General features: G+C 43.4%; 2 protein-coding genes across 3 annotated transcripts; both read left to right on the top strand.

Annotated features, from left to right (window-relative positions):
* The first annotated feature begins 19,628 nt into the window (after positions 1 to 19,628).
* Positions 19,629 to 95,253, top strand: CLPTM1L (CLPTM1 like). Of its 2 annotated transcripts, XM_045005302.1 has the most exons (18): positions 19,629 to 19,943; positions 24,747 to 24,847; positions 27,026 to 27,215; positions 31,061 to 31,206; positions 33,769 to 33,847; positions 37,016 to 37,133; positions 42,209 to 42,303; positions 52,256 to 52,340; positions 53,977 to 54,080; positions 61,357 to 61,422; positions 65,748 to 65,798; positions 82,440 to 82,522; positions 85,149 to 85,183; positions 86,263 to 86,318; positions 86,413 to 86,457; positions 91,138 to 91,253; positions 91,576 to 91,623; positions 92,606 to 95,253. In XM_045005302.1, exons 1-17 carry the CDS (start codon positions 19,746 to 19,748, stop codon positions 91,616 to 91,618), a joined length of 1,611 nt encoding a protein of 536 aa, XP_044861237.1. In that variant the 5' UTR covers positions 19,629 to 19,745; the 3' UTR covers positions 91,619 to 91,623; positions 92,606 to 95,253. The 2 variants fall into 2 exon arrangements, with proteins under 2 accessions (XP_044861237.1, XP_044861236.1); XM_045005301.1 differs by lacking the exon at positions 91,576 to 91,623 and having other exon boundaries at positions 19,634 to 19,943.
* Positions 95,254 to 105,515: 10,262 nt separating this feature from the next.
* On the top strand, positions 105,516 to 226,525 carry TERT (telomerase reverse transcriptase). Its single transcript, XM_045003381.1, has 16 exons — positions 105,516 to 106,059; positions 107,639 to 109,622; positions 115,977 to 116,172; positions 120,586 to 120,775; positions 126,521 to 126,703; positions 130,095 to 130,256; positions 133,093 to 133,188; positions 167,750 to 167,835; positions 170,272 to 170,385; positions 173,882 to 173,953; positions 186,804 to 186,992; positions 189,909 to 190,035; positions 190,382 to 190,443; positions 196,650 to 196,774; positions 204,636 to 204,773; positions 226,001 to 226,525. The coding sequence occupies exons 1-16, from the start codon at positions 105,613 to 105,615 to the stop codon at positions 226,102 to 226,104; spliced, it is 4,275 nt and encodes a 1,424-aa protein (XP_044859316.1). The 5' UTR covers positions 105,516 to 105,612; the 3' UTR covers positions 226,105 to 226,525.
* Positions 226,526 to 230,832: the final 4,307 nt, after the last annotated feature.

Here is a 230,832-nt window from a genome sequence, read left to right as displayed (position 1 = left end):
GGAAATCTTCCTGATAGACATCTTGCTGATATAACTGGATAATGTTGTTGTGTTTTCCAAAGATTTTCAGAGTCTGTAGCGGGGTGGTTACCCGCTCCTGCCCTCTGGGGCTTAAAACAGCCCAGGAGAGGGCTGTGGCTGGGGCAAGAAGCCTGGGCCGATTGGGAGAAAGCAGGCTCAGCTGTGGCCAGGTCCCAATCAGGCCCAGCTGGCCCCTATAAGAGGCTGTGAGCCAGAAGCCCAGACAGTCTCCCTCTGGCTGTAGAGGGAGAAGGGCCTGGCTGCAGGGAGCTAGACACAGGGTACCTGGGTGAAGCAGGGCTGGGGAAAGGCAGAGGAGCTGCAGAGATCCTGCCTGGAAAGCCCCAGGCTATGGCCTAGTATAAGGCCAAGAGATACTGGGGGCTGCAGGGGGCAGCCCAGGGGTAGGCAAAGGCAGCAGGTCCAAACCCCTTTGCCTAAGATGAGTGGCTGATACTGCAGTCTGCCCCAGGATGTGGGGGCTAGATGGAGACTGGGCAGTAGGCAATACTGAGGCAAAGTGGGGATAGTGGGGTGGGGGTTCCCCTGGGAGGGAGAGACCCAGTTAAAAGAAGCACTGGGGTCCAGGGAGGGACTCGGGGCCAGAGGACAAGCGGATCACTGGCCTGCAGAGGGCGCGCCGGGCTGGAAATTGAGCTAATTCCCGAGGACGACCAGCAGGAGGCGCAGCAGGGGTGAGTCCGGCCCGTCTACAGAGTTATATGGAAAAAGTAGACACCACGTGCCCTTGCATATCCCAACTTTAGCTTGCCATTTATAGTGACAACCAGTGAAAGCCTGCACATGGTGCTCAGGCAAAGGCAAGAGGGGGCCAAGCATGTGATCACATATGCGAGCCGAGGGCAAAGAAGGTCGGAAAGGAATGACAAAAACTACAGTGCTTTAAAACTAGAGCTGCTGAACCTGAAGTAGACTGTCACTGAAAAATTAAAGACTATTTAGTTTATGCTAAATTCATGGTGATCTCAGCCCACAATCCTCTCCTAACCTAAGCGCAGTCAAACACCAGTGAATGGCCCAACTTACTGAATTCACTTTTGAAGTGCAGTATAAATCTGAAAGGCAGGAAATCAATGCAGACTCCCTGTCTAGACTGCCCCAGAGGAGGAATCAGAAGGTGGAGAAGACCTGGAAAAGGACTTCCTAGTCGTTCCTGCAGATGCTGTGCAGACCTGCTTGTGGATAAAGCATCCAAAGCCCAAGCATGAAGTGGTAAAGGGTGCAGTACAAAACACAGTAAAGGAGATCCAGTCCTCTCAGGGAAGGTGCTATAATCTTGGAATACTCATGGGAGGAGATCTAAAGTCTGCAATGACAAGCTGACGTTGGATGGGTCTCAGTGGCAGCCATGAACCAAATGAGGCCAGACTGGACATTTGGGGTCAGATACCCCTAGTCTAAGAAGCTGATCAGACAGTGGGAATGAGTTAGATTATACCTTGAGATGCTGTTCCTGGTGCCATACCATCCCCAAGATGGCGAAGAACTGTGTCAGTTAGTGGTACGCATGTTGCTAAGCCAGCAAGTTTATGAGGCCAGGCATGATCATGGGGGGCATTTTGGAGACCGTATCACTCTAGAGGTGATAAGGAGAAATTATTACTGGCCCAAGATGGGTAGCGGCATTCAGTCTTGGATCAGTCAGTACAAATGGTACGCCCTAGCAAAGGATGTGTTTCCTCACACCTGAGCCCCTTTGACCTGTTCCAATGTGATTCTCCCAATAGAGGTATGATATGTTTACCTGATTCATCATCCGTATTCCAACTAGAAACCAGATGGTATGGACAAGGGCTGAAGCCCTCATAAAACACTGGTTTGTATAATATTGTTCTTCTTTGAGTTGCGTCCCTATGGGTGCTCCACTGTAGATGTGCTTGTGTCCCTGTGTTGCTGATCGGAGAACTTCAGCAGCAGTGTCTGTTAGGTCCGCACATGTGCTGTGGCTCCTCATGCCTCGCCACGAGGTTAGCCAGCATGCACAGTTCTTTCTTAACCAACCCTGACTAGAGACAGAGCTATCTGTATTCTCTTATGACCATTACCTTCATTTACATATCTATAGCTAGTTAGTCTCCCCAGTTTTAGTTGTAGTTTTCTTCTTTTTCTATTTTTGTCCTAAAAAAAGGCAACCCCCCCAATAACTTTATTTTCCCCTTTTTTTTTATTGGGGACCCTTCCCCCAATGGCATATGCCTGATTCACTGGGCTTCAAGAAGTGCCTCTCCTGAAAAGAGGCCATCCCTGTAGCAGACAAGCACTCCTTGTGCATACGCTGCCTCGGGGAAGGCCACATTTCACATAAGTGTGGTCTCTGCCAGCAACTCAGGCTCAGGTCTTGCAAGGACAAGGAGTTCAGACAGAAGATCCATCTTTGTGGAAAGGGCCCTCCAAGCCTCCCCAAACCCATGCTGAGAGACCCCTGGCAGACGTGAGTCTTCCCCACAGCCCTCAACTTCCAAGGACTGTGGGTCCAAAGAAATCAGCCACTGATCCCTCTCATAAGTCATTAAAAAAGAGAGCGGGAAGTCCCCAGAGTGAGCCCCAAGACAGCCGTAAACAACCTCTGGCATGCTCGGTTTCCTCAGTACCATTGGCATTGAGACAATCTCAGCCCAGTACCCATGGCTCACAAAGATCTGCGGGGGCAGGTGCCATTGATGTGCCTAAGGATCCAGTGGGCACAGGCACCGAGTTAACGGCACCAAAGGACAAGGAGTCTGCACTCCACTAAGAAGATGCTGCCAGTACGCACTATGCCATTGGCACTACCATCAATGCCCCATTCAGCACTGGAGCAATTGGTGTGGGCAAGATCTCCATTCCCCTCGGCATGACCAGTGGCACCGAGTTGGTCAGTACCAACAGAGTTCCGGCACTCAAGAGACCTCCGCATATCTGGCATACTGGAGTCTCCTTCTCAGTACCAGGACCTTCCGACTGGGAATGAGAAAGGGGACCCGAGCGAGGAGAAGGGCAAGGGAAACATAAAGGAACAGAAAGAGATGCCAGATAGAGAGAGGGGGTGCACCAAGATAGTGGAGAAGGCCAAAGGGCCAAACAGGAGAGAAGGAAGAGTCCCTTAGACATCCAGCTGAAGAATGTGGGGACTTATATGGAGACAAATCAGAGGGAGCTAGGAACTCAGACCCTGGAAGAAGGGTACTGTGAGAGCCAGCAGAACAAGGGCCAGAGCTGTGGGAGAGGCTGAAAGCCACCGAGATGGCCTTGCAAATACACAAAATGGTGCAGATGGCACATACAGGGAAAATTAGGAATACCAGGGAGGAAAATGACAACTTGCTCCTCCTAGTGGAGAACCTGAGACAGGAGAGGGACACCCTGCAAGCACAACTGCAGGGAAAGCAGGGGAGGTAACCCCCGTGCGACAGTCGGTCTTAAGGGGGAGGGTGTGTGATGGGGCACCTGCCCCACACTGGGCTTTAAGGGGTTAATAGAGCCCTTGGGAGGCTACGCAGGAAGCAGCCAATCAGAGAGGGGCTGTGAGGAGCAGTCAGTAAGGGCTGGCCCATATAAAAAGAGCTGCAGAACAGAGCAGCTTCAGCCACTCCCTGGAGCTTGAGGAGGGAGGTGGACTGGCTGCCTTGCAGGCTGAAGGCATCAAGCACCCTGGACAGAGCAGTGCTGCAGGCAGAGACCTGGGGATCCAAAGGCAACTCCTGGCAGCCTGCAGGGATCTGCAGCCTGAGGCCCTGAGGCAAGGGCAAAGACGGTGCTGGGGCCGTGGGGAAGTGGCCCAGAGAAATCTACTGAGGCGTCGGAGGGACGCCGCAAGCAGTGGCCACCTACAGGGTCCCTGGGCTGGGAGCCTGAGTAGTGGGCGGGCCTGGGTCGTCCACCCCCTGCCCCCACTCGCCACTGAGGAAGTGGCTGAACTAAGGGACATTCTCCCTGAAGGGGGAAGCACAGAGTGTGGCTCAGCCGGAGAGCTGTGTCATGAAGAAGACTCCGCAGTCCTGGGAGTGACATGGGTCCCTGGAGCAGAAGTTTCAGCAGTGAAATGCCACCAGAAGAGGGCGCACTGGCTAGCAGAGCTGATCCCTGGGACATCCAGCAGGGGGCACCGGAGTGGTGAGTCCCACTCTGTCACACAGACACTCTCAGGTACCATTAGAAGAAATCAAGGACACCTGTTACAAGCTCTTTGACATACTCCACTCCTCCTCATCCTCAAAAATAGGAGTTTATTACTCCACCAGCGCTGGTGGAGTGTCACCTTGCTTATTAAGCTCAGTGACACTGTCAATCAATTGATTACAATAGAATATATAGATTTTCCATGGGTGGGGGAAAGTGACGGGGTAGGCAGTTCCACACCCCAGGATAGGTTTTGTAGCAAGACAAGATAGCACATTAGCCAATGGTTAACAGGTTACATAATGTCTCTGCCCATGGTCTCAAGTTAGCAAGTTAACATTTAATTAATACTTTGATAAAATGTTATTAGTATAAAAGATATATGTTGAATTCTGATATCAGGTCCATAAGAATGGAGTAACTCCTTTGATTGTCCAACAGGTACATTTCTAGAGGTTAAAGCAAAGAAACAGTGAAAGTATATGGCAATAAAGATTGTCTTCTGTCTGTCTTAAGGCAGGCATTGGTCCCTTGGAAGGGAGGTGGAAGGATGCCATATCTTATACTGACATGTGCCAACTTTCCATAAACTCAAGGTTGGGTCTGTGGGAAGAATGTCTCCCTACAGAAGAGACTAACACAATAGGAACAGGGATTCTTTGTTCAATTTGAAACATTGGATGAAACATAATTATTCAGTTATTGCTTCAACATCTGGCATTTCTACTGACCAAGCATATCTTAGCAAGCAAGGCTTTCTGTTTACCCCAGCTTTCTCTTAGCTGATCACTATTTGCTAGGCCTCTGGTCTCTTGACCATACTCTGGACATTGAGTCTGGAACAGAGCTGGCACAATCCATATACCAGGTTGTTATATAAAATGCACATGGATTTTAACCCTTCAGTCCAGAGGTGAAAGTAAGCCGGTCCAGTACAGCGTACCGGCAAGAGCCAGTACGCCGTGCCGGACCGCACCGGCTTCCGCGGCGGGGATTTAAAGGGCTCTGGTCTGGAGCCCAGAGCCCTTTAAATTCCCCTCCGCAGCTCCGGCAGCCGCGCTGGGGCCGGGATTTAAAGGGCTCAGAGCTCCCACGGCTGTGGGGAGCCCAGAGCCCTTTAAATCCCCCCACCCACCGCACCTCCGGCAGCCGTGCTGGTGCCGGGATTTAAAGAGCTCGGAGCTCTCGCAGCTGCAGGGAGCCCAGAGCCCTTTAAATTCCCCCCCGCAGCTCGGGCAGCCGCGCTGGGGCTGGGATTTAAAGGGCTCGGAGCTCCCACAGCTGCAGGGAGCCCAGAGCCCTTTAAATCCGCCCCCCCCGCCCCGCAGCTCTGGCAGCTGCGCTGGAGCCAGGGATTTAAAGGGCTCGGAGGCCCCACCTCTTCCGGTTGAAGCCACGCCTCTGCTGGATGAGGCCACGCACCCCTCAGGACTCCGGCAGTACAGGTAAGTCCTGTAAGTTACTTTCACCCCTGCTTCCATCCCTCCTCTTGATCCTAGGGTTTCCTAACCCGCCAGGTCAAATATACCAATTTTAATGTACCCAGTCTACTGTAGAGTCACCGGTAAAGCACCAGTACCATCAGGAATGTTAGGATAGACACTCCCCACATAACTTGACAAAATAGCACCCAGATCCATCCCCGGGGGACCTTATCACCTGAGATGGCATCGCCCATAATCATCGCTTTAACCTCCACTGCCTGGTTCCTTGCCTTTGAGTGCTTCACATCGGCTTGGTCCACGGTTTCCCCTATCTGCGTGTACCTCAGATGGCCTTCCCCAATATGCCTCTGGGCCTTGGCCACCAACTCCTCAATCTTTGCCTGCAGGGCCTGTAGACCCTCCTCTAGATACTTACTGCCGTAGTACCATTCCGGATCTCATGTTAGGTTACCCATTATTGGCGGCGTACGGTGGAGCCGCGTCCTGTCAACAGTCAGGGTTGACCTTCGGGGGACCGTCATGCACATGGATGGATGTCTCAAGGGGCAGGGCTTTCCATTTAGCTCAATGGAGTGGTTCTGGGCAGTCACACACCAGTAGGTACCGTTCATCTGGACCAGCTCCGTGTGCGCCAGTTTCTCTGTAATGGCCACCTAGACAGATTCGTTAGAACACTATATGGGCATGTACACAGAATTTACTTGTCAGAACGGGTACAACATTCACTAGGATACAATGCTCTCCCAGTGACCTTGGCGTATGCAACACCTTCTATTTTAATAACATGACCCTTCCTCCATACTGGCAAGGAGGTCACCATCCTGGCTCGCTGTAAATGAGGGATGCCTAAAGGTACCAGAAGGCTAAAGAGTATACTGTTACCTGTCCAAACTGGTCTTTGGACTCTCAGTGATTCCCTGTTTCTCCATGCCCACGGAGGGGTACAAGGGAGATAGGGTCCCACCACTTTCATAAGGGCTGGGTGGACCCGGCCATCAAAGAGATTGGTTACAATTCCTTGTGTAGTGATAGCCAAAGTTTGTCCTGCTCTCCAACAACTCTCCTCCAGTGCCTGTATTTTAGTCCCATTTATAGAATCATAGAATCATAGACTTTAAGGTCAGAAGGGACCATTATGATCATCTAGTCTGACCTTCTGCACAATGCAGGCCACAGAATCTCACCCACCCATTCCTCTATCAAACCTGTGTCTGAGCCATTGAAGTCCTCAAATCATGGTTTAAAGACTTCAAGGTGCAGTGAACCTTCCAGCAAGTGACCTGTGCCCCACGCTGCAGAGGAAGGCGAAAACCCCCCAGGGCTTCTGCCAATCTGCCCTGGAGGAAAATTCCTTCCCGACCCCAAATATGGCGATCAGCTAAACCCTGAGCATGTGGGCAAGACTCACCAGCCAGACACCCAGGAAAGAATTCTCTGTAGTAACTCAGCTCCTACCCCATCTAACATCCCATCACAAGCCATTGGGCATATTTACCGCTAGTAGTCAAAGACGAATTAATTGCCAAAATTAGGCTATTCCATTATATCATCCCTTCCATAAACTTATCAAGCTTAGTCTTGAAGCCAGATATGTCTTTTGCCCCCTTGGAAGGCTGTTCCAGAACTTCACTCCTCTGATGGGTAGAAACCTTCGTCTAATTTCAAGTCTAAACTTCCTGATAGCCAGTTTATATCCATTTGTTCTTGTGTCCACATTGGTCCTGAGATGAAGATAAGGAATATAACAGATAAGGAAATTAACAATTGCCTTTCCAAAGTTCCCCTGCATTTCCAACTGGATAGTGTATTCTCTTTACTTCCTGTTCTAAAACTGTTGTGCGCTATTGCTGTGTGGCTGTTACACAACTGCCATGCACCACCTAGAGGGAGCTGCATATCACATTGTTGTCCTGGGACTATGACAGGTAATGACAGTCCCTCATTTCTTAACCACCTCTGCCTACCTGCAACAAGGAAAACACTTACATAAAACTGATCACTGGATGGATAGACAGTTATTGGGACAATTTTTCAGTGTATTCAGTCGCACACATATCCACTCAGTCGCTTAACAGCTGTATCAGAGCACATGGAACATCCTCCTGGATTCTCCCAGAAAGAAGAAACCATGGCCATCCATGCACATATACAAGCAAGCAAAAAGACTAACCTGAGCATGATCCCATTCATCCAGATTGCTAGCTTCCAGTCCTTCAGGGTTGACTTGCCAGCCAAGTGGACAAACTCTTTGGGACTAATTAGGTGATCATCATACTAGACACACATTAGCAGGCTGGTGACTTCTTGACCCAGGTATTTTGTTATATCTAATGAGGTGGATACAGAGTTTGACAGATCTTTTAAGCTGTCTAGGATCAATCGACTGACCTTAGTAGTATCCAGTCCGCCCCAGACATTAGAGATTACAGCATCTGCCAGCCTTGATTCTAGTCGGTCCCTCCTCTCAGCTTGGCGTGCTATGGTATAGGTGTTGCCAACAGAATTACCTGCACCAAACCATCCTGCAAGGGTATCTAGTAATCTCTTCTTCTGTCTAGTTAAATGCTCACCAATTTGGTTTGTTAGGCTAGTAATATTTCTACTCATTTGAGGCCTGACCTTTGCACATTGTCTGTTCACTTCCGCTAAAGAAATATGCACCTCAACCCTACGTGTGGAATACCACCGAGGTGAGGACCGGTAGTGCTGGTCCTATCATTATCAATCCTGGTTCTGGAACAGGATTTGTTCAGGGCATGGCACACAGTTGGGTAGTTCCACTCTGTCTCTGATAACCCGGTTAATTGTTACCAGTCGTGGACATTCTAATTTGGGCCATCGTTTAACAAATGCAGCAAAGAGTCCTGTGGCACCTTATAGACTAACAGACGTTTTGGAGCATGAGCTTTCGTGGGTGAATACCCACTTCGTCGGATGCATCATGAAAGCTCATGCTCCAAAACGTCTGTTAGTCTATAAGGTGCCACAGGACTCTTTGCTGCTTTTACAGATCCAGACTAACACGGCTACCCCTCTGATACGTTTAACAAATGTATGCCATGCCTTTGGGGTTACCTCCGTTCGTGCTTTAAGTGGTAAGCCCCATCCTGATTCAGCAGGCCCAACCTCCTCTGGTATCCTGTCACTATAATTGGAACATAATCTTTCATGAGTGTTTGGTTTCTTTCCCACAAAATCCCACACAAATTCCAGTATCAAGGTTTGTGTGTTTCCTTCCAAGCCATCCTGTGACTGGGAGTAGCAAGAGATGCATTCCTACTTCTTTCATCCCAGGAAACATAGCACAAAAATTGGGTCAAACCACTAGCGATGATAAAGAAGTTGAAGTTAAATCTTCATTTGTTCCTTGTATGATATTCCACTCTGTGTTCAAATTCTCTATTCTGTCCTGATCACATGGCAACCCCATTGCTGGTAGTGCTTCACTCTACTCAACTGTCGGTGTTTTATAAGACAGGCATCAGTAAAAACCAGGTGGAGGATGATAGAATCCAGAAATTGCCATTGTAGATTTGTAAGAATCAAGTTTGTGTACATTTTCAGCTGGCTTAACAAACACTTCTTGTCCTCTTCACTTAAGGAGTCACTATAAGTACCTTCATTAGTCAGCTTCTGAACTGACATCTTTGCTTCTTCCAATACACTTTCAATGGATATCTCTGATTGATCCAAGTGTAGCTTCTATTGCTGAACAAAGATCTACTACTGTTGTAGCAGATGCCTGCCTGGATGGCATTGTATAATAACCCAAGTGGTTTCAACAGTAGACTTAAAAGAGAGAGAATGGCAATAGTCTTCTCTGAACGTAGTAGCAAAAGTAGTCCCCAGCCTCACTACTTAGATCTGTCCTATCTTGGTGGATACTTTCTAAAGCCATTAATAATGGTTGCAGTAATTTTAAGACAACAGCCAAGGATCGCTCATGAGAGAGCCAGCAGGTTTTCCCAGGTTGGACTAATCTGAACTTCAATTCCAGTGTATCTTCTATTTGTTACCAAGACATCTGAATGGGGAATGGACTCTTGCTGGGGGGAAAAAAAAGAGTATAAAAAGCCATTAAATTTATGGATTTTTAATGTCTTTTGAAGATTCTGCAGCTTGTACTAGCGCTAGCTGGAGCAGATGGCCTCTGCAATGTGGTATAGAAGAGATTATGGTTACACTTTTCTCTGAGCAAAGCTTGTACTCCACTATGTCTTTCAGAGAAGTCTGTCGCTCCATCAAATGCACAAGCAGCCATCTGTTTGGGGTTCAATTTACATGTATTTAACTCCTCTAAGATGTCACAGATGCAGCTGACGTGTCTTCTATAACCTGAACATCTAGAATGCATCTACTGGGCTAGCCTACCACCGACATCAAGATAACATACACCATGACTTAAAACTTGATGCCTATTTGCACTGGTGCATTCATCAGCCATGTATGCACACATTTTGAATATGGTGAGAGAGTTCTTCACTTTTTCAACTGCTGAGTCTTTCATGGTTGCACCACATGCTTCCAGAGTGTCAGCTGAGTTTTTTCAGAAAGACAGCGAGCGTTTGCCAGTCTTGTTTGAAACCAGTGTCCAACTTCAGGATTAACGAGTGCCAGTGCACTATAAACTGGAGGCTAATGTTAAGTGTGTGGTATGATGCAACAGCCATGTTGGTTCACATAAACTGAGTTGTGTCTCCAGCATTCTTAACAGCCTCATTAAGTTCTTCTAAAATGGGCGTTTGACAGTGTCTGGCTTATAAGGCTTTCTGCATGTTGATGCAGTCCAGAGGCATGGTGTTCTGCAGCCTTTTCATATAGGTTGCCAGTATTGGCTTAGCTGATCAGTCTGGCAAACCAAGCTTCTCCACTTTTACTATATAAATCCATGATATGCCCACATCTTGAATACTGCATGCAGTTCTAGTCACCCCATCTCAAAAAAGATGTATTGGCATTGGAAAAGATACAGAGAAGGGCAACAAAAATGATTAGGGGTATGGAACAGATTCCATATGAGGAGACATTAAAAAGACTTGGACTTTTCAACTTGGAAAAGAGACGACTAAGAGACGATATGATAGAGGCTTATAAAATCTTGACCGGGGTGGAGAAAATGAATAAGGAAGTGTTATTTACCCCTTCACTTAACACAAGAACCAGGGGTCACCCAATGAAATTAATAGGCAGCAGGTTTAAGACAAACAAAAAGGAAGTATTTCTTCACACAATGCACAGTCACCCATGGAACTATTTGGCAGGGATGTTGTGAAGGCCAAAATTATAACAGGGTTCAAAAAAGAGCTAGATAAGTTTATGGAGGTTAGGTCCATCAATAGATATTAGCCAGGATGGGCAGAGATGCAACACCATGCTCTGAGTGTCCCTAGCCTCTGTTCGCCAGAAGCTGGAAGTGGACAATGGGATGGATCACTTCATGATTCCCTGTTCTGTTCATTTCCTCTGAAGAACCTGGAATAGTCACTGTCGGAAGACAGGATACTGGGACAGATAGACCATTGATCTGACCCAATATGGCGGTTCTTACATAAAAATAATTATAATAATAAAAAAGCTTAGTACAGAAACTCCCCAAGATAATGACCTCTTGAGATAGCGATGTTGTGAGATAACGACCTTGGCAAATAATGCATTTTAAAAATCTTGGCCTACTAGGAAACCTATATTTATAAGTTTGCCAGTCACAAATCTAGCATTCTGGAGCGAAGTCACTAAAACATAGTCCAATGCTCTGGCTGCTGTTGTTTGTCGTGCCACCGTTCACTCTACCGCTCCATCCCCAATGGCCCTGCACTGTCACCTTCTGCTGCCACCTGCCACTGTGACCTCTGTGAGTTGGTCTCTTGAGCTTCAACCAGCTCTCAGTGATTTCAGCTCTCAGTGGGGGAACCTCACTGCTAGTGCAGGCTGGGTGGTCTCTTCCACAGAAACACTGTCCCACAGCAGGTCTAAGCACTTAGAGCTGATTATCAGTGATTTCAGCTCTAGCGGTCACTTAACAAACCAAAAGACTCTCTATGGAGCCTAATCAGCTGTATCTCTCTAAACAGGAGAGAGGGGCAGGTCAAATAGTGCCTATGACTCTTAGGCAAAGCCCACACCACCAAGCAAAACACCTGTGCCCACCCTCTCTCTCTTCACCAGGATCTGACATCCAAACCTCCTGCTTAGCGAGTGCAGTTCAGTTGTGGGTGACCAGTGTTTAATTTGTAATGAAAGAGGTGCTGGGGCTCAAGCAAGTTTGTTACTTTCATAACTGATGTGACAAGCCCAGAGGTCCCAAGGGCTATGAAAGGCCGAGCCTAGAGGTGCCGGGGCTCAACCCTGGAAAGCCCTAGCACAAAATAAGCACTGAGGGAGACCCCCTCATTCAGACAGGATAAGTACAGTTCTGCTGCCCTTTACTCACACAATAAGGATAACAACATTTCATGACCCACATTTACTACTTAAGTGATTTGTAACCCAGCACCAGCCAAAATTGATCACTTGGGCAGCACAGCTCTGTGTGCTGGATACCTAGGCAGAGTAGGTGTGTTCATGTAAATACAGTCTGGTCCCCCCACTCCTGGCTCATCACTAGTTGTCAGGGGAGAGCTCATTCAGACCTTGCTTATCAATAATAATTTGAAGTTGTTGGTGTCACTAGGCATAAATCTAGGTAACTCAGGAGGATGGCTCTGGGCCTTTGTGAACCAAAGTACCTCTATGTGAAGTGCTTTTGTTAGCCTTACTAAACTTTTGTAACCTCTTGTATTATGTGCTGACTACTGGCAGCTGCAAGGCCGCTTGGCACTAGATGCAGTCAATACTAGATAAGATAGGCGGAAAGCAGATGCTGTAATTAAAGTTATATGCATGAGAAAGTAGCCCCCACGGTGGGAAAAGTACAGATAAACCCTCACAAGGGGGTATAAATGCTGGGACCCCGCCTGCGTGCGGGTGTGCAGGATTTGAGATTGTAATTTCTCCCTTGCACCTTTTTTTTTGAGCTCAAATAAACTTGGTTTGCTTCTCCACCCTGGTGTGTTAATTAGTGCGACGCACACCGGGCAACGAACACCGCTGTTGCTGTCCTTGGGCATTCTGTGCCGGCAACAGTTTTGGCATCCCTGGGTGGGCTTGAGGCAAAATTGTGCCTTGCCCGGACTCCTCCGATGGCTGGCGGACGACGGTCATGGCCGACGCCCAGCGCGCACCGGTGCCTTTACCGGGGGCCTCGGCAGAGATGCGTCAGGCCGACCTTGGAAGACACGACGGTGCAACGCACTCAGATAGTGGAGAAGCAGTTGTGGGCGACGGTGAGGAACCGGTCCTGTGGATAAGGTAGGAACAGTCCAGTGGTGTGGACTTTTGCCCGAGGCTGGGGACGCCCAGCCGTTGTAATTCCCATTAGACGATAGAGCATCCTATAGTGGGTCAAGGGCATGCCCATGGTATGAGGCAGGGACAGAGTACAGGCAGGGCACGGTGTACACCCTTAGAAATGCATTCTAGTTTGTATGGAGAGCTCTTGTAAAAATCCCCCATCATATGCCCCAGAGCTGCACTGGGAGGAGAACTGTCCGTGGGGATGTCTGTCTCTGTTGGGCTCATGCCATCTGAACTTATTGACTGTGCAGTAAGATAAGATGCATCGTGGTAATAGGAAATAATTGCCTTGGTGTGTGTGTGTGTGTGTATACCAGTGTGAGTGACTGTTACCGGGTACGCCCAGAGTACCCTGTGAAGCGAAAGCTCGTGACCAGGACTACTCTAACGCAAGCCCGGTAACTAGTGGATCTTTAGGAGATCCGACCCACGGTGGGCTGACTCGGCCTGGCATCGTCCGGCGAGGAAGCTACCTGGGTCTAGGAATGTGTGAACCCATCTTCCCTCCCCCCCCCTTCCTTTCCATGTGGGCTACTGACAGTCTGATCATCTCACTGGACGCAATCAGAGTAAGCGGCGCCATCTCCCAGAGACTAGCCGACGCTCTTTGCTGAAGGGAGGTGTAGGAGAGTCGTGGTCATCCTCGTTAGTCTCTCCTGTGTGAGTACCGTGTAGGGAGCGATCCTTAGTTTATGAGCCGCTAGCACGGACAGGGCACCCTCCCTGTGTGTGAGAGTGGAAAATGGGTAAGGGACAGTCTAAACATTCCACCTCACCCCCTAAGGGTACCCCAGCATATTACATGTACGTACATTATGGTCCTAAAACCTGCAGGTATTTAGATAATTGGAATCTTCACATGCGTGAAAATCCATCTAAACAATGCCCATTAGAAGGTACCTTCAATCTAGATAAGATCATATATCTCAGAGGAGCTTTTAATCACCAAAGAAAAGCCTCTGACACAGTGTGAGCAATTTGTCTAGGAACGGGTTAATTTGAAATTCAGCTTGGCCCAGAGATAAAGAGAAAGTTGCTCTACGTACAGGGTCAAGAATCAATGCAGACTATGTTAAGTACAAAGAAAAACTGCTTTCGGCCCCAGCTGGCTGTGGAAAAATAGAGACAGGCAAACCAAAGGCAATACAAGTTACAGAACTGAGATTACATTTGCAAAGCTTAACTGTCCAGTGAGATCCAACAGTCTTTGCCACCCTGGAGCTGGTGTGGCTTGGTGACATTGGAGAAGCCACAGGCAGCTGACCTGGACTGGAATCTCTGAAAAAGACACCGCAGGAGATTCCAGGGTGTAAAAGAACAGCCGTCCCAAGAGCAGAAGCATGTTGGAAATTCTGGACAAGCTGTATACAGGATAATCTCCCGTTCACCTATTCCCCTTCTCTGAATGTTATACACAGACGTGGCCAGTCTGGACATGTGTGAGTATTAAAGTAGCTTAAGGCTTGGGGCATTCATATTTTTCCTGAGTGAAAAACAATTTCTCCATTGTTGTTTTATTATTTTCAATGAAACTTTAAAATTTGGTTATATGGTGTGTTTTCTTTACCCTCCCCCACCGTCCTGCAGTGTCAGCCTGATCACCTGACATGAGGGATAAATTGGTAACAGAAATTTGTCACAGTTTGGTGAGCAATTAAGAATGGGGGAGCCCTGCAGAATTTACACCATCTATCTGTTTTACCCTTGTTATTTTATGTTTGCTTTGTTTGGTATTGTTGGTGTTATATGTTAAGGATTGCATGATTAAAGGTGAGCCCTAATAGAATAAGGAAACACTATCTGGTTCTGTTCTGTTTAACTGGTTACTGTTGTTTTTCTGCTCTGTTCATTTGGGCGTTAGGTGTGTGGGCGGAACTGAACTTCTCGTTCGTAATTCCTCAGGGTGGAAGCCATGTGTGAGATGAAGCTCTGAGGTTGTATTGAGATCCTTCTGTCCCGTCCCCTGTAACGGACAGCGTAATAGAAGTGGAAAAATCTGGCTTAGACTGTAATTCTCTCTGCTCTCTGTGTAATTTTCTTTTCTGTTTAAGTGTCAGCAGACAAATGGGTGGGTCTCTGGGTAAACCCCCTAAAGGGGTTTGGATTATATGTTAAGTAAATGGCCTTTACCCAATGGCCATGTATTTTTGCCCAGGTGGCAAGCCTCACAAGGGAGGACTCGGGTAGTCTTGTGAGTAAAATGTTTTAGGGAAAAGACCAGAAGGGTGGGGGCTAGTTGAAAAGCCCACCCTCCTAGCTAAACTGGTAGTGGAACAAGTTGGTGCCCATGGAAGGGACGGTTCAGCGAGAAAAGCAGGATCGGGCCCAGGCGGGCAGGCAACAGACAGAGAGATTGGAAAACAGGTTGGAAACTTTTGAGGGTGTAGTGGAAGGAAGAAGTAAGTAAGTGTAAGCATGGGGATTTCAAATACCCAGGAGAATATTTGGAATGGTGATTTGAATTGATAAGTGATTTAAGCAAGTGATTTAAGGGAGAGTGAGAAGTTAACTCTGTAGTTGCTGGAGGGAACAGCAGTTGAACTTTGTAAAAATGCTAGAGAGAAAAGTTCTTGGTGTCTTTGAAATGTTTGTAAATAAATTCAGGCAAAGAAATTATTAAATTGTAATTATTTGGCTATGAACCATTTAGTTAAATTATCTAAAGAATGTATACAGTGCTATGTAATTGAAATTTTATTAGGCTCTAAGGGCACTATAAGTGGTGATGTTTTCTTTCAGTGTTTAAAAGCAGGAGTTAAAAGTAAAAAGCAAGCCAGAAAGCATCTGTGTTAACGCAAATTATCTAACTGATAAGGTAGAAGCCACTGAAACCTGGGCTGCCTATGAAACACATGCAAGAAAATATGGGGTAATTCCCCTGTTTTGCCTAAAATCAACAAGGGTATTTGTATATTTGAAGCAATGATTGACTGCCCAGAAGGGGTAGACCTCTGTTTTTGTCTTTCAGATAATCAAAGAAAACTAATGCCAGCTGAACAGCATTCAACGTACCATGCATTTACACAATAGAAATTATGTTTTGTGTTCTATGTCCTGTCTTGTGGTGTTTGTCTCGTGGCCAGAATTGTTGTGTTTAATATTTTCATGGGATGGTCTGGTTTGAAATAAAGCAGAAGGGTTGGATTGGAATGCAGATACTTGTTTTGTTCAATTTAGAGTACAAAGTGTTTGGATACATCAGGAAAAATGTGATATATTAAAGTCTAATACATTTCCTTAAGTAAGAAAAAGAAACTTCATTGGCCAAATCTTTTAATTGAAAATTGTTATTAAAATTTGCATACTAACAGTCTTTGGAAGCAAGGACATGAAAAGTTAACCCACTCCCCATATTGTACATGGAATCTTTCTGGCTACCTCAGATTTCTAGCCAGAGGGCTGGGGATGGTGGGAAGCTATTGGACTAGAGGTTGTATTGAATAAACTCATCAAAGTGGGTGTGCTTGTCCTGGTTTGTTGTTCCAAAGCTCTGTAATAAGGTTATTTTAGTGAAAGGGTATATGTGGCATACATTAAATAATAAGACTAATGTACTGTATAAGGCAATGTGTATGTGTTCATTGTTAACAAAAGGTGTATAAGTAAAAAGTAAAAGTTTCCTTTGTAGGTTAAAAAAAAAAAGCCAAGAAGGGAAAAGGAAAAAAAAACCAGTTAACTGAGAAAAAAATAGCTAACATGCTCAGTCTAAGGATAAGGCGCTGGCCCCATTCAAGGACACTGCTCACAGCTAAGACTTGGCTAACAACCAAGAAAAGGGGGGCTTGAATGTGCCCGAGCAGCTGTAAAGTCTGCAAATCACTGACAGGCACTAATGAAATGTGTTAGGTTTCTTTTTTCACAGGTAAAGAAGCGCTACCCAAAGACCCTAGCAGCCCTGCCACTCATTGGAACCAGGAGACTGGGTCTACATAAAGATCCATCAACGAAAGACTGCCTTGGCTCCACGCTGGAAAAGCCCTTTCCAAGTCCTGTTAACCACCAACACCGCTGTGAAGTGCCAAAGACTACCTGCCTGGACCCATGATTCTTACTGCAAAAAGACCCCTCCACCTCAGGAGGATTCTCCTACTGATAATTAGCCTATTCTTTCTTCTAGTTCTACTGTGCTTCTGGACAGCAGGAAAAAAGGACAAGGTAAAGTGCTGGTTAACCTCTCCCTTGTCCACTGACAGACCAACTGTGCCTTTGAACATTTCTAGAAGAAGCAAAACCATTACAGGGTGATGTGCTGGTAAACCTCTCCCCTGTAGGATGCTGAACCACAACTGTTTTGGGAAAGAAGAAGAAACACTCACTCCACTGACATTGCCAAAGTCCAGGAATACCTGACTAAAAAGGACATTGAGAACTGACCCTGGTGAAGAAACAAAAGAATTACACACTGGCAGGAAGAAATTTGTGGGACCCATGCTTGGGAATGTGGTATTAATTGGATTTTGGGGTTTATTCTACAGGCTGCGCCCTGTGTTTTGGATAAATCCTTCAGTATGTATTGCCCTCCCTAATTGGATTTTAAATAACAGTGCCCTTATCAGGTTTTCAGATTACTTCTACATACCCAAATTGCTCACAAGGGGTTGCCATTAGATTAGCACAACAGAGAGCCTGGGTTATTTCCTCTGGAAAAAGAGGGACCTGACCAGATCCCTGTGGGCTGGGGCCAATAGTGCAGCTGCCATTTGGAATATTCTTAAAAGCCAAGAACATAATAAGAAATTGGGCCAACTAGAAAAGGCCACTAGCCTTATTTCTGGAGCCCAACTAACCCAAGTACAGGCTGGAGTTGGTGAGTTACATGTCATTTCCACCCTTAGTTCTATGACCCAGAAGTTACTGACAGAGATGGTATTGAATATCACTGAGGCTGGGAAGGCATTGCAGTGGGATCTAGTATGTTTAGAAATTCAGGATTTCCTGAATGACCAGCTGATGGCCATTCGGATTGATCTTGAGCACCAGACTTGGCCCACTGCCCTTACAGACACATCAGGAGTACCATCTGATCTGTGGTCAGGGAGACATACTTGGACACTTTCTGGATGGAAGTGTGGACATTCACAGTGCTCCTTCCAAGCATATGGACCCGTTAGGGTGGGTGTGGGCTCCCACATACCGAATCCTGCCGGGTCCATGGGGAGGATGCATATGGAACTGAATTATTCACCGAAACATCTGGGAAATTAAACCACTTGGTATACCTAACTGATTTATAGTCAGTGCCCCGATCCGTTAGTTGTTAAATGAACAAGATTCCACTCTTTTGTCCATGCATTCATTCCTGGGTTGGGGGTGACTAAGCTAAAAAAAAAAGCAGTTGTAAATATTTCTGCAGAGCTTTATTGCTTTTTGTCCTCAAGTTTAAGAAAACTCAGCCAAAAGTTTGTTGAGTATTCTCAAAGGGGGGAGTTGTTGGTGTCACTAGGCATAAATCTAGGTGACTCAGTAGGATGGCTCTGGGCCTTTGTGAACCAAAGTACCTCTATGTGAAGTGCTTTTGTTAGCCTTACTAAACTTTTGTAACCTCTTGTATTATGTGCTGACTACTGGCAGCTGCAAGGCCGCTTGGCACTAGATGCAGCCAATACTAGATAAGATAGGTGGAAAGCAGATACTGTAATTAAAGTTATATGCATGAGAAAGTAGCCCCCAAGGTGGGAAAAGTACAGATAAACCCTCACAAGGGGGTATAAATGCTGGGACCCCGCCAGCATGCAGGTGTGCAGGATTTGAGATTGTAATTTCTCCCTTGCACCTTTTTTTTGAGCTCAAATAAACTTGGTTTGCTTCTCCACCCTGGTGTGTTAATTAGTGCGACGCACACCGGGCAGCGAACACCGCTGTTGCTGTCCTCGGGCATTCTGTGCCGGCAACAAAATTATTAGGTAGGCCAATGTTGCCAAAATAAATGTGCGGACATTGTCATAAATAACAGCCGAGTGAGGAAACTAGTCTTTGTTCATACTTTTCAAACCCATTCTGCTTTCTCAGGTATGAGTATTTTCTCACATACTGTATATGCTTTTAAAGTGTGTATTAATGTACACTCCCGCTAGGTGGGGTACAGGGAAATCCCTGCCCCCCACTACAGGTGGGTGGGTACAGGAGCATGGTGAGAAAGCGGCGTAGGAGGCCGCCCAGCTGAGCAGGGGCTGTCATGGATTAATGACCTGGGGCCTCCCCAGACTGGTGGTAACTAGACTTTTGGTGTCAGGTCGGTACAGCGGACTGGCCACTTCACAACTCCCATTTTGACCAGACTTTGTAGACAAAAAACAGGCCCCGGCACGCCCAGCTGCACGGGGGGGGGCGGGGGGTGTGACTGAGCGGGCGCCAGGGCCCAGGCACGTGGCGGCCAGCGGGAGCTGGGCTGGGCTCGCGGGGAGGGGCCCGGAAGAGTCTCTCCCGCCCTACAGACTTTGGTCTGGTGGCGCTGTCGCCAGAGCGGCTGCCGCGAGACCCGGCGCGGCGCGAGATCCCTCCGCTGCTCCGCGAGCTCGCTGGGCGACGGGGCGGGTGGAACGAGGCGCGTCAGCAGCAGCAGCAGCTGGGGGCGGGGCTGTCCTCCCAGCAGGACTCAGTCGCCTTTCCCGGAGGCCTCTGGCGGGGAGAGGCAGGTCACGTGTTTCCGCTGTCTCGCGGTGCCGGGCGCGCGCGCGGGGCGCCGAGGATGCCGGTGTTCTGCGGCCAGGGGCGGCTCGGGTGACCCCCCGCGGCGGTTGCGCGGACGGTGGCGGCGGCGGCGGGGCCATGCTGAGCCGCAGCTCGTTCACCAGCCTGGTGGTGGGGGTGTTCGCGGTGTACGTGGCGCACACGTGCTGGGTGATGTACGGGATCGTCTGCACGCGGCCCTGCCCCGCCGCCGCCCCGGGCCCGGCCAAGGAGGAGCGGGCGGGCGGCGCGGCGGGCTGCGTCTGGCCCTACCTGGCCCGCCGGCCCAAGCTGCAGGTGAGACGCGGGCTGGGCTCTCCCTCGGGCTGCCCCCGGGGCCGCTGCTCCGCTGGCCGCAGGTGGCTGCGCTCTGCGGGCCCCGGCAGGGCTGAGCGCCGGGGCTGTGAGCGGCGTACGGGCTCTGCAGCAGTTAACGGGGGCGGGCCCTGCGCGCGTCAGGCGAGAGCCTTTCCTGTTTGCCGTTTATAATCTGTGCTTCCAACGCGCCGCGGGGAGAGGCATGAAACTTGGAGGAGGGGGAAGGAGCAGAGAAATGAGACACCAACGTGGTGTAGAAAAGAATAAGGAGCAAGTGGAAGACAAAATATACCCTGGAAAAGAGAGGGGCTTAGTCATAAGGCTAATGTGTAAGAATCTAAGAATAAGGGGATCTTGTGTATTGAAGGAAAATGGGATTATGAAAGAGCAATTGAGGAATAAAATAATATGTAGTTGAAGAGAATGAGTGAGAATAAGGAGAGAAGAATGAATAAAGAAATAGAGCAGGTGTCCCAGATAGGCACAATTTCATTAAACTAGAAGAACTTTGTTCCTATCAGAGGCGGCTCCAGGCCCCAGCACACCAAGCGCATGCTTGCGGCGGCAAGCCGCGGGGGGCCCTCTGCCGGCCCCGTGAGGGCGGCAGGCAGGCTGCCTTCAGCGGCGTGCCTGCGGGGGGTCCGCTGGTCCCGCGGCTTCGGTGGACCTCCCGCAGGCAAGCTGCCGAAGGCGTGCTTGGGGCGGCAAAATGACTAGAGCCGGCCCTGGTTCCTATATTTTGTATTTCCCAAACATCTTCCAGTATTGCCAGGGCTAGGAGAAAGAGAACGAATACTCTTACTTACATAGAATTATGTATCAAAAAGCATTTACACTTGAATAATAGTTGTAATAATAATGGTTGTGAAGTCAAGCCCTCAGAATATATTAATTACATGATCATGCACTTCGTTTTCTTTAGGACCTCTGTGTCATACACTAGACTGTATGGTCGGTAGTCAGTGGCTTATCTATTCATATGCAGTGTTCAATATTCCCCTATTTAATGTGGTCTTAGGCCTTAGTTATTACACACAGGTTAAACCTTGAACTGAATACAGAATTATTAATGTACTCATGGGCTTTTCTGTAATGATCTGAGCATAATGAGTGCTTCACAAACATTAATGAATTTAGCTTCAGAATATTCTAATGAGGTGGTGGCATAGTAGATTTCTCTTATTAGCAATCCCTTCGATTGCCAGCAAAAAATTGCCATTATTCTGTGGTTGCCAATAAGTGGAAGGCAGTTTGGCAGCCACTGAAGAAAGAACTGCAATGTGCCATCCCTGTCTCCATGCCTCCAAATGTGCCGATGGGCAGGGTAGCAACAGAGTAGGAGGTTGCAGCCCAGATGGTGGGGCTTTTTTACTAGGCATTGGGGTCCACAGACATACCTCGACCTCTCTCCAGGAGTCCTGGCTGAGCACATCCCAGCACTTCCTTCCCTCACTGCAGCACCCCAGCAAAACACAAGTGGATAGAGCCCTGCAAATCCACGGGTATCCATCCACTTTATATCTGCAGAAAGAACGAGGAGTACTTGTGGCACCTTAGAGACTAACAAATTTATTTGGGCGTAAGGTTTCCTGGGTTAAAACCTACTTCATTGGATACATGCAGTGGAAAATACAGTAGGCCCATTTTTGCGGATTCCAGTACGGATGCAGATACAAATTTTGTATCCGCGTAGGGCTCGGACGGTAAGAGCAGGCTGTCATGGATCCTCCACCTGCCCTGGGTGGAGGGCCTGGGGGACAGGGGCTGGGAGCTGCTTGGGACCCACACCCAGGGCAGGTGGAGGATCCACTGCGGCTCCCCACAGCTGCCCACCCAGCTCTTACCATGGCCGGGCTGCGGTTCTGAGACGCCCCCCTCCCTGGTTGGGGAGAGCCACACTTGGCAGCTGTGGGGAGCCTAGGTCCCTCCACCTGACCTGGGTGGGGGGGCTGTTTGGGACCCCCACCCAGGGTAGGTGGAGGGTCTGTCATGACTCCCCACAGCTGCCAGTGCGTGTCTCTCCCTGACCGAGCTTGGAGCTTTAGTCCAGACCCGGTATAGAGCCCTGCAAATCTGCAGATAATTTCTGCGGATCACAGATCGGATGAGGATAATGTGCAGCTCCAGAATCTGGGCTGCAAATCCCCCTTCCCACTAATGCCCTGCCCATAGCCGCCTGGCCTGCAGCCCCTTAGCTTGCGTAGGCAGGTTTGTGGAGCTGCAGCCTTAGAAGGAAGCACTGGGACATGCTGAGTGCTGACCCCTGGCAGCACATCTTAGTGCTTCTTTTCCCGGTTGCAGCCATGCAAACCTGCCTGCATCTGGAGTCTTTCTTCCAAACTGCATTCTTAATAAGTAGCATGCCTGGTGCCAGAATCCAAATCCCGTTAGCCTTAAAGTCAGTGGGGCAGGATTGGTTCCCAGGAAAACACTTCTGTCAATGGAAAGTTGTTAATGTCTGAGTTGCTATTAAGCGGAATGTACTCTCTCCATTTTGCTGATGCACAGAGACATTAGGGCCAAAATTGTTAGAAGTACAGTAGAACCTTGTTTAACCGAGCCTCCATTTCCAGCTCTCCATATTAACTGAACCACCAGCTATCTGCGGCTGATAGCAGCTCGGTCTCCAGCGAGAGCCCTGTTGCTGGGGGCTGACAGCTGGAGCCCTGCCGCCCATTCTCCGGTTTATCTGGATTTTTGGTTATCTAATCTGGCCCAATTAGATTGGATAATTGGGGTTCCACTGTGTCAACTAATTTGGAGTTCCTCCTCTGAGACACCAAGGTCTTGATTTTTCAGAGTAATTAACATTTGTACTTTATATGTTCAAAGCACCATTCCAGTTGACTTGTTTTGCAGTTGTGAGTGCTCAGCACTTCTGCAAATCTGTATGATTCAAGTTGGGCACTCAGAAATGAGGGGCACACAGTTAGCTAAATTTGGTTAAATAACTTGCCCTGTATTGCATAGGACTTGTATAGCAGATGAACATCTAGAATCTAGTTGCCTCAATCATGAGACCATCCTTTGTCTGTTCATCTTTCAGGTTCTTCAACAAATAGATTCAGAGATGCCAAGGCCAGAAGAGACCATTGTGATGATCTATTCTGACGTGTATAGCACATGCCCTAGTACTTTCCTAAAATAATTCACAGAGCATAGCTTTTAGAAAAACATCCAATTTTGATTTTAAAATTATCACAGATAGACTCTCTGATGATCTTTGGTAAATTGTTCCAATGGTTAGTTGCTCTCACAGTTAAAAATGTACACCTTAGTTCTAGTCTGAATTTGTCTAGCTTTCAGTGAAACAGAGGCTGTACAGATGATAACTTCATTCACTACAAAGCCCTCATTCATTCCTTGAGCGTAGTTCAACCTCTGTACAAAATGAGAAAAGGGTTCTGGAGAGTCATTGTGGCCTTGTGGCTAGAGCACTAGACTTGTACTCAGGGAACCAGTGTTTTCTTCCTCTCTCGGCACTTGGCTTGTTGGGTGACCTTGGACAAGTCACTTCACCTCTCTGTGGCTCAGTTTCCCCATCAGTAAAATGTGGATAATGTTACTGGCATCCTTTGTAAAGTGCTTTGAGAGATATCTCATAAGTAATATATTAGAGCTAGGTATTCTTATTCTTCTATAGAAAAAGTAGCATGTGATCATGTGACTTAAGATTGTATCATAATGCATACATAAGCACAGGGGGACTGAATTAAAGATGCACAGGCAACATTAATTCTGGCATTTCTTACATTTAGGGTGTTTTATTTTGCAACCTTTGTTTTCTTTAAATGTGTTTTGTTGTTTCCCAATTTTTTAAAAAAGCAATCTAGAAAAATAAATCAGATGGAACCATGGAGCCCAGAAGAGGTGGAACCTTTAGATCTATAGCACAGACCTTCTAACACTTTACTAATGGAGTAACTATTAGCTGTAGTAGGCTCTATATTTCACCTATAGCAGCAGAGAGTGGTGCACAGCCTGATAATTCACCTGATTTAATGTGAAATGTCTTTCAATTTGGGGGAGAAGTCATCTTTCTGATCCTCCCAGAAGACTGCCCCTAGGCCATTGGTTTTCAAACTGCTGGTCGCAACCCAGTACTGGGTAGTGGAATGTAACACACTGGATTGTGGCAGCTCTGGTCACCACCGCTGACTGGGCCTTTAAAAGTCCCATCAGTGGTGCTGCCCGTCTAAGACAGGCTAGACTCCACCTTTTCCAACACTGCGCTCCTGGAAGCGTCAGCAGCAGGTCTGGCTCCTAGGCTGGTAGGGGGGCAGTACTTATGGGCGAGAGCCTCCACCTAGGAGCTGGACCTGGTGCTGGCCGTTTTCAGGGCGCAGCATGGACACGGTGCCAGGACAGGCAGGAAGCCTGCCTTAGCACCACCACTGACCAGGAGTTGTCCGAGGGGCGCCCCAATCCCCTGCCCCGGCCCTGACCCACCCCAAACCCTGAGTTGTTAATGTTTTATTGTAGGGTCTGTATTCAGTTTCTAGCCTCTCTTTCCCACAAATATTCTGTTGGTATTCTTGTGTTATTCCTGTGATGATCAGTGGTGGGGTCAAGTCATATATATTTTTATTTGGAAATGTTTTATAATTTATTTTTCTCTGTGGATCATATGTCTTCTCTTCTTTATTTTCCTGTGATGATGATTATGCCACCTGATATGGGCGAACTTAGAACAGCTTTGTTAGAGATATGGAACGTGCCCTTGCTAGCATGGAACAAATAGTTCTTTGTCCATGCACTGATTGTTTTATTTTTTTATTTTAGTTAAGTGTATACACTACCACACGGTCAAACATTGGTGCTGAGAATAATATAGATCTGATTTTGAATGTGGAGGATTTTGATATTGAGTCCAGATTTGAAAGGTAAAGTATTATTATTATAAAGTTCTTAAATTTTGTAGGAACACTATTGTATCTAATAGATAATAGTTATGTGATGCATGTTAGTGCTAGTGAATTAAGGTAGATCTGCCATTTACCACAGTGTTTTCATGTTGAAATAGTGATTTGTTGTTGTCAGCTCTGATGGATTTTCCATCATCAAAGTTAATGCAGTATGCAGCATATAGAAATTCAGGATTTATTTAAAAGAAAATAATAGTGAATAAAAGTTTTAATTTTAAGTCTGTCAAAATGTTAGGCCTTATTGCAAATTTAGTCTAAAGTTGAGAATGAAGTGCTGCTTTACTTTTAATTGCTGTACTGGAAATACATGTACTTCAAACAATGTTGTATCAATGGCAGTTTGAAACTCATCTTGTTTTTGACTGTATACTAGTTTTTCATTTTCTGATACTTTAATATTTTATAATCTCTTGACATCTCCAATTCATTTAAAAATAACGGGAAACAAAGAAAGGAAAATGTAGTTATTAAGAAGAAATTTATCCACTCTGCCCCCACTGATGGGCTTCATGTATTTTTGCCTTTATTACAGCCTAGGAACCTTGAACTTTAGTCCTCTGCTCTGGACCTCAAGTTTTACCAACTTTAATGTCCCTTTACTGTGCAGATTCAATGGTATTTAATGTGCCAAATGTTTATGGTACTTGGATAGTTTGGATTGTGCTGCAAGTATTTAAAACAACTGTTTTCAGCAACTTAAGTAAATATTTTACAAATGCTACTCAAGATGCCTTAAAGTATAGCTCTGTACTGAATAGTCACTAAAATTGACATGGAAATCCCAGGTCTGTCCTTCAATAACTTTTGTATCATATCTGCTCAGTTTACATGTCAGGTGACTTTTTGCAACAGCTAGTGTTTCAAACTTTGCCTAGAATCTGAAATTCAAGCTATGTTTTTAGCTTGCACATCACCAACTCACTTTTCCATGTCTGTGCTAGTTCTACATTTCTAACAGAATAATATAAACTAATTCTTTGTTGCTGAAGTAAACAGCTAAGACTCTGTATACTTATGAAGGAACGTTACTGGACTAGGAAGATGTCCTTTTTATGTCAGAGCAGAATCACACTTTTATGACTTAAAATGTTACGAATTTTTTATATTTAATTTTTCTAGAACTGTGTCAATATTCCACTTCAAATCATCAGTTTAAAGATAAACTATTTCACTTTTTAATTAAAACAAAAAACAAAGCAAAAAAAACCACCCTGCCATTTTGCTTTTGGGTTGTCTATATCAGATTCTGCTGTTTTTTTTGTTTTCCCTCTTGTAACTCCACTAATTGGAAAGCCTAACCTCTGGTCATATTATGCTTCAGCTCAGATAGGTAGTAAGTATGTTTCTTTTACTGTGATGTAACTTGGTTCTGTGGTCCATGGAAGTGTTCAGTGCAGATGCAGTTCAGTGCAGTGAAGTGTTCAGTGCAGTGCTGAGCTAGTCTCTGGTAGAATTAACAGAAATACAGTTGAGGCTATGTAATCCAAGATGAAGCAAAAATAGCTTTTCCGCATTTAAACACACTGATATTACTATTACTCTGAGTTGAAAGTTTCATTGTCTGACACTGACAAAGTTAGAGAAATATTTATATTTATATATATATAAATATATATAAATTTATATTTATAATATTCCTGGGGAATCTGAAGAAGTGACAGACTAGATTGACAATACACAGAATTGTTTAGAACTTCAAATTAGTTTGTAATTTGCTGTCATGTTTTATAATGATTACATTGTGTGGAACTCTAATCCATGCAACTTCAGTAGTAATTGGGAGTAATTTTACACCAAAGCTTGTCAAAGCAAAGAAAAATTAAGCATTCACAGCTAGTACAAAATGAAAACATGCTGTTTCTTGCTACACTCTTTCCAGAGTTCTGTGTTTGTAATTTACCGTGGCTGAAGAGGAATTTCATTGTCACTAAGTACTTGACAACAGATAAGTTAGTGATTTATACTGAATACATTTTGCTGAAGATTTGTTTGTTACATGATGAAATTCATTTTTTTGGTTCACCCTTTCTAAATGTTTTTTTAAAGCAAGTTCTAATATAGCATTTAAAAGTAGCAAGAATTCTGTATTTATAATTGACATCACTGTACTATTTTATAATGTATTTTGTATTTTAGAACAGTCAATGTCTCTGTACCAAAGAAAACTCGAAATAATGGCACACTGTATGCATACATATTTCTTCACCATGCTGGCATTTTACCTTGGCACGATGGCAAACAGGTGCATATAGTAAGTCCTCTGACCACATACATGGTCCCTAAACCAGAAGAAGTTAATCTTATCACTGGAGAATCCACCACCCAGGTAGGCTTTTTAACTTGGTGGTAAAAATGCATAAAAAGAGCATCTGAAAACATCTTTCTTATCATGTCAAGATAGACATAAAGTAGGTTTCTTAAACAGAAAAAAAACTAAAAAAAAAATCAAATGACTTTTTAAAATAGTAAGGGCAAGTGTGAGGTAACATGTAGGAACTAGAAAATATTATTTAGGTCTGTCAGAGAGGAGTGGGCAGAAGGAGGGCTGATCAGAGCAGAGCAGAAGGGACTCAAAAGGGAGGAGAATGGATGTAGTTGATGTCAGCAATACAGCCAACACCTTTGGATATTGGTAATCAGCTTGACCTCTGTGGCATGGGGTGTCAGAAAAAGCAATTAGGGATTGTAAGCCTTGAAAATTGTATTACAGTCTAAAAGCAAAGAAAATCTTGCTCGCTTACACACACACCCTTACTTTTCAAGATCAAGTATTTTTTGAAAGATTGACAGTGTTCAAATTGTATAGGCTTATTCTTATAATTGGATTTTTTAAAATTTTATAGTAAATGTAAGGGGTAATTGTGCAATATGACTCTGAATAAGGGGTCGCCAATATGAAAAGTTTGAGAAACACTGCCGTAGGATGAGAGTTCTCAACTTGGTGTTTGCAAATAATAATAATAATAGGAGATATACCTATCTCCTAGAACTGGAAGGGACCTCGAAAGGTCATTGAGTCTAGCCCCCTGCCTTCACTAGCAGGACAAAGTACTGATTTTTGCCCCAGATCCCTAAGTGGCCCCCTCAAGGATTGAATTCTCAACACTGGGTTTAGCAGGCCAGTGCTCAAACCACTGAGCTATCCCTCCCCCCAATAGATGGATGGTGATTGTAGTCACCTTTCCTTTCTCTGTGAATGGGGACAAAGGAGTCCTGAAACTGTTTACTGTAACATGAGGTCACGGTATGGATAAGGTTAAGAACCACTGCTTTAGCAGAAGGAACTGGAACTGAGGAGCAGAACATTGCTGATCTCTTTTTGAATGTCAGTTCTCTGATTAGAAATGTGTGGGGAGGGGAGAGATTGGGTCTAGGTGTTTCAGCTACAGTCAAGTAGTTCAAAGGCAGTTATTTTTGCCAGAAAGCAAGTAACAGTTGAATTTTCAAACTAAGCCAAAGTAAGCTGTATAGCAACATTTAAAATATTTATTGTAAATTTAACAACAGCTGTTTCTGTATATCGCATCTTATTTTGAGGGGGGATACTGAAATTTGCATAGGCAAGTGAGTTTAATTTGCTGGCAAAGCCACACTATACTTTGTAGTAGATTCAAAAGTTTGACACTTAGCTTAATCCTGATTATATGATCAGTAAACATGATTTGAATTTTAAAGTTTTGAATAGTTTGCAGGCTGGAAAGAGCCTTTTAATCTTAAACTGAACTGAAATGTTATAGAGGCACTTACAAGATCTGTAAGGAAGAATCTCAGAAAGCTAGGTTTATTACTGTGCTTGCTGGCAGACCCATGAATGAGTTGGTGTAAATCAGATTTGTGAGGTGTTTACAGTGGGTTACATCACACAAGAAATAAAAATACCTTCAGAAGTTGTGGGGATTAAGGCTGAATTCATCAAGTTAGAACTGGCTGGCCTGATTGTAGATGGTTTAGCAGTGAATATGTGTACAGAATTACTTTAGGCAAGATACTCCCCATGTTGTTGTTGTGAACCTTGCCAGCTACAACCAAGGAGAACATCACTGTAATTTTGAAAAATATTTTCAAATTTTACTGGTTAAATCCACAAAACAAGTTCTTACTGATACCTTCAAGCAATTTGGATATATGCACCATATGAGAGGGAGCCTGCCTTAGCCCCGGGCCCCAGCTGCGCTTTCGACTGGACTTTTAATGGCCCAGTCGGCAGTGCTGACTGGAGCCGCCAGGGTCCCTTTTTGACCGGGCATTCCAGTCAAAAACTGGATGCCTGGCAACCCTAGCCAGTGCCTCTGTGGGCAGCTTCTCGGGTGTGGCTGTACTTCCCCCAACCCCACCCACTGGGGTGGATACCAGGCTCACCAGCAGCTGTCCGTGTTCGAGCTAATGTATGCAAACAGCTCGCACACTCTTGGACAGGAGTCCCTTCCATGCAGCACTCCGAGAGTGCAAGCAGGGACAGCTGCCGTTGAGCCTGGTGCCCACCCTAGAGGGCGGAGCTGTGGGCAGTATAGCCATGCCCAAGGTGCTGCCGGCATGGGGCTCTGGTTCCTGGGAGCAGCGACCAATGATGCTGCTGCTTTCGCCGCCATGATCCAGTAGAGCTCTGCAGCTCCGTGGATACTGATTTATCTCTGCGCAGAGCTCTATGCCCCCTCCACCAAGGCCCTCCCCTGCCCACCGCTAGCGTCTCTTTGCCCCTTCACCCAAGGGTGGCCCCCTGTTGTTCACACTGGAGAGGCGTGAGCGACAGGTGGGGAGGGACTTCAGGGAAGAGGCAGAGTGAAGGCAGTGCCTTGGGGGAAGAGGTGGAGTGGGGGTGGGAAGAGGAGCAGTGCGGGTGGGGCCAAGGCCCAAGTACCCTTTCAGCGGCAGCACTGTAAAGGTGGCAGGCCAACGCGCCTCCAAAGGGCGGAGTGCAATATCCTGTTTGGGGAGGCTTAATCTCCCCATGTCTATTATACCTTCCACCCATGTTCGACAGCCTGAGTTATCTTTGTTCTTAAGGAAAAAGGACAGGCAGATTTTGTGGGCACAGTGTGTTTCATGATGGACTTAAAATGCACTTGTGATTGAAGTCCGTTTTGAAGAGAGATTCTTTGCAAAAGCTAAAATATACTGTACTGAAACTTACAGCATGAAAGACAATCCTGGCCTTTGTGGTAAAAAATTTACTCTTGGTGATGGTATGTATGAACTTCTGGGTCAGGCCGGAAAGCAATATATCTTTTGAGGATGTATTGATTTTGGTGGAAATTTGTTTTGTCCTGTAGCACTGCAATAGCAGCCATGTGGATTTTGCACAATGAACTTCATCTAAGCAATTCCACACGTGTAGCAAAGCAAAATCCAGAACTTGATTCAGATGTTAGTGACTGGCCAAAGTGTAGACTCTTTCCAGCTCCGTTAGTCTGCTGTTTACCTGCTTGAAAGCAGACCAAGAAAAAAACAAATCGTAGCAAGTATTCAACAACAAATAAAGAAAGCATTAATGAAGGAAAGACTGAAAGTCTTGCGTAATGATCCAAAGCAAAACAAACAGAATGGCAACTGTATTTCTTTAATTTACTTGAGAGAATGAAAAAACAGCTGGAATATTGGTTGTCATTTTTTTTGACACCCAGTTTTGAAGTCTTAGTTGCTTGTTAACAAGTGATCAGATTTTTTTTCTTTCCTAATGGAAGCTGAGATCTTTTTACAAGTGTTACATGAAAGTGGTGTTGAGACGGCACAAACTCAGTGCAAGTAGTGTTATCCCCATGCTCTCAAATCCTTATACAGAGCAAGCAGATGTCAGTGTTCTGGCTGTTTCAAATAAGGCATGGAGAGTAATCAGAAAATCAGTGGGTTTTTAATTAACTTTTTTCTGAACTGGCTTCAAATTTAAAAAAGTTTAAGTCTTGAACCAGAGGAGTATATTATTTCGTCTTTTCTAAGCATATATGTTTTTCAGTTTTAGTTTCAAATAGCAATGGCATAGGATTCATTCCAGCACAGTTAGAAAAATATTGATATAATGTCTAGTCCAAGCTGTAATAGTGCTACTTTTCCACATGTTCATGTTTCTGATGTAGCTAATTGTAATCCAGGGTTTAAGTGACTTTCATTGTTTTTTTTTCTAAAATTTGTATTTAATGTGTACAGCATTATGCTTGTTTCCTTTTTATTTAAAAGCAAATTGAAGCAGAAAAGAAACAGACCAATGCCTTAGATGAACCTGTCTCACATTGGAGGTCAAGGTTGACTCTAAATGTTATGGTGGAAGATTTTGTTTTTGATGGATCCTCTCTCCCTGCTGATGTTCACCGATACATGAAGATGTAAGTTTACAGAGATTTGATTTTGTTAGACTTAGAGCTATTCAGTTTATAGGGCTAATTTCTCCTTTAAATAACCTCTTAGTGAAACATTAAAGTTGTACAGTTAAATCACAGAACTCATTGTTGGGAAAAGGGTATTTTAACATCACACTTAAACTTCAGCAATCACAATGAACAATATTTGAATAGTAGTAGCCCTTACACTATGACCCAAGATTGCCTCACATCTTAATTGTGGCCCCCTTGTGCTTATGTATGATGATGTATTCTTTAACTGCATGATCACATCTGGTTTCCATAGAAACCTGTCTCATTCAGTGCATAGATTAGACAATTGTGATGGTTTCCAGGGGTACCCAGGACTGTGAGTCACTTTGTTACCCCCAGCCTCCAGCAAGAAAGAGTCTTGCGTCTGGTGGTGGGGTGTCATTGCCCTACCACCACCAGCCTTTCAATCACTCAAGCATGCTCCTGTGAGCTATGCCAGCCCTATCTGCCTTGCAGGCTAACAGTACATACACTCCAATCCCTCAGTCCCTTTGAAGAGCTCCAGCCTCAACACTGGCTACTCACAGATTTCCCAAATCCTCTGCTCCCAACGGTGCAGTGTATCCCAGTTTTCCCTTAAACCGCTGCTCTTGTAAAGTCTCGCAGGACTTGTGAACAATTAAATAAATCTTCTGTTGTTTGATTATAAAAAAAATAGAATTTCTACTAGAAATTAGAAGGTGATGGAAACAAATGGGTACAATATAAAACAAAATCATAAGTAGTGAACCTGGGTCAATGTTCATTAATAGTTACCTTTCTTATCTAATAAAGTAAACATCGTACAGAGAGAATTCATAACTTCACATACAATGTTAACACATGCATTTTACAATATTAATACCCAGCCTTCATATGGTACTTCAGAAAGCACATTTTGTACAAATATTATTGCAATAATGTGTTGTGTGAATGCAGGAGTGCTTGAGTCACAATGATGCATTATAATTTCAGTTATTTTCAGTAAGGTTGTATTAAGAAACAAATACCCTCTGGTCTTTTTGACTGCCGTTGTGCACTCAGCAGAGGTTTCGCACCAGAATATCTTTAAAATTGTCCCTACCGTCAATGTGAGAATAATCTGAAGTGCTGCAGAAAATTGTTTCCTATTGGGAGGAAACCAATTCTATCTGGTGGGAGGGAAACAATGATCTGGGATCAACTCTCTCTTCTAGAAGAAGGCAACCATGACCTTGATCTTACAGATGCTTAAATCTAGATAAATTGCAAGTGCAGGATAGTTCTTCATAGGGGATCAGCAGCACCAATTCAATGTACTAGAGAGTCAAGATGGTCTTGGGGTAGGTCAATAGATGGGGACTCCAAAGTTTTAGATTCTATTCCCAACTCTGCCTTTAGCTTCCTGTGTGACTTGGGGTACATCACTTGGGCCTGGTTCTGTCGCCTATACTTCGAATAGTGCTCTATTCTGCAAGTACTCCCACTGTGTTCAGTGTAGCTGTATTTACTCTGGCAAAGTTTGGACACGCATGGGTGCACTACTACAGTTCTACCGGCAATAGTGGAAGCTGTAGTCTTGATATGGCACTGGTTTTTTTACCACCATTTCATCTAGACCACCTCTGTTTAGATGACCTGGTAGTAAATAGGCCTGTGCCTTGTGTATGGCTTTTCTCCCACCATTACTTATGCCAGCGGAGCTGCCCCAGAGACTAATTATACATGCAGTTTTTCCTAGTGTTTACAAGGCACAGGGATTTCACTAATATTTGTGATTTATAGTGTAGTTGTAGCCGTGTTGGTCCCAGGATATTAGAGAAACAAGGTAGGCAATATATTTTATTGGACCCACTTCTGTTGATGAAAGAGACATGGTTTTGAGCTACACAGAGCTCTTATTTTGATCTGAAGAAGAGCTCTGTGTAGCTCAAAACTTTGTCTCTTTCACCAATAGAAGTTGGTCCAGTAAAAGCTATTATCTCATCCACCTTTTCTCTCTAATGTTTAACGTATTCAAATTCTGTGTTGAGTGCTGTGAAAAACTCTTTAAGTTGCACTGGTTTCATAGACTAACTTATTTTTACAATCGAGTACATTTCAAATATGGGTAATCCCCAGTCTCTCATTACTGGGGTGCAGTTTCTTGTCTTCTCCAGACATTGTAATGTCTGCTGTCACTTCCACATGCTGTAGATACCTCGCTACCAACTTCAAATGATAGTTTTATCCATCCTTTGTTTCTTTCGTTCTCTATCCTTTATATTGCATATGTATCTGGAATTCTTAACTTATCCTGTCTTTCTGTATTGCTAACCTTGAAGTTGAAACTGCAAAAAGTGAACTGAAAAGAGTGAATTCTCATTTGCACCAAATATACTACTCTGATAGGGTAAAGAGGTACAGTATGGAAATTTTCATGGCACACATTAAAGTTAAATATGTGTGAAACTATGTATAATTGATTCCAGAAATTTATTTTTTGTGCACTAATATGATTAGAAAGTTTTCTTTCTGGAGTAACGTAATCATAAAATCCATGTTTGAACATCATAGGGTTCAGTTGGGGAAGACTGTGCATTACCTTCCGATATTATTTATTGATCAGCTAAGCAACAGAGTGAAAGATTTAATGGTGAGTAACAAAATGCCTTTTCACTAAATTTTGAATTACAGTGTTACGGAAATCTCTAGTACTGCTATAATTAAGGTTTTGTCCTTGTTTCCATTACAGCAGCCCACCTCACAGAAATTCACAGTGGACACAGCTAATATGTTGCTAATCTAATCTTCAAATTAGATGTTGATTAAATGCCCAAAAAAATCGTTAATGCAGAATTAAGGGTGTTCTTTCAGAATGTGGAAATTGGCTAAACCAGAAAAACTCAAAGTTAAGATACACACTGGTTGCCAGGCTGGCTGCATCTCCTGTTTTGAGCAGGGGGTTGGATTAGATGACCTCCCGAGGTCTCTTCCAGCCCTAATCTTCTATGATTCCTGGTCTCTTTGAGCACCCTCAGTAGGTCCAAAGCCTGTAGCTGGTGCCTCTGATTTAGGGTGGGATTACATGACCCTTCCATTCTCAGGCCAGGCCCTTGGTTGCAGACACCTGGTACTAACCATGGTTGCCTTAGTAGGTCTAACTTAGGCTCAGACCCAGTCATTCTGTTTTCTCCAGAAGCAGTGACAGTGGTAATCAATGACCAAACAGTCTCCTTACAGAAGATTTATTTAGAACAAAAGCATTTCAGAGAAAAACAGATCTGAAAACAACATAGACTAGACATCTGTCTATTTTGCCAGGTATCTAATATTCCAGGTGAAGATCCAGTCAGGTCTATAGACTTCAGAGACCTCTAGGCTCTGACTGGAGTAGTCCATTCCCTTAACTCGCAAACTGTTTCTCTCCTTTGCTTCAGGGAGAGTCCCCTTTGAAAAGCTGTTCAGTCTTTTTGATCTCCAAGTTCCCAGCCTGGCAAAACAAGCTTGCATCTTCCTTGGAGACTTTAAATCTGCTGGCTTTTCACATTCTTTCAAGTGTCCATAAGGGTGTTCTTATCAGGGGCTATTATCATTTTCCTGTTCTTTACACAGCTCCCTATTAAGTTATATCAGTGCGTTCATACAGGAAAGTCTTAACACAGTTACTTCCTCTCATTAACCTGGTCATGTATGGTATTCATAAATCATAGATAATCATTCTTAGATTACATAACAATTCCACAAATGCTGTAACTTTGTTTGTCCACTGTTCACATTTCTGGAAAGGCATGAGGCAGCTCTGGGCAAGTTTAACTCTGCACTAACAAATTCTTGGGCATTTAATTTCTTTTTTTAAATAACTTTTTGTCACTTTCATGTACCACAGCCCAGCCCTTCCGTTCACTTTCTCTGACTCCTTGCAGTGATTACCTTGTACACAGAATGCGTTGCCCATACATCATCTCTTTGTCCTCCCCTTTCTGTGCCTGTTCTGCGCCCCTGATTCTTCCTCCTCCCAACGTTGGCAGGGATCCCAAAGGTCGAAGAGCTGACGAGCAAATGCAGGAACTAAAATGGAGTCAGTGAGAGAGCTTTTAGAAGAGGGGACTGACATCATGGATGTGGATGATGTTGGGGAGGCTTTGGCTCTGTCCGCCCCCCCCCCCTCCTGAAAGCCAGCTTTTCAACTCTGATCCCTTCCTTCCCACCCTGCTATTCCCTGCACTGTTCTAATACACTCTCAGCCCCTCACTGCTCCTACACCCCAAATTTCCTCCAATTGCTCAGAGCCCCACCACTGCCTCAACATCTCATCCATGCTTTCTATCATGTCCATGGCTCTGACCCCCTGCATTACCCCTGCTGCTCTGAGCTACCACCACCACACACCAGCTCCACCTTCTTCCTTGCCACTCCATGCCCCTGGTAAGCTTGGAGGGGCCCTGAGGAGGTAGGAAGGTGGCACTGGTGGAACTGTAAGGAATGCGTTTATCAGCAGGAGGTAAGGAGGGGCAGGAGAGTGGAGATAGAGATTTGGGAAGGACCTCTGTGTCTAATGTTTGGGGAAGAGGCTCTATACATCCATCTGCAGTATAGCACACTCAAGAGGTATGAAGTGGCCCAGATGTTCTTAAATGAATGAGAACACCCCATGGAGATGAATACAGCCTGAAATGATAGTTCTGAGAGGTGTGAATTGCTTCAATCATCTCAGTGGATCTCGTCTCCCCCATCGCGGATGCTTAATATCACAGCTAGCAGATGGGGTGGGGGAAGAGGCTCAGGACCCTCTGGATGATGGTTCACGTGGGGAGTTAGGGGAGTTACCTATGGAAATCCTTGTCTTTCTGGGGGGTAGGATTGCTGCTGCCCCATTCCCCTCTCTTCCCACTTTGTGAGACACATTCCTTCTCAACCATAGCTCAGAGAGATGGGGTTGTGTGTGGGAGTCACGTCCCTCTATCTGGCCAGGACCAGAGAAGTGGGAAATGGGCAGCAACTTCAAATGGTAGGGGAGCATGTGGGGGAGGGGGCCTTGTTAGCTTCAAATTGCCCATTCCTAACCCCATAGTTGACACTGAGTTGTTATAACCCAGTCACTGTCTTAGATTATTACCTCACTAAGGCAATAGTCTCAGGGCTTGTCTACACTACCGCGTGGGGTCGATCTAAGGTACACAACTTCAGCTAGGTGAATAGTGTAGCTGAAGTCAACGTACTTAGATCTGCTTACCGTGGTGTCTTCACTGCGGTAAGTCGACAGCTCACGCTCTCCCGTCATCTCCACTTGATCTTCTTGTTCTTACCGGAGTCGACAGGAGAGCACTCGGCAGTCAATTTATCGCATCTATACTAGACGCAATAAATGGACCCCCTCTGGATCGATCACTGCCCGCCAATCTGGCAGGCAGTGTAGACAAGCTCTTAAGGTCAGAGATCTGCCAGCTCCCAGGCAACAAGACAGACCCACATATGCATAAGGAAGTAGGATAGAGACCCTTCCAAAACAAACACAACATTGCATACCCAGTCGCCCCCCTTGAGGTGATAAGAGAGAGTGAATCATGTGGGAAATGTTAGTTATGTTGCTTAACGCACTTATCAGAGCTGCTTAGATGCGTCAGAGATGAGGGTTGTATAAGAATCTGAATAGAACAGACTACGCATTTAGTATATTAACACATGGTGTTTTAAATACTGCTTTATTGATTTTTTTAATGAAAATTAAACAGCCCCTAAGTATTAGCTGTTACTTCCATTTGCATTCCCATTTGTATGTATATTAACTTAGTCTTAACAACAATTTTCTGTCCAAATGCAGATAATAAACCGTTCAACGACAGAGCTACCTCTTACAGTGTCATATGATAAAATATCTCTTGGAAAGCTCCGATTTTGGATCCACATGCAAGATGCAGTGTTCTCCCTGCAGCAGTTTGGTATGTTTACTTTTTCACAACAGAAGGTCAAGTTCTTAACTTCTAATGCATAAACTACCTATTGGCTGCCTTTACAGTACTATAAAATGGTGTAGTTCTTTTGTCTTGTTTGACACACTATCATAAAAATCTGTGGGTTTCTGCAATACACATCATCTTGAGTTTGTACATATAGTATGTTGTGGTTAAAATTAAACAATAAAATCAGCAACTGAGACTAATATTGCGAGGGAGCAGTGATCCTTCCACTAGTTGTTAGGGGCTTTTGCATGTGAAAGTCCATAATTGCTGCATTAAAAAAAAGTCACTATTTGGAGTATACTTCAAAAAATTTTTTATCTTGAACCCCTGAAAAATAAAATCTTAAAATAAAAATGGCACTTCATTATATTCACTTAGCAAAAAATAAAGTATACATAAAAGAAATGCAGTATTGCTAACAGACTGATAAACTATGGGAGGTAGTTTATGCTTTTATGGCCTACTTTAATTCAGATTGCCTCAGTTCTCAAGTAGTTAACTTGATACAGAGATCCTAATCTTAAGAAATACCTCCGTTCTCCAAATGACTTCATTTGGAGTTGCGTACCTAGGACCTGAATTTAAGTCGCTATGGATGGATATCCAGAATGAGTGGAAATTTTAGAAATCAAACATGTAACCTCCAGATAGACTGGTCATTGGCAGGCCAATCATGTCTTCTCCATTGTCTTGTCTCTGCCCTGTCTCTGGTATATTTTGATCACCAGTAATTTTTCTGCCTCAGTACAGCAGTGCAGCCAACCAGCTTCAGGAACTGTACAGTGCCTGCCATTCTACTCAGGATTTCTTTTGCAGAGTTTTCAAAATTGTGTCTTTGTTATAACATAGATTCAATAAAATATTTTCATTAAAAATAATACATGAGGTTTTTGTTTTAATGAATAACACTGATAAGAAACTTACTGTGTTTTGTATCTTCAGATGGTCAGATACAAAAGTCAGTACTGTAAATCTCTTTAAAGTAACACAATTTAGGCAGGTAAAAAAGAAAGGGAGAGCCATTCTGGAAAAAGAAATAGAGAGTAAAGGGCAGCTGAGTAAATTAACCAGCTTCCCCAGGTTATCTCTTACGTGAACATTCCAGTTGAGACAATTGTTTTATTAAAATAATTTGTGAAAAAAAGCATCTAAACTTGCGTGCTTTCTCAAAGAGTAGCTGTGCAAATTTGTACAGAGTCAGAAGATTCCAGGCATGCTAAATCTATGCTTTTGTGAAAGGGAGAATCAGGGAGTTAGATATTACACTATCTTTTAAAGGCGCTGCACAAAACTTGCATCTCTGGGAGAGGAAGAACTAAAGTACATTTAAGCCACCTTCTCACATTCCTGAATCTGGGCTGCAATTGTGGTCCCCAGAGTATCTTAGGTAGCCTGTCCCCAGCTGCATATGGGTGGAAGTTTCTTTTTATGCCTCCTATCCTGGGGCTTGTGGCAGAGGCATAATAGGCAGCATAAATTGCCCTGTGCAAATCCAGCAGCAGGCGGGACTTTCCCAAACCAGATCTGGGCTGTAAAGACTCTTCTGCACTACAATAGCAGCATAAAAGGGCCAACAGTGAAGGAGTGAATTCTTCCCAAGGTTTGTTCTCTCTCTTAAAACTAATAGAAAAAGTATCCAAAACCAAAAGCTGAATCAGTATCTGGTGCATTCTTCATAGTTCAGAGACCTCAAGATAACAAAATTTAGGAGTTTGTTTTCACTGATGCCCAGTACTACTATGATCTTATATTTCAACTCCAATAGATTTGCTGAAACAGGACAAATATGTATGAAACATTTTAAAATCCCATCTATCTTGAGAGGATGTGATGGCTCTTTCCCATTTAATAACTAACTTTAATGGGTAAAGAAGACACAGGAATTTCCCTGTACAATCATCGCACAACATTTTGAGTTACCTTATTTAAAAAGAAAATTTGCTCATAAAGAAAGGGCTCTCTAGTACTGGATACTTTAAATTCTGTTCAATAAGAAAACCCGTTTCCTGAAAATATAGGATAAAGGAAAGGCATGGATTAAGGTCAGAAAGGAACATTATGATCTAGTCTAATCTGTATAACACAGAGCATAGAGTATCGGAGGGGTAGCCGTGTTAGTCTGGATCTGTAAAAAGCGACAGAGTCCTGTGGCACCTTATAGACTAACAGAAGTATTGGAGCATAAGCTTTTGTGGGTGAATACCCACTTCGTCAGACACATGGACTCTTTGTTGCTTTTTACTTGTCCCTGTGTTGGTATTTATATACTGTCATCTCTTGACCTTTTGAATAAGCTAGATCAATTGACCTTCTTAAAATCTCTCACTGTAAGCCCTGTTTCTCAGATTCTGGATCATTCTTGTGGCTTTTCTTTGAACTCTTTCCAGTTTTTTTCATCATCCCATTTAAAATGCTGATAGATGCAGTACTCTCACAAGAGCCATATGCTGGGATGATATCGTGTCCCTCCTCGGTATTCCTGTTTGTCTGATTGTTAGCCCTTGTAACTAGAGCTGGGAGTATATGTTCAGTTGGTTATCCACCATCATTTCTTAAGTCCTTTTCAGAGTCACTTTTGAGGGTTATAGTCCACTATCTTGTAGGTATAATCTACATTGCGTATTCTTTGAGTGGTTGCAGATGGGTATTTCACTCAGAAGTATTTGTGCTGAGGGCACAGAGTTGGAGACTTTCCCCACCGTGGTACCTATTGGAATAGCGCGCACACCCTGTGTTGCCTCGTGGCCCCTTCTGAAACAATATAAGGGTGATGCTACCCTAATCCCCCTCAGTCCCGTCATACTGCCAGTAGCCTTAGTTGGAGCTCCCCCTGTGCAAGTCTTCTCATGGCATTTTTTTCTCTGCATCACACTTGTGTCACTGGGACGTCTCTTGTAAAGAAATTTTAATAGTATCTGTAGTGTATTATAGTTTGTAGCTAATTTAGTTTGTCTTTATGGTAATTTCTGGTGCTCAGCACTATAGGGCATGCAGCGTTGTCCAGGCCTTCAAACGTTGACTTTCTATTCCCAACAGTTGACTCCTACACTTGCTGCGTGTAGGAGAAAGTCACATTAAGGAGACTGTATAATTTGTTGGGAGAACACAGAGATTGCAAGAGACCTTCACCTGAAGCAGCTTTTGTTGGAACAGGCTATGAGGCCTGCACTAGTACCAAGACCCTCTCCGCTAGCAGGACTGGCAGTCCTCAGCCAGCCACCTTCTGCATCAGCACTGGTAGACAGACCCCTGGACTCTGACTCTTCCCCATGAAGAGGAAGGGGTTGATATGTGTTGCCTGAGGTACCCCAGAAGAGACCTACAAAACAGATCAGGGATTTTCGAAATTGAGGAGAGAGTTGTCCTCTTTATCGAAGATAGCTCCTCAACATCCACAAGATCCAGGGTACAGCCAAGCTGTCGATTCACATCAAGGCTGGAGATTCCCAATACTGTACCACTGACTCGGGGCCCACCTGGTGGACAACCATCGAGTCTGGTACCTATGGTGCCACTGCTTTTTAGTATCCACGATCCCACAAGTCTATATGGTGGTAACTGACTTATTCTGCCTGCTTACTCCAGAGGCGGGTGTACTATCAGCACTGCCAGCTGTTTCAGGCCCCTCAAATTCTGGACTCAGGATTGAGGCTGCTACTGTTGATGCCCTTGGTACCAGTGAAACCACAGGCACCTTCCTTGGTGTAGATGCCTGTGGGGCAGCACCAATATGTCCTTGGTGCCATCTCTGTCCTCTGTTTAGTCACCATTAATTTCAGTTAACACAGGTGCCCTTTGAAACCCACAACAACTCTGTTGTGCTCTTTGGTACTGTCATGGAAGATTTTCTGGTACTGACAACAGTCCCACCCCTGATACCAACTTTGCCCTTCTCTCATTGGACTGTGGATAAATTGGGCTATTCTGTGGTCCTGCCGGAGTGGCCACCAAGAGTGCCCAAGGACTTCTGAGAGGGTTCTTCCTACTCTAATATGGAGTCATCCAGTTGGTCTTTGCCTTGGCGAAAAGTCCCAAAGATCTTGCAATGGGCAGCAAAGGGAAAGTGTCTGCACTAAGAGCACAGCTGTTCTAACAGTAAGGGCAGATTCTTGGCATCCTCAATGTATTGACCCCCTATGCTATACTCTCTCTCAGTGATCACCTTGGGACCTGTGGGGTACTCCCTGCTTGAAGAGGTCTAGATTTCTACTCCAGTCCAGAGGGCGATTCCCTTGATCCTGAGATGGACAAGCCCCAAGAGTGGCCTCTGTTACAGATGCAAGAGGAGGTCTGTCCTCTTGAGACACCTCTTTTGGGGGCACCCTTTGCCAAAGGAGCAACCTCTACCCCAAGTGATGCCAGCAGTCCTATCCTCTCCTTTCCTTGACAACTCTGTAATCCCAGATTCTTTGTCTCCCCTCTCAGAGGATTTTAAATCTTACCAGGGCTTACTTTGGGCAGGTCTACACTAGGATTCTCCATCAGTGATAATTTTAAAATCAAGATTGGCTGTTTTTCTAAAAGCTATGTTCTAGGAATTATTTTGGGGAAGTTTTGTGGCCTGTGTTATACAAGAGTTTAGACTAGATGAGCACAATGGTCCCTTCTGCTTTGGAATCTCTGAATATTCTTCAGGCAACAATTCGGGAAGGGTTGCCTTCCTGATTAATGACACCTTATTACAGTCAGCAAAAGCTTTGTGGCATATAGGTGTATAAGACGTTAGTTGCCAAACTTCCCCTTTCCTTATTCATTTTGGAGCTGATTTTAAAGACAAGACAAACTCTTGTAGAACCAAATTTAGTGACTGGTCAAGATCAGTACCTTATAAATTACTAGCTCTAAATGTTTTTAGGTAAAACATACAAAAATTGATTTTTTTTGTCAACAAAGCTAGCATCTGTTTTTTATTGTTTATCAGTTTTTTATTATTTTTATTATTATTAAATCTTGTGTCACTTAAAAAGGGCTTCCTTTATGCTTGAATCTACTATACTAATGTCTAGAATGCTAATTTTTTGGTACTTTCACATTTTACCTACTCTTTCTTCCAGGCTTTTCAGAAAAGGATGCCGATGAAGTAAAAGGAATTTTTGTGGATACTAACCTATACTTTTTGGCTTTGACATTCTTTGTAGCGGCATTCCATGTAAGTGGATCACTTGCTGTTTTTAAGCAGTATGCGCTTAAGTGTAAGTAAATAAAAAAAGTAAAGGTACTTTGAGCATTGACACTCACATTTCTTTAAATACCAATAATTGTTTTTGGAAATGTTAATGTCAATATATATACTATGCTATACCAATTTTTCCTTCATAAATACAAATAGAAAATTCAATAGCAAAATGTCATGTTCTGCAAGGGAACATCTATGCAATATGTTTTTAAATTTGAGCCAGAAAACCTGATTTCTACTCCCAAATCCAATTTCAAAATTAGGGGTGTCATAGGTTTGTTCCCCACTTTGAACTTTAGCGTCCAAAAGGTGGGGACCTGCATGTAGCCGTCTAAGCTTAAATTCTAGCTTAGATCTGATAGCACTGCCACCAACCAAAAATATAGTGTTTTGGTACACTTTCCATTCCCCCCAAACCTTCCCTGGGGAATCCAAGACCCAAACCCCTTGGGTCTTAACACAAAGAGAAATAAACCATTCCCCCACCTTTCCCCCTCCCAGACTTTCCCTCCTTTGGTCGTCTGGAGAGACTACACTGATTCAAACTCCTTGAATCTAAAACAAAGAGGGATTCACCTTCCACCTCCTCTTTTCCCCGCCACCTATCCCTGGTGAGTTAGACTAATCCCCTGGGGTCTCAAACAAGGGAAAAAAATCAATCAGGTTCTTAAAAAGAAAAGCTTTTAATTAAAGAAAGAAAAAGTACAAACTATCTCTGTAAAATCAGGATGGAAATGCTTACAGGGTATACAGCTTATAAAACTAGAGGGACTCCCTCCCCCTAGCATAAGTACAAGTACAGCAACCAGAGATAAAATATCCTTCCAGCAAAATACACATTTGCAAATACAGAAAACAAACAAAAGACTAATCCACCTTTTTAATTAATACTCACTATAGTGAATAGAAGAGACTATTTTAGGAAGCTTGGAGAGCCTGGATGTACGTCTGGCTCCTCTTAGATCCAAGAGAGAACAACCCCCAAAACAAAGAACCCAAACAAAGACTTCCCTCCACCGAGATTTGAAAGTATCTTGTCCCTTCATTGGTCCTCTGGTCAGGTGTCAGCCAGGTTCACTGAGCTTGTTAACCCTTTACAGGTAAAAGAGACATTAACCCTTAACTATCTGTTTATGACAAGGGGTTAAACCCACCCTGTCCAGTCCTTCCCAGAAAGAGAATTACTACATTTCCTTGTGTGTCTGGCTATCCTCTTACCTGGGCTGTTCGTGGATCACACTTCACCAGTGGATAATGGAAGGGTTAATGGCTTCAATGGACAGTTGAATTCTTATTTGCAAGCTGGCTAGCAGCCAGCACTGAAAATTGATCACCCATCCTCATAACAAAACAGCAAGTTGATCTGCTGTTGAATATACATATTGGTTTAAAAATTAATGTAGACTGTAATTAGAAATCAGTGAAGGGTTAAAGATACAATTGATACTTGTCTGATTGTTAGAAATAAATTTATCTCCTGGAAAGAATTATTAGTTTATAAATTATCAACTTTTATATAAAATGTAACTTTCTTAATTGACATGTAAAAATATTTAACTCTTAAGTGAAATAATGTTGTGTCAATTTCTTTATTTAGCCTGAGTTAAACTAAAACCTAAAAATCATTGCATATGAATGCTGACTCGGATTTTCTGCTCTGAGATTTTCTAGCAGAGAGGAGGGAATGTAACAGTCAGGGAACAGGTTACAGTTCTGATTCTCTCACTGATTCTGCACAGACCATGTCCCTAGTGGAGTCTGAATAGTCATGGGTCTGCTCTAAACTTGCTAGATGGTACCCCTGTCAAGGGCGCTGTCTGCCAGTTGGAAATTGCCAGAGCACACCGTCTCTGGATGTCATTCTTCATGCCATTGACACATCTTATGTCATTGTTACAAGGGCATTTAGGGGCTGGTTATACTGACTTAGTTCCTATATACCAGGAGAGACCTCAGCTGGGGAGTTGTGGCCATTTTTTGCCTAATCAGAGAAAAGGGAGAGGAATGAACCAGAGAATCTGGACTGTTTTGTGTTAATATTGTCTTGGCTTTCAAGCAGTGGGAGATTTGTGTTCTCCGAGTGGTTTATATTCTTGTTAGAGAAATGTGTGCGCACACTCAGAATTCTCTATTAGTCTGTTTAGTGTTTCGTGGCTCAACAACAAACCTTACAAATTCATAAAACTGTCATCAGGCCTTCAGCAGGTGGTCATGCTTTCTTTCTTCCTCTGAAACACTGTTCCATCTCTCATGTGACTGTCTGAACTCGTTCTCCAATAGTAAAATTCTTCCTGCACCTACCCATTTAACAGTATGGGCCAACTAGTCTACTATTCCATTTTGATGTAGTGACCAGTCATCTGAGATCATTACCCTACCCATGAAGCACCTGCACCTTGTTGCTTCCAGCAAGATGCTCATCTCCAAGCAGACGACTTAAACTCTTAATGGGGCAAAACATTGAAGAAAATACCCTTATTATTCATTTGCCCATATTCCTTCAGCAGCAGAAATGTGCAGTGAGTGTGCTCCTCATATTGCCTGTCCTCGTGGGACTGACTGGAGTCAACTCAGGCTATTGTTCTATTTCCAGTCTTGGGTCAATGGCTCCGACAACAAGCAGGTCTTCAGCAGCACTCTGAAAGAATGTCGACTCTATATAACCTGGTATTTAGGTGGTCAAACTTCCTGCATGGCACTTCAAGCTACCACATTGCTGCTATTCCTCCCCTTTGCTACTCAGCAGGTGCTGAAGAACGTGGCCTATCAGGGTTTGTCTGCACTGCAATGTAAGCCCAGAGTTAGTGGGACTCAAGTCAGTGAACCCTATGTTAGAGAACACAGGGTTTAAGCATCTACATTGATTATCAACCCTAAGTAAAGAATTTTCTAACCTGGGCTTGAACCCAGGGCTCTGGCGTCCACACTGTATCACGCAGACCAGATTCCAACTAACCACATCCCAGACTTCGTAGCACCTTTGCAAAACATGGCCTCTGTAGCTCTTTGACTGTGGTGCAGTCTGGGTTCCACTCTGCACGTTAGAGGAAGTTTGACTATCCTGCAAACATCTTGCCAAGCCATTGTTTTGTCTGTGTGCTTTCAGCAGCCGGAACCAGCAAGGAGGTGCTACTTGAAGAATATCAAGGAGGTGTGCTACTTGAAGAATTTCTCTTGCTGTTTCAAGAAATGGGCAGAAATTCTGTGAGATGGTGGACATTTCAGCAGCATTTTCTGACCAGTCAGAGGTGCCTGAGAGAACTTCTGATGGAGCAGGAGGAGCAGGACACAGACGTGGCAGGCTTGAACTGGATGCTGCTGCTCATGACTCTCGGGATAGCCACGGATACCCCCTACTGGCACTTCTAGAGCAGGGCCACAAGCTCAAATTGGTGAGACCAAATCATTTTGCAGATCTGGGATGACCAGTAGTAGGTCCAGAAAAAGAAAGATACAGCCTCTCCCGACCCTCCCTAAAGACACGTGCATGAGGGTGGCCATGCCAGTCGAGACACAGGTTCCTATAGCCTTCTGGAAGCTGGCTACCCCAGACTGCTGTAGGTCCATTGCCAACCAGTCTGGGGTTGGAAAGTAGACTGTAGGTATAGTGGGGATGTAGGCTTCTGAGGCATTCAGGTGTGTGTGGTTTTACCCTGAGGGGACAAGTATAAAAGATATTCCTGGAGTAATTGCTGGCTGTTAGAGAATGCATTTCCAAAGTGCACGAGGGCAGGAGTCTTTGTTTCCCTGGAGTCAATTGGTGATTTATGGGATAGAGGAGACAAAGGAAGTTGGCCCATGTGACTGTGGGATACTCGTTGTGGGTTCCAAGGACTTGAGTCTAGGGGAGGGAGAAGGCCTGCGTCTGCACTGCAAAGCAATAGGGTTTGAACCCTCCACCTAGTGTCCTAGGATCATGGGTCCAAGCCCAAGTCAGAGATTTGTGTGTAGATGGAAGTGGAGTTTGTCCTCAAGCCTGAGTCTGAGCCTAGGCATACATTGCAGTGTAGATATATCCACAGTGACCTTGGCTTCGATCATTCAGATCATCTTAATTGTGGTGACAACAGATGACCTATGACAACTGAAGTAAGAGGAAAAATGCTAGAACATTGGTGGCAGAAGTATTGGAACAAAACTGGTGGATTGCAGCATAAAGACTTCTCAGATTCTCATTCCGTAGTTACGTGTGGAGGTCAAGAAAAGGGTTTTTGCTTCCATAGCATCCACAAAGCCTTGATCATATTTATTCTGGATTGTGGACAGTTTCATAAATTCTAGCTTCAAGAATATTTGTCGGGAATAAATTGTCAGTTTTGTCAAGGAAAATTGTTCAGATTCAGCCTGTTCTTGAGGCCAAATTGCTCCTATAGGTATATTAAGTATTTTGGCTGAAATTCCTGAAAGAGAGGATTGCCTGCTTATTTTGACTGACAACCTCTGTTCAGACTGGTGTATGCAGTGGAAAAATAAACAAGTTATGTTAAGAATGTACCTAGACTTTTCATCAATTTATTCTTCAATGGGAAGTCAACCTATAATGTTTCTATCTGTTTTGTTCAACAGAGGGCTGAAAATACTTTATACTGAGGTGATAAATAATATGTCTTCTTTGAAGTTTCAGCCATTGCCTCTCTGAGGTTCTGAGTATTTGGGACATTTGGGGTGGAAAGAGGTATTTCAAATTGCTGAGAGCTCCAAATTATCTCCAAAATTACTAAAAATATCTAGAGAAACAAGAAGTGGTAGGCTATCTCTTCCTAATTATTTCTCTTTCTGCCAATTCAGGGATGTGACTCCCAGTCTTCTAGTCACAAGAGTTCTTTTATATACTTCAGAGACATCGCCACTAAATCCAAGGAAAATCATCCACCATCAAATCTCTTGCATTATTAAAGGAAAAGAAAACGTTAAACAAGACAACACAAAACAGAATACAAATGATAAATGACTAGTTCTGTTACTGTCTCTTCTGAGTGCGCCTCTGTAGAAAGTTTTTAACAAAGTTTTAAACAAAAAACTATCTTTGTGAGTGGGCCTGCATTTAATGGGAAATTTTCTCTTTTTGTAAGTTAAGACCAAAGTATTACTTTCCAAAATTGAATCCAGTCTTAGTATATCATAGATGAGCAAAATAATTTTAGAGGCAGATAAGTTCAGTTTGGTTTATTAAGGATAATGGTTTATGAATGGTCAATGTAAGTAGTCTTAACTAAATCCTCTGAAATCAAAGAAAGTATTTAAATTATTTTTTTTAAAAGAAGCCATTTAAGGAGTTGTCTTAATACAGGCCAATTAGTGATTATTAAGAATCTTAAATCCAAATTAAATCCCATTATATTTTTGTTTACCAATATTCAGCCCGTTTCCTTTCCAAGAATATATGGTCTAATGAAGTGATGATTAATAGCAGAAGCTGCTAATATGTCACAATAAAATTTCAATATTCCAATAAAATCATTTCATAAGGTTTTTTAATCCCTTGGCAGTTCTCTAGCTATTTTCATATTGTATTGAAGTCTTAATGATGTCAGCTTGGCTAGAAGGTTGCTTTTTGCTACTGCTGGGTGGCTGCTGTTTTCCTTTTTAGCTGTCTGTGGCAATTTGCTCTCAAACATAAACAATCAGTTGTGTTGAGTGCTGTTGAAGTTGAGAAGGTAGTAGACAAGAGTGTGCTGCTGCAGGATCACACCAGAGTTTTTGTACTCTTTTCCTTCCTACTTTCATGAATTCATAGGAAACCACACCTCTTTCAATCTTGTCTAGATTTAAAATTGGATGCTGTTATTCCTTCATTGGTTCAGTGCTGTTGGGGATTAGGTATCTTGACATCTTTGTCTTGTGAATATGTGGTCTACTTAACAAATATGCAACACTTCTAATTGACTTTGGTTTTTTATGGTGGGAAAGTCTCTGAGAATATGTGAAGAGTTTAAAGTCTCTTCCATTTTCTGGGAGAGTTCTTAATTTCATCGGGGTTCAACAGGAATTGAAATTCTGATTTAAAAAAATACATACTTTTATTTTCTGTATAAAATGTCTTAGTTCTTAAAGTAGGCTTTTAAAATTAAATAAGTCTTAGAGTCTTCATACAGGAATAGTTTTTCAAAATTGAGAAAGGACAGCTTCTTTGAAGAGGTGATTCTTGTTCTGAGTTTGTATGAGGAGTTGCTCAAGCTGCTAAATAATTTCTAGTTAATGTAAATATTCTGTACTTAAATTGCTGCTTCTATTAGTGATCAGTTTAGCAAAGTCATTAAATTCTCTTTTGCTGCTTCTATTAGTGATCAGTTTAGCAAAGTCATTAAATACATAAAGCATTTTACCATTGGTTGTATGAAGGAAACTGCACAGATGGTGGATTACTTGGTCTGACTGCCACACCCATGCTGCAGCACACAATAGTCCCTAATACGCATTTCCCCTCACTGCAGCACACACTCCTAATCTGCCCCTGCACAGGTCCACACAACTTTCCCAGCACAACACAATCAGTGCATATAATAACCACAAACATCACTCGGAAGCTGAGAACATCTGAGTAAGTGTGAAGTGATGGAAACAGCCACAAGCATGGTTTAGTGCTTTTTGTTTAGAATAACACCAGGTTCAATCATTGGGATTTGTAGTCAAATATCATGCAGTTTTCTTAGTTCTCAGCCATTTTTTATTTTAGTGAAAAGCCATTACGACAACATGGGTTTTCAACTACTAGTTGGTGCTATAAAAAACTCACTCAAGTGGTAATACCTGTCCTATTTTTTTAAATACCAAGCCTTTGAAGTTTTAGCCTTGTCTTCATGAGGAAAGTATTTTTATATCTGAGTTAGCCAACACATGGTAAAATGTTAGGCTTCATCTAAACTTAAAAGTTATTTCAGCATAGCTGGAGTGTGAATATACTGTACTGACCAACATAGCCATGCTGGCCAAACCCCCAGTGTTGATTCAGCTATGTCAATGAATGAGTGCTTCTGTTGATATAGATAACATCATTCAAGGAGGAGAAGGTGTAATACCAATAGAAAAAACTTCTTCTGTGAGCTGAATCTACAGTAGAACCCACAGAAAGTTGTTGAGGCTGAAAAATTACCAAGATTCATAAAGGGATTTGGACACACATGGCTAACAAGAATATCCAGTTATACTAGATCAGGGGTCGGCAAACTTTCAGAAGTGGTGTGCCGAGTCTTCATTTAGTCACTCTAATTTAAGGTTTCGCGTGCCAGTAATACATTTTAACGTTTTTAGACTCTTTCTAGAAGTCTGTAGTATATAACTAAACTATTGTATGTAAAGTAAATAATGTTTTTAAAATGTTTAAAAAGATTCATTTAAAATTAAATTAAAATGCAGAGCCCCCCAGACCGGTGGCCAGGACCCGGGCAGTGTGAGTGCCACTGAAAATCAGCTCGCGTGCCACCTTTGGCACATGTGCCATAGGTTGCCTACCCCTGTACTAGATAATGCTTAACAAATTTTGAAAGGTATATTAAAACTCATGCTTCAGGAGATAAGTAGGGCTGTCAATCGCAGTTAACTCATGACAAACTCATTGACAAACTCAGATTATCGAGATGAAAAAAATTGCAATTGCACTTTTAATTGCACTGTTAAACAATTGAAATTTATTAAATATTTTTGATTTTCTGTTTTCATATATTCTGTTAAATGAAATCAAAGTGTATATTTTTATTATAAATATTTGCACTGTAAAAATGATAAAAGAAATAGTATTTTTCAATTCACCTCATAGAAGTACTGTAGTGCAATCTGTTGTGAAAGTGCAACTCACAAATGTAGATTTTTTTTGTTTGTATACTATAGAATCATAGAACATCAGGGTTGGGAGGTCATTTAGTCCAACCCCCCTGCTCAAAGCAGGACTAATCCCTAGACAGATTTTTGCCCTGATCCCTAAATGGCCCCCTCAAGGATTGAACTCTCAACTCTGGGTTTACCAGGCCAATGCACAAACCACTGAGCTAACCCTCCCCCGTTACATAATTGCACTCAAAAACAAAACAATGTAAAACTTCAGAGCCTGCAAGTCCACTCAGTTCTACTTCTTGTTCAGCCAATCACTAAGACAAATAAGTTTACATTTACAGGAGATAATGCTGTCAGCTTCTTATTTACAATGTCACCAGAAAGTGAGAACAGGCATTTGCATGGCACTTTTGTAGCTGGCATTGCAAGATATTTAGGTATCAGATATGCTAAACACGTTTATGCCCCTTCATGCTTTGGCCATCATTCCAGAGGACATGCTTCCATGCTGATGACACTCATTAAAAAAATGTGTTAATTAAATTTGTGACTGAACTCCTTGGGGGAGAATTGTATGTCCCCTCCTCTTTTACCTGCATTCTGTTCTATAGTTCACGTTTAGCAGTCTCAAATGGTGACCCAGCACATGATCATGTTCATTTTAAGAACACTTTCACTGTAGATTTTACAAAACGCAAAGAAGGTACCAATGTGAGATTTCTAAAGTAAGCTGTGGCACTTGACCCAAGGTTTAAGAATCTGAAGTGCCTTCCAAAATCTGAGGGGGATGGGATGTGGAGCATGCTTTCAAAAATCTTAAAAAAGCAACACTCCGATGCAGAAACTACAGAACCTGAACCACCAAAAAAGAAAATCAACCTTCTGCTGGTGGCATCTGACTCAGATAATGAAAATGAACATGTGTCAGTCTGCACTGCTTTGGATTGTTATTGAGCAGAACCCATCATCAGCATGGACTCATGTCTCCTGGAATGGTGGTTGAAGCACGATGGGACATATGAATCTTTAGCACATCTGGCACGAAAATATCTTGTGATGCCGGCTACAACAGTACCATGAGAACGACTGTTCTCACTTTTAGGTGACGTAAACAAGAAGCGTTATCAGCATTATCTCCTGCAAATGTAAACAAACTTGTATGAGCGATTGGTTGAACAAGAAGTAGGACTGAGTAGACTTTGTTTTATTTTTTAATGCATTTTATTTTACATAATTCTACATTTGTAAGTTCAACTTTCATGATAAAGAGATTGCACTACAATACTTATATTAGGTGAAATGAAAAATATTTCTTTAGTTTTTTACAGTGCAAATACTTGTAATCAAAATAAATGTAAAATGAGCACTGTACACTTTTTATTCTGTTTTGTAATTGAAATCAATATATTTGAAAATGTAGAAAACATACAAAAATATTTAAATGGTATTCTATTATTGTTTAAGAGTGTGATTAATTGTTATTAATTTTTTTAATCGCTTGACAGCCCTAGAGATAAGACAATCTCTAACTAGTAGAGATCAGAATGAGATGATATAGGAGAGCACGTTATGCCACATTTACCCTTTACAAATTTTTTACATTTTCCTCTCAAGCAGCTGGTATTAGATACTGTCAGAGATGAGATACTGGACTTCAGGGCTGATCCACTATGGCAATTCCTGTGTTTGTAATGTGAGGCTTTGGAACTCTGCAAGGTTCTCAGCTCTCTTTAGTTCTTGCAGTACTGAAGAATTCATGAGCTCTGCAAGTTTCTTAGCTCCTCACATAAACTACTGTCCTGCAGAATTCACAAGATGCATGGAGTCCCTAGCTCCCTTTGTCTTGATCATAACGGTCCCTTCTGACCTTAAAGTCTATGAGTCTTCCTGTAAGATGAAGCTTTGTAGTCCTGTCAGTCCATGGATTCCCTAGTTAGTTTTTCCTTGCAATGTTTTATGGAACTTGGGTCTTAACAACAGGGTTCACATCTCTTAGCTTTTCCTTTCTGCATCTAGACTATCTTTTTTATTTAATGAAATCATCAACTTACATTAAGTATGTAGTTGTAAATACATGTTTTTATTAACTCAGTTGATGTGCTGGAATTAATGCAGGTTTCAATCAAATTAATGGTGCGTATCTTCATATTTGCAGCTTCTTTTTGATTTCCTTGCATTCAAAAATGACATCAGCTTCTGGAAGAAAAAGAAAAGCATGACTGGAATGTCTACAAAAGCAGGTATGGCATATATGAGGTAAAGATGGTGTGTATTGATCTTGTTTGTACTCTTGTATATTAGAACACATGAATATCTGGCATGCTTTAGGAGATGTGGCAAAATGAACACAGTTTTTGTACGATTGTCATGGGAAAGTGTGCTGTGATTTAATCAGTGTTCAGTTCTTTAGCAGAAAACTTTAGACAGGCAGGTTCTAATCTTGATGCATTAGGCACAGTGATAATGCTTACTCTGCTTGTGAGATCAATTTTTATTGGGTACATCATTCCACATCTCTGATTATGACTTTCTTCTAAAGAGGAAAATGTGTGACCACAAGAAAACTAAGAGATTACTTCAAAAGCTTAATTGGGAAAACCTCCCTATTTTTTATATAATGTTTACAAATGATAGCTTATGGGTAATGTGGTTGATTGTTATGAGAAAGGAATTTAAATTGTTGTATTTGAGAAATGCAAGTTGTCATTTTGTTCTTGTGCAAAAATCTTTTATTCTTGGTTACAACTGGAAGTGTCCTCTGCCATGTGCACATGGTTTACTGCACTCGATTTTCAGTGATATTACACATTTACAATGATGGTCCAGTGAGTTTCATGGATTAGAGTTCTAGGTTAACATGAGAATATTTGCTAGCTGCTACCCGCATAAGTGTGTAAAACCAAAGTAGAAGGATTCTGAGTGTCACTGGATAGTTTTGGTTTCTTGGTACTAAAATAATGCTGTTTTCAAAGTGTCTTCTCAGTTCCAGCATCTCTATAGTTGGGCAGAATGGTTGGGCGTTTAAAGATGTACATTTTAAATATTACTTACAGTTACACTATTTGAAGGAAATTAGAATTGGAGGACATGAGAATTCTCTTGGAAAAATCTCTTTTCCCAAGAGGAAAGAAGGAATGTCTGTGCTGTGTTTAGCATTTAAATGGGACTGCACTTATTATTTGGCACTCAGATGTTTTTGAAAAACACTCATGTCTGTTTGCTTAGCATTTTTTCGTGTCCAGTTCTTGCTCTTCCTTATGCCTTTCCCCTCTTCTCTAATATAAAAATCATTGGGCAGGAAATGGTGCTATATATAATTTGCAAAGTTTAACAGAACCTGAGAAATTGCATACATGCGAAGTGTCTTATTTTATCAAATACCATCAAATTCATTTTGTTCAAGGATTTCATGGCAGTTTTCACAGGCTAAACTTTGAAATTTTGATAGCTAGAAAGTTTTATTGTCTGAAGTTTTCTCAACAAGAATCACTAACATATATTTAGTAATATCTTAAAGTACTGCTGATACATTGTTCTATTGCTACCAATATTCCATTATAGAAATAATTTTCTTATTGCAAGTTCTTTGTTGATTCAAGAATATTTCACTCCTTATGCATTTTTTTTACTTTTGCTTACTCTGAATCCCACTGATCAGGTTGTTAGTTCTCAGCAAATTCTTGCTATTTAAAATCATAATTCTATTGTGACATCACTTCCTATAATCATCCATAGTCTCACAAGAAGCTTTATCTGGGGAAGCAGCTCACATAGCCTGTTGTCATTCTTCTTTCACTGTAACATTCTTTCATCAGGTATCACTTATTCCTTTAATATCTAAATTATACTAACATGCATTTCTATTTACTTATTCAGTGCTTTGGCGATGCTTCAGTACCGTGGTAATATTTCTTTTCCTTTTGGATGAACAAACAAGTTTATTGGTGCTAATTCCAGCAGGTGTTGGTGCAGTGATTGAGGTGAGTTCATAAAGCTCTGAAGTCTGCTTATGTCTGAATATAGGTTTATTGCTGACGTTGCTGCTATTTATATCTACAGTCTTATGGGGATGATGTTAAACTGTTCATTTTATATATATATATATATATATATATATATATATATATATAATATAAAAATAGTGTCTGTGTGTGTGCATGTGTATCTATCTATCTATCTAAATAGTCACTGTCAGTTTAAATTTTAAGTGAACTAATTTACAACAATTCCAGTTTAGATAGAATACACTTTAAATAACTTATCCTGAATAACTTCTGTTTAACGTGTTCTCTTCAAGTAAAACTGTCCAGATATAAAGTGCTGTGAAGTACACAAAGTAAACAAATTGAAAACAAAATATTTTTACCAACTTTGCAGTTCCTATAATCTTGGAGTATTATTTCTAATTAGAAGTACAAGATTCAAATGTGACTTTTGATTTGGAGTCCCTTAACATTGCAAAAAAACCACAGATTAAGGTTCTAACAAACATTAACTAGGGAGCTCACGGTACAAGCATTTAATTGTTAAAGGTTTAATTTCATTATATGGACGTGCCTATGTTCTCCAAAATTACCTCATTTACTCTTGAAATTATGAACTAACTTTCTGAGAATGTCAAGTAAACCCAGTAATTAGTTTTAAAATGGGTCCTTTAAGAAATTTAGCGCATTGGGTCCTGACTGTCATTTGTTCTCACTAGAGCTAGTCAAAATTTTCTGACTGAACAGCTTTCTGTCTGCGTTGATTTTGTTAAAACATTCAACAAACAAGGCACACTGTGGGTGTGCCAGCCTGCCTGGCTGGCAAATAGAGATGAAGTTCAAGAGAGCCTGCCATGCAGGGAGACAGGAATTCTAGGGACCATATTTCAAAATTTCAGTCCAGCAAAAATTTTGAATTTGACTTTTTACCCTATTCAGAACGAACAAAATTGTAAAAACTCAAATATGTTCACAGGATAGAAACTGTGTCTTGGCTAGCTCTAGTTCTGTCTCAGGATCCAATTTTCTACTAATATTTGTGTAAATGTTCAATTAAAAAAAAAAAAAAGGTCAGTAATGAAAAGTAGGACTGCCAGAACTGACTTTCAGATTTCCTGTTTAAAAATGTATGAAGAAAAACTAAACAAAAACTACAAAGAAAATTCAGAAGGCATAAAAAGTTTGACTGTGTGAAGTTTCATAATGTTACGGCACTACTTATAAAGACCATAATATATAACCCGTTTTTAAGCCTATTGTACCATGCAATCCAAACTGGGGAATGACTTTCACAATATGTATTTACAGTCCTTAGCTGATGTTTTTATTACCTTGAAAGCTACAGTAAAAAAGGCAATGAGTGCCTTGGGGGAGGTTTGGTTTGAGTATTGGCCTGCTAAACCCAGGGTTGTGAGTTCAATCCTTGAGGGGGCCACTTAAGGATCTGGGGCAAAAATTGGTCCTGCTAGTGGAGGCAGGGGGCTGGACTCGATGACCTTTCAAGGTTCCTTACAGTTCTAGGAGATTGGTATATCTCCAATTATTACCTATTTGTACTGTTCACTTAAATGCTGATACATTTATTCATTGATCCAATGAATTCAGTTAACTCATTGGCTTTAGTGGGACTACTGAAGGAGTAAGATATTGTTCAAGTGATGGTCCCTATATGTCAGAGGTGGCCAAACTGTGGCTCTTTCACAGTTAAAGTGCTGCTCGCATTCTCCACCTCCCAGCCTGTGGCAGGATGGTGGGGCTAGGGGCTTCTGCCAGAAACGATTGGTGCCTGCTGAGAGTGGAGGGCACAGTTTACAGGTTCACTCCCCCAACAGCTTGAATCATGCCCCTCCAAGCACACATCCTCTGTTACCCTCAGCAGCCCCTCCCTCCAGCTCCCAGGTGTTAGCTCCTTATGGAGAGGCAACAGCAAAGAGCTGGGAGCTGCAGGGAGGGGCTGCTGCTTTAGTTCCGTGGGGAGAAGCAGCAGCAAAAGCAGTGGCTCTCCCTGCAGCTCCCTGCTCTTTGTCGTTGTCTCTCCCCACGGCCGCAGCTCCAAGCTTGTCAGCTCCAGCAGCTGCCATGCAGGGACGGGGCCTGATGGCACCATATGGCTGAGCAAGGCCAACAAACCCTGGGAAAAATGGAGTGGGGGAGAGGGTGACCCCATCTGCCCCCTCCATGTGTCACCTCCGGACATTCTGCCCAGCAGGGAGGGGTGTCCTGGGGCATGCCTGCCAGGGCTCAGGGCTTCAGGCCTGCAGGGTGCACCTGCCAGGGCTTGGTGCTTCAGCAGGAGCAGGGCTGAAGGTCTGAGTCCTGGCAGGTGCGCCCTGACTCTCGAACTTATGAAGATTGTCGTATGCGTCTCGGGTGGTCAGTAAGTTTGGCACCCCTGCTATATGTATTCCAAATGTGAGTGTGCATGTATGCTATGTGTTGGAGCCAGAAAATTTATGTAGCAGTGTCCGTTGACCCGCATGAGCAATGTCCGTAGCCGCGTGGTCAGGCAAAGTTATATGAGGCTGTGCGGAGTGATGCCCTCAGTTTCCTTGTATCATCACATGGTTGAAGTCAGAATCCCTCTTCCTCTGCGATGGTAGTTATGGCTAACAAAGCCCTTTCATTCATTTGAAAGCGTGCCAACTTCGCCTCCACAAATTTCTTATGGAGGATGCGCTCCGGCTGCATGCATAGTCCAACCCCAGAGGGGCGGAACCATCGGTGCAGCGCCCTTCACTAGTGGTGAGTGCTCCTCCTAGCACATCCCATGCCCCAGGTCTGGCAGCACCAGCGGTCTGGGATAAACCCAAGCTTGAGAGCCAGAAGCACTTGCATGGGTATTGGAGCAGGTCCCCTTTGCAGGCTGCCTCCAAGCACAGCACTCCCTCCCTGAACTGCCCCAGGTCGGTTGAGACATCGAGCGCAGACCCCGCCGCACCACCAGCTAAGCTTCCTCTCTCTGAGGGTAAGGTGAAGAAGGAAGACCCGATGGTCCCACCACCCGCCATGCCAATTACCTGCCTGGAACTCTCCCCAGGGTGCGCACCACCTGTCCTGCCTGCATTTCAGCATCCGTCGGTCTGTTCACTGCACACACCACCTCGCTCTTTGACTTCTCACAGGGACATTTCCCAGACCTTGGGACAATGTGAGCCCCTTCTCCAGTCAGCACATCTCTAACTGCCCTACTCTTGTTCTCTGCTGCTCACTGCACACAAACCTCCCGCTCCAGCAGAGGCATCGGTACTGCTACAGGAGGGGTGCTTCAAGCCTGTGCATTCCGGCCCACTAGTACCGACGGCCTCACCGCTCCCAAAGGCTTATACCATTCATGCTTTTGCCTCCTGACAACCAGAAGCAGTATCAGTACCTACTACAGTAGGTGGCCCTGGACCTGGTTGTACCCCTGGAGGAGGTTGCAGGATCAGCACCATCAATTGGTGGACACCCTGCAACCCCAAGGGACATCTGGCTGGCACTGCCTGTTCACAGTGCTATCATGCAACCTGTGAGAGTGGTCTGGCACACGCCTGCTTCCTGTGTCCCCACACTGAAATGGACAGGACACTGGTACTTTGTCCCAGCTAAGCAGGTAGATTTCCTCTTTTCCTATCCCCACCCCCTCAATTCTATTGTGGTGCATGCGGTGACTGAATGCGTCTGCCAGCACACCCATAAATCCACTCCTCCAGAGCAGGTGGGCAAGCACCTGGACCTTTTGGGCAGGAAGGTCTACTTGGCAGCATTGCAATTTCATATTGCCAACTACCAGGCTCTGCTTGCGAAGTATGAGTTCCACAATTACGCCAAGCTCGCAGAGTTCCTGGACAACCTGCCACAAGACAAGCAACAACACTTCTGTGCCCTTCTGGAAGAAGGCTGCCGACAATTAAGGTGAGTCTCCAAGTGGCCATGGATGCTGCAGATACATCCTCTCACTCTTTAGCAACCGGGGTCATTATTTGCTGAGACTTGTGGCTGCAGTCCTCCTTTTTCCCCGAGAGGTCTAGAACACCATCCAGGGCTGCCCCACTCTCTGTTCCATCTGCCAGACCTGGGACACCTCTCACTGGGACCTTTTCATTACACAAAAAAATCACAAGTTCCCTCTTTACTGCTCCCAGGGAGCCCAGGGGCTCAACTCTCAAGGCGATGCTCTCATGACCTGGCAGGAAGAACTTAGTTACGCCTTTCCCCCATTCCTTTCCTTCCCCAGGTCCTCCGTACGATCTGCCAGGGCCAGGCTATGATCATAGAATCATAGAATATTAGGGTTGGAAGAGATCTCAAGAGGTCATCTAGTCCAATCCCCTGCTCAAAGAAGGACCAATACCAACTAAATCATCCCAGCCAGGGATTTGTCAAGCCAGGCCTTAAAAACCTCTAAGGATGGAGATTCCACACATCCCTAGGGAACCCATTCCAGTGCTTCCCCAGTATAGGATTTAGATTATCCCTAGGATACCAGGTTTCAAAAATTGTGTTTCCTAATATCCAACGTAGACCTCCCCCACTGCAACTTGAGACTATTGCTTCTTGTTCTGTCATCTGCCACCACTGAGAACAGCCTAACTCCATCCTCTTTGGAACCCCCCTTCAGGTAGTTGAAGGCTGCTATCAAATCTCCCCTCACTCTTCTCTTCTGCAGACTAAATAACCCCAGTTCCCTCAGCCCCCTGATAATTTTTGTTGCCCTCCGCTGGACTCTCTCCAATTTGTCCACATACCTTCTATAGTGGGGGGGGGACCAAAACTGGATGCAATACTCCAGGTGTGGCCTCACCATTGCCGAATAGAGGGGAATAATCACTTTCCTTGATCTGCTGGCAATGCTCCTACTAATACAGACCAATATGCCATTGGCCTTCTTGGCAACAAGGGCACACTGCTGACTTATATCCAGCTTCTCATCCACTGTAATACCCAGGTCCTTTCTGCAGAACTGCTGCTTAGCCAGTTGGTCCTCAGCCGGTAGCGGTGCATGGGATTCTTCCTTCCTAAGTGCAGGACTCTGAACTTGTCCTTGTTGAATCTCTCATCAGATTTCTTTTGGCCCAATTCTCTAATTTGTCTAGGTCACTCTGGACCCTATGCCTACCCTCCAGCATATCTACCTCTCCCCCACAGCTTAGTGTCATCTGCAAACTTGCTGAGGGTGCAATTCATCCCATCATCCAGATCATTAATAAAGATGTTGAACAAAATCAGCCCCATGACCGACCTCTGGGGCACTCCACTTGATCCCGGCTGCCAACTAGACATCGAGCCATTGATCACTACCCATTGAGTCTGACAATCTAGCTAGCTTTCTATCCACCTTATAGTCCATTCATCCAATCCATACTATAACTTGCTGACAAGAATACTGTGGGAGACTGTATCAAAAGCTTTGCTGAACTCAAGATGTATCATATCCACCACTTTCCCCATATCCACAGAGCCAGTTATCTCATCATAGAAGGCAATCAGGTTGGTCAGGCTTGACTTGCCCTTGGTGAATGCATATTGACTGTTCCTGATCACCTTCCTCTCCTCCAAGTGCTTCAAAATGGATTCCTTGAGGACCTGCTCCATGATTTTGCCAGGGATTGAAGTGAGGCTGACCAATCTGTAGTTCCCCAGGTTCTTCCCTTTTTTAAATGTGGGCACTATATTTGCCTTTTTCCAGTCATCTAGGACCTCCCCGATCGCCATGAATTTTCAAAAATAATGGCTAATGGCTCTGCAATCACATCAGCCAAATCCCTCAGCACCCTTGGATGCATTAGATCTGGGCTCATGGACAGTGCTTGTTTGCCACTGGCACAGCACATCCTTAAATGCAGTAGGCGGACCGCCACAAGAGCTTGCTATGTGACAAAATGGAAATCTTTCACCTCTTGGGCTCGGCACCAGCACCTCCCCTTTGGGGCCATCTCCATCCCTACCATCCTGGAAACCTCCTGGAACTTAAGACCTCAGTCGTTAACTTCAGCTCTGTCCGGGTGCACCTGACAGCGCTAAGAGCCTTCCTCACCCCTGTGGATGGCCGCTCGGTATTTACCCACTCCACCACTGCCCGCTTCTTCAAGGGCCTGTTTAACAGCTTCCTGCCAGTGTGAAAGCCCATACCTCCCTGGGACCTCAATCTTGTCCTCTCCACCCTCACCAGACTCCGTTCCAGCCTGTGGCCACATCCTCCCTCTTCCACCACTCCATGAAAGTCATCTTCCTTGTGGCTATCACTTCTGCTCGGTGGGTCAGCCAACAGGTGGCCATGATGGTTGACCTCCTATCCCCCGCTTCCTCCCCCAATACAGTTTTCCATAAAGACAAGGTTTCCTTACGCCTCCACCTCAGATTCCTCCGGAAGGTAGTCTCAGCGTTTCACCTCAACGTGTCGATTCACCTTCCAGTCTTCTGTCTTCAGCCGTACGCCACTCCTGCAGACAGGACCCTGCATTTCCTAGATGTCCACTGTGTGCAGGCGTTGTCCCTTGACAGAACCCGCACCATTCATGCCTCCTCACATCTCTTCGTGGCCACTGTAGACAGATCCATGGGCCAAGTCCTGCCCTCCCAATGCATCGCAAAGTGGGTCTCTGCATGCATCCGCGTAGGTATATGCTATCCAATACCCTGCCACCAGCACAATTACAGTGCACTCAACATGGGCACAGGTAGAAACAGCTGTCTCCCGGGCAGACATCTCCTGGCATGACATCTGCTGAGTGGCAACGTGGCATTCTGTGCATACCTTCACAATCAACCAGGCGGCAGCAGAACCAGCTGTCGGCTATGCTGTCCTCCAGACTGCAATGCCTCTTGCATTCTCGCACCCACCTCTGCGCTGATCCCTGCTTGACCTCACCCACGTTTGGAATACATATAGGGACCATCACTTGAAGAAGAAGAGGCGGTTACTTACCTGTAACAGAAGGTTCTTCAAAATGTGTTGTCCCTATTTGTATTCCAATACCTGCCCTCCGTCCCATCTGCTGCGTGCCACGCTGCTCAACAGTAAGAGGGTGACCGAGAGGGCATCACCCCACACAGCCTCATGTAACCTCACCTGGACCACGTGGCTACATACGTGTGGGTCGATGAATACTGCTACTGGCATCCTGCACCCCCACAGTGGAATACAGATAGGGACCACACATCTCGAAGAACCTCCGCTTACAGGTAAGTAACCTGCTCTTCAGGTCTAAGAACTAGATTTTGATATCTTTAGTTGTGATTAATAAGTTGTTCTTGATATATAAGCATTGTATTTTTGTAACTTAAACCACAGCTCTGGAAAGTGAAGAAAGCACTGAAAATGACAGTTATATGGAGAGGCATGAGATCAACAATCCAGGTACAGTACCTTTGCTCTTTCATAATGACTAGCGTTATTGAGCTCTCTGCTACCTCAGAGGTTAGTGAACAGCTTACTTTAAAATCAAATTCAAATAAACAAAATATGAAGATGTATAATGTCTAGAAGTATACAAATGCTGCTGTGTTCACCCATTTGTATAATATGATTCAATTAAAAAAGTTGCAGAAGTAGCTACAGAAAACCACAAATCAGTCTTCCATTATTACTGCTGGAGGATAGAAATGTTATTTGCTACTGAATTGAGAAGATTAAGATATCTTCTGCAAAACAGATAGTTCTTCTTCTTCTAGTTCTTCATACTAACTTAATACTTTGGGATGTGAATGGACTTCACATGCCTGAGACGAGAGAATTCTTGCAGTGTCAGTTGGTCTGTGTCTGCACCCTTGCTCTCCTCACACACCATAGGTATATGGGGTGCTTTGGACTAACCGCCTATCCAGTTCCTTTTTACCACTGCATGGCTTAGTTTGCAGTGTCCAGTATCTGGAGCCCTTCTTTCTGTCTTCTTTGTCTTCAAATCTGTAAATATTTCAAAGTTTTATAGTTATTTTTATTGTAGTGTACTTAGTGTTAGTAATTTTAAAGTATGCTTAGTAACAGGTATAATCCCCACCTCAGTGAACCGTTTAGCTTCCCCAGTATAGGATTTAGATTATCCCTAGGATACCAGGTTTCAAAAATTGTCATGTCCCTGATCCTTCTCAGTCAGTGATGCTTCCACTATGTGCAGTATCTGTCAGTCCTTTCCCACCTGGACACTGCAGGCACAAGAACTCTGCCTTAAGAAGCAACTCAGGAAGAAAGCAATGAGGCCCCAGTTGGACTCTGCCCCTGCACATCTGCGAGAGTTATAGAAGAGTGCACCTCCTAGCACAAGATCTGACACAGAAGGAGGAAGCAGTAAAGTCAGGGACCCTTCACTGGGCTTCTACCATGAGAGTAAGCACTGTTTTCATAAGCACAAGAGTAGGGCCCCACTGACAATGCAACCTCAGTGTGTTATGTGAACAAGCCAAGAGGAGCACGCTCCCTAGCTTTGTCAGAAAGCAATAAAGTTTTGGCAATTGTGCATCATGGAAAACCTCATTTACACAACTGCTTACTTCTCAGGTGCTCAGAATCACTTGGCCAGTCACCTCAGCAGGAACTTCTCTCAGAATCATGAGCGATCTCTGAAGAGTGATGTGCTGAGGTCCATTTTCAAGGAAGAGGCATTCTGACAGTGGAGTTACTTTCAGTGAAAGACAGCAAGAAATGCAGTCAGTTTTGCTCTCAAGTGGGTCTCCGTCTAAGGCTCATTAACTGAAGCTTTCCATTTGAATTGGGGATCAGTTCTTATGTATGCCTTCCCCTCGATACCACTCATCCCTCAGGTGATTCTCAGACTGAAGTTGGATCATACTAACTTAATACTCATTGTACCAGCTTGGCCAAAACAGTGTTGCTTCTCCGACCTACCTCTCGTTCCTGCCTGCTGACACAACACCATGATCAGATATGACATGCAGCTGTGAGCAGTATGCACCTAACTGAGTGGATGCTACACGGTTAGATGACCTGAAAGAGCAATGCTCACAAGCAGTGCAACAAGTTCCACTTACTAGCAGAAAACCTTCTACTAGGTTTTTCAGTTTGGTTGTTGGCAAGGGGAGTTCAGCCAATGGTAGCATGTATTCAAGATATTTTGGGTTACCTGTGACTTCTTAAGTCCTCAGGTCTATCACTTAACTCACCGAGGGCTCACTTAACGATTTCAGCATTTCACCGTCCAATCTAAGGGGAGACGTTATTTCCTAACTCCATGGTGGTTAGATTTCTAAAAGGTGCTGTCTTCCTCTTTCTGTCTGTTAAAGAATTGATTCCTTTGTGGGACCTCAGTACCATACTGATTGCCCTCATGGGTTTTCCATTTGAGTCCCTAGCCAGTTGCGCGCTTTCTCCTTTTCCAAAAGACAGCTTTTCTTGTTGCCATAATTTCATCCAGGAGAATTGGTGAGTGGCAGATCTTAATGGCAGATCCTTCATATACTCAGTTTTTCAAATGCAAGGTGACCTTGAAGTCATACCCTTAAGTTTTTGTCTACAGTGATGTCACAATTTATCTTAACGAAACAATATACTTACCTGTATTTTTTTCTAAGCCATACTCAAATGCTGATGAGCAGCTTCTTCATTCCTTGGATGTGAGATGATCAAAGTTATTCTATCTGGAAAGGACTAAACTCTTTTGGGCATCGCTTTGACTTTTTTTATCTTATGTAGATCGGATGAAGAGTCAGGATATTTCCACACAGACAATCTCCAGGTGGATTACTTCTGCATTACTACAGCATATGGGGTAGCACAGGCCACACCTCTACAGAGACTGGTGTCTTATTCTGTGAGGGCTCAAATGGCTTTTTTCTCTGTGACGTTTCTATATTGCACGTTTCTAGGGATGCTACTTGGTATTCCATACATGCTTTTCGCAAGCATTATGCTATTACAATGACATCTAGATCAGCTGGAAACTTTGTCCAGGAAGTTCTTCACTCGTTATTTAAATAGACTCTGAGTCCCACCTCCATTGGTTACTGCTTGTGAGTCATCTATTGGGGAGCATCTGTCTGCAACCACTCGAAGAAGAAAAAAGGTTATTTACCTGTACTCTAACTGTGCTTCGAGATGTGGGTGCAGACCTATATTCCACACCCTGCCTCCTGTTCTCTCTGCTTTGGAGTATCCAGTCTTAGATTCTTGTGTCAGAGAACTGAGGTGGTTGTGACAGCGCTGCCTTTACTAGCCATAGGAGGGGGCATAAGGGCCAGAGGAAGCAAGAGCGGCCCCAAGAGGTGTAATGCTAAGTGAAGTTCTCTGGCTTTGATGCATTGGGCTCATGCATACCTGAGTAAAATACACATCTGCACCCACATCTCAAAGAATATCATCTACTGTACAGGGTAAGTAACCATTTTGTCTCATCACTTAAATTTTTAGAATAGTTAGTTTTCATTCACAGATTAAAATGAGACTGATATTTCTAGTATCCAAAAACTTTCAAATTTTCCATTAACATAAATATTTGAGTATGACGAAATCAATAAAAGGATGGGAGGAAAGGAAGAAACCTGGAAAACTCACTAGATGTGGGATTGTATTTTAAAAACCGACGTTTTTCACAATTCTTTCACTTAGCAAGCAAGACTTGCTTTCTATGGAGCTAGCAGTGGATATGTCCTGCTGGATAATGACATTGGCTGGGGGGAAAAAACTTTTTTTGGTTTCACAAACAATGTTGGTTGTCAAGTATTAGAGGGTTAGCCGTTGGTTAGTCTGGATCTGTAAAAGCAGTAAAGAATCCTGTGACACCTTATAGACTAACAGACGTTTTGGAGCATGAGCTTTCGTGGGTGAATGCGCGTGGTCTTGCTCTTCTTTATGAAGTATAAAGACTTGAAAAGTGTGTTTTATCAAACCTTTTTTTCTTGTTAATGTTCTACATTAACAGTATAAGGAATATTAACTCTGTCTGGGCTTCCTTTGCATTTCTGGGGGACATTATTCATGGGTCTCCATTAACTGAAGGTAGGTGGGAGTGGAGATGTTTAACTTGTAATTGATAATTCTTTTGTCCCAAATGATTATTGGGCATTAAAATAAGACCAGGGTGTGATGCTGCTTTAAGGACCTTTACCTATTATTTAGGTCTTTAAGTGTAGTTTTGCTTTGATTTAATCAGTTTCTGTATAGGCTATTGTACAGTCAGTGGCTGAAGGGCTCAATTTTCTGTCTGCATCATGTTGAAGAGAGTGAGGGTTGTAGCTCTGAGTGCTGTATGCTCTTGAAGCATTTGTAGATTTGTATTAAGTTTTATATTGTATAATGAAAATTAGTAGCAAGTTTTTCATCTTTACAAGCTTAGCTTTAATCAGTGAAACTTGAGCCAACTGCAATATACCCGTGGGCTCGACAGATCTCTTGATCCTTTGTAGCTTTCTTCTGTCAAGAATGGTATTGAACAATGAGTTGTCTTGTGATGGCTCATGTAGTATTTAGCAAAGAAATTCCAGCGCAAACTCCTCGCCTTGGGATAGTGCTTATATTGCACTTCCCCCCACACCCCCAACTTCAAAAATCCGGTTGCTAGTTGTCATCTTCCTTGTTTTAGATTGCAGTTAGACCTAATATCATTGGAGTTTCCTTTGACTTTTATGCTGATCCTGACTTTTTTTCCTAACAAATTACTGTATTTTTCCCCTTCTTCTGTTTTATTTGTCTAAACCAATTATGATTACTTCTCTCTGTTAAATCTAATACAGTTTGGTGCATACAATGAATCTGAAAAGAGAACTGAGGAATATGATACCCAGGTAAGACACAATCCTGTAATATTGTTGACATGTTGGTTATTTAATCAAATATGTAGTGGTACTTGTTCTCCAACAAGCAGATTGCATCTTTCAGTCTTCTGCTGGATAGCAAAAAGATAGTGTGGAGAATTAGATCAAATATTAGTTTGAGTCTTCCTTACAAAAGCAGACAAAAACAAATACAATTGTGTTCAGTGTCCATGGAATTCATGTATTTTTTTTTTTTTAGGCTAGCAAGGACCATAACAGCCTAGTCTGACCTCTTGCACAATGCAGACCATAGACTTCCACCCAGTAGTTCCTGCATCTATCCCAATAACTTGTGGCTGAACTAGTGTATTTCTTGATTAAAAAAAAACAAACTGATCACTGATAACCTTTAAATGTCCCTTCGTTCTACAAAAACCTGTGTTTTGGTATGCAGTTTTAAAATAGCATTGGTGTAGGTGGTCTTGAGAGTTCACTATAATTTTGAGGTAAATCTTGAATTTTAAGTTGCTTCAGCATGCCACTGCATTTTATTGTGGCAAACCTGAAGAAATTATTTAAGTGGTATGCTCTAAGGCTAGGGATTTTTCCAGTCTGATGGATGCCAGTTGTCTTTTTGTTTTGGGGAAACATATCCTCTGGACAGATGAAGTCTGCCATGGTTTACCTCCCCAGGGCTGGTAACTCATGCATCAGACCTTTTTGTTAATGCAGTCCATAAGCCCTCAGCTGCTGACTTGGGAACTGCGCATGGTCCCCACTGGCCTTTTTCAGTCCCCAAAGATTCCTCTTCAGGGCTTCAAAAGCTGACTTTGGCACTCTCCCTCTGAACTTTTTTGAAAAGACTCTAGTATGGTAGCAAAAACAAATCCTTGGTAACTCGTGATATTTTGGGAGTGGTCTGGTGCTGAAAACTACAAAGGTGCCTTGGACTTGAATTACTTCCTTTGGTTCCCAGTCTCTGCCAAAGAGTTCATTGACTATGAAGTCAAAAAAGACTTCGGTCTCCAGTGCTGAGGCATTCTGTGTGCTAATGTTGAGACCTACAAATCTCATTTCAGTGCCAAAGTCTTAGTGCTGCCTTTACCTACCATACTGCCAGGAGGTTTGGACCTGCTAGTGCCAGTTACCCACACTTGTCTCCAATGCAGACTACTCCATCTTTTCCCTCCCCTGAAATGAAAGGTGAAGAGGAAACACAGTGAAACAGTATTAGCCTTTATTACCTAGAAGTGTGATACCACCTCTGACCAAAGCCATATTGTATGTTTTTGTGGTGGTAGCATGGCCTTGTTCTTTGAATAGGAGGACTGGGAGTCAGGAGACCTGGGTTCCAAGTCATTATAGAATTGCAAATAAATTTGTCTGAATATGTGAATATCTCATCTTCAACTTTATTTAAGATATGCATGTAAAATGTTTAGATGTCCTTAATTCTTACACTAAAGCTAGCCAACTCTTTTTGAACTAATCGAAGTTGTCATTAATTTGAACAGAGAATACACCGTTTTTTATGCAGACGCGCATGTTAGATCATGACTGATTGTAAATTATATCTGGGCCTTCATCAGTTATGAAGACCTAGTCTGTCTGTTTTGAATGACATCATACTGTAAGATCCCTTGGAAGCATCAGAACCTACATCTCCTTCCAGTGATTGTCCATATGCACATTCCACTTCTTATATTCATCCACTGCAAGCACTTGAGACTTTTGGCCAGCATTATCTGTACGGCATGCCTGCACCCTGATGCTTCTCTGGTTCTCTAGCAAGGGCATGTAAGGGCAGTGTTTGTCAACTGCCATCAGTTCCTCTCAGCTGCCTCCTGACATTGATGAGATGGAGCATTTGTGTTCGGTAATACAGACCCTGCCCTTCCCCACACAGTCCAGCTTGTAATTGTTAGTTGTTGCTAGTTAGCGTCTTAGTTAGCATGAATGATTTTCTGCCTGTTGACCAAAAAAACCCTAGAATGGCTGTAAGAACTGCCCTTCATGCGAAGGAACTATGCCCATCAACGAGTACTAGAAATGCCTCTGTTGTCTTGGCGAGTCATACATCCCAAGGAAGTGTTCCACTTGCAAATCTTTTATTTCAAGGACATGTGAGGTCAGAGAAGCAAGACTTAAGGTATTCCTTCTGAATGAATCTGAGACCTGACTTGGATCAGGCTGTCTAGACCTCTCTCTGTGAGATCCAGTGCCAAAGAGCACAAACACTGGTTCGTTTTCATATGCATATGGGCATTCCATGGGAGAGAAGGAGCATTCTGATAAATCCCAGAGTACAGGGATCTCCAAGAGCAGATCACCCACCAGCTGTTGCTTGAGAAGATCCCCTTCCTCCGCATCAAACTGTCAAGACGTCTCAATTCAATGAGGTTTCCACAGAAGGTCACTCAGTTTAAGACACTGACTCAAAGACTAGCCGTCATGAGAGATCTAGCACCAATTACATTACTGACTGCTTTGGACTTAACAGCAGCACTGCAAACCATGAGCACCACAACCTACCACTTTTACATTGGCACTCTCTGGACTGACAGTTTCTGTCACCAGGTGGTCCAGGCACTCCACAACTGCAACTAGTACTGACAGGGTTCATTGCACTGAGAGGTCTAGAGCTTCTATAGGAGCTAGAGTCTCCACCTCGCTCCTGTTAGCAGGATTGTAGCCATGGCACTATCTATGTCTGCACCGCCACCTCTGGATCTACTTCTGTAGGGTCAGAGAAGATGGATCAGCAACACACCACCTCTCCTCCAGCCTCCACTCCACTGTTGTATGTGTCCTGCAGGAGTACATGGGGCTCCTCCAGAGAGAGACATTGGGACTCAAACTGACCCCAGCCCTCCTGGTTTCTGACACCATGGCTATGTAGAACGTACCAGATCAACATATGGTCATGCTGGGGCTCCTGGGCCATCCTGAGAAGCTTGCAACTAGGCAGACAGACTTTTATGTCCCCAGGACATCCCATCCACAGATACAGTCCCCCTAGCTGCACCTTCTCTTTTACCACTGCAGCCCTCCCTAGTTCCAGAGTATAAACAGGGAGAAGACACTCCTCCACAAATAGGGTTCCAGCTGGTGATGGCTCTGTTATCTTCCTCCCCAAACAAGTTGTCTCCTCATTGGGTCCCCAGCCTGATGTTTTGAAGGTGTTCCAAGGCCTTTTAAAGAGAATAGGGGAGGCACTTTAAATGCCAGGACTCAACATGTGTTAGTTGATATCCTGCAGTCTACGTCTTCTGGGAGAGTGGCTTTATCCACAGAGTATATAATGGACTCATCCAGGTGCTGTGGTATACCCCTGCAGCAGTACCCACGCCTCTCAAAAGGGAGACAGAAAATAACAAGTTCCACCCAAGGATGCTGAATATTTTTATACCCATGCTGTTTTGTCATCTCTGGTAGTGATATTGGCTAATGAGAAGGCAAGATAAAACAGGGCAACAGCAAAGGAGGGAGAGCCAAAAAGGTTAGGTTCATTTGGCAGAAAATCTAATCAGCAAGCATGCAATTCTGGCTTGCTAATTATTAAGCCCTAATGTTGAGATAAGATTTTTTGTATCTTTGAGAAATTCACTGTTTTTCACAAATAACAGTCTGACTGATTTCTAGAAAGAGCTTGCTTCTCTGATCACAGCAGGGCAGTTAGTGATAAAACCAATCTCCAGGCAGCTCTGGATACAGCTGATATCACTTCCCGCTCTATGTGAAGAGTTTTTCAAAGGGATCTCACAAAACTGGGTGACCGGGCAATAAAATGGCAGATGAAATTCAGTGTTGATTAAATGCAAAGTTATACACATTGGAAAACATAATCCCAACTGTACATACAAAATGATGGGGTCTAAATTAGCTGTTATACTCAATAAAGAGATCTGGGTATCATCATGTATCGTTTTATGAAACTGTGCTCAATGTGCAGTGGCATTAAAAAAAATTTAATGTTAGGAACCATTAGGAAGGGGATAGATTATAAGACATGAAATATCATAATGACACTATATAAATCCATGGTATGCTGTCAGCCAAGATGGTCAAGGATGCCACTCCGTGCACTGGGTGTCCCTAAATCTGACAGCCAGAAACTGAGAATGGACAACAAGGGATGTATGACTCAATATTGCTTTATTCTGTTAATTTCCTCTGAAGCATCTGGCACCGTTCTTATTGCTGCAGCCACAGTTATGTATAGGTCATTGTGGCTGCAAGGGTCTGGATTTCCCAGAGAAGTTGAATCCACTGTGGAGGATCTTCTATTCAAAGGGGCTGAACTCCTTAGTGCCACAGCAGATGAGGCCTCAAGGGTGGAATTGCTGGGGGTATACACTCTGGCCCCTAAAAGAAAGCATTACTGAAAGCAGAGATGCACCATAGAAGTCTGAGCTCATTATCCCATGTCTTCCACCAAAGATCTAGCAAATCTCCAAGGAAAAAACCGACACTTTCACAGGAGAAAGTAGCACTCTGTTGACCCAACCATCTTACACACATACACGTACGCACTGGTCACAAAAGCACCAGTTTTGACAGCCTGGTCAGAAGTGTATACATTCCCCTAATTCTGAAGTCTACCCCTCTTTTGGGGAACTGTCTTTCTTGTTTGAGTGATTCCTCATGCATATTCCACAATAGGTGTGCATGCTCGTCACATGCACTGGTGCCGGAAGTTTTTCCCCTAGCAGTACCCGTAGGGCAGCGCCCTAACGACCCCTGGAATGGCGCCTCCATGGCATGGTATAATGGGTGCTGCGCACCCCCCCCCCACCCTCAGTTCCTTCTTGCCGCCCGTGAAGGTGCTTCGGAACGGCTCTGCTCTAGCTCGTCCCCAGGACTGCTTGTTCGTTCAGTGTATGGTACTTGTAGTTAGTTAGGGTGGTGAAGAACTGGAATGGGTTACCTAGGGAGGTGGTGGAATCTCCTTCCTTAGAGGTTTTTAAGGTCAGGCTTGACAAAGCCCTGGCTGGGATGATTTAGTTGGGTTTGGTCCTGCTTTGAGCAGGGGGTTGGACTAGATGACCTCCTGAGGTCCCTTCCAACCCTGAGATTCTATGATTCTATCTATGATTTAGTTAATTGTTTAGTTAGTTTAGGTTAGCTAGAGCGCATGCCCTGGCTTTTAAGGTATGCGACACTTGTAGGCGATCTATGCTAGTGAGTGATCTGCATGCAGACTGTTTACGCTGTTTGGGGGAAACCATCTCAGCAATCGCTGCAAGATTTGCAAGTCGTTTAAGCCTCGGACTAAGAGAGAAAGGGACATTAGGCTCCAGGCTATTCTGATGAAGTCAGTGCTGACCGCGGCTCCGGCACGCCACTCCAAGTCAGCAGTGGGCACCGTGGTGTCAGTGCACAGCAACCCTTCGGCGCCATCAACTACTCAGCACCTCTCCCTGTCCATGGGGCATGCCAAGAAGGCTAGGAAGAAAACTTCTTCGCCGCGGTACTGGAGTAAACCCGGGACAGAGGCTAGACCCATGTTGGGAAGTCCTTGATCCCCACAGGTCCTGTGATCGGCATTGCTCCCACCGCCACCGCTCCTCCTGGTCCAGGTCGTATGTCAGCCCGGCCTCCCTTCATAGTCGTCCATTGATGATCCAGGCCGAACAGCTGGCTCCGCTGGTGCCACAGCAGGTGCAGTAGTGCCGGGTCCCTTGGCTGGCCCAGTGGGCACCATGGCCTCCGACGCAGCTCCCGGTGGGGGCTTGTTTGGTGGCTGGAGCCTCAGAAGAGCCATCGGCCTCCCTCTCCAGACCCCCAAGAAAGGAGTCGGTGGAAGTACATCTTTGGCAGCATGCCCAGAGACCCTCTGGTGCCAGTGGAAACACAAAGTACTGCGCTGGCCTCCTCACCCTCCCTGGATGAGGCGATTAAGGCCCCTCCTCCTTCCAGCCCACAGGAGGACTTTAGGGCTATCAAGAACTCTTTAAAAGGGTGGCATCAAGCCTCCATCTCCAAGTAGAGGAGATGGAGGAGCCCTCGGACTCCCTGTTTTAATGTTCTGTCCTCCTCGGCACCGAGCAGGGTGGCCTTGCCTTTCCATGAGGGGGTGGTGAACGCAAGTATTTTGTACCCGCCATGGGGCATAAATACTTATATACCCACCCTGCTCCTAACTACCTGATGGTTGACTCGGTCAACCACAGGGAACGGCAGGGCCAACCAGCCCCTACCCCAAAAAATAAAGATTCAAGGAGCCTGGACTCATTTGGAAGAAAAAGTTATTCGTCCTCAAGCTTCCAGTTATGGGTGGTGAACCACCAGGCTCTCTTGGGCCGGTATGAGTTCAATCTGTGGGGCTGCCTGCCCAAGTTCAAGGACTCCCTCCAGGAGTGCGACAGGAAGGAGTTCAAAGCACTGGTGGAGGAGGGTACAGCAGCTGCCAGGGCAACCCTACAGGCAGCTTCGGATGCAGCGGCCACGGCCACGCAGTCCATGGCCTCAGGGGTCCATGAGAAGGTCATCGTGGCTCCTGCTCTCTGAGCTGTCCAGCTAGACGCGGACCTCCCGTGTGATGGCAAAGCTCTGTTTGTGGAACAAATGGATACAAAGCTGCATGGCCTGAAAGACTCCCGCATGACCCTGTAGACTCTGGGTTTCTGTGCTCCAGCTCCGGCTAAACCTAAGTTCAAGCCGCAGCAGACTCCCGCTCAGGCCACCAATTCAGAATACGAGACTACTTATAAGAAGTCGTGGGACTATAAGAGGCTCCCACAGAGACAGTCTCAGCCTACCCCCAGCCTGGGTCCTCCAGGGGCAAGCAGGGAAGAGGCGGTTTTGACGGGATGCCCAGCTGCGCCCTGCCAGTTCTCATAAGTGTTCGCGGCTGACCTCGGACCGATGGGTCCTCAACACCATCTCCCAGGGCTACACCCTCTAGTTTACTTCATCCTCGCCCAAACTCCAGTTACTATATAGGTAAGTAACTTCCCAATTCAGAGTGTTCTGTGCCTCGGCAATGCACTTCAGACAAAATGGACTCCTGAGTGTAGTGAATTGCACAAATTCCTTTAGACCTTGCACACAGGTGGTGAAACTGGGGTTTTCTAAAACATTATATTATATTGGAAACTAATATTTTCTTCAGTTGTCTGATGACTTGCCTGGCTGAACTCAGTTAATGCTTGTGTTTGCTTACTGGCAGGTGTTTCAGCTTGATGTCATTCCTCTGTTCTTTTGACACCCAAGGGAAGTGAGATTTTCTTCCTGCTTATAAGTTTGATAATTTATAGTTAAGCTTATGACTTGACTTTCAGTACACCTAAGGTTGCTCAGACTCTTGAAACAGTATTTCTTAGGCTGTCTTTCAGATGCCATATACCTGCATTCTATGAGATTACTTCATTCTCTAATTTACCTTGGCCAAGGTTTGTCCCAGAGATTTTTTTTCTAGTTGGCATATTGTTTCTGTATCAAGTCCTCCATTGAAGATACTGGAAAGAAGCGATCTGGACAACTATGTAGCATAGAGTTGAGATCCGCTATCTTGCTTCTAGCTCAGATATCCACACTTCTTGCATCCTGGGCAAGTTCTAGAGATTTTTGATTTATTCTCTAACATCTGTGCAGGAGATGAATTGATGCACTTGTTGGTGTTATAGTTCTTTCTCTAAGGGTATGTCTACACTATGGGATTATACCGATTTTACAGAAACCGTTTTTTTAAAACAGATTGTATAAAGTCAAGTGCACGCGGCCACACTAAGCACATTAATTCTGCGGTGTGCGTCCATGTACCGAGACTGGTGTCGATTTCCAGAGCGTTGCACTGTGGGTAGCTATCCCATAGTTCCCGCAGTCTCCCCCGCCCTTGGAATTCTGGGTTGAGATCCCAGTGCCTGATGGGGCAAAAAACATTGTCGCGAGTGGTTCTGGGTACAGCCTCACCCCTCCCTCCATGAAAGCAGCAGACAACCATTTCGCGCCTTTTTTCCTGGGTGAACTGTGCAAACGCCATAGCACAGCAAGCATGGACCCTGCTGAGCTCAAGACAGCAATCATGGACGTTGTAAACACCTCGCGCATTATCGTGCAGTCTATGCTGAACCAGGACCTGCAAAACCAGGCGAGGAGGAGGCGGCTACGGCAGCGTGGCGACTAGAGTGATGAGGACATGGACACAGAATTCTCTCAAACCGCGGGCCCCTGCGCTTTGGAGATCCTGCTGGTAATGAGGCAGGTTCTAGCCATTGAATGCCAATTTTGGGCCTGGGAAACAAGCACAGACTGGTGGGACCGCATAGTTTTGCAGGTTTGGGACGATTCCCAGTGGCTGCAAAACTTTCGCATGCGTAATGGCACTTTCATGGAACTTTGTGACTTGCTTTCCCCTGCCCTGAAACACCAGAATACCAAGATGAGAGCAGCCCTCATAGTTGAGAAGCAAGTGGCAATAGCCCTCTGGAAGCTTGCAACGCCAGACACCTACCGGTCAGTCGGGCATCAATTTGGAGTGGGAAAATCTACTGTGGGGACTGCTGTGATGCAAGTAGCCAAAGCAATCATTAAGCTGCTGCTACGAAAGGTTGTGACTCTGGGAAATGTGCAGGTCATAGTGGATGGCTTTGCTGCAATGGGATTCCCTAACTCTGGTGGGGCGATAGATGGAACCCATATCCCTATCTTGGCACCGGAGCACCAGGGCACCCAGTACGTAAACCGCAAGGGGTACTTTTCAATGGTGCTGCAAGCACTGGTGGATCACAAGGGACGTTTCACCAACATCCACGTGGGATGGCCAGGAAGGATTAATGATGCTCGCGTCTTCAGGAACACTACTCTGTTTAAACGGCTGCAGCAAGGGAATTACTTCCCAGACCAGAAAATAACAGTTGGGGATGTTGAAATGCCTGTAGTTATCCTGGGGGACCCAGCCTACCCCTTGATGCCATGGCTCATGAAGCCGTACACAGGCAGCCTGGACAGTACTCAGGAGTTGTTCAACTACAGGCTGAGCAAGTGCAGAATGGTGGTAGAATGTGCATTTGGCCGTTTAAAGGCACACTGGTGCACATTACTGACTCGATCAGACCTCAGCCAAACCAATGTCCCCTTTGTTATTGCTGCTTGCTGTGTGCTCCACAATCTCTGTGAGAGTAAGGGGGAGACCTTTATGGCGGGGTGGGAGGCTGAGGCAAATCACCTGGCCACTGATTACGTGCAGCCAGACACCAGGGGCGATTAGAAGAGCACAACAGGAAGCGGTGCACATCAGAGAAGCTTTGAAAATGAGTTTCATCATGGGCCAGGGTACGGTGTGACTGCTGTGTTTCCCCTTGATGAACCCCCCTCCCTTGATTGACTCATTCCCTGTAAACAACCCACCCTCTCCCTTCTATTACAGCTTGCTTAAGGAAATAAAGTCACTATCATTTAAAAATCATGTATTCTTTATTAATTCATTATAAAAAGAGGGAGAGAACTGACAAGGTAGCCCGGGTGTGGTTTGGGAGGAGGATAGGAGGGAAGGAAAAGGCCACTAAAAAAATTTCAAAGTAATGACAGCCTTTTGGTTGGGCTGTCCATGGGGGTGGTAGTGGGTGGGTGCACAGAGCCTCCCCCCACGCGTTCTTACATGTCTGGGTGAGGAGGATGTGGAACATGGTGAGGGGTGAGGATGGTTATACAGGGGCTGCAGCGGCATGTCAGTTTGATCACACAGCAGCCCCAGAGTTGCATCCTGCCACTGCTGATCTTCCTGCCTACAACTCTGATCTTCCTGCCGCCACCTCTCATCTCAAGCGTCACTCCTGTCCTCACGTTCACTGGCATCTTTCCTGTAATTTGATACCACGTCCTTCCACTCTTTCATTGCAGGTCACTTCCATGATTTCCGAGAACATTTCGTCTCGCGTCTTTTTTTTTTTTCCGCCGCCTTATCTGAGATACCCTTCGGGATGGAGTAGGGAGGCTTGAAAAATATGCAGCTGCATGAGGGAGGGAAAAAAGGGAGAGAAGTATTTAAGAAGATGCATTTTACAGAACAATGCTTATACTCTTTCACGGTGAACAACACTATTCACCTTACATAGCACATATGATTTGACTACAAGGTCGCATTTTGCATCTTAATATTGAGTGCCTGCGGCTCTGGTGTTAGAGATCTCACAGACGCAGGTCCGGGCAGCAGAATTCGGCTTGCATGCGGCCATGGTAAGCCATTGTCTTCTGCAGCCTTCATATATCCAGCGCCCTCCTTTACCAAATAGCAAGCAAAGCCCGTTCAGTGCTGCGTCTTTCCTGTTAACATGCAGCAGCAGAAACCACCCCCTCATCCAATTCTCTGGGATGATCGCTTTACCCCTCCTCCCACCGCGTGGCTGGTAGCAGGGAAGATCCCTGCTAGCCAAACGCGAAAAAGCTCAGCGCCAGTCACCCGCCCTCCTTCCCCCTGCTTGGCTACCTGCAAGGAAGGATTTCTTTTAAGCAACAGGCAAACAGCCCAGTAGGAATGGCCATCTCTGTCCCCTTAATTAAATTCTGGAATTTCAACCAGGTTACCATGAACGATATACTCCTTAGGATAACACAGCGAGATAAAGAACGGATGTTGCTTCAATGCCAGCAAACACCGGGACCATACGCAGCTAGGCTTTGTCATGCAATTATACCAGATTACTTGCTACATGCATGGCGTGGTCAAGTGTCCTACCATGGAGGATGGAATAAGGCTGCCCTGCCCAGAAACCTTCTGCAAAGGCTTTTGGAGTACCTCAAGGAGAGCTTCATGGAGATGTCCCTGGAGGATTTCCGCTCCATCCCCAGACATGTTAACAGACTTTTCCAGTAACTGTACTGGCCGCGAATGCATCCCAAGTCCTCAGGGCAAATTAATCATTAAAAAACGCTTGCTTTTAAACCATGTTTTATATTTACAAAGGTACACTCACCAGAGGTCCCTTCCATGGCTTCATTGTGTGGGATAGTTGCTTGGGCGGGCTGGAAGGGTAATTCCGTCAGGGTGAGAAAAAGCTCCTGGCTGTTGGGGAGAACGGAGTGCTGTGTGCTCTCTGCAAGCTCGTCCTCCTCTCCCTCCTCCTCATCTTCCCCTTCCGCAGAATCCTCAGCCATGGCTGAGATTACCACCCCCACCTCGGAATCCACGGACAGGGGTGGGGTAGTGGTGGCGGACCCCCCGAGAATTGCATGCAGCTCAGCGTAGAAGTAGCATGTTTTTGGCCCTGCCCCGGACCTTCCGTTTGCTTCTTTGGTTTTCTGGTAGGCTTGTCTGAGCTCCTTAACTTTCACACAGCACTGTACTGTGTCTCTGGTGTGACCTCTCTGCATCATGGCCTTGGAAATTTTTTCAAATGTATTTTCATTTTGTCTTTTGGAATGGAGTTCTGTTAGCACGGAATCCTCTCCCCATACAGTGATCAGATCCAGTACCTCCCATGCGGTCCATGCTGGAGCTCTTTTTCGATTCTCAGGAGACTGCATTGTTACCTATGCTGATGAACTCTGCGTGGTCACCTGTGCTGGTGAGCTCTCCATGCTGGCCAAACAGGAAATGAAATTCAAAAGTTCGCGGGGCTTTGCCTGTCTACCTGGCCAGTGCATCTGAGTTCAGATGCCTTTCCAGAGCGGTCACAATGGTGCACTGTGGGATACCGCCCGGAGGCCAATACCGTCGAATTGCGGCCACACTAACCCTAATCTGACATGGCAATACCAATTTGAGCGCTACTCTCCTCGTCGGGGAGGAGTACAGAAATCGGTTTTAAGAGCCCTTTATATCGATATAAAGGGCTTCGTTGTGTGGACGGGTGCAGGGTTAAATCGGTTTAACTCTGCTAAATTCGGTATAAATGCATAGTGTAGACAAGGCCTAAGAGAAGGCGTTTCTTTGGTGTCAATGACACTTTTGGTTTAAAAAAAAAAAACCTACAAAAAGTCACCTAGGTGACTTTAACTGGTGGTACTTAATGTCCTCTTCATGTTTATTCTTCACAGGTACTCTGATGAGGGTATTTGGTGAACTAACCCTGTTTCAAGGCTCGTCTTTGGCATTTGAGGCTCCTGTTACAGATATTGCAACCACACAGTGTCTTTGGGAACCATATTGTATTAAGTTTATGAATGTTTTATTTTATCATTGTATGCGGCTTCATGTGGGGACGGTTACCACAGCTCCTCCAAGAACTAAAAACAATAGGGAGTGATTACTACAGTCCCTGAGAATTGTCATCAGCTCCAGAGAAGTACAAAACTACATGGTGGTTTACATATACTGGTTCAGACTGGGTTTTCCAGATATTAGGAAAAGGGCTTTTGGTATATTAAGGCTGAATTTGGGGATGCTGTCTTCCTTTTATCAGAGGGGTAGCCGTGTTAGTCTGGATCTGTAAAAGCAGCAAAGAATCCTGTGGCACCTTATAGACTAACAGACGTTTTGCAGCATGAGCTTTCGTGGGTTAATACCCACTTCGTCGGATGCAAGTAGTGGAAATTTCCAGGGGATGGATTTCCACTCCATATGGCTAAATGCAGTGCCTTGCATGGTGTCAGGTATCAGAGGGGGAGCCGTGTTAGTCTTCCTTTTGATTCAATAGACAGGATTTTAGGTTGTAGGGGGACCCCAATCCTTCCTGGAAGTTTGGAAGACTGTCTAACTAAGGCCCAAAGAGATTGATTAGTGAGTCCTGGTATACGGAGTGAGCATATCAGGACTTTTAAAAATGTGTTCTCTGTGTACTTTTTATGTCCTTAAAATAAATGTACTCTGCTGAGAAGGAGTTGTGTGATCATTGGTAAAAACAGTGTCATGGCCTTTGGAGAGAACAATGCACAGGGGCTGGCCGTTAGGTAGACTGGCTTGCTGGGGATTTCACAGTATATGATGGGACTGCTGAGATTTAAAAACCCAAATCAGGAGGAGGAGAGATGCAGGTCTCAGCTCAAGAGGTGACAACTGTGAACCTAAAACCTTAAGTGGGACAACAGAGTGGAAAATATAGGTGCAGTTGTTGCTAGTGCTGCTGTTCCTGAGCCTCCCATGTTTCTGTATCAGCATAGATTATAGGATGTTGACTCAGCAAACCTTGATGTAAATTATAAGGAAAGACCATAGGCTCAATTCAGTGTTGAAGGCTCGGCCAGGTTTATTGTCAACAGAGCAGGATATCAGTGCCCCGGCTCGCTGGTTACAGGTACATTAACATGTATATGCCAGTGACAAGGTATCAACTCAATGAATGTTTTCCCTAGGCCAATACAAATATACCCCTCCTATTACTCCTCTTTTTTACGTTGATCAAAACAAGTTATATATTGCATTCTGGATGTTATTAGTTACCATTCTTATGCCTTGTACCTGATAGTTCAAAAAAAACATCTTCATCCCTTATCCTGTTATTCCCTCCTTTTCCTATGTCGGGTCTGTGTGTTCCTGTATCATCTTCTCAGGAATGTGCTTACTCGATTAGCTGATACCTAGTTCTGTTATTCTACCAAGGTCTGCTTTGGTTCAGTCTCCTTTGATTCATACTTTTACCCAGGCCTAGGGCTCCAGCAAGGCCTACAGGAGTTACTCTGATATTGTACCAGCTTCTTTTCTGATTACTGAATAAAACACATTTTCCGCCTTCTCAACATTTAGACTACATTTCAATAGTCTTGTTAGATGGGGCATCATAATGGATGTATGGATTCATGAGAGAGATTAACTGTGACTGGGTCTCTAGAACCAGTTCTACCAAGTTGTCTGTTGTAATGCTAGAGAGTCTCAGATAATCGCAGTCATTCAGTATGTTACCTTTCTCAACTGCATGTAGAAAGGAATGGCTACCAGAGTGTGACAGATGTTTATTGTAGTCTTGGTCAGTCCTAATTCAGACTGGAAATAAGACACGCATTTTTAACAGTGAGGGAAATTAACCACTGGAACAATTTACCAATGGTGGTAGCGGATTCTCTGTTACTAGCAGTTTTTAAATTGAGAATGGATGGTTCTCTAAAACCATATGGTTTAGTTCAAACGGGTATTAATTCAGGGAAGTCCTATGGCTTGTGTTATCCTGGAGGTCCGACTAGAGGATCACAATGGTCCCTTCTGGTGTTGTGTATGAATCTAATCTGTGAATCAGTTTGAGTCACATACCCTTCCTGAACAAGTCTTTGGGACTTGCTTGCTGTCAGAATTTTAGATAAGCTAAGACCTTGATTCTGAGGTTTTTTAGCATCCACCTTATTTCCAAAGAGAAAACACTCACTGGTACATGCAGGAAAACTTGCTAAATCTGTTCAGCACTGCTATGTCATTCATATAGTAATACAGACAGATGTTTGCACTCCTGTGCAAATTTTGTTTCTTAATATGTATGGGAAATAGACTCTATCTTTTCCTCCAAACTCTTTTCCCAGTATGTAACCAGGGTTGTTTTATCCTTGGAACCAATGTTCATTTGACAATCCTTGCCTGGGTCTCTGTGTCTACATTGCATCTGGGAGCAAGCCACCCAGCTCATATCTACAGACTTATCCTGGTGGGGCTCATGCTAGTGCTCTAAAAATAGTTGTGTTAAACCTTGCTGTGTTAAGATCAGTGTGGTCTCTCAACCCACCCCACTGCCCCAGGCTTGAGATCCTGAGTTGCAACCGAGCCCCAAGAACAAAGCACCATCTATACCAGGGGTCTCAAAGTCCCGGCCCACGGGCCATCTGCGGTCCGAGAACCTCCCCACTGCGGGACGCGGAGGAGAGACGCATGTAGCCATGCAGCTGGCTCTGTCCGCTGCAGGCTCCACCCCCCACAGCTCCCATTGGCTGTGGGAGAGGGACAGAGATACCATCACTAGTCGCTGGGCAGAGTCAGCCATAAAGGCAGCATCACTTTTTTCCACAATGAATATAAACAGATCAAAATACCGAACACAACTATCTGATGCACACCTTGCTGCAATCCTGAAGGTTTCAATTGGTCAGTCACTGAGGCCAAACTTCAGCAAACTGACAGAACTGAAGCATTGCCAGGTGTCTGGCAAACACTAAAAACTCTGTGGCAGGCAAAGAATTGTATAAAGCTGTATGACAGTTTTATTCTTTCTAAGAAATTTTAAATAAAAAATACAATATAAATGTTTTCTGAACACCATCTTCAGTAACATTGGTCCACTGGGAGGATTTGAGGACTGGCACTGGCCCTAAGATAAATTGAGTTTGAGACCCCTGATCTATACAGCTGTTTTTAGCGCACTAGCATAAGCGTTGTCAACACAAGTCTCTCAACCCAGGCTGAGAGACTCACTCCCAGATTCAGAGTAGACATACCATTGATTTCTGGATGGAGGTCACGGCCTTAATCTGAAGGTAGTCTTCTCCCAAAACAGATGGGCTGGTGGTTTTGCTTTCTTAAGCTGGTGCTTTATATTTGATTACTGGAACTGTATGAATGTATTCTGAAGCATCTTGTGCATGTGTGGTCTGACATCTCAACTTAATGATAATTCAAAGGACCATATTCTTTCATTTGTCTTGCTTGTCATGCAAACTGCATTGTCCTCTTCTTGAGAAACATGTAAACTGGCTGTTTGCCTCCTTTTTTAGTGACATATTTTGTGAAGTCACCAGCAATTCTCTTGGATCTGAAACTGTTTGAGAACTTTTGTTCCTTTCTAATTTGAAAAAATTGAGACTTCATTCAAGCATTTTTAGTCCAAGATTAGGAATCCAATTGAGATGGTATTTCTTTACAGAAAGTAAAAGTATTTATCTGTATTTCTGCTTCTTTGGAAATAGTAGATTCCTTTTCACCAGCTACTTTTCTCTTCAAATGTGGTAGGTAAAAATATGTAATTACCAATTTTAACTTTCCAGCAGGGAAATAAATAAGTGCCCAATCAAATTATAGTCTTAAGACTAAAAGCTTGACTGAAGTCTTCATATATGGCAAAAAATATATTGTTGTGAAACTTTGCTTCCTGCTAATTAAGGGGCTTTAGTTCTAGAGAGTACTAAGGCATTGGCAATTGATCTATACGTGAAATACACCCACTGGTATATAGCAAAGGGCCAAAAACCTTTAGAGTTAGGAGAATTCCTATCTGTCTTGTAATGGGAGCACAATGTAAAAGTAGGAATCTGGTGAAACTGTTAACTTCCAAGTCCACTTTTCAAGAAGTAAGTAACCTTCTGAAGATATACATCTCAGTGGATTACTCCTTACTCTCATCCTCACAGACTTTGAGGATAGTAAAATTTCTGATTTTTAACTGTTCTGTTAATTGGAATGTGTTTGGGGGCTCTTCACTTGCTGGCATGACAAGGGCTGACCATGGTACATTGAGATGGCACCTTAGGCACGCTGTAAATGGCTGGCCTGGGACTCGCTCGTCTGTCTTCCTCACCCTATGTTTCCCTCCTCCTGCTGCCTTCCACCCACCCCCATGTGCCTAATGGTCTGAAACTAAGAACTAAAGGAGTTCACACCTTGGCTTGCATTGGGAACACACTCAAGTGAGGGAATCAACTGAGATGTAGATCTTTAGAATTCAGGAAGTACAGGTATGTAACTTACTTTGTGTGCAAATAAAGAACCTACAGATATTGTGGATTCAACGAATTCCCATGAAAAATCTCTCTCAAACATAAACTGAAAAACTGAATACTGACGCTAACTGAAAAAAGCTGTCCTCTTGTTATCAACAGGCTATGAAATATTTGTCCTATTTACTGTATCCACTGTGTATTGGAGGTGCAGCTTATTCACTTCTGAATGTGAAATATAAAAGGTAGGGTGCTACAAATTCTTATAAAATATGTAATTAAAGGTTAAATCACCCTTTTAAAAATTGTAATTACCATTTTTTTAATTAATTGATGTGAGATAATGGGGTTGCAGAAGTCTTTTGTCCTAAGGGATATTTGCTCAATCAGGTAGGTAGTGATTGGAAATTGCTGGCTGACAACCTGTTTGAAGTCTTAGTTTTATTCTTAGGGATATTCACATTACAGCCATCTTCTCTGTTATGGGGTCTGTGATACTGGGTGCAAGTGTACTACCTCATTCTCAGTACACAAGAAGTTAACTTCCACTTCATTCCTTACTGATAGGAAGAGCCATAAGAAGAGCTGCTGGAGAGACCAGGAGAGTGTCAGTGGGAAGTCAGGGGTCCACACTTATATGCTGAGTTCTGGATGAACCCCAGTTTAGAGAAACTTTTTGCTATGTTTGCTTTTGTTAACTCATTCTCATTTTTTCCCGCTGCTTATTACTGCAGTTTTATTTCTGCTGAGTTTGCCCACTAGCTCACAGGCACCCATAGTCACCTCAATGGACAGGTCAAGGATTGAATGGACATGGAGAATGAACTACCTTTATCTCCAGAGACTGGCCATTCCCTAAATCATGTTGGATTAAACGTTGAAGATTGAAGTTTTACCTTGGTTGTCTAGGGAAGCTTGTCATAACGGTCTGAGCAGTTCCTTTTCTGTAGATAAAGAACTTATGTCTCTACTGCTTTCACTAGGGTATTTTTCACAAGCATTAAATCCATGTTTTTAAAAAGGAAAATATTGAGGTGGGTATGTAAGAATGCAAAAATGGAGAATGCAAGTCAGTGCACTCATATTGCTTTCCAATTAAATCATCCAGGAGCCATTTAAAAATACTCCAAAAGATCTTCCTCATGCCCAAATTTGTTCTGCCAGCCTATGCTGCCAGCCTCAACCCACTACAGTTTTTAGAAATATTAGTAACTGGTTAATTAGAAAAACTTGTGAATTAGCCGCTTATATTTGACTGGATGTTAAAAATAAGACTTATTTTAGAAAAAGCAATTTCATTTCCTGATTTGAATATTAAGCCCTGTCTACATGAGAAATTTGCACTGCAGTTACAACATATAGAATTTGCTCCATTAAGATTACAACATAGAGACGTATTGCACCAACGTCAAGTGAGTCTTACTCTAATACAATAGAGTAATTTTATCACATTAAGTTGCACCAGTGTAAACCCCATGTAGTAAATATGCAGATTAGAGACATCTGCACTGATACATCTACAATGTAAAATGCGCCTAAGAGGAAAGATAGTTTTGTGATTTTAAGGCACCGGACTGGAATTCGGAAGACCTGAGCTCAGTTTTCTGTCGTAATCTGTTTATATCACCTTGAGCAAGTCACATAATCTCTGTCTAAGTTCCCCACCTGTAAAGTTGGGAATAATATGTCCTTTGTCTCTTCTATTTAGATTGTAAGCTTCTTAGTGTTTGGGACTTTCTGTTAATATGTGTTTGTACAACACCTAGCACAGGGAAGCTCCTATCTCAGTTGGGAAAATAAAGAAAAAATATACAGTTTTCTAAGAACAATTTTTGGATCTCCTTAATTACCAGAAGATTATTTAAATCATTATTAAATGTTGAAAAATGACAATGTTTGCCATTTCCTAGAACAATAAATTACAAAAGACATAACTCATCAAAACTACATCAACAAGGAAGTGCCACAGAACAATTAACCATAGTTTAATAATGGTGTAACTTAATTTGTAGGCTATTGCAAATTCTGTTAATCATTTTGTGGCTACAGAATAATTGAACAAATTTCACTAAGGCCAAAACTTCACTGTAAATATATTTCTGCTAACAAAGTGGAACATAATGTAATCTGTACAATGACGCTGTGTGATAGAGCAACTTTTGTTCTCTTACATTAAGCTCAAAATTCACGTTGGCCTTTTTACTGCTCTATTACACTGCAAACTCAAGTCTTGATTTGCTTTCCATCACTTGTAGCATTACTTATTTCTAGCTTTATGTACTCACTCCATTGGACATCCTGTTTTTGTTAGCTTACATTTTTCCCAGTTGAATCTCATTTTATTCACTTCTCATGTTTCCAGTATCTCTACTGTAAGATCCTATATTCCTTCTGTCTTCATTAATATTTGCAATTTTGTATAATCTGCAAATTTATAACAATCCCTATAGTGTCTCCTGGTTCTTCCCCATGAATACACCTTCACCCATTGTTTATGGTCCTTTACTGAGTTTTCATTGTACAATAGCATTCCTTTCAAAGCCAATTTGAATCAATGAGTTTTTCAAATCTTGAAAAGTTATTCACTCATTGATATAGCTCCCTACTTGTGCTGGGACACTTGAGGCACTTCATGTCACAGTAAAACACTTCAAAATACAGCAAAACACCCCCTCTGAAATCTTATCAAATTAAAGAGGTTAATGAGATGTGAAGGAAGTGTCATTTTTGTTTTTAAAGGTTTTTAACTTTGTTCTCTTCCATGTTAAACATTGTCTAGAAGATGATGATCTCTGAGAGTTGTCAGTTTAGTGTTGCATTTTGGTTGGGGAGAGGAAAAGAAAAAATAATTACACTGTCTCTTATTTTTAGCTGGTATTCTTGGTTGATTAACAGCTTTGTCAATGGTAAGTATCTATGTATTTTCCTCTCATAATATACGTACCAGTATATCTATTTATTTTTAAATTAAGGCCAGGAATGTCAAAAGTAGCCTAAAGTTGGTCTGACTTCAGTAGGTCGTGTTTGAGTGCTTAACATTTAAAAAAAAACAAAAAGATCACTTATTTAGGTGCCTAAGTGTAGATTTAGTAGCCTGAGTTTGTTCCTTTTTTTTTAAAATGTTGGTCTAGATTTCTTTTCTTTTTTTAATTTTACAGGTGACATTTCAAAATAAAACTTGGACATCTCAGATTTTGTAACTGTGTGATATGGGGTTGTCAAGATTTGGCTGTGTCCCCCAAAACAATAGCAGTCAAATAGAGGAGCAAAAGGGGAGAAAAAAAGACCTTAAAATAGTGGTATAATAGAACATAGTCCATTAGAACAGGAGTTATCAAACTTGATTGCACTGCGACCCACTTCTGACTACAAAAATTACTACATGACCCCAGTGTCCTGTATTACTCTAGAGTCTAGAATCAGGGTCAGCGTTAAGGAGCGGGAAGCAGGGCAATTACCTATGGCCCCATTCCATGGGGGGCCAAGCGAAGCTAAGATGCTCATGTGTTGGCTTCAGCCCCACCCTTGGCAGCAGGGAGTTTTAACACCAGCCCTGGTGACCCCATTAAAAAACTCACGAGCCACTTGGGGTCACAACCCACAGTTTGAGGACCACTGCATTAGAGTAAATCACAGAGTGAGGATGATTACACTTGTATCTTGCACTTGTGTACCTCCCTTTAGGATACGTTCACACTGCAGCTGGAAGCGTGCTTCCAGGCTAGGGTAGACAGATGCACACTAGCTGTGCTTGAGCTAGTACTATTTTTAGCACGTTGGCTTGAACAGAGCTAATATGTCTGTCCACCCAAGCTAGGAAGCACACTCCCAGCTTCAGTGTAAATGCTTCAGTGTTAATGCTAAGGAGACTTGTGTACATGAAAAGGGAAAACAGATGTCTATCAAACAGAAAGGGTATACATTTTAATGGAGTACTTGCTCTTTGTGGTATTTATCTTAAAATATGTTCATATTGTATCTTCAGGGGTATATGCTTTTGGATTCCTATTTATGTTGCCACAGCTGTTTGTGAATTATAAGGTATGTCTAAATGTTTATAATGGGATATTTTTGGCTTTCAGTATCTATAATTTATCCTCAGTTTTGTTACAAATTATGTTTACATTTCTTGTAGATGAAATCAGTTGCACATTTACCATGGAAGGCATTCACATATAAAGTAAGTAAGCTGTAATTTAAAAAACTTGTGCTACCAAGACAGCAATTGTTTTTTACTTGAGAAGCGGGGCAATAATGTGTAGCTTAAATGTGAATTTTTAGAATTAAACTACCAGTTTAACCCAGCACAAATATATTTACTTTTTTGTAATTTTTTCTATTAGCTACGAAAGTTATAACTCCTTCACTTTTTTCATTGTGGCTTTCCTATAATGTAAATTATTTTAGCTTCCTAGTTTTGATGGAGCTGACTGGTTTTGACTGTCAGCAATCTTTCGTATTAGTAAATACTTAAAATGCATATATTCGATAAAATAGTAATAGAATATTCCATTGATTGCTAAATATGTTGCAAACTGAAAGACAGTTCTGGGAAAAAGTCAAGACCCCACCATGTACTCTCCAATACCAAGGAATTCCCCACATTGCAGCAATACTGTGTTCCAAAATCTGTGTTCACATTATTAAACAGTGTAAAGTAAGCTATTTTGTTTTTGTAAACCAGCAGAAAGGCTACCATTTTAGGCTTCTCCTGGGGGAATTCTGCACCACTTCACAATGCAGAGTTTTGCAGAAATTAATGTTGTGTGCAGAGAATTTTCTTTCTCCCACAGAAATGGGCTGCAGAGCTGGTGGCTGCCATTAGGGGCTGCTGGACCAGGCAGAGCCCAGCTTGCACATAGAAGACACTGCTAATGGGAGCTGCACGGGGGCAGCACTTGGGGTGGGAGCAGCGCCAGAGCGGGACAAGCCCCTAACCTCTCTTCCCTGCGGAAGCTTGAGGGCCAGATTAAAAGTTCTGATGGGCTGGACGTGATCCGCAGGCCGTAGTTTGCCCACCCCTGGTAAAGGCCAAGCCTTTACCACCCACTTTATTTTTTCTTTCTATTCATGGTGAAATGTGTGCGCTTTGGGATGCTGTGGTAGGTGTGTGCAGTCTGAATGTGTGCTTGTTTCCTCAGTGAGGATGAAGACTCATTCTGTCTGTGAGCACATTATGTCCTCACAGATAATTCTTCCTCGTGCTTAAGTAATTTCCCAAACATCTGGTCCTAGTCTTAGTCATAAGGGGGAGTTGATTGGTGACATGTATAGAACATAGAGGTAGATATTAGAGTTTAAATGCAGAAGATCTTCGGATATTTTGACCCACAGATTGGTTTGTCGTCTTGCATGGTAGTAATGTTTTTTTGCTAGTTCTTTGAGACAAACAAGGAAACCAGCAGAATTTCACTCACTTTGGTTTCTTTAGGGTGTGTACTTTGAGTTTCTTATAACCACTAGAGCAGTACATAGTAGATGATTTTGCCTGACCAGTTCTTTTGTATTATAACTGCTAAGGTATGAAAAAAATGGGGTTTGTTTCCAAAAACAGAGAATAAACTTTATATATTCCGGCTACTTGTCGTAACTGGTCATGTTATCTATGTTAGAGCCTTATGACTGGAGCTCTGAAGGTGCACATATGCATGTACTATGAAGGTTGTCTGTGACAATAGTACAGTTTTTAAAACCAATATGAAAAAACTACAAAACTATTTTCATATGTCATACATGTCACTCCTCTATAGCAAAGGTTTCCTGCTTCCACAGTAAATGTCTTTTCCAGTTGCTTACAACTCTCTCAAACATTCACTTACGGGCTTAAAAATTTTCAGGCTTGGTTTCTCCTTGAGGGGGGAATTTTATTTGGAATGAATCAGCAAAAACATTTTGGCTCTTAAACAAAAGCAGCAAAAAGCAATCACCAAAGAGAATTTTTTGCCATTAACCATTTAAAAAAAAATTTTTTTTTTTTGAGCAGCTAATACCTAAATGGGAGGAAGTAGACAGTTTACATTTGGCAGAGAGATAATAGTTTTGCAAGACAAACTTTTTTTTGGCAGACCAAGGAAAATACATTTTGGTTTGAGAGTTTAATAAAGATTTAAAAATTACATGTTGTTCATACATAATTTAAGGATTAATGGGTAACTGGTTCGCCACAAAGTGAAAGTGATCAATGGGGTATTCATGAATCCTCACATTTTCAACCGAATCGGGAATGTGGCATCATTGTAAACCTGTGTTTTTTTTAAGTTATGATAAAAAATAAAATATTTAGATGACAAACGGGGCCAGCTCCACCATTTTTGACGCCCCAAGCGGCGGGGGGGGGGGAGAGGGGGAGTCACGATCAGCTGCACTTCAGCGGCAGGTCCTTCCCTCTGGGAGGGACTGGAGGACCCACCACTGAATTGCTGCCAAAGAGCCGGACGTGCCACTCCTTTCCGTTGGCCACCCCAAGCACCTGCTTGCTGCGCTGGTGTCTGGAGCCAGCCTTGACGATGAAGGACAAAGAAAAGTAGCAGCTGTTCCCTTACTGGTAATGCTGCACTTGCTTCCCTGACATACTGTCCGTCCCTCCCTCCCTTTCCCCCTCATCTTTTGTATATCTAAGGCCCTGTCTAAGTATGGTTCAAGCTAAAACACTTACTAATATAATTATCAGAGGGGTAGCCGTGTTAGTCTGGATCTGTAAAAGCAGCAGAGTCCTGTAGCACCTTATAGACTAACAGACGTATTGGAGCATGAGCTTTCGTGGGTGAATACCCACTTCGTTGGATGCATATAGACGAAGTGGGTATTTACCCACGAAAGCTCATGCTCCAAAACTTCTGTTAGTCTATAAGGTGCCACAGGACTCTTGGCTGCTTTTACTAATATAATTGTATATTCTGGAGTGGACAGTGCATTGTGAATTAAGAAAGAGCCATGTTACATCTTAGAGGTTGCATTAGATCTGCAACTTAAGGCTTGAATATTGGCAGAAATGTTGAAGCAGTCTGAGTGTACTGAGTATAAAATGTTCTGTGTTCCCAATTTTAGTTTCCCTACACAGTTTCCTTTTAGATCTGTATGACATTCTGGCATGCAGTCCAGGCCACTGAATGGCTGTGTCACCACCTGCCCTGCAACCTGAGGTGTCTCACAATGCTCTGTACTGTAACTTCCAACTTGGGCTCCTCACAAACAGCATGCAGGTTACATCCTGAGTGTTGGTGGATAGCCACAGCCCTGGTCCAGCACCTTTAACTCCAGTAGCTTGTCATACTCTGGCTTCCAGCAGCTTTGATTACTACATGCAAAGAAACCCCAACACACTCCCAGTCCTGGATTTTTCCTAATAAATGTGTGTTCTGCACCGTCCAGCCCTCTCTTGGACAGTACAGATATATTAGGTCTGTTGCTCCTCTAAAGGGATCAAGATACAACAGTTTGCCACCTCAAATGGAGTTACACACACTGTTCACAACACTGAATTAGTTTTGATTAAAGAATAAAATAAGTTTAGTTACAAAGAGAGAGGTTTTAAGTGAGTACAAGTAATGAGGCATCAAATTCAAAAATGGTTACAAGAAAAACAAAGATAAAATGCTTCCTAAACCTAACAAACTAGACTTGATTCAAGTTGAAGTCCCCTACCACATATTCCAGTAACATTATTGAGCAAATTCTCAGGCCAGGATCTGCTCCCAAGGTCCAACAGCTGTTGGGGTTTTTTGTTTTGTCTTGTTGGGTTTTGTTTGTTTTTTGTCCTCAGGTGAAAGAGGGAGAGAAAACAGGGAGTGTTTTTGCCCCATTGTCTCCCTGTGAAATACATTTTCCTGAGAAGTTTCAGAGTAGCAGCAGTCTGTATCCGCAAAAAGAACAGGAGTACTCCTGTTCATTTTCCTGAGAGTGATCCCTAGATAAAGTTTTTTCCGGCTGAGAGCAAGGAGACATGGAGTCTGGTGGAGGAAGTTCCATGCTGTTTCTTTTCACCTGTGTATGCAGAAATTCAGATGTGCCTTGTTTCTTGCCTTTCCCTCCTTCCATGCCAAAGAATGGCCATTTGATAGGTGATGGCCCATCAGCTTTGCTGAAATCTGGCTAGGCGTGTCAGCTTGTCCTTTGTCTTTGAGAAACAGGTTTACCCACTTCCCAGACTTGTCTGGTAAACACACTTCAGTCATGATTTCAGCTTATGTTTGTAACTTTACATATAATGTGGCTACATACATTTCACCATGACATTATTGACCGGCAAGTTGAGTTTTCAAATGGTACCTTACAAGGAATATTTTTTACAAAGTTTATTACAGTAGTGCTGTGGTGCGGGGGCTGAGGGCCTCCCACTTTTGGGAGGGCTCCAGCGCCCTTGCAGTAGTATGTAGGATATGAATACAGGAGTGCATTCCATAATAGTCTGTGAATATTTTATTATCTTGCTTCCTTTCTTCTCTTCCTCACTCAACAGTGATCCAGTATCACAATATACTGTCAAGAAGTTGTATCCATACATTCTAATAATGAACGTTAATTAAAATACTCAAAAATCAAAACTATTCCTGAGCTTGCTATTGTTTTACTGGTGACATTGCCAATACAGGCAGACCTTAAGTTAGCACCTCACTGCCAAATGCAGATACTGGTGCAGGCAGATCCATTTTTTGTCTTTAAGCTGGCTGTAACTTTTCCTGTTCAAAGTTCTGGCTGTTTTTTGAAGTTTGCTTATTAGTTCTTAAATAGTGCACTGTGTTCTCAGACCTGGGTAGTAGCCTAAGTCCTGGTGTGATATTTGAAACTGACCATAGAGTTAATGTGCTACCAACTGAACTATACTTGATACCGTTGCTGAAAATATTTCTTATATTTATAGGCATTCAACACCTTCATTGATGATATCTTTGCTTTTATCATCACTATGCCAACATCGCATAGGCTGGCATGTTTTAGGGATGATGTGGTATTCCTCGTCTACCTTTACCAAAGATGGTATGTTTTCCCTCCATCCTTACTCCTCTTTTTATCCATTTTCACTGTTGTTTGTCAACTACAGATCCATGCAGCTGTGTCAACAGTAATTAGTCAGATACAAGAGACAAAAATAGTTTAGGGCTGACCTAAGATTTCGCTATCTTAGTATGTTAATGTACAGTGTAATGTGTTTTGGAATCTGATAGTCCCAAGCTATACTCTTATCAATCATGTAGCGCCTCTTAGGAGTTATTTACTCGTGCTTTGAGAATTAAACATAAGTAGCTCACGAGTCTCATTACTCACCCTTATTTACATAATGTATTCTCTTACCTTTTAGTCTGGGCTTGAAAAATTCCTCAACTTGGCCAAGAGGAAGCTAGCCTTGGTGAGAGAGGAACCTACAGCACCAATTCTAACAAAATCTAAGCTTGCGTTCTTAAAACTAACATTCCAAAAGTGAACTAATAGCATTATCTTCCTGAGTCTGCAGACAGCTCCAACACTTCTGCTACTTAGTTTTGCCATGCAGCAGAGTGGTATTAATAAGACTCCTAATTTTCACTGCTGCTGCTTTGCAGAACTCTGTGGCAGCAGGGTAGCTGTCAAGAATTAATGTCAGTTTCTTGTTGTTGGATGGGAATATTAAGAACAGAAGCAGATTTTGGAGTTATTCACTGGGAAATAGGATAGAAAAGGAGACAGAGGGAAAGACATTTAGACTAGCAACAGAGATGTCCCATTCTGTTGACAGCCTTTTGTAGTACGCAGGGAGAGTGATAGAGTACTGGAGAGCCTCTTCCTCTCACAACAGGGGAGAGGAGACTCAAGGCTCCTTCCTTCCAACAGCTAAAGGTGAGTAGAGCTTCAGATTTGCAAGGCGAAGACTGATTTGAAAGATGAATCATAGGGCCGGAAGGGACCTTGAGAGGTCTAGTCCAGTTCCCTGACTAAGTATTATCTCAACCATGAAGTCTTCAGGTAGGGTCTAGAGACAGCACAAAGCAGCTGGTGACCGTTGTTGGCCTTCTCAGCAAGGCACTTTCAAGTGCTAGTTGGTGGAAGTTCTCCCTTCATGACTATCTTTTCTTTCTAGCTTTGAATAACTAGTGGGTTTTGGTCCTCCAACTAGTAGGTGTCTGGTATGTTTTTCAAGTCCTGTATTATATAAACAAAGTTAAATTTAAAATAGAAAATTAAATTCTATTTAATGTTTTAAGCAAATATTATATGGTGGTTCTTTTAATTTTTTAGCTTTATTCTTCTGATGAACAAGGAATCAATTTTTGGCAGATTAAACAGTGGTGTACACTGTCTTTTACCAGGAATCATTGCATCATGTAACTAATGTGTGTTATTTTATCTGTAAGGCTATATCCTGTGGATAGGAGCAGAGTGAATGAATATGGAGAATCTTATGAAGAAAAGCTGAAAAGAAAACCCCACAGAGATTAGTTAACAGTAGAAGACTATTTCTGGACTGCTGCTGGCTATGTGTATTGCTTGATCTTTATGAAGAAAAAAAGATTGGATTATTTAATAAGAGTATTTTTTAAAGCCTATGACAGAACTCCATGGACAATACATCTTCTGCGTTGCCAAAATCTATTTTTGATGGTTCTTTGATGTTTCAAGATCCCTTTTATGTTTTTATGAAGAAGTCTGCCAATCTTTCTGCCAGATGTCACTTAAACAATAGTTAAACATATTTAAACTTCTCTTACATGAAAATTTAAACAAATATTAATTTGTCTTTATTGTTATGATTGTTTTAGTGTGTGTTTTGAGAGAGCTCAATTAACTGGTCATGTGGTACCTTTATTGGTAAAGGGCTACTAAGCCATGAAGAGTACAGGTAGGCTGTGATTGTTATAGCAGAATAGGGCATCACTGCTGAACCAGGGGTTGTTAGAATTTTAAGGTATAACTTCTGGAATATACACTTTAAACTGCATCACACAACACCATTCTAGGTTGACACTGGACATGGAAGGGCTCAAATTGATGGGGGGTTAAAATCTCATGGCTGACCTAAGCTGTATGGAACTTCGAAATAAGAGTCCTGTGGCTTAAAATAGCCTTCCTGGAAGGAAGGGGAAAGTAACCCAAGCAGTTAAACTTCTTAAAATATTGTCACACTTTTAGACCATGATATGACTTTAAATCTTAATTTATTTTTAAATGGCAGAGATTTTATTGTAAAAAGCTAGTGAGCATGTGCAGCAACTGTCAGTGACTATTTTTAGTACATATATAAAGTTGCATAAAACCTTTCCTGCATTGCTAGCCAAGGGTCCCTTGATTCCCCATCAAATGGGTATTTCTATGATTGACACAAAGCATTTTAATGTACTAGGAAAATAACTCTCTTAAACAGTCTTGCAGCCTTACATGTTTGCATCATAGACACCATTGTGAACTATTGTGCCAACTCTCATATGCTTTCACAGGCAAAAGTTTCCTAGGCCTCTTGATTTGTATTTTAAATTAGGTAAAGAAAACATACAGCATTCAGCTAATTGGAAGGGGATTGCTTGAACTGATTGTTGCTCAGAATATTTATAGAAAAACCATAAGTAAAACAACTTTCCAAATGTGCCCGTAAGTTAATTTTATTTCCAGTAACAACAATGTTTAAAGGATGAAGTGTCACTCTAACTTCCTATCATGTTATCAGTTTTTATTGTATTTATCACTGAAATTCAGCACTTCTTGCAAATTGTTAGAATATGCTAAAATAAAGTATATTCAAATGGTAGAACAGTATGCATTTAGAACCCCCATTATGCAGTTTTATGAAATAACAACTTGCATTTAGTGAGCACTATAGTTAAATAACCTGCATTGAGTAACACTGAAAATACATGTTGCTTTCCTCACATTAATAAACAAAACATTTGATTCCCAGAACCAGCATTAGCAGCTAAAGCCTAGTTTTAATTAAATGCTTTGTTTTAAAGTTAAATTGATTAACTTCTAGAGATTTTATGTGGAAAAAACCAACACTGCTGACCAAAGCTACGTCTTTCTTTTAATTTACTGCATATTTTTGCTGGGCTGTCAGAACAGTTTTTTTTGTTTGTTTGGGTTTTTTTGCTTCAATACACCACTAACTCAAAATGTAAATAGTTCAAGTGAAGAAAATGTTGCTCTAATTTTGTCATAAATAGAAAACAATAATGGTTTGTTTTATACAGTAGGCTTTGTCAAATCCCAGTGTTGCAATGGTTTGAAAGCACAAAGGCTGTCATCCTGTAAAGACAAGGCATGTGCCTAATTTGAGACACTGTGAGTAGTCCTACTGAAGTCATTGGATCTTCACTTACACTGAGGCCCCTTTACATCATTCTGGTAGTGTAAAGCTGTCATCAAGTGGATATTAGTTTAATGCCCACTTTAAGGCCACTTTACAATTCAGTAGTTCCAAGGGCCTGATTCTCATTTATACTAAAATCCTTTTACACTGCTATAGCAATGTAAAGTTACACATGTGCATAGATCTTGTAGGATTGGGATTGAAGTTCACACAACCAAAATTTTTCTCATGTTGCCAGCTGCAGCTCTGCATTTTTATGCACACTGCTCTAGGACTCCTATTTCATAGTAGTAAACATCTAGTTTTGTATGTTGAAAATAACTTGTCCTGATATTTAGTAACTATACATTGGTCCTTTTTGTGCCTTTTTTAAATCAATTTGAGTCATTAATTTTTCTGAAGTGGCCTCTGAAAGTCTAATTACTGCATTCAGGTAATTTACGTTTATATTCAGCATTTCTTTTTTGTGGGTAATTGTTTGAAAATCACTCTTACATCTTTGTGTACTGTTAGTTTATTACCCTTCATAACTTTCCATGTCTTCTGGTGATATAAAAGATTAATAATTTCCCATACAACAATGGTCATGCTGAATGTAAGGTTAGAACATTTGATGTTGTAAAGCAACCAGACTTTTTCAGGCTTTGAATCAGTGATTTGTTTCCGGCATTCCATTTACAAATAAAACATGTGTGGGATGAACAGTTTGAGTTTTGATCTATTATTAGAAAGACTTAGTTACTGCATGTGTTACATAACTTAATGATGGATGAAACAAGAACTGACATTTCTTTTTTAAAAGCTTTTTTTCAGTGCAATAAAATAGTCTTACAAAATGATGAAGTGGTGTTCCATTAAATACTGCATGTTTTGAGCTATAGTCTGCTTGGTTTGAAATAGATTTAAAATGTATCAATCTTTTCCTCCTGAATTTTTCAAACATAATTGGACAAAGCTTCAATGCCTTTCAGAGGAGAATACTATTTAAATGCAAAATATTTTATTTTTAAATGCAGGATTATAGATGTACATTGTATTCATGATAAAACATGTGTTCTTCTGTCACACTGACATGCAAGATGAGCTAAGTAACCACCATTTTAGTATAGATTGTATATGACAAATCCTATGGTCTCTGTTAGATTTTAAGGGCTACATTTAGAACTTCCATAATTAAATCCCAAGCATTATTTAAAAAAATGCACAAATAAAACATTTGAGTTAGGTAGGCTATCTTGTGCAACTTGAGACAAGCTCACCACATCTTTAAATCTCCCTTAGTAATGCTCTGTCATTTGCACTGTGGCAAGAAATTGAACTATATAATGTCACAGAATTAGGAATAGACAGTGGGATTTTAAAAGCTGCTTAAAACATTGGAAAATATCAGCCAGCATGTTCAAGGTGGACCTGCAAGGAGTTATTCCTGATTTCTTTTTCCTGCTGCATTGATGTTATGTTATCTTACCTTCCCACACCTAAAACTCTGCAAACACCCACTCATTGTGCAGTGACAGTCAAAAAAGCTAACAGAATGTCGGGAATCATTAGAAAAGGGATAGATAAGACAGAAAATATTATATTGCCTCTGTATAAATCCATGGTATGCCCACATCTTGAATACTGTGTACAGATGTGGTTGCCCCATCTCAAAAAGATATATTGGAATTGGAAAAGGTACACAGAGAAGGGCAACAAAAATGATTAGGAGTATGGAACAGCTTCCCCATATAAGGAGAGATTAATAAGACTGGGACTTTTCAGTTCAGAAAAGAGACAAGTAAGGGGGTGATATGATTGAGGTCTATAAAATCATGACTGGTGTGGAGAAAGTAAATAAGGAAGTGTTGTTTACTCATAACACAAGAATTAGGAGTCACCAAATGACATTAATAGGCAGCAGGTTTAAAACAAAAGAAAGTATTTCTTCACACAACACAGTCAACGGGTGGAACTCTGCTAGAGGATGTTGTGAAGGCCAAGACTATAACAAGGCTCAAAAAAAAAAACTAGATAAATTTATGGAGAACAGGTCGATCAATTGCTATTAGCCGGGATAGGCAGGGATAAGATCTCTACCCTCTGTTTGCCAGAAGCTGGGAACGGGTGACAGGGGATGCATCATTTGATGACTACCTGTTCAGTTCATTCCCTCTGAAGCACCTCACATTGGCCACTGTTGGAAGACAGGATACTGGGCTAGATAGACCTTTGGTCTGACCCAGTATGACCATTCTTATGTATGTTTCATTGAAAACCTCTTCTAACTCCATGCATGAAGCTGGAGGGAGGATACTAGTGGAGTTCCTCCAAGATTGGGACCGGTCATATTTAACATTTTAATGAATGACTTTGGCACACAATGTGGGAGTGTGCTAGTAAAATTTGTGGCTGGCACAAAGTTGGGAGGTATTGCTAATACAGAGGAGGATTGGAATATGACACACGAAGATCTGGAAGAACTTGAAAACAGGAGTAATAGAAATGAGATGAAATTTAATAGTACGAAGTGCAAGGTCATGAATTTTTGCTAGAAGATGGGGACATATCACTTGGAAGCTACAATCAATTGTGATGTGGCCATGAAAAAAGGTAATGCAATCTTAGGATGCTTCAGTCAAGGTATATCCAGCAGAGATAGGGAAGTGTTATTAATATTAAACAAGGCACTAGTAAGCCCTCATCTGGAATACTGTGTGCAAATCATAGAAGATTAGGGTTGGAAGAGACCTCAGGAGGTCATCTAGTCCAACCTCAAAGCAGGACCAATCTGGTCTCCCATGTTTAAGAAAGATGAATTCAAACTGGAACAGGTGCAGAGATGGGCTACTAGGATGATCAGAGGAACAGAACCTACCTTAAGAGAGGAGACTTAAGGAGCATGGCTTGTTTAACCTAACAAAATGAAGGCTGGGAGGAGATATGATTGCTCTCCCTCAATACATCAAAGGGATAAATACCAGGGAGAGAGAGGAGTTAAAAAATTAAGTTAAGGGCCAATATTGGCAGAAGAACAAATGGATATAAACTGGCCATCAATAAGTTTATACTTGACCGTAGACAAAGATTTCTAACCATCAGAGGAGTGAAGTTCTGGAACAGCTTTCCAAGGGGACTAGTATGGGCAAAAAACCTAACTTGTTTTAAGAGTGAGCTTGATAAATTTGGTTTCAGAGTAGCAGCCGTGTTAGTGTGTATCCGCAAAAAGAACAGGAGTACTTGTGGCACCTTAAAGACTAACAAATTTATTTTAGCATGAGCTTTCGTGAGCTCAATTGATTAGACTCTGCCTGTTGGTATGCATACTTCCATCTTTTCATGTTCTCTGTATGTATAAATATCCCGTCTGTGTGTTCCATTCTATGCATCCGAAGAAGTGAGCTGCACTTGATAAATTTATGGAGGGGATGGTATGATGAGATTGCCTACAGTGGTATATGGCTCATCCACAACTGCTATTGGAAAATATCTCCAACGGTTAGAAATGGGACACTAGATGGGGAGGGCTCTGAGTTACTACAGAGAATACTTACCCAGATGTCTGGCTGGTGGGTCTTGCCCAAATGCTCAGGTCTAACTGATTGCCATATTTGGGGTCAGGAAGGAATTTTCCCCCAGGTTAGATTGGCAGAGACCCTGGGGGATTTTCAATTTTCTCCGCCGCATGGGGCATGGAGTATTTGCTGGTTTGAACTAGTGTAAATGGTGGAGTGTCTGTAACTTGAAGTCTTTAAATCAAGCTTTGAGGACTTCAGTAACTCAGCCAGAGGTTAGGGGTCTATTGCAGGAGTGAGTGGGTCAGGTTCTGTAGCCTGCAATGTGCAGGAGGTTAGACTAGATGATCATGAGGTCCCTTCTGCACTTAAAAGTCTGAGTCTATATTTTGGAATAGGAAATTTGGCAACAGGATCATCCCAATCTAAGGGATGGACCTTTTGTCATCGGTCAAAAACTGTGCAAATTTTGCCAAGTTCAAGGCCTGTATGCATTGAGCATGCTCCGTCCCCTCACAGCTCCTATGTACTGATTGGGTTGCGCAAACACCATTCCCATAGAGTGACTGAACATGGTCCATCCTAGGCCTGTTGAGGCTGAACCAGATTTTCCCTGTTTTTTCTCCTCCTGAGAAAAAACTGGAAGTCACTGTGGTATAAGGCACTAGAAGAGAGAACAGGGAGATTCTTTCCTCTGTTCTCAGTGCTCTGTCTGCTTGTGCTCACCCAGCGTGAAGGAAAAGAAAAGAGAGCAGCGGATGTGAACAGAGGGGGAAAAAAGGGACAAAGGGTCTATAACTACTAGAATATACCTCCAGAACCTGATTCTGTCAGCAAATATATCTGAAATCCACTAGCAAAGTATGTCTCATCCACAAAGCTGTGATAACCTACTGCTGCTACCAGTTACTCTGATAGCTCAAGTGGTAGAGGTCTATGCTGCGGATCTAAAAAGTCTGGTTCTGTTGATCCATGTCAATATGCTGCCACAAAATGAAAATTCTGTTTGCTTTTTCAGAAACTTTGGCGGGGGTGAGAGGGAGTGTTAAGTATAACTTCCTACATTAAAAGAATGTTAAAGTAACAAACTGAAGTATTCAAAAGTTAAGAACTTTGCCTGTGCAATCTTAATTCAGCCCCCGTGTGTAGGCATTAAGACATGATCACGTACAATTTTTTCCACAGGACCCTGCATCATTCAGTGCACAGAATGGACAGTGCTCACAGAACGAATCGGGGTTGTGTAGAGGAGACTGTTGTCTGTAGGATCCATTCTTTAGTTGTTGCAGAAGTTTGAAGGTGTGTAGCGAATGAAGCAAGGGATAGGAAGAGAAAGGATGGACTCATGTCTTGTCCTTGCCTCAGTCCTTTCTTTTTTCCTACCCCTGGCTACATCCCAGTTTTGTTCTCCTCACAGAACCAGTCCCAGTCTCAACTCATCAGGTTTCTCATTCCAGTCTCTATGCCCGGCCATTCCCAAATCTTCCCCTTCCCCCTCAGCTCCCCGTCTCCAGTATCTTTGTCTACCCACTCCCAGTTCCCCACTCCCCAGACCCTCATCAAATCTGAGTTTCTGTCAAACTTTGCCATCCCCACTGCCTCATTTCCTGTCCACAGTCACAATTTCCTTCCCTGGGCTCTTCATCCAATCTCAGTGCTCCTGTCCCGCCTCCTTGGCTCTTTGACCCAGTCCCCCCACCAACTCATTTTAGCCCATGAAAGCTTATGCCCAAATAAATGTGTTAGTCTCCAAGGTGCCACAAGTACTCCTGTTCTTTTATCTGATCTCAGTCTCCCTCCACCTATGGGGCCCCAGTACCTCTCCATTTCTTTCCACAGATCCTACTCCTGGTATCTTTGCCCAGCCAGTTCCAGTGTCTGCCCCCCGCCCTTTCCACCTCCAGTCCCAGTCTACTTGCCCAGCCAATCTGTCTCCACATCCAGAGTCGGCTCTAGGTTTTTTGCTGCCCCAAGCAAAAAAAAATTTGGCTGCCCCCACCCCAGCTCTGGGCTCCCTCCTGCACCCCCTGCCGCCCCAGCTCTGGGCCTCTCCCCCCCCCAACCACACCCTCCTGCCATCCCACCCCTGGACTTTCCCCCCTCACACACACCCAATGCCACCCCAGACCTGGCTGTCTCCCACACACACACACCCCGTGCCGCCCCACTTCTGGGATCTCCCCCCCACACCTGCACCCCCAAGTGCAGTTAGCCTCACCTCAGTCCCTGGAAAAATCATGGAGCAGGTCCTGGAGGATGGCATGGACTGCACCCTCAGCAAGTTTGCAGATGACACTAAACTGGAAGAAGTGGTAGATACGCTGGAGGGTAGGGATAAGATACAGAGGGACCTAGACAAATTAGAGGATTGGGCCAAAAGAAATCTGATGAGGTTCAACAAGGACAAGTGCAGAGTCCCATTCACTGCTACAGGCTAGGGACTGAATGGCTAGGCAGCAGTTCTGCAGAAAAGGACCTAGGGGATACAGTGACGAGAAGCTGGATATGAGTCAACAGTGTGCCCTTGTTGCCAAGAAGGCTAACAGCCTTTTGGGCTGTATAAGTAGGGGCACTGCCAGCAGATCGAGGGATGTGATCATTCCCCTCTATTTGGCATTGTTGAGGCCTCATCTTGAGTACTGTGTCCAGTTTTGGGCCCCACACTACAAGAAGTATGCGTAAAAATTGGAAAGAGTCCAGCAGAGAGCAACAAAAATGATTAGGGGGCTAGAGCATCTGACTGGGATTACTTAGTCTGCAGAAGAGAAGAATGAGGGGGGATTTGATAGCTGCTTTCAACTACCTGAAAGGGGGTTCCAAAGAGGATGGATCTAGACTGTTCTCAGTGGTAGCAGATGACAGAACAAGGAGTAATGGTCTCAAGTTGCAGTGGGGGAGGTTTAGGTTGGCTATTAGGAAAAACTTTTTCACTAGGAGGGTGGTGAAGCACTGGAATGGGTTACCTAGGGAGGTGGTGGAATCTCCTTCCTTAGAAGTTTTTAAGGTCAGGCTTGACAAAGCGCTGGCTGGGATGATTTAGTTGGTGTTGGTCCTGCTTTGAGCAGGGGGTTGGACTAGATGACCTCCTGAGGTACCTTCCAACCCTGATATTCTATGATTCCATGCTTTGTTAAAAGAACAGGAGTACTTGTGGCACCTCAGAGCCTAACAAATTTATTTGAGCATAAGCTTTTGTGGGCTACAGCCCACTTCATTGGAAGCCCATGAAAGCTTATGCTCAAATAAATTTGTTAGTCTCTAAGGTGCCACAAGTACTCCTGTTCTTTTTGCGGATACAGACTAACACGGCTGCTACTCTGAAACCTGTCGTGATATGTTAAGATAGGTCTAGTAGACAATTCCCCTGTATTGGCTGCAACACTTCTTGAGTTAGGAAATTGTCATTTATAATGTTTAGAAATTCCAGTGATGTTTTGATATTGGCAGCATGAGACTTCCAGCATCTGTCACTCACATTGAAGTCCCTTATGATCACATGGCTTTTTTCCCTACCCATTGTAGATAGATGTGTAAGGAGGCAGTCATCCTATTTCCTAGTTTGATATGGTGGTTTGTAGTAGGCACCAACTCATCTTGTCCTCTGTCTGTTAGGACATTGATCTGTAAACATTAGACATCATTTTCTTCTGAGGTATCAGTAACTCAGAAACAGAAATGCCATTTTTGACATAGAGAGCCACTCCCCTGCCCCTTTTGTACACTCAATCCTTCCTAAAAGGGTTATAACCATTGACTTTAACATTCCAATAGTGTTAATCATCCCACCAGGTTTCAGTACTTAGGGTTTTAAAATATGGGTCACCCTACTACAGTTTTGATAAAAGGTTTTACCCTGTGTGTTTGTTTTCACTTTAATTTTGTTGCCTGATTCTTTGCATACAATAAAATTCTAATTTTGGAAACTAAGAATACAGTATCTTTATTAGTTTACAACAAACATCAGAGAATTCACAGTAGGAGGCAATAATCCATTCATATTTATTTTCCATACATGAGACACTATTTCATGAAAGCATTGGACAACACTACTGTGGCTGTCTATTACAATAGTCTTTTAAGGCCTTCCTCAGTTATATAGCTCCATGATTGGCTCTTCTAATAGCTCTTGTGTCTGACTGTTCAAAGTCAGCAGATAGATGGACCAGCTCAACCTTCCACCCTAGCGGCAGCTTTTCTCCTTTTGCCTCAACAGATATTATTGCAGTACACAACATGCAGCAATCATAAAGGGGATGGATGCCTTGCTGAGATCCAGTCTAGTGAGTAAACAATGCCAGTGTCCCTTCCATCTATCAAATGCACATTCAATAATCATCTTGCAGTTTCTTTCTTTGGTGCTGTCACATGGCCAGCAAAGGTTCCACAGAAGGCTGGGTTTCCAGAATCACTATTGGCATTTCAACATTGCCAATGATAATGCACTGGTCAGGGAAGAATGTTCCTGCATGCAGCGTTTTCAGAAGTCCTGAGTTCTTAAAGAGAAGCACATCATGCATCTTCCCTCACCAGCCCACACTGATAGTGGTGAAGTGTTCCCAGTGATCCACTAATGCTTGCATAACCATGTCATTTGGTTGCACAATCCAAGGAGCAGTTTACATGCCAGAGGCTGTGCGTGAACAGCCCAGGAGTGGGGGTTCTCACAGCAGAGATGGGTAAGGCTGGCTCACAGAGTCAAGGATTGGAGTGACCTAGCAGATCACTGGTCCAGATAACACCAGGGGAATGCCACAGTGTGCTGAGCTCACTCCAGCAGAATGAGAGCTGGATTGACACTGGAGAACTCAGTGGTGATCACGCTCTGGAAGCTTGCAGTGCTGAAGTGCTATCAGTCAGTAGGCAATCAGTCTGGGGTTGGACCATCCACAGTGGGATCTGTTATCATCCATGCACTTAAGCATCCATCTCCAGCTACACAGGACTCTGACTTTTGGTAATGCACAGGAAATAGTGGCTGGATTTACAGCAATGGGGTTCCCATATTCTGATAGTATCAGAGGGGTAGCTGTGTTAGTCTGGATCTGTAAAATCAGCAAAGAATCCTGGAAAGTGCTGGAGGTGTGTGTGTGTATACTGGGATGGGTATTTGGGACGTGCTGGAGGGCTGTGTACAGGAAGGAGGTATTTGGGAATGCTGAATGGGGTTGTGTGTACTTGGAGGGAGTATTTGGAGGAACTGGAAGAACGTGTGTGTACTGGGAGGGGGTAGCTGGTGTGTGTGTGTGCACTGGAGGGGTGTGTCTGTACTGGAAGGAGTACCTGGGGGGTGCTAGAGAAGGTACCTGCAGTGTTGCTCCCTGTCACAGTGTCAGAACGGCTGGTGCAAGGCCAGGAGTAAGGACCCAGCGCAAGCTGCCAGTCAGCACATCCATCCAGGCCCTCCACCCCAGGGCTGGGAGCTGGGGCCTGGGTGGGTGGGATCTGGAAACTGTGGCTGCAGGGAAACAGACCAATCAGCTGCGGGTGCAGGAGAGGGACCAATCAGGGCACAGAGAGGACTCTTTCTGACATGGGCACTGACTCTGTGGGTGCTCCGGGGCTGGAGCAACCACAGAAAAAAAATAGTGGGTGCTCAGCACCCCTTGGCAGCCCTGCCAATCAGCTCCTTCCCCTTCCCCCCAGCGCCTCCTGCCTGCTGGTGATCAACTGTTCAGTGGTTTTGCAGGAGGCGCTGGGAGAAGGCGGGGGGCGCTTGGGGAAGGAACAGGGTGGGAAGAGGTGGGGTGAGGCCTTCGGTGAAGGGGTGGAGTGGGGGCAGGGCCTGGGGAAGAGCAGAGATTGAGCAGCCCCGGAAAAATTAGGAAGTTGATGCCTCTGCTTTCTGAGCTGCAAAAATCCCACACATTGCCTCTTAATTGAAAAAATGCACCCAGGAAGAGGGCAGAGCGTCAAAAAAGAGACAATGTCCAGATCTGGGAAAACCTGGACATATGGTAACTCTAGGTTGTAATAGGACTTGTTCAGGTTCTGCAAATACAGGAGAATAGTGCATCCTGTATTAGCAACACTCATGAGAATTGCACTGAGCTGTGCAGGATACATGCTTCTGCCAGAGCAATGTTGGAGACTAAAAAGTGGTGCAGAGGACTGTGGGAGTTTTAAAAAATGGCATGAAAATTATGGGGTGGAGAAAGTGGCATTGTGGGAAATTGACCTACAGCTCTTAGAAATCCCTTGGCAAATCACTTGTATATCACAAAGCATTGTGAAAACACACCACAAGGCATTGAGCTGGACAGCAACATCGGGCACATTGACATACTTACCTGTGGTATATCATGTTTACACTGTTGCCATCACTCATGGTGAGTACACAAAGGCCCATCACAAATACAACCAGAAGTCTGGTGGCACCTTAAAGAGAACCATCACAAGCACCCAAGTATGCACACACCCAATCGATATACAGAAGTAGGCAGAGGTGAAAGTAAGCTGGTACAGTCCGTTACAGCGTACCGGCAAGAGCCAGTATGCCGTGCCGGACCACACTGGCTTCCGCAGCAGGGATTTAAAGGGCTCTGGGCTCCCCACCGCAGCAGACAGCCCAGAGCCCTTTGAATCCCGCCCGCAGCTCCGGCGGCCGGGCTGGGGCCACGATTTAAAAGGCTCAGAGCTCCCGTGGCTGCAGGCAGCCCAGAGCGCTTTAAATCCTGCCCATGGCTGGGCTGGGGCCCGATTTAAAGGGCTCAGAGATCCCACAGCTGCAGGGAGCCCAGAGCCCTATAAATCTCACTACAGCTCCAGCGGCCCAGCTGGGGCCAGATTTAAAGGGCTTGGGGCTCCCCGCAGCTGCGGGAGCTCCGGGCCCTTTAAATCCCACCCAAGCTCTGCAGCAGCCAGAGCTCCAGGCCCTTTAATTTGCAGGGGGCTCCCAACCACCTCTGCAGCTGGGAGCCCCAGGGCCTTTAAATCAACCTGGGGCTCCCAGCCACAGCCAGTGCCCCAGGGCCTTTAAATCTTGAGAGCCCCCACCCTTTCTGGATGAGGCCACGCCCCCTCAGGACTCCAAGTCCTGTAAATTACTTTCACCCCTAGAAGTAGGTGGCTGCACTTACTTAACTTTGGGTCAAGCAAACTTTGCAGTGCGCACATGGCATGGAGAACACCAGATACAGAACGTGGATGATTGCATCCCCATCCTACCCACAGATCAGCCTCCCGAAGTTTTCTAATTAAGCATTGTGCCCTATAATTAAATAAAAAGAGCTAAACGAATCTCTTTTAGAACCTCCTTGTTTACGTGCATTCTCTCTCCACAGAGAACGTGAGCGGCCGCTGCGCAATCCGAGCTGACAAATATGGTGTGGACGCATTTCACTCCCGGCAGAAACAGCAGGTGTCCTCCACCCCAGCCCCCGCAACTCCCGCCTGCCGCCCAGCTCCCTGCTAAGCTCCGCTCCCCTGTGCCCAGCCTGCTGCTTTGCGCTCCGGGCCGCGTGCGGCGCCAGGGAAGGCCGCTCAGGGAGAGGGCGGCTCCCCCGGGGGCTTGTGCGGCCGGGCTGCAAACAGGCTCACGCACTAGGTCTGCGCAGGCAGGAGTGTGAGCATGTGCAGGAGCCAGCGGGACTGGGTTGGGTTTCCTGTTGCCCCTGGGCTGGGGGTGAGCGAGCTGTGGCTGCTGTGGGGCGGTTGCTCCGGGAAGTCAATAGGTGCAGCGGCACACGCGGGATTTGTGGGTCTGGGAGGGAGACGTTCGTGCTTCTGGGCAAGGTGGGTCGGTCCCAGCAGGGAGGCGGCTCCGCTCGCCTCCAGCAGCATGGCAGGCTCTGGGCCCTTTGGCGCCGTGCTGGCCATGCTGGAAGGCTGCTATGCCGAGGTGCTGGGGCTTGAACGGTTTGTGCAGAGGCTCCGGGAGGCGGCTGCCTGCGGGCCTGGCGAAGCTGAACTGCTGCAGCGCGGAGACTCCGAGCTCTACCAGACGTTTGTGTCCCAGTGCGTGGTGTGCGTCCCCCGGGGAGCCCGAGCCATCCCCCAGCCCCTCTCCTTCCAGCAGGTACTACCCGGGCCGGGGGTCGCCGGGCAGCGGGAGGCTGGCGTGCCCCACTCTGTGGTGGGCGGCTGTCGCCTACACCGCACGCCTCTTGCTGGAGCGAAATGAATGGTTCCTGACGTCTTGCCTTTTCCACTGAAAAACATTGGCATTAATCCGCATTTGAACAGCAGAGGCTGTACTTCTGGGCTAGTCAGATCTTCGGCTCCTTGTACTGTAGCAAACACCACATTAACCCGTCTGGAAGGAAGAGCCTCTCTGCTTTCCTTGCCTGGCTTTTCTTCTCTTCTCACTGAAACAGCGATTCTGAAATGCACAGCGTGGGGGTGATAGTGCTGCCTGGGCGGCAGTCAGCATGGCGGTGGGCATTTCTGGGGGCATTGCACTGCGAGAATCTGTAAAAGTGTTTGCACCCAATTAATGGTTGCTGCAAATACTGACTTCTGTTTCTCCCTCCAGCCCCAGATCGCTCAGCTGCCCCCACAAAAGGCGGGGGGGGGGGGATCATAGAGATTTTTGTTGTTTTTCTGTGGTCTTTAATTGGCTTGTGGATCTGCTGTGGACCCTGCTCGTTGCCCTCCACATGTAATGGTGCTGCTCCTGTTTCCTCCTCTGTTCTTCTTTTCTTCTCTACTCTTGGCTTATGTGTGAGTTAGATAATGCAATTTTTCTTTAAGACAACAGCCACTCAGATGATTACTTTTATTCTTGGAGCTAGGTAATCTCTGTGACCTGGGGGCAGGGACTGTCTCTTAGGTTCTCCTGTCACAAGCCCTGCAGTGGGATGGTTTTTCCTGTTTCCTTGGTGGTGGTGGATGAGAGCAAGTTTCCTGGTCCCTAGGCTGCGTTTAGATCAGAGTCAAATCAGGGTTAAATAAAAGATTACATATGTAAGGTTCCTTGCCTTTGTATTTTCCTTGTACACTAACATCTAAAAATTAAAAACAGTGGTTTGTGTAATCAGAGCTGAATAATATTTTCAAATTTTAGGAAAATATAAAGGGAAACAATTGTTCTATTACATAAACCACAAAATATTTTTCCCTCTTGTAGAAGAATAACACTGAATTTCTCTCTCAATGCTACTGTATAAAATTATTGAAATGGAACTCCAGCTATAAGCTTATTGACCAATTTGTAAAACCATGAGCTGATATTTCATTGTTGTTAATTTTACGGTAGCACTTGAAGGCCCCAACCAAGACTGGGACCCTGTTGTGTTAGGTGCTGTGCAGACAAGCAGTAAGAGACAGCCTCTAGAATGTACAATCTAAATAGGATAGATAGTGAGTGGGAGGAGAAAGAATTTTGCCAATTTTACATAAGGGGAACTGAGAGGTTATTGACTTGCCTGAATTCAGAGTTGTAGCTTTCAATATGTCAAAGCCTGGAGTAGGAGTTTTCAAATGTGACATAATGTGGCATAATCCTTAATCTTGTTTTTAAAAGTCTTAATCTAGAACCAGAGTGTGGGGCTTTGCATGCTCTTGCACACACCTTTTAATAAAAAGGTGTATCTGTTGTTTATAAGGAGGTCTGACATGTAAAATTAACTTTTTTTTCTCTCTCTCTCTCTCTCCAGTTATCTAGTGAGAGTGAAGTAGTCATAAGAGTCATTCAAAGACTTTGTGAAAAAAAGAAGAAGAATGTCCTTGCATTTGGGTATACATTATTGGATGAAAACAGTTCCTATTCACAGGTTATGTCTACTTCAAATATATGCAGCTATCTACCTAATACTGCAACAGAAACTCTTCGTATGAGTGTCCTATGGGAAACGTTATTGAGCAGGATAGGGGATGATGTTATGATGTATTTATTGGAACACTGTGCTATCTTTATGCTAGTGCCACCTAGTTGCTCTTATCAAATATGTGGGCAGCCTGTGTATGAGCTTACTTCAAGTAATGCAGCACCTTCCGCAGTGTTTGTTAAACAAAGGTATTCAAAAAGTAGACATAATATTTTGTTTGACTACATGCAAAAAAAATTTCAGTTATCAAAGACAAACAGGTGGAAATGGAAACCAAGATCAGAAATTAATATCTTGAACACTAAAAGTCAAAGGAATAATAGAACACAAAGCTCTGTGCCTGATAATGAGCATTCTGCCACAGCTAAGGGAGCTGCTGGGCAAAATTCTAAAACAAATGAACAGGTCAGAATGGCCACTGGACACCTGGAAAATCACAGAGGACCTAACCTATATCCAGTTGCTACAACCACACCTTCGAAAAGGAAGCTTGATAGGGATCAATTTGAAGTTACAGCTAAAAGGATGAAGATAAATCTAAAAGAAGAAGAGGATGCTTGGAACCTTGGTTCTAATGTAAATAAAAATAAGTTCACTCTGGACATCATTTATGATACACAGTCTTTTTCATGTGTAGAATCATTTTCTGTAAATAACTTTATTAAAATAAAGTCCATTTCTCAAGAAAATGAGGGTAGAGCAGAGACTCCTGATGCACCTTCTTTAGTGCAGGAAGCTCAAGATAGTAAGGGAAAGTCTGTGACAGATGATGAGAATTCGTTAAGGCTGCGTGTTCAGTGTAATAAACTTTATAAATCTAGCACTGAGACTAAAACTAATTCCAGCAGAGAGGGAGTTGAGCTAGATATCTGTAAATTTCAGGTTGGTTCTGTACAAATGAAAAAAGCAGAAGATACATTTTTAAAATACAGAGGGCTTAAGTGCCCCCCAACTAATATATCTAAGAAGCTATCCAATAAAATCTCACATTCCAGAGTGTACATTGGGAGGAAAAGTCTCTTATATTCTTCCAGGAGCTTCCGAGAATGTTTTCCTAAATCATTTTTATTGAATCGCTTAAAGGGCTGCCAGGCAGGGGGACAACGGCTTGTAGAAATGATATTCTTAAACAGCAAAATATTGGTGCAAAAATGCAGTGAAAACACACCAAGTTACAACTGGAGAAAGAAGAGATTGCCCAAACGCTACTGGCAGATGAGAGATGTATTTCAAAAATTGTTAAAGAATCATGCAAAGTGTCCCTATTTAGTACTTTTAAAAAAGAATTGTCCTGTCTGGATTTCTGAGACAAATTCAAGCAAAACTGACACAATGTGTCAGTCAGTTTCATGTGATGGAGTACAGATTGATAGGGAAGCAGAAGGTCAACTTGGGAAAGAGCCTCCTATATGTTTGACTAGCAGTGGCAGAGAAGGTAGTTACACTGCTGTTCCAAATCGTTCGTGTTCGCTTTCAAAAAGAACTTCAATTGATTTAAGTATCTTAAGCAGCTGTGATAAACTTGTGTTGGGGCGAACAGAAAATGAAAGACAAAATGCTAAAGACTTCTGTGATCCTGGCTTGAAGGAGCTTCTCAGACAGCACAGCAGCCACTGGCAGGTGTATGTTTTTGTGCGAGAATGTTTAGACCTGGTGGTACCAGCAGAACTGTGGGGTTCTAGCCATAACAAATGCCGTTTTTTAAAAAATGTGAAAACATTCATCTCCTTGGGAAAATTTGCCAGGTTTTCTTTGCAGGAATTGATGTGGAAGATGAGAGTGAATGACTGTACGTGGCTTCGTGTGATCAAAGGTACTAATTGTAATATTAAAATAAGGCACTATTCAGTAGAGGCAGCTGACCAATGTTCAGATTTAACCCAAGTGAGGACTTGAACTGAATGTTCAGTGTTGAAAGGCTAATGTGGTTGCTTATTATTAGGGCTCCGTGTCTGTCACGGAGGTCACGAAAAGTCACAGAATCTGTGACTTCCGTGACCTCCGTGACTTCTGTAGAGGCCAGTTTGGCTGACCCTGGGGCCAGCTGCTTAGGTGGCCCCCCAGGACAGCCACACCAACCACTGCTCCGGCAGCCCCCAGCAGCGGTCCCGGAGCAGCCGCAGTCTGCTGGCCCTGGGCCGCGGTCCTTGGGCGAGTGGCCCGCCGGAGCAGCTGTGGTCTGCTGGCCCCAGGCATGCTCCCTCCCCCCCAGCAGTGGCCCCCAACACCTCTCCAACAAAACGCCTCCTCCCCCTTTCCCTCCCCCCCCCCTCCGATTTAATCACAGGTATTTTTAGTCTAAGTCATGGATAGGTCACGGGCTGTGAATTTTTGTTTATTGCCTGTGACGTGTCCATGACTTTTACCAAAAATACCTGTGACTAAAAATTATACCAACTGGCTCCAGATAGTGCTTTCTGTAGTTAATAGCTAGGCAGGTTCCTTTACAACTCTGTTTCTATATGCTTGAAACTTTCACTATTTAAATTCATATTTTCCATGTCTCTGCCTGAAGGTGGTTTCTTAAATTTCTTGACTGTGTTTTAATATATTGGATCTGAAATAATGCTTATTGGATGGCATGACTCTCGCAGTGAATACTTTGTTCAGTTTTGGTCACTTTAACTCAAAATATGTAGAAGGTGTCCAGAGAGGGGGGAAAAAAAATCACTGTTTAGTTTAGAAAGGGGACGTGATAGAGTTATAGAAAATAACATAAGATATAGAGAAGGGCAGCTGGGAATGCTTACTCATGAATTATGAGAGGACATCCAATTAAGCTAAAAGGTAACAAATTTAAAACTGGCAAAAGAAAATACCCTTCTACAAAATGCAGAGTTAAACTGGAATTTGCTGGCAAAAGATATAAATGACTCCCAAGAGTTCAGCAGGACTTTTAAAAAGTATTGAGCTTATTGATATTGGGACTATCAAAAAAACTTCAGAGAGAGACCTTTATCCTGCAGGATATAAGTCTTACACTAAGCTGTTCTGGGGGTGAGCATTGGTTTGGGGGAAACTTCCTTTGTGGGGTGAATGCTGTTCCGGGACTTTTTTTTTTTGTCCCTTTCTCTGAAGCATCAGGTACCAGCCAATATTAGAGAGAGGATATCAAACTAGATAGTCCAGTCTTGTATGGCAGCATGCAATTTAGAAACACATACACCTCTACCCCGATATAACGTGACCCGATATAACACAAATTCGGTTATAACGCGGTAAAGCAATGCTCAGGGTGGGGGAGGGGAGGCTGCGTGCTCCAGCGGATCAAAGCAAGTTCAATATAACGCGGTTTCACCTATAATGCAGTAAGATTTTTTTTGGCTCTCGAGGTCAGTGTTATATCGGGGTAGAGGTGTATATGTGACGCAAACTGACACAGGCCTCTCTTGCTGCCAGGTCGTGCTTTTTTCAGGACAGATAACTAGCAAATGACTGAACTTTTAAATTTCAAAGATGGTATACAGATCCTCATTAAGGATCACCCCCTGTTAAGTCTGGGGAGAAATGGTTTGCTCTAAAATTTATTATGAACTGAAAAATCACTTAATGTGTCTACACTAGGGGGCAACGCTGGCATAGACTTCCTAGTATAGACATTGCCCAACTAGGAACTAAAGGCTAATATTATTAAGTATGGGAAATTCCTTTTCCTTTCCTTTTTATTTAAGAAAGGAAATATAAATGGAAGACCTGTGTTAACACCACTCTGAAGTTTACATGTTTGAGAAAGGAAATGAAAAAGTTAAGGGTCCTACAGAAATGTTAATGAAGCCCCAATACACATCATGGATATATTGTAAAATTGAAATAGTAAAATTATTAGGGAGGAGTGCTAGTTCCTTCAAAGGTTAGAGCTCCAGCTACCCATCTGTTGTAAGATTGACTTTTTTTTCCACCCTCCCCACTTCTCTAAATACCCCCAAACTAATTTTTTGCTTGAAATTTCATAGAATCTCATTCATGGACATATTTTGATACGTTTAGTGAAAATCAAGAAGGCAGTCTTACAGATATGAGATGAAACTAGTCCATTGCTGTTTCAACACTTAATATTTTTTGACATTCATTATCTAACAAATGCACATTTAAAAAAACAACAACCTTGAACTTCATTTATAGGGTAGATTAAGACAGGAAAAACAGAAAAATCAGTCTTTTTCTTGCCTATTTATCTGATTAAGCACTTTCATAACTTTGAGTGTATTGAAGTTAATGGGTATATTGAGCATTGAAGTTAATGAGATTACGTACTTGTTCAAAGTTATTCATGTGCTTATGTATTTTCCTGAATCAGGACCTTATGTCTCACATTACTGTAGTACTTGATCTTAAAGAAACTATTCATTTCCATGTGAATGCGGAAGTACTAATGGGACTGATGTGTTTAATTGATGCACATTTATTTAAAATCTCACATTATAAATGCGGTATTATCAACCCCAAGCATTCAAAAATCAAGAGTCAGGCTACACAAAAATCACAATATTGGATTAAAAATTACAGGAATTAAAAAAAAAAAACAGACTGGGTTTTTGTTATTTGCCTTCTGATTTCTGTGGTTTTAGGGTGCACTTGCTTCATGTTTTCAAGCTTTTCTCCATGACCATGAGAGCTAGAACTTTACTTCAATGAAAGCTGAGATTCTCATGAAATAATATGAATCAGAAGCAGGGGCTTTAAGCAAATCTCCAAAAATCTCAGGCAATGTTTTAAATGCAGTTAAGTGTCTTATATCATGTGACAAACATATCAGAAGCTTTTTGTGTTGAATAATTTAAGAATTCAGAAATTATACTAGGTAAAGTGAGACATTAATAAAAGACTTTAAGAGGCATGTGTAATTCTCATACGTAGCTTTGGACCAGATTGTACTCCTTGCATGCAGAGGGGATCTTCTACGCATGGGTCTGTTTCTCTTATGGGGAATGGGTTGGCATTCACCAGAGCAACATGGTCCTCACCGCAACACAAAGGTGGGTGCTTTGTGAATGCTGGGACCTATGCAGAAGGCAGGCAAAGAGGGCAGTGAGTGAAGGTGCCCAAATTCTGTTATGTTACTATGGATCCCCCTGCTGTAGGTGTCATTCCTCTTTAAGGAGAAGAGCCTCTGGGGCAGTCACTAGGTCTGGGAGTTGTCATAAGCTTGGAAGCCACTGGAAACTGGGAGCTGGCATAAGACCATCTGCTAATCACTCCAGGATCTGTGTGATTCCCTAGGATTCCACAGTCTGTTCTGTGTGCATGCAATGGCATGGTCCAGTGGTTAGGATACTAGCTTATGAGACCGGAGTTAAAGTCCCTGTTCTGCCACAGATTTCCTGTGTGACTTTGAGCAAGTTACTTAGTTTTTCTGTGTCTCTGTTCCCCATCTGGAAAATGGGGATAATAGCACTTTCCCTCCCTCACAGGTGAGGGTTAATGTATTAAAGATTAAAAGTTCATCCACACTGCATGCTTCTTTCAGCAGCATGTAATGTACATACATGTGTAGACCCCTAGCATGGGTATAAATAGCAGTGTAGACTGTGAGGCACAGCTTAGGTGAGTAAAGAGATGCTTGAACAGTGTGTGTATGTACTTGAATATATACCCGACATGGCTCTCTACTTGCCCAAGTCATGCCTCCCTGTCTATGCCGCTGTTTTTAGCAGCAGTGTCCTTCTGCCTCCTGCTGGAGCCTTTCACGCTGCAGCGTGAAGTGATAGTGGTGTGCTTTTCACATATGTACAGTAAATGCTGCTGCCAGTGGTATATAGTGTAGATGTAGCCCGAGATTTCAGCCCCTTTAACACCCCATACTATGGAAGAACCTAGGGGGGCGGGGGGAATTGGGCCTTTTGACATTGATTATAGAAAATTTAATCAGTTCTTTTGTAGGATCTATTACTTATTCTTAGGTCACATGGTATTTCTTGTTAATTATAATTCAATATTAAAAGCCAAGTAGCTTTTTCTATTTGTCATCAGGTATGAAATGAGAAGAAAAAACCTCCAACTATAAAGCTTATTTTCAGTCCCTTTCAACTTGGTGAAAACCAAACTTGTTGATAGGGGGGAGGGATAGCTCAGTGGTTTGAGCATTGGCCTGCTAAACCCAGGGTTGTGAGTTCAATCCTTGAGGGGGCCACTTAGGAATCTGGGGCAAAAATTGGTCCTGCTAGTGAAGGCAGGGGGCTGGACTCGATGACCTTTCAAGGTCCCTTCCAGTTCTAGGAGATTGGTATATCTCCAATTATTACCTTTTGTCATGCTGCGTCCAACCATAAGACAAGTATTTTGGTTAGTAATTCTGGGTGCATCAGAAAATGCATTTCCAAAATATCTGGATACAAATTTTTAGTGTCCCAAATTCTTAAATTTCAGCTAATATCTTTTTGACTCACTGTATTTCAGAGAATATGCTCCCTAGAAACTCCAGTAGGATCTTGGTTTTTGGCCCTGATCCAGCAAAACTCTTAAGTATATGCTTAATATTTAAGCATACTTTGCAGTTTGGTGGATCGGAACCTCTTTTCTCCATGAGTACCAGCATCTTTTTTCCTGTCCTCCATCCCTTCTCTAAAGACTGATTCCATAATGTTGAGAGATTTACATCTGTTGTCCCATATGTAGAAAATGAACCATCTGTTACAAAGATAACTTCCAAATGTGTTACTTTCATATGTATATTTTATTGCCTGGATGCTAGAACTTCTTTTTCAGAGTTTATCAAATGTTTAATGTGTTTTTCGGTGATGTTACCTGACATCCATTGAAACGCACTATATTTTATTTATTTAAATTATGGCAGATTTCCACCAAGATTGAGGCCCTTTTGTGTGCTAGGTGCTATATAGAGTCCCTGCCCTAAAGACCTTTCAGGCGAGATATATAAAGGGTTGGGGACAAGGAAATACTTGTATCTCCATTTTACAGATGACGTAAATGAGTTTCAACTGTAACTCTCTTATGAAATGTCTTGTTTGGAAATATGTTTAACAGGAATCAAAATTACCACCCATGTGAGATATGGCTGAGTTAACATTTCTATAGGAATCTTATCCTTTTCACTTCTTGACTTATTTTTGTTGTCCTGTTAGCATGTTGTTGTTTAATATTGATTTTGCATTTAATTTGAAAATATTTCTGGCAGAGCACCATAAATCCTGCATTGTAGGGCAATATTTTTATTGCTTCCATTGCATGAGTACCAAAAAAGATACCATCCAGTTTGAATATGACCGTGATCTGAGGTGATCTCACTTTATTGGGCCATCAGAATATTTTACTACAATGTTTGACAAAACAAAAAGATAACCAACTGAAATCCAGACTGCAGCCATTACGTTTTTTTTTAAAATTTATTTATGATGTCCATCTTGAACAAAATCCACCCCTGCAATCAATCAGTGGTTTGAGCATTGGCCTGCTAAACCCAGGGTTGTGAGTTCAGTCCTTGAGGGGGCCACTTAGGGATCTGGGGCAAAAATTGGTCCTGCTAGTGAAGGCAGGGGGGCTGGACTCGATGACCTTTCAAGGTCCCTTCCAGTTCTAGGAGATTGGTATATCTCCAATTATTATTATTATTATTTTATTATTATAATCTGTGTAGAAGTTTATTAGGAAGCACAAGTATTGCGCTTTTCCTCAGTTAGCCCCACTGGCTCCCCCATTAATTTCAGAATCTGGTTCAAAATTTTCATCATTTGCTTATAAAACAGTCCATGAACCAATAGCTTGAATCTCTCTTCTTTGTAATAATTTAGGGCCAGTTTCATCTTTTCCCTCACAATATCTTGCCATTGTGCAGGCAAGAATTTTCTCTGCATGCCGAGGGGTAGAGAGTGGGGAAAGTTAGTTCGATATAATTATTTCTCCTCTGGGCCACTAAATTTATCGCTGATCTGAATGGTTCATTTCAACATTTAATATTGGTTTCCCATGTAGCATTTTGCATCTACAAACTATTCTTTTTATCTTTATACTTAACATGTGCCATGCTTAAAGTCTGCCTAATAAAAAAAAATGGGGGTTTAGGCTACTTGGGGGACCAGTTATTATAAAATCGTTTGGCAGTTGCTCTATCTCCCTTTTCTAACCTCAGCCTAAAAAATATCGTGTGTGTGTTGGCTTTTAGAAATGTGAATGACAGATTCTGAATATAATTGAATTCTGCTTATTGTAGGTGATCATTTTGTTCCTGCTTGGGAACACCATTACCGTGAAGAAATTTTGGCCAAGTTCCTATACTGGCTGATGGATACTTATATTGTACAGCTGCTCAGATCGTTTTTCTACATCACCGAGACCATGTTCCAGAAGAACATGCTTTTCTTCTACCGAAAACTAATTTGGAGCAAGCTACAGAACATTGGAATGAGGTATTTCTCATAAAAGTCTACCATTTACGAAATATGGAAACCTTACATTTTGCAGTAGTTAAGGTTAAAACTTTGCCCCTCCATCCCATTTTCATTCACTCAATTTCTTAAAACTCATTTTGAGATTAAAGTGTTCATGCTTTGTCAGCTCAAAAGTGACTGTTGTGTGGGGAAACTGATTGATTAAAATCCCTTCAACCATTTTTGAGTTCTCCAAGTGGGATGTGGGGATAAGAGACGTATTTAATCTGTTTATATTAAAACAAATGTGTCTTTCTCATGGGTAACTCAAACAAATGAACTTCAGAACTAAAAAAATAAAAAGTTACACATGGGTAGTGGCAAAGTCTCATAGTAAGATTTGGGAAGACAAAATTAAAAGCTACTAAATTCACTTTAATGAATGTTCAGTTTAAAAAAATAATAATTCTATAGTACTGGATTGTGGCATTACATAGTATCACAGCTAGGTTTTTCACCTTTAATAATGTCATGCAATAGGAAATGCTATAGCAGGGGTAGGCAACCTATGGCACAGGTGCTGAAGGCGGCACGCGAGCTGACTTTCAGTGGCACTCACACTTCCCGGGTCCTGACCACTGGTCCGGGGGGCTCTGCATTTTAATTTAATTTTAAATGAAGCTTCTTAAACACTTTAAAAGCCTTATTTACTTTATATACAACAATAGTTTAGTTATATATTATAGACGTATAGAAAGACCTTCTAAAAATGTTAAAATGTATTGCTGGCACGCAAAACCTTAAATTAGTGACTAAATGAAGATTCGGCAAACCACTTCTGAAAGGTTGCCGATCCCTGTGCTATAGCTTTTGCTTTTAAACAATGTATATTGTTTTTATCTTTTAAAAAGTAGTTTCACACATTCAAGTTCTTTGATAATGCAATATTTAAATTTGCAATTTTGAACCCTAAGGTGAGGAAGTGCAAAAGTCTAAGATCTAATGACAGTGTTCATTCAAATACATTGTATACATATGGTAACTTCAGTTTAGTTCTTATAGACTATTAACTAAATAGATTAGTGTACTGTATGTACAATTTGGCCAAATTAACACTGATAAGGTCTTTGTGGCAACTACTGTATCTTCATATGTGTTGGTACAATACCTGACCCAATGATTATATGGAGTATATGTTAACATAATCCAGTCACTGTCCAACATTAAACAGTTTTAAACAAAGTTTGGGGTTTGGTATACAGAGAGCTCAGTCTGCTTAATACCATGGCAAACACACACCTTTTATTAAAGATACAAAAATGAAAAAACAATGTAGTATCTGAAATACAAAATATTAAGGCTTTCATTTTAACAATATCCCTTGTTCCCATTCTCTTTCCCTTTAGCTGAAGAGAGTTTTTAGAAGGAAACCCCCTTGTTTGATGGCCTATCCAAAGGTTGTAACTCTTTTTTTGGGGAAAAAAGAAGTTAGTTCAGATGGGCTGGAGCTGTCACTGTTGCTGTTGTTGTTAAAGTCTGATCCCGTTTCCTAAGAAGACAAAACAAGGCGAGACAAAAGAACAGCAAAGACAGAAAATGCAGTGTTTGTCTCTGATGTTGACTTTTACTTGCAGCCTTACTGTTAAAAAAACACAGGCAAAGCACATGGGCTTATCAGCTCCCCCTAAGACCTGTCAAACTTGTACCAGCATTGCTGTTTAGGACATTGTTTTAGTTGTTCTATTTCTAGTCACAGGCTTATTGCAGTGTTGCAAAATATGCAGTCTTGGCTGGCTAAGCCAGATTCTTATTAGAAAGAAGAAGAAAAAAAGGAGGATAGGAAAGCAGTTAAATAAGGTAGGGAAGGAAAAGGACATGGGGGCAGCAGGATGTTGGAAGGAAAAAGCGAGAGTCTCTCATGGTGCAGGTGGTGGTTGGGCTTCAGTTAGAGAAGTTAAAGGTGGTGATGCTGGGTCCCTCTCTCTGGCTTGGTCTAATAGAATATCTCTCAGGATCAAGATAATGAGGCCCAGGTTCCCAAGAGATGAGGTGGCAACCATGATGGTGAAGTTCTCTCCTTCCCCTCCAGCATTGCCAGTAGCCTCTGTCCATTCATCTGTATTTTCCTCCCAAAGTCTTTTTTCTTGTTTTTTAAACAGCCTCAAAAGGAAGTGATGGGCATAATAGTCCATCTGCGTATTATTTTCATAGAATCATAGAATATTAGGGTTGGAAGGGACCTCAGGAGGTCATCTAGTCCAACCCCCTGCTCAAAGCAGGACCAATCCCCAACTAAATCATAATTTTGTCCACCAGTTAGGCTTAGTTTTTGACACACCAATTTGGGTCCAGTTTCACACTTTTCTTGTTGACCAGGCATGATTGTAAGAGCCCTTGAGATATAGCAGTAGGCCTTTTTGTTTGGACTAATTCAGTCTTTCTTTTTTACACCTTTTTCCTATCAACACTTGTTGTTATAGATTATTGCAACATTCCATTAACTTTCACTTCTCACAACTTGAGTTCACAGTTAGGCCAAATTTATAGGCCCAATTATCACAATAGGTCCACAGTTGTTGCATCTTCTGGGCAAAACACATTATAAATATTATATAATAATAATGAACATTGTTTGGCATATCATCTCTTGGGTTCAAACTAGCAACCTTAATGTGCACAAACACATAGGCTTTTACACTTAATACATTACAAAAGATTAATGTATTTTATATTTAATTAATAGCATCTAAGGTAACTAAATAACATGAAATATTGAACTTAATAAATACTAACAATGTTTTCATCTTTGTGTTTAAAAAAGAAAATCTGTACAGAAAGTTGTTAAGACCAGGAAGTTTTATTTACGGAAAAATAAATAAATAAATAAAACACTAGCAACACTGCAGTGTGATCCATGGAAGTGTACCCCTGTATACCGACCCATTTACTTGAATGGGACTCTGCACCTTGTGGCCCCATCCTAAAATCTGATCCATGCAGGTGGGTCCTTATGCCTATGTGTGACATTACCCAATCTGGACTCATGGACAACTGTCCCCCCTCAATTCTCCAAGCTGGAGTGCCTTTTACACTGCTTTGCTGTGAGAACAACCACTCCTGGTCTGATTACACACAGCCTCCAGCATGTAAATCACTCCCAGCTATATTGTAAGAGTGCTATAGCCTGCCGACATGAGCAAATTCCCATTCCCAGACTTCCCTCCAGAAATGTGCATCTTGTACTGCCCAGCACCCTCCTGGACAATATAAGCTCATATAAAGTCAGTCATTTTATTAATAAAAAATGATGTGCACAAATCCTGTTATTCCAAATGAAGTTTCCCAAACACTTCAATCAAACATACTGGTTTAGATAAAATAATAAAACAAATCTGTTAACTACAGAAGGAGAGATTTCAAGTGATTACAAGTCATGAGGCATAAAAGTCAGAACTGGTTACCAAGAACTAAAAGATAAAACGCAACTAACACCTAAGGGTATGTCTATACTACCCGCTGGATCAGCGGGTAGTAATCAATCTATTGAGTAATCAATCTCGTCGACGCGATAAATCGAGCCGCATATCGACGCCCGGAGGAGTAAGCAGCGTTGACGGGAGAGCCGCGGCAGTCGACTTGCCGCTGTGAGGACGGCCAGGTAAGTCGAACAGAGGCTATGGCTACATTAGCACTTCAAAGCGCTGCCGTGGCAGTGCTCCCGCGACAGCGCTTTGAAGCGCTAAGTGTAGTCAAAGCGCCAGCGCTGGGAGAGAGCTCTCCCAGCGCTGTCCGTACTCCACCTCCCTGTGGGGAATAACGTACAGCGCTGGGAGCCGCGCTCCCAGCGCTGGGGCTTTGACTACACTGGAGAGGGTGTTTTTTCACACCCTGCTGCAGCGCTGCAAATTTGCAAGTGTAGCCATGGCCTCCGATACTTCGAAGCTGCGTATCTTAGATCGATTCCCCCCTCCCCCCCAGCGTAGACCAGCCCTGACTTAACAAGCTGAGTGAATTCAAAGCAAAGGTCTGTCTCACCACAAGTTCCAACAGCCTTACTGGTTGAATCCTTCAGTCAGGATCTCCCCCCTCCCCGCCAGTCCAATGTTATTTCCTTTCTTCTTCAAGTGTTGTTGACGCTGTTGGTTGAGAGCAAGGGAGAGATGATTTTGGGCATCAGCCCTCTCCACTTATAACTGTTTCTCTTGCACAAGAATCATCTCCAGCTGATGTTCAGGAGACAAAGTCTGTGTGGACAGGAACCTTAATTCTATTCTGAATAATGCTTTTAGCATAATCTGTTTTCTTGGATTATCCTTTGGTAAGATAGTTTCCACACAGATAACTGAATATATGTGATTATTTCCTGAAACTGAATACTTCACTCGGAAGATAAAATATATGCAATTTATTGCATTTAAGTCCCTTTAAACTTAATGTCCATTTTTATTTTAGAAACCATTTTGCCAAAGTGCATCTTCGTGCATTATCTGCAGAGGAAATTGAAAAAGTACAGCAGAAGAAATGTGTTCCTATGGCATCAAAACTTCGGTTCATCCCTAAACCAAACGGGTTACGACCTATAGTAAAAGTGAACACTGTTTTTGGAGCAAAAACACTGAACAGGAAAAGCAGAGACAAGAAGGTCACTGTATTCTGAATTTGCCTATGTTCTTTTTGGTCACATTGTAACTAATATCCAAGGGGGTTGTGGATAGTTGTTTATATTATTATGTATAAATAAAATAAAATTAAAAATAAGATTGCAAACTCAGGCACTCAAAAGTCAGGAAATGCCAAAACTAAGGTTGGCCACGCAACTCTATTTTGGGCCCCCCATGCATATGCATTATGACCGTCTTTTTAATTACAAGATCACATACAAATCCCCCCATGCACCCTCCCCTTTCCCTCACCCTGGATTCATTCAGTGTGTAGTTTTACTAGTGTTAACTAAATGAACAGTTATTCAACATTTATTTTAATACTCATTGCAGTAAATAGAGGATGGGACCATATAGTGGACAAACAGTCCAAACCCTGCAGTGAAAAACTCTGAATTAATTTCCTTATAGGTTTTTCTGTGATGCTCTCACCATAGAATCAGAGTGCGTCACAAATATTCACAGTACCTGGGTAAAATGAGAGGGTACTACTCCCAGTTTACAGATGGGGGAACTAAGGCACAGAAGAATATCAAGACCAAAATTGTTGAAGTAATTTGAGATTCCCAAATTGATGTGCGTAGGGCCTAATCTTCAGAATATTTAACATTTTTATCATACTTTATATGTTCCAAATACAGCTCCAATTGACTTCAGTTGCTGTTGTGAATACTCAGCATTTCTGCAAATCTGGCATTTTGTGTCTCAGATTGGGCACCCATGAAATGAGGGATACAATTAAAGGCCATTTATGAAAAATTTGATTTAGGTGACTTGCCCAGCAACATACAAGAATTTTGGGCAGAAGCAGGGTTAGAATTAGTTTCCCCAGAGTGTCATTCAACTTCCTATACCACAAGACCATCATTTCTTTTCCGGCAAATCTCCTGTCTTATTTACTGCACACTTTCCAACTTCAGAAACAAATGGGGCCAGAGCCCTACAGATACCAGCCCTATTCACTACGCAGCCCTGATCCATCCCCCAAGCAGGTCCATCCTATGCAGTGAAAGAGTCAGGGGGCCCATGAAAAAAATAGTATGTGATCATGTAATTAAATATTCATTACATATGTTCAAGCAGGTTAAATTAACATTGGCCAGGCAGTTCCTAGCTCTTGAGTGCTCAACTTTGCAACCTTAGCTTTCTTTTGACGCTTAGTTTTTATGCCACGTTTTCCCTAATTTCTTTTAAAAAAGGCACAAATGAAATAGGAATTTTATCATGTGGAACTATACTAACTCCTTTTGAAAGGTCAAGGTGATCTTTTCATTTGAATCATTCCCCCCAATTGCATACTCTAATTGCAATGTAAGAAAAGAAACAGATTTTTAAAGTTCTGTGAAGGTCTCTCTTAGTAGCTCTGAGTCCTTTGGGAAAGTTGATAGTCTTTTCAAACATCCCATCTGAGTCTTTAAGATTTTCAGGTATGTTCACCAAAGTGGATTAGATCTGTCATCCACCCTGTTTTCTGATGGTTCTCCAGTACAGAACTTGGCTTGTGCAGCAACAGACCAAATTGCAGGAGAACATTTTGAATTTTCAAAAACCTTTGGCTCTCTCAAGTTGATAAAAAATATTTTGAAAATTTTCAAGCAGCTTAATTTTTTTAACAGACCTATTTAAAAACTTTGAAGTAAGTGTGTGTGTGTGTGTGTGTGCATGCAGATCCCCCCCCGCCCCCCCCCAGGATTGAGGACAGTATGTAATGGAATGTTAAATTGCATTGTGCTGGTCAGCCACTAGGTGGTGCTATGTGTAAAATTGTTATTTAAGCTAACCTTAGCCATACCTAGCAGAGTATTAAAGGATCTTACAGTGAACACATCTGGTGTAAATCTCTCTGAGAAGTAAGCTCTGTAGTCAGTCTATATCTGATACTGAAGCGTGAACTGCTACTAGCAGACCTGCAACCTAGTCAACTAGTGCCAGAAGAGAACAGATACAGAAGGAACAAAGCAATAAAGGTTGCAGAATCTCATCAACATGCCACTCTTCAGTGATCCAGAGAACTTCAGCTGTGACAGACTTTCACAAGGGGTAGACTGGAAGCAGTATTTTGCAAGATTTCGCATTGCAAACAAGGTAACAGGCATCATCTTTAATTTATGCTATGGACAAGAAGCAGAGCATTTCTTTAAATCCTTTGACTTTACTGAATACTTTCAGAAAAGAGACTCTGAAATGGTTCTGGCTATGTTTGGTGCATACATTATACCTCTGAGAAATGTAGTTTATGAAAGACAATGTTTTCAACAGAGAATTCAAGAACCAGGGGAAAATGTTGAATGGCTGAAAACTGAGATTTTTGGAACTTGAAAACATGAAAATATCAGACAGAGGCTGGTTATTGGGTTAACACAGGCCTGCACAACTTGTAAAGTGACGAGGGCCATATTACTCCAAAGAAAACAGCTGAGGGCCATCCCCCCCCCCGGAAACAAACAAACCCTCCTTCCCTAGCCCCACCCCACCGAAACAGCGGTATTGAACCTTGGTAATACGTTATAGCGAGCCCCAAAGGTAGTATAATTAAGGTAAAAGAAAAATGTCTTTTTGCTAGAAGTAGAGTAAGATCTTCTCCCCACTTTGTAATCAATTGCCCTGTTGAATGAATGAGGTGTGACTGAGGAAGGCATGGAAGACAGGCACCTCCAGACAGCTGCAACCCTTGGAGAGGGGATGGGAGCCAGACCAGATCAGTAGAACAGGTCAGCCACGGACTTGTAGCTCGTCTCCTCAGCCCCCCTGTCCCCCGCTGCCCCTGACTGGCCCCCGCCACCCCATCCACCCTCCCCTTCCCTGATGGCCCCCTTGGGATCCTTGCCCCCATTCAACCCCCCTGTTCCCTGCCCTCTGACTGCCCCGACCCCTATCCATCTCCCCACCCCAACCACCCCCCTGAACTCCCCTGCCCCCAACCCCCCCCTCCGCTCCCTGCCCCCTTACCGCGCTGCCTGGAGGTGGCTGGCGGCGCTTCAGCAGCGCTGCTTGGCTGGAGCTGGGCCACGCTGCTGCCACGCAGCGCAGCACCTGGAGCACTGGGTCAGGCCAAGCTCGCAGCCACCCTGCTTCCCGCAAATCAGATGTTTGTGCGGGAAGCCTGGGAGGGCTGAGAAGCAAGCGGCGGCTTCACGCTCAGGCCCAGGGAGGTGGAGGCAGAGCAGAGGTGAGCTGGGGCAGGGAGCAGTTCCCCTGTGCCCCCCCCCGGGTTACCTGCTGCGGTGTGAGCGGCCCCACCCCACCCCAGCTCACCTTGGCTCTGTCTCCGCCTCGCTGGGCCTGAGCGCAAAGCTGCCACACCGCTTCTCTGCCCTCCCAGGCTTCCTGTGCGAACAGCTGATTTGCGGGAAGTGCGGGGGGGAGGGGGAGAAGCGGGGTGGAGAGTTCAAGGGGAGGAGGCGGAGCGGCTGTGAGCTGTCAGCTCACCTGCCCCCCAGCTCGCTTCCTCAGGCCCCCTCCCCTGCCACCGGCTCATCTGCCTCCCTGCCAGTGCCTGCCCGCTCGCCGCCTCAGGCCCCCTCCCTCACTTGCCGCTTGCCTACTCGCCCCCCGGGCTGCACAGTGAGCACACGCGGGCCGCATGCTGTGCAGGCTTGGGTTAACAGATACATTTTTTTCACAGCAGCTACTATTGAAGGCATACTTAACCCTATCCACAGCTATACAGAAAGCAAAGAGGCTGAACTATTCAAACAGCAGAACAAAAGGCAGGAGCAACTTGAAAAACCTGAAACTAGCTTAGAAGCTCTAAACAGCAGGATGGCTAAAAGTCATTATAAAACTCTGGGGTCTATCACTTGTGACTACACAAAACGTGCTTGGAGAGTGAAATTGAATATTTATGACAAGACTATCGATTTCTTGAAGTCATCTCAGAAGGGTCTTACAATTGCCTTAAATGCCTCCAAGAGCTAGAGTCACCTGCAGCAGCTCTGACTAGCTCTGGAGGTATTCTGAACTAGGCCAGTTCACCACAAAAACAACTTACAAAGACAAAAGCTTTGCATTCAGAATACATGTGATCAAAGACTAACAACCTTCTCAGCCACAGCATGGCAGCCATGATGGGCCTAGTAAGAAAGGTGGAAGAATTCAACAGAGTTGATGTTATTGGACATTTGAAAGGAGATCCTGTAAAAATTAGCTTAGCAGATTATGCTGAACCATACAAATTGGATGGTCAATGACGTTGGACAACTCCAGCTTCGTAAAGAAAAATAATTCAGGGCCCAGATCATATGTGATCAAGACTGACAGTGGAGAGTTCAAGAGAAACCATTGACAACTTCAGTTTGTTCCTCAGGAGGAATAATCAACAGAGCAGACTCTATAGATGGTGGATGCAGAATAAGAAGACTCAAGGATTCCAAACTGACCATAGGCAGTTGTTGCAACTAATGGACAGTCAGATGACTAAGCCATTATGCATTCAGGCCATGTAATTAGAAAACCAGTATGATTCAGAGACATTTAACAGACTGATACTTACTGAAGTTCAAAGATAGTGTGATAGTGTATATTTGTAAATGGTAGGAATGTAGAACTTTAAAGAGTGAGAGGTAATGGAATGCTAAACTGTATTATAGTGGTCAATCACATAAAAATGCCTTACTTAAACTAACCTTAGCATACTTGGCAGAGCATTAAAGAATCTTATAATGAACACATCTGATAAGTGTCTCTGAGACGTAATCTCTGTAGTCTGTCCATATCTGATACAGGTGCCTGATCTGCTAGTAGCAGCCATGCAACCTATTCTATACAAGAAGTATGTGACCCAGTATCCCTTTTCTGTGTATAATTTGTACCTTTTCTTTACCTATAATGGAGTAACTTCAGATGCAGGTACCTAGTTTTACACCAGCAGTACAACTTAAGGAGCAGATTTTGCAGGTGCAAACTGTTTTTTTAAATGTGGGGCTTTTGTGGTCATTGTCTGGATGTGATTAGTGACAGAGTGTGACTTTCACCATTAACCAAGGACACTTTAAAAAAAAAAGTTGGAGAAGTAAATTAGCCAGTAATTTTGTTAAAAATAATTACTAATCTTATTATGTAAACCGGTAAAGTAAAATCAGATACAGTAGAATTGTTATACTAAAGAAATAAAATCTAATCTGCTTGATTTTCAGAGCTTTTTATTGAAATCTATAATTGATTTTTCAGTGTAAAAAACATGCTCCGAAACACCAAAAAAATTCGGAAATTCCAAATTTCTGTACACCTTTCTCATGATTAACATATAACTTTGAGAGGGTGAGAACTCTGCAGTATGTATACAAATTTGGGAGGATTCCTAATCCCCAAACTCTGAGACAAGCAAGAGATGGGAATCCTGAGGGGGCAATTTTGTGGTCTTCAGCATCTTGAGCAGCCAGCTCTGACAACTCTTGGATTCATTTGTTGGTTTCAGAGAGAGTTGTGTACAGCTCTGATTGGCTGCAGGATAGTTATGTAATGTAAAATTGTTTGCAACAGGAATAAAAGCTTTAAGGCGGTTTCTGTGACTATGACCATTAAAGCATCATTGAGGCTTTTTGTGTAGTGCAACTTACTAGAGAAAATATAGTAAAGATATGAGTCAATTTTGTCTGTTTGCCTTTTTTTAACACTCTGTGATTTCAGTAATTATTAGAGAGCCCCAGGTGCTCATTTTTGGCAGTAAAATCTATATACTGAACGTGAAATATAACATTTTAAGTTTGGCTTTTGGTTACCCACAGGTTCATTATTTCAACACTCAACTTAAAAATCTGTTTAGTGTTCTGAATTATGAACGAACCGAAAACACCAGTCTCCTAGGCTCCTCAGTGTTTGGGAAAGATGATATATATAAAATATGGAGGAAGTTTGTTTCTGAAGTTCTTGAATCAAATGATAAAATACCTCGTTTCTACTATGTGAAGGTATGTTTCCGTTATTTTTTTTCTCCATTGTTCAAACTGATCTTGTTGAAATAATGAAGGCTTTTATTATTTTTTTAATATTATTTAGGACCACTTTTTTCTTTGAGCTGTCTCTTTAAAGGTAAGCTTTTCTACTAGCCATGAGCTGAGTGTACAATTGTTTTTCAGCAACATCTGATGTTCTTAATGCAGCACAGGGAGCTGCTTTCACTGGATTTTTCTGTTTCCATAATGCAGATTCTGTCCCAGTGAGTGGAGTGTTTCTTTTCTTTTCTAGAATATTTGAATCAGGTAGTAGTCAAACTATTATGGATCATGTATGTACTTGTTTAATAGCTTTTTAGCACTTTTTGTATAAGTTTATATGAGTAGGTGTGGGTGTGTTGGTTGGGATTTTATTTTCTTTAAAATGTAAGTTCAGGGCTTGGGAAGACTTGCCAGATGGATTTTGAGTCAGAACAGTATCTCTGTAAGCAAAATTACTCCTGGGGGGATCCTGTGCCAAAAAATTCAACATTTTGCAAAATTCTTTGTCAAAATAATGCAGTATAATCACACCAGTTTCAATTGTTTTGGTAATTTATTTAAACTACAATACAGAAAAATGTCACAATAACTATTCAGCATTTCCTAAAAACATGAAAGTTAAGTTACAAATACTTGGTAACTAATACCCTGCATTCCAGTTATAATCCTGGATTTTCATTTAAATTACGTTACAGAACACCAAACAAGGGGAAAAAAAAGTAGAATGTCATTTTAAATTGCTCAGACTTTCACACATGAAAGTCATACAGTTTTGCTAATCATTGTCCTGGACCTGGCAGGGTACTTTGGGAAGTGCTTGATTCTGATTGTCCTGACATTTTATTGACTGCTTGGTAAATGTTCTATTTGCCTTCAAAGTCTTTTTTTTTTTTAATGAGCAAATAGAATAAATCCTGAGTTGAAATCTAACCCCATTGTGCCACTTCGGCACAGGAAAAAAGTGAAAAAGAACATAAATCTTCCTAGCTGAGGATTCCATAAGAACATAAGAATATAAGTAACTATTCCCTTACTGTCATTTATAATAAGGCTCTTTTACATCACTCTGGCAATGTAGGGGCCTTAAAACTTTCACAGGTTTTATGCTCCTGGGGGAATTGACAGAGAATGGGAATAATTAACTAACAGTAGGAACATTAACAATGTTACTACTTAGACAGGCTGCTGTATTTCTGCCTCAGAGAATGAGAACAATTAACCATCAACAGCAACTTTAACAACGTTATTACACAGTCAGGCTGCTACAGTTATGCCTCAGAGAATGAGATGATTTAACTAACAGGCAGGCTGCTACATTTCTGCCTCTAGCCTGCCTCGTGCATAATAAAAAGCCCTACCCTTCCACGCCAGCAAGCTGCAGTAGCAAATGAGACGGACAGAGTCTCTCTTGTTGTCATGCACATACCCCCAGCCCTGCCTCCCAAATGGTGATCAACCATGCAGGCACGCATCCCCAGCCTCCCTCCCCGTCTCTGAGGCTGCTCCAGGCACGCTGGAACAGATGTGCTGCATGGGCTGCCGGGGAATTGGTGCCTGATGTACGGGGATGCCACCTGATGTACGGGGGTCCCACTTCATCCGCACGTGCCACCATCCTGGGCTTCCTCACCCTGTCCTTGCTGTGCCAGGCCTTCAAGCCTTCTCTAGCACACACACAGGTAGGAAAGGCCACACCCAGCTGCGACACAGACTGAAATCAGTTCTGTGTGGAAAGATTCAGCTCAAGGATTTATCCAGCACTCACGTGCACGACTCCTTTGGGGTGTAAACCTAAAATAATATTGTCTTGCGCTATATGGAAAGAACTGAACAATGCAAGCTCATAAAAATTGCCCCCTCCCTCAAGGTGGCGAGAGAGATGCACAGCTTTTTACCTCCTCTCTGTCACCCTGGATATGAATTTCACAAACCAGGTTTTGAAATGAACAAGAAATAAGTTTATTAACTACAAAAAGTAAATTTTAAGTGATTATAAGGGATAACAAACAGAACAAAGCAAATTACTGAGCAAATAAAACAAAACACGCAAACTAAGTTTAATACACTCAAGAAACAAAATGTAATTTCTCACCCTAAATGCTGTTTTAGGCAGGTTGCAGAGTTTCTGTAGCTTAGAGTTAGTTATTTCTCTTTACAGACTGGACACCTGTCTCAGCCTGGACTCAACCCTGCCTTTCCCTCCAGGTGTTTTTAGCAGTCTTCCTTCCTGGGCAGGCAATGGAGGAGAGTCAAGATTAACCCCCTCCCCAGCCTTAAAAAGGATTTACCTAAGGCAGGAATCCTTTGTTTGATCCCTATCCCCGTACGGTGGAAAAGTACCAGCAAGTTAAGATATTGTCCAGGGTCACCTGACCCTGCAGTGCCAATGCAGCATCCCAGGAAACTTCTCAGGAAGGAGTGAGATAAGCATTTTCAAAGTTCTATTGTTCTTCTTAATTCATCCAGGCTCTTTGCTCTATGGTGGGCATTTCCCAGGTGAAAACACAGTTGTAATTGTTACATAGTTAATATCCCTCACCCCATATACAGAAATGATACATGCATACAAATTGGATAAACACATTCAGCAAATCATAACCTTTTCAGTGATATCTCACATGACCCATCTTGCATAAACATATCTTAGTTATGCCATATTCATATCATAATAATATTTCTATGAGGAATATGGAGTGTAACGTCACAGTGTGTCCCCCACGGCAGATTTTTTTGTGTGTTTTTCTGCTCGGGGGGCACAGAAAAATACAAGCCATATGAATTCTGTGCGGAGTACAAAATGCTGATGTGAAAGATGACCTGGATGTGTGAAGGTTTCAGATGGGCGAAGTTCAGGAGCACCATTCTAGTGGGAAGCCCAGCCCGCTTAGCCTCAGCTTCTATACCTGACCCTACTTCAAAGGCTGCTTTTTTTTTTTTTTTTTGGTCTGCCTCTAACTAGTAAATCTTTTGGATAAAATTGGAGCCTTCCCCTTCTGCCTACCCTCCTTTTCCTTCTGGAGGTGCAACACCCAAGCTCACCCCATAGTCTCTTGGCTGCTACAAATGTAACCCAATGTGTGTGTTTGTCTCCTGCTATCACTCCCCTTATAATAACAGCTTAAATTCAGTTAAAGCTGATGGTTTGGGCGTCCCCACTTGTCTGAATAAGGGAATGGATTATTCAACAGAGAGAACACAGAGAGTCCAATTCAGTGACAAAAATGAAAGGCTAAACTGGCCCAACAGGCCTCCTCCAGCCTAATACATTCTGTGAAATTTTGTCCTTTTACCTTAGCTTTGTTCTTATGTGTACGAGAGTACTTACAGTAGCATAATATGGGATTGATTTTTTTTTCTATTTCAGGCTGATGTCACTGGGGCTTATGATGCTATTCCTCATGATAAACTTGTGGAAGTGGTCTCTCAAATCTTAGATCCCGAGAAAAGAACAGTTTACTGCATACGGCGCTATGCAGTGATCAAGATTACCATGAGTGGACAAATCAGAAAATACTATAGAAGACACGTATGACTAGTTAATTTCTTATTCTTGCTATTAACACTTTTCTGTATTGGGATATATCTGTTTAATCCTTTTTTAATTAACAAGCCTTAGCTGAATTATCTAGTCACCATATACATGGACATTCTTAAAAAAACAAAAAATAAAACACACAACCACACTTTATAGGGGAAACTTGCTGGAGGAGACAAGGCCCGTTCCCCCAAGCTTCCCAACAGCTATTTTTCTGTCTCCTTCCCCTGACCACCTGTGGAAGGCGAATAGTAAAGGAAAGTCTGAGTTACCTCTTTACTAGGTAGCTGCTGTTGCCCCTGCAGCCTGTCACAGTACGATGTAAGATTGTGGTAACAAAGGACTTATGCTGTGTTTTAAACAACTCTCCACTTTGTAATATGAAAACTGGGAGTTTCCATTGTTTTAATGACTGTTAAGTTAATGGGTTGGAATGTAGCACAACAGAATTAGGCCCACTGAATATAAGAATGGCCATGCTGGGTCATACCAATGGTCCACCTAGCTCAATATTCTTTCTTCCAACAGTGGCTGATGCTGTATGCTGCAGAGGGAATGAACAGAACAGGGCAATTACCAAGTGATCCATCACTTGTCATCTAGTCCCAGCTTCTGGCTGTGAGAGTGTTAGGGACACCCAGAGCACTGATGGAGCTGTCCTCCATGAATGTACTTAATTCTTTTTTGAACCCAGTAATACTTTTGGCCTTCACAACACCCCCTAGCAACAAGTTCCACGGGGTTGACTGTGCATTGTGTGAAGTACTTCCTTTTCTTTGCTTTAAACCTGTTGCCTACTAATTTGGGTGACCATTTTTTTGTGTTTTTGTTATTTGTGTGTATTTGTGTTATTTGAAGGGGTAAATAATACTTCCTTAATCGTTTTTTCCATCCCATTCATGCTTGTACAGACCTCAATCATATCCCTCCCGTTAGTCATTTCTTTTCCAAGCTGAACAGTCCCAGTCTTATTGATCTCTCCTCAGATGGAAGCTGTTCCATACCCCTAATCATTTTTGTTGCTGTTCTTTATACCTTTTCCAATTCTAATACATCTTTTTTTTTTGAGTTGTAGTATTCAAGGTGTGAATATACCATGGATTTATATAGTGGTATTATGATATTTTCTGTCTTATTATCTGTCCATTTTCTAATGGTTCCTCGCATTTTTAGCTTTTTTTTTTTTTTTTACTTCTCCTGCACATTGAGCAGATGTTTTCAGAGAACTATCCAACAAGAAGACTTAAAGATCTCTTTCTTCACTGCTAACAACTAATTTAGACCCCATCATTTTATATGTATAGTTGGGATTATGTTTTCCAATGTACATCACTTTGTATTTATCAGTATTGAATTTTATCTGCCATTTTATTGCTGTGACTCAGATTTGTGAGATCCTTTTGCAGTCAGCTTTGGACTAATTAGAGTAATTTTATATCATCTGCAGACTTGGCCACCTCACTGTTTACCCCTTTTTGCCAGATTGTTTATGAATAGGGTGAACAGCACTGGTCCCAGTATGGACCCTTGTGGGGACCCCGCTATTTACTTCTTTCCACTGTGAAAACTGACCATTTATTTCTACCCTTTTGCTTCTAATCTTTTAACCAGTTACTGATCCACAAGAGAACCTTCCCTCTTATCCCATGACTGCTTACTTTGCATAAGAGCCTTTGGTGAGGGACCTTGTCAAAGGTTTTCTGAAATTTCAAATACAATATATCGGCTGGATCACCCTTGTCCACAGGTTTGTTGACCCCCTCAAAGAATTCTAATAGATTGGTGAGTCATTTCCCTTTACAAAAACCATGTTGACTTTTCCCCAACAAATCATGTTCATCTATGTATCTGATAATTCTGTTCTTTACTATAGTTTCAACCAATTTGCCCGGTACTGATGTCAGGCTTACCAGCCTATAATTGCCAGGATTACCTCTGGAGCCATTTTTAAAAATTGGCATCACATTAGCTCTTCTCTGGTTACATAACAGAATTAGTAGTTCTGCAATTTCATATTTGAGTTCCTTCAGAACTCTTGCACGAATACCATCTGATCCTGGTGACTTATTACTGTTTAATTTATCAGTTTGTTCCAAATCTTCTCTGTTAACACCTTAGTCTTTTAATATTCCTCAAATTTGTCACCTAAAAAAAATGGGTCAGATTTGGGAATCTCCCTCATATCTTTCACAGTGAAGACCAATGCGAAGAATTTCTTTAGCTTCTCTGCAACGGCCTTGTCTTCCTTGAGTCCTACTTTAGAACCTCAGTTGTCTCATGGCCCCACTGACTGGCAGGTTTCCTGCTTCTCTTGTACTTAAAAAAAAAAATAAAAAAAAAATTGCTGTTCTTTTGCTAGTTGCTCTTCACAGGTTTTTTTAGCCTGCCTAATTGTACTTTTACACTTGACTTGCCAGAATTTATGCACCTTTCTGTTTTCTTCAATTGGATTTGATTTCCAATTTTCAAAGGATGCCTTTTTTGTTTCTAATCTCCTCTTTTACTCTGTTTAGCTATGATGGCTTTTTTTCTTTTGGTCCTTCACCATTTTTTTTTTAATTTGAGGTATACATTTAGTTTGAGCCACTATAATGGTGTTTTTAAAATATATCCATGCAGTTTTCAGGCATTTCACTCTTGTGCCTGTTCCATTTAATTTCCGTTTAACTAGCTTCCTTATCTTTTTGTAGTTTCCCCTTCTTGAAGTTAAATGCTACTGTGGTGGGTTTCTTTGGTATTTTCCCCACCTTGCAAGAACTCTTGATTATTGTTGTTAACTAAAACATCTTTTGCTGAATTTTATCATTTCTTTACTCTCGGTATACAGGTTTCTACTTTCAAGGATTTTATGTCTCATATGAGATTATTTGTATCCCATCTGCAAGAGAGTACATCGCTACAAAATGCCATAGTAGTTGAACAGGTAAGTGTTATGAGACATTTCTCTTCAAATGAGGAAGAAAATCAAATAAGTTAATTCTTAATTCATATATTAGAGCGGGAGCTGAATAGTGCCCCCTTTATTTAGTTTGCCTAACACTTTCTGATACAAGAGATTCTTATGACCTTTTCTTTGATCATTGCTTGCAGCAGGCCTTTGATATTTGGGAAGGGGCCTACTGAGTGCCTGTTCTCTCTCCCTGGAAATTCTGTTCGTTTGTTTTTGTTTCTCAGGGTAATTTTGGCAGTATGCAAATAAATAAATAAATAGTTTAAAAAACCTAAATATACAAGCATTTTAAGTCAAGCTGATGCTACTGCTAGAGCAACAGCAGTAATGCACACTGTCCTGCTGATGGGGGTGAGGAGCTGTCAGTGGCTGGGGCCGGATCTGTCAGCAGCTGGGGCAGGGCTGGAGCTAGAGCTGTTAGCTGCAAGGGTTGGAACTGTCCCCATCCCCCCAGTGGCTACGGCTGAGCTGTCCACACCAGTGACTGGTGCTGTCCCTCTCCTGCGGCCAGGGCCAGATCTGTGAGCAGCTGAGGCTGGAGCTGTCCTCCCACCCCCAGCGACTGGAGCTGGAGTTGAAGCTGTTTCCCGCCCCTACTCCGGCAGAGGCAGGAGCTGTCAATCCGCTGTGTGGTGGGGCTCAGGCTATCAGTCTCCCCTCCGCAGTCAGCCCTTTCCCTCGGTTCTTTTTAGTGAAAGTCTTGGACAGGTCACAGCCTTCCATGAATTTTTGTTCATTGCCCGTGACCTGTCCATGACTTTTACTAAAAATAACCGTGACAAAATAGCAGCAAAGAGTCTTGTGGCACCTTATAGACTAACAGACGTTTTGGAGCATGAGCTTTCGTGGGTGAATATCCACTTGGTCGTGACAAAATATTAACCCTATTTATGATGCATGATTTGCGGGGGAGGGGTGGGAAGAGCTCAGCTTGTACTTATACATAGTAGAATTTGTTTGTAGCTTTTTCCTCTAAAGCAAAACCAAACATAGGAAATTAAAATAACATTTTAGATTGCAGAATGAAGCACTCCATAATTTGGAAATTCCAGGTTTACAGTTGCCTACAGTTAACCTTAATTTTTTGTTTTGACACCCTGCCCCACCCTGCAGGGCACATGCACTATGATACAATCTTTAATTATGTGATTATATACTATTTTTTTGCATAGGACCCCTGCCTCATTCAGTACATAGGATGGACCTGTGGTGGGGCCAACTTAAGGTTTCTTGTGTAACCTTCAGTTGGAATTTCTTAATTTTTGAATACTTCAGCTTTGCCACCTAAATAATGTTCTTCTAACATAGTTTTGTTGTTGTATGTAATGTATACAATATTGTTTTAGTCAGCCATTTTAGTAAAATTTCCAGTGCAATATAGTGAAGTAGCAGTGACACCACAGTAGAGGTTGTGCCAGTTTCTTCATTTTAGTGGGGCTGATACAGTTACCTAAAACCTGTGTGTGTTTTGGAGTGAGAGAATTAATAATTGTCATTTGTGAACTTATCTGATTTTTCTTTTCCTTCAAAATATTGTAGAAAATTCTATTTGAGCTTAGTTATAGTTTTATTCCAAAAAACATTACAGGGCAACATTGTCTTTGGACCCCTTGTAAATTATAATAAAACCATATGAGACATGAAACTTATGTATGTAATTCTTTAATGTATATATAGTTTAGAGAAAAGTTTGTTAGAAGTTGTAACATGTTTTATGATCCCCTTTTATGGTTTTAAAAATTAACATTTTGGACACTGATAAGACATGTTAATAATGTCACAACCAAAAGAGTTCTAATAACACAAGTTATAATAAAATCTCTTTCTGCTGGAGTCATCAATCCAAAGGCAGAACGCTTAAGTTGACAGTGTATTAGAGGTACATGTTACCACAATAACTGAAGGCTTCAGAAGATGTAACTATAATACAGTAACTCCTCATTTAATGTTGTAGTTATGTTCCTGAAAAAAGCGACTTTAAGCAAAACAATGTTAAGCGAATCCAATTTCCCCATAAGAATTAATGTAAATGGGGAGGGGGGGGGTTAAGTTCCAGGGACATTTTTTTTCACCAGACAAAAGACTACACACACACACACACACACACACACACACACACACACACACACACACAGTATTAGTTTTAAACAAACAATTTAATACTGGTAAACAGCTATGATGATTTTGAAGCTTGGTTGAGGTGGTGAAGTCAGAGGGTGGCATATTTCCCAGGAAATGCCTTACTGCTAAATGATGAACTAGCAATTGGCTGAGCCCTCAAGGGTTAACTCGTTGTTAATGTAGCCTCACACTCTACAAGGCAGCAGGAATGGAGGGAGGGGAGACCACATGGCAGACAGAGACATACACCTTGTATGTGGGGGAGAGAGAGAGATGTGCATTACTCCTTTAAGTACGTTGATGCCACTCTAAATACACTGTCTTTTTAAGTAGATCAGCAAGCTGAGATGGCAGCTGCTGCCAGGAAGCTCCCTCCGTCCTGAGCCCTGTCATGTGTCCCCCTGCTTTATGGAAGATGGGGTAAGCGGAGTGAAGGAGCAGGGGGGAGGGGGACACACTGACATTAGCCCCCCTCTCCTCCCCACCCCACACAGCAAGAAGGAGGCTCCAGGGAGCAGCTTCAAGGCAGAGGGCAGGAGCAACACATGGCAGTGGGGGGAGGGACAGCTGAATTGCCAGCAATTGATAGCCTGCTGGGAGGCTGCCACACAGGGAACTTAAGGGAATGGGGAGTTGATGGGGGGCTGCCGGTCCACCCTGGTTCCAAGCCCCCACCAGTTAGCTGCAATGGGCTGCTCCTCCTGCAAGCAGTGGACAAAGCAGGTGGCTGCCAAACGATGTTACAAGGGAGCATTGCACAACTTTAAACGAGCATGTTCTCTAATTCATCAGCAACGTAACAATGAAACAACGTTAACTGGGATGACTTTAAGTGAGGAGTTACTATATATTTTAACCCTATTTGGCTCTTTGTCTCTCTGGAGTGACTACACAACACACAGAGATTTCTGAGTCTGCTGCTGCCTTGTACTTCCATATATTTTAAGGCTAGAAGGGACCATTAGGTCATCTGTTGTTAAGTGTAGAGGGCTGGAATGTGTAGATGTATAGAAAGAATAGTAAATATGGCAGGTGACCAGCTTGGCTTAACAGTGAAATCTTTGCTGATCTTAAATGCAAAAAAGAAGCTTACAAGAAGTGGAAGATTGGACAAATGACCAGGGAAGAGTATAAAAATATTGCTCAGGGATGCAGGAGTGAAATCAGGAAGGCCAAATCACAGTTGGAGTTGCAACTAGCAAGAGATGTTAAGAGTAACAAGAAGGGTTTCTTCAGGTATGTTAGCAACAAGAAAAAAGTCAAGGAAACTGTGGGCCCCTTACTGAATGAGGGAGGCAACCTAGTGACAGAGGATGTGGAAAAAGCTCATGTACTCAATGCTTTTTTTGGTCTCTGTCTTCACAAACAAGGTCAGCTCCCAGACTGCTGCACTGGGCAGCACAGTATGGGGAGGAGATGACCAGCCCTCTGTGGAGAAAGAAGTACTTTGGGACTATTTAGAAAAGCTGGACGAGCACAAGTCCATGGGGCTGAATGCACTGCATCCGAGGGTGCTAAAGGAGTTGGCCGGTATGATTGCAGAGCAATTAGCCATTATCTTTGAAAACTCATGGCAATCCGGGGAGGTCCCGGATGACTGGAAAAAGGCTAATGTAGTGCCTATCTTTAAAAAAGGGAAGAACGAAGATCTGGGGAACTACAGGCCAGTCAGCCTCAGCTCAGTCCCTGGCAAAATCATGGAGCAGGTCCTCAAGGAATCAATTCTGAAGCACTTAGAGGAGAGGAAAGTGATCAGGAACAGTCAGCATGGATTCACCAAGGGCAAGTCATGCCAGACTAACCTAATTGCCTTCTATGAGGAGATAACTGGGTCTGTGGATGAGGGGAAAGCAGTGGATGTGTTATTTCTTTACTTTAGCAAAGCTTTTGATATGGTCTCCCACAGTATTCTTGCCGGCAAGTTAAAGAAGTATGGGCTGGATGAATGGACGGTAAGGTGGATAGAAAGCTGGCTAGATCGTCGGGCTCAACAGGTAGTGATCAATGGCTCCATGTCTAGTTGGCAGCCGGTTTCAAGCAGAGTGCCCCAAGGGTTGGTCCTGGGGCTGGTTTTGTTCAATATCTTCATTAATGATCTGGAGGATGGCGTGGACTGCACTCTTAGCAAGTTTGCAGATGACACTAAACTTGGAGGAGTGCTAGATACGCTGGAGGGTAGGGATAGGATACAGAGGGACCTAAACAAATTAGAGGATTGGGCCAAAAGAAACCTGATGAGGTTCAACAAGGAGAAGTGCAGAGTCCTGCACTTAGGATGGAAGAATCCCATTCACTGTTACAGACTAGGGACCGAATGGCTAGGCAGCAGTTCTGCAGAAAAGGACCTAGGGGTTACAGTGGACAAGAAGCTGGATATGAGTTGACAGTGTGCCCTTGTTGCCAAGAAGGCTAACAGCCTTTTGGGCTGTATAAGTAGGGGCATTGCCAGCAGATCGAGGGATGTGATCATTCCCCTTTATTCAACATTGGTGTGGCCTCATCTTGAGTACTGTGTCCAGTTCTTCTTCGAGTGATTGCTCATATCCATTCCAGTTAGATGTGCGCACGCCGCATGCACGTTCGTCGGAAGGTTTTTACCCTAGCAACACTCGGTGGGTCGGCTGGGCGCCCTGTGGAGTGGCGCCACTATGGCACCGGATATATACCCCAGCCGACCCAACCACCCCTCAGTTCCTTCTTACTGCCCATGTCGGTTGTGGGAACAGTGGAGCGCGGCTTAGCTGACCTCCACTTCCCTAGCTTACTCATAGTTTTTTCGTTGTATCGTGTACATAGTTATAGTTCCTTGTATATATATTGTGATGGGGCAAGGCCGGATGGCTACAGTAAAGTACTGAGGAACAGGTATGTTAGCCCCAGGCTAAACAAATCCCTAGCACCGTGGTAACCAAATGGCAGTTGCTCCAGGTTAATCAAGGCACCTGGGGCCAGTTAAGATCTTTCTAGAAGGCAGTGGAGATAGCTACACTGATTAGAACACCTGCTGCCAATCAAGGCATGCTAATCAGAGCACCTGGGGCCAATTAAGATCTTTCTAGAAGGCAGTGGAGATAGCTACACTGATTAGAACACCTGCAGCCAATCAAGGCAGGCTAATCAGGGCACCTGGTTTAAAAAGGGAGCTCACTCCAGTCACAGGAGGAGGAGCCAGAGGAGAGGAAGTGCGTGTGAGGAGCTGGGAGCAAGAGGCACAAGGAGCTGAGACTGAGAGGGTGTGCTGCTGGAGGATTGAGGAATTATCATACAATCAAGCATTATCAGACACCAGCAGGAAGGTCCAGTGGTGAGGATAAAGAAGGTGTTTGGAGGAGGCCATGGGGAAGTAGCCCAGGGAGTTGTAGCTGTCATGCAGCTGTTACAAGAGGCACTATAGACAGCTGCAATCCACAGGGCCCTGGGCTGGAACCTGGAGTAGAGGGTGGGCCCGGGTTCCCCCCAAACCTCACTACTCCTGATCAGACACAGGAGGAGTTGACCCAGACTGGGGGTTCCACCAGAGGGGAAGATCACTGAGGTGAGCAAATCCGCCAAGAAGTGCAGGACCCACCAAGGTAGAAGAGGAACTTTGTCACAATATATATATATATATTTAGATAGTGTAGTAATAGTTATCAGGGTTCGGGGATTAGCCCCTTCCCCACACCCGGTGCCGGAGCATATGCCCGGCTCACCGGGTTTCAAGCTATGCTCAGCCTGCCACAGGCCGATGCTGACAGGAGATCCGCACGACTCCTGTTTGAAGTGCTTAGGGGAATTGCACTTAACATCTAAGTGCCCCATTTGCAAGGCTTTCAAGCCACGAACTAAAAAGGAGTGGGACATATGGCTTAAACATCTCCTCATGGAGGCAGCTCTCACCCCTCCGTCTTCGGCACCAAGCGCTGCTCAGCCGGACAGCAGAAGCACCTCCTCGGCACCGGACCATACCGGTATGCCCAAGGCACTGAAGTTGGCCCCGCGGCGCTCGCTCTTTCCGAGGGTAAGGAAGGCCAAGACTCCTGCCGCCTCGGCACCTCCAGCACTGCGCCCAGAGAGCGCGCCTATCTTGGATCGCCCGGCGCCGACTCCTGACGCGGCACCGACTAAGCCGGCACCGTCGATTCTGGTCCCGCAAGGGCCGTCGAGTCCAGCGCCTGTGACCTCCCCGGCGCCTGCCGTGGTAGAGCTCACCATGCCGTCCACGCCGGAGGCGTTCTCAGCGGCGAGAGACCTGATCGCCTTGACAGACTCGGCATTGCCTCCACCCCCGGCACTGCCGGTGCGGGTAATTCAATCGATTGGCAAGCCAGCCTTGATTAGACCACCTTCTGTCGGCGCAGCGGACCGGCACCGCTCACGATCGCGGTCCCGTAGACGCTCCAGGTCCAGCTGGCGCTCCCGCTCTCGACGCCGCTCGCAATCCCAGCACCGTTCCGCTACACAGTACCGGTCAGACTCGCGGCACCGGTCGATATCCAGGTCTCCGGCTCGCTACTCTCGGCACCGCTCCAGGTCCCTGCACCGTATCTCCCGTAGCCACTCACGACGCCGAAACACGAGATCTCGGTCAACCTCCCGGCACTGGTCCGGTCGCAGGTCCCGATCTCGCTCTCGGTACCGGGATGCTTCACGACACCGGTCCCCGGTGCGTAGGGGAACCAGGTCTGTCGGGACATCTGCCCAAGGCTTCTCTGCTCCTCCATGGCCCGCTGGAGTTTTCCAAGAAGCTCGGCCTCAAGACCAAGGTCCTCAACATTGGCCCTTGTGGACACCTTGGGCGTACCACCAGGCCCAAGGTGCTCCGTTAGCTCTGGCACGCTCTGCTTCGTCAGAACACCGAGCACCAGAGGCCGCAGTTAGCCGTCCCCCTCCAACCGAGACAGATGACCCGCTGGTCCATCCACAGGGTTCCCCGGCACCGCTGGAGCAAGAACCGGCGCAAGACCAGGAGGTCGTACAGGACCCGCTCGTCCCCGGCGTTTCGTCCTCTTCCTCGCCAGATGAGGCAGTGGCAGGGACTTCATCCTCGGGGCCACCACCAATAGACCTAAGGGCCCATCAGGACCTCCTCAGGAGAGTTGCTCTCAATATGAATCTCCAGGTAGAGGAGGTCCTGGAGGTCGAAGACCCAGTGGTCAGCATCCTGTCGGCAGATACCCCCACTAAGGTGGCTTTGCCCTTCATCAGGACAATCCAAGCCAATGCCGACACCTTATGGCAGTCCCCGGCCTCCATTCCTCCCACAGCGAAGGCGGTCGAGCGTAAATACATGGTACCCTCTCGCGGGTACGAATACCTGTATGTCCACCCTCCTCCTTGGTTGTCCAATCTGTCAATGAGAGGGAGCGCCATGGCCAACAGGCCCCAGCCCCGAAGTCCAAGGAGGCCAGGCAAATGGACCTACTTGGTCGCAAGGTGTACTCGGCAGGCGCATTGCAGCTCCGCGTAGCAAACCAGCAGGCTCTACTGAGCCGTTATAACTATAACACCTGGGTGGAGATGAGCAGGTTCCAAGAACTACTTCCCCAGGACTCCCACCAGGAATTCGCTGCGTTCCTGGAGGAAGGTGGCCAGAACCTCCCTCCAGGCCTCTCTAGATGCGGCAGACTCGGCAGCCAGAACCCTGGCCTCCAGTATCACCATGAGACGCATCTCATGGCTGCAAGTCTCCAACCTCCCTCCGGAGTTACAATACACCATCCAAGACTTACCCTTTGATGGTAAGGGGCTGTTCTCCGAGAAGAGTGACTCCAGGCTTCAAAGCTTAAAAGACAATAGGGTCATCATGCGTTCCTTGGGCATGCATACACCGGTGACCCAACGCTGACCTTTCCATCCCCAACCTTACCGCCCGTACTTTGTGCCCAGGCAAAGGCAAGACTTTAGCAGGCGGCGCGGGCGAGGTGGACGTAGACGTCAATCAGGACCCCAAGCGGGCCAAAACCACCGTCCTTCCAAACCACTGGCGGGACTAAAGTCTGCCTTTTGAAGGTTCGCCCGAGGGCAGCGTACCCGTTTCTGGTCAGGATCCTTTTCCTCCCTTCTCCAACCGCCTCTCCTACTTCCTCCCGGCGTGGTCCCAACTGACCTCAGACATCTGGGTCCTATGCACCGTGAAACTAGGATATCACCTCCAATTTGTTTCGTCCCCGCCTTTCCACCCTCCCTCCCAATCCCTCCTCAGGGACCCCTCTCACGAGCAATTCCTCTTACAAGAGGTGCAGACGCTCCTTGCAATCGGAGCAATAGAGGAGGTACCAAAAGAGGAAAGGGGCAAAGGTTTTTACTCACGTTATTTTCTGATCCCCAAGTCAAAAGGGGGCCTCAGGCCTATCCTAGACCTGCGAGGCCTCAACAAATCCATGATCAAGTTGAAGTTCTGTATGGTCTCCTTGGGGACCATTATCCCGTCCTTGGATCCTGGAGACTGGTATGCTGCCCTCGATATGAAGGACGCGTACTTTCACATCGCCATTTTTCCTCCGCACAGGAAGTATCTTCGTTTTGTAGCCGACTATCGGCATTTCCAATTTGCGGTCCTTCCCTTCGGCCTCTCCACAGCCCCAAGGGTGTTCACAAAGTGTATGACCGTAGTTGCCGCACACCTCCGCCGTCAGGGGATTCACGTGTTCCCGTACCTGGACGACTGGCTCATCAGAGGGACCTCCGAGGAGCAAGTCATGCAGTACGTAGGCATCGTCAGGGACCTATTTACACGTTTAGGCCTGATGCTCAATACGGAGAAATCCACGCTGGTCCCCACTCAACGGCTAGACTTTATAGGAGCTACCCATGACTCCACTCTAGCCAAGGCCTTCCTGCCTCAGCCGCGATTCCAGGCGATGGCAACAATCATCCGAGGTCTGCAGCACTTTCCTACGACCTCGGCTCGCACCTGTCTCGGTCTCCTAGGTCACATGGCTGCATGCACTTATGTGACCAAATATGCCAGGCTCCGCCTTCGACCCCTCCAAACGTGGCTCAGTTCGGTGTATCGTCCGGTAAGGGACCCAATAGACACAAAAGTCTCCATTCCACCGAGCACTCTGCACTCCCTCGACTGGTGGCTAACCCCCTCCCTGGTATGTGCAGGGTTACCGTTCCATCCGCCACAAGCCTCCCTGTCCCTGACGACAGACGCGTCGTCTCTCGGATGGGGAGCTCACCTCGGACATTTTTGCACCCAGGGCCTTTGGTCATCGGAGGAACTGGCGCTTCACATAAATGTCCGAGAGCTGAGAGCGGTCCGCCTGGCGTGCCAGGCATTCCAGATGCATCTGGTGGTCGTTGTGTTGCAGTGTTTACAGACAACACGACGGCCATGTATTACATAAACAAACAGGTAGGGACCCGATCTTCCCCCCTCTGTCAGGAAACCATCCGACTCTGGGAATTCTGCATAGCCCACTCGATAGATCTGGTGGCGTCCTTTCTTCCAGGAGTTCGGAACAGTCTGGCGGATCGGTTGAGCAGATCCTTCCTGTGTCACGAATGGTCGATAAGACCAGACATTATCCATTCGATCTTCCGGAGGTGGGGTTTTCCCCAAGTAGACCTATTCGTGTCTCGCGAGAACAGGAAATGCCAAGTGTTCTGCTCCTTCCAGGGTCTTTCACCGGGGTCGATCTCAGACGCATTCCTCATGTCATGGAAGCACCGACTACTCTATGCCTTCCCACCGTTCCCGCTGGTTCACAGGGTCCTGTTAAAACTCCGCCATGTAGCTTGATTTGGGGTGGGTTAGTAGGGTCAGTGGAGTTTATCCACTTAATTTAGTTTTATTTAATAATTAATTTTCTAATTAATTAGTAATGTTAGTAGATATTAATAGATATTAATAATATGGGTATGGTATGCCAGTATGTGTGTTCAAAAGATAAGAGTTTGTCTTAAATCAGGCTTTGCAGAATTTATACAAGAAGATTGGGGTATATGACAGGAACTTACACTGAGACAAAATTAGTCAATCAAGACCTTTTATTTAAAATCAATGAAACAAGAAATAAATGCAAAAACGTTAAAAGCAGTTTGAGATTTCAAAGTTACAAATATCACAGTTTTATAAGGGATATACCTATGATAATAAACAGTCCTAAATTCACTCTGTGCAGTAGTACTAGAGTGGTGTTCACACCTCTGATAGATAGAGGAAGTGATGAAAATGATTATGAGTTTTAGCCCTCTATAAACTAGATGCTTTAGAGGTAAAGCAGAAATTAAAGTCTTTTATACTTACAACTTTGAAAAGAAATAACACCACGATTTATCAGTAGTTGACAGCTTTCGTAGGCAGGGTGAGACGATGGAGAATAGAAAGATGGATGTATTGCCTGCCTAATGGTGGATTGTCACCCTTTTTATAGGGAGAAATCCTTCCTCCTATGCCCAAATTTGTCTTTCCCCCATGGAAAGGTTAGGGTACCTATTCTCATAGGCCAACATAAACATGCGTATGAGTGACAGGTGTATACGCAGTTTGTGGTGTACGTGTTAGATTTGTGGGCAGAAATCCCCACTTTTCACCCTATCTAGGTGAAAGGTTTTGAGACATTCAAAAGGTCCTCAGACATTTACGTGGGTTTGTATTCTATTATTACTTTTCTGAGTAAGGGTCCTAAAGGTTGCTTTCAGCGTCACGCAGGAAATTGGCCAGGTGTCTGGCCCGGATGTCTATAGGTATCTTACATTACAGCTTATTGTAAATAATTCTATAATCTATGCAGCCTACACACTTTTATCAAAAAGACATTTTATACAGACCAACAGATTAATCCTCAGGGCTACAGCCAGGACAGAGCGCATCTAATCATGATTGCACCAGCGTGGCCTAGACAGCACTGGTACACCACACTGCTCAACCTCTCCATAGCCAGCCCAATTACCCTGCCACTCCACTCAGACCTTATAACCCAGGATCACGGCAATCTCCGCCACCTGGACCTGCGGGCCCTCCACCTCACAGCGTGGCTCCTGCGTGGCTAGACGAATCAGAGTTACGCTGCTCTGCTCCGGTACAGCACATCCTCCTGAGTAGCAGGAAACCTTCCACTCGATCCACATATCTGGCCAAGTGGAAGCGTTTCTCCTGCTGGTGTGAGACGCAGAATGCTATGCTCTTGGAGGTCTCCATCCCTACTATCTTGGACTACCTCTGGTCCCTCAAGCAGCAGGGTCTGGCGCTATCTTCTTTTCGGGTGCACTTGGCGGCCATCTCCACATTCCATCCAGGAGAGAGTGGCCACTCCGTGTTTTCCCACCCCTTAGTTACTCGATTTCGTAAGGGCCTGGAGCGCCTCTACCCCCAAGTGCGCCACCCTGCCCCTACCTGGGACCTCAACCTAGTCCTAAACAGGCTTATGGCTCTGCCGTTCGAGCCGTTGGCGACTTGCTCGCTCCTATACCTGTCCTGGAAGACAGTTTTCCTAGTAGCCATTACATCGGCCAGGCGGGTCTCCGAACTGCGAGCGCTTATGGTGGAACCACCGTATACTGTCTTTCACAAGGACAAGGTACAGTTGCGACCACATCCGGCATTCCTCCCTAAGGTGGTGTTGGCCTTCCATACCAATCAGGACATCTTCCTCCCTGTCTTCTTCCCGAAGCCTCATTCATCGCCACGGGAGCAGCAGCTACACTCCTTAGATGTCTGTAGGGCGCTTGCTTTTTATATTGATCGGACAAAGCCCTTCCGTAAATCCCCCCAACTCTTCGTTGCAGTCACTGACCGGATGAAAGGCCTGCCCGTCTCCTCACAGAGGATCTCCTCTTGGTTAACGGCGTGCATACGCACGTGCTATGCCTTGCCTCATGTTCCCTTGGGCCATCTCACTGCCCATTCTACCAGAGCTCAGGCTTCATCAGCCGCCTTCCTGGCCCATGTACCAATCCAGGAAATACGTCGCACAGCTACCTGGACATCGGTCCACACCTTTGCTTCGCACTATGCTCTGGTGCAACAATCTAGAGATGATGCAGCCTTTGGCTCAGCGGTTCTGCACTCCGCCATGTCTCACTCCGACCCCACCGCCTAGGTAAGGCTTGGGAATCACCTAACTGGAATGGATATGAGCAATCACTCGAAGAAGAAAAGATGGTTACTCACCTTTGTAACTGTTGTTCCATTCCAAATCCACCCTCCTTCCCCACTGTCGGAGTAGCCGGCAAGAAGGAACTGAGGGGTGGTTGGGTTGGCTGGGGTATATATCCGGTGCCATAGTGGCGCCATTCCAGGGGGCGCCCAGCCAACCCACCGAGTGTTGCTAGGGTAAAAATCTTCCGACAAACGTGCACGCGGCACGCGCACAGCTAACTGGAATGGATATGAGCAACACATCTCGAAGAACAACAGTTACAAAGGTGAGTAACCGTCTTTTTTGGGCCCCACACTACGAGAAGGATGTGGAAAAATTGGAAAGAGTCCACCGGAGGGCAACAAAAATGATTAGGCGGCTGGAGCACATGACTTATGAGGAGAGGCTGAGGGAACTGGGATTGTTTAGTCTGCAGAAGAGAAGAATGAGGGGGGGGATTTGATAGCTGCTTTCAACTACCTGAAAGGGGGTTCCAAAGAGGATGGATCTAGACTGTTCTCAGTGGTAGCAGATGACAGAACAAGGAGTAATGGTCTCAAGTTGCAGTGGGGGAGGTTTAGGTTGGATATTAGGAAAAAACTTTTTCACTAGGAGGGTGATGAAGCACTGGAATGGGTTATCTAGGGAGGTGGTGGAATCTCCTTCCTTAAAGGTTTTTACGGTCAGGCTTGAGAAAGCCCTGGCTGGGATGATTTAGTTGGGGATTGGTCCTGCTTTGAGCAGGGGGTTGGACTAGATGACCTCCTGAGGGTCTTTCCAACCCTGGTATTCTATGATCATCTAGTCTGACCTCCTGCACAATGCAGGCCACAGAATCTCATCCACCCACTCCTGTATCAAACCTGTATCTGAGCCATTGAATTCCTCAAATCATGGTTTAAAGACTTCAAGGTGCAGAGAATCTTCCATCAAGTGACCCGTGCCCCACACTGCAGAGGAAGGCGAAAACCCCCCAGGGCTTCTGCCAATCTGCCCTGGAGGAAAATTCCTTCCTGACCCCAAATATGGCGATCAGCTAAACCCTGAGCATGTGGGCAAGACTCATCAGCCAGACACCCAGGAAAGAATTCTCTGTAATAACTCAGATCCCACCCCATCTAACATCCCATCACAAGCCATTGGGCATATTTACCGCTAGTCATCAAAGACCAATTAATTGCCAAAATTAGGCTATCCCATTATACCATCCCCTCCATAAACTTATCAAGCTTAGTCTTGAAGCCAGATATGTCTTTTGCCCCCACTACTCCCCTTGGAAGGCTGTTCCAGTATTTCACTCCTCTGAGTTTTGTATGGTCCTTGTTCTTTAGCTGAAGGAGTAGGGACTTATGCATTTAGATCTTGTGTTTCTTTGTTCAGTCCCCATAGAAGCAGCTACTAGGGGTATCATCACAAGTCAGGGCCCAGGTGAGGATTTGAACTGATGTGGGGGGGAGTGTAAACATTTACTGTCATACATTTATGGCTATGCCTACAAGGTGTGGTTAGATGTTGATAGATGTTTGGCTAGGTGTGTGTATTCCCTCTGTGTGCCGCCCCAGCCTTGCACAGACAGCTGGCAGGGCAAACCTTGAGCAAACTGCCCAATGACCACAAACTCTGTTAAGGGATGAAGGCACCCAGCCAGGTTTATTGTCGATGAAGCACGATACTAGTATCCCACAGACTCTGCTGGACCACTAATAGACGTATGCCTGTAACAATGGACCAGCTCAGTGAACAGCGGGACTTTCTGTTCCTCCCTAGGCTAGACAAATATACTCTCTCTGAGATACATCTTTATGCTCTGATACAAACAAGTTAGTACTGCCCCTCTGACATAGTTAGTTACTGCCCTCTAATGTGGCTAGTTATCACCGATCACCTTGTACATGTTGGTTTGATCAAAACATCTCTATTACATACTGTCATCCTGACCTTATCTTTTAGGAAGGGTAAGTGTGTTCCTGTTATCCTTGGGGAATGTTTCTATACCATCCTTGATATCGGGATGTTCTGGTACCACATGATATTGGGATGTGTTTGTGCGAGCACGCTGTGACTTCTTAGGAATGCGTATTTCTGCAATATCAGTCCTACTCTTGCCAAATTCTGTGAGCAGCTCCTGCCTCATACCAGGCCTCTGATACAAAGGCTTATGGCTCAGGCTCTCTTCCTACTACACAAGATAGAGTCAAGGTTGTTTGGGTGCTTTTCTTATCTTAACACACTGAAAAGAAACTTAAATTTAACATTAACTCTGACTTTACTGGGTTTATAATGCGAGGTTCAGCAATAATTCCATCATCCTTGTAATGACTTTTACTCTAAAACTACTGATAAATACTCTCAGCTTTAATCCATTTTAATATAGTCTTTTGTCTGGGAATTTCCTGTATTATTACTATTATCATGAAAACTTTTATACATGAACACAAAAAAAAAAATAGAAAATTCTACCATGTGACATTTTTAATTATTTGAAAATACATCATATTAGCCTTAAATCAATTTCTTTCTTAAAAAATAGATATTTAAAAGCAGATTCACTGGTATGCCAAAGTAGACAGTGTGCACCAGTTATGCTAGGTTTACAGCTACTTTGAATCACCAGAGTAGGTAAAGCATTTGAAGCATATTGGTGAATCTGACCTTTAACTTGCATTGACTTATTGAGACTGTTGCTATTTGAAGAGAGGAGCAGGGGAGCCTGATTGCTGAATCCTGATGTCTGTGAAATGCAGTGAAACTGAGGGTGCAGTGCCATTGGGACACTGATACCCAAACTACCTTGCCGCTATGGATTCTTTATATAAAATACAGTTACGCTGGTAATCTACTAATGAGAACTCTTGACATATGTCTAATCTCCCTCATATTACTGAGTCGATATGAAAAAAATAGTTGCATGCAAATTAGCAAATTGTGATATCAGAATTAAACCTGAGTGAAGAATGGATTTTAATTTTTTTTATTCACTGGCAATTCTAAAAAAGTATCTAAAATTTCAGTTCAAGTGCAATGTTTCATTTAAGTTTTGAGCAGTTTTTGTTTTTATTTTGAAATTTCCTTCAGTTTATTTATTTTTTTAAAAAATCCAACAGTCATTTTGCACTAAAAGTCAATATGTTTCATTTAGAAAATGTCAAAACAAAACACTGACTTTTTCAGCATTTGTGTTTTTTACATAAACAATTCAACAAAACATTCATAGAATGTTTGTGTCACAAAATCTGCATTTTGTTGATGAAAAAGTTTCAGCCAAAAAATTTCTCTCAGCTCTAGTTTCAATGGCCTCACTTAGGGGTTATTTGAGCTGTTGATCTGAATCTGTCTGCATCTTATATAATCATAACATTGAGATATAACAGCTGATAATAACTTAGCCATCAAGTCTTAATTAAGTTTCAGGTATAGTCTATGTGGAAATTTTGAAGTGTCTCTTATTTAAAAAATTTGGAACAAAGACTAAAATTTAGCATCTCTGTCAAAGGGGACCCAATTTTACATTAATTTTAATTTATAAACTAAAGGATTTGCCTGTAATTTCTCAGATATTCCATTAATATTCAGAATAAATGCTGTAAGTTTCATAGATTCCAAGCCAGAAGGGACCATTGTGATCATCTAATGTGACCTCTTAAAGGTCACCACTTAACCACTTAATGTGACCTCTTAAAGGTCACCACTTAAAGGAGGGGAAAGTGATCAGGAACAGTCAGCATGGATTCACCAAGGGCAAATCATGCCTGACTAACCTAATTGCCTTCTATGATGAGATAACCGGCTCTGTGGATGAGGGGAAAGCAGTGGATGTGCTATTTCTGGACTCTAGCAAAGCTTTTGATACAGTCTCCCACAGTATTCTTGCCAGCAAGTTAAAGAAGTATGGGCTGGATGAATGGACGGTAAGGTGGATAGAAAACTGGCTAGATGGTCGGGCTCAACGGGTAGTGATCAATGGTTCCATGTCTAGTTGGCAGCCGGTATCAAGTGGAGTGCCCCAAGGGTCGGTGCTGGGGCCGTTTTTGTTCAATATCTTCATTAACGATCTGGAGGATGGTGTGGACTGCACCCTTAGCAAGTTTGCAGATGACACTAAACTGGGAGGAGTGGCTGATACGCTGGAGGGTAGGGATAGGATACAGAGGGACCTAGACAAATTAGAGGATTGGGCCAAAAGAAATATGATGAGGTTCAACAAGGACAAGTGCAGAGTCCTGCACTTAGGACGGAAGAATCCCATACACTGCTACAGACTAGGGACCGAATGGCTGGGCAGCAGTTCTGCAGAAAAGGACCTAGGGGTTACGGTGGATGAAAAGCTGAATATGAGTCGACAGTGTGCCCTTGTTGCCAAGAAGGCTAATGGCATTTTGGGTTATATAAGTAGGGGCATTTCCAGCAGATCGAGGGATGTGATCATTTCCCTCTATTCAGCACTGCTGAGGCCTCATTTGGAGTACTGTGTCCAGTTTTGGGCCCCACACTACAAGAAGGATGTGGAAAAATTGGAGGGAGTCCAGCGGAGGGCAACAAAAATGATTAGGGGGCTGGAGCGCATGACTTCTGAGGAGAGACTGAGGGAACTGGGATTGTTTAGTCTGCAGAAGAGAAGAATGAGGGGGGATTTGATAGCTGCTTTCAACTACCTGAAAGGGGTTCCAAAGAGGATGGATCTAGACTGTTCTCAGTGGTAGCAGATGACAGAACAAGGAGTAATGGTCTCAAGTTGCAATGGGAGAGGTTTAGGTTGGATATTAGAAAAAGCTTTTTCACTAGGAGGGTGGTGAAGCACTGGAGTGGGTTACCTAGGGAGGTGGTGGAATCTCCTTCCTTAGAGGTTTTTAAGGTCAGGCTTGAGAAAGCCCTGGCTGGGATGATTTAGTTGGGGATTGGTCCTGCTTTGAGCAGGGGGTTGGACTAGATGACTTCCTGAGGTTCCTTCCAACCCTGATATTCTGTGATTCTATGATTATAAAGAAATTATCAGCTCTCAATAAGGCAATATCCTCACACATTCTGGGAATTACTGGGAAGCTTAAGGCTAGAGCACCACAACTTGGAATTTTCAGGCTTGGTAAACTCTTCAGTTCTTTACCTAATTTTGTTCCAGTGGGGACCCAGAACCTCATTCAGGCTTTTCCACTAGATAATGATATCTTGCCAATCCAGGAGTCCATTCACCAAGGGTTAAACCCTTTTTATCTTTCGGTGACAGTTATCTAACCAACAAATGGGCTCTAAAAAAGAAGAGGGATGGCTCATGGAGTTTCAGAATGCCCCTTTTATAAACTCCTTTAAAATCTGTAATCTGTTCCTGCAGAAACTTCTATTTAGAGAGTATATATTATAGTCACCACCACAGACAGAGGCTCTTATTTCCAGATTCCTTGTGCTTGCCAAGTATATCAGAGATTTCCACCTATTTCTGGATCTCTACTTTAAATTTGTCAGTAAGGCACACTCTTTAGTTTTGATTGAAGTGTCAGCTGTCCTGCTCCAGGAGTGTAGTACTCTGACTTTGGGCTTGTCTGCGTGACCCTGCATTTCTTACTCTGCTGGGTTGTGAATTGCAGTACACACCAAAGTGGTGCGCTGTAACTGCCCCATGTGGAGGCTGTGGCGTGAACTAAAAAGTGCTTAGTTCACAATAATGTAGTCCTTTTAGGACTATGTTAATGCAAACCAGGCACCTTTTAGTTGGCAGCAGCAGCATCATCCATATGGGGCAGTTACAGCGCACCACTTTTGTGCATGCTGCGTTTCACACCCCCGTAGTCCAGACTCTGATGTAGTGTAGACATAGCCTTTCTCTGCTTCATTTATCACCATGCTTATATAGCCATACATCCTATGCTTCTATCCAGCACTATTCCAAGTAATGACCCTAGTTCGTTCTTCTGCACTAGGAGCAAGACTGAGGCAGGCATGCAAGTACACAATGTAACTGGATGACCTTTTAGCAAGTTTCATCATTCAGCGTCTTAGTGCTTCATATACAGCAGACTGTCAGGTTCTTGAACAACAAGGTTTCAACATCAACCACCAGAAGGTCCTTCCTAGTACATTTCAAAGAGCTCCTTCATCTTCAAATATCTTCATTTCCACCCCAAAGTTGAAAATTTTAGGCCAGAGTAAGTTAAATTTCATATTTAAATAAATTGAGGGTTGCTGCTCTGATTGTAGTGGCCTGGTGGGGACTCTGAGGAGGGATAGCACTCATGGTGAGCAGTGTCACATAATTCCAAGGTCTTTGCAACATGCACTGAATCTAATGTGCCATATTAGCCATGGCTGCTTAGACTTCTTTTGTTTTGTTCTAACCTGTTAATTTTAAGTTTCAAAACCAGTTGGATTCTGGGTCATGTACCGGTCAGGAACGTTTGATCAGGCCTGCTTATGTAGAGGGCAATGCAAGTTTGCTGGGTTACTGGAAAGAGAAGAATGGAAATTCAATCAGAAAATATTTGAGCAAGTACAGATGGTATCTGCCCCAGGGAATGGGGTGAAGGGTCTGTTTGTATCCTATTCTAAAAGACCTTAGTCTCTGTTCTTCTTTGAGTGATGGTCCCTGTTGTATTTCGCTGAGTTACGCATGTGTACCATGTGTCTGGAGCCAGAGAATTTGAAAGCACTGTCTGTTGGTCCGTGCATGTGTCCTGGCTTACCTCATGTCTGCATCTGAGGGATAAAGGGTGAGCAGATGGATCACCGCTCCACTTCCTTCTCTCCGCCGCACCTCATAGGACATTTTTGCTCTCCTGAATCCAGAATTCCCTCCTCCATTGGGTGCCTCAGTCTCCAGGGAGATAATATCAAACTCCTTCCAGTGGTTGATTCCCTCGGAGGTATCACTGGTCCCATATGTGGAATACATTTCCCCTCCAATGGCACTGATGGTACTGGAACTGGAATCAGCCTTCTCTTCATTGGGAGATTCTGAACCATGCAATGAAACTTTCTTCCCCTATCCTACATGTCCTCCACTGCCCAAAAGACCTGCACCAGTTTGCGACCAACCTCTGCCTCATCTAACTTAGCCACTGGTACCCATGCCATGGGGGCCCCTGTGACCACGTATTGACCCTCTCCTACTGGTTGTGCTGGGGGCCTTGGGACCAGTATTCCCTTGCAGTTTTGATCAAATCTGCCAGGGAGTTACACCTTGCTTTTCCTCTAGTGGGATGCTCAGATCTGCCCCCAGATCCAGTGGAGGAGGAGGAGGAACATTACACTCTGGATCAGAAAGTTCAGCTGGAAACCAGAAAGATTGCCATCTTCATCCTTGGATGAAGAGGTGGCGCCTTCATCTCCTCTCCCCTCCAAAAAGACTTCAGGTAGTTCCAGAACCTTCTCCCCAGAGTTGCTGGAGAGCTTCAGATTCCTCTTGAGGAGTTCCAGGACTCCGAGCACAAACTCTGAGACATTCTCCACTTATCCGGACCCAACAGAATAGCTCTCCACATTAATGAAGCCATACTGGGGGCAGTGAGGACAGTTTGACACACACTTTCCCCCTGCACTCCTACCCCCAGAAGAGCGGAGAAATGTTATGTGCCAGCCAAAGGAGGGGAATGTTTGCTTTCTCACCCTGTTCCCAACTCACGGGTAGTCCATGCCACTTCTAAAAGGGCCAGATAGCAACATCCCCAGTCTACTCCTGCTGACAAAGAGGGCAAATGTCTGGATCTGCTAGTGAGAAAGATCATCTCATCATCCAGCCTCCAGTTCAGGATAGCTAATTATCAGGTGCTAATTGCTAAATACAATTTCCTGAATTAGACCAAATTTCATAGAATCATAAAATATCAGGGTTGGAAGGGATCTCAGGAAGTCATCTAGTCCAACCCCCTGCTCAAAGCAGGACCAATCCCCAGACAGATTTTTGCCCCAGATCCCTAAATGGCCCCCTCAAGAATTGACCTCACAACCCTGGGTTTAGCAGGTTAATGATCAAACCACTGAGCTATCTCTCCTTCTGGACTTTACTGACAGTTTTCTGCAGCAGGACAGAGCTCTGATAGATGTAGGCAAATTGATAGCCAAAACTGCACTCCAATCTGCAGTCGATGCTGCTGATAGCTCTTCTAGATCTATGGCTACTGCCTTTGTCATGCACAGGGAATCATGGCTCCATGTGTCAGGATTCCCTAAAAGAGGCCAGAATGCCATCAAATACCTCCTCTTTGATGAATTGCAGCTCTTCAACCAGAAGATGGACGAGTCCCTCCATACTCTGAAGGACTCCAGGACTACCCTCTGCTCACTGGGGATATACACTGCTGCCCTAAGAGGAAGTTTCACCACCCGTTGTTCAGATATATGACTTAGCAGTTTTTCCATCAGAGGCCCTATGAACTACCATGGAAGAGACCGATGGTTCAAAAATCCCGCTTCACTGCACCATCTGCAACAGGATCCTACATCTCAATTTCAGTCACCCACTTGACATTATTTTCGATGGGAGCTCGAGCGCCACAAAACATTTGAGCCCAAAAATTCCTGACCCTCATACTCCATTTGAGGGTCATCTAGCACTCTTTTTCAACACTTGGAGTCCGATAGCAACAGACAAGTGGGTGCTGAATGTCATCCACTCTGGCCACACAATAGTGTTTGCATCCCTGCCTCCTCCAAAATCCCCCTCACCATCCCTCCGCCCCTTCAGGACCATTCTCACAAGAGTATTTTCAAACAATAGGTGAACTCCCTTATTGCAGCAAGGAGCAATAGAACACGTCTCTTCTCAATACCAACAAAGTGGGTTTTACTCAACGTACTTCCTGGTACCCAAAAAGGGCAGTTGAAGACCAATCATTGACCTCTGTCATCTTAACTGCTTCGTTTGCAGACTCACATTTTGCATGGTCATGTTGGCAGCTATAATCCTACCTTTAGAAAAGGGCATGTGGTTCACGGCTCTTGATGTGAATGATTCCTACTTTCACATACACATTCATCCTACCCAGAGAGACTTCCTTAGATTCATGGTGGGCTCTAATCATTTTCAGTACAGAAAACTCCCCTTTAGAATAGTGACTGCCCCTAGAATCTTTTCCAAGATATTCTCTGTAGCAGCAGCCCATGTCAGATGTGATCATCTCATTGTCTTCCCCTACCTCAACGATTAGCTCCTTGTCACCAAGTCCTGCTAGGAAGCCTATGTGTTAACTTTCATGATGCTACATCTCCTTTCTTCACTAGGTGCCACCATAAACACTGATAAATCTGTTTTCACCCCTACAATCTCTGTACTTCATCAGGGCAACCTTGAATTCTATCGCTGCAAGAGTGTACCTGCCCCAGGACAGATTCCAGTTACTGAATAATATCATAGCTTACTTCATAAACAGTCCTTGAGTGCTGGTTAAGTCATGTCCGTTTCTCCTAGGTCAGATGGCCTCATGTACTTATGTCACTCTGCCTTCATTGCCTTCAAACATGGCTGCAGTCAGTATACTCTCCAAACCACCATTCCATGAATGTCATGGTCTTCTCTGCTATGGTGGACAAATCCTCATCAGGTATGCATGGGCATCCCCTTTCTCCCTTCCTCTCTGAACAGGGACCATTATTACAAATGCATTCCTATTAGGTTGGAGAGCCCACATGAACAGCCACATGGCACAAGGTACCTGGATGTCTCAAGAGTCCAGGATGCACATCAATATCCTGGAGTTGCGAGCAGTCTGGAAGGCCTGCAAGTGCTTTCTTCCATTCATCCATGCTCACCATGTTCTTATGTCAGACTGTTTTCTACATCAGTAAGCAGAGAGAAATTAGATTGGCCTCCCTTTGTGCAGAAGCAGCCAGCCTCTGGAATTGGTGTATCCGCAGCCTCTAGAACTACCTTCCAGAGAAGCAAAATGTGCTTGCAGACTCCCTCAGTAGACGTTTTGCAGTTGATCATGAGTGGGAGCTCCATGACTCAGTGCTGTGAAATATTTTTGCACAATGGGGAACTCCAACCAGGGATCTGTTTACCTCTCAAGCTAACAGGAAATGCACCACATAGTTCTCCAGAGAAGACCTAGGTTGCCACTCCCAGGGCAACACTGCTTTTTATTTGGTTGGATCACCTAAATTATACCTTCTCTCCACTACTGCTCCTGCCATGAGTTCTATGCAAAATACAGCAAGACAGAGAATGGGTCATACTGGCCTAGACAGTTCTGGTCTCCAAACCTCCTGTGGATGGCATCCCAACCACCAATCATTCTCCCAACATTTCTCCATTTGGAAAGCTCCTGACCCAGTGGAACAGCAAGATCCACATTCACTCCACCTCAGGGCATGGTACATAAGAACGGCCATATGGGGTCAGACCAAAGGTCCATTTAACCCATTATCCTGTCTTCAGACAGTGGCCAATACCAGGTGCTTCAGAGGGAATGAACAGAACAGTCAATCATCAAGTGACCCATCTCCTGTTGCCCATTCCCAGCTTCTGGCAAACAGTGGCTAGGGACACCATGCCCTGCCCATCCGGGCTAGTGGCCATTGAGGGATCTATTCTCCATGAACGTACTAGTTCTTTTTTGAACCCTTGGCCTTTATAACATCCTCTGGCAAAGAGTTCCACAGGTTGACTGTGCGTTGTATGAAGAAATTCTTCCTTTTGTTTGTTTTAAACCTGCTGCCTATTAATTTCATTTGGTGACCCCTAGTTCTTGTGTTATGAGAAGGAGTAAATAATACTTTATTTACTTTCTCCACACCAGTCATGATTTTATAGACCTTTATCATATCCCCCACTTAGTTGTCTCTTTTCCAAGCTGACAAGTCCCAGTCTTATTAATCTCCCCTCATATCGACACTGTTCCATGCCCCTAATAATTTTTGTTGTCCTTCTCTGTGTACCTTTTCCAATTCCAGTATATATTTTTTTCTAGATGGGGTGACCAGATCTGCATGGACTATTCATGACGTGGGCGTACCATGAATTTATATAGAGGCAATATGATATTTTCTGTCTTATTATCTATCCCTTTCCTAATGATTCCCAACAAATACCATCCTTAGAACATTCATGCTCCACAGCCATACAAGGCATCCTCTTTAATAGTAGAAAGGACTCTAGAAGATGTTACCTAGCTAAAGGGAAGCACTTTTCTTCTTGGCACATCAAAGAGGCCTTCTCCCAGAAACTACAGATATTCGTCTCATCTTGGACTATATCTATCTTTGAATACATCAGGTTTGTACATCAACTCATTGGGAGTCCACTTGGCAGTGATCACTGCATACCATCCACCTCAGAGCTACTCGGTCTTCACACATCCATTGACCAATAGATTCTGGAAAGGCCTAATAAAAACCTTCCCATCTATTCTGAAGCCTACTCCCCAGTGGAACATAAACCTTGTTCTTTCAGTACTCAGAAGCCCCTCCCACACACCTTTTGCTTCTTGCTCCATATTTCTCCTTTTCATGAAGGTCACTTTCATTGTAGCAGTCACCTCAGCTAGAAGGGCTGGCAAAGTTGGAGTGATGGTGGCAGATTCTCCATACACTGTATTCCGTAAGGATAAGGTTTCTTTGCGTCTGCACCCCAAATTCACCCCCAAGTAGTTTCAGAATTTCACTGTAACCAATCAGTTCATTTACCTCTGTTCTTCCCAAAACTGCATGCTTCTGCAGATGAACAAAGACGCCACTCCTTTAGTGTTTGATGGGCCTTCGTCTTTTACCTGCACGGAACAAAAGCAAACAGGAAATCCCTGAGACTGTTTGTTGCTGTAGCAGAAAGAGTCAGAGAGCACATGATCTTCACCCAAAGACTCTCCGATTGGCTCTCTCCCTGTGTTCTACTCCATTCGCTATCAAACCTTCCCCTCTGCCCATGGGGTAAGAGCTCATTCCACCACAGCATGAGCAACAATTATGGCATCTCTTCAGGAGGCACCTCTATTGGACATCCATAAAGCAGTCACGTGGGGCTCTGTTCACACATTTACAAGACATTATGCCCTGGTGCAGGACTCTTCTGCTGATTGTCTCCTTTGGGACGGTGGTACTCCATTCAGCCCTACTGTCTACTTCCTTGCATCCTCCTCCTACTTAGGTACTGCTTGTCAGTCACCCACAGTGGAATACAATAGGGACCGTCACTCAAGGGGAGGAGGTTACTTACCTGTAACTGTAGAATTTTCGAGATGTGTGGCCTCTATCTGTATCCACTACCCATCCTCCTTCCCCTCTGCTTTGGATCATATCTAATTCATGCCAGAAAAGAAACTGGAGTGGTGGTTAGTCTGCTCTGCCCTTTATCCCCTCAGAGAGAGGCATAAGGTGAGCCAGGGCGCATATGTGGACCATCGGACATTACTCTAAAATTCTCAGAATCCGGATGCATAGTGTGCATGCATAATCCACAGTGGAATACAGATAGGGACCGCACATCTCAAAGAACCTCCAGTTACAGGTAAGTAAGCTCCTCTTCCCATCATGATATCCACGTGTGCATATATGGACGATAGTTTGACTCTCATTCCCCTGCATGCTTTTTTCCTTATTCCTGCTGAGAAACAGAAAAGTGTGCAAGGATCATGTATCCATCACTAGCATTAGTGACCCTGATTATGCAGGCTAATACATGTGCCAATGGACTAACTATGGATTGTCTTCAATTTCAAGGACCTCTTCCTCTAAGGTCCATGATTTCCATTGGTTGAAGCTGTGCACCTAGAACCAGAACGGTTGAATCTCCTAAAGCATGCCTTATTCCTGGGAAATTGTGGTATTTCTGCTAACGCCTAGGAAAGATTTCATGTCATGCTTCAGATAGTTGATTCTCCACTTAATGGACACTTTGGAATATATCTTGGGAGGTATTAAAAAGGTTAGAAAATTAGTTTCTTAAAAGTTCAAGTTTTTTGATCTTGTTACAAACCTCATTCTATTTTATTAAATGCTCATATCTCTCATTTCCTTAAAACCATTATTAAGCCTTCCTTCAAGCCAGTGTTCTGGAGCAGCCATGTGTCATCACACAGCCATTAAAACAGTGGTGCCTTTGACGTTCTGTAGGAAGCGCTCATGAAAGTTTGATTTTAATCCTTGTCAGAAGTATCTCTATTTTGTAACCTTCAGTCTCTCTTCTGGTAATTAAATTACCGAGGGAGTCAATTAGCTGGAAGCTCTTTCATTAAAGTACCACTCATACAGCTTTTTCCTGAAAAGATAGTCCTCAGGCCAGTTCTGCACTTCATACCTAAAGGCAATAGACTTTCACTGGAACCAGTCAACTACATTGCTTTTATTTAGGTCTAAGTCCAGATATGGTCTAAAAAGGAAATTGCATATGTTGGCTGTGATGAGAGCAACTATCTATAATTCTGTTCTCACAGAGCAAAATAGTGGGGAAGGGGTGTGTGTGTGTGTGTGTGTGTGTGTGTGTGTGAGAGAGAGAGAGAGAGAGAGGGTGGGGGGGGGGAGGCATACAGGGTTTCAAGGCAGCCAAGATGCTTACTTTCAGATGAATAAAACTTGCCATATTCCAGGCTGTTAGGGAGCTTGTGATTTAGCTGATCTGAGTCACTTGCTCTACCAAGGCTACAACAACATCCAGAGGTTGGGGGGAAGTATAGGGCCTCTTCTGATGAAATATACTGAGTTGCAACTTGATCTTTGATTTGCTTCTTTACAAGATAGATAAACTGGTATCATCTGACACAGCATTTAGGTGTTGGAGTAGTTAATTTTGCTTTCAGTTCTACTCAGTGAATCCATTTTATTTAAGAAGTACTGAATTGAGTCCAAAAGTAAAATCGGTAGGCCTTGGAGGGTCTTTGTGCATTCCCATTTGTAGGATATGGCACCCCCTTGTGTTGAGTCAGAGAGCCTCTACGAAAGCCATGTTAGTTAGGATTGCATAAGCTCCCCTAATGATGATTAAGATCAACACCTAAGTGTATATAAAGGATTGTGGCCCCCACCTGTTTCAGTTTCTTCTTCCGTAGTAAAGAGTGTTATGAACCTCGCTAGTGGTTAGTTTAGTTTAGTCAGTGTCCGCCCTTTCCCTCTGAGAAAAAAGAGGGCTCCCTTCTGGACCACCTGCTGTTCTACAGACCTGAAATTGGACATTCATGTGCACTGTTTAGTATTTTTGAGTGAGGACTGCAGCCTATTACAGAACTCAGTCTGTAAGGCCTGTCTAGAACACACTGGTAACAGCAAATTAAATTGAAAAAGCACCTGACTGGGGACGTGCTAAAACCTACAGCCTTTGCAACAGTTAACCAGGCTGATAATGTGGGCCCTCACAGACCCATGTCAGCACCAAGCCCTCCTCCACTAAGTGGGCAAAACCTCACCTGCTGAATTCCAAGTTGTTACTGTCTTTGGCACCAACATCTAGAAAGGGCTTGGACACTGGATCTTCAAATCAGCACCTTCTTAAGTTTGGGAATTGTCCTTGGCACTGAGAGTTGTCACCAATGTCAAAATGTGCACAGGTGCTCTGAGTTCGCTGGACTGAAGGGGACATGGCTATATCAGCAGCTCAATCCTTTTTGGTACCAGGCACTCTGCTGCCATAGCTATGTTCTTCCTTTCAAGATGCCAGAGAAGAAACAAGATCTGATTTAAATGAGACAATTTGGATAAAGAGACCCCAACTAATCCTAGGGAAGCTTGAACAAAGAAACAACTCAACCCTCCAAGCGCCAGTGGCACCACAAAAGACCCCATGTTCACCAATGCATATTCTATATGTGCACGGGGCATTGCTGAGAGCAAAGGATCATCTATTGCATCAAACCCCTGAGACTCCACTATCAGCATTTGACTTTACTTTCAATTTGCAGGCTGTTTGATCTCTGAAAAGCCAGGGAAAAGAACCTTTCCAGCCTCCTCCACAGTCTATCACCTCATTTCACCAAACACCCCTTCAGTCCCAGATGATTAAGGGGACTTTCTACACTGGCCCAAGCAAAATATATTGTAGCCTGCACTACAGGACATGGTAAAAGCCTCGTTGATCTGGCTCAGTTGAGACCATCACGCCCACCATCATTGGCCTCAGTATGCTTACCATGCTTGGTCACATTCACTACTCTTCCCTCTCAGCTCCTGGCGCCTTTGTCACAATGTCCAACCCTGCTGGCACCAAACCTGGCCCTGCCAGCACCACCTCAGCCTGTGCTACCGCCTGAGCAATCAGTGGTCTTGCCTAGATCCTGTTGGCTCTGGCACCAGTTTTGCTACTGCTACTTGCAGCTCCAGATAACCAGAGGCCTACAAACCTGGATACCATGGAGATGTTTACATGAATGATGATGATGATATCCCTGCAGATTACATTCTGACTAGTGGAACATCACCAGATGAGAACATTACATCCCCACCAGGTGAATTCCACTCGCTTCAAGAACAGCTGAACAGGATGGTGAATAGACTCAGCTGTACACTGCTGAGGCGCCATCTGAAAACTTGGTCCTTTATTTCACATCTTTCGGCCAAAAACTTTAGGTTAAAATTTCCTACCTGCTTACTGTGTCTATTTGAATCAGCTGGAAATGTCTGGCTTTACACTCTCATCGTCATCAGCAGCAGCCTTCAGTAGATACAATAGGCTGTATCTGGTTCCTACTCAAGACTTTTCCTTCTTTCCTTACCACTCCAATGCTAAGTTCCTGATGGTTGCAGCAGCTGTTGAGAAATCTCACTCCTCTTCTGTGACTGAGAGAAGATGCAGACTGAACCGTGTCAGCATTATGGCATGTTTCTCTGGGTCTGCATATTATCAAGGAAAGCTAGCACATTACCAATATGGCCTGTGGGAAGCTACATTGCCCATCTTGGATTTGGTCCCTGAGGGAAAAGAAATAGCTGGTGAAAGATCTAACTTCAGAAGGAAAGATTGCAGACTCTGACCCTTTATGGACTTCAGCCAGCTTATGACACTTCTGCCTGCTGGAATCTCCTGTGAAGAGACACTTCTGGTTGAGAACATGAGGCCGTACTCCTGAGGTGCATGGCCTAATAGAGGATTTGCCTTTTGATGGAAAAGACATTTTCAGTGAGAGACTCTGAGGAGCTACCATAAGGTCCTTTTGGCTCAGCTCAGCCTTCTCAAGGACTCACCATTGTACACTTCCTTCAGATAATACAGACTAGCTTTGTCAACCAGATGTGCCTTTGCACCTTAAAGAAAGCCATGGCTAGCATCTCACCTAGTTTATTCTCTGAAATAGCAAGGAAGCAGAAGACCCACTGCATTGGCTCCACCCACATTGCTGCATTTGCCTCTAACTTGCAGGTTTGACATTATGATTGAGAGCCACATATCAGCAGACTGCACACTATACCCTTTCTCTACAGCCTCTTTATTGTGTGTGTGTTTAGGGGTCATCTGCAAAGCCTTGTATGAGATCACATTGTATCACTGGGTATGTCAGAGTTACTCCATTGAATTCATCACCTGAACCTCTCCTAACCTCGCCTTTTCCAATCCTTTTCCAGGATCCTTTTCATGAGACCTCTTCTTGAAGAGTTGTCAGCTGCCTCCAATCCAAGGGAACAAGAGAGGAGGTTCCTCGGAAGTTTCTGAGGAAGAGCTTCTACTCAATACTTTGTGAGCCACAAGAAAGGAAACTGCCTCTACCCAGTCCTATACATGAGAAGACAGAACAAGTATGTAAAGATCCTGTAAGTTCAGAATGCTCTTTGTAGATATAACCATCCCCTCCCTGTCCCAAGAAGATGGGTCTTCATCTCTCGATCTCAAAGTTTCTTACTTCCAGATAGGCATTATCTGCAAAAAATACGTGTGTTTCTACATTGAGAACAAACACTTTCAATACACATTTATCCTCTTTGGCCTGTCAATTGTGCTTAGAATGTTCACAGTGTCTGGCAGTAACATCAGCACATCTGAGAAAACAAGGGGTGCTCTGTGTTTGCCTGCTTGGACGACAGGTTCCTCAAGGCCAGTCCATGTCAGGAGCTCCTTCACTCAATAGCTCTAATTTGTCACTGGTTTCATGTGCTAGGATTGGATAGCAGCTGGAAAAATCATACCTGGTCCTGTGTCAAAAGAGAATATTGACCATAGGAAGAGTTTTCCTCCCAGAAGAGTGATTTCTTCAGATACTATAAGCTGTACAGATCCTTTAGCATCAGCTATGCCAAAAAAACAAGTTTCACCCTCAGATTTGTCAGGTGCATGATCATGATCTCTACATTTGATACTCCATGCAAGGCTTTACCAGAGACCCTTACAACATTAGCTGGCACAAGTGCACATCCCAAACAAGGACAGAGCAGAGGCATATGACTATCCCATCAGAGGTGTTGCAAAAACTCTCTTGGTGGAAGCCTACAGAGAATGAATTAGCAGGAATATTATTCAGCCATCCAACTCCAATTGCACTGGTCACAAAAGACTCATGCATGTTCGACTGGAAAGCTCACTTTCAGGATATGCTATCTTAGGATCTGTGGAATTCACAAAAACTCAGACAACATGACAGCATCCTGGCACTTTGGGATATACACTGAACACAAATCCTTTTTGTGATGCTGGTAGAGCAGGTGTCAGCTCATGCCAGGGCCCCAGGCCTCAATGAACACTGACAAATGCGTAGCTGGAAACCAGTTTGGCATACTTATGGGTTAGTATAGTTAAAATAGATATTAGTGTTTATAGGAATATGTTCAATGTTTAGACTTTATGGAATACTTGTAGGATGCTGCATTTATTAATCCTACTTATAATATGCGTAGTCCCTGGTATAAAGTTATATTGAGTGTTTGCATTGTAAACCTCTGTAATTGTGTAACTCACCAATCAGGAAAAGAAGCATTGAAGTAAAGTATTTGTCCTGCAGACAAGATGCCTCACTGAAGGTAAATGAGGCATTGTGTTCCATCAAATGACAAAGACATTGATTGCATTCCTCACTCCCTCCAGGGAGACCTGCACGTGAACTTATCCCATTGGCTTGGAATTTGGGGTGAAAGCAATAAAAATCCCTGACAAGGAGATACTGAGATTTTTATGCTATCTGGATTCTGAAGGGCAAAGATCCCTAAACATAAGCAAGAGATCCCTTGCTGCTTGGCATGGGTCAGCCCTGAAGGACATTGGAGCTTCTATAATAAGCAGCTCCATATTATCTTCTTAAATCTTAGACCAGGAGTCCCCAACACGGTGCATCTTAATGCACCTGCATCCTGGCCCCCGGGAGAGGACCGGCATATCGGCGGGGGCGCCTCTTGCTGACGCTGCTTGCCGTCAACAAGTGATGTCATTGAGAGGCGTCGTTCCCAAATTTCGGCAGGGACGCCTCTCGATGACGCCGCTTGCCGTCGACAAGTGACGTCATCGAGAGGCATCGCTCCCGAATTTCGGCGGGGACGCCTCTCGATGATGCCGCTTGTCAACAGCAAGCGACGTCATCGAGAGGCGTTGCCACTGAAATGCCGCCAAAATTCGTCGGCATTTCGGCGGGTGCTCCACCGCCGCAGTGGTCCTTCGTCTGGCGACCACAGTCTTAGACTGTAACTCATTTGTGTGTGTGTGTGTGTGTGTGTGTGTGTGTGTTTCCTGTTTTAACCTTGTAAATAACTCTCATTTCTTTTCTTAGTTAATAAATCTTTAAGTAGCTTATTACAGGATTGACTACAGGTGTTGTCTTTGGTTTGAGAGCTGTGTACAATTGACCTGCGGTAAGTGACTGGTCCTTTGACACTGGGAGTAATCTGGATATTGTTGTGATTTTTGGTGTAAAGTGACCATCTATCACATAGGCCAGCTTGCCTGGGTGTCAAGATAGACTGTAATACACAAGGGGACTGTCTGTGACTCCACGGTAAGACTGTTATAGTGCTTTAGGAGTTCACACTTGTTACTGGGTTGGTGAAATCTAATTACAGAATATACTGCCAATTTAGAGTTTCTGCCCTGCTTTTTGACAGTCTGCCCTGAGGTTGGCACTCTCAGTCGTGAGCCACTCCACACAGCGTGACACTTCCTGCCCTCTCGGCAAATGGTTTAAATCCCTGATGAACAAAACTTTTTCAGGGCTCGCTCTGCCTGTACCATCCATGTTCCAGTAGAGGGAACTGACAGAACAAAGAATAAACATCTTCAAGAGGAATTCTTGGAACCTACCTCTTGATCAGTGGAAACAAGTGTGATAGCCTATCTTTAGATGGCCAGACCTGAGATGTGTTTGTTATGAGAAATGAAAAACTAATTTTACTTTTTCATTGATTTTGTTTTTTCCAAACTATGATATTAGTTTGTTCGAAGTTTAAATATTTTTCACCCTTAAATGAATTCAAAACTGTTTTTAACCAATTACACTATACACTTGACTGTTCTAAACCAAACTTTGTGCTGCAGCCTCTAAACTTACATTACAGACCACTAGTTACTGAATTACCTGATTTAGATTTATGCCTGCAAGTTTAGAAGACAGGTTGAAACTAGCTGAAAAGTTCCTTTCCAGCATAATTTGAAATTATAAGGTAAATAGAGAGTCATATTCTTCTTTTATGTAGTCTTGTGCAACTCCTTCCATTGATCTTTGTTTATCAAAATTGTATCACTATCAAATAGAACATGGAACTCATAATTGGCTGCCATGCACAAGGATAACATAAAGCGATTTTTTGTGATGGAGGGAAGTATTTTTTCCCCCTTCAGACTTATAAATGTATAGGTGGTCATCCTCTGCTCTGGTTACCTGTTGCATAAATTAAACCACAGAATTATGGTAGAGTGATAGCAAAGCCATAGTTCAGGTTGTATACCAGAGAATAACGGGAAAAGATTGGAAATATGCTAAATATTTTATGCCAGAAAAAACATACAAAATAGAGTGTTCAGGGACTTAATTTTCTGTGCAACTGGAATTTTTAGGGATGTGATGTATTTAAAATATTTTGGAATTAAACATGGTTGTTTTTTGATGTTGGATCCCTAATGTATCACTTTTATATACATGGAAATTCTACAGTAAACCTCTGATGTAGATTACTATATATCTATAGTTTACAAAAATACCAATTTTATGTTCTTCTCTTTTTAAGAATAATGTTCTTTGAAAGTGTGGCATTAAAGGTATGATTATTTCATTTTGCTTAGGAAGCAACCCATGTCAACATAGTGCTACGTGTAGGGGTTTACATGATGAACTATTGTCTGTGTAGAATTCAGCAGCTGCAATATTTACAACTTCTGGCACACACAATAGAGACAAACAGAGAGAGACTCTTTCCCCTCCACTCCTTGACACCATAGTTCTCTTCCTCTTTCCAGCTTCCCAATCCGCAGTTGTACCAGATGCCCAATCCTTTCCCTCTCCTGCCCTCAGCTCTTTAGCCCCGTGCATCCTTCTCCGTTCTTCCCACCTCTGTTCTCCCCAGCTTCCTTTTAGTCCCAATCCTCCACACTCCACTCCCAGCCCTCCTTGTTCCCAGGGACTCCTCTTCTGCTTTCAAACTCCCCCGTCTCCTCCCTAACCTTGGGGAGCTATCTACCAAGGTACACCAATAGTGTATAAAAATAATTAGTAAATTAATACAAATAAAAATTTCATTTGTGACATTTAATGTTGCATCAAGTTCTACCCTGCCAACCAAAAACCTTAAAAGCATGAAAATCAGACGTTAAGGAAAAAGTCACTGGCATTCTTTGTCATTTGTACTTTGCTAACAACACACCTCATCAGGCTTTTGCTTCCATCTCTTATTATTCCTGGAGGCATTCTGCGCCTAAAAATTCTGCACACAATATTTTAAAATAAAATAACACCACATAATCACGCCAGTTTCAGTTATTTTGGTAATTTATTTAAAAATACCTGTCAACAATTAAGTCTGTAAAAATACTGACACACACACAAATTCCCCCAGGAGTAGAGAGTTAAAGAAACCCCTATGACAACCCAGTTCCTGTTTCTCTGCCCCCTTCCTCCCTCTAGAGCCCAGCTGTGGGACCCCCTGGCCCAGATACTTGCACCCCTGCTTTCCCCCCTGCCCCCGAGCCCAGCTGCGGGGCCCTCCCTTGGTCAGATACCCACATCCCCAGCCCAGCCACAGGGCCCCCCTTACCCAAATACCTGCACCTCCTCCCTCCCAGACCCCAGTTGTGGCCCTTCCAGCCCAGACACCGCCCCCCGCTCCAAGCCCAGGGATCCAGAGGGAGAAACAGACTGATGCTTGATCCCAAGCTTGCATGGTGTTTCCTGTGCACCACCCTCTCCTTCCCTCAGGGCATGCTGGGAACTGCAGCTGTCAGGAACCCACTTAGTTCCCTCCCCCATCAGTGTCTTCTATGTGCGAGCTGGGCTCTGCTGGGTCCAGTGGCCCCTAGTGGTGGCCAGCAGCACTGTAGCCCATTTCTGTGGGGGAAAGGAAATTCTGTGTGCACAATGTTAATTTTGCACATTGTGCAGTGGTGCAGAACTTCTTAAGGAATGGAGTATCTTATACATACCAAGAAGCCATATGTATTCCCAGCTTCATTAGACTTGTATCATCGTGCAAAAAGTTAACTGTGATCTTGTATACTTTTGTATCAAAAGATCAGTGCATCTGATTGTTACACAATCCATGCATTTAGGAAGTTATTTTATCTTAATGCTGCTGAGGTCCCCCTGTTAAGGAATGCTCTCAGTATTCCTTTTTTGTATTTGATAGATAGAAGTGAAAGCCTCATGGGGTGTTGGGGTGTTCTGGACTATGTGAAACTGTCAGTGTATTCAGGATGCTTTTCCCTTAGCTTTCAGTTTGCATAATTTTGAAGTTTTGGGTTGGTGTGGTGTGACTTGTTGCTATCACTATACAAAGGTTTTGTTTATATTATTAAAAGAAAAGGACTGCCCATAAGTATCAGGCAAACATCAGCTCACCCCTTTGCTGCATTCCTGGAAGACAAAAAAATCCACATGCAGACAGACCCAGATGCAGAACGTGAAGAGCATGACAGATTCTGGTAGTATGCTATAGAATATTATAAATGATCATGTGTAAAACAGTGAAGTTACGAGGATGTTATATATCACATTTTATTGTAATAAGTCACTGTATGCATTTTAAAATCACAGTTAGATGTTTTTACCTGGCTTTCTTACCACCTCTCACCATTTTAAGAAAATTGCCTATTTGCTAAAAATGCAAGTGTTGCACAAATTGTGAATTCTGATCTGTTTCCAAATGTGTTTGTGTGTACTGCATTTTTAAATATAGAATCTAAATTTTTGGTTTATTGAGTTTTTGATACTTTAAGCATATTATGAGTCTCAATTTAAAGTCAAAAATGCATCTTTTCAACTTGTTCTTCCTAATTAATTAGGATAATATCTTTTTTCCTTTTTTACATTTTTTAGAGCCTTTCTTTAAACGAAACAAGCTCCAGCCTGTTTGCTTTTTTTCTGCAAATGATCCATAACAACATCTTGGAGATTGAGGGCAGGTAAATGAGTTTATGAAAAATAACATCAATCTCTGCCATTCTGCTCTGTCAACCGAAAATCTTTCAATTGGCACTAAGGATATAACCTTCTTAACTAACTTTCATTAGATGGGATATGGTACTTGACCTTACTTTGAAATGCAGTTGTCATTTAATTTAGGTTAGAATCTATAAAAGCATGAATTGTCTTGCAGTGGAATCTTTTTATTCACATAATAAATTCTGTTTCTTTCAATTGAAAATATACACATTTTTAAAACATCTTGCTGTTTCCTGTAAGTCAGAAATCACTTACAGTTAAAAATAAGTGAATAAATTGCAAAGGAAAAAGATCAGAAAAGCTTTATAAGGTTTTGGAGATTCACAGTGGCTACTAGGAAGAAGGCAACATCATTACAGTTTTATTAATTTTATTTCAGTTCTCTAATGTGCAAAAATTACTTTCCTTCTTTTTCAGTTGGGCTTGTTTAGAAGGGTGAGATCAGGGGAAAAATGAAAATATAATAATTATTAAAAATACTGGTAACTATAAAACTAGATAGCAAAGGTATAAAGATGCTGTAATACTGTAGATTTCGCATTGTTATCAGAATTTCTCAGAATTTACTTGTAGTCACTAGGTAGCAAGTGTGTACCATGTTCACAAAGGAAGTGCTTGCAAGCCACCTACTACTTTGTCTTTGGTTTAAAGATCAGAGTTAAAATGGGGGTTTATGTTGGGATTAAAGAGTAGCTGCCATACGCCACTGATGCTGATATTTAACACATTTTGGAGTACATGGGAAGATCCAGAGGACTAGAAGGAAGCTAATGTTGTGACTGTTTTTACAAAGAATAAATGGGATATCATGGGATCTTTAGGCTGGGTAGGTATTGATATTTATTCTGGGCAAAATAATAGAAAGGCTTTCAATGGTCCAAAGGTGAAAATGTGACCTGGCAAGATAATGCTACACTGAGGGGAATCTAGAAAATCACCATTTGACACATTTCTCTCAAATGGTTTCCACAGATACAAATGTTGACCCTCTCACTTGTGGAGTCTTAAGGAGTTTCCAAGGGCTTATCTACACTTACGGGGGGATTGATGCACTGCGGTTGATGCATCGGCGGTCGATTTAGCAGGTTTAGTGAAGACCCACTAAATCGACAGACATCGCTCTCCTGTCGACTCCTGTACTCCTCCGGATTGAGAAGAGTAAGGGGAGTTGACAGGAGAGCATCTTCTGTCGACATCGCGTAGTGTGGACCCCTTGGTAAGTAGAGCTAAGCTACCTCAACTTGAGTTATGCTATTCATGTAACTCAAATTAGATTGACTTTTTTCCCTGTAGTGTAGACAAGACCTAAGGAAACTATGCAGGGTGATACTGTGAGACAGAAGTTGATTGAAGACAATGAATTTAATGTTGTCTTATGTTTTCATACAGAATGGCCATGAATTTGTTCAATAAATAATTGAAGTTATTAAACTCATTTAAAATTATATTTATCATTGGTATGGACATACATCATGATTTTAGTGGTGGGAATTGAAATTTGCAACGTTTGGTTATATATTTTCTTTTAAAAAAAAGGTACTATTACAATTTTCAGACTTTTTAGCAAGAGCTTAATATTTTATGTATTTTAATTTTATAATACTTACAGAGTTTGTTTGGAATTGAGTTTTCTTTCTAAACTGGAATGAAAATTTCTTTTCTAAAATTTGTTTTAATTAACCAAGATATCACTGTCTTTTTTAAAATATAGTATTGAACATGCAGCATTTGTTCAGAGAAGCATTGAGAATAATAATTATAAAATATATTTAAGCAATTAAAAACGTTTTAAGAAAATTAATTACTTCTCCATACATCCCTACATTTCCTAAAATAACCAGTAACTTGTTAGTGTGGATTTCAAATCCTTTCACTTTTTAGTTAACAGTTGCTCCAAGGAGTCTAGATAGTGTTCAGAAGTTACTCAGTAGTTGTTATAAAGGTTTCTATCATCCTCTATATCTTCTACATATTTATATTGTCACATTTTATTCGTCTGAAAAAATAAATTTTGTGGCTATAGAAGGTGGCTTCACTAGGTGAAGTGTGGATCTGAAAATACATTAAAATAGAAGACAATTGTGCTTTGAGGTCAGTTATAAACAGTGATTCAAAATGTGTAATAATTAGGCAAAGGAAAAAGGTTATAGAATAACTAACTAATTCCTGATGTCAGCTTTGGAACTTCGTATGCCTGTGTTCTTAGAAGAAACACAACTAAACATTAAAGGAATAGATAAGTGTATAAGTCTTCCAGGTGTCTAATATTAAGCATATGTGTTTCTTGGATATATTGCTTACCTTTTTGTATGGTTATAAAAATTGTAAATAAACCTCTCATGGCTAACTGAAGTTTCCTGTTGCCACTTCTAATTTACATTCTGTTTATTTACTAGGTACTACTTACAGTGTTGTGGAATTCCACAGGGCTCCATTTTATCAACTCTGCTTTGCAGTTTATGCTATGGAGACATGGAAAACAAATTATTCTGTGGAATACAGCGAGATGGGTAGGGTAATTTTTCTTTTTTATACTTTGGTTTATTACTTCTATGGTGCTATGACTGCATATTTCTTTTCAGACTTTCTGTTAGATTTGAGAAATCTTTGCGGTAGTGGCATAACAAATACTGTACATTATAAAATAAGATATGCCAATTAAACTTTTTTTTTAACTATACAAAAAATTTCATTTTTCTGAGCTTCTCCCAGTGTTTTACCTACGATGCTGCTTTAAGTGTTAGCCCCATTTCAAAGCAACAAAGATCCATTGTTTTGGGAGAAAATCATCAATTCTCAAGAAATTGTGAAATCTAATGGCCAATAATAATAAAAATACCTAGCTGTTATATGGCAGTTTTCATCAGTAGATCCCAAAGTGTGTCACATCTTTAATATAGTTACTCTATCCAAAATGTCTTGCGTTTTTCACAAAAGGAATTCTAACCTGTCTCCCCTAAAAGCTGCATAAAATTATAGATTCGAATAAAACACAGTAAGGATGTTCAAACACACCAATTCAGAGTAATTAAAATCTTTATTGGAGTACTCGAATACCATGCCAGTTTATAGCAGGTTCTTCACTAGTAAGGTTGATCACGCCTTCATGATATGGTACAAATGGGTTGGGAATTTACCTTACAAAAACATTAGAGTTTAAATATATAAAATTGCAGAAATGTAGGAAGTTCCATAAAAGCTAAACTTCTAGGAAACTGTCTTTTGAAAGCCTGGCAGTTTACTTTAGAGCTAGCTAAACTACTTTCACTGTGCTGTCCACTGAGATTCCACCCTGCCATTTTCCATTATTTGCATATACAATATTCTAGATGAGCACCAGACATTTGGTTTCATAATTTTTCATGCATGGTTGAGATACTAATTAAGATGATTTGGGAGCAAGCTAATTTTTGCTGTTTTCCTGTAACAGCTCTAATTTCTTTATCTATGGATATGAGACTAGTATATAGGGGATATACTAGGTATTTCTCTGACACTTAAATAATTGGCCTCCCCAAGGAATCTTAGACCCCGACCTTGCTGCATGTTAAGTATTCTTGGTTTCTCACAGGACCAAGCCCTTACAAATTAATTTCCTTAAATATGTTATTTGTCTAATCAGGAATTTGTAAAATTCTTTTGTTTACTATTTATAAGGAGAACCAAATCCATAAAATGGCCCAACTACTATACCATTAGTACTAAGGCATTTTAGTTCTTGTGGTCACTGATAAAATGAAACTGTTTATTGTGGATAGGTAAAATCATATGAGTTTCTGATTTTCTGAGGGCCTCACTGTAGGGACAGAGTGAAGATAGTTTGACTGCCTCAACTGAATTTCCATACTTTCCAAAGTTTGGGGTTTCTCTAAATTTAATCTTATTTCTGAATTTCCCTGGGTTTCTAACACTGTTGTTTTTAATATCAGTGTTCTCATTCTTGGAAATTGGTACCCATTCAAACCACTGCAATATGCCTGCAGCCTTAATGCCACCATAATGAAGGTTTGTACAGGAATTTCCCTTAGTGTCTTTAACTGGTAATGTGGGAATGAAGAGCAAAAGGAGCTGGAGAGAAGGTTGTTCCACACCCCCATTCCCTTCTTGAGGTCTGCAGGAAGGGAGCTTCAATATTACGTCCTTCAAGGTCCTTATGAAGGGAGCCCAGCTCCTGTGGATCTTAGGAGACTCTGCCTTGGTAAGTATATCAACTCTCTGAGCCTTAGGAGATTTGCCAGATACTCACCAACACTACAGGTTTGGGAGGATTGTAAGATGTCCCCCAGTCTCTTCCCACAAGCGTTATGGGTACCTGGCATGATCAGTCCTGGGAGGCTTGCATCCCATCGCCCTCAGGTGAGATTTAGGAGGCTCTTTGAGGGCTTCCTGAAATCCTAGCCCCCATGAATATAAAGAGATTTACTGCCCTCCTACACCCATGCACATACACCAACACCTGCTGGTCTTAAAATGCTTATCCGGGCCACAAACTTGCTGTGAGTCTTAGGAGGCTTGTGAGTTCCTACAATAAATGATAGCAGGGTCATGGTCCACCCTCTCCTGAATCTTAGGAGGCCCTTTGGGTGGCCTCCTAACACACATTTTACCCTGTGATCCTTAGGAGAGGCTCTTTGGTGGAAATCCCTCACTTCAGGAGTCTTATTTGTTTAGGGGCCCTTCACTCCCAGCCTTAATAACCTACTCAGCCCAGCTGACCCATAACAGGATCATTGAATCCCTAATGAGCCAAATTAGGGACATGGGTCATCACTGGGGTATATCTCAGCTCCCTTAGGCTTGCCCCTGCCATCTAGCCTCCATAATCTCCCTGTGGATTCTTTTAACCTGTGAACCTTAAGAGACGTGCAGGAGTATCAGTCCACCTGGGTAACAGCATCAGCCCATTGTTAAATATTAGGATGCCCACTTCAGTGGCACAGAAGTGAGGCACAAGTGTTAGTAACCCACCAATACCCCACTGCACAAGCCTCCTTAAGAAAATGCCAATAAGTAGTTAAAGATTTATGTATGGATTGAGTGAGAACTGGGAGTTAAGAGCCTAGGTGCTTTTCAAGATCCCTGTGCACTAATCTGCATCTCTAGGCATATAAATACCTTTAAAAATCTGGCCCTTTGGCTGAGATTTTCAAAGTAATCTGAAAGTGTTAGGTGTCAGATTTCCACTGAATTTGAAAATCTCAGCATTTGTGATGATGCAATTTACTACTGGATTGACAGCCTTGGAAATCTGAAATCCTCTGTCTGCAGGAAATTACAGAACAGGCAGCAAGAAGACAAACATGCCTAAACTGGTCAGTCAGTCTTAATTTGTGCTTTTATGTGGCCATGAGAAGTAAGTTGCTATGGTCATATATGAAATTTTGTTCCAGCTATCTGTATGTGACCCTGCATTATGGCAGACTACAATACAGATATGCTTTAGTTCCCAAGTTCACTAATTAAAGTTCACTATAGGAAAAATTAGCTAATTAAAAGTGTGTGTGTGTGTGTGTACGTACACTTAGGCCTAGTTGCAACTAAAACTTAGGTCAACCTAGCTACGTTGCACTAGGGAGTGAAAAATTCACATCCCGGAGAGATATAGCTACGCCCCATTATAGAGACCACTAGACTGATAAAAGAAATGCTTCCGTTGACTTGGCTACTGCCTCTTGAGGGAGTGGGTTTACTACAGTGATGGAAAAACCCTTCCATTGCTGTAGCAAGTGTCAGCATTGTGGTACTACAACTGCAGAGCTGTAGCTGTCCCTCTGTAGTGTCTGAAGTGTAGACAAACACTTGGGGGAACAATGTAACAATGGGGGAAATTGTCACTGAAATTTTATATAGGCAATTTGGAGATCTTATTGCTCTCTTTCATTTTGTGAATAAAAACAGAATAAGTACACTAGTCCATAGCCATCCACTTTAGGAACAACATAGAAGAAAAGAATATTTCCACATTAAATATAAATTTGTTTAACTTTTTTTTTTTTTAAATTCCAGAGTGCTGATACGGTTAATTGATGACTTTTTGCTACTTACACCTCACTTAACACTAGCGAAAACTTTTCTGAGGTATGCTTTCAAAGACCCAAGTTTAAAATAATAAGCATTAGTACATTTTGTTTGCATTACCTCCTGTATAGAAGCATATATATTTTGTTCACTGATTAATATTTAGATACTGATAAAATAAATTTGAAGTTTTTTTTTTTTTTTTCAAGAAAATGTTTATATTTCCTGTTCTGGAATGGTGAGTGTCATGGTAGACCACTGTTTCTGAGTCTATACTCTGTTACATTTGACTGGCAACAATCCTATAGTTAAGTACTTGGACACCAGCCAGTATCAAAATAGTATATGTCTGCCCCTGCTAGGATCTCTGGTGACCCCTACTGTCCCTAGTTTAAAGCCCCTTTCTACCTGCTGACATTGATGGGGCTTCGTGCTGCAGTTGTTCAGGTGAACTGGGCTGGAGCAGCTGACCATTGTCTATTTGATCATTTTCTCTCAGTCTTTAAAAGCTGTTCTGGATACATTAATAAAAAGTCCATACTAAGCAGTCATGATTGCTATCTTCAATTCTTGGGAAAAGGCTTTGACTCTTAGGCCTGGTCTACACTGGGGGGGGGGGGGGTGTCGAACTAAGGTACGCAACTTCAGCTACGCGAATAGCGTAGCTGAAGTCAAACTACCTTAGTTCGAACTACTTAACTGTCCTCACAGCGCAGGATCGACGTCCGCGGCTCCCCTGTTGACTTCGCCACCGCCATTCGCGGTGGCGGAGTTCCGGAGTCGACGGGAGCGCGTTCGGAGTTCGATATATCGCGTCTAGATGAGACGCGATATATCGAACTCCGAGAAGTCGATTGCTACCCGCCGATCCGGGCGGGTAGTATGGACGTACCCTTAGATGGTCTATCAGCACTAAACATTCTCTGATCTGAATGATCTTGGGTGAGTATCTGAAGATACTCCTGGCCTCCCTGGTGGCAACAAGGATGTCCAATATGAAACTTCCTTGAAAGGACTCAAAGAACAATTCTTTAAAATTCTTCAAAGTTGTATTCTTCTGTTGGGTGCCAAGAGAGGCTCCCAGATACCATGGAGATGAAAGCAGCATAAATGGCTGAGGGGGAGAAGGGCTTACATTGATGCCAAATGCCTTTTTGCAAGTCCAATGGGAAAAGTCTTGAAGATGTATTTTAATGTTCTTAATGCAATCAGCTGTATCTTGGTCTTTGTGGCCAGTTAGACATTTTGAGGGGTTTGAAACCTGGTGGTGTCCAGTATCAATTAGAAGAGATAACTCGAGCCTCTCTAAGTGCAGGTTGAGGCACTAGTGAAATAAGTCATACCACTAATGTGCTGTGAACACCCTTTGTTTTACTCCGCAGGGGGATGGAAGTGGGGTGGGATGTGGAAGGGGGAATTCTGCACCAAAAAATTTAAAAAATTGCATACAGTACTTTAAAATTCTGCAAAATTCTGCATATTTTATATGTCAAAATAATGCAATTTAATCACACCAGTTTTGATTATTTTGGTTGTTTATTTAAACTACAATACTGTGGATGGAGAATGGGAGTGGGGAGCATTGGAGGAAATCCCCAAACACCCTTTGTCTAATAATAATGTAGCTTTGATCCTTTATTTCTAGTTATTAGTAAACAAATATATGCAGCCATGTGCTCAGTGTTACATTATGGGCAATGAAGAGAAAGTGAGGGCTGGGGAACCAAACTTACAATTTATACTGGCTACTGACCATCTCCAGAAAGGTCAGTAGCAAACAGTTCATGGAGCACATTTCAGTCCAAAAATTCAGATGAGTTCTAAACATTAAAGCACCATAAGCATTTAGAAGCCTATACTGTCATTTTCAATAAGGCTCCTTTACATCACTCTGACAATCTAAATGAGTTTTAAAACTTTTACACCTGCTTTATGCTCCTGTGGGAATTCACTTAAGAATGGGAACAATTCACTAACACCAGTGGGAACAACTAAGCAGGCAGGCTTCTACATTATGCTCTGTGTGAGGGAACAGAGCTTGCCTCATGCCTACCTCTGAACACCCCAAAGCCCTGCACCTCCATGCTGGGCACGCTGTAATAGCGAGTGAGAGGGACAGAGTCTCTCTTAGCCCTGGTCTACACTAGGAGTTTAGGTCGAATTTAGCAGCATTAGGTTGATTTAACCCTGCACCTGTCCACACGACCAAGCCTGTTTTGTCGACTTAAAGGGCTCTTAAAATTAATTTCTGTACTCCTCCTCGGTGAGGGGTTTAGGCTAAAATCGACCTCACTGGGTCGAATATGGGGTAGTGTGGATGCAATTCGACGGTATTGGCCTCTGGGAGCTATCCCAGAGTGCTCCATTGTGACTGCTTTGGACAGCACTCTCAACTCAGATGCACTGGCCAGGTAGACAGGAAAAGCCCTGGGAACTTTTGAATTTCATTTCCTGTTTGGCCAACGTGGTGAGCTGATCAGCACAGGTGACCATGCAGTCCCAGAATCGCAAAAGAGCTCCAGCATGAACCAAACAGGAGGTACTGGATCTGATCACTGTTTGGGGAGAAGAATCGTGCAGGCAGAACTCCGTTCCAAAAGACGAAATGCCAGTATATTTGCCAAAATCTCCAAGGGCATGATGGACAGAGGCTACAACAGGGACACACAGCAGTGAAAAGTTAAGGAGCTCAAGCAAGCGTTTAAAAAAACAAAGGAGGCAAACGGTCACTCCAGGTCAGAGCCCCACACATGCCACTTCTATGATGAGCTGCATGCAATTCTAGGGGGGGACCCCTACCACTCCCCCATCACTGTCCACGGACACCTGCAAGGGGGGAGTCTCATGCAACAGGGATGAGGATTTTGTGGATGAGGAAGATAAAAGGGAGGAGGAGGTTGAGGATAGCGCACAGCAGGCAAGCGGAGAATCCCTTCTTCCTGGCAGCCAGGAACTATTCATCACCCTGGAGCCAATACCTTCCCAAGGCGGGCTTCCGGACCATGAAGCCAGAGAAGGCACCTCTGGTGAGTGTACATTTGTAAATATAATACAGGGTTTAAAAGCAAGCATGTTTAATGATTAATTTGCCCTGAAGATTGGGATGCATTTGCGGCCAGTATAGCTACTATAAAAGTCTGTTAACGTGTCTGGGGATGGAGCCAAAATCCTCCAGGGACATCTCCATGAAGCTCTCCTGGAGGTATTCTAAAAGCCTTTACAGAAGGTTTCTGGGGAGGGCAGCCTTATTCTGTCCTCCATGGTAGGACACAAGCCAGTAGCAAGTAGTCTGGAATCATTGCAGAACAAAGCATTGCAGCAAATGGGCCCGGGCTTTGGTGGCATTCAAGCAACATCTGTTCTTCATTTCTCTGTGTTAGCTTCAGGAGAGTGATATCATTCATGGTCACCTGGTTCAAATATGGGAAATTTGTTTAGGGGGACATTCAGGGGTGCCCGTTTCTGCTGGGCTGTTTGCCTTTGGCTGAAAAAAAATTATCCCCGCTATTAGCAGGGAGGCCCATTCATGCTGAGCTGTTCGCGTTTGGCTGACAGGGATCTTCCCTGATACTAGCCACACGGTGGGAGTATGTGTGAAGCAATCATCCCAGAGAATTGGGTGGTGGTGGGGGGAGAGAGGGGTTGGGATGTGCTGCACATTCACCCTAAAACGGCAGCCCCTCCTTTTAAATGGCCAACTCAACAGGCTTTGCTTGGTATGGGAAAGGAGAGCACTGCTGTTTGAAACCATTCCCACATGTTATGAAGGTTGAAGAAGCCAAAACCTTTTGCCTTACCATAGCTGCTTGCAAGCCAAATTCTGTTGCCCAGCTGAGCATGTGTGATGTCTCACATCAAACCAGCAGGCACTCAATATAAGAGGCAAAATCCGACCTTGTACCAAAAGCACTGTGCTGTGTAATGTGAATCACTTGATTCAGTGTGAAATAGTCTTACATTTTAGAGAACAAAGGGATCTTTTTAAATACTATTCTCCCTTTTTTTCCTCCCGCAGCTGCAAACGTTTCTACGCTCCCCCTATCATCTCCGTCCCAGAGGCTAGCGCAGATTAGAGGGTGAAAAAAACGCACTCGCAACAACATGTTCTCAGAGCTCATGCAGTCCTTCTGCACTGAAAGAGCTCAGCAGAATGCATGGAGGAAAATAATGGTAGAGTCTTGGAAAGCCTTAAATGAATGCGATGAAAGGAGGGAGGAGCATGATGAGAGGTGGCAGGAAGCAATGCTGAGACTAATGGGGGAGCAAACTGACATGCTCAGACGTCTGGTGGAGCTGCAGGAAAGGCAGCAGGAGCACAGACCACCGCTGCAGCCTCTGTATAACCGCCTACCCTCCTCCCCAAGTTCCATATCCTCCTCACCCAGATGCCCAAGAACGCGGTGGGAGGTGGGGGGAGGCTATGGGCACCCAGCCATTCCACCCCAGAGGATTGCCCAAGCAACAGAAGGCTGGCATTCAGTAAGTTTTGAACTGCAGTGTGGCCTTGTCCTTCCCTTCTCCCCTAATCCACCATTCCACCCAGTGCTTCCCTCCTCACCCCCCGTCCCCCCCGGACTACCTTGCTAGTTTTCCCCCTATTTGTGTGTCGAATTAATAATGAATGCATGATTTTGAAACAATAATGACTTTATTGCCTCTGAAAGCGGTGATTGAAGGGGGGAGGTCAGTTGGCATACAGGGAAGTAGAGTCAACCAAGGGGGCGGGTTTTCATCAAGGAGAAACAAAGAGAACTGTCACACCATAGCCTGGCCAGTCATGAAACTGGTTTTCAAAGCTTCTCTGATGCGCAGGGCGCCCAGCTGTGCTCTTCTAATCGCCCTGGTGTCTGGCTGTCTGTAATCGGCCGCCAGGCGATTTACCTCAACCTCCCACCGCACCATAAACTCCTCCCCCTTACTCTCACAGATATTGTGGAGTACACAGCAAGCAGCAATAACAGTGGGAATATTGGTTTCGCTGAGGTCTAACCGAGTCAGTAAACTGTGCCATTGAGCTTATAAACTTCCAAAGGCACATTCTACCACCATTCTGCACTTTCTCAGCCTATAGTTGAACTGCTCCTTACTACTGTCCAGGCTGCCTGTGTATGGCTTCATGAGCCATGGCATTAAGGGGTAGGCTGGGTGCCCAAGGATAACTATAGCCATTTCAACATCCCCAATGGTAATTTTCTGGTCTAGGAAGTAAGTTCCTTCCTGCAGCTGTTCAAACAGACCAGAGTTCCTGAAGATGCGAGCGTCATGTACCTTTCCTGGTCATCCCACGTTGTCGGTGAAACGTCCTTCATGAGCCACCAGTGCTTGCAGCACCATGGAAAAGTACCCCTTGTGGTTTAGGTACTGGCTGCCAAGGTGGTCCGGTACAAAGATAGGGATATGGGTTTCGTCAATCGCCCCACCACAGTTAGGGAATCCCATTGCAGCAAAACCATCCGCTATGACCTGCACGTTTCCCAGAGTCAGTACCCTTGATAGCAGCAGCTCAGTGATTGCATTGGCTACTTGGATCACAGCAGCCCCCACGGTAGATTTACCTACTCCAAATTGATTCCTGACTGACCAGTAGCTGTCTGGCATTGCAAGCTTGCAGAGGGCTATCGCCACTCACTTCTCAACTGTGAGGGCTTCTCTCATCTTGCACTTCAGAGCAGGGGAAAGCAAGTCACAAAGTTCCATGAAAGTGCAATTATGCACGTGAAAGTTTCACAGCCACGGGAATCATCCCAGACCTGCAACACTGTACAGTCCCACCAATCTGTGCTTGTTTCCCAGGCCCGTAATCGGCGTTCCACAGCATGAATCTGCCCCATTACTACCATGATGTCCAAATTGCCAGGGCCTGTGCTTTGAGAGAAGTCTGTGTCCATGTCCTCATCACTATCGTGATCGTGCTGTCGTCGCCTCCTTGCCTGCTTTTGCAGGTTCTGCACATACTGCAGGATAATGCATGAGCTGTTTTCAATGCTCGCAACAGCAGCGGTGAGGTGAGCGGGCTCCATGCTTGCCGTGGAATGGCATCTGCAGGAGAGTAGAGTTGCAGCAGAAGCAGTGGATGATGATGGATGCCACGAGAATAGATATTGATACAGAATGACGAGAGGACCTGTGAGGTGGATTCATGGCACCAGGAGAGCAGAGTTGCAGCAGAAGCGGAGGCTGACGACGGATGCCACGAGAATAGATATTGATACAGAACGACGAGAGGACCTGTGAGGTGGATTCATGGCACCAGGAAAGCGGTGGATGATAACGGTTAGCAGTCCTACTGCACCATCTGCTGGCAGCAGCACCCAGGACACAACAGCAGTATTGACAGTGATCTGAGCTGAGCGGGCTCCATGCTTGCTGTGGTATGGCGTCTGCACAGAAAAAAGGCATGAAACGATTGTCTGCCGTTGCTTTCACAGAGGGAGGGGCGACTGACGACATGTACCCAAAACCACCCGCAATAATGTTTTTGCCTCATCAGGCATTGGGAGCTTAACCCAGAATTCCAATGGGTGTCAGAGACTGCGGGAACTGTGGGATAGCTAGCTACAGTGTACCGCTCCATAAGTCGATGCTAGCCACGGTAGTGAGGATGCACTCCACCGACTTAATGTGCTTAGTGGGGACGTACACAATCAACTGTATAAAATCAATTTTTAAAAATCGACTTCTATAAAATCAACCTAATTTCATAGTGTAGACATACCCTCAGTGTGATTAATGATCTTGATGATAAAGTGCAGCAATTTGGAAAGTATGTCAGTGTCTGTCTTTGTCATCATCATGGTTCTGGAGTTTGGGTAACATAAAGTTCTAACTTGTTTTCCCAGAGATAATTGTAATACATGGTGCTCTCTTAGTATTGGCTGGTTTCAGACCTCCTGGATTTGGCAGAGAGGTTTTGTCAGACACAATAGGTCTCTGCAAGGACCATGCTTGAGGTGTTTGGCTTGCTGGATACAACAGCAGAGTATTCCCTTGCAGCTAACAGTCAATTACTTCTGACCTCTTCAAAGGCTTGGAAAGCTCTGAGTGTTGTATGTCGCCATGCTGATCTATTTGACACACCTTTCTCAAGATCATCTGGTTTTATTGCACCAAAGTGTATGCTGTTCTTGATTCTGTCCTTGTAGCGCTTTCTGGGGCAGCCTTGATTCCAGTATCCTTGTGCCAATTCTCCATAGAAAATTTTTCTCAGAGTCGATCTTCAGGCATCTTCAGGTATCTGGGTAATAACACTTGTTTCAATTGAGGATGGCCTGTTCAGTAGTTGTCTGAAGTGTTCAACCCATCTCTGTTCCATGCCATGTTTGTCTTTGATGATTCTTCTGCCATCAGCCTTCATGAGCGAACCTGTGCCCACCTTTGAAGGTCCATAGGCTAGCTTCAAGGAATCAAAGAACTTCTTTGTTTCATTTGTTTCCGCATACATTTGAATGTCTTCTGCTAACTTCTCCCACCATTTATTTTGTGTTGAGCGTAGTTGTCTTAGTGTCTTGCTTTGCAGATGTTTGAATCTGTCTTTCAGGTGGACTGAGTATCATTTTGCCAGTTTTCGAAAGCCTCACTTTTTCATTCAAGAGTACTATGATTTCCTTATCATTTTCATCAAACCAGTCGTGGTTTGTCTCTGTAGGATGCATGGTTTAATCTAGCAATATCAGGGGACATCTTGATGGTTTTGGGGCATTTCAGGCATGTGGGTACAATATGTAAATTCAGTATTGACCTAATCATTCTATCATCTGTCCAGCATTCTGCTCCTCGCATGGCTCTGGTGATCCTGACATCCCTTACGTTACAATGTAGGGGTATGCTTACCCTGCTGAACATACACGTGTGGCCTTCCTCCAGGGTCCCAGTGGACCTTTTCTATGAACTTCCACTTTTGTGCCCCTGCAGATAGTGGAAGTTTGTTGTTCAGCGGGCCCTTCTATTTGTCTGTGGGACAGGGGTATGCATCGAGGAGAAGCTATAGTGGTGTTGATGGTGGGGGTGCACTGGCGGTTATGGAGGCTATTTCCTTGTGGGTATTTTGTAATCTTGTAGCTTCTCTAACCAAGTCAGGTGTGGGTGCCCCATCCCACTGTGCTCGGTTGGCTCTGTACTGCATCAGGGTTCACCAGGCTAGTTGGCAAACCTCATTATCAGTTAGCGCTCTCTCTTCCCCCTCATCCTTCTGCCTAGAGGTGTCAGCCTGATATTGCCGAAGATCTGGGTATACCCGACCCCCCTGCCGACCCCTATTCCCTTGTCCTCGGAATGACCCCTAGCATATTTTCCCCGGGACCCAGTAATCCCTTTTGCACCACTTTCGTTCGTATATGTAACTGCTGGTTCTCTTGCCGCCACATAAGAGACCCTTTCTTTCTTTTTTTATGGTGGGTGTGGTCCAGAGTGAGTAGTTATTTGTTGGACCAATCCCCTTAGCTCCCCTAGGTTAGCTGGGTGGTTATCCTGCCAAATTGCAAGTTTACCAGAGTAATAGGGGGCCAAAGAAGCAGCGCCATCCCTTAAGGACTGGACACTGAATGCTAGCTCATCTATCGGGGTGGCACCGTCAACTGCTACCAGACCAGCCATTACTTGCATCAGAGCCCATCGGGTTAAATAATTCTTGGGGTCCTCATTAGGCTCCTGGACGGAGGCCACAACTTGTGCTATAAAGTTATGCTTGCCTATCTGTTCCCCAAATGTTGCCATTAGACCCAGGACACTGACCTCTAATTTCCAAGGCCACACATACCCCCATGAGTCAGTGGACTTCCAAGGTAGTTAGCCTCTCTCTTGCTGCAAGGTGTCTCGCTTCAGGGTCCCCAAATGTTCAGCAATTGCCTTTAAATCAGTGGCCGATACTGGAACTGTGGTAATGGTTGTGCTACACCCACCCGCTCTGGGAGTTGATACCGTGGTGTGTTGAATCGCTGCTACCAGGGCTATGGGAGCGCGCCCATCATATCTACATTCTTGCAGACTATTCCATATATCTTCCTCCCGAGTTTCCCTGGGGTCCCATATTTTTTCCTCCCAGGCCAGGCTTTCTTTGGGCAAGTTTTGATCCCATTCTCCTGCTGTGACTGCTGCAATTTGGCAAGTTTCAAAGCCTAGTTTCTGCTTAAGCTGCTTAATAATGGATTCGCAGTGGTTATGGTTTGCAGGAGCTCTGCCTTGTTCTAACGTTAATTTCTACACCATGCCCTGTAGGTCTTGGTTTTCTTTTAATATTTTATTTTTTCCCTCTACCTGTTCCAGTAATTCTCTCCCTTGCTTTTTAGTTCCCATACAGTATCTTTAAGCCTGTCCAATTGTCCGTGGACCCCTGTAGTTAATACTTTCCATTTATCTGCTTCTTGTTCACTCGCGCTGAGCTTTTCACGCAGTGTAGTATTTTCTGCTTGGCAATTTGCCAGCCAGAGGAACGCCTCATTACAGGCTTTCCACAATAGCCAGAGTGCAGCCAAATCCTTTTTTATTGGGGTTGAAGGTTTATAAATCAACAAATATTTTGCCAATTTGTCTTCCAAATTGGCTATGGTGTGGACATCAGCTATTGCTTGTTCCATCCATGGCTATGGACAAATTTCTGCAAAATTTGTAACACAGGTAATCTCTTGTACCCACAACAGCTTTTTCAGCTCCGCCTAAGCATCGTCCTTAGGGGACTCCTTTCATCTGAACATTTTGTATTTAAGGTCTTTGGTTGGTTTATATTTCTAATCGTTCTAAGATTCCGTGTGCCTGTGCTTGGTTCGGGGCTTACAACAACCCTTCTCTTTTTTCACCTCTGTTGCCCGTGCCAGTGCCAGGGCTTGCAAATTTAACCCGTTCCAGGCCAGAGGGAGAGACGCTAAGCCTCCCTCTGTATCACTCAGCCTACTAACACTGAGGGTTCATACACCAAGCATAAAAATCCCTCCCAGAATCGGAGCGAGAAACACTAAGTTCTCCTCTTGTGCTCAGTCTTGCTATGGCTGAGGGTGTATGCACCAAGGATATTTTGGGTTAGAGCGAGGATCTCTAAGTCCTCCTCCTACTGCCTGACCCTACTACGATCAGGGGCATACCCACCTCCAATTGTTTTCCCCCAGCAACCCGGGGTGGAGAGAAGAATGCTAAACCTTTCTCCTATTTCTCAGCCCTGCTACGACTGAGAGCGTGTATATCTTTTAACCATCAAAATTTTCAATTAATAGAATATCAACAGTGAAGACAATATTAACCACAAATGGTTCCCTCTTTACTGCCCGGTATCTCTATGATGGGATGTGCACACCTGAATGATCGATCACTTTTAAGTGTATGGTATACCTTTTTAGCAGTATTTTCAACAATTACAGTGCGTATTCTTCCCCTTTGCATTCTCCACCAAAAATGTTATGCTTATACAAAGCACTTGAAATCTTTTATAGGGGAGAAGGCAATGCGCCACATTTATTGAGAATACAGCAGTTAGCATATGCTTTTCAGTCACACACACACACACACACACACACACACACCATGCACACAGTCCTGCCAGTTGATATTATAGTTACCAGTCCAGAGTCTGGATCAATCTAATGGCCAGCTAGATTGGTCCCAGAGGGGAGCCGGGCTCTGTCGGTCGCGATCCGATGCTCCTGGAGTTGTTGGCAAGACGAACCCAAATTTCCATGGCAAAGCACCCTGTTCTTATAGTTCTTTCTTTTCATTGAAGTCTATGGATTTTGCTGTGTCATTTTATGATCGGTTACTCCGTAATTGGTGTTATGTTTTCATGGCTTCTTTCATTCCAAAACACCTCCAGGAGGGTCATCCTATCCTGGTTTCAATTTAATTCATTATCTTGTGTTAGCCTCCACCTCAGGGTCGTCAATCTGCCCTTTCTCAATCATGGATGCGCATTGATGGTTCTCTGGTGTTGATAAGTCTTGTTAAGTCTCTCCTCCCTTGACCATCTGTCTTCAGCAATGGCCTTCACACCTTATCTTTTCCTGATACATACATTCCTCATTCACACAAACAGTTCTTTGCAGAGACTTTCCAAAGGTAACAAAAGCAGTGGTTTATGTTGAACAAGAAAGGCATTGTAATAGACCTTACTAAATCTTGTAACTGTCTTTTCCCACACTGGGGCCTGGGCTTCCGAAATTCCTCTAATCTAATTAATATAGACACAGACAAGATCCTGTCTGTGATTTACAAGACATGAACAAAAAGAAAATGGCTAATACTAGTATCCACTATCCTATTTATTTATTCTAATACCTTAATTCTTACTATAATGCATACAATGTATATAGTCAAAACATAATCAATTATATAGCACAGTATCCATGGTACAACACAGTGCAATCCTAAAAAGGGCTGCCCTGTTGCCTGGGGTGTTGCCGAGCTTCCTTACTGCCCTTGAGTCAGTAATGGGCGGCCAATGTCCCAGGCCACCTGTGTGCAGTAATCATCTTCACCTGTTGCTTTGCCACTCCCCCATTGCTACAGGACTTTTGAAGAGAGATGTGCACGAATGACGTGTGCGGGAGGTTGATTAAAATGGGAATCATTGCACTGGGACAATCCCATTCTCTTAGCTGCTGAAGCTTGGCACAGCGGCACAAAGGCGGTTACAACTGGAGGGTTCTTTAGCTGCAGTGGATAGTCATAACTTCTATAGTGCCCCGTCGTGCCTTTCGCCTTCCACAATGTGTTGTTGCATTGCTTTTCAAGCTGTTGGACCGATATATGGTCTCTTCTGCCTTGGCTACCAGAACAGTCTTTGTATGCTTGGGAGGGCAATCCTTAAATCACCGTCAGTTTTCACACTTCCAGTTACACTCACCAGGTTTAGCCTGCCTGCCGCATACTTACAGCTACTTGGAGCCACAGGTGAGAGCTGAGTGTACAGTGGGAACCAAAGAGGAAAAGAACCACTCAATATCCCTTGTCTGTGTATACATGCACAATAACACATTCAAGACCTACCTCCTATGGCACATTAGGCCGAAATTATGTATCTGGACCTTGTAATTGTGTGGCACATTGGCACATCCCAAGACTTCTCCTCTTCATTACTCTTTCAAGCCTAGTATACTTCAATCAATGTAATGTCCCTTATGGGGTTTAATCTGATATTAAATTCAATTTATTTTACTCTGACTCAAAACTTGCAGTGTCCGTCAGATGTTAGTATTGCATGTATAACTGCATTGTAGCTGTTGGGGAGAAGTTGTAGATTTTGACAGCAGGAGAGTAGGAAGCCATTTATGTCTGTTGATACTGTCAAAGGGCTGCATTTACTCTTTCTCTCTCCATTTTGGGGAACGGCGGAAGTGAATTTAAATTTGACAGTATATGTTTACCCCACCATACCCTACCCAATATCTGCCTCTAAATTGTTAGCAATAGATATATTAGCTTGATATTTCTGCTACAATGAAATCTATGGTGTGAACAGGGGCAGAGTTAAGATTTTTTATCATTTATGTAATCTTATTTGTGATTTTTTTTATAATCTGTAATGTTTTTACCTCATTTTCTGCTCTAAGAATTAAACTCTTCATTTCATTAATCATTTCCTTAACCCTTTTATTGGTTTATTTTGCCTTAAGTGCCTTCAATTTTTGGATCTCTGGTGACCCTAGAGAACCCTGGTGATCTCTAGGGTCACCAGCTAAAGAGTTGGTGACCCTTTGCTTTTGTAACACCTCTTCTATATTTATTTTCAGAGATTTCTTCACTTGTGTTCAAATTATTTCTCAACATTTGCAGTAGTTTATATAATGGACAGTAATTAGGATTCTTTTTCCTGGAAGATAGCCATAACAATTTTGGACTTGCTTTCGATAAGTGGCAGGCTAATAGGTTAATGTCACTTATATTACGCATCACACATTATATTTTTGCTAACCATTTATATTTAATTTAGGACTCTGGCGACAGGCATTCCTGAGTATGGCTTTTTAATAAACCCCAAGAAGACCATGATGAATTTTCCTGTTGATGAGGATATCCCAGGATGTTCCAAATTTAAACAGTTACCATATTGCGCTGTGATCCCATGGTGTGGGTTGTTACTAGATATACAGACACTTGAGGTTTACTGTGACTACTCCAGGTAAATATGGACACTGGTTAAACTTCCTAGTATAAATTAATATGTACTGAGATGCACAAGAATATTGTTTTTGCTAATGATATAGGTGAGTCCACTACAAAATGAGTCTGATCAGCTCTGCCTCTCATACAATGAATGAGAACATTCTGTCGTGCAGTAAGAGGCCTTCATCATCACTCCACTCTAGCTTAACATTTCACATCCAACCCGTAGTGGTTTCTAAGAAATGCATCTGATGGTCTGTAGTTCAGTTTCAAGTGCACAGATGTCTATAACAACACAACCTCATAGCCTCAGGTGGTATTACTGGACATCTTGCTGACATTCTGAATGGAAGAACTAAGGATTGAATGGGCTATGGAACTTGATTAATTTCCTATGGATTATTGGGGACTGAACATGCTACACTCCAGTGATATTCCCTTGGTGGTGCTAAGTCATATTGATTGAACTGTATCATGGAAAATTATAGTGGTAGCTCCCATGTGTGTACCTGATGTCTGGATAAACTTTGGTTTCTAAGCTTGTCAGTCAGGCACTTTTCATCACCAAAAATCATATGAAAAAGATTATGGTTCTGTTTCTACTCTACCATTTTTGTGGATGTATTATGTACACACACACTGCGTGTATATATTTTTTTTGTTCATGGTTGGCACTCTAAATTTTTTTTTCTTTAAGAAGAGAATATACGCCCATGGAAACTGTATCTTGTGAAAAAGGAGGCAGTCACAAGATGTGAACCAGTGTTTTAACAGTAGGCATGGAGGAAGAATGGTGGACTTCAGAAATATTTATAGATGGCAAAGTGAAAGGTTTGGTGAAAGCCTAGTTTCAAGGAGAGAAAAATGGAGGGTAATCAAAGATAACATCAAGGTTGCTAACTAGAGTGACTGGTAGGATAGTGGAATTGTCATCTGTGATAGAGAGAGAATTGCTTAAGTGGCTTGGGAAGAGAACTTTAAAATAGGACTGATGCAGGGCATTTTCTTGGAGGTCCCTTCCTTGCTATGTCTGTTATAAGAGCGCTCTATATCTGTATGTAAATAAATAAGGTGCCAGTAGATGGCACTCAAGAAGATGAAAAATTATTCCTGGATTTTGTAGGATAAGCAAAGCTTGTTGATAGGCTTAGCAAATGGCTTCTTCTGTGCAACTGTTTACATGGTGCTCTTAACACAATGCAAACAAAGAAACTCTTGACACTATGGACCCACGTGCTGTGGGAGTATTGGTGGTGGGGAGAAGGGATGGGGTGGAGGAACTTTTAGAACTTTGGAATACCTCCTGAGAACGTCTTTGAGTCAGATGGGCTTCACTTAGGTTGCTAATATTTTATTTTTAAGGGCCATCAGGGACCACTATAATCATCTAGTCTGAATCCTACCTAATATAGGCATGGAATTTCACCCAGTAATTACTGCAGCAAATTCAAAGTTGGTTGAGATAAAGTACATCTTTAAATCAAAAACAGATGTCTTTCTAAAAGATTTCAATGAATGGAGAATTATCCCATTCCAATGGTTAATTACCCTCACTCACTGTTTTAAAAAACCCCCAAAAACCTGAACCTTATTTCTAGTATGAATTTGTTTCATCTTTCACCATTGGACCTGTTGTGCTTTTGTCTGCTAGATTAAAGAGCCCTCTCCTACCAGAAATCTTATCCTCATGTAGGTACTGTACAGGGGCATCTCCAGGCCCCAGCACGCCAAGCGTGTGCTTGGGGCGGCAAGCCGCAGGGGGTGCTCTGCCGGCGCCGCAAGGGTGGCAGGCAGGCTGCCTTCGGCGGCTTGCCTGCGGAGGGTCCACTGGTCCCGCAGCTTCGGAGGACCCTCCGCAGGCAAACCGCCGGAGGCAGCCTGCCTGCCGTGCTTGGTGCGGCAAAATCCCTAGAACCGCCTTTGGTACTGTAGACAGTGATCAAATAACCTCTTAACCTTCTTTTTGATAAGCTATGTAGATGGAGCTTTTAAAGTCTCCCGCTGAAAGGCAACTTTCCAGATCTTGAATTCAAGATCATTCAAGCTATTGTCTAAACCCTCTCCAATTTTTCAATACCTTTTTAAGTATGGACACCTGAACTGGTCACAGAATTCCAGTAATAGTTTCACTGCACTAATGCCTTACACAGAGATTAAAATAACCTCCCTTTTTCTACTTGATATTCCCTTCCTTATACATCCATGGGAGTGCATATTGTAAGTATGGCCTACGTTCTTTGTTCCTAGATATATATCTTAGGTCATATTAAAATGCATAGTCTGTATAAGTGACCTGTTGTCCTTTTTATTTACCACTAACTCTTGTGTTGTCAGCAAACAATTAACTAGAAAAAAATGTAAATTCATTGCTTATAACAATAGTGAATATTACTTCCCCAAAACAGATCCTTGCAGGACCCATTGCAAACATCTCCATTGGATGATCGTTTCCCATTTACTTTTTGGCACCTCTGACCACTCCTTTAATAATAGTAAATAATACAATCTGTATAGAATAAAAAGGGAAGAGCTAGTCAGAGTGTAAGAAATGGCTTCAGGAGGGGCTGCTGAAAGTCCTGAGGATAAAAGAACCTATATTGGAAATGGAAATGGGGGCGAGGGAGGGTTGTGAACACAAATATTCAGGATAATTTAAGGAAGAAAATATGGGGAGCAAAAAGGCAAAATGAGTCGTCATAGCAAATCCCAAAGGGATGTAGCCTCTTTGCAGCTCGAGCTCTACCTGGATAGATTTCTAATTAGGCTGAAAGAGGAAAGGGGAAATAGGAAGGGCAGTTATAAGTATATCAAAGGAAAAAATACTAGTAGCAATAGGATGATTGTACATCTATTTTAATCTTTTTCTACTGTTTATAGAGTTTACAGAAATAATCATGTTAAAACTGTATTGTTTTTCCTCTTGTCTTTGTAGTTATGCCTGTACTTCTATCAGGTCAAGTCTCGCCTTCAATTCAAGCAACACAGCAGGGAAAAACATGAAATACAAACTTCTCACAGTCTTGAAGCTGAAATGTCATTGTTTATTTCTCAATTTACAGGTGAAAATTTAAAACTAAATATTTTACTTTTTTTTTTAATTTAGTGTTTCCAAAGTAATTTTAAATGTCCTTAGTTCTGACACTTAGTCTGATTATACAAAATGCTGAGCATATCCTGGAGGTGCTGAAGTTACTGAAAATTGAGGATGTTCAGCACTTTGCAGAATCAGACCCTTGCAGAATTGTGTGAATATGTGATTATAGGAATTTTTCAAGGGTGGTATAATATCTTATTTCCCCATGGTCCAATCCCAGGCTGTTGGATTTGAACAAAACATACATTTTTAGAAGCACTCTAATATACATTTGTGTAGATTTATCTTCTTTTTTGTGTCTTTTATTCTAGGTTAACAGTCTTAGAACAGTTTTCATTAACATTTATAAGATATTTTTGCTGCAGGCCTACAGGTATGTCAATGTCTTCTTCAATAACTCAGAAAATTTCAGTACTGTTACATGCCATGTGAAGGAGCTGTGGATTAGAGAAAAGTAATGCCATAAAAGTTTGCCCAATAGTTTTTGTATCAAGTTGTAGCATTCTTTCTACAGGTATTAAAATATATCAGCCCATGTAATGTTGAAAGATTCAGGATGTGCCGGTATATGAAGTGTGTTTAGGTTACGCTGCATTTTACTAAGTTGATCAGGAAGCAGTTTTGTTTTTAAAAATTTTTAAGCATGCACAAGTGACATAAGGAAGAAGAAATCTGGGATGAAATACTGTTCTGCTCCATTAGGATGACCAGAAAACATCATTCATTAACCAGATTATACTGAGAACTGCGTGTCTGGTGCAAAACTGTCAGGACTTTGACCTGTATTCTGCTGGTCCTGATTAAGGTATAATTTTCCCAAGTTAACTGCAGTTTCTTAACTGCTGATAATTTTTAATGACTTTATAGCTGAACAAGTGTAGCTGTTCTCAGTGAACGTTTGCTGATCTTCAGATAAAGTTTATATTTTGGTCAAGGACAAATGGAAATGATCGGTATTAACAACCAGCTAAAAAAGAGAGATTTTAATCTTTGTGCTTCACTTGCTGCTCATCTGCAATTGCATGTGGGGGAGAGCAAAGTAGAACACAAAGGGATGGAAATGTGCAAAACCATAGGAATGGGGGACAGGGTAAAAACTAAGTAGCTTGCTACCCATAAGATTGTAGGAGCCTCTCCATGCAAAGCATGCATGATGGGGCATGATGATGTTGCCCTATAATTCAGATGAGCTAATGCGTCCTGTTTGTAAAATTCTCTTGTCAGTCTGTATTGTTCTCGCCACTGGATCATTCCTTGCTTGAGAGGGGAGCTGGAAGTAATATGCTTGCAATTGTACTGTATTCCCCAAGCTTGCAATTCAGAGCTGATAAACCACGGCCTGTTGTCAATGACTGTTTCTTCTTGAATGCCAAAAAAATGTCTTTTTAAACTTTTCTTTGACTTTTTGACTTGTGGATCTAATTCTATTGAGTAGATTTTCTACAAATTTAGAAAAATATTCAGTGGCTATCATATAGATAGGTCTCCCCTATTTACACTGATCTAGTGCTTTTCTTTTCCAAGGGCTATCATTAGGGCCCTACCAAATTCACAGCTGTGAAAAATGCATCACAGACCGTGAAATCTGATCTACCCTATGATATCTGGCTACTGTAGGGGAGGGGCAGGGCTTGATGCGCCTCAGCCAGAGGCTCTTGCCGTGTGCTGGGCTCCAGTGGCTAGTCCCAGCTGAGCTCGGGAGGGATGGGACTTCCTCTTCCCCTGCATAGGCCGCTCCCAGGGCCAGGTCAGACCCACCTCCAGGAACCTCCCCCAGCTGCAGGAAGCTGTGCAGCTGCACTGCCTTCAGGGCTCACCTGTAAGGTTGGCCCTGCCCTCCCCCCGAAGAGATGACCCCTCATATCGTGTGACCCTCACTGCTACTGGTGGCAGCACTGGCTTTAGTGCCCCTGCCAGCAGCAGCACAGAAGCAAGAGTGGCAATCCAATTTCAGATGTAAATATCTAAAACCATTATACTGACTATTTTTAAAATCCTATGACTGTGAAATTGACCAAAATGGACTCTGAATTTGGTAGGGCCCTAACTATCATGTAATGCTGTGGCTGAACGGTTCTTCTAGTTTTATCTTTCCTACACCAGACTTGCATGATTTACTCTGCATTTTAGGTGAGTTTGTTGGCCCACTACACTGACATTTATGCTTGCTTCCACCATTTATTGAGGCCCAGGTGTCCCTCATATAACAATTCCAATATGTCATCCTATAAGGTCTGCGGGCTAAACCCACAAAAGACTTAGACACTTGACTACAAATAATTATTAATAATTATAATTGCCACTTTAGATGTCAAAGTCCTACATATATGCACCACTGCAATCCTCATAACCCTCACTCAGCTGTCACCAACTCTGTAGGTACCTAAGTTTCTCCCAGTGAGCATGTGCACAGCCATCTCAGACTAGGTGTTTGGGTGCCTACCCCATGCTAAGCCACAATGGGATCCTCAAACTAGGTGTTCCCCAACTTGTCTTGCCTGTGTCCACTGGGCATGCTCAGAGCATGCATAACCCCACTCAAAACAGGAGGTGCTCCTGTTATAATCTTTTGTCCAGTGTCTCGAGCACTCCCGCATGATATGGGAGACCCAGGTTCATTCCCCTCCTCCCCCTCATGTTGAAAAGGAATTTGAACTTAGGGTCTTCCTTCTCCCAGAAGAATGCGCTAACCACTGGGCTATGGGCTATTCCAGGGCGAATTTCTCTCAATCTTTCCTGTTGAAGTTGTTCCACTTTTTATAAACGGTAACTATGCATTGGAGCAGTGGGACTAGAACATGGGTCTCATATTCCATGTGAGTGCTCTAACACCTGGGCTGTAGTGTTATTCTCTCTTTTGTTGGCCCAAAGATTATTTAATAACCCACAGTGCAGTAGCTAGGGCATTTACCTGATAGATAGGAAACCCACATTCAAATCCCTTCCCCACATCAGGCAAAAGGGGGAATTGAATCTGGGGCTCCCGTATCCCCAGGTCAATGCTGTAACCACTGTGCTAAAAGTTATATGGGGCAGTGGTGATACCAGTATTTACTAGCTACATCTAGTAAGGAGATGCACCAACTAACCAACTATCTTCTGCTGGTGTAAATTTTTCTAGCTCTATTGAATACTACTACTTCTGTGCTACATGAGGGATGTGGCCTTTTATTTTCCATGACAAAAGCAGTATACCTTTCCCCCCAGTATTGACTCATTAAACTTGTTTAAGTCTACAGATATCACCATACCTACGTTTTTCATACAACTCCATAGGGAGACACCATTCTGTTTCAATAATTCTAATACCTCATTCTATTCCATTCTAACTATTGTTTCACTTTGGGAAGCAGCTGGTTTGGGCAGAGTTCAAAGGGCACAGCCCACCTTTCAAAAGAACTTGCACAGGTTCTCCCTTAAGTAAGCCATCTTTCCAACACCATTTCAACTTCCTATATGTTTTATGTGGCCTATCTCTGTGGCTGTGGTTTGAGCTAGAAGATTACTTACAATGGATCCATTAACATCAAAGGTGTGAAACTCATACTGTGACACAGGGTCTGGGGTCCCTCCCTAAGCTATATTTCATAACAAGGGAGAATGGGTAAGAGAAAAATCCAGTCTGCCTACTTGAATGGCCTAAGTTGTAAGTGTTCAATAAATATTTCTGTTCTGTAGTTATATCATATGATGATTATGATATATACTGATATATATACTCTCTATTCCAAGAGTAACTCAAGAGGATATTGAGTAACAGTGGCTACTAGAATTAGACATTTTTAAATCAGCAGGTCTGGATGGATAATTTGAATCCAAAAATTTTAAAAGAACTGGCTGAAGAGCTCACTGAACCATTAATGTGATTTTCAATAACTCTTGAAACACTGGGGAAGTTTCAGAAGAGTGGAAGAAAGCTAATGTTATGCCAATATTTAAAAAGGCTAAATGGGGTGACCCTGGTAATTATAGTTCTGTCAGCAGGGGTAATACCAGCCTCTTCCTAGTGGAGGGGCTGAGGTGGGCTAGACAGAAAACTAGGGGTGGGCTGTGCCACTTCCCTCTCTAGTAAATTCTGGTCCCACCCTTTGCCAAGAGGCTCTGCCTCCTTCCCATTGCCCTGCCCTTCTCCCTGCTCCTCAGATAGATGCTGGCCCCCCCTTGCCACAAGGCTCTGCTTCTCAGTGGTTTGAGCATTGGCCTGCTAAACCCAGGGTTGAGAGTTCAATCCTTGAGGAGGCCACTTAGGGATCTGGGGCAAAAATTGGTCCTGCTAGTGAAGGCAGGGGGCTGGACTCGATGACCTTTCGAGGTCCCTTCCAGTTCTAGGAGATTGGTATATCTCCAATTATTACCTTTTATTACCTTTATTACTCTCCATGGCCCTGGCCCCTGCTCCTCAGGTAAGTACTGGTCCCACCTCCTCCTCGCCCCACCCCTGAGGCCCTGTCCCCTGGCCAGGTTGGAGGCCAGAAGCCGGAGCTGGGCAGTGCAGGGTGGCTGCTGCGCTGGCTGGTGCCATGGTGCAGGCAGCCAAGGTGCTCCCCCGTCTTCTCCTGCTGCTGGTGCCCAGGGCTATGGGGCTACAGCTGCTCTTCAGCTCCCCGCCGCCCTTTGGTTACTTGCAGCCAGTAAGAACCACCTGGGCGGGGGGGTTTCCTTGGGGAGCAGCGACCGCGGGGGGCAGGGCACAGGAGCCTGGGCCAGAGCGGGTCAGTCCAGGCCATTATGGGGAACCCCAGACCCTTCATCTTCCCTGGGCAGCATGTCTCGGTGGGCAGGGACACAGGCTGGGGACTGCTTTTGGGCTCCCCTAGCCGCTGCTCAGTCTTCCTCTGCCCTGTTGGTGGTGGTGCTGCTGCCTTCAGAGCGGCCAGCAGCCGCCACTCTCCAGCCATCCAGCTCTGAAGGCAGCAGCAGTGGAGAAGTAAGGGTGGCAATGCATACCATGCCACCCTAACTTCTGCATAAAGTTTGGTCTTTGCACTGGGAGGACTAGCTATGACGGAGGGGTGCTAAGGGATAATTTGGGGAGGCCATACCCTTAACAAGCCATGCACCGCCCCTGTCTGTCAGCTTGACTTTGATCCCAGGCAAAATAATGGTACAGCTGATATATGGGACTCAATTAACAAAGAATTAAAGAAGGGGAATACAGTTAATGCCAATCACCATGGGTTTATGGAAAACAGATCTTGTCCAACTCTTTTGTCCATGTCATGCGGTACCAAGCCAAATGCCTCACTACAAGTGTATTGCATCAACACTATTGCCTTTATCAACCCAACTTGTAATCTCATAAAAAAAAAAATTGAACGAATCAAAATGAACATGGCACACATTAAATGAATTCAAACTGGCAGATCTCAAAATGTAATTGTAAATGGGGAATCATCAAGTGGAAATATTTCTACTGTGATCCTGCAGTCTAGTTTAACTATGCTTTTAACATTTTTACTAATGACCTGGAAAAAAAAAATAAAAAAATTTGGGGAGTGGTAACTGAAAAAGACTTGTGGGTCATGATGGATAATCAGCTGAACATGAGTTCTCAATGCGACACTGTGGCCAAAAAGGTTAATGTGCTCCTTGGATGCACAAATGGGGAAATATTGAGTAGGAATATTGTATAGCTCTAAATAATAGAGGACAGGTCACTGATACAGAGCAACGTGGACTGCCTAAGTGTAAGCAAACAATTGTGCATTTTAATACAACTGAATATAAACTTATACCTCTAGGAACAAAGAATGTAGGCCAAACTTTCAGGATGAGGGACTCTATCCTGCTGTAGCAGATGCTACACTGGGACCACCTGAAAGCTGCCAGAACAGCTGTTGCTGGGAATGGAGAAGAGATTTGGCCTGAGTTCCTCACCACCATCCTTTAAGGAGCACCATGTGGGGCAGGAACTGGGCAACCTCTTCTTCTTTTTCCCCCTACCCTGTAAATGTATGTCTGTTTTCTCCTCTCTTCCCCCCACTGTGACCCTCAGACCCAGCATCTGGTGCCAGCAGTTCATTCTTCCCTTCACCCAAGGAACTAAATGGGGCTCAAGATTCCCACTGCCTTTCCGAGAAAGGTATACAGGAGAGCCAGACCACGCTCTTCCAACTGCCACTCTAGATCTGGTACTGCCTGGCTTGGGGTCCTGGGTACTGGAGGAACAGTATCTTTCTCTCTGTGCCCTCATGGCAGTTTGAGTCAACTGGGTTGCTTGTTCTGACAGTCTCAAGGCTGGAACATGTTTGAGCCAGGAGAAGAGTCATTTTCACAAGACTGTGATACTGAGTAGGGTGTCTTGAGAATTCACTTCCCCTTTTCACTGTCACACACTACAACCTTTGGTCCATCAGTCTGACCTTCAGCAAACACCTAAGAGAAGGGCCTTAAACAGAGCCTGGAGTAATAGGGAGTGTATAGTTTAGCTGCAATAGTCTAATAATGTTGATATTGGTAAAGAAGCTATTATTATACTTCTAAATATTGTGTAGTGCCCAGGGTCTCTGATCAATGTTTTTAATTTTTTAAGATTGTCACTCGAGATTTTAAAAGTTTAATAGACTCTTTTATTATTAGGTTCCATGCATGTGTTCTCCAACTTCCCTTTAACCAGCAAGTTAGAAAAAACCCTGGCTTCTTCCTGAGGATCATTTCTGATACTGCATCTTGCTGCTATTCTATTTTGAAAACCAAAAACACAGGTATGGCATATTAAGTGGTTATGAATACCATAAAATAAAGAGGAATTTTAAAGTTTTAAAAATACACGTGTGACGGGGTTCAGAAGTGCAGTCCAGACCAGTGAGGGGTTGCCACTTGCCCACAATCCTGGGTGCCTCACAATGCTTTGCTGTTGTAGCTCACAATCAGCCTACCAGCATGTAGATCACACCCTGAGCGTCTGTATGCTAGACAACCCTTGTTCAGCTGTTCTGACCTCAGTAGCCTGTTTACAGCACTACTCTGGCTTCTACCAGCCTTGGTTGAAACCAGCAAGATAAGCCAAACTCACTCATAGTTTATTTACCTAATATGTAAAAATGGACCATTGTCTTTTCCTGACTGGGCTGGTCAGAGAAGGAAATATATATTCCTTTGTCTAATGTTTATTAACAGGCTTGTTTATCAACTCTCCGATTTGCCTGGCCTGAGCACATTTTAGTTATCCTTCAAAAATATGTCCATAACTCTTAATACCCACCACAGACATACATCACACAAGATTACTAATGATCAGTGAGTTGTTGATTTTCAAGCAGTACCTCACAAGGCATATTTTGCACAAAGATTATTACAGTAGTGTGTACAATGTGAATACAAGATACTTAGTGTCACCTCAACCCCCTTACAAAGCTGCAGGAGGGTTAGCCACTGGTTGACCCATTGGCAGCAGGTTAGAACCCACTGTTCTCCAACACCTCAATATGTTTAATTACATCTGAAATGACCATCCTAAATCTATAGATTAAGGGGCACCTTTCCCCCTCCTTAGCATCCATATTTCCCCCAGTGGTTGCTTCACACCCCCTGGGTCACCCAGTCCAGAGTTCTGTCATCCCTGAAGGTGTTTACTCAGCTCTCTTACCTCTGAGTCTGCCCTGCTCTCAGTGGAGTTCTGGCCCATAGTTATTTACCTAGCTGTGCCAGAGTTCCACTGCTCCTAGCAGATCATGGGCCACAACACCATCTTGCTGTGCCTCCGTTTCCCTCACCCAAAACAGTAAAAAGTTGTCACCCTTAGGGCATGAAACCAGGTCTTGTCCCCCTCAGAGTCTGCCCTGCGCCCAGCTGCGTTCTGATCCACCATCTCCTCTCTGCACTCAGCAGTTTCTGGGCCACTGCACTGTCTAGCCTTGCCTCAGTTTCTCTGATTTCAGTGGAGTTCTGGCCCACAGTATTCCTAGCTGTGTCAGAGTCTTTAGCACATCAGCAGATCTTGGGCCACAGCACCTTTTCAGCTGTACCACAGACATGTTCAGCACTGACTCTATTTCCCTGGTGAGGGTTTACTGCTTCAACCACTGAGTCTGGCTATTGTGGGTTTGTATCTGAGCCCTCAGGCTCAACCCGTTTACCTCAATACAGCACAATACAGCATTACAAACAACACATCAAGAAAAAACACTTCCCACAGTCAGAATCCTGGAATAACTTTTAGAGCCCATAATGTCGAAGGCTACAGGCAGAGTGATAGGGTCCATCATACCCACATCTGGTTCTCTGCTAGCCTCCTATCAGATACACCATTATGTCCTTCCTCCTGGGTCCCATGAGCATGACTTGTCCCTCCTCTTCTGTCTGAGCTGCCTGTTTGTCCTTGTCAGCAAGCTTCTGTTGCTCCAGCTCTGCTTCCTGACTCAGAGAACTGATTTCCAGATCTATCCATCTCTCGTCCACTAGCAGCCTTTTCCACTCCAATCTTCACAGCTCTGTATGTCTCGCTATTGATACTGCTTCTGTTGGATCATCTGGTGAACCATTTGCTTGGTCTCCTGCATGTCCTGTAGGAGAAAAAGGGACCTTCATCTGGCTCCTGGTTTGCAGCAAATATCCCATTCTGTCTCATGGTTTATGAGTGCAGCATGCCTACTCGCTCCATTTGCTTCTGAATCTGATCAGCTGCTGCAAGACCTCACTGTTTCTTGGTGAGCTCAGCATCTGTCTCTTTGCCCATCCTGCCTTTTCTGCTGCTTATTCATGTTTAGACCTTTCTTTGACTGCTCCCAGCCTTTTCACTTGAGAATCACTTAAAACTAATTCACTAGTGCTTAAAGTGTAAACCTCAGTAATATTAGTAAGCTGTGTGTAAATCCTGCATAACTGTGGCACTGTGATGGGGTTTGGGTAGCCTGCCTGCAATACCACAGAAAGAGAGTGCATACTTGTTGCTCACTATGGTTGTCCCAGGCAGAGAGCCACAGTAGCAAGGCATTGTGAGGCACTCACGGTCACGGGGTAAGAGGTGACACAACTCTTCTCTGGTCTGGATTGCACCCCAGAACGTGACAGCACCTCAGTGGCAAAATAGATGCAGTCACTGGTATGCTTATCTGTTTCACTGGCAGTGAATCATTCTCTCATACCAGGGTAATTAGTATGAACGATCAAGCAGCATGTTCTAGCAGGAACAAAATGTTTACCTATAGTATGGAGAGAGGAGGTATTCCCTTGTGGATAATATAATGGAGATATCACAGTGCACATTTTAATAAACCCTGGAAGCATTGGCAACTGCAGCTTTGGGACTGATCAGTGACAATTGATAGACAATTGAGTCTCTTTCCTTCAGCCAATAAAACCACTGGGGATGGAACTAATTAACAGATTTTACTTTTAAATTCTCAGAAAATAAATTCAAGAAGTGTTGGTGTGATGCAATCCCTGGGGTGCAGCCTGGCACTGTGAGACCATTGTGCCCCCTTATCTTTCTCCAGCCTGGGCTGCCTCTCACAATGCTTTGTTAGTGACAAGCAGCAAACCACTCCAAGCGCTGTTATAACTCAGCGCAACAGCATATGGAGGCCCCTACCTAGCTAGATTGCATGAATGCTCCCAGAGTGGTTCATGAATCACACAGGGAAAGGCACCAGCCAGATACCCCCCAGCACTGTACCTCAGGAATATACTGTTTTGCACTGCTCAAGATGAGCAGTGCAGATTTATTAATTGGTTCACCACTTCATCAATGGAAAGTGGATATACACCAGCCTTTGGAAACCTGAACAGATTACCAAACACGTCAGGCAAACTCTCTGGTAAAGATATAAACAGTTAAATTTATTGACTACAAAAGATAGATTTTAAGTGATTATAAGTGATAGGCAAAAAGTCAGAGTTAGTTACCAAAAGGAAATAAAATATAAGCATGCAGTCTAAACTCTCAACCCTATTAGACTAGGCAACATCTAGATTAAGAAGTGTTTCTCACCCCACTGGGTATTGCAGTACACAGATTTCACCCTGGAAACTTGGACTAGTCTCCTTTGTTGGAGTCTTAAGTCTTCTCAGTGTCCTTGTTGCTTGCAGCATAGGTGGGGGCAGGAGAAAGGCTCAGCCTGGGGCTCCTGTGTTCTATTTTATACTCTCAGTCCCATGTGCTTGGAGAACTCAAGTCCAGGCATGTCTGTTGGGCATTGCTGAGTCTCCAGGCAAGGTTGAGCAATTCCCCTGGTGTGGCCTCATGCAGGCAAGTAATTGAATTGTAGCTCCCTTACTGGACAATGATTGTTGATGGGTTGTTTGACACCCCACCCGGGTGTTGGTTACTTTCCTTGCTGTTGTCTCTGAGCTAATATCTGGCCGAATGCCCCAACTTACAAAATGTTTTAGTGACAACCATATAATATAATTCTCATAACTCCATATGCATTAATGATATACATAAAAGTAATTTTTCTATCCATATATCAGATCATAACCTTTCCCCAGATATCTCACACGGCCTGCTCTGTATGCAAGATCACAATTATATATAAATGAGGAATATGGGGGTTACAGGGTGCTCCCCCAAGGTACAGAATGTCACAGTTGAGTCCTCTCATCCTTTATTATGGAGTCATGATGAACTCCTGTATATTAATTAAAGGTACTTACAGTACATTTCCGCAGAAGAACTCATTGCTTTGTGAAGGTGGGTGGGTACAGTGGGCGACCTCAAATGTGGTGTTTAGCGCCTTTAACTTTATTTATATTTATAATATTCCATGTACTTAGAATGAAGGATTATTACAAATATTGTGGTATCTGCTTAAATGGCTACAATAAGTAAATGCAAGTTTTTGAGTGTGTTCACAAGTATTATCTCAAGTTAATGATAAGGAAACTGAAGCACAGAGATGCTAATGAACTTGCCTAATATCACAACAGAAATTATTGTCAGAGTGCTGTACAAATCTGGGTTTCCTGACTCCCATTTCCATAGTCACTGGGGTCACTGCCTCTGATACACTTTTTAAAAAGTATGTCATATTATGTAGACCCTTTCATGCCTGTGGTTGACAACAACCTTTTCTGGGCTGAGACTTGAGGGTATGTCTCTGCTGCAGTCAAAGTAGTGATTCCAGCACGGGTTGGCATATCTGCATTAGCATTAAGCTACCTAGCAAGGCTAAAAATAACAGTGAAGATTAGGTGGCACAGGTTTCAGCCTGGGCTGTACAAACATGCCAGGAATCTTGGGTATATACTCCCATTGCTAGCATGCACACGCTTTCCCCCCAGCACTCTCTTTCACTGGAGGCATTCCTCCTTGTGTGTACATTTGTCTTTCTGTCCTTTCTCCACATAGGAAAGGATTATTGGCAGAGGGTTATTTTCCTGCCGCATGGGGAGGGCAGATGACACTGAGCTTGTGCTCTAGGTTGAGTGACTTAGCTTACTCTACTTGATCTACTCTCAGATCAGGCACAGTAATAGAGTCCCAATCAACTGCTCACTCTGGTCTATGCTGTAGCTTCTGCTTGAGGTAGAGGATGAAGAGTGAGGAAACTGCAGACTGCAAATGTGGGAAGTGAAGTTGCACAGTGGCATCTTGGGACACTATGGGATGGGAAAGAGGAGGTATCTGAGAGAGGCAGTAGGATTTGAGGAGAGAATGCACCAGGGGAAGGGTTGGTTTATATTAGATACCAGGTAAGATTGATTATTTGTTCTTTGCTTAACATGTCTTCCTCCCGCCTCTTCTGTCACTCCTTCATTTTCTTATTTTGTTGCTTCTCCTCCCCTCATTTACTCTCTGGTGATGTCCCTTCGAGCACATTCCTTGGTCACTGCTCTCCCCTCTGCGGTTGAGCTCATACACTCTCATAACTTCTTATTGATGACACCCTCCTCTGCCAGGGCTGGCTCTAACTTTTTTTTGCCACCCCAACCAAAAAAAAAAAAAAAAAAAAAAAAGGTGCCGCCCCGCCGTAACAAACCCCCCCTGAGTGCTGCCCCGCCGAAACAAAAACAACTCCTCCGAGCACCACCCCGCCCCGCCAAACCAAAAAAATAAAATAAAACCCCAAGTGCCGCCCCGCCGAAAGAAACCCCCCTCCCCGAGCAGCGCCCCACTGAAACAAACAAAATAACCACCACAGCGCTGCCCCATCACCCCAAGATTGGCCACCCCTTACAAGGTGCCGCCCCAAGCACGTGCTTGGTCGGCTGGTGCCTGGAGCCGGCCCTGTCCTCTGCTGCTCCCCTTGGAGCCTCAGGCAGAAGCTTCCATTTGCTCCCATTTCTGTTACTGGGTATTCAGCCACTAACTCAAACCCAACATATTAAAAATGAAATTTCTTGTCCTACTCCTCCCGTAAAAAACCTTCTCCATTCCTTTCCTTTATTATTATTATCCTTCCCACCATCTTTCTGGTCATCCAGGCTCACAACCTTTGTTATATTCAACTCTTCTCACTTCCTTTTCCATTTAGGCTGTTACTAAATCCTGCTGTTACTAATTCTTTTCTCATACTGTGAAAATCTGTCCCTTCACCTCCAGCCCCATTCTCAAAACCTTGGTCCATGCTTTGATTATCTCTTGCCTTGGCTACTGTACCTTCTCCTTTCTAGCCTCCCAAAATCTCACCATGTGTCTCCTCAAATCCTTTTGACAGGATGCAGTCAAAAGCACTTTTTACCCTCCTCTGCAACTATTTCATTTTCCCTCCTTTAGTCCCTTCACTGGTTTCCCATCCTTAATATTAAATTCAGACTTCTTATTCAGGGCTGCACAGTACTGCTTCTACTGAAATTTTATATTTTGTTGTTACCTTCTTGTTACTTACACAAATATTCTGCCATTCAGCTCTCTTTAATGCTGTTTTTGTCTTCTCCTTTCCATAAACAGCTATGCACCTTTTCTTATGCAGCCCCCTATGCCTGGAACATCCTCATGCTTCTCCCTTCAGATCCTTCCCTCATTAGCTTTCTGTTGCTGACTGCTATTCTGGCCATCATTCTACTTTGCCTAAACTTAAATATATTAAATCTGCATATTTTAAAAGGTGTATATATAGGAAGTAACAGACTGCATATATAACAAGTAGCATATCTCCTGATCAGGCCCTTTGTTGTTCCTCATCCTCCAGTACCTCATTTTGTGTGTGGTATAGGTCTTGACTTTTTTTTAAACCTTCTATAAAATAAGGGCAATACACATCTGTAGCACTGTAGAAATAATATACACAAGGAATTGTGCAAAGAAGAAAAATACAAGAGAAAATTAAGTCCAGAAACTAATTATAGAGAGATTCTGTAACCTATTACTGACTCTTTCATACATTCCTCCTTTGTCTTGTAGTAGTTCTTAATCTGGATTTTTCAAATGAATGAACATTTTGCAAACATATCTTTTACTCTAATTTACTATGTTTCTGTGGCCTATAGAAGACAGAGTGATTCTTGAAACCTGCATGACATTTTTTCTACTCAATCCCATAATAGTCACCTACAGGTTTTTTTCCTATTTAGTAAAAGAGTTGACACTTTCATTTTTCATAAATTATTTCTTTACATGTTCATTTTAACCAAGTATTATTTTCTATTAATTGTCCTCATGTAACATCACAACATAATCTCACACAATGGGTGAGAGATTTCGTGTTGTGCTTCTAAGAGGTGAAGCATAGAATTTGCAGTCCAGGGCCGAGGGGGATAAAATGACTTTAAGACGTCTTTGCACCTTCTTGATTCTGGGTCGCTAGCCTGCTTAGATAGTGTATGTAAGTTATAGAAGCCTCCCTGGACTGTCCTGTCTCTGATAACAGTGTGTGCTGTGGTTCTGCCCTACCACAGCCCTCCCGCCCCCATGCCAGAACTTGTGAGAAGGTCCTTGGAAGACAGCTTTACAGCTGTCTTCTGCAGAATCTGTACCAGAGGAATTCTCTCTGAGGGTACGTCCAGACTATCCGCCGATATATCAATCCCTGAACACGCTCCCCGTCGACTCCGGAACTCCACCGGAGCGAGCGGCAGTAGTGGAGTCGACAGGGGAGCCGCGGACTTTGATCCCGCGCCGTGAGGACGGGAGGTAAGTCGGAATAAGATATTTCGATTTCAGCTACGGTATTTCCATAGCTGAAGTTGCGTATCTTACATCGACACCCCCCCAGTGTAGACCAGGCCTCAGATAGTTCGAAAGGAAGAAGATTCCATTTTGGTCCTTTTACCTGGCATAAAAGATGTGGAGTAGGGATGAGAATCACGCACAATGTGATAATTTTTTTTAACTTTCACTTACTAAAGATGCACATTTTCGTTTGTGTTTTAACCTCTCCCATCCCCACCAGTCAGGGCTTTTATTCATGAGTTATGGAGAGGGAAATGATCTTGTGATTAACTAGTTCCTAGTTTTGCTGTACACGTCCTATGTGACTTGGGACAAATCACTGAATGTCTCTGTGCCTCAGTTCCTCATCTGTTAAATGAGGGCACAACTTCCTTACCCTCATGGGTTTTATAAGAAAAAATCCATTCAGGTTTGAAGTGCTTATATGTTCATGTGATTGGACAGAGAGGGATTTGCTGCTCATCCTTGAATGCTAATCAGCTTTAGGTAAAACTGTGTTTGTTTCACTTCAGGGATTGCTTTAGGTACCAAAGGTGCTTCTGGGCTATTTCCTTCTGAAGCAGCAGAATGGCTTTGCTATCGTGCTTTCATTATCAAACTGACAAACCACAAAGTTGTCTACAAGTGCCTTCTTAGGTTCCTAAAAATATGTAAGTACAGAGTCGCACTGAAAGTGAAACTTTTTAAATATAGATAACGTATTCAAATCTGCTTATGCACATGCAGACAAAAATGGTATAATTTTTCACCATTGCCTGCAGCCCTGCTCTTGTTAAAGAAGTGTCATTTCTATTATGTGACACTTATTAAAGGTTTATGTAAACTAATTGTTTAACTTGTATTAGCCAAATATGGGTATAGAAATTCTCTGCCTATTAAATGAGTTGTGATTTAAATGCTCTAATTATTACCCCAAAAATACATAACTGGCGCTTAAAATATCCTCCAAGAACATAAACTCTTGGCAAAAGATTGACATTGGGAACCACTAGTTTTAACAGAAAATCATCATTATGCCATTTATATTGTATATACTCAGCATGATTGCTATTGTCAAGGTTCTAGAGCTCTTCCATTCAGTTTTATTTTACTTATTTTTCTTTTTTTTTGCCTTTGTTTTAAACTTTGTAATGTTCTAAACACAAGCATGTACAGAGGTGCACAAGATCTGTTCAGGTATAAAACCCAGGACTCTAATATAACAGGATCAAGGCACATCCATTTCCCACAATCTTTCAGAAGAAACATGGCAAATTAGATGCTTCTGTAACCTACACTACCACGTTGTGGCTCTGTCACACTGTAGCAGCTAGACCACTGCAAGAAAGATAGGATATAAAGCAAATCTTAATTTAAACAACTGCTTAACTGATTACACCTACCACCTTTCTTAGGGTTCTTTGAATTTTGATTGCTTAACTAAAGAAAAGGACTACAGAGTTAAATATAGTTTTGTAGAATTTTATTAAATATCCTTAATGAAAGCAACTAATAGTATAGGATATGTGATACAGCAGGGCCAGAGGGCACCAGGAGAGTGATAGAAGGGAAAGACATAAGCCCCAGGATGATCAGAGCCTTATTTCTTGTGGACTGAGGAGAGGTTACTACAAGTTAATTAGAGCACCCGGAGCCAATTAAGGCCCTGCCAGAGTCCTAATAAAAACCTTTGATTCCATCAGACAAGAAGGGGGGAAGGATAGCTGACTGTAGTTTGAAGGAATACTGTTGTTAACCAGAGGATCACAGTACCAGAAAAGGCAGAGAAGAGGGACTCCCCAGGCACAGAGGACTGAGGGAAACCCTACCCAAGGAGGGAGAGGGAAGGAAGCCCGCAAAGCTGAAGGGGCTGGGACCCTGAGTAGGGGATAGGCCCGAGTCCCTTCCCGCTCTCCTTCTCTCTCCCACCAGGGCACTAGTGGAGCCCTCGATGCCCAGGAATAGGGGCAAGAGGTGGCGCCCTGACCCATCACATGAAAGGAAAGCACAGGACCCACCATGATAGTGCCAGCCATTTGCCACATGTGGTGTGAGGAGTGGGATTCCGTACTGTGAATTTAATCCTGGGTGAGCTAAAACCATCCCTTCCCCAAGATGGTCAGCGTGGTCAAGGCACTAGTGCAAGCCACAGCAGCCCAACAGGAGGCTACCCTGGTCCAAGCAGCTGCCCAACAGGACACGGTATGGCTGCAGCAGGAGACCAATCGCCTGCTGATGAGCCAGGACTGCACTGTGCTGCATGAAGTGGAGAACCAGGTGAAGGCCCTTATGGAGCTGAGCCATGAGTGCGATGGGACACGGACTGTATGGGCCAACAATTGCCTGCAGAAAATGATGCGGGAGGAAGATGTGGAGGCATACCTCTTGGCCTTCGGAGGGCAGCCCTGTGGGAGGGCTGGCCCTGAGATCAGTGGTCAGGAGATGAGGCACAATGGACCAGGAAGCCAGTCCCAACCCTGAGGCCCCAGACAATCGAGAACTCCAGGAGAACTGTAACTGGAAGGAGGGGCGCCGAGGAATGGCCTGAAACCATGAAGGGACCTGAGGACTTGCGGGGGAGGGGGAGTGGGCTGAATAGCCCAAGGCAGAGGATGACAACCAGAGTAAGGTATCGGTGTTATCAGTGTGGGAGAATTGGGGCACATAGCAGCCCAGTACCCCCACAGGGACGAGCCCATGCAGTGCAATCTGGGGGATCACAGGGAGCAATGTAGCCTGATGGGCCTAGTGGGGGTTGCAGTGACCCCACATGGGTACACCTGTGGTTGTAAAATTGAATGGCATTGAGACCACAGATTTGGTGGATTCTGGGAGTGCTGTCACTCTGGTCTCAGAGAAGTTAGTGGGGCAAGACCAACTGACCTGGGCCAAAAACACAGGAGTAACATGTGTCCATGGCACTGTAAATTTCTACATCACGATTCCAGTGCGGATTGAGATCCAGGAGAATACTACCAAGGTGACCGCAGGGGTGGTCCCCAGACTCCTCTACCTGGTCTTAATCGAGAGGGACTTCCAGGGTTTGAGAACCTCACACCCCACCCCCACCCACCCGCTCCCATAGAGCTAGGGGAGGGTAGCAATCCCTGGGCTGAGATCAAGGCACCCATGGATAACCATGCCCTAATTTTTGCCAGACTTGCCCCAGAATTATTTTCACCATCCGGAAGCCCTGGAAATCTAGGCAGGAAAGGAGGGCAAATAAAAGGTTAGGAACCAGGATTTTGGCAGGGAACCAGAAAGCCAGCCTGGTTAGTAGACAAAGTCGTCCAGGAGGCCAGGAGACAACTCGGACCAGTGAGGATCCGGAGGCAGTCCCCAGCACCAGTAAGAGCAACTCACGGGGCAGAGTTGAAACCCATCCCATAAAATTAGGCCAGATTGGTCCCGCACATGAGAATTTCGGGAATGACCAAGCCTATGATCCGCTATATGCAAACGTGAGGGAGCAGATAGTGGAGGTAAACAGCATGCCCATAGAGGGGAAATCCAAAGGCCCAGAGCCATACTATGTGGTCAAATGCAATCTGTTGCACTGTTGTAGCCCAGATACGGGGGAGGGGGAGGGGGGGAGATAGAGCAGCTCTTAGTACCACAGAAGCACACAAGGGCAGTGTTAGAGCTATCTCAGAGCCATTTATTTGAGGGATACCCTAAGAGTAGATAAGACCCTGGATAGAGTCCTAAGGAGGTTTTACAGGTGGAAGTCCAGTGCTATTGTGCCTCCTGCCCAGAATGCCAGTTGCACAGCTCTCAACCTCATTTTCAGGCCTCGTTCGTGCCCTTGCCTGTTATTGAAGTCCCTCTCAAAAGGATAACCATGGACCTAGTGGGCCTGATAGAAAGATTGGCCCGGGGCCACTGAAGCAAACTTTTCATCCTTGACTATGCCACATGGTGCCCAGAAGCCATTCCCCTAAGAAGCCCCAAGGCCAAGAAAATAGCAAAAGAACTGCTCCAGGTTTTCGCTAGAGTGGGCATCCCTAAGGAGATCCTGACCTACAAAGGGATTCCCTTCATGTCAAAATTAATGAGGGACTTATGTACCTTACTCTGCATCCAGGCCTTACATACCTCAGTCTATCATCCTCAAACAGATGGCCTGGTCAAGCGATTTAATCATACCCTCAAAAGCATGATCCGGAAGGTGGTGGCTCGGGATGAAAATGACTGGGATATCCTTCTACTGTACCTGATGTTTGCGATATGGGAGGTCTCCCAGGCATCTATTGGATTCTCCACCTTCAAGCTACTATACAGAGGCCACCCACGCAGCATATTAGATATCACCAAGGAGAATTGGGAAGAACAGCCCAACCCAGGGAAGAATGTCATTGAGCACGTGGCACAGATGAGAGAGCCAGTAGCCCAAGTGACCGCCATAGTAGGAGCGCATTTAGAGAAAGCACAAGAGGCCCAGCGGACCTATTACAGGTACCGGGTGAAAGCATGAAGATTTCAGCCAGGAGAACAGGTGCTGGTGCTGGTATGGCCATATGAGATAGTGGAAGTCATTGGGGAGGTGGACTATAAGGTAAAGCAACCAAGACTGCCGAAGGCCCGAGCAGGTCTACCATGCTAACTTATTGAAACCCTGGCATGATCGGGAGACATGCCTGGTCACCCAGGGAGCTCCACCCCAGGCATATGGCCCACAAGCGCAGATGAGGATATCCCCCGAAATAACCCTGGAACAATGACCAGAGATCATTGATATGATCCAGCAGAACCAAGATGTGTTTTCGGTGCAGCCAGGCCGTATGACAACTGTCCAACACCATATCGTCACATGCTCTGGAGCAAGGGTAACAATAAAATCATACCAAGTTCCGGAGGCCAAAAGGGAAGAAATTAGGATGGAAGTGAGGAGGTTTTGTAACGACTTCCGGAAATTGAACGAAATATCCCAGTTCGATGCCTACCCAATACCATGCATCGATAAGCTAGTTGATCAGTTAGGCAAGGCCTGATATTTGACCACCCTGGACTTCACCAAAGGCTATTGACAAATCCCCCTGGTTGAGGACACCAAGGAGAAGACCACCTTCTCTACACCCGACAGCCTCTTCCAATATATTGTCCTCACATTTAGGGCCCCTGCACAACATTCCAACAACTAATGGACAAATTATTACGACCCCACTCCTGACTGAGAGATGCACCTAGGAAAAGTAGAAGCGGTACTAGATGCCCTTAGACAGGCCAGCCTCAGCGCCAACCCTCCCAATTGCACGAGAGGGCTAGCCGAGGTATGTAGTAGAAAAGGGCTTGGTGAAACCCCAATGGAACAAAGTAGAGGCAATACAGGATTGGCCCCCGACCGGTCCACAAAAAGCAAGTCAGAGCATTCCTAGGGATAGTGAGGGACCCACCATAACAGTGTCGGCCATTTGCCACAGATATAAGAAGACAAAAATAGCACTGGAATATGATTTGGTATAAACTAGAAAATTAGTTGATATAACCATTCAGGTTTTAGAATCAAATAACACAACCAGAACAGAAAATAACACTTATAGTCAATCACTATCTTGAGAGGGTGACATTGTTTAGATTTTTGATTGAATCTTTCAGAATAGATCTTCACTTGTGCTAATTGGTTATCTGTTATGAGGTTGCTAACACAATAGAGGGGGAAAACAATCATAAACTAAAGTATAAGACATGGTCAATTACTTACAGGCCAATTCAATGTTTCCCTCCTAATGGATCTATAATAGTGTACCTTTTTGACCTACTTCCCCACAAATTACAGCAGCCCCAAGGTCTGTCTATTACTCTTATCAAACAAAAACTCGTACATTTATGACAAACTGTATAGCTTAAGTACAGTTCAAGAGGCTTGTACACTTGGTCTGTTTTATGTCTGTATACTCCTAGTACTTGAAAGGCTATATGAAACCATTCACTATGGTAGATACATGTACAGTGTCATGCATTCTTAGTTAACAACAGTAACTTGTTCAGTTTCAAAGCTACTTTACAACAATCTTGATTGGAGCCTGTTACAAAACAAGGACACACGCTGCAACTCTGTGACAATCTTTAAAGTGTATACACAAGTATGTACACTTTTTTACTTATTGGGTACCCAGTTTCAGGAAGTGGTCAATTGATTGATTTGGTTTGTCACCCAAGAGAGAGTTTGTGTATTACTGTGACACTTTCTTTGGGTGTGCAGAATCATAGGTCACCATCTTACCTCCCCACCCCCTCGCCTCAGCTAGAGAGAGACTTGCTGGTGCTTAACTGTGTCAGTTCTCTGAGACTCACGGTCAGTTAGCTGCCCAAACAAACTCCTCGGAACTTTGCCAGCCCTTACTTGCAGATTAATACTGGATGTTTCTCAGTCCCCAAACTCTCCAGAAGTGTCCCCCTGTAGTGTGCAGCCCCTTTATAACAACATAGCACTGTATGGTGAAAACAAATATAAGTTTATTAACAAAGAATGGAGATTCATAGATCCAAGTTTGTTGAGTAAGAATAATGGAAACAGAAGTGGTTACAAATGAAACAAAAGTATAACAGGCTTTCTAGAGACTTAAACTCAACAGGCTACCATCCTTTGTTTACAAAATCTTGTCAAACCAGCTTGTATAAGACAAATTAAGCCATAGGTGTTGGTACAATCATCTTCAGACATACCTTGGACATACCTTGGTTTGCTCCAGTAAGCAACTTAACTCCATAAGTCACTTTGCATGGGCCCCTCTGCAGTTTATCCCTTGGCCAACTTTGTAGTTATGCTTGCTCAAGTGGCAGTTCCTCTATCAACATTTGTATAAATTCATACAATTTATACGAAGTCTCTTCATATTTTTTGATGCTCTTTAAACTTGTTTTAACTTGTTTTAACATTCCTTTATACAATGCAAAGTTACTTCAAGACTTCCTCCAGCAGGCCAGAATAACTATATAATTTTTTCATTTCTGTTGTTTTAACAACAATGATGGGACTATGCTATGTATTTTTTTAAACTGGCTAACAAGTTTTCTCCTATTTTTAGGCTTTTTCTGAGAAAGATAAATCTGTTTTGTTTGATTTGGTGTTTTGTCTGTGTGCCCTTCTTAACATTCTAGTTAAACATAAAGTTACTACCTCACTTAGGGGTATGTTAATTATTGGAATCTATCTAGTAACTAGGTGGGAGCACTCCACCTCACAGATGGATCTGATGTGGGTCAGAGGAGCAATTGGAGAGGAGGTACCATGACAAGAGAGCGAGGCAATTTGGAAGCTCCTTCACCATAGCCTCAAGTGTTCAGGCTCAGTCCCTGGGTCTCACAAGCAGCTGTGATGTCCCTCAAGAGGGAGAGTATATGGGTTGCAGCCTTAAACCCAATCCCAGAGTGTTCTTAGGACCCAGTAGGCAAGGCCTTTCTAGTGTAGCCTCGCTAGGTATATCGGGGAAAGAAGTCCGGTAGGAGGTACTAGTGTCCCACCCCTTCCCTCAGGTGGGGAATCACACCCAGCCTGTCCCTCTGGGTAACGCTCAGGACAGTGAAAGATGGGCTGCTTCTCATCCCACTGAGATAATGTAGAGTGGGATAAGGTCCCATTTTACAATACTCCTGCCCTAACCCCAGGCATTATGAATCAAATAGTTACATTTCTGATTATTTCATTCCGTGCTCAAGTGTCCTTATAAACACACTATTTGATTTCAGTTCCTATTATTTACTTTCTCTTTCAGCACAGGTGATAGCATAAGCATACATAACTACAAATATTAGCCTTACTTCTTCACTTGGTCACTAAACTAAACTAAATCAATATGAATGCAACCCCTTTTCCAACCTAACAGGATTGCCGATAAGGTAAACTCTGACAATAAAGTATACAGTATTTTGCCCAAAGCTATATATGTAGTTGACTTCCATTTTATACATATAACTTCATTTAATCACAGTATCAGGTTCCATTAAGTTCCCTATTATCCGACACATCATATAATATCTTAATGTTTGATATCAATTTTTTAAATTCATTTATTCACAGACAGGGAAAAAAGGAAATTTCTTCAGCTGTACCAACAGTGCATTCTTGTGAAAGGCAGCAAAAACATTGTTTCCTCAGACAGTCTGAAGAAACCTTGCTCTTAGATCTTGAGTATTTTCCCTTCATCTCTCTGTCCTGTCTTTTCTTAGCTACCTTGATGCCCAGGCAGTTCTCAAATAGTAATAACTCATAACTTTGGGGCCTTAGTTACTGCACCATATATAGAGGTGTATGACTCTGCTGCTGTTTCTGTGCTAAGACAGATGTTTCTTTATCTCAAGTGGCAGCATGTCATGCTTTTACATCCAAAGATCCTGGGTTCAGTCCCCATTTACCACCTGTACAACAGTCATGTTATTTTTGTGTGCTGTTTGTAATCACTGAAGCGCAATCTCATCCAAAAGCTAGGAATAGAAAAGGAATCCTGACACACAAGTATTTTTGAGAAATTTGGGCAACTCCGTCATAATGTATATGTTTTTTCTCCCTTTGTGGGTTGGTCCACACAGAGGATAGATATCATGCTTTCCCCCTCATTCCTATAACAGAAGTGGAAGATGTTTCACTGATTCTGAAAGTTTCTGATTGCCTAGTTGAGGGTGTGTGTGATGGATTCCCCAGGGTGCAACCGGAACTGGGGTACCTCTGAACTCTGTCTTACCAACCTGGGCCCCCCTCTCACACTGTGATGCTGTGACAAGCTGCAAACCTCTCCAGGTACTGCACTTACACGGACATTCACAGGCAGGGACACACCCAGCTGCGTTACACAAAAGCTTTCCTAGCCACTCATAAACCAACACTAGAGAGGCTCCAGCCAGTTCCCCAGAGCTCCCCAGCCTAGGACCCCAGACCTGTACCATCTTGCCCTGGTCAGAAACCTGACCAGTGTGTTTATTACCCAGTTCATCTTTCCCTCAATGTGGAGAGGACATGTACCAGCTCTTGTCCCTGAGCAGATTTCCCATGCACCTCAAGCAAAATCCACTGTTATAGGTCAACTATGAAACAGATGTATTAATGACAGAAAGATAGATTTTAATTGATTGTATGTAATAAATGTATAGATCAAAGTTGGTTACCTAGGAAATAAAAGTAAAATTGCAATCTAAGTAATATAAATTAGATAGGATTTAAATCAGGCAGTGTCTCACCTTGATAGATGGGAGAGTTCCTTAATACACAGGCTGAGATTCTCTTTTCCAGCCTGGGACCACCTCCCCAGTTCAAAGTTTTGTTCCTCCAAATGTGTTTCCAGGTGTTGAGTTGTGGGGAGAATGAGGCCAAGTGACGGTCACTTCTTCCTTTTATATTTTCTTCCCGCTTGCTGGAAAGATCCTTTGCTATGACATGAGTCAAACAGTCTCCATTGTCTACATGCTACCTCTGAGAGGTTTCCATTGTATACTGTTCCTGGGGTAGTCCTTTGTAATGGGGATTCCCCTTAATGGAGGGCAAACGCTGTCTTGCATCTCCATTGTTGTACCTGAAAGGCTGGTTGTGGGTGTTTCCAACCTCATAACATATTTCAGTAACACACACGCAGAAAAACTTCATAACTTCCAATAAAACGATAGCACATACAACCCAACAGGATATTAATATTCAACAGATCAAGACTTTTTAAATGATCCCTTACAAGGGCCTACTTTGTACAAAACATATCAAAATTATATCACCATGGTGAATATGGGAGTGCCAGGGTGTTACTTTGAGGTACAGTGTGTTACAGGGTGACAAAAGTATATTTTTATAAAGTTAGTGTAAAGACCTTAGACTATTTGTTGAAATGACTTTATGTTGAAAAACAGTCTGTGTAGAAGTTAATTTGAATGTTAATGTTTAACTGTTGCATTTTGATTAATGAGAACTCCCTCTTTAAGAACAGAATGTGGCAAATAGAGTATGTTTGATACTGAGAGGAAAGTGTGTGGGGGGTTGCCTGTGAATCCAGAAAGTGGAAGAACTTGCTTGTGTAAACATACATTTATTATATATTTCCAGAAAGCAAGCCTCATTCTCACAGATGTAGCATTAATATTAGGGCATTGCTAATGGGCCTCTCAATTATAGGTCACTGGTTTTGAATCCTGCCCAGCTCAACAGGGATTAAAAGTTGTTCCCATCTAATGAATGTTTGGCAGCTCCTATATGAGATGAGTTTAGGGAGTCTGACATCAAACTCACAACCTACTGCAAAGAATGGTAGTAAGTGCTTCTGTTCAAGGACCATATCTTGGGTCTTATCTAAACACAAAAGCTGTGCCATTTTGACTATACTGGTACAGTTAAAGCAACACATCCTAGTGTGGATGCAGTTATACTGGTTTAAGTGTGCTTATACCTGTATAGCTATTCCTGTGTGTGAAAGGAGATTAAGATAGATTGGTACAAGGCACCTTTTTACTGGTATAAATAAGTCTACTGTGTGCTTTGTACTTGTATAGCTCTATGGGCAAAAAAATCAAATCCCTGAGTAACATAGTGTGACAGACTCAGACCAGAAAGATATAAGAGAGTGGTGGATGGCAGGTATACCAGCCTCAGGGTGAGCATGTCTCTGTTTCCCCAGGCCAATTAAGACACCTGACGCCAATTAACCAGGTAAGGCTGTCAGGCTAATGGAGACAGCTGGAAACAATCAAGGTCCCACTCATACTGCTTAAAAGCTCTCCTTCCGGTTCCCTCAAAAAGGCCCCTAGGTGAAAGGAGCTGAGGTAAGGGTGAAGCCAGAAAAAGGGGATCACAGGGAAGTGGCACAGGGAATCAAAGCAGCTCCAGGGGTGAAGGGGAAGCCGCAAACAACTGCTACTATTAGGGTCCCTGGGCTGGAACCCAGAATAGAGGGTGGGCCCAGGTCCCTCCCTCCCCGCGTTCTATAGAGACTCCCTTGAGAGGGGAGGCAGGCCTTGGTCCAGGCAGGAGGCCAAACTGCGCCTATTAAGCTCAAAGGAGCAATAGAGACTGTGGGATATTCCCCCTCCCATAATAGCCTATGATGAAGGTAGCTTGGTAGGCTGCGACCCTTGCCATTACTATGAGAAAGCGAGGTCACATTGAGGGCCTTAGCGACCTCCTGAGGCCACTGAATCCGCCCGAAAGCGTGGGACCCACCATGTATGGCTTGGAGCTTTTTCACAATAGTTAAACTGGTACAAAATCTCTGTGTGTGAACCAGGCCTAACTATGTGTTTGAACAATTCCTAGCACAGTAGGGACTGCTGAGCTGATCTTAATAGGGTCCTCCAGAAAGAACTTCTACAGAGGGGCCAGAATCACCTTACTCACTAAACATTTGTGAGAGCTGACAACATAATTGCATCACACACACTGGGAGTGGGCAAGAAGAATTCAAAAGCCAGATGACAAACAAAAAATGTAATTAAATCTTTTTATAAAAAAAATCTTATGACTTTGGGGAGGGCTGACTCACAATTTGTGAACTTCTGGAGTTGGCAATATTTCCTTCTCTATTTTTGTTTTTAATCGTAATTTAAAGGTGAAACTAAAAGTAAGTTTCCCGAAAACCCAAATAAATGATTAATTTAAAGTTCTATTCTGAAATGCCTTCTTTTTTTTAAAACAGTCACATTATAGTGTTCCATATTCATTGTCCCTCAATGAATTCTATATCAAGTTTGCTCAGTTCCTGTGTTTGAGTAAATTCTATTCTACAATAACATGAGCAGTAAAACCTGTCTTTACAAGTATGTATGTTCTCTGGTTTTGATGTTTTCTAAAGAGTTGTCCATCTTGCAAATGTAGCAAATGGGGTCTGAATGTCAAGCTGTGTTTTCTGGTTACTGCGTCATCACCAGAAAGTGTTATTCCCCAAAGGAATTTGTGTGTGTAGTTAAGGTGCAATTAGGGTGTGTAAACCTGAATGCCTCTAGGTAAGTTTTATGCAATAAGAATTTAGGCTATGTCTACATTGTGCCTCAGTGCAGACAACAGGTGTGAATTGCAGAGTGCACCAAAGTGTTGCTCTGTAACTGTCCACATGGACACTGCTGGTGTGCACTAAAAGGTACGTAGTTAACGTTACCATAGTCTTTCAAACAGGACTACATTAATGTGAACTAAGTACCTTTTAGTTCATGCCAGAAGTGTCCACACAAGACAGTTACAGCACAATGCTTAGGGGCATTCTGTAATTCGTACTTGTGTAGTCTGCACTGCAGCACAACGTAGGTAACCCTACTAATTCTGTGGATAATGCACAAGACAGAAAAAAAAATCCATATTACTCTCCCTTGCTGCTATGGGCTTGGCAATGATAATAGGACTAAAATAAAATAAAAAATTGTTACTACTTTTAAATAAGCAATTGTGAAGTCGGTTATCTATAGGAAGTACATTTCCCAGCAAGAAGGAGACATATTTATATAGTCATTTATCTGACTACTACTGTATTTCAGACCCCACAAAAGCAGAGAAATTTAAAATTAGGCTTCAGAGTAGCAGCCGTGTTAGTCTGTATCCGCAAAAAGAACAGGAGTACTTGTGGCACCTTAGAGACTAACACATTTATTTGAGCATAAGCTTTTGTGGGCTACAGCCCACTTCTTCGGATGCATGTTCTTTTTGTAAAATTAGGCTTGTTACTCTGTCTTGAAAGGGGCACTGTCAACCTGGGGGGAGAGAGTAATACCTAATTTTAGGAATACTTTCTCTCTTTAACACACTAGAAACCTCAAAGTGAGATTTGTTTTCCTGTCAGAATTTTAATTCCCAGTTTTGCTGGTTGTTTTCACACGTTCCTGTGAAGGTGGAGAGGGTTTGTTCACATGTCTTCCTGCTTCCTGTTCATGTGCTTGAGGTTACTGACAACTTTCTCATGCATTTTCCTCATTCACATTACAGGAACAGCATGTGTCTGAGTAAATACTATTCCACAATAACATGAGCAGGTTAACATAAACATGTTTTTACAGGTATGTGTGTTCTCTGGTTTTATTTGCACAACACTGTGTGACCTTCTCTGTCTACAGGCTATAGTTCTTCCAATAAAACAAGGTACCAGTCAGTTTTCATCCTTTGTCCCATCCTTTTGTATGTCCTGGGTACTTCCTAACAGACTGATCTTTTTTTTCCCCCTCAACCCCATTTGAAACCAACCTCCAAAAATGTTCCTATATATATCCCAATTTTGTGACTTTCCCCACACACAACTCAGTTTTACTTCATCCTTACACAATCTTGCCCCCACAACCACATCACTCCCCCCACCTGTTTTGTTCCCTCAGACACGCAACACACATCACTGTATTCCCCCTCTCCCTACATAATTACCATATCTCCCACATAAACACATCGCTGTACACAGCAGTGTTTCAACCCATGCTCAGATAGGTGGATCTGCTCTCCTGCACCCAATGGGTCAGGGGTATCTTGACACCATATCTGGCTCCATACCTCCACATAGCCTTAGAGGGAAGGGAAAAGAAACACACTTCATACTCCAGACACTTATTTTTCATTGAATTGTAAATTTCGAGGCCAGAAGGAACCATTATGATCTAGTCTGACCTTCCTTATAACACAGGCCATAGAATTTCACTCAGTAATTCCTGCATCAAGTCCATAATATCTGTTTTAACTAGAGCGTATCTTTTAACAAGACATCCAGATTTGATTTTAAAGTCTTCAAGACATACAGAATCCACCACATCTGAAGGTAAGTTGTTTCAATGGTTAATTACCATCACTATTAAAAATGTGTGCCTTATTTCCAGTCAGAATTTGTCTATCTTCAACTTCCAGCCATTTTTACTTACACCTTTTATCTGATAGATAAGAGCCCTGTGCTACTAGAAATCGTCTCCCCATCTTAGCCCTGGTCTACACTACGAGTTTAGGTCGAATTTAGCAGCGTTAGGTCAAATTAACCCTGCACAACCAAGCCTGTTTTGTCAACTTAAAGGGCTCTTAAAATCTATTTCTGTACTCTTCCCTGGCAAGGGGTTTAGCGCTAAAATCTATTTTGCTGGGTCGAATTTAGGGTAGTGTGGATGCAATTCAACGGTATTGGCCTCCAGGAGCTATCCCAGAGTGCTCCATTGAGACTGCTCTGGACAGCACTCTCAACTCAGATGCACTGGCCAGGTAAACAGGAAAAGCCCTGGGAACTTTTGAATTTCATTTCCTGTGTGGCCAGCGTGGCGAGCTGATCAGCACAAGTGACCATGGAATCCCAGAATCTCAAAAGAGCTCCAGCATGAACCAAACAGGAGGTACTGGATCTGATCGCTGTATGGGGAGAAGAATCTGTGCAGGCAGAACTCTGTTCCAAAAGACGAAATGCCAGTATATTTGCCAAAATCTCCAATGGCATGATGGACAGAGGCTACAACAGGGACACACTGCAGTGCTGCATGAAAGTTAAGGAGCTGAGGCAAGCCTACCAAAAAACAAAGGATGCAAACAGTCACTCCAGGTCAGAGCCCCATACATGCCGGTTTTATGATGAGTTGCATGCATTCTGGGGGTGGCCCCTACCACTATCCCACCACTGTCTGTGGACACCTGCAAGGGGGGAGTCTCATGCAACACGGATGAGGAGTTGGAAGATGAGGAGGAGGTTGTGGATAGTGCACAGCAGGTGAGTGGAGAATCTCTTCTCCCCAGCTGCCAGGAACTGTTCATCACCCTGGAGCCAATACCGTCCCAACCCTCCCAACGCGGGCTCCTGGACCATGAAGCCAGAGAAGGAACCTCTGGTGAGTGTATCTTTGTAAATATAATACAGGGTTTTAAAGCAAGCATGTTTAATGATTAATTTACCATGCCAAGGCAGTAGCAAGTAGTCTGGAATCATTGCAGAACAAAACCTTGCATGCGGTAGGGGGAGGCCCATTCATGGCTGACCCGGATCTTCCCTAATACTAGCCACATGGTGTGTGTGGGCGGGGGTGGGGGTGAGGCAGTCATCCCAGAGAATTGCGTGGAGAGATTTGGATTGTACTGCACATTCACCCTAAAACCGCAGTCCCTCCTTTTAAATGGCCAACCCAATGGGCTTTGCTTGGTATGGTAAAGGAGAGCACTGCTGTTTGAAACCATTCCCACATGTTATGAAGGTTGAAGAAGCCAAAACCCTTTGCCTTACAATGGCTGCCTGCAAGCCGAATTCTGTTGCCCAGCCGAGCATGTGTGATGTCTCACACCAAACAGGCAGGCACTCAATATAAGAGGCAAAATCCGACCTTGTACCAAAAGCACTTGTGCTATGTAATGTGAATCATTTGATTCAGTGTGAAATAGTCTTCCCTTTGTTCTCTAAAATGTAACTTTTTAAATACTACTTTCCCTTTTTTCCTTCTCACAGCTGCAAATGTTTCTACGCTCCCCCTATCATCTCCGTCCCAGAGGCTAGTGCAGATTAGAAGGTGAAAAAAACGCACTCGCGACAATATGTTCTCAGAGCTCATGCAGTCCTCCCACACCAAAAGAGCTTAGCAGAATGCATGGAGGAAAACAATGGCAGATTCCAGGAAAGCGTTAAATGAACGTGATGAGAGGAGGGAGGAGCACGCTGAGAGGAGGCAGGATGCAATGCTGAGGCAAATGGGGGAGCAAACTGACATGCTCAGGTATCTGTTGGAGCTGCAGGAAAGGTGGCAGGAGCACAGACTACCACTGCAGCCCCTGTGTAGCCGCCTTCCCTCCTCCTCAAGTTCCATATCCTCCTCACCCAGATGCCCAAGAACGCGGTGGGGGGAGGCTATGGGCACCCAGCCATTCCACCCCAGAGTACTGCCCAAGCAACAGAAGGCTGGCATTCAATAAGTTTTGAACTGCAGTGTGGCCTTGTCCTTCCCTCCTCCCCTCATCCACCACCCCACCCACTGCTTCCCTCCTCACCCCCCACCCCCCGGACTACCTTGCTAGTTGTCCCCCTATTTGTGTGTCGAATTAATAAAGAATGCATGATTTTGAAACAATAATGACTTTATTGCCTCTGAAAGCGGTGATTGAAAAGGGGAGGACAGTTGGCTTACAGGGAAGTAGAGTCAACCAAAGGGGCGGGTTTTCATCAAGGAGAAACAAAGAGAACTGTCACACCATAGCCTGGCCAGTCATGAAACTGGTTTTCAAAGCTTCTCTGATGCGCAGGATGCCCAGCTGTGGTCGTCTTATCACCCTGGTGTCTGGCTGTGTGTAATCGGCCGCCAGGCGATTTACCTCAACCTCCCACCCCACCATAAATGTCTTCCTCTTACTCTCACAGATATTGTGGAGCACACAGCAAGCAGCAATAACAATGGGAATATTGGTTTTGCTGAGACCTAACAGAGTCAGTAAACTGCACCATTGAGCTTTTAAATGTCCAAATGCACATTCTACCACCATTCTGCACTTGCTCAGTCTATACTTGAACTGCTCCTTGCTATTGTCCAGGCTGCCTGTGTATGGCTTCATGAGCCATGGCATTAAGGGGTAGGTTGAGTGCCCAAGGATAACTACAGGCATTTCAACATCCCCAATGGTAATTTACTGGTCTAGGAAGTAAGTTCCTTCCTGCAGCTGTTCAAACAGACCAGAGTTCCTGAAGATGTGAGCGTCATGTACCTTTCCTGGTCATCCCACGTTGATGTCGGTGAAACGTCCTTCATGATCCACCAGTGCTTGCAGCACCGGTCCCAAGATAGGGATATGGGTTCCGTCTATTGCCCCACCACAGTTAGGGAACCCCATTACAGCAAAACCATCCAAGATGCACATTTCCAAGAGTCACTACCCTTGATAGCAGCAGCAAACTGATTGCATTGGCTACTTGGATCACAGCAGCCCCCACGGTAGATTTACCCACTCCAAATTGATTCCTGACTTACTAGTAGCTGTCTGGCATTGCAAGCTTCCAGAGGGCTATCGCCACTCACTTCTCAACTGTGAGGGCTGCTCTCATCTTGGTATTCTTGTGCTTCTGGGCAGGGGAAAGCAAGTCACAAAGTTCCATGAAAGTTTTGCAGCCACTGGGAATCATCCCAGACCTGCAACACTATACGGTCCCACCAGTCTGTGCTTGTTTCCCAGGCCCAGAATCGGCGTTCTGTGACATGAACCTGCCCCATTACCACCATGATGTCCAAATTGCCAGGGCCTGTGCTTTGCGAGAAGTTTGTGTCCATGTCTTCATCACAATCGTGATCGCGCTGTCGTCGCCTCCTCACCTGCTTTTGCGGGTTCTGCACATACTGCAGGGTAATGCGTGAGATGTTTACAATACTCACGGCAGCAGCGGTGAGCTGAGCGGTCTCCATACTTGCTGTGGAATGGCATCTGCAGGAGAGCAGAGTTGCAGCAGAAGCGGTGGAGGACAGCGGTTAGCACCGTGCACATTTCCCAAGGAAGAACACACGTACCCGGGAGCCCATGACAGACAACATGGAGAAATTCGTTATCAAGGCAATAGTAGCAGAGCAGAGTTGCAGCAGAAGCGGTGTATGACAGTGGTTTGCAGACCTACTGCATCATCTGCTGCCTGCAGCACCCAGGACACAACAGCGGCAGTGTCGGTGAGCTGAGCGTGCTGCACGTTTGCCGTGGTATGGTGTCTGCGCAGAAAAAAGGTGCGAAACGATTGTCTGCTGTTGCTTTCACGGAGGGAGGGGAGACTGACGACATGTATCCAAAACCACCCGCGACAATGTTTTTGCCCCATCAGGCATTGGGAGCTTAACCCAGAATTTCAATGGGCGTCAGAGACTGCAGGAACTGTGGGATAGCTACCCACAGTTCTCCGCTCCGTAAGTTAATGCTAGTCACAGTAGTGAGGACGCACTCTGCTGACTTAATGCGCTTAGTGTGGCCATATGCAATCAACGATATAAAATCAATTTGTAAAAGTCGACTTCTATAAAATCACCTAATTTCGTAGTGTAGACATACCCTTAGACTGCGATCAAGTCACTTATAAAATTTCTATTTGTTAAACTAGATAGCTGGACCTTCCTAAATCTCTCACTGTAAGGCAGATTTTCCAGACCTCAAATCACTTTTGTAGCTCTTCTAGAACCTTTTTCCATGTATCAACATCCATTTTGGACACTGAAGCTGGGCATAGTATTTTAGAAATAGTCTCACTAATGTTGTAAGCAATGATAATGCCACCTCACAACTTATATTTCTTATTCTTCTGGATCTTGTTCCCAAGGATTGCATTTACCATCTCAAGCCTTGTCTGCATGAGAAAAGTATGCTGATTTCACTGATCAGTTTTTAAAATAGTTTGGTTAAACTGGTACAAATGCCTGAGTGAATGCTCTTTTTTCAATCTGTGTGACTTATTTCAGTTTAGTTTGAACAGATTTCTTATAGTCTTAAACTAAATAGAAATAATCCTGGTTGAAACTGAAACAAGAATATCCACACAAGAGTTTGTACTAGTTTAATTAAATGAGCTTAAAATCACAGCCTTAGTTAAACTTGTGTGACTTTCTCATGTACACAAGTCCTTTGACACTTAATCTCACTGGGAGCTCATATTCAGTTTGTCATCACTCACTATCAGTAAGTCTTTTTCAGACTCACTGCTTTCCAAGCTACAGTCCCTCATCTTGTGGGGCCTACATTATTTGTTCGAAGATGAATACATTTGGGTTTATTAAAAGGTATGTTATTCAAATGACCCGCCATGCTAAGTGATTCAGATAGGGCTGTAGAACTGACCTGCCATTATTTACTACTCCATTACTTTAAAAATGGTAAATGGGATAACCAGGGAGTGGGCCTGGGGGTCTGACATCAATTCTGAGACAGATAGTGGAGCAGCTGATAAGGGACTCTATTAGTAAAGAATTAAAGGAGGGTAATATAGTTAACTCCAGTTCAAGTGGGTTAATGGGAAACAGCCTGTCAAACTAACTTGATATATATTTTTTCATGAGATTACAAGTTTGATAATGATGATAGTGTTGAAGCAATATACTTAGACTTCTGTAAAGTATTTAACTTTGTACCACATGACATTTTGATTAAAAAACTAGAACGATGTAAAATTAATGTGGCACACATTAAATGGATTAAAAGCTGGCTACCTGATAGGTCTCAAAATGTAATCATAAATAGGGAATCATCACTAAGTGTATGTGTTGCTAGTGGGGTCCTGCAGAGATCAGTCCTTGTTGGCCCTACACTATTTAACACTTTCATTGGTAATCTGGAAGAGAACATAAAATCATCACTGATAAAAGGTAATAATTGGAGATATACCAATCTCCTAGAACTGGAAGGGACCTTGAAAGGTCATCTAGTCCAGCCCCCTGCCTTCACTAGCAGGACCAATTTTTGCCCCAGATCCCTAAGTGGCCTCCTCAAGGATTGAACTCACAACCCTGTGTTTAGCAGGCCAATGCTCAAACCACTGAGCTATCCCTCCCCAGTTTGGAAACTGATAAAGTTTCCAAACTATACAAAGACTGGGGGATTGGTAAACAATGAAGAGGACAGGTCACTGATTCAGAGCAATCTGGATCGCTTGGAAGGCTGGGCACAAGCAAGCAATATAGGCTTTAATATGGCTAAATGTAAGTGTATAAATCTAGGAACAAAGAACAGTAGGACATAATTAAAAGATGAGAGTTCTAGCCTGGGAAGCAGTGCTTCTTCAAAAGATTTGGGGGTCATAGTGGATAATCAGCTGAACATGAGTTCCCAGTGTGACGCTATGGCTGAAAGAGCTAATGAAATCCTTGAGAGCATAAACAGGGGAGTCTCAAATACAAATAAAGACATTATTTTACCTCTGTATCTGGCACTAGTATGACTGCTGCTGGAATAATGTGTCCATTTCTGGTATTCACAATTCAGGAAAGATGTTGATAAATTGGAGAGAGTTCAGAGAACAGCCACGAGAATAATTAAAGGATTAGAAACTCCTTACAGTGATAGACTCAAGGAATTCAATCCTTTTAGCTTAACGAAAAGAAGACCAAGGAGTTACTTGATCACAATCAATAAGTACCTACACGGGAAGAAATATTTGATAATGGGCCCTTCAGCCTAGCAGGCAAGGGTATAACAAGATCCAGTGGCTTGAAATTGAATGTGTCTAGACACATTGACTGAAATTGAATACAGTAAGGGTAATTAACCATTAGACCAATTTACCAAGGGTCATGGTGGATGCTACATCACGGGAAATTTTTAAATCAAGATTGGACATTTTTTATATGCCTAGTACAAAAGGAATTATTTTGGGGAAGTTCTATGGCATGTTATACAGGAGGTCAGAGTAGATTATCACAGTGGTCCCTTCTGGCCTTGGAATTTATTAATCTAATGTATATATCATCTGTAAACTTTACCATCATATTTTTTGTCCAGATAGTAGATAAAGATATTTCAATAGCACTGGATCAACAACTGATCCTTGCAGAACCCCACTTTAAATACCCTATTTAATGATGATTTCACATATACAATTACTCTTTTGAGATCAGTTACCAAGTTTTAATCCATTTAAATTTACTACACTGATTTTATGTAGTGCCAATATTTTATTCAAAATGTCGTGTAGTACTATATCAAAGGCCTGACAGAAGTCTGTGTATATATATAAACACACATACTTTAGTTTGATAAATGCTTCTTTCAATAAAGTCATGTTGACAGACATTAATTATGTTATCATCCTTTCCATGATTTCCCCTGGGCTCAGTATCAAGCCAACTGGCCTTTAGCTGCCCATTTGCTATTTTTAAATATTAGCACAAAACCAGTTTTTTTCCCAGTCATCTGGAACTTCCCAATATTCCAAAATTTGTTAAATGTCAACATCAATGGCTCTGAGAGATTTTCAGACAATTTAAAGAAGAAAGGGAGAAAAACACCTTTTGGGTGCGAGTTATCCAGTTAACCTGCAGAGTTAAAAATATCTAACCTTAGTAGTTGCTGTTTAACATCCTGCCTACTCTTACCAATGGAAAAAATACTTCTTGTCTCTGTAAGATATAAATACATCATCCATCTTCTTTCCAAATACAAAACAAATATTTGTGGAACACTTCTACCTTCCTGAATCACTATTGACAGCGTTACCATCTCTGTCTAGTAATAGACATTGACTATTGCTAAGATTTAATTTATTCCTGCTATATTTTAAATCTTTCTTCATATTGTCCTTACCCCTATTGACAGTAAACTGTTCATTGATACTTTCCCTTCCCTTATCAATTATCTTCATTTCCAAACTGTTTATTGCATTATATAGTTTTCCTCCTTTCCTAAGGGAGATAAGAACCTAACTTAGTTCCAGTGGGTTTCAACACCAGGTGTGACTTTCCAGGTAGCAGCATCTCTTCTGCCAAGGAAGCACAGCAGCAGAAACAGCTGTCTAGGCCACAGCATTCTTTAGACACAATTTCATGGGGCAAGCTGCTCATACATACTACTAGGATGGCATTTGTGTGGGTCTCAAACTCCAGCCTGGGAAAATTTGCCTGCCAAAAACCAGCATTAGGGACAAAATAAAAAGCATAAGCAAATAAATTAGTAAAGGGAAAGATTCTAAACGTTATTTAAAATAAAGCTTTTCAAGTTGTCAGTGTCTCTTTCACTTTCCCTGGTGTACCTAAGTTATTCAATACATGGCCTCACAGGCTGACATTCTGAGACACTGTAGGTGGTTTTCACAAGTGTATGGAAAGAGAACTTCTAATATATTTATTCAATAATGTTTTCCCAAAGTAAAATGAATGAGAACAGTATTTCTTGCCAGTATCTTGGAGGTTTGCTGATAACTTTTCAATGTAATAACAGAAACGTTTGTTTCCTGAAAATCAACTGTTAACTTTATTCTACCATATTAGCATTTTGGCAAATACTTTGATTGTTAATTTCTCTGAACAATGATTTATTTTTGCAATGTCTTTGTAGGTCAATTGCAGCTATTCAAGAAAATCCCAAAGGCTACTATGCAGCTGCTGAAGACAGTGACAGAGCCAGCTCTTTGTAAAGACTTCAAAGCCATCATGGATTAATTGACCTAATCAAGTTATTTTATAACCTTTATAGGATTGATGATAATTGCTGTGTGTTAAGAATTACTGACCAGTTTTTATTTTGATATTTTGCAAATGATCTGCTCACAACAACTTTTATGTCAGAAATTTCCCCTAGCTGTTTCTCAGCTGGCAGTGGTTTAACAAGACAGGCAGAAGAATATATTAGATTTCTTTTCTATTTCTGTTACATATTTCCTGCCCACTTCTAATGGCTGTATCCAATCAAAGACTTTCTGACCATAGGGATTCCCATCTTCATGATGAAGATTACATTTATTTATAAGCTTTACTTATATGGCCACAGCTTTCTCCTCTAAGTCCATCCTTTCTATAAAACTCCTCTCTATCTCTTTGTATTTCATATTGCAGTAGTAATAATTAAACTGTTGGGTAATTACAAAATGTTTGTTTTTTCTGGTATTTAATTCTACAATAATCTGCAACGTTATGTTGCTACTGCTGTGATCTTATGGATGGACATGTACCTTATGATATCTTGTCCTAAAATGAACATTCTATGTCCAGGTACACAGAGCAAGTGTATTTGATTGGTATGATGTCCGATAAAGAAATATCAGTCTCAGACCTAGGAGAGTACTATAAATGTAGGCCATAAGTTTCAAAATTGAGACCATGACCATGTTTTGGTACTTAAGCTCTTTGGGCCAGAGACCATCTTTTTGTTCTGTGTTTGTACATTGCTTAGTACAGTGGGGTCCTGGCTGATGACGGGGCTCCTAGACGTGATGGTGGTACAAATAATAAAGAGGTGGCCTGATTTTTTCAGTGGTGCTGAGCACCTGCTAAAATAATCAGATATATAGAGCGAAAAATAAGGTAGTTTTATATGTAAACCCCCACTCCACAAATTGGAGTTGTTGATTAGATCTGATAGGAAATAGAGTATTCCTTTTCTTGTGTGAAATTCACCCTTGTGCAGACTAGCATGGGGCAATGTGATAGGGAATGCAGTACAAATCTTGTTCCTATTTGCACTGTAGATGATGTGAAAACAAGTTTTTTTAGCTCATGTTCATTTACATGCAAATTAGGCACATAAGTAGTTTTCCCACTCTCATCCTGTTCAATTTGTCCATGTGTATGCAGTGTAGTGACCCTATGAAATAGTAATGTACAGCTAAAGCATTTTAGTGTGTGTGGCCCCTGGAAACCTGCCTACTGGCATTTCTATACTGCATCTGGGAGCGAGCCTCATAGCTTGGGTCCACAGATTTGTGCTAGTGCTCTAAAAATAGCAGTGTAGACATTGCTTTTATAGTGCAGCTCAGGCTCTCAAGCCCTGCTCCGACTTCAGAGTCTGAGCTTCAGCCTTAGTCACAATAATTACACAGATATTTTTAGAATGCCAGCACAAGCCCCACTAGTACAAGTCTGTGTAGTTTTAAGAATGCTTTCTCCAATCCCTCAGACAGAGACAAACACCTACAAGATCTTTATCAAGCATTCTTAAAACTACAATACCCACCTGGGGAAGTGAGGAAACAGATTGACAGAGCGAGACAGGTACCCAGAAATCACCTACTACAGAACAGGCCCAACAAGGAAAGTAACAGAACACCATTGGCCATCACGTACAGCCCCCAGCTAAAACCTCTCCAGCGCATTATCAATGATCTACAACCTATCCTGGAAAACGATCCCTCACTCTCACAGGCCTTGGGAGGCAGGCCAGTCCTCGCTTACAGACAGCCCCCCAACCTGAAGCAAATACTCACGAGCAACTACACACCACACCACAGAAACACTAACCCAGGAACCAATCCCTGTAGCAAACCTTGTTGCCTACTCTGTCTCCTACTCTAGCGACATCATCAGAGGACCCAACCACATCAGCCACACCATCAAGGGCTCATTCACCTGCACGTCTACTAAAGTTACATATGCCATCTTGTGCCAACAATGCCCCTCTGCCATGTACATTGGCCAAACCGGACAGTCCCTACGTAAAAGAATAAAAGGACACAAATAGGACATCAGGAATGGTAACACACAAAAGCCAGTAGGAGAACACTTCAATCTCCCTGGACATTCTATAACAGATTTAAAAATAGCCATACTTGAACAAAAATACTTCAGAAACAGATTTCAAAGAGAAACAGCAGAACTAAGGGTACTGGCTGGATCTTCACTACCAGCCAGATCATGTCTAGCTGCGATAAATCGATCCCCAAGCACTCTCCCGTCGATCCCTGATCGCTCTTGTGTCAACTGCTGAACTCGAGCTTGGCGAGCGGCAGAAGCAAAGTCGACAGGGGAGCTGTGGCAATCGACCTCGTGCCATGAGGACGTGAGGTAAGTCGAACTAAGATACGTCAACTTCAGCTACGCTATTCTCATAGCTGAAGTTGCGTATCTTAGGTTGATCCCACCCCCCACCCCCCAGTGTAGACCAGGCCTTGAACTCAATAAGGTCAAATGTCAATTTCAAACAGAAATAACATAGTTGGAAGAGAGACTGACCTTACGGGGAATCTTGCCTGATGAATCAAAGATTTTGGGTATGTCTATAGTTTGACCTGGAGGTGTAATTTCAAATTTGAGGAAATTGTGCTAACTCTGATCAAATTAGCATGCCAAAAATAGTGGCATGAGAGACCTAGGCCTGGTCTACACTGGTGTGGGATTGACCAGATAGATTTTTGCCCCAGATCCCTAAATGGTCCCCTAAAGGATTGAATTCACAACTGTGGGTTTAGCAGGCCAATGCTCAAACCACTGAACTATCCCTCCCCAAGTGGAGAAGCACCATCCAGGATACACAGTGACTACTTTTGAAAACACAGGCGTATGCTGTGACTCTGGAATTCCAGCCTGGACTCCACTTAGTAATGACAGACACACTCAAAAGCATATACTCCCTCTGTCAGTACACTGTCTGATGATCTGGAACATACTTATGAACATGATAAAAACATCACATGCTATATGTCAAAGAAGTCACCTGCTTCCTATTTGGTGATGACAGAGGAAGAAATTTTAAGCATCTGCATAAGATACCTGAGAATTTGGCAGAGACAAGTGAAGTGACAGAAGACATGCAAGTTGAAAATAATTCACCTAATAATGCCTGCTAGTGACTCTGAGAGTGAACAGTCTGTTACACAAGGAGTCGCATAAAGTATTCCTGGGGGGACTCTGTGCCAAAAAATGAAAAGTCCTCCACACAATATTTTAAAATTCTGCAAAATTCTGCAAATTTTATTTGTCAAAATAACACTATATAATCACGCCAGTTTCAATTATTTTGGTAATTTATTTCAAAATACCTGTCAGTAAGTATGTTTGTAACAATACAGACACACACACATAGTCCCAGGAGTAGAGAGTTAAAGAAACCTCTATGCCGGCCCAGTTCCTGTTTCTCTGCCCCTCTTCCCCCAGAGCCCAACTGAGGGGCCAGCCACGTACAGCCCTCCCTCCCAGAGCCCAGCCATGGCCTCCCCAGCCCAGACATACACACACAGCCCTGGCCCAGACACTCTCATCCCCTCCATCCCCAGCCATGCCCCCGCCACAGCCCAGACAGTCACACCCTCTCCCCTCCGAGAGCCCAGGGATCCAGAGGGAGAAACAGGATGATGCTGCATCCCGGGCTAGCACGGAGTTTCCTGTATGCCACTGCCGCCTTCCTTCAGGGTGTGCTGGGAACTGCAGCTGCTGGGACCCCTCTAGTTCCCTCCCCTGCCCACTGGCCTTGTCTTCTATTTGCGAGCTGGGATGTGCCAGGTCCAGTGGCCCCTAGTGGCTGCCAACATCTCTGCAGCCCATTTCTGTGGGGCAGCCGGGAGGAAATTCTGCATGTGCAGCATTAATTTCTGCAAAATTCTGCATCATGCAGTGGTGCAGAATTCCTCCAGGAGTAAAGGGGGGGGTGGGTGTTGCAATATAGCTGATCAGGAAGACTGCTGAAATGTCTTAAGAGACTGATCAGGACACATTAATGTTGTGTTAAAGCAACATGGAGGCTTGTTAAGTTAGCTATTATATTTGTTATTCTTTTTGTTAAATTAAACTGTCTTAGTTCAGTCAGGAAATTTTAGAAAGGTCTCTAAACAAGGGAAGGTATGTTCAGCGTAAGTACTCCAGGAAATATCAAGATGCCATATGTCCTGTATGCTCTTTATGCAACTTGTCTGCTCTTGTGAGGTGCTGCATGCTGGGACAGAGAAACAAAAGAGCCCAGGACAGGGCAGTCACAGGCTGCAGCTAGAGAATAGTAGGAAGTTGTATCGTATTTCTGTATATAGTTTATATTCTTAATGAAGGGCTTGTCTTGAAATCTGTTTGCTCATCAGTAAGATGCTACAGTGTGTACTGCATTGTCATATATGCTACCAGACTGCTAGAAATCCCTGCAGCAAGAATAGATGATTGTGTTCCTATCCTTGTACAACCCACATAACTCAGCACAAAAATAATGGGTTTTTCTTTCTTTCTGGGCAGATGCATCTCTCCTCACATCACAGAGAGAGCTGTGGCAATTTGGTGGATGTAATTCATGCACTAGGCAATACAGCTGTCCCTAACACAATGAAGGGCAGTTGGAGTGCATGCAGATAAATGAAAGAATACAGTTCTAAACCTCTGCCCCCTTCTGCAATCACAGAGGAAGGTTTCTTATAAAGCGGGGGAAGTGAAAGCAGCAATAAAATAAATGTAATATTTAACAAATTAAGAAGAAAA

The sequence above is a fragment of the Mauremys mutica genome, chromosome 2, assembly GCF_020497125.1.
Source record: "Mauremys mutica isolate MM-2020 ecotype Southern chromosome 2, ASM2049712v1, whole genome shotgun sequence".
In the NCBI taxonomy this organism is placed as follows: Eukaryota; Metazoa; Chordata; order Testudines; family Geoemydidae; genus Mauremys; species Mauremys mutica.
The sequence above is the reverse complement of the archived record's forward strand: the minus strand, read 5'-3'. Positions and strand labels throughout refer to the sequence as shown.

Bases quoted from the DNA above. Each gene is read 5' to 3' on its own strand.
- CLPTM1L (XM_045005301.1), top strand. From the start codon at position 19,746: ATGCTGAGCCGCAGCTCGTTCACCAGCCTGGTGGTGGGGGTGTTCGCG. The intron at 19,944-24,746 runs GTGAGACGCGGG...TTTTTATTTTAG, and splicing joins CCCGCCGGCCCAAGCTGCAG to TTAAGTGTATACACTACCAC. The intron at 33,848-37,015 runs GTGAGTAACAAA...GTCCAAATGCAG, and splicing joins ACAGAGTGAAAGATTTAATG to ATAATAAACCGTTCAACGAC.
- TERT (XM_045003381.1), top strand. From the start codon at position 105,613: ATGTGCAGGAGCCAGCGGGACTGGGTTGGGTTTCCTGTTGCCCCTGGG. The intron at 120,776-126,520 runs GTCACTGTATTC...GGTTACCCACAG, and splicing joins GGAAAAGCAGAGACAAGAAG to GTTCATTATTTCAACACTCA. The intron at 167,836-170,271 runs GTAAATGAGTTT...TTTATTTACTAG, and splicing joins ATCTTGGAGATTGAGGGCAG to GTACTACTTACAGTGTTGTG.